The sequence below is a fragment of the Mustela erminea genome, chromosome 2 (assembly GCF_009829155.1).
Source record: "Mustela erminea isolate mMusErm1 chromosome 2, mMusErm1.Pri, whole genome shotgun sequence".
NCBI lineage: Eukaryota > Metazoa > Chordata > Mammalia > Carnivora > Mustelidae > Mustela > Mustela erminea.
The window spans coordinates 100994968-101234628 of NC_045615.1; the positions used below are offsets into that span (position 1 = coordinate 100994968).

General features: G+C 53.4%; 6 protein-coding genes and 1 long non-coding RNA gene across 19 annotated transcripts in view; 3 read left to right on the forward strand and 4 right to left on the reverse strand.

Moving 5' to 3' along the window:
• SORCS2 (sortilin related VPS10 domain containing receptor 2) overlaps positions 1–15527 on the reverse strand; it is a 424965-nt gene extending 409438 nt beyond the window's left edge. The window contains exon 1 of one of the 2 annotated variants that reach the window (XM_032333741.1): positions 14939–15527. In XM_032333741.1, the coding sequence (XP_032189632.1) occupies positions 14939–15415 (477 nt within the window). In that variant the 5' untranslated portion in view covers positions 15416–15527. The remainder of the gene's footprint in view (positions 1–14938) is intronic. The other variant, XM_032333742.1, reaches the window with a different exon arrangement.
• A 10016-nt stretch (positions 15528–25543) lies between these two features.
• Positions 25544–26433, forward strand: LOC116584840 (40S ribosomal protein S3a-like). Its single transcript, XM_032333748.1, is given in 2 exon segments — positions 25544–25996; positions 25999–26433. Coding segments are annotated over 2 exon segments (792 nt in total). The 5' UTR covers positions 25544–25563; the 3' UTR covers positions 26358–26433.
• Positions 26434–69151: 42718 nt separating this feature from the next.
• Positions 69152–91386, reverse strand: LOC116584842. Of its 5 annotated transcripts, none has more exons than XR_004283344.1 (4): positions 91173–91386; positions 88751–89132; positions 77292–77426; positions 69152–72975 (listed from the first exon to the last, which is right to left on the reverse strand). It is a non-coding gene; the product is annotated as an uncharacterized LOC116584842 (long non-coding RNA). The 5 variants fall into 5 exon arrangements; XR_004283346.1 differs by lacking the exons at positions 69152–72975; positions 77292–77426 and adding exons at positions 86515–87052; positions 88053–88194; XR_004283347.1 differs by lacking the exons at positions 69152–72975; positions 77292–77426 and adding an exon at positions 84881–86508.
• Positions 91387–92363: 977 nt separating this feature from the next.
• Positions 92364–100844, forward strand: GRPEL1 (GrpE like 1, mitochondrial). The gene is made up of 4 exons (XM_032333749.1): positions 92364–92476; positions 95167–95329; positions 96494–96575; positions 99216–100844. Exons 1-4 carry the CDS (start codon positions 92370–92372, stop codon positions 99560–99562), a joined length of 699 nt encoding a protein of 232 aa, XP_032189640.1. The 5' UTR covers positions 92364–92369; the 3' UTR covers positions 99563–100844.
• A 1573-nt stretch (positions 100845–102417) lies between these two features.
• TADA2B (transcriptional adaptor 2B) lies at positions 102418–116745 on the reverse strand. Its single transcript, XM_032333746.1, has 2 exons — positions 116422–116745; positions 102418–104888 (listed from the first exon to the last, which is right to left on the reverse strand). The coding sequence occupies exons 1-2, from the start codon at positions 116689–116691 to the stop codon at positions 103896–103898; spliced, it is 1263 nt and encodes a 420-aa protein (XP_032189637.1). The 5' UTR covers positions 116692–116745; the 3' UTR covers positions 102418–103895.
• A 417-nt stretch (positions 116746–117162) lies between these two features.
• Positions 117163–120139, forward strand: CCDC96 (coiled-coil domain containing 96). The gene has a single exon (XM_032333750.1). It carries the CDS (start codon positions 117277–117279, stop codon positions 118999–119001), a length of 1725 nt encoding a protein of 574 aa, XP_032189641.1. The 5' UTR covers positions 117163–117276; the 3' UTR covers positions 119002–120139.
• A 4943-nt stretch (positions 120140–125082) lies between these two features.
• On the reverse strand, positions 125083–228255 carry TBC1D14 (TBC1 domain family member 14). 8 transcript variants are annotated; one of them, XR_004283348.1, is made up of 14 exons: positions 227715–227817; positions 216416–217154; positions 181301–181421; positions 155948–156066; positions 154125–154207; positions 152780–152897; positions 150746–150852; positions 147511–147591; positions 146350–146444; positions 143387–143458; positions 142569–142697; positions 139392–139501; positions 129985–130594; positions 125083–127520 (listed from the first exon to the last, which is right to left on the reverse strand). XR_004283348.1 is itself a non-coding variant. In XM_032333751.1 (14 exons), exons 2-14 carry the CDS (start codon positions 217135–217137, stop codon positions 127455–127457), a joined length of 2082 nt encoding a protein of 693 aa, XP_032189642.1. In that variant the 5' UTR covers positions 217138–217154; positions 228206–228255; the 3' UTR covers positions 125083–127454. The 8 variants fall into 8 exon arrangements, 7 of the variants coding, with proteins under 7 accessions (XP_032189642.1, XP_032189644.1, XP_032189646.1 ...); XM_032333751.1 differs by lacking the exons at positions 129985–130594; positions 227715–227817 and adding exons at positions 130629–130887; positions 228206–228255; XM_032333753.1 differs by lacking the exon at positions 129985–130594 and adding an exon at positions 130629–130887 and having other exon boundaries at positions 227715–227877.
• Positions 228256–239661: the final 11406 nt, after the last annotated feature.

The following is a 239661-nucleotide window of genomic DNA, read 5'->3' on the forward strand; positions in this document are numbered from 1 at the left end:
GGAGTATGACCTTCTGCCCACAAAGCCAGTGGAGACCAAGGGTACAGCCCGGCCCCCTTCCAACTCCCCATGTGCTCCCTGTAGGGTGCTCCCCAGAAACGCTCCCGCTTAGCCTCAGTGTACGCAGCTCGAGGGTTGGGCACGGGGTCTGGGCTTGGCGCTCAGAGCATGTCAGCCCACCCAGCAGCACCACCCAGCAGGGATGATGGGTGCAGCTCAGGCGTGTGAGCTCTAGAATCCTGCTGGGGCCTAGCCTCAGCTTCTCACAGACCCCCGACCCGAGTGGGCCATCGGAAGGAGGCGAACACACAGGGAAGCAGAGCCCAGATACAGAGACAGAGACGGAGGGCCTGGGGCCAACCACAGGGCCCCTGGAGCCAGCCACGCCTGAAGTCACTACCCTGGGCTTCCTGTATCTGTGACCTGTGATTCTACTTTTCACTTAAGCGCCTTGGTTTCAGGTTTCTATGACTTGTCATCAAAAACCCTGCTTAGGCGCCTGGGTGGCTCAGTGAGTTAAGCCGCTGCCTTCGGCTCAGGTCATGATCTCAGGGTCCTGGGATCAAGTCCCCTAGTCGGGCTCTCTGCTCAGCAGGGAGCCTGCTTCCCTCTCTCTCTCTGCCTGCCTCTCCATCTACTTGTAATTTCTCTCTGTCAAATTAATAAATAAAATCTTTAAAAAAATAAAATTTAAAAAAAAAAAAACCCTGCTTAACGCACTCCCTTCCTCGCACAGCACTGTAGGAGCTACGGTTAAGCGTGGACATAGGAACAGGCACCCCAAACTCACCTCCCCTTCAGCCTGGGCAGGAAGGTCTAACCAGTCGGCTGGAACACAGTCAGGTGAAACCCCAAGGTGCTGACGGCACAGCCCAGTTGGGGTAGGAAGAGAAGCCGGGAGGGCCAAGGGAGAGGAGGCAGAGACCCGAAAGTTGTCACCCCCCAGCATCCCCTGCACTCTGCCCCATTCTTTGCCCTCTGCCTCCAAGTGGAGGTACAGGGAGACAGGCCTTCCAGGCAGGGGAGCCCTGGAGACTCAGGCCATGGAAGAGGACTTCCCCACGCAGAAGCCTGGGAACATTCTTGACAGAATTATGCAGAAACAGACACCCTTCATTATCTCCTTGCACTGCTCAGAAAAAAATGCCATTCTGCTTTCTTCCAGGTGGAACGGGAATAAAAGGGATTAAGGATTAGCCAACAGCGGCTCAGGCATTCACCCACGCCCCTGCCCCTCCGCCACTGCTTCCTCCTCCATTGCCCAGCGGGTGGGACATGTAGGCACTCGGCAGAATTTCAAGAGGATGCCCATAGACACACGCCTTTAAGAAGGCGCCAGAACAGGGGCGCCTGGGTGGCTCAGCGGGTTAAAGCCTCTGCCTTCGGCTCTGGTCATGATCTCAGGGTCCTGCGATCAAGCCGTATTGGGCGCTCTGCTCAGCGGGGAGCCTGTCCCCGCCCCCCCGCCCCCGCCTGCCTCTCTGCCTACCTGTGATCTCTGTCAAATAAATAAATATAATCTAAAAAAAAAAAAGAAGGCGCCAGAACAAAAAGTAGGAAAGTGGCAGGCCCAGCAGCCACTCCTGGCTCTGCCCGAGGACCCTCCCTTCTAGGCTCTTCCGTGAGTCTATGCCCTGCTACTCCCACCACCTAGATGTCCTGCCTCCCTCCTCTTCCTTTCCCAAGCACCAACTCTGGGAAATGTTCCATAATTTCTCTAGGTGGGGAGGCTCAGGGGCCGGTTTTGCCCCCTGGCAGGAGGACAGGGACCCAGAATATACTGACTAAAGGAAGAACTACAGACTCAAGAAATTTCTCACAGGTGAGTCTGCCGCCCGGACTCAGCCCTGCCATAAACCTTCCCGGTGTCCACCGAGCAGCAGGAACTCCTGGAATCTGTGGGCACCTGTCCCGTGAGCTAGCGGACCACCCCCCACACTCCACATCCCCCAAACACCTTTCTCATGGTAGGTCCAGGAATGACCGATGCAGTCAGCAGGCGGCAGGTCCCCGGGGCCCCATTCCTGGGCACTGGGCTTGGTGACCAGTGTTTACGTGAATTGTATCAACTTGGGCCCAAGATATTATGAAGAGGTGGGCACCGTGTACCCCCATCATGGGGGTTGGGGGGGCTTGCCTGGGAGAGGACAGGTAGTACCAGCAGCCCAGCCACCATCCCCCACACTCCTTCCAGGTCCAGAGCAGGATAGAGCCCCACACAGCATTGCTGCAACCCCGACGGACTTCAGGGAAATGCCACCCCCTCCATCAGGACACCCTCCCTGACCACTGACTCACACAGGCCCTTGCTTCCCCCACTCCAGTTAGAGACCCCACACACACCTGTGTGCTCCTTCATGGCAGCTGCCCACCCACTCCTGCCCTGTGTCCCCAGTTCGTCGTCCGTCCCCTCACAGGGCAGGGATGGCGCCTCATTTGGCCATGTCGGTCCTTCCACCCGGCAGCAGGTAGGGCCCGGAACTCTCCATGCTCGCGGTCGGATGAGCAAATCAACCATTCAAACCCGCTCTCTCCAAGGCCCTGTGAGGGAAGTGCGAATTCAGGCTAAGCCAAGCCCCGTGGGTGTCAATAAAACTGCGGGTCATTGACAAGCGGGGGGGTCACCCTGGCATTCTGCCTTCCTCCCATCACACTGAGAACAAGACCTGCCGAAGTCAGCCTCAGGGGGAGCTTCAGATTCCAGCAAACCCCAGACTGGAAATGGCCCCAAATTCGTGGATTGGTGCCCACGCACCAGCCAGGGGTGGGGCTCAGCCACCACTCTTGGGGGCCGCTGAGCCTGGGGCTTAAGCACCTCCAGATGGCCTCTCTGCTGACCCCACTCTCACTCTCTGGCAGGCTCCCTTCCGGCAGGGGCGGGGGGGGGTCTCTGGCCCGACACCACTGCACCCCAGAGAACCCCCTCCTCCCACCCAGGATGGGCCAGCCAACCCCAGAAGTATGCAGGAAGCCTCGGAGAAGGAGGGCAGTGAGGCCCAGGGTGAGGGACCACATTCCTGAAGGATGGGGCAGTGTGGCAGGGGTGAGGAGGGCCAGCCTGAGCAGCAGGGATGAGGAGGGGCACCCTGGGTAGAAGCCAGTGGCCCAGCAACCAGGCCAGCCCTTTACATAGGCCTTCGGTCCACAAGGTCACTTAATGTCCTTAAGGATGAGAAAGACAAAACCGCGTGAGGTTAGCAGCTGGCCAGGGCCACTCGTAGCCAGGAGGCAGCAGAGCAGAGGGGACAGCCCCGTGGAGGGCCGTGGGTGTGAAGAGGGCCTGAGTGTGGTCAGGGACAGGTAGGAGCTGGTGGGCATGCGGGAGCCCATGGAACATGTGAGGGTCGTGCTGTGTTGGGGGAAAGATGTGGAGGCAGATGGGGCTACCCTCCACGCTGCCCATTCCCAGCCAGGACAGGTGGGCTCACACAGCCGGTCAGCCTCTCAGAGCCCTCTCAGTGCTCCCAAGACCCCAGACCTGGGCATGGTCGCAAGCTCCTCTACGGGACTACAGAGAGGCCAGCAGTGAGCCGAGTGACAGGAGGATTCATCCCCACAAAAATTCTGGGGACCCTGAAGGAGACACAGCAGAGGTCAAGCCCTGCCCCACAGTATTGCTGGCCCAGACGGAGTTGCAGTCTCTTGTCCTTAAAGCGGCCATCTCGAGAGCTGCTCTGGGGCCACGGGCAACTCAGGGACTAACACATGAGGTCTTGTGAGCCATAGGCACGAACAGGTGGGGCCGCTGCCCTGGCTCTGGGGCTGTGGAGGCAGCTGAGCCCGGAGACCAGCGGGCAGTCTCTGATGGCCGGCTCAGAAGGGCGTCCGTTGCTGACCTGCCGAGAACGAAGCCCGGCCCGCAGGGAGGGGGCCCAGGAAATGTGTCCCCAGGAGAGGGAGGAGGAGCGGAGGGCAGAAGATGGGCCCTGCCTCCACCCCTGTGCTGCCAAGGCCCTGCCCAGATGACCATTCCCTGAACTTCTCAGTGGACAGCATGCACTGAGAGGCCATTTGGAAGCCTCCGGAAGGCAGGACTCCCTGCTCCCTGGAGAAATGAGGGCGATCTTCTTCCTTCCCCAACATGACACATGGATGGCCCCCCTCTCCCCCCCACCCCCGAGGAGTGAGGCGGCCACGGGCTGGGCGGACAGATGGGGACAAGGCCACCTCGGAGTCCTGGGCTCGTCCTTCTTGCTTTTTCTGTATCAGAGAGGGCGCTGCTGACTGTCCAGGGCTGGCCTGGTGGAGGGGGGGCAGACAGGAAGCAGAGGGATCTTAGGGAAGGCGGCCCCAACGGTCCCTCCACCCCCGAGGGCCGCAGGTTTTGGATTTCCCTGTGCCGGTCCAGGCCTCTGCTCGCCTGGGACAGAATGTAAAGAAACTGACTTGCTCTTAAGAAGAGAGCATTCCAGGCAATCATTCACGTCAAGCAACTTGTGAAAAGCCAGTCATCAACGAGAAATTCTCTGTACAAGGGGATTCTTGGAGCCCCCAAGTTTCATGAATACCGCTGGGCCAACCGTTCCGGGAAACGTACCCACATCAGACCCCCTGGCTCGGACGGGCACCCCCGCCATCTGCTCAGTGGGTTCCAGCTTTGCCCTCTGACCCCAGCTTCTGCACACACCAGCAATCTCCTCCTGTGCCCTAGGGCAGGCGCAGGTCCCAGCAGTCACTATGGGGACCAGGACACAGGACACCAGCTGGTGTGTGCTCCCCTGGGCTCTGTGTGCAGCATGTCAGTGGGGGAAAGGGGGCACAGAAAGGGGGTGCTGCCAGCACCCCAGCCTCCAAAGACGACACCTTGAAGGGGACACACAACATAGGAGAGTGACATGGAACAAGGCCACTCCTCCGGGGAGCCGGCCCAAGGGACTGTTCAGTGCGGGGCTGCTGGCAGCCAGATGGACGGGCCGCAGGTACCAGAGAAGGATACTCAGGCCACCAGGAGCTGGTGCTCCCACTGCTCCAGAGTCAGTGCTCCTGCCGCTCCAAAGCTGGTGCTCCCACCGCCCCAGAGCCATGTCCTGGGCCAGCTTTGCTGGAGACAGCACCCTAGCCCACCCAGTCTTGGTCCAAAAGCTGAGTGTAGCCATCTCCCAGACATTTTGTCTTACATCCATGAAATGAGACTGGAACGGGGGATGCTATTTAAAGCCCCTAATTCCAGAGCAGGTGCCTTCTCACCAGAGTGCCCTGGCTCCTGACCAAAGGGCAAAGGCAGGAGACCTGGTGGCACCAGGGCCTGACCACACAGCCACTGCCATGAGTCAGAAGCTTCTGGACAGCTTTCCTCTCGGCCTCGTCTCGGACAGGAAAGAGACCTCTCCAGGTCTCTGGGAAGCCAACATGACTGTCTGCTCAGGGGTGAGGAGTAGTTAATGCTTCAAAGAGTAGGCATCTGAACAGGGGGCCTCAGCCCTGTCACTCCCCAAAGGGGAGTGGGCTGGGCCTCTGGGCTCTGGCACCCTATAGGACTGACAGTCACTCCTCTTCTACTCAAAGGCTTACTGAGCATCTACTAGGTGCCAGGCACTGGGGGAGAACAGAGAACAAGCAGACAAGAGCCCAGAGGCTGGAGCCTGGGGGACACAGTACACAGGGAGCAGGGAAGAGGAATCATTCCCACAGGGTCTGTCTCTCCCCTCTCTTTCCATGGGCCATGGCCTCGCATCACTGTTACTCCTACACACATACGAGCCTCTGCCTTCTGCTGGCTCCTTTACTATGTTGGTAAAGAAATTCAATTCAGTATTTCACTAACTACATTGCCACAGAACTGATTTCCTTTGAATGCTGTAGATTTTCTTTTATGCTCATTATTAAAACAACATCCTGACAAAGTTCCATGGGCTCCTCCAGACTCAGAGTAGGGCCGTCCATGGCACAGAAAGTGCTAAGAACCCCCCGAACCAGGTCGCCGGAGCCAGGAAGCCCCTCAGTGGGCGTCAGGGGGTAGCCCACGGTGCCTGACAGCGAGCGAGGCACACAGCAGCCCCCTCAAAGCACAGAAACAGAGCTGCTGCAGTTATCAATCCCCAGAAGCCCCATCCCACGGTCCAAGGATAAATCAGAAAATGAACTTGGATGGGGTTAAGCAGGATTGATAGGAATAAATTGAGAAAAACATGAGATTTTTTATTGAGTGCTTTATTTTTACGGAGGGAAAATTGAATTATTTCACAGGCCAATGAGGCAGTCAATAGGGAAAAGCTCCTAAATGCAGGGAGGAAGTGGAACAAGCTTGAACTTGAAATGCACACCACCAGCCTTCAGGACCGCATCGCCCCAGCCAGCTTCCTCCTCCCCCTCCTTGGCCGGGCAGCGGACCAGCCAGCCTCCTTCTGACTTTGCAACACAGACAGAGCTGGTTTTCCCGGGCTCTGAGCAACAGCCCCTCCCTTGGGTCGTGCTGGCAGAATCCAGGATTATTGGAAGAACGCAGAAACAAAAGCCGCTCCCACGCACAGTCTCGCCACCAGGCCCTCTCTAGACGCGGGACCGCCTCTAACACGGTCAACAGTTCTCTTCCAGAAACGCAGGCGGTGGGCTTCTTGGGGGATTGCAGTCATGCAACTAATGGGCAGGCCGGCAAAACTCAAGGCAGACACAAGAGCAATTTCTGCTCCAGTTAAGACCTCGGGCTCGACCACAAAACCAACCCGGGATTCCCACATGACTCAGCAGGCCCATTTCTGGGTATACACCCACAAGAAGTGGACTCGAGGACTCGATCACCTACCTATATGCCCAGGATCACCGCAGCGTGATTCACAACAGCTAGAAGATAGGAACATCCCCCAGTGCTCCCTGGATGGACAGACAGACGGACGGATGAAGATGTGGTCCACCCAGACAACAGACTATTATTCAGCCTTAAGAAAGGATAGACAGGGGCGCCTGGGTGGCTCAGTGGGTTAAGCCGCTGCCTTCGGCTCGGGTCATGATCTCAGGGTCCTGGGATCGAGTCCCACATCGGGCTCTCTGCTTGGCAGGGAGCCTGCTTCCTCCTCTCTCTCTCTCTCTGCCTGCCTCTCTGCCTACTTGTGATCTCTCTCTGTCAAATAAATAAAATCTTTAAAAAAAAAAAAAAAAAAAGAAAGAAAGGATAGACATTCTGACACCTGCTACCGCCTAGATGAACCTGGAGGATATTATGCTCCTGAAATAAGTCAGTCACAAAAAGACAACGTATGTATGTATGTTTCCACTTAGGTGAGGTCTGCCAGAGGAATCAAGTTCATAGAGACAGAAAGCAGAACAGAGGGAGGGCACCAGGGGCTGGGGGCAGGGAACACGGGGGGCTAGTGTTTCATGGGGACACAGTTTCCATTTGAGAAAAACGAGTGAGCTCTGGAGGCGGAGGGCACTGGTGGCTTAAAGTCCCTGAACCAGACACCTACCCCTGGTAATGATGAAAACTTTTACGATACTTTCATTTAGAATTACAAAATAATAATCAAGAAAATATATCTCTTGCACTAAAACTAAAAACAAAACAAAACAAAACAAAAAAAACCACTCAGGCTTAAGAGGAAAAGAATTAGATGTCAGTTTGGACCCTTACTAGCTGTGTGGCTTCAGGCAAGCCCCCCTCATCCCTGTGTGGCCGTGAACTTGACTTCTCTTGTCTGGAAAGTGGGTATGATAATCATGTCAACTTTGCAGGGCTAGCGGAGGGAAGGCAGGTGAGGCACCCGGCATAGCAATGAGCCCATCAGTGGAGCCCGGGATTATTAACTTCATTATTACTCATCAGGAGCCCTATGTAAATGACAAGCAATTGTTTTTATACTTTGATTCGAACCGAATTTATCTCCGAGCATCGGGAAATGGCGCCGTGCGAGGGATGTGTGCCCTGTTGAAGTCAAGATGAGCTCCGCGCTGCAAAGAAATTACCTGCTTTTGCAAAAAAATTACCGAGGAAGGAGAATGGTGTTATTTTAAGATCTTCAAGGTGGTCTGAGAAGAAACTAATTAAAAGATTGTAACATTCTGTGCAAACACAGTCACTGACTGCTACAGAAATGCAGAATGGAGAGGAACTTTTCTATCTCCAAAGAGCATCCGAGGTTTCCTTTTTCCTTCAGTCCTCCTGTGAGAGCCCACACGTTCAAGGATCCCTATTAATTTTTGAAGACGACAAACGGAACGGAGTCGGGATGAAGAGGATGAGCATGAGACACGTTGTGTGAAGGGTCCCCGAGCCACAGGGCTCAAGTTAAAAAGATGTCACTGCTGCCCTCAGTGGGTGTGTGCCCACCACCCGCTCCCCGGGAGGCTGAAAACAAGCCTCAGTTTCCCACAGAAGCCGGAGCAGGTCAGGGCGCACGTGCACCTGCCGGGTACCAGCGAGCACAGGGCCCCCACCGTCCACCACTCGTGGACCTGCTGACCTGGGGCCCTGAGGGTCATGGCTCTAGGAAAACTTGGGGCTCGAGCGAGCAGATCATACTTAGGGGGACCCCCATCCTGGGCACGTTTCACGTTTATAAGGCATTTCCTCTACGTGCAGAAGCCCAGCTCCGGCCCAGTGTGAGGCTTTCACGGGATTGCTGCAGCAAAATAGCAGGCTATGAACAGACCAGGTGCTTGCCTTCGAGCCTCTAAACGCTGCAGATGGAGGCCTGGGGGTCCCGGGTTTCCCTGCCTCTGGGGCTTCCAATCCTGGGGACAGTGGCCGGGAACAGCGGCGGTGGCCTGGCATCTCGGCTCGTCGGCACCCCTGTTCCACGAAGCACTCACATACACTGGGCTTTAGGAGGGGTGAGGATGAAACAGGTCATTTGTAAGATTCTATAAATAACTCTGTCTTTGGAGGCAAAAGGATAGATACCTCAAACACAAAGCAAGGCCAAGTTCCCCCTCAGGGTCTCTCTCAACTGAGAAAGGCACAGGGGCTTGGCCTCCTCCCGGAGTATTTTCCAACCGCTCCAACACCGTACCCCTGCTCCGGGGCCTGAGCCTGCCTCCGACAGATAATAATAAAATCAGAATTAAACATAAAGGCAACCCTCCAGAAGGCCCTTGCATTGGGCCACACTCCGCTCCGAAGGGGCCGGCAGAAGGATGGAGTTAATTTATGACCTCTTTAAAACACTCTCAGGAACTCTCATGCAACTACAGATTAAATAGCCACTTTATTAAAGTAAAAGTAGATTTGTGCAACGTGTTCAGGAACTTTATTAATGGGGCCGTCTCTCTGCCTTCAAGCCCGGCTTCTTGACTGACGGATGTCCTTTCCCTGTCCTAGTGTTTGGGGCTTTGCAGGCCCCCCGTGCCTCGCCTTGGGCCTTCATGCTCTGCTTCCCAGTCTGCTTCTCGCCCCAGGTGGCCACTGGTCACCACTGATGTGCCACACAGCCACAGCTCAGCCTCCCATGGGCCAGATGTCTCCCTCCAGTTCAGTCCCTAACCTCAGACTGCCGGGAGGCCTGCACGGCGGTGGGCTGGAATTCCAAAATAAGGCACGTAGCATTCAGCGGGCTTGAACGTGAGACCCTGCACCCTGGAGCTACCCAGCTCTCCTCTAAGAAACCGCGGCATCAGACACAGGCCACAAGTCAGCTCTATCACTGGATTTGGACCTGTTCATTCGAGAACCTACAAGTGCTTGAGGAGAAGGCCTTTACTGTGTCGTGAAGCAGCAGGGCCCTGGGAAAGAGAGAGGCCTGCAGAGCGAGGGGCTGCCACAGCCCATCCATCCTCATCTGGAAAGCTCTCTCACACCCCCTTGCCTCCCCCGCCCCTCCAGGGTCCAGCCCAAGTCTCAGTCTCCCAGGAGCCTCGCCTCCGAGCCTCTGTCCAGAAGCCTCCCCTCCAGCCCCCGTTGCTACCCACACAGCCCCCTCCCACCCCGGGTGCTCAGATGGGACCCAACATAGCTTCCTACAAGCTCGCTGTAGGCCAGGCCCAGGTCGGAGCACAAGGACCACTTCCTTCAGGTGCCAAGCAGGCGCAAAGCGAGGCTTCCCAGCCAGGCTCCAAGATGGCAAGACCCAGCTGAGTCAGTTTGCCCAAGATCTCCGAGCCAGGAAGGATGAGGCCGGGGAACCCCAGGCCAGCATGCGCTGAGGATCACATGTCCGTCACCACCACCGTCTCTGTGACCAATCCCACCAGTTCCCTGTCATACACAGAAAAGCACATGGTCACCTGAGAGGTTCCCCTCCATGGTGTGGAGGGGACCCTGTGGCAGGAACTGGGATCACTCCACAGCTTCAGCCTCCCCGGGCACCATCCCCAGTAACCTGCTGGTTTTCTCAGGGGTCCAGTGCCTTGCCTGGAGCCCAGCGATGATGGCAGGGAGCCTAAGCCCTATTTCTGCTTGACCCCCCTGAGGTCGGAGGTCCACAGGAAGAATAAAGCACATATAACGGAATCAACTCTTTGGGGACATCGAAAGGGGATTTTCAAGTCATTTTTGCACAACCTAGCTGTTCCAATTAGCCCACAATCATTTTGGCCTTTCTAAATAAAAGCTTTTAACCTTCAAACCAAATAAAACAAAACAAAGCCACCACTTCATCCAGCCCACATGGGCTCTCCAGCCTCACATTAGGTTCCCTGAGGAGCTGACTTCAACCTGTTTTTCCCAAACTTCTTCCCTCTGATCCATCTCTATACACAATGCATCCACGGTCTTTACACAACAGGTACACACCTTTAAATTTCCACGTCTCAGAGCTTGTCCATGCTGTTCCTCCCCATTGAGTGATCCTCTCCATCTCCCATACACCTCCCCTAATCTTTCCTTAGGCCCACTCTGATACCACCTCCTCCAGGCAGCCTCCCCTGATTTCCCCACCAGGGAAGATGGCACTTGCCCCTCGTACCCTACCTTTGGTGTCCCTCCCTTCTCTCCTGCCAGACCACCCTGAGATCTACCACATTACACTCCATGAACAAAAGGGTGAGAGAGACCCCTTCCCCGCTGCTGTGGGCTGATTTGGGGCCCCTTCCACAAACTTCATTCAACCCCCTCTAACTGGGACTGTATTTCGGAGGGTCTTTAAAAACGTTCAAATTAAGTGAACATGAGGCCAGTCAGGTGATCCTGATCCAATCTGACGGGGGTCCTCAGAAGAAGAGGAGATCGAGACAGGACACACACAGAGGACGACCACGTGAGGGAACCAACCTCAGACTCCCAGCCTCCAGGCCCAGGGGGAAACACGCTTCTGTCATTGAAGCCACCCGGTCTGGGCTGCCTGAGTGTGCCCGAGCACACTAATGGACCTGCCCTCCCGGAACGTGACATCTGGCAAGTTGTCATGACCCAATTCACACCCTCTATCTGGAGCTTTGGCTCCCTGGGTCTAAAAGAGACACAAATATCCGGATCCTAGAGACCCCAGAGCAGAGAATGTGGATCACCAGCTCAGAATTACCTCTATACACAGCTCCCATGTCCCATGGACATCCCAAGCCCTGTGGGCACAGCATGGTGCAAATGTGCAAATGGGGGAGGGGGTGAGGATGGGGACAGTGGGGGACAGGGAGAGGTGCTCATCTACTGATGCGGGGACAACACTGAACCAACCAGGTCGAGTCACAGCAAGCTCACGTTCAAGTGCCGCGAAGGCACCAAAGCTAGCTTAAGTGCCACACCCTGCGACAGCCAAATAGTACATAGAAGCAGCAGCTCTAGAGAAGCGAAACCTGGAGCCTCGGGGCAAAGCCCCTCCTGGATCCCTCAAAGGCAACGCCCAGTGGTCCCGATGAAACGTTCATTTAGCTCATTTAACCGTTCGTTTCTACGGCTCCACAGACGGAAAGACAGTGTTTGAACTTCCAGGCAAGCCGGCTTCCCCATCTCCATGGGAGCGGGAAGAATCAGGCCGTGGGAAGGAAAAGACACACAGGTTCCCAGTGCTCAGCGACAAGGGCTTGTCTCCTGCAATCCCGTGACTCCTCGCAGACGCTCGAAAACACTATCAGAAAGTCTATCCCTCTCAGCAAACGTTTTTTTTTTTTTTAATTTTTGAAAACACCTGCTGCGGTAAAGCGAACACTTCCTCTGCTGCTGGGGGCCACATCTGCAAAGAATAGTTTCCGGGGTCTCCCTACCCAGACACACAGAGCGAAATAAAATTTGTGAAAGGCTCTGCTCTGCAAATCGGCCTCAAGTTTGTTTCTTCCCTGTTGTAGCCAATCGTGCCTTCAAGTGCAGGCAAAACCAAGTGCAGAATGCCTTGGTTAATATCTCGGGCCCCGTGGCTGCCCGCTGAGAACAGAGGGAGCAAAGCACATTTCTAAGACCTTCTTCGCGTGCCCAGAAAACAATGCCACCTGTGCACTGAACAAGTAACAATTAGAAACACATTTTCATGTAAGCACTTGGTTCCGCTTTCCCTTTCCATATGAGCCTTCCCCAGGCAAGATGAAATTCTTAATGTACCACCTGATCCCTGGGCCAGAAGGTGACCTGCTTTTCCAGAGAGAATGCAGTTGGCCTCAACATCCCATTCCAGAGGATGGGTGAGCGGGAGAAGGGAAGCAGAAGTGAGAAGGTGCTGGAGCCAAATGCCTGGGTCAACATTTCCATGCAGCTTGCCTTCTCTTTGCTGCTCCAACAACACTCCCTGATGGGAATAAGGTACTTCTGGCTTCTGCCTCCTAAGTGTGTGCTAAGTGCCAGGCTGGGCCTGGCTTTTTACATGCTATCCCTGCCCTCCCCTTTGCGGCGGGGGGGGGGGGGGGGGGTGGGTGCAGGGCGAGGGGGGCAGCGGAGAGATCCAGCCTTTAACATACCTCTCCTGTTCTGGACCTCTTGCCCCTCCCCCACCAAAGAGAAGCCAGATCCCCTCCCCTCCCAAGCCCCCTTCTCCAGCAGCCAGGATACAAGCCACCTAGTTACAAAGCAGTCACACACCTGAGCCTGAGTCCCCAGGGAGCAAAATCAGGAAGGCTCCTCTGATGCTCCCCACCCCCACCCAAGAACTCCAGCCCCACGGGCCCAACCCCTCCTCACTCCCTCCCAAGGAAGGTGCACAGCCCTCTGGCTCTGTACTCATGCTGGGGTGGGTGCTGGGAGCCAGTGAGTCCTGAAGGTGCCGGTCCCACCCCTGACCACCTCCCTCTTCCTTTTGCCACCCCCACCTCCCCGCCTCACCCAGGAAGGGAAAATGACCCAGGGATTGGGTCAGCAGCTGATTCATCCCTTCAGCCAGTGGGGTGGGGGGCTTAATTGAGACAGTGGGGCTCTAGGGGATGACCTGAAATGCTCATGTGTTCCGGGAAATGTTGGGTTCCTAGTTACCTTTAGGTCCCTAAGTCAGAGCTTACAGCACAAAGGCCGGGGATTGGGGGGGGGGGGGGGTTGTCCACCAGGATGGGGAGTGATCAAGAGCTGGGGTCCCCCCTGGCTCTCAGGGACCATCTCCTAGGGCTCTTCAAGGGAGGGGGAAGCCTGCTACCTCCGGACAGGCACCATTCCCCCAACCCCCACTCCACCTGGCTCCCTGAGCGCCCCCTGCTGGCCTCCTGGACATCAACTCAACAGCCCCCCACCCTCCACCCAAGGCTTCTAGTCTGACTGCAGGTGGCAGAAATGACCCGGTGGGGGACCGGCAGGGCCCTGGGCTCTGGACCAATCAGGTGCAGCCAGTGCTGCCCCCTGGATGCGCTGCCCCAGGATTCGGCTGGAGAAGCCATAGGGTGGTCCAATATGGTCAACCCCCACCCCTCCCTTCTCTGGCAGAATCCGCCCCGCCCCCACCCGCATCAGACCAGCAGGGCCAGAGAAAGGTAAAAGCTCCTGGAGCCCATGTTACACCCCTTTCCTGGGTAAGGAAGCTCAAAGATGCCCATCCCTCCACTCCCAAAGCATGCAGGGGTGCTGGCCCCATGCTGCCTCCTCGGAACTTTGCCCAAGAAAAGAACCGCGGGGGTGGGGGTCAGCCTCTGGAGAGACCTAAGTCAACACCGATGGCGGGGAGTAAGCGGAGGGAGTAAGCGGAGAGTCCCATCTCTACTCCCCACACAACAGCCCCCCCCCATAACAGCTGCCACCTCCCTGCTCTCTTTCCAAACTGGGGATAACCCACCAGGGCTGCTGGGAGACGACCCATGCCTGACCATTGGTCATCTGCCCTAGGCAAAAAGGAGGCTGAGGCAGCTCCCCAGGGAAGAATATGAGGGCCAACCTCCAAGAACCACAAAAAAAAAAAAAAAAAGGAACGGACCGGTATCCAGAGGGATAGGAACCACAGCGCAGCGCTGGAGGAAGGAGGCACCCAGGACCCTAATAGATGTGGCCAGGGGTGGGGGAGCTCAACTTCCAGAGTACAGGGGAAGGTGGAGGGAGGGCGGGGAGTTTGCGGCCGCCGGCTGCGAGCGCGGCGTGGCGCCCAACTCCGTGGGTACGCAGTCCCTGCGCTTCCAGGTGCAGCCCCGGGTCGCACTAGGGGAATCCGGACAGGGGGTCCCAGAATCCCACGCCGAGCGGACCACGGAATTCCTGGAGCTCGTGGAGCAAGCTCCAGGGTAGACCACTAGCAGGGTCCCGGGCAGACCTGGGTGGAGAGGTTCCCGCAGTCAAAAACCCAGAACACAACGCTGAGCGGACCGGGTGGAGTCTGAGAGCGGTCCGGGCGCAACAACGAGTTGGGGCGGTCCTAAAGGACCGGGAGGGACCCTAGGTGACCAGGGTTCCGAAGCCTCGGGAGACACCCCCACCCCATAACCTGGGATCGGGAGGCCACTGGGGGCGCCTCCGAGGTGGCTCGGGGTCCCAGAACCCTGTGAGGTAGGGTCTTCACATATCTGGGGACCTCTCCCCCAAGAAACCCTTGGCCAGAGTCCGGTAGGGGCGCCGCCGAGGTGACTCGCGTCCCCAAGTCGCCGAGAACGCCCAGGGTGACCGCGGGGCGGTCCGGAAGTGGGGGCTCGAGGGGTCCGGGGCAGGGGCCGCGGGGGGCGCGCGGAGGTCACTTACGCTGCTGTTCTCGCCCGTCCAGTGCACCATCGCCTGGTTGTGCGTTGCGTCCCCCTTGAGCACGAACGACGTGCTGATGAGCGAGACCTGCGCCCGCGAAGCCGCTCCGGCCCCGGGAGCCGCCCGCGCCCAGCGCCCCTGGCCCGCGGCGGGGGCGCCGTCCTCGCCGGGACCTGGAGCGGGACCGAGCCCCGGGGCGCCGGGCTCCGCGCCGCGCGCTTGCCGGTCCTCGTCGCCGCCAGGCAGCGCGCGCCCCGCGGGCGGGCTCGCCGGTACCCGGGTCAGCAGCGCGCGGGGACCCAGGCGCCCGGGCTCGGGGGAGCGCCCCGCCGCCTCGCAGGCGGCCAGCAGCAGCAGCAGCAGCAGGAGCGGCCGCGAGCGCGGCGAGCGCGGCGGCGGCGGCGGCGCCCCCGGGCTCGGGGCTCGAGCGGCGGGGCCGGGGCCCTTCGGGGAGCGCGGGGGGCCCCGGGGCGCCATGGTCGCCGAGGGGCGGCGGCGGGGCGGGCGCGGGCGACGGAGACCGCGGCCGGGCGAGCGGGAGGGCGCTGGGGAGCGCGAGCGAGAGCGCAGAGAAAGGAGCCGGCGAGGGGAGGGAGCGGGCGGGAGGAGGGGACTCGCCGCTCCGCCGCCGCCCGCGCAGCCTAGGGCGCACCGCCACCTGCCGGCCGGCCCCGCGCCCGCCGAGCGAGCGCCCACCGGCTCAGGGCCTGAACCCAGGTCCCAGGGAGCGCCAAGCCCGAGAGAGCCCTCTCCTCCTTTCCTCCCTTCCCCCTTCCTCCCCTGCTCCTGCCCTCCTCTCTGCCCTCATCCCTTCCTCCCTCCCTTTCCTCCTGTACTCACTGAGCACCTACTGGTGCCATGCACCGTTCCAGGCCCTGGGGGCACAGGGGTGAACCACTGCCAGGTGCCAGGCCCTGGATGACAGCCCGGGGAGACCCGCACCCCAGCGAACACCTTTAGGGACGAGAGAATTCCAGAGAGCCCGAACTAACACAGTGTGGAAGTGGGGAGGTGTTCTCTGGCAGGGGCCTCCGAAGATTGAGCGGGCAGTGTAGACAGCACCTAGGGGCCTCTCTAGGCATTGCAAAGGCCCTGAGACTGCCCCTGGCCCAACCAGGCAGTCTTTGAACATGAGGGTAGGCACCTGGGTGCAGAAGCATTTAGAGGGGTGTGGGGACAAGGACCCATCCAGGGCACAGCCGGGCAGACCACAGAGAGCCAGAGCCCAGGAAGCCGCCACGGGAGGTCATGGGCTACTTTAGGCAGATTTCAATAGAACTTTGTTGTGCTCCACATAGGCCTTAGGGAAAATAGGAGGATGGGAGTGGGAACTTCACTGAGGCCAGACCAGCTTCGCATCCTGGGCCAGGCTGGGGGGTGGGGGGCAGGGGGCCAGCCTGTCTCCATCCTTCCCCCAAGACCTCTACATCTGGTAAAAATCAGGAGGCCCTGTGCTACACCTGCCTCCCAGCTGGGTATCTTCACTCCAGAGAGAAAGAACCACGAATGAGGCAGAGGAGCAAAGCATCAAACATTTGGGAAGGGTGGAGACTGTGGGTTCCCTCTGGCCCCCAAGAGCAGAAGCGCCCAGTGTCCTGTGTGCTGGTACTGGCTCACCACCCCCCCACCCCAGGCTCAGCCGGAAGTCATATCCAATTACAGAGAGCGTCCCCAGGGCCATGGCTGTCTGTGCCCAGCCTCAAGAGGCGGGATGTGATGTGACCCCTGGAATGTGCCCTGGCCCTCCCACTTCGTGGTGTCAATTCCCAACCTGTCAGACTCGAAATTTCCAGCTTAGGCCCGGGGTACAGAAGGGATGCAGAAGCCATCAGCTGTGGGAACCCATGTTCTGGCCCAGGGAGCAGAAAGGAGCAGAACCCAGTCAGTGCAGTGCTGAGGGAGGCAAGCCTGGGAGCCGGGTAACAGGAGCCCAGAAAGAAGCTTCAAACAAGGCACAGGGCAGACCGTGCCCTGGCGGGGAAAGCAGGGCCGGCTGTCCGGAAAGGGCCGGGTCGTGTCCCACCTTTGACCTGGTGCCCCATCAGGCATTCCCCACACCCCGGTCCCCACCGCCCCTCCCCAACCACACAGGCTCAGAGCTCTCTCCCATTTGTTCGCTTGTTTTAATAAAAGGGAGCCCCTAAGCATTGTCCCCAAGATAAACTGTGACAAGTGACTGAGCACCTACTCTGTTCTGGACACTATCCCTGGGGCCCGGGGCAGAGGGCGGGGGCGGGGGGGAGTCCCCGCTCCCGGGGTAGGAGGAGACGTTGCAGGTTATTGTAGGTAATTCTCACGACCAGGCTGTGGGGTGCATGTGATGGTCCCCTTTCCACAGTTGAGGAACTAGACTCCACCAGGCGGTAGCTGCCCGAGTTCCCCAGGCCAGAGCCGGTCAGAGACCAGATTCCAGCCCGGGTTTTCTGGCCCCTCGATGGCGTCCTTCCCACCGCCCCATGTGGTTACCTGTGGTCAGGGCACTGGGCTCACAGGCTCACTGCCCCTCAGAGGCTCAGACGGAGCCTCTCCACCATGGGCACGACCAGCCACTGTCGCAGGCTCACACGGAGGCCCACTTTGTTTGTGACTTGGTGAAGGTCCACGACCGCGTGGAAGGGGAGTCCAGACCTGGAAGGTGGGTGGAGTGGCGGATGCCTCACCGGGCTTCTTCCAGAACAGTCCGCTGGCTGCTTCTGCCCAGATAAGGCTGCAGGGCTTGTCGAAGGGCAGGACTGATCCGGCCCTTCTCTGAATCCAAAGCTCAGAGACGTGGGGACTCCCTGAGGTCACCAGGCTGTCGAACATTGCCGCGCGGGGACACGGTGACGAAGGAAATGGGTAAGATCCCCCCCGGGGGCCGGTGCAGAGCTCCCTTCCTTGTGCAGAGAGGTCCCAAGGAAGGCTCATTTCAGACAGGACTGAGGACCCAGGAGAAAATCGGATGGTCACCAGGGGGAGGAGTCACAAAGGGCATAACTTTGAGCCCAGAAGGAGAAGCAGCGGAAGAGGAGGAGAGTGGGAAATGCGGTCCCAGAGGCCCTTGGAGCAGGAGAGCCACAGTCAAGTCCACGAGGGTGCGGGTGCTCGGGGGAGGCCGGCAGCGGGCCTGATTTGTATTCACAGGCTGGTGCAAAGTCGCTGGAAGGTTTTAAGTGGGGGAGTGAGACCAGCGACATTTTGGAGCTGTGTCTCCGGCCACGGTGAGGACCAGTGCAGGAAGCCACTTAGGAGGCTCCTGTCCAGGTGGAGAGAGGCCGTAGGGGCTGGGCCCAGGCAGGCAGTGAGGGACTTGGGGAGGATGACGGAAGGAAGCCCACTCCAGCAACCTGCTGGGCCTGTGCTCACCTTCACTGGTGACCGAGTCAGGAAAGCAGGGGACTTGGGTGCAGAAAGGAAAGAGAACAGGGGGCAGCCAGGGGCATGCTGCTGTAGAGAAGCGTGGGGAGACCACGGGGCAGCATTTGGGTGCCCCCCGGGGCAGAAGGGGGTGTGAAAGCTGGCAGAGGCCCCGTGTGTGCAGACACTGGGTCCGGCATCCGTGCTCCGGTGGTATGGGGTATCAAACGCGCTCCGGGTTTGTAAAGCCTGGTTGCTCACGACGGGAACATCCTAAGACGGGGAAAGCAGCCCCAGCCACCTCCCTCACTGCCTCCTCCTTCCAGGCTCCAGGGGGGGCACGGAGCTCCAGACCCCCATCACGCCTGGCCCCTGCTTGTGGGGGGCCCCCAGTGGGATGGGGGAGACCCACGGTAGGCCACACCGTCCGGGAAGAAAGAGTGGCTCGGCCCCCTATGTGGGGCTGAGGGAAGAAGGCTGCTCAGAGGGGGATACCCTTCAACTGATCCTTTAGGAAGCAGTCACAAAAATAATCAGAATTAGGACTTGAGCCTACTCTGGGCCCAGGATTGTTCCAGAAGGACCTCACTGAACCTCACATCGATCTAGCATACATCTATGTAGCACTTACACAGGGAGGCCACAGGTTTCCCCACTTTGAGGAGGAAGGTGAAGGCACACAGGGGTTCAGTAATTTCTCCGGCGGATTCAAAGGGACGCATCCTCATGTGCCAGCTAGGGTGTCCTGTGGGAGACCTGTCCCCTCTCTGTATCTGTCATCACCCCGCCAGCACTGCCCGGACTCGGTGGTTCTCTGCAGGTCATCCCCAGACCACAGCATCAGCTTTAAAGGGAACTAGTTAGAAATGCGTGACTCCTGGAACCCACCCCAGACCCGCCGAACCAGAAACAAAGATGGGGGCCCCGGGGTCTGTGTTCTAAGGAGCCCCATGGTGGTTCCGACGCGTCCACAGGTTTGAGAGCCATTGTGCTAACCTGGCGGTTCTAGGCCTGGGCTCTGTCTGAGAACCACGTGGGAGAACTTTAGAAAAATGCCAGTGACTCCTGACCTCTGTGTCTAGGGCCCACTATCCAGCCCTCGCTAAACTCACTGGGAGTTCTGCGAGCGGCCAGAGCGTGCCATGGACCCCGTGGGGCTCCTTATGAGCATCCATGAATGACCAGATGCCAAGCGCCCGGCACATGGTTGGACCCAGGAAACGGAGCTTTCCCTGAGAGGTGAGTGGGGGCCCCCGTTGAACCCCAGCCCAAACCTTTTAGCTTCAAGATGCAGCCTGGGTTCCTCACCCCGCAGCAATGTCCCCCACCCAAAAAGGAGAAGTGCTTCTCCTCTCCAACTGTTAATCCGACCACTTACTCATTAAAAGTCTCAGGCTTTTTGAAATCAGCAAAGGTCTCTAGTGATAATATTTTAATGTGTCTTGATACATGTGACAAAGCTCAGCTTGGTCAAGGACTCCATGAGCAATGCTCTTGGGGATGCTGGGGGCGCCAGCAGGAGGGAGACTGAGGGAAAAGGCTGTTGGGGGGCCAGACTCCACAGCAGGGAGCCTCTCCCCTGTGCTGTGCCCTTGGCCTGGCCTCCAGCAAAACTAAGAAATTTGCACCTGCTTAGTGGGGGGTGGGGAAACAGCCAGTGGGGGGTGGGGTGCTGCCAGATGTAGGAGAGCTGCCAGGTGAGGACAGTAAGGTACAGGCGTGGGGGGGCTGGGGAAGCTGCCAGGTTAGGAAGGGGGGGCTGTGGGGAGAGCTGTGGGGGTGCAGCCAGATGTTGGGGGAAAGCCACCAGGGGCAGGGGCCAAGGGTAAACTGCAGGGTTGGGGAGCTGCCGGGTAGGGGTGGTAAGGAAGCTGCCAGGTGTAGGGTGGGGAGCTGTGAATGCCTTCCAGCAAATGACAAGGGGTTGGAGGGGACAGCTTGAGGGAGAAAGATCGTTATCCGGTTGTCATGGGGAAGGTGCCAAGTTGGTGGGGAGGTTGCTCAGGACATGCATTCAGGCCAGGGGCAGAAGTGTGACCCGGAGGCCAGAGAGAAATGTGTCTAGATGGAGAAGGAAGAAAAGGCCCCCCAGGGAGACGGTGGTCTGGCTGCTCTGATCCGTAGAGGGAGGGAGACGGGGTGGAAGGCGGTGGCCCCTCTGGGGATGAGACACTCTAAGGGGAGGTGGGGTGTGGTCACTTCTTGGTGGGGGCAGGGATTCCTCTGGCCTGCAACCCTGTAGCCACGGGCCAGCCCAGCCTGCATGTATGAGAGGCCCACCGAGCTGGAGGCTGGCTCCAGGGAGGGACAGGGATGGCAGCCGCTGCCTCCAGTCGCAGACCTCGCAGGGCTGATGCAGTGTGACAGGCTCTTGTCCCCCTTCCTTTCACCGGGTGTCCATGGAGCCCCATCACATGCCAACTTGAGGCTCCAGCTCTGCCCCAGTGACTTTGCAAAGTGCGGGCCCCCAAGCTGACCGGGGGATGGGCTTCATCATTATGTCCTTTTCCCGGAAGAAGAAATGGAGGCACAGCACGAAAAGGCAAAGAGGCTCGCAAGGGTTCCGTCCACAGCAATGGGAGGGATAAGCGGGGGGCACCCTCCTCTCAGCCTCGCCTTCCGCGTGCATCAATCTTTCCCCAACCCTGGGAGGCTGGGACGGGGCTGGGCTCATTATCATCTCCACTGACATCCACTGAGACCAGGGTTCCCAGAATGACAGTGGCCCCCCCAACCCCCGTGGCAGGTAGGCACAGGCCAGGGGGCCAGCCCCGAGTCTCACTGCTCCCCAACTGTGTACATACATAAAGCACTATGGGGACAGGAAGCAGGACAGTGACCGGCTCTGACCATCACAGGCCCACAGCTGAGAAGTGAGCCCTCAGCTCCTTGGAGCTTTCTGGTACTTGATCATCAGGGAAGACCCTGGAAAGTGGCCCCTGTGGGCCCTGGGAGAAGGGATTCCCCATCAGTCAGCAGGGGCCAGAGCCCGCTTTGGTCACTCCAGCAGGCAGGGCAGAGGAGAGGAGGGCTAGACCTAAGAGGGACATGCAACACCAGAAATGGTCCCTGGGGATTCCTGGGAGCTGGGAAAGCGGGTAGGGGCCCAGAGTCTCTGCATGGAGGCCAAATGCAGAGGGCGTGGCTCAAGAGGGGCCCAGTACACATCTGTGAGGGACGTGGGGGAGGGGAGGGGCATAGTCAGGCCTGGTGGGCCCTGCTTCTCCTCAGACTCGCCCTCCAGGCTGAAGGCCATGGTCTGTGTGTGACAGGTGCGTGCTGGGGGGTGATGAGTAAGTCACCGAGTGTCTTTGTGCCTCAGTCTCCCCACATCCACTGAGAACAGTCACAGCCCGAGTCCCAGGCTGTCGAGCAGGGGGAGGAGTGTCTCTACAGAGCTTAGAAGAGCACCCTGACCGCGTTGATGGAAGGTCGTCACGTGGGAGAGTAACAGAATGACCCACCATAGGTCCGTCTGTGTGACGCACGGCTCTGAGGTGATGGTCCACGACCGTCCCCTCAGAAGTCTTCTGCCATCCCCCAAGATCCCGGTTGGGGTGCGACATATCTTCATTCAAAGGGAGAGGTCCCAGGGGGCTGATTAGTAACCACCGATGCTGGTGGGCAGGGGACCAGACGGCAGTGCTAAGTCCCCAGCAAGCACGTGCCTCTGTCTCTGAGGCGAGCAGCCGTGTGCACTGGGTCTCAGTTTCCCACCTGTAAAATGAGGGGAAGAACAACATTATGACTTCTCCAGGACATGAGCTCCAGGAGGCGCTCCCCAGAAGCGCCTCTGTGGTCTAAGCCCTACAGCTGGCTGACCACCCCTCTCACGGGCTCATGTGCGTAAGGAACGGAAAAGCTCTGCAATTTAACCGTCTGTTTGACGTTGACGAATTCAGTTTCTCCCCCAACTTCTTGACCCTGTAGTTCTTTCCTCCTGCTTACCTCCACAAGCACCCTGGAGAATGCAGGTTATTATGGAAATATGTGCTGAGTACGGCGGAAGGAAGAAGGGAGAATTCATTCTGCCTGAGGTGCTGGCAAAGAGAAGAATACATTTGAGCAGGTCTTGAATGATGAGCCGGGACCCAGGTGAAGTAAAACACAAAGTGTAGGACCTGCAAGGGACAAAAGACATAGGTCCCCTGCCCACACAAGGAGGGCCCAGCAGCCTGGCCACGCTGGACAAGAACCATAAGACTTGGGGGGAAGCCAGGCCCAGAAGCTCCAGGCTTGTGCCTTCTCCCAAGGTGAAAGAGAACCTTCCAGGGCTTTCAAGAACAGGAACAGCACAATGAAATTTGTTTCAGAATGATAATTCTGGCAGCTCCAGAAAACTAGAGCTTGGAAAAGAGACAGGGAGGCCGGCGGGGGCCACGGCATCAATCCAGGGCAGAGAAGACAAGATGCGAGCAAGCACAATGGGGAGAAGGAAGAAGAGGGAGGCCCATCCCGTGCAAGTCTCTCTAGGGAGGCTCAGAAGCATCTGGGACAACATGACGCCACTGCATGGTTAGGGCACAAATTTGAAGCAGGTGAATGCTCAGCTTTGGATGTGTTGCTTCCAAAGTGTCTGTGGGACATCCAGGAGCCATGAGTCAGGCTAGACTAGGCTGGGCCACAGTAACAAATGAACCCCAAATCCCAGTGGGATAAATAATCCAAGGAAGGCACACTGTACTCATTCACAAAGCCTGATGCAGGTCAGGTGTCTCCCCCTCCTGTGGTTCTGCCAGCTGGACCATCTAGCCTTCAAGGTCACGGTGGCAGAAGAGGAAGCCAGAGAACCACATGGGATATTTTGTGGGGTTGGACCTGGGAGTCACCTCAATGTCACTCATGTCCCATTGGCCAGGGCCTGGGTTCATGGCCTGACCCACCTATAAGGGATCCTGGCAGACACAGGAGCACAGGGACATTTGGTGGCACACCAGCAGGGAGGCTCCAGAGGCCTTTGGAAATGGTGCCCGGGACAGAATCAGAGCTTGGGACACAGATTTGGACATGACTGTGGAATGAGATCACCTGGTGGGGGATGGAGGAAGGAAGAGAGAAAGATGAGATACAAAATTCCATTAATCCCTCTGAGGTTGTATTTAGGAATTCCCAGAGGATGACTCAAGATGTAGTCCAAAAGTTCACTTCCAAATATCCACTTATTTGTTGTCATGTGGACCAAGCCTCCAGAGTCTTTCCTGCATTTTTCAGTTTCCAGATGGCACTTTGGAATGGCACAGGCAGCCGCAAGCAGCTGGCACGTGTCTAAGTACCAAACCGTTCTGCAAGGTTCCCTCCACGAAAGGCCAAGGGCCTCAGACTTACAGATTTTGTCTGGAGGAGGAGTTTCCAGAGCCTTCCATTTTAATGACTATTTTGAAAGACAACTCACAGTATGGCTGCCTTTGAGATTCATTTCAGAAATCAAAATTTTTGCTACCAAACTATTAAATATGACAGCTTCTTTTTTTTATATTTTATTTATTTATTTGACAGACAGAGATCACAAGTAAGCAGAGAGACAGGCAGAGAGAGAGGAGGGGAAGCAGGGTCTCCAGCAAGCAGAGAGTTCGATGTGGGGCTTGATCCCAGGACCCTGGGATCATGACCTGAACCTAAGGCAGAGGCTTTTACCCACTGAGCCACCCAGGTACCCCTTCTTTTTTTGTTTAAATACTTACAGACTTAAAATGTTTTCACAAATAAAATTTGCCACAAATAACTATTATAAATCACGTTTTGAGGGATTTTAGCTTGGAGGTTAATTAAAACTCATTGTTTTCCCTTGAAAGTGATATTGCTTTAGTTAAGACCAACAGAGAAGCATGGGATACTTCTTCAACACTGATCTTGCCCTTTCCTGAGGCTAGTGTCCCACTCTGAGACTATGAGAGGGTCATAACACTGGAACCATGTCAGTTTTTGTTCTCTACTTAGCCTCAGAGCACAGCACAGTGCTGGGCACACAGGAGGTACTTAATAAGTATTGAATGAGTGTATGGACCAGAGGAAGCACAGAGAATGGATAGAAGGAAGGAAGGATAATGGATGAATGGAAAAAATATGGATGGATGGAAAAAAGATGGATGGATGGATGGATGGATGGATGGGTGGAAGGAAGAATAATGGATGGATGGATGGTGGATGATGGATGGATGGAAAGAAGATGGATGGATGGATAGAAGGAAGGGAAGATAATGGATGGATGGAAGGATAATAGATGGAGGATGGATGATGGGTGGGTGGATGGATGGATCAATGGATGGATGGATGGGTCTGCCATCCTGAAAACTCCTAGGGATTTGAACTTCTAAACAACAACTGCTGAAGCAATTTGGAAGAAGGGAAAGAGCACTGGACTGGGAGTCAGGAGGGCCGGGTTCCAGTGTCAACACTCTACTGACTGAGCTTCAAGAACCTGGGAAAAATCCCCTTCTCTGTGGGCACTTCCATTTTCCTTCTTTGCTAAATAAAGTCTCATCTACCCCAACCAACCTCTACAGCCTCATATATAGCCACTTCTTCCTCTCTCTATCCTTCCAAGCACCCTCAGCTCTGCCCCATGTCCCTAGTCACAAATGCACTCTGGGGAGTTAATACCTTGATGTGTGGCCAAGTGAGCGGGTTGGCAAATGCTCTTTCCAAAAATCAATTATAAAACTGCACAAATTAACAAAAGCAGCCATTTCCACATGCTGGACATCATCCAAGAGCATGCAACCATCTATGAAGTGTTCATGCTTAAAAACTGCTGCATTTCAGGTAGAAACAGTGAGTCTGGAGCATGCTGGCCCCAGGCTGCTCCCAAAGCACCCTCCCAGCTGGGGAGACTCAGAGACTCTGTAGGGAAGGGCACAGCAGGTGCAATGCCATGGCTGAAGGGACTCATTCAATTTGGACCAATGGGTGACACCCCTGCCTAGTAGCAGTGACAATGGAAATGATCATCTTGAAGGTTGTATAGAATGACTGAGACTGTGTGCCTCTGGAAATGGCCCAAGCCAGCCACAGACTCCTAGATGATCCCAAGGCCATGTGTACTCACATAGGAAACACGAGCAGCCCAGTGAAAAGCAAAAGCCAGGCAGATTTGAAAATGCCTAAATTTTAAATGTGCTCCTCTACCCACACAAAGGTCTTTGATATCAGATAGAAGGTTTACTAACTCAAGGTATTTGAGAATACCTCTGATCAAATACTGGCTGATCTCTAAGCAAGGCAGACAGAAGGGTGCAAAAACTATAAGTTAAAAATAAAAATTAAGCCCTTTTGGCTCCCTGAGCAGCGCCATGGCAGTCAGCAAGAACAAGTGCCTTACAAAAGGCGGCAAAAAGGGAGCCAAGAAGAAAGTGGTTGATCCATTTTCTAAGAAAGATTGGTATGATGTGAAAGCACCAGCTATGTTCAATATAAGAAATATTGGAAAAACATTAGCCACAAGAACTCAAGGAACCAAAATCGCTTCTGATGGCCTCAAGGGTCGTGTATTTGAAGTGAGTCTTGCTGATCTGCAGAATGATGAAGTTGCATTTAGAAAATTCAAGCTAATTACTGAGGATGTCCAGCGCAAAAACTGCCTGACCAATTTCCATGGCATGGATCTTACCCGGGACAAAATGTGCTCCATGGTCAAAAAATGGCAGACCATGATTGAAGCTCATGTTGATGTCAAGACTACCGATGGTTATTTGCTTCGTCTATTTTGTGTTGGTTTTACTAAAAATGCAATAATCAGATTCAGAAGACCTCTTACGCTCAGCATCAACAGGTCCGCCAAATTCGGAAAAATATGATGGAGATCATGACCCAAGAGGTTCAGACAAATGACTTGAAAGAAGTGGTCAATAAATTGATTCCAGACAGCATTGGAAAAGATATAGAAAAAGCTTGTCAGTCTATTTATCCACTCCATGATGTCTTCGTTAGAAAAGTAAAAATGCTGAAGAAGCCCAAGTTTGAATTGGGAAAGCTCATGGAGCTTCATGGTGAAGGTAGTAGTTCTGGAAAAGCTACTGGGGATGAGACCGGTGCTAAAGTGGAACAAGCTGATGGATATCAGCCACCAGTCCAAGAATCTGTTTAAAATTCAGACATTCAATGGTGACAAATAAAAAATCTTATTTGTGATGTTTAAAAAAATAAAATAAATAAAATAAAAATTTAAATTTAAATTAAAAAAAAAAATCACCAGCAACTACACACAGCAAGGGAGATAGATTTCAAAGATTTAGCCCAGGTAAGCTACTTCAAAAAACAAACAAAGGAATAAGAAAAATCAGAAATAATCTCTGGAAGAGAAGAAAAATCCAGAATCAATGCAATAGATTGAAAAACGTCATTTTTAACAACAACAACAACAACAAAAATGTGAGAAGTACAAAGAAACAGGGAAATATGACCTATAGTTGGAGGAAGAAAAAAGCATTCTTCCATCTTCAGGGGACCGCAGAAGTTGGATTTGGTAGTGAAAGACTTCAAAGCAACTGTTTTATACATACACACACACACACACACACACAGAAACACACACCCAAAGAATTAAAGGGAAGCATGACAATAAGAAATCAACAAATGGCAATTCTCAGAAAGGAAAAAGAAATAATGTATCAAATGGAAAGTCTGGAGTTGAACACAATAATGAGGAAAGTTCACTGGAGAGGCTCAGTGGCATACTTGACATAGCACAAGAATGCATGAACTTGAAGACAGAGTAATGAAAAATTTATCCACTGCGAAGAACAGAGAGAAAACTATGAGCAACAATGAACACAGCTTCAAAGACACATAGAACAACATCAAGCACAACTGCACATATAATGTGAGTCACAAAAGAGAGGTAGAAAAGGGTTAAGAAATAAACCATGAGGAATAATGGCCAATATGTTTCTAGATTGATGAAACACTTTAAATCAAAAACCCAAGAAACTAAACAAATCCCAAACAGGTTAAACACAAAGAGATATATACCTATACATACTATAATTGAACTGTTGAAAGACAAAGAGAAAACCATGAAAGCAGGAGAAAACCAAAACTTCATATATTATGAACAATACAATTAACAGATAGCTTTTCATTAAAAGAGGAAAAAAAAAAAAAAAGAACAGCAGAAGGCAGTGGAATGACACATTCAAAGTGCTCAAACTGGAAAAAAAAAAAAAAAAACTTAAACAAAAAATCCAGCAAAACTATCCTCCAAAACTAAAGATGAAATAAAGATATTCTCAGATAAACAAAGATCAATAATGTATTGTTAGCAAAGTTGCCTTGTGAGAAATACTAAAGGGAAGTCCATTAGGCTGAAAGGAATTGGCACCTGATGATAACTTAAATCCACGAGAAGAAATAAAAAACAGCAGAAATGGTAAATATGAGAGTCAATATGAAATACTCGATAAATATATTTTTCTTAATTTTTCTCTTAAATTCTTTAAAAGACCTAAGTGGTAATTACAATGTTCTACTCTTGGGTTTATAGCATTAAAAGACACGAGATGTATGGCAATGACAGCACAAGGAAGGGGGAAGGATGGAGTGCACTTTCCACATTTGACCAGCAGGAAGCTTGTGCTAATTTAAGTGGACTGAGACAAGCTCAAATGTATTTTTGCAGTCCCTAGAACAAAACTAAGAAAATCATCCACAGTATATGGTTTTTTACAAGAGAAATTAAAAGGGGACACTAAAAACATTTACTTAGCATAAAGGAAAACAGTAAAGGAGAATCAGAAGAACAAGACAACAACAATTAAAAAAAAAAAAACTCAGGAGACATGGAGAAAACAGCACAAGGGAAAATGTCAATATCATGTAATAGAAATTTTAATTTAATTAGTTAAGGTCTAATAATTTAATTTATAGTTAAATGTGAATAGTCTATGTACTTAAATAAAAAGACAGAGATTGTCAGACTGAACAAATAAGCAAGATATGAATGCACACTAGCTACAAGAGACAAATCTCAGATTCAAAGATGCAAGCCAGTGGGTTGAAAGTAAAAGGATGGGACAAAGATACACTGTGAAAACAGCCACAGTAGGAGAGCTGGGAGTGACTGACTACTTTGATATCAAATGAAACAAATGTTAAGAAATATTCCTAGAGGCAAAGAGGGACATTTTATAATGATAGAAGGGCCGATCTATTGGGAAAATATAAAAATTATAAATGTACACACAGCTCATACTAAAGCCTTGAAATACATGAAGCAAAAACTAAACTCCTTGAAAGGAGAAAGAGACAACTAGGCAACAGCATCAGAAGAGGTATTGATACCCCATTCCTGATGGCTAGGAGAACAACTAGATTTTAAAAATCAGCAAAGATGCTAAAGACTGGAGGACACTTCCAATCATATAACCCAGTGGACCCGGTGACTTTGCGTCACACTTTCTTTCCAAGCACACATGGAACATTCTCCAGGACACACCATGTGCCAGGCCATAAAATGATCCTCAATAAATGTGAAAAGCCTAAATTCACAGGAAGCATGATCTCTGACCACAACTGAATTCAATTAGATATTAACAATAGAAAGACGGATGAAAGCCCAAAATATTTCAAAATTGCACAACATGCTTCTGAGTAACTCAAGGGTCAAGGAAGAAATCACAAGAGAATAGAGAATATTTTGAAGTGGGTGAAAATCTCTGCAATGTACAAAAATGCATGGCGTGCAGTCAACACCACGCCTAGCGCAGAGTTTGTAACTTCAAATGCCTACATTAGAAAAAACAATGTTCTTAAATAATCAAAGCTTTCACCTAAAGCAGCTAGAAAGCAAAGAGCAAACTAAGCCCAAAGCAAGCAGAAGAAAACAAATAAGAAATATGAGACCATACATCCATGAGATAGGAAACAGAAAAGCAAGAGAGAAAATCAATGAAACCAAATGCTGGTACTTTAAAAAGGTGAAAAAAGGGGGTGCCTGCGTGGCTCAGTGGGTTAAAGCCTCTGCCTTTGGTTCAGATCATGATCCCAGGTTCCTGGGATCGAGCCCCACATCGGCTCTCTGCTCAGCAGTGAGCCTGCTTCCCTTCTTCTCTCTCTGCCTGCCTCTCTGCCTCCTTGTGATCTCTGCCTGTCAAATAAATAAATAAAATCTTTAAAAAAAGAAAAGAAAGGTTCAGACCCGTTTGGCTTCATTGGTGAATTCTACCATTTAAAGAAAAAAAGAAAACCAATCTTGCACAAACTTTCTCAGGAAATGGAAGGGGTAATACTTCCCAATTCATTTATTCCTTGTTAAATTGAAACAAAAATCCTTAATAAAATATAAGCAAATAGAGTCCATCAAAATGGAAAAATGATTCTGCACCATAACCCAATGAGATCTAACCCAAGAAAGCAAGGTTGGTTTAATATCCATATATTAATTAATGCATGTACTATATTAATAGACAAACGAGGGGGAAATCACATTATTATGTTGCAGAAAAAGCATTTGAAAAAATTCAGTATCCACTGATGATAAAATTTCTTTGCAAATGAGAAAAAGAAAGACACTTCTCAGACCAGCTGAGGACAATGCAAATATCCACAGCTCCAGCTACCATTGTGCATGTTGGTGAAAGACAAACAAGGCTTCCTCCCTGAGATTAGAAAGAACCAAGCATGTCTTCTCTTACCACTTTTATTCACAGATTCTCATCAGGGCAATAAGGCAAAGCAAATCGCCAAAAGCATCCAGATTCAAAGACATCCAACTACCTTTGTTCACAAATGACATGATTCTTTATGGAGAAAATCCCCAGAGACCCATAAAAACACTATAGAACCAATAAACAAATTTAGAAGACCACATGATACAAGATCAATAGATAAAAATCAACTCTATTTGTATATGTTAGCAACAAAAATCCAAAAATGAAATTAACAATTCCATTCACAAAAGCAATAGATAGAGTAAAATGCTTGGGAATAATTTTAACAAAAGAGGTCATGACCTACCCTGAAGTCTACAAATGTCACTGTGGGAAATTAAAGATGATATAACTAAATGCAGAAACATTCCATGTTCGTGGATTGGAAGACTCAATATTGGCAAGATGGCAGTTCTCCACAAATTGATCTATAAGTTGAACGTAATCCTCACCAAAATCCCATTGGGCTTTTTAGTAGAAATTGGCAAGCTGATCCCAAATTTTATATGGAAATGCAAAAGAACTAGAATTGCCCAAACAATGTTTAAATAGAAGAACAGGGGCACCTGGATGGCTCAGTCAGTTAAGCATCTGACTCTTGATTTCAGCTCAGGTCATGACCCCAGAGTTGTGAGATCAAGCCCCGCCCACATCAAGCTCCACACTCAGTGTGGAGTCTGCTTAAGATTTTCTTTCCCTCTTCCTCTGTCACCCCCCCCCGATAAACAAATAGATAAATAAAATCTTTTTTAAAAAAGATTGAAAAAGAACAAAGTTGGAAGATTTACACTACCCGATCTCAAATTTACAGCCAAGATTCAGTAATCAAAACAGGGAGGCATCTGTGGGGGGGACAGATGTATAGACCAATAGAACAGAATGAAGCGTCCAGGAACAAAACCTTACAGGTAAGGATAATGGATGGTTGACAAAGGTGGAAGACAGTTCAATGGGGGTGAAGGAAAGCCTTAGATCCAGAATATACAAACAACTTAAAACTTAAGAGGGGAGAGAAGCCATGGGAAAATGGGCAAAAGAAGTGAACAGACATTCCACCAAGGAAGACAGACAAATAAATGGTCAAGCATATGAAAGTATGTTCAACACCATTAGTCACGGAGAACATTCAAAACACAGGGACAGACTACTGCACCCCCACTCAGGCGGCCACAACAAAGGACAGGTGGAAAGGACAAAGAGCCCAAACCACGCACACCACTGTGGGAAAGTCCAGTGGCACCGCCACTCTGGAGACAAGATGATGGTTTCTGAGAAAGTTCATGTAAGCCCCACCCAAACCTCAACATCATGGAGTCTCACTCTCCTCATTGGTGAAATCAACTCAAAAATAGCAGTGCCCACTTCATAGGAGAGTGTGTCCACTCTTCCCAAGAATCCATCCGAGAGACCCAGAACCACCCGGCCCAGGCTGGGTGACCAGCGGTCAAGGGATGGTTGCAGAGATCTGTAAGTGTGCTGGAAGTTACAAAGTGGCTTCCAACAGGTGGATTTTATGATGCATAAACTATACCTCAATAAGTCTGTTTTTAAGACAGAAAGAAACATGTTTCAGTGGGGCTTTCATTTTTCATCCTTCATGAATGCACCTACCAGGTCTTGAGCACCTCTGCTGTGCCCCTTGCGCCAGCTGCTGGAACCAGGTGAAACAGCAGGTGACTGAGAGGTGAGTGTTTCTCACCTTGCCCTCATCACCCTCACCAGCCCCACAACGTCCCTGTGATATGGGTGTTGCTCTCGTTATTCCCATTGTGTGGATGGAGAGACTGAAGTTCAGAGAGGCTGTACCCATTATGTAAAGTAAAGGGGTAAAGGTCAGGGTCAAGCCCAGACCACACTCCCACCTCCTTCGCCTCTGAGGGAGATTACCATCCTCCCTCTTCTCCCCTTGTTTGGGCCCAGCTTGTCACTGCAGAGCCAGACTAAAAGCCTCTACCCTTGGGAGGTCCCTACCTTCCCACTGAGTGACAGACCCCCACTCTTCTCCTTGTGCCTTTGCTCACATGCTCCCTCACCGAGCATGCAGAGCCAGATTTCCACTCTCACAGCCTCCTGCCCTGAGCTTCCTCTTTCCCTACAGCACAGCTCCCACTCAGAGGAGCACACCTTCATGCCTTGGCCTGATTCTTGGGGTACCTGTCCTCCCTGCCCCATCAGACCTTGAGGCCTGGTCTATGGAGTGGGGTCTGTAATGGGATGACTCATGTCCTCACAAAAGTCATGTCCAAGTCCTAACTTCCAGAACCTGTGTATATGACTTACTGGGAAAAAGGGTCTTTGCAGAGGGACTTAGTCAAAGATCTCGAGATGAAGTCTTCCAAGATTTAGGATGGGCATGAAATCCAATGACTGATCTCCTTATAATAGAAGAGAAGACCAGAGAGGAAGACCATGTGAAGGGATAGGCAGAGATCTGGTGACACTTCTACAAGTCAGGGAACACCAAGGATTCCCAGAAACCTCCAGAAGCTAGGAGAGACACCGGGACAGATTTCCCCTTCACAGCCAACACTGCCAACACCTTGATTTTGGACTTCTGACTTCCAAAACTGACAGCATAACTTTCTGATGTTTCTGATGAGCCACCCAGTTTATCATTTGTTATGGCAACCGCAGAAAACTCAAGTGGTGTGGAAGTGGGGTGGTGAAGCCTGGGTGGCTCAGTTGGTTGGACATCCAACTCTTGATTTCAGTTCAGGTCACAATCTCAGGGTTGTGAGATCAAGTCCCACATTGGTCTCTGCACTGACCGTGGAGCCTGCTTCAGATATTTTCTCTCCTTCTCCCTCTGTCCCTCCCCCTGCTCTCTCTCTCTCTCTCTCTCTCAAAACAAAACAAAACAAAACAAAAAAAACAGGAACACCTGGGTGGCTCAGTTTGTTAAGCTGCTGCCTTTGGCTCAGGTCATGATCCCAGGGTCCTAGGATTAAGTCCCACATCGGGCTCCTTGCTCAGCAGGGAGCCTGCTTCTCTCTCTGCCTCTGTCTGCCACTCTGCTTGCTTGTGCTCTCTCTCTCTCTCTTTCTGACAAATAAATAAATAAAACCAATAAATACAAAAATAAAATTCACACAGGGTCCATGCCCCAGGCACCATACCACCCATCCCTGCACAGGACTGGCCCCATCTGGATGAACCAGATTCGTGTCTGAGTCAAAACCTCCTGTGTCTCTGATTTGTCACCTGGAATCCCTCCCTGACATGCCGTCTGAGAATCGGTTTTATCTTTTCTAGAAACCCTGAGGTCTCATCAGTGATCCACAGGACAATCTACCCTTCTTCACAGCAAGCATCTCGCCATGTTTAGAGCAAGAGGCTCTAGTCATTCCTATAAAACCAGAACAAGAGAGAAACCACTTAGAACGAATCCTCTAAGATCAAAAACCAAATGTCCTGGTACATATCAGGGACAAGTGGGAAAGGACACAAACTGAGCAAAAACAGAGATGCAGGAGGGCTTTCAGAACTGAACATTCTCCTCTGTGCTCTGGGGGCAGGTGATACAGGTGTGTGCAGGCTGAGAAAGCACAGAGTTGTGTCCTCACCATCTGCACCCTTCTGAGTGTATATGTGTTAGGGCCACAGAAATTTTACAGGTGGGGCCAAGAATTACGAACATCAACTTATTTTACCCTAATGAGATGAAACTTGAGATATAATTGGAGCAAAGTGCTGACATTTAGGACTAGCCAAATATAAGTCAAGGCTTACAGGGATGAGTTTCCTGGGGTGATTTTTCCAACAAGTCCTGTGAGAGCACAATACAAAATCCCTCATGTTATGTTCCCTTGACAGCCCCACTGCAATGCCGAATTTATGTGTTCTCTTGACTTGGCCCAGATAACTGGTTAAACATTCTTTGCAAGTGGGTCTGTGAGGGAGTTTCCACCTGGATTGGCAGACTGGGGAAAACAGATACATGGGCCTCATCCAATGTAAGGGAGAACCAGAGAGAACAAACAGGCAGAGGAAGGGCCCATCCATTCTCCATGCTTGGGCCGGGACACTGATACCCGCTACCAGTCTCCCCATGCTCAGAACCACAGACCCCACCAGCTCTCAGGCCTGCCTCCAAACCACACCGCCAGCCTCCCTGGCTCTCCACACCATCCATGTAAGCCAACATCTAGAATGAGATCTATTGTGAGGATATGGCTTGCGTGGTTATTGTCCCAGATGTATCTTCCAGTTGACTCAGCTTCTCTGGAGAACCCTGGCTGATTGAACCAGTACAGAGTGTTCTTTCACAACCACATTTGGTCATTCTCTTGGGGAGCCCACCTGCCTCGTGCTCACCTCACGGAGTCCTCGTTCCTCACCTGCTCCTCACCTGATACCACAGGCCTGGCTGGTCCACTGCCTGTGACCCCTGCAGCTCTCTGGCTCACCTGGAAAATGTCACCAAAATCTGCCCCATGTTGGGAGACACAGCTTCTCCTGCTGTCTGTCTACACTGTGTTGGCCTGATTCAGGAAGGGTCCCGCCATCTGGGGGACACTGGCCAATGCAAGTGTCAGACACAGACATAGGCCAGACCCCTGACAAGTGACAGGAGTCTCCATGTCAGACAGGATGGTGGTGGCTACGGGCCACTCTGTGCGGTCAGTCGTACTAGACCCCAGGGCAGCCCTCAAAAAACCCCAGCTGGGGGTCTTCAAACAATTCATTTTCTTTCACTTCTGGAGGCCAGAAGTCCAAAATTAAGGGGCTGGCGGGGTGAGTCCCTTCGGAGGGCTCCAGGGCAGATTCCTGGTCTTTTCCCACTTGTAGGGGTGCCGGCCTCCTCGCTCATCCCCGACTGCAGGACAGCTTCTTCCCATCTGTCTCTGACCTCTGCTTTTGACCTCACATCTCCCTCTTTTGAGCAAGCTTGTGATTCCACTGGTGCCACCTGGATAATCCAGGACAGCCTCTCCATCTCACGGTCCCTAACTCTTTCACTTCTGCAAAGCTTCTTGCTATAGGAGGCAACACAGTCACACATTCAGGGGGCCCGGGTGAAGACATCTTTGGGGGGTCGTTATTCTGCTCTTCACATAGCCACCTTCACTCCCCTGCCTGGCCATCCCTTATTCCTTGCTCTCCCCTAACTGCCTAGAGCCCACTGATGACCGTCAGGATGCTCTTCCTTCCTCCTCCAGCCCCCCGCCCACCCACACCCCGCACCTCTGTATCCTCGTCAGGGACAAGCTGTCCCCGTTGACAACGGAAAGATTCAAACTGCTGACCAATCTCCTATTTGCTGGGGGGATTTGAAGAAGGCATTGAATACCTCTCTCAACAATGAGTCTCACTCTCCCTGCCATGCCCTCTGTGGAAGGGAGACTTGCCTCTGTCCAGTCCCTTCTTAGCCACCACCCTTCAGTTAATCAGGGTACAGGCAGGGGACAGCCATGTGGACAGGTGAGCCAGGGACATCAAATCCCACACAAATCTGCCATGGCTTCTGCTGTCCAAGTGATACATGGGCAAATGGCATATGACTTGGTTTCTCCAGATGAACATTTTCCTCCAGGGGCCATCTACAAGGGCCCTGAGCTCAAAACTTGGATTCAAGAGTAAGAGTGTCCCATGGGGGCCTTGAATCTGAGACACGCACGTACTCCAGCATTGACAAGAGTCCCACATCCTGGTGCTTGAGCATTGTTTTCAAAGCAATAAAGACCAAGGAGCTCTAGACAGTCAGGGGAGAGCAAGGAACAGGAGTCCCAAGAGCTAGAGAGGGCTTGGCAAGCCTGGAATCGTGCAGGTCTGGGTCCCTAACCACTCAGCAGCATCAAAACCAAGGACTGTTACTCCCGATGCCTGCCCAGTGGGCTCCCCTGGGACTGAGTGAGACACGAGGGGCTTCATGAGGAGTCCAGCTAAAGTGTAAAATCATCATGGACCACGTGTCCATCAGGGGATGAATGGATAAACAAAAAAAATGTGGGAAATCCACCCAATGGAATACTATTCAGCCTTGGAAAGGAGGGACACCTGGGTGGCTCAGTCAGTTGGGTGTCTGACTCTTGATTTCAGCTCAGGTCATGATCTCGCAGCCCTGGGATCAAGCCCCACATTGGGCTCCCTGATCAGCAGGGAGTCTGCTTCTCCCTCTGCTCCTCCCCCCACTCACTCTCTCTCTCTCAAATATATAAATCTTTAAAGAAAAGGAGAGAAATTCTGACACATAGCCCAACATGGCCAGACCTGGAGAGGACACAGTGCTCAGTGAAATAATCCAGGTGCAAAAGGAAAAATCCAATGAGTCCGGGGACACAAGGCATCTGGGGTTGTCAGACTCAGAAATAGAAAGTAGAGTGGTGGGCACCATGATGCAAATGTACGCAGTGCTATTGAACCATAAACTCAAAGAAACCCTTACGATGGTAATTTTTACGTGATATGTTCTTTGCCAATTTTTTTTTAACACGTTATGGATTACCACCACCATTTCCCCTATCTTTGTCTTTCCCCCATCTTCCTCATCCTGGTCTTCATCCCCACGAGGAGGTCAGGCTGGGGCAGCTACCGATTTCCACCCACGACCTGCTGACTCTCGTGCCCGATGGGAACGGAGGGTGGACCGCAGGGCTGTTGGGCAAGTCATTTGGAGAAACCACACAGCGGACCATGTAGGTAAGTGTGCTAAGAGGTGACTGACCAGATGATTGAAGTGTGTTTGTACTAAAAATATTTTTAAAGCGCTTCTCTTGATTTATACCCGAAAGAAAATACCGCAAAGGAGAATGAGTTTTCAACTCAAGTAGCACTTACGCCTGATCTAACTAAATTAGCTCTTTTGAAATAGTGGTTTTGCTCTGACGCCTGTAATGAAAATAACAATAATGTGCATTTAGAGGCTGTTTTATCCTCTAGAAGCCCAGGGCTTCCATGGTGAACAATTCCCTTCGTCTGTGCAGACCAGCAGGGTGACAGGCGAGGGAAGAGCGGGGGTGGGGGGGTGCTGAGGGGGAGGGGCATGAGATTCCTAGCGGCTGATCATGTTTGGTAAAATCAGCAAATGTCAAATATGCAAGGAAGTGGATTTCTCGGTGCTCCGAGGAGCCTAGAGACAAATGGGCCAGAAGTCAGGTCTTTCCCTCTGTCCAGAATGGAGTTATGTCCCCCAAAATTCATACACAGAAGCCCTACTCACATACTCTGGTGGTATGTGGAGGTGGGGCCTTTGGGAGGTGACTGGGTCATGAGGTCATGAGAGTGAGGCCCCCCCGTGATGGGATCTGTGCCCTTGGAAGAGAGGGAGAGACGCCAGAGCCCTCTTTCTCTACCTGGATGCCTCCTGGGCTCTGTCCTGCTGCTCCCTCAGCACCCCTGACATCCTGCCTCAGTCTTTAGGGGATTCCTGAGCCCACACTCCCCAGCCTCTCTGCCCCAGGTAACCCGTTCCTACCCACCTGTTCGACTGTAGCTCATCCACAATCACCTCCTCCAAGAAGCCCGTCCTAACCACCCGCATCCTCAGGAGAGTGACGACCCCACCCTCCCACAGCATCCCCCCCCAACACACACACACACTCCGTGTTGTCACTGTCTCTGTGCACATCAGCTCCCTCCGCCAGAGGGGAAGCTGTTGGGGCACAGCCTGCAAGGTACCCTGCTGCATTCGGGCCTCCAGCACAGAACAGACTCAGGGAGGGGCTCGACACTCGCCCCCGGCAGCCTCACCCCATCACAGGCTCTGGGAACACATGGCAACAGACCATCCCCTGAGCCTGAAATTCATAGTCTCACTAGCTCACAGCCCAGCCTCCGATTCAAGAATCCTGCTATCCCCACTTTGGAAAACAGGCCCCATCCCAACACAGGTATCAGAGGCCAGTCCTACACTCACAGCCGGGACCATTTCCGGAGTGAGTCCCGTGCACCACCCGCGGGCCAGCTCTTGCCCTGAGGCCCCTCCCTCAGCCTCATGTAACGAGCATCCTCACCCACTTCACAGGGGAATCAACTGAGGCTCCTGGGGGGACCTGCTCAGGGCTAGCAAGGGGCAGGGCAGGGCTGGGACAGGATCCCGTGTCTGTCTGAGTCTAAAGCCAGAGCTTCTCATCTAGAGTTTGGATCACCATGAAGGCAGCTGGGTCAGAGGGGTGGACCCACGGCCAGAGCAAGCCAGGCATCGTCCATCGATCTGGAACTCAGGTCCCGGGACCAGAGCCTTCCCTCTAGCGGCTCTTACTCACTCACGCAGCAGTAAGCTTTTCTTTCCTTCTGTACTTGATATTGTGCTCCCTCGTGGGACTGTTCTGACTGCTGGCGACAGCACCCCAGGCCAAGAGCCGAACACGGGAACAGGTGCAGAGACGTGGACTGGCAGAAAGCATTGAAGGCATTAGGCAGCTGGAAATAACTCAGGGCGGGGTCTTCGTGTGGTTTCAGGGGAAGAGCACGGCCAGCCCGAGGCCAGAGCGCTAGACTGGGGCACTGTTCCAAAGGCCCCAGATCTCATTCTACAGGCAAGAGTGGCTCCCTATGGAGTCCTGAGATAGAGGGGTCCCTGGTCCCATCAGCCTTTAGAAAGTGTACGCTAGAGGCTGCCCAGCAGGTAGACTGGTGGGACCTTCTCTGCCTTTACTGTTTGAACTACGAGCTGGTGCCTCTTCTCTCCAGAAGTCACCATGTCACCCCCACCACAACCCCAAGAGGCCAAATCCAGACTCCCTGCCTCCCCTTGGCCTTGTTGTGCTTCCTACTCTCAGGCAGCCTCTGTCCCGCCTCCTCATTCAGTTGGGTGAGACACAATACCCAGGTAAAGACAAGCCAGACCAGGACATGAAAGGACATTCGCTTTCATTATGGAAAGCGACGCAGGCCCCACAAAGCCAAGGAGCTCGAAGGAGCAATTCTAAGACTCCCCATGAATAATATATGAAAAATCCTTTAACTTTGCATTTTTAAAGTGCTTTAATCCAAGGGCTTTAGACCCTTTGCAAATCATGAATTTGATTCAGGAAGCATTCCCAAACACCTCTTCTTTATACCAGGCATGGGGCATTCTGGAAGGAGCATTCTGGAAGGAGCCATGGGTCGCCCGGGTGCCTCGCTCGGAGGGGAACAATGAGGGCTCAGGGAAAGGGCTCTTCTTGCACAGGCTCGGGCTAGGTCGGAGGACACATAGGGGAAGGTGTTTCTCTCCAGGGCCAAAGTAGGAAGGGTCAAGACTCCAAGGGAACACCGAAGGTCGTAGCTGAGGGAGGGGCGACAATCAGGAGCCGTGACCTGGGGGTAGTGGGGGCGGCAAGCAAGGCCAACTCCAGAACCAGGGCCAGGCAGGCAGCGAGGAAGGGGAACCAGCCTGGGCTCTCTGGGTCCACCCTCCAAGCTCTGGCTGGTGCCTTCCACTGGCAGAACCCGACAGCAAGTCCGAGGCCTGCCTGGGTGAGGACATCCCCAGAAGGCGGCCTGTGCGGCCCACACAGGGCCAGGAAGAGTAGTGCAGGAGTCTGGGGGCTGCAACCAGGGTGGCCTGTCCCCTTCCTTGGGCACTCAGAAGTACAAGGACCGTAGGTGGGCATGATGACACCACTCAGGACACAGATGTCATTCCTACTGTCTCTTTACAACAGCACCAGCTGCCGAAGGGTGAACTGTGTCCCCCAAGTTCCTATGTTGAAGCCCTAACCACCAAAACCTTAGAATGCGGCTGTCGTTGGAGGTAGAGTCTCTGAAGAGGTGATTAATTTACCATGAGGTCACCTGGGCGCCCTGAGCAAGTGCCCTTGGAAGAGATGAGGACACAGACAGGCCCAGGAGATGACCGCGTGAGGACCCATGGAAGGAAGATGCCATCCTCACACCAAGGAGAGAGGCCTCAGGAAAACCTACGTGCCCTCACCTTGATCTTGGGTTTCCAGCCTCCATAACAGGAGAGAATAAAGGCCGCCATGTGAGCCCCCGCCCGGGCTGCTTTGTTAACAGGGTCCCAGCAAACAGAGGCAGGAACTCACCAAAAGGAGCACAGCCACGGGGTGGTGATCTGGGATTGCAGCCACCTCTCCCTACCCCTGGAACCCGCCAGCCTCCCCCTGCCCTGCTGGGGGCTGAGGGATGTCTAGACTAAGCCAGTGACGTCCCCTTCCCCATATGTCACCAGACGGTTATAAATGGCACTCAGGCGCCCACCACTGCCACAGCCTATGTTTGGGGCCTGACCCTGGGCTCTCATTCCCACAATGCTCTAAGAGGCGCTTATTAGGAACGGTGTCTAATCTTGCTCACCACGTAGGTAATGCTAAGCAGACGCCCCTTGTTTTGGGGGGAGGGGGAGTGGGGACACAGCAGCTTCTAATCCCCTAGATCAGAATTCTGGGTGATTAGAGGACACTGACTCAGAAATCACCCCTGAGGGTTCCTCTCGAAACCCACCACGGCCCTTTCCTGGGAAACAAAAGTGTCTTCAGGACTTCACTACCCAAAACAAGGGGCAAAATGACACAAGGGATCCGGGTTGGGGGCACAGGTCCCCTGTCCACTATGACCCAAGTCAAAAGTACCTCAGTCCAACACTTGAACGCAAGATGCTTTTTCCCCCTTTCCTATCCCACAGTGTTTGTTTGTTTCTGGGGTCCGCCCTAACACAGTGCCACCCCCTGAGGGCCTCCAGCACAGGACTTTAGCGTTCCACAGCCCTGGTGGCAGGAGGTCCTGGATCAAGGTGCCAGCAGGGCCGCAGGAGAACCTGCTCCAGACCTCCCCCCGAAGGGCTGGGTTTGCTGGTGGCTCTGACCTTTCTCCTCGGCCTGGAGACCTCTGCCTTCATCTGCACCGGCCACACTCCCTAGGTGTGTCTGTTTCTGGCCCCAAGCCACCACTTTTCATAAGGATGTCAGTCACGCAGGAGCCAGGCCCACCCTCACAGCCTCGCTTTAACCTGCACATGTGGAAAGACCCATCTCCAAATAAGGTCACAATCTGAGGTCTTGGGGGCTAGGACCACAGCACGTGAGTTAGCCAGGGACACATCTGAATCCACGACACAACATACTACACACACACACACACACACACACACACACACACACACACAAGCAAGCGTATGTGAAACAGAAACATCCAGCTTCACGGCAATTGGAACCCACGGGACCTCCTCCAACATCAAGAAACAGAACATGGTGGGCCCGCGGCAGACCTTGCCCTTCTGATGATAAGCCCCAGACGTCACCAGGATCCTGACACTCACGTCCCAGTGGTCTCTCTGTGCTGGGTAGCAGGTTCCCACGGCCCATCCAAGCCCGGAGCCCATCTTGGCCTGTTAGATGAACATCACGTAACCCAACTCTTAGCCTGGAGTCCGCCCTCGTTCACTCAGCCACATTCACAAGACTCAGCTGTTGTCAAACACAGTTTCCTATCACAACGGACTGCCAGATGGTCCTCCGGGTAGACACAGCCTGGTCGCCTCGGGCTGTCCCCACGGGGGCCGCCACGCACAGGCTGTGCTTCCCTGCCCACGGGGAACAGGAACATTCAGGTGGATAGGCAGGGCAGCAGAAACACGATCTCGGACTTTCCTGGAGATCGGCCCACTGTTTTCCCAAAGCTGGCCCTGACTCGGAGCACATCTCAGGCAGAACAGAAAAGAACATCCAGAAGAAGCTGGACTTCTGCTTCCGAGAACGTACCCCGGAGGGCCTGGCCATTTCTGGATGCCTGCCCTGTGCCGGGCATTTGCCAAGTTCACTGAGCATTATCTCCCCCCACCGATAAGTGCCGTCCAGGTGCCCCCCTCCCGGGAGAGATGCTTCACCGGTGGCAGGTGGCAGGTTCAAGCGACCTATCCGAGGTCACACACAGATCTAAGACTGGGACCCTGAGACTGGGCCCCTGGCCTGTTCACCTCTAAGCCCTGTGTGTTTCCATGGGAAGAAAGTGCGCGCCAGGGAACAGGAGAAGTTGTCAAATCTAACAGTCTCGTTCCAGGGCCGAACCGAGCCAACAGTCAGCGTGGGACAGGTGGGCTCCAGACACTTAATCCTCGCTGGCCGGGATCCCCCCGCCCCCTGCCCCCAGCTAGCAGCTCCCGGACGTCAGGGAACCCATGTTCTGACTCCAACAAGCTGCCTCGGGCAATTTAAATGTGTTTTGTGTTTCATGACTAACAGATGAGGCCCCGAAGAGAGCCGGGCGGCAGCAGCGCGAGCACGTGAGCAGAGCAGCAGCGACGGACGTTATTTCTGGTCTACTTAGCAAGTGGACCGCGCCCCTCTCTGCCGGAGACCCCAGCTGCTCTCATCAGAGGAATCTCCCAGACCTCATTCCTGGGAAGAAGGCGGGCTTTGTTCGCCGCCTTCCTCATCTTTGTCACACAGTCATTTCCAATCAGCGCAACAACGATGAGTTCAAAGCAGAATCCTCCAAAGACACATCTTGGGCTCAAGCCTTTAGCGCCCCAAGCCTGTGCTGTCCCTGCGGGCCTCCCCTTCTCGATACCAAGGCTCTGGAGGCTTCTGACCCCGAATGAGTGGCCCATGGCCACACTCTTGGGGCTAAAAAGCCCATTTGTAGTGAGGGGACATGTGGGAGTCACCCAGGAGAGAGGGAGCTGGGCTAGGTTCTGTTCTACCTGATGAGAAAACAGGGTGCCGTGCCAAGCCACCCCAGGCCCCACGTGAGCAGCAGGGGGGCCCCGCCTTGCCCTACTCCCTCGCTCCTCTCAGCGTTCCAGGCACAGGACCGGGGACATGCCAGTTTCTGGTCTACGTGGGGAAGCAGTGTGACAGAGAGGAAATTCAGTGGAACAATGAGGTTAGTAACAGTAATAACCGGTCGTGATGGCCTGACTGTGTCCTCTCAAAAACTATAGGCTGAAGTCCTAACCCCCGAGACCCCAGAACATGACCTGATTTGTAAACAGCCATGGTAGGAGTAATTAATTAAGCTGAGGTCATACTGGAGCAGGGGGCCATCATCCAATACAACGGGCATCCTTATAAAAAGGGGACATTTGGTCAGAGACAGGCACACGGGGAGAAGGCCATGTAAAGATGAAGGCAGAGATGGGGAGCACCAAGGATGCCAGCAAACCCTCAAAAACCAGGAGTGGCCCAGAACAGGCTGTCCTTCGCAGCCTCTGGAGGACCCAGCCCTGTCCACACCCTGATTCTGAGCATCTGGCCCCAGAATTGCAAGAGAATTCATGCCCAGCGTGTGAGCCCCCGTTTGTGTCTGTCGTTCCAGCAGCTCCAGGAAACTGAGGCACAGCCCCTCGCTCAGCAGTGATGTGCACGTGGGAGCTTCATGCTGGGGTCCAAACGCCAGCCCCGTTAACCAGGTACTGTCCCACCACAAGTCAGTACCAAGACCCGTGGGGATGATAACTGCCAACTTGGGGGCAGCAGTTATGTCAGGGGCAGGGGGGAGGGGGATGGGCATCAGCAACATCCCATCTCCTGTTTTGGAAAGAAAACTAAAACTGTAAATAGGGTCAAGGCGGCAGTGGGGAGGGGGAGCAGGGTCCATGGAGATTTTATAGTCATTTTCTGAGTTTTTCTGCATGTGTTCAGTATTTTCTTCTTAATTGGTTCTGATACATGGAACAGACATTTAAAACTCCAAGAGTTTGGACTAAACTCAGAGAAAATCTCCACGCATCTCCTGGTACTCATTTCTGCCACTCTGTCACCAAGGGTCACTCCAACCCTCTGTCCAGGATGTCCAGCCACCAGGCCTCCCTGCGCTGCCCCTCACCCCACTCACACAACCCTGCCTTCCACCCTCACCCTCCACGGGGGGCGTCTGAGTCCTAGATCTCTCTCAGAGCCACGTGCAGTGCATAATGCCATCCAGTGTCCCAGGACATGTGTAACACCACCTTGGCAGGGTTTGGTGATTTACATGGCCCAATTCACCGGACAGCCAGTCATGATCCGTGACCAGTGGCGATTGTGTCAGTGGATACACATGTCTGGTCTACCTCATCGAGGCCATCAAGGGGCAAGATCAAGGTTGAGGCCCTGCCCCAGCCCCACCTCTCCCAACAGGGGATGGGGTGCCGAATGCTGAGCCCCAGCTTGGGCCCCCTTTCCCTGTGTTATTTATCCTCAATCCCACCTCCATCTACCAGCTGATAAAGTGGCCCCCTATCCGCTGCCTGTCTCTGCCCCTGGAACACCTCTGATTCTCTGGCCCCACTCCCCTTCCCTCCCGCCATCTGCCTGGCTATGCCACAAAGACACAGCTTAGGCACCACTTCCTCCAGGATGCTCACCTGTGGGATTCCAGACCCCTCCCCTCTAGGACAATGCCTACACATTGCCTACCCTGTGGGGGACGAGCATGGGGTGAACTGGTGTCTGTCTTCCCCAGTAGCCTGTGAGCTCCCTAAGGACCATGGCCATGTCTGAGTCACCACACACCTGGCTCAGGGCAAAGCAGACCAGCAAGGAATGATGAATGAGCGAAGTGACCTGTCACCCCTGCTTCAGTTCAGCAGGGGTCCTGACTGTCTGCATCAGAGGTATGGCCTTGTGTTAACAGCAGGAGAAACATGGGGTGTCTAGGGGGCTCAGCTGGTTAAGTGATTGCCTTCAGCCCAGGTCAGGATCTCAGATGGAGTCCCAGGATCGAGTCCCGCATCGGGCTCCCCGCTCCATGGGGAGTCTGCTTCGTCCTCTGATCCCGTCCCTTTTCATGTTCTCTCTCTCTCTAACAAATAAAATCTTTAAAACAAAAAACAAAAAACAGCAGGGGCAACAGGCAGAGTGGGGAAGTTACCAGCGATCAGCCTCGCAAACCGGAAAACAAGTTGGCCTCTAGGATGCCCCTTCCAGAAGGGACCAGAGCTCCAGCCACCCACAGCCTCCCCAGGGATGACCAGGGGGAGGACATCTCCAGGGACACCCAGAGACCTGAGAGAGGCCAGAGCGTCACTCTGCCCAGGGCTGCCAAGCAGCCTCTGACCCCAGGGGGCCTCGCCTGGACTCAGGACTGAGGGTCATTTTTCCAGATTCTCAGCTGGACATTTTTTAAAGTTTAGAAACGAACAATTTGGGGCACCTGGGTGGCTCAGTGGGTTAAAGCCTCTGCCTTTAGCTCAGGTCATGATCTCAGGGTCCTGGGATAGAGCCCCGCGTCGGACTCTCTGCTCACCGGGGAGCCTGCTTCCCTTCCTCTCTCTCTGCCTATGTGTGATCTCTGCCTGTCAAATAAATAAATAAAAATCTTTAAAAAAAAGAAAAAAGAAAGACCCCGACAGTGAGAGCATAGAAAGAAATGCTAGAGCAATAACATAAACCCTTCCCCACCCCCCCATCCCAGCACTACGAACTGGATGTGGATCCTTCTTGCTACCCCACTACAGCACGCACACACATGTATTTTACTAGGGCTCAGTTTAAACACTCACATCCTGTTGTCTGGCCCCAGCGAAGTCCTGTGGACTTTGTCTAGAGGGCAGGCTCTGGAACATAGACTCCAATACTCCGCATTCGTAACAATGTGTCTAAATAAATACTCTACAGCGTAAGACTCTCAGATAAAACATAATCCTACAGCGTTAAACCTACTGCTCAAAAGAGAATCTTCTTTGGGTTGATGAAACAGAATCTCCTTTCATTCCTTCATTCCACAAATATTTACAGAGTATCTACGAGGGACCAGACACAGCTCTCAGCAGTGGGAATAAGCAGGGGACACAGCAATAATTCCTGCCCTCTTGAGCTTCCGTTCCAGGAGAGAGGAGACGCTAAACATAGAAATGAGTAACACCCTAGATTATGTCAGATGCTCCACGGGAAAGACAAGGCAGGAAGGACAGCAAGGTGTGAACCCAGAGCCATCATCCACTGCTGGGGTCTCCCGCCCCTGCCTCCCTGTGGGCGCACCTGTGCCCAGGCTCCGCGCTTGTATACATGGAGAAGCCATGGCATTGGAGCCTGGGCTCTAGCTTCCTAAACAGCCAGAGCTGTGAGTGAACAGCTCCCCAGGGCACAGATGGTGACCAGTGAGAAGCAGGAGATGAGTGGTGAGCAGACACGTGCCCCCCGCCATGCTGTTGCCTGCGGAGCCCCCCAAACATGGCCCCACCTTATGCGCTTTCTGGAGAGCTGCGGTGCTGGGCACACACAGGTGTCAAGTAGCCTGCCGGGCATCACCACGGGTTGCCAAGAAAGGGGCTTCCTCTCCCCTCGCGCTCACCACCCGGAGCTTGCAACTCGCAAACACGATTCCCACCCCAGGCCCAGCCTCCTCCTCAGGCTCTGCTTCCCAAGGAGCAGAGCTCAGACCAGATGCGATCTTGAACCCCCCACAGGGCACCATCCACACTAAGAAAGGGCACTTGACAAACCCCAAGGAGGTTAGCAGAGAAGCCGCATAGGTGCTTGGGAAAAGGGCATTCCAGGCAGGGGAATCTGGCGGGTTCTAAGAACAGCAAGGGGCCCGGCGGGGCCAGAATGGGTGAGCCAGGGAAGGGGAGTAGCAGACACCGGCAGAGAGGAAGGACGGGGTGGGGTGGGAGATGAAGTCTGGGTGACCTGGGAGCCACTGGAGGTCTCTGATGGGGGGGTGACATGGCCTGAGTCTGGCCACTAAGCTGACTGCAGGATGCAGGGAGCAGGAGTGAAGGCAAGGAGCCCAGACAGGAGGCTGTTTCTGTGACCCAGTCTGAGCAGCTGGCGGCTTGAGCCAGGGCGCATGCAGCAGACGAGAGGTCAGGAGAGGGATTCTGGACATATCTGGGTGGGAGATAAATAGGTTGTGCGGACATCTTGAGGGGGAGCGGCGGAGAAGGTCGGATTCCAGAGTGACCCCAAGACACTCGGTCTGAGCAACCGGAGAGACAGTGTCGCCGCTGACAAGCTGGGGAGAGAGCAGAACGGCGTGGGGAAGGACAGAAGTGTGCGCTCGGTGAGTCCGAGTGTCCACCACACACCCCAGGAAGAGGTCACAGAAACAGCCAGACACACATGACTGCGGCCAAGGGGGCCAACCCAGGACACAGAGGGACAAGAGGGCGTCCGTGCTCATGGAATGTACTTAACGCCTTGAGACCAGATGAGACCCCAAGGTCCCAAGTATACGGCCTCAAGAAGGGAGAGTCCAGGGACTGCTTCCTGGGCATGTGAGAGCCCACAAGCAGGGAGCACGGGAGAGACAAGAGACTAGGAAGGGTCAGTAAGGCAAGGGTGGTGGGGAGGGGATGCACAGTGGTGGCCCAGAAGCAAGAGAACACTGTTTCAAAGGACAAAGTCAAAGCCAGCACTTTCGGGGAGCGATGTGAGGGTTAAGATTAACTCAGGCTTCGGTACTTAGCGGCATGGATACTACTCTGAGCCTGAGGGTCCCGCTTCCCCAGGGCCGTGGGGGTGCCGTCCGCTGAGACGGGGCTGGGGGAGTATTCAACGAACAGACACGTGCTGGGTGGATGGATGGCTGAGAGGGTGGGTGGGTGGGTGGAAAGACAGACAGGAGAATGGATGGGTAATTCTTGGACAGATGGAAGCACGGGGGTCAGAATGGATGGGGACGGTTGGACGGACGGATGGTTGAAGGGACAGGTACTAAGGTAAACGGCTGTTGGTGGATTGGATGCCGGGGTGAGTAGATACTTCCCAGATAAGCGAAGGTCCGGGAAAGGTCACTGGTCACCCTCGTGGCTCTCGGACAGCCCCGGAGGCAGCTGGGTCAGAACCCACACTGGTGGACCACGAACCGTGTGCAGGCTGGTGAGCGAGGCCCTCGTCACATTGCCGATTGTCACAACATCCCTGTGACTGGGATGACTGTGACCTCCATCCAAACCAAACGGGGCCGCCGTAGAGATGAACGCCAGCACGGTCGGTAACTAAGCCATGAGCACAGGCATCAGCCGGGACCGGCTCAGGTAGCTGGGACACTGGGTCACCTGCTCAGCCTGCAGTGTTCCTTGTCCCCATTTTAAAGAGGAAGAGATTGAAACTCAGATGAGTTCCACAACACGAAGTCAGCTTGCTTCTCACGCATCCCTCCCTGTCATCGGCCCTCACCTCTGACCTGAGACATCCCTGCCCATCTTGGGGGCTTGCCCTTGACCCTTCTCTGGGGACCAGAGTCCTGCTGCAAGTGACCCTCCACAGCCCTGAGACTCTGGCTTCCGGTTCGCCCCTGTGCTTCCGTGGGGGAGAGGCCCATCCACACTACCCCTGGTCCTGCTCTCAGCTCACATTCACCCCGTGCCTGTCCTGCGTGAAGGGAACTGAGCACAAACGTCTCCTCTGCGACACCAGACCCTACTTTTTCTGGGTTCCGAAGATCAAAAATTCCTCACAAAGTAAATAGCCATGAAACCACAATCCAGGTCAAGAATCAGGACATTACCAAGGACTCTGGGAGGCCCCACCCCCGCAAGCCAGGGCCCCTCCCCAGTCCAAACCCTCCCAAAGTTAACACACTATCCTGATTTCCATGTGAAACACTTCCCCTTCTTTACAGAGTTTCCACCGAGCCTGCGTCCTTAAACCCTTTCCTTCAACAGCATTACTGACAGGCAATAAATCGCCCTTATTCAAGGTGTGAAATCTGGTAAGTTCTGACACTGTATACATATGTGTCTCCCCCTCCTCCCCATCCCCTCTCTCCCGGGAAGCCACTGATCGGCTTACCATGGAAGGTTCCCACCAGGCCACTGTCCCTCCACAGGCCCCCACATAGCTCACCTGCACTGCAGGCCCACACCCTCTCTGGACAGCGCCCCCTCACTGCTGACCACTGGGCCCTGATTACACATAGGAGGGGGGCCAGCTGCCCAAGGACTGCAGACCGGCTCCTATCTGGGAAACCTGACAAGCTTCCCCACTGTCCAACAGGTTGGACCACACCTCCTCCACGAAAGTCCGAACCCGCCTGGGGAGGCCCCCTCCATATTCCTTCCTGCTTGTCTTTTGTCTCTCGGCCCAGGGTACCATGTAGACCCCTTACACATTATAGCCACACACCAGAGTTTATGGGTCCTTCCCACCACCCTTCCCATCTTACCCACAGGGACCCCAGGCTGCTACACGGACTCCAGAAGGACATCTTTGATGCAGGGTCTGGGTGGGCATTTCCTTCTTCTGGCTCGTTAAGGATATCCTCCACCACCTCCTGGCTTCCATTGTTTTGGATAAGAAGTCAGCTGACCCTCTAGCAGTCATTCCCCTGAAGGTGACCTGTCCTTTCTTTCTAGCTGCTTGGAAGGCTTCTTGTATCTTCAGCATTTGGCAGTGCTGGCATGGGGTGGAGAGATGCAGTTTTGTTCTCCTTGTCCTGCTCAGGGCTCCTGGACATTCCCGAATCCAAGACTGACTATCATCCCTACAGCCTGTGTCTTCCCCGCTCCGCCTTCCAAAGAGGGCACTCGTTGAAGCTTTATGTCACAGCACCTCTGGATATGTATCTTAAAGAGGTGGTTATGTGAAATTGAGCTTTGGGGAGGACTCTAACCCAACCTGATGTCCTTGTAAGCGGAGATGTGGACGCACAGAGAGACACCAGGACACGTGCACATGGAAACCCCATGAGGATGCAGCGAGAAGTCGTCCCCTGCAGACTGAGGACGGAGGCCCCAGGAGAGACCAAACCTGCCAACAGCTGGATCTCAGGCTTCTGGCCTCAGAGCCACGATAAAGTAGATTTCTGTTGTTCACGCCGGGCTGACTGTGGGGTTTTGTCATGATGGACGCAGCAAAGGAAGGCAGTCTCGTCCCAGACCCAACCATGATTGCTTCTGGCCCATTTCTTTGCCTCTTCTTCCGGAACTCCGATCTCATTGGATCCCCACTTCTATGGATCGTAACCTCTTCCTGGTGTTTTCTACCCTTTAACCCTGTGCCTCATTCTGGTTTTCCCTTTCGACCCTTCCTCCAAGCCGCCGGTTCTCTCTCCAGCTGTGTGTTCCACTTACTGAACGTCTGAGTTCGGTCATTTCCACTTCGCTGCTCTTTACAGCTCCCAGTTCTTGAAACTCTCAATCCCATCGTGTCACCTCTTGGAGCCCAGAAAACAGTCCTGTCGAAGTTCTCGTCTGGTAACTCCTTTCCTGGATGTCCTGAGGGTCTGCGTCTGTGGTCCGTTGTTCCTGCTGAGCTCCCAGGACGCCGTCTCGTGTGCCCAGTAGTCGTTATTGTGCACAAACACCGGATTTCTGATGTAGACATTCAGGATGGTGTCACCCTGTCCAGAAAGGATCTACGTTTGTGTCTGCCAGCTGTCCAGGGCACCAGGCATCCCATATGGTATCTCCACAATTTCAGCGGTTCCGACTGCACGGAGCTGAAATGCCATATCTACATGGTCTGCTGCTGATGCCCTCATGGATAAGGTCCACCCTCTGTGGTCCTAATTCAGAACAAGGCCGGCTTGCCAGGACAGGATCCCTGGGCGGGTCCTTCCATTAGTTTCCTGGGGCTGCTCTAACAAATTACCACCAACTTGGTAGCTGAAAACAACACATACTGATTTTCTAATGGTTCTGGGGACCGGAAGTCTGAACTTACTTTTACTAGGACAAAGGCAAGTGGTCAGTCAGGCTGCCCACCCTCTGGAGAGTCTAGGAGAGAATCCTGGCCTTTTCCAGCTTCTAGAGGCACCCACGTTCCTTGATCTGCAGCTCCTCATCCTATCTCCAAAACTGGAAGTCTAGCATCCTACATCAGTGGTCATAAGGCCTCCATCTTCTGCATCAAATCTCCCTCTGGGATTATGTTTAGGGCCCAGCTAGCTAATTCGGAATCATCTCCCCATCTGAAGACCTTTACTCATACCTGCCAACTCCCTTTGTGATGAAGGGAAACACTCACAGCCTCTGGGATTGGTACTAGCTACCCTTGGGGACAGTCAAGTTGGGTACCACTATGGTTGGATCCAGCTATGGTTGAGTCAATCACAGCCCTGGGCTCTTGTCCCCTGGCCACAGGCATGACTCAGCATCTCGGAAAGCATGCTAGATCCCTGTGGCCCCAAATGCTGTGCTCCGCTGCCTGAGCCTCTGTCTGCTGCCCCCCGCCACCCTGCTCTGAGATCTCACCCAACACTCCTGGTCTGGTTGCTTCTCTGAAACCCACAAGCACTGTTATTACTGCCGCAGTCCTAGTTGTCTTCATGAAAGGGTTAGTTCTTCCACCTAACTTCTGGAAGAGAAGTTTATCACGTTCTATGATGATCAGACAGTGGGCAGGGTCAGGCCCGGGTGAGAGTTCCCCAAGGGCTGGGAGCCGGGCTCTCCATGTGCCCTATGGACAGCAGACTCTTACAGGTCCCCTGACCCTTGATTTTAAGATTATCAACTCTTCACAATTATAGAGCACTTTACAATTGGTAGGAAGCATTCCATTTAGGAACACTTATGGCCACTAGTTATTATATTTTTTAAAGATTAGTTATTTATTATTTGACAGACAGAGATCACAAGCAGGCAGAGAAGCAGGCAGAAATAGGGGGAAGCAGGCTCCCCACTGAGCAGAGAACCCAATGCAGGGCTCGATCCCAGGACCCTGGGATCATGACCTGAGCTGAAGGCAGAGGCTTTAACCCACTGGGCCACCCAGGTGCCCCGCCACTAGTTATTATTGACAAACTAGATAACGGATTCCTGATTATTGTCACTTCTAACGCTCATGCAGACCCCAACATTTGAAGACCACCATCGTCACCATGAGCTGGAGAAACCTGGGCCCAGAGAGTGTGGATGACCTCCCCAGGGACAGCACAGTCCCCAGCAGCAAAGCGATGCGGTGAACGTGAACATTCCTGACTCCAAAGCCTTCCTGCTTCCCCATTCTGTGCCTGGAGCTCAGACGCAGGAGGCCTGAGCGAGGTGACTGGTGGGTGTACAGAAAACCGGGCTACCTCATTTCAAATCCTGCCCCCTCCCAGACTCAGTGCTTGCTCGCCCTGGCCCAGGGGAGCCCATCGCAGACACAGGATGCCTCCACCCACCTCTGGAAAGAACCCTTCCTTCCAGGAGTTCCCCTGCACCTGCTCACATGAAAACCTTCCTTCTTTCCCCCTCCCCCAAGAGGGAAAAAGGTGACCTGCCCAGGGACAGAGAAGAGGTGGGGCCATCTCTTATGGCCTGGGAGTCCTGGAAGCCTCCAGACTCTATCCAGGCACCCCTGCATGGCTGGAGCCTAACCAAGGCCCATTTCTACTCGCGGAGGATGCCAGAAAGAGCAGACGGGAAGCCCAACGACAGACAGACGGCTTGAATCCAGCAACCTTGCTGCCAGGACGAGGGGAGACTGCTTTTTTAAGGAAGACTCCCTGGGGAGAGGTGGAGGGTTTGCTGGGGGCCTGGCGGACTAGAAATAGCTGTCGGAAGGACTACCAAGTGTTCTCCTTCTGGCGCTCTGCTGGGAAGAAGGAGGGATCCATCAATAACAGATCAATCACTGGAGATTAACGTCTTTTGATAAAGGAGCTCACCTAACACCAAGACCTTGGTTTCAAAAAAACCATCATTTACAAGGAGCGAGGCTGGGGTGGGGGGAGGGTATTCCAGATGCAGGGCAAACACCGGGCAGTGTGGGTCGGCAACAGCTCGAGGGCCATAAGGAGTCACTGACAAAGAATGTCATTAAATGCCGGGGAGATGTCAGAAAAACAGGGGCTCCCACTGGCTAAATCTGGGATAATTTGATCCCCAAAATGAACCGTTACAATGACGGATGATGGGGGGGGCAGTCCGTACGTGGGGGGTGGGGCAGGGGAGGGAAAGCTGCTCTCTTCTGGAGGTCAGTCAGTGCGGTCTCATTAAGAAAAATCGTCATCTGACCAGCACTGGCACACGCACGGACTCGGGCAAGGCCCAGGGATGGACGAGCCAGCACCGCTGGGCGACAGACTGATGGGGGCAGCATGCGCCGCTCCCGCGGGCCCGGAGCCCTGCCAGCTGGCCCCACAGGCTGCTGACAGACCCCCAGTGACCCAGGGTCACAGGAAGAACCTGCCCCCACCCGCAAACCACCCCTCTGGCCCTATCTGGGTCAAAACTGGGTCACTCCTCTGTTACACCCACGGATCCGGCCAAGGGCCCCAGCCACCCACCCCAGCCCCAGATTTGTCATGTGTTGCTTCATCAGGCTAAATTAGCGCTCAGATGGGGTCCTTGAAGGAAACGAGGGAAGGTGGGGAGGGAAGGAAGAAAAAGGGGAGGGGAGAAAAGAGGGGGAGGGAAGGAAAGAGGGGGAGGGGAGGAAAGAGGGGGAGAGCAGAGAAAAGGGGCGGGGAGGGACAGGTGGGAGGCGGCCTGACAGGGAACAGGGGCACCGCTCGGCCCCACTGCCCCTAGTGGAATTCTCTGGCTTCCTTCTGAGTTCCTACTGGGGAGTTGCTGATTGTCCCAACCGCCCTTTCTGCCCCGTCCTGTGTACAGGGGCTGGACCCCACCCAAGGACCCCACCCCCACCTCCCCTGCCCTCTGGCTTCCAGGAGGGCTCACCCAGTGGGAGATGGAGGGAAGAAAGCTGAGTGGGGGGCATGCTGGGCCCGGGGTCGTTGCACTCCACTCTGTGAACTCGGCTCCAGGTGGGCGGGGGACAGCCCGTCTTCCGTGGCCACAGCCACCACCTGTTCGGGGCCCAGCCTCCTGCCCTCGGAACTGCAGACTGTAGCGGCTTCCTGCGGCTCCCGGAGCCTTGCCTGCCCTATGGGTTCCCCTCCCCGCCTCCATCAATGGGGACTTCAGTAATGCCTCTGCGGTGGGTCAGACGATGACCCCAGAAAGACATGCCCACAGCCTAACCCCTGGAACCGGTCATGGTGACCTTCTTGGAAACAGGGTCTTTGCAAATGTCCTTGGGTTAGGGACCTTGTAACAAGACTGTCCTGAGTTTAAGAGGTTACAAGGACAGACACACAGCTGAGAGGACTCCGTCTCCAGAGGGTGGAGCCCCACAGGTGTTGAGCAGCAAAGGGAGCCGCCGGTTGGTCTCAGATTCCCTGCAGTTGTCCACACCCCACCTGAGGGCCACGAGCTCGTGTCCTCTGTTCACAGCCCTGCGCCAGCAACCCCGGGAGCCCCACAGAGACACCTGCTGCCAGAGTGGACATTCAGTGACCCAGCAGCCCCGCCGGCCACAACCCAAGGACAGGAGGTTCTGGGCCCACGCCAGGACACCCACCCCTGCGTCTCCAGGGCGCCATCTTCCGTGGCTCAGAGCAGCACGAAGCTACGGCTGGAGACATACAGCACAATTTGGCAAAAGCACGATTCTGCCCTGAGAAAACACAGCTGGTGCTCCATCTCCTCGAGGTTGAGCCCGGCTTTCTCCAGGGGTGTACCTCCTGGCCCGTCACTCCATCCCTGGGTCTGTCCCAGTCTGCCCAGCCAGCGGTAGTGAGGGCCAGAGCAGTAGACTCAGACAACAGACTTTCACTCCTCACAGCCCTGGAGGCTGGGGTCTGAGATCCGGGCGTTGGGGGTGCGTTTCTGACAGAGGTCCTCCTGCAGGCCGTACCCAGACAGCTGTCTGCTGGCTCTGTGCTCGCTCGGTGGAGAGTGAGCGAGTCTGGTGTCTCTTCCATCAGCCCCCCAGCCCAAGACCTCCTCTAACCTTCACCACCTCTGCAAAGGTCCCGTCTCCAAACATAGCCGCATGGCGCTGGGGCTTCAACACAGGAATCAGGGGCGACCACAGCCCATTGCAGGTGACTTTATCCCCTGTAGGTTTAGTGTGTTTGGCGAATACCAAGGCCTCCTGGGATCTCATCTTTTGCATCTGGCCCAGTACACAGCAGGCCCTAGGGATGGCCAGGGGGGTGTGGGGAGATGTGACAAGCACTGTTTACTTGGCCAAGGAATGCCCCAGCAGTGTCTTCCCTCCCCACCCCCTCCATCCTTCATCTTGTGGAAGATGGTGGAATTCAGCGCTGGACAGAGCCCAAAGCCTGGGTCACTGCCTGGAAAGCCACCCAGCCAGGAACATCCACAGTGGACCTTATTTACTGAGCCCACTGAGACACGCCAGGCTCTGCAGCTGAGCGAGCTCGCAAACCAGCCAACGAGTGAAGTAAATAGGCAAGGGCACAGGCATGGTGGGGCCTGCAACAGACAGAAACTCAGGAAGCATCTCGTCCTGGCCCCGGCATCAGGGGGGCTCCCCAGATGCGCTGGTCAAGAAGGCAGACTCCAGATCCAGGCAGACTGGTTGGAAACCTCAGCTCTCCTCACACCAGCCATGAGACCCAGGTCAATTCATTAAACCCTCAGAGCCTCGGTTTCCTCACCTGTGAAATGGGGCCCAAAGCAGCACCAAAGCTGTGAGGTTGCGCGAGAGGCAAAGGAGATGAACAGGAAGTGGTCAGTAGGCACAGCTCCTGGCCCAGGGAAAGAAGGCCGTGAGTCTCAGCCATCATTGTCATCACTGCTGATTCTAAGTAGAAACTTGAACCAGGAACAGGAATCCTCAGGTGCAAAGACCCAGAGGCAAGGGGGAGATGCAGCCTTAAGACCGCAGGAGCTAGACCCAGGTGCAGCAGGGTGCACGGGTGAGCGTGATGAAGACAGTTCTTCCGAGTCAAGGAAGGATGAAGCCCTTCTGAGTGCAGCGGGGTTTGGGACAGACGTGCAGAGTCAGATTTGCCTGTGAGGGGACTCGCTCTTGCTAAAGTGTGAAGGACACGCTGGGATGGGAGAGGTGGACGAGGAAGCGGAGGCTCGGAGGATCTCTGCAGGGGACAGTGGGAACCTGGGCCCGGCAGGTACAGAGGGAGGTTGCCACAGAGACAAAAGCCATCTGAGAGAAAAAGAGAGAGAGAGAGAGAGAGAGACAGCAAGAACAAGCGCCTGCTAAGGTGGGCGCAGCGAGGCCAGGGGGGCATGGGCATGGTAACGCCATCCCTCACAGTCCACAGTGTCTGCGGGGACAGTCCCAGCCCGGTGGGGTGCTCAGGCCCTGCCATATGAGGTCACTACCAGCCACGGACACGCGAGCCGGGCCTGCACCCAACCCTGAGCGGCCCACTGGAGCCACAGCATGGAGGCTCCCTGCCACAAGTGAGGGTTGTCAGTCTCCATCTGGGGTGAGAATGGGGGTTAGCCCTGTTACCTGCATGTCTGAAATGAAAGGACTGCTCTGGGGCACCTGGGTGGCTCAGTGGGTTAAAGCCTCTGCCTTTAGCTCAGGTCATGATCCCAGGTTCCTGGGATGGAGCCCCATGTCGGGCTCTCTGCTCAGCAGAGAGCCTGCTTTCTCCTCTCTCTCTCTGCCTGCCTCTGCCTACTTGTGATCTCTCTCTGTCAAATAAATAAATAAAATCTAAAAACAACAACAACAACAAAAAACCTGAATCTGGAGGGCCAGAGGGGTGAAAGCGTCAGAAGGGGGCCCCGGGCACAGGGGAATGCTAGGACCCGGGAGCCCCACTGGAGGCTGATCTCTGGGGTGGAACCAGGAAAAAAGCTGTGTTTGCAGTCTGAACAGAAGAGGGAACTTTCTGGAGATGGACTTTCCTACCACGTCACAGAGACTCACACCTGAGAGACCTGTGGCCCATGCTTGGGACATTCCATCAACACAAGGACTGGCCATGTGCTTTCCCGATGGAGGAAACCAGGGTCGTGTTGGGGCAGATAGTGGGGTGGGACACAGGACACGCGTCCTATTGGAGATGACAGGTGGTTCTGTGACCCCGCCCTCGTCTGCTGATTTAAACATTAATTCATTTTTTAAATATTGTCACAGCAACGTCTGGCCTGTCTGCACATTTGTTCTCAGTACCCACCCCAAGTGTGCCTAGCCACCCCAAGGGACATGGCGGCAGAGAACACAGTCCCTGCCCCCATAGAGCCCCTGCCAGGAAGTGGGGCAGAAATCAGCAGACAGCCCCTTCTCCCGGACCAAAAGGGGAGCCAGATGCAGGGATTAGGCACGCCTCCCCAAGAATGTGGGCTCTATCATGACTAAGCCATGATGAGACCTCAGAATGAAGCTCACTCCCGAGTCTCGAGTCTCAGGAAGCCTGAACAACCACAGGCCCCCATACCCACCCCAAAGGCGGGCCGCGGTCCCAAGTGCTCTCCCGCTCTCTGGGCACACAGACAGACAGACACATCCAAACAAGCAGGAACTGGAGCCACCGCCAGCCGGCACCATCCTATGTGCCATACAGACAGCTCACTGAGCACTCTCAGCCATGCAACACCCATCTCCCAGGTGGGTAAACCAATGTGGAGGGTCACAGCAGCAATGCAGCTGGAATTCGGACACAGGCTGTGGGGCACTCACCCCTAACCCTATGTACTTTACTTCAGTGAGGAAGACCAGAAGGGTCTTCCACAGAAAGTGACATCGGGGTTGGCGCGCGGACCCCTGGAGGAGCCGAGGGCCCACCCAGCAGAGGGGCCGGCTTGAGACCAAGAGACCTGGCATGTGACATGGCTGATCCTGTTTCCTCCCACGTAAAATGGGAGTGGGGAACCCTCCTCAAAGCGGATTGAGGCAAATGCCCCCCCTTGGGGAGCTCAGGGATGGCCACGGCCATGGTCTCTGTGCTGCGGATACTGCCCGGTGATGGAGGATGGCGGGAATGTAGGGAAAGGTGCCCCCCTATCCCCACCAGGGAGCCGTGGCAGGGAGCCACAAGGGTCTCCCGCAGGAGGTGGGTGCCTCTGCCCACAGCACAGGCAGGAATGGGAGGGGTGGGGGCTTGCAGATGAGTGACCCCTCGGGACAGGGTGGACTCCAGGGGCCTGGGACAAAGTCCAGCCCCACAGGCAGACCCTAGCCCCAGCACAGAATGGCCAGGCCAGGAGAAGTGGGGCTCAGATGTGGGGCCAGGTCCCCTGATGACTCTCTCTCCCTGATTCAGGTTTAGACCCCAACTCTGCCACTTAGTAGGTGGGCAAGTCGCCAACTGCTGTGGACCTCAGTGTCCTCATCTGTAAATGTGACAACACCAGCTCGAGCGAGGGGAGATGGCATGTGGCTCAAACAAGACCAGCTCACATAAGCACCTGGAGCTCACCTCGCTGGAAACCAGTGACCTGTCCTGCTATGTCACCAGGCCGCCTGTGACACAGCTCTTCTTTCTCTACATTACACCTAAAATATTCCATTTGGGGAAATACACAGCAGCAAGGAGCGCCAGCTGGAGACTCTCCTGATAACATTCTGATCTATTTCTTCTGGATGTTTTTAGTTCATAGTTTTTCCATACAGACACATCAAGTGAGATGCACAATGTTGCCTTTTGCTTTTTTTCTTTTTTGTCACTTAAAACGTAACCACAAGCATTTTGCTCTATTATTACACGTTTTCATCACTATCATTTTTGTTAAGATGATACAAAGTCTTTTAACATGCAAATACAGAGCTTACTGATTGTTGTCTATCTCCAAATTGTTTTTCTGTAAACGATTCTGATAAACATTTTCTCATCTATTTATCTCTTTGTCCAAACTCTTTTCCTTGCCTCCATCTCCCAACGTGGAATTCCTAAGCCAACAGGAAGGCACTTGACAAACAGGGACAAGTCACTTCCCAAAATCTTGCAGGGAACTGGGCTGCCTAATGCTGGGTGCTGGCCACACCCACTGCCACCACCACCAGGTAGCCCACTGGGTGCTCCACAGGGGCCCCTCTAGGTGCTGGTCTCTGGCTCTGGTCTTTGTTTTCCCTCCACTCTGACTCCCACCAAGCTGGGGTTTTGACAACTTCTGGTCACAGGCAGAGACAGGTAGCACCTCAGCGGTTTAAATGTCAAAAACGGTTGTTTCTTTGCAGTTCGAGAAAGGTTCTCCTAGCTCTTACATTTTTACAGTTTTTTATAATTGTTATTGTCATGGTTTGAGATCTTCTTGTTACAAGAAAGAAAATGCGACGGGCTTCCATCGAGCCCCTCCCCAGGGCCTGTCCTTCTCCCTGTCACAGGGCGCTGTGACCAAGAAGCTGGTACACGCCTGCCCCATGTTTTCACTCTCATTGCTTACGCATCCGTTAAAAAAAGGGAATTTTGTGTTTTCAAACAGAATGTCTTTTAATAATGCTTTGTGTTTTCCAAAATGTATGTGAATGATCTAAAGCCTAACTGCAACTCACTCCTTCCCAACTGCTGCCTTAAACCAAATTAAAACACAAGACAAAACATCACCACCCCTCCTCAGGGGGCCTGTGAAAAGCCCACAGCGCCTGCACGTCGCCTGCACCGAGCACACCATTCCCCCACATCCTGTCTTCGGGAAAACAGACTTCATTCTGGGCCCAGGGAAAAACCAGGATGGTCTTGATCCCTGGAATCGCGTGGTAATGAAAATGCCACCTAGGAACAACTGCGAAGGACCGCAGAAGTTGTTCCCGGAGCAACACGGGTACTCTCAACCTACTGCATTGGAAAGGGGGGCTGGAAACGAATACGCTGACCACAGCTGAATAAAACCAATGGAAGCAGAAGAGGATGAGTGAAGGAACCAGAAAACAAAGCAACAGGGCAAACAGTCAACCAAACCGACCTCCGCTAACCTCCGACAAGAACGATCAAGAAAAACAGAGAGCGTGCGCAAATGGTATTTGGAATAAAGAATGGGTGCAACCACAGATATGCCCCCGACTGAAATGCTCATAAAATAAATCTTAATGACAGAACTTATAAAGACGAAATGAAATAGACACACTCCTTACAGAGGTTGCGGCGGAAGAAATGAACATTTGAAGGGCCCCGCGATTTACAACGAGGAGTAAGAAGCAATCCTTGCTCATCCTAGATGCTTCCTTCCCCCACGACACCCGTCCCTGAGGCTGGTACAACACTGATGCCCAAACCAGAGACAAACTGTATGAGAAAGAAAATGTAGCCCATAGCACACTTGAGCAAAGGTGGAAACATCTGCCACAAAATCCAGGCAGCCAGATTCAGCGTTTTGTACCGAATAAGTGGAAAGCTGAAATGTGACCACATCACAAGCAGGATGGAGTGACCCTGGGGATGCACGGATGATTTTAGGATACGAATCCTGAGTGTGCATCACCATGCCATCAGGTTAAAGGAAGCACGGTCATCTCAATAATGCAGATGAAAATCTGATGAAATTCAACAAGATGATTTGAAACAAAACAAAGCAAAATAAAAAATTTTGTTAAGCTAGACATGGAAAGACAGTTTCTTAACTTGAAAAAGTGTATCTACCAAAAGCCTACAATGAATGTCATCTTCCTGGATGAAAAGTAGAAATGCTAGTAGGCACCAAAAACAAGAAATCGATACTCCCTGCTCCTATTATGTTGTACTAGAGATCCTAGCCAGTGCGATGAGGAAAGAAAAGAAATAAAGTGTAACACAGTATAACTCTCAATATTCACAAATATCTGCATAGAAAACCCAAAGGAGATCTACAATCGAACTATTAAAAGTACTAAGGGAATCCAAAAGTACATGTAAAAAAAATCAGTTATATTTCTATATATCAGCAACAAACATAAAATGTAATTTAAAAAAATACCATGCATAATATCAACAAAAAATGTTAACTACCTAGAAGTAACTCTAATAATTGTGCACAAGACTTTTGAAGGAAAATATATTTAACTGAGGTATAACACGCATATGGTTAAACTCACCCTTTTTAGCGTATTTGCACAAATTTTAACCAATACTTGTGGTCACACAACCACCTCCACAGCCAAGATAGAGACCAGTTCCATCGGCCCAAGTATTTTCCCTGTGTCCCTGAAGCTGTGGGCTTCGGTTTCACATTCTGTGTATCCAGTAGGATGTATATGATACTCAGGAAAACACTGAGCTAGAGGGCAGGGTGAGTAGTCACAGAGGCAAGGGTAGATGAGAGATGTTCCACTGACATGCTAATGTGTCCCTACTGGATGAATACTAACACATGTTCTCAGGCACAGAGAAGTCAGGATGTTTCTGTACAGCGAAGCCAGGAACCTTCCCCACACCCATTGCTTTCTCCAACCCAGAGCCCTGGTGCACAGAGAGGTCAAGTTATGTGTCTAGAGTCACACAGCACATGGGTGGCAAAAGCCAAACACCTTCTCCCCAGCATGAATCTTCCCCGTCTTTCTCTTCAACCCAAAGTCCTGGACATGAACAGAGGGTAGTAAGGGAGGGGAGGGGAGGGGAAGGGTGGGGAGGGTTGAAATCACATAAGCAGTGAAGAATGACTTTGAAATGGTTCAGAGAAATAAGGCATCTGATGGCACATCTGAATTCTATCAGACACAATATTAAAGGTAGTGAATCCACAGCGGCTGGAGTGAGAGGAAACGGGAACCATGGGAAAGCCTGGGGCTGGACAAGGTGCTGGGGTAGGGACATCAAAGACTTGACCACAATTTCTTGGCCTCAGTCCCAGGCTCTGCCCCCAAAGCACCCACGTCCCCAATAGCAGGGGTACCTGGTTCCCAGCCCACTCCATCAGGGAAACAGGTAGTCCTTGGCGGAAATGGAGGACTCCAGCCCCAGTGTTCCACACGGCCTGCCCTTCCTGCTCTCCTGGTCCCAGAAGAGCTCCAGAGGTCAAGGGTCAAGACCACTCACTCTGCATCCCCGGTGGCCCGTGAACCTGTCTGCAGGGTGCGTGTGTTACTGGTGGGGAGTAGGCACCCTCGGGCCTCCACGCAGGGAACTTTCCACCCTCACCTCTCAGGATGGCCATCTCTCCTCAGGTCGGCCTGTCAGGGTATGTGTTCAGATTCCTTGGTGCTCCCTGGGATCCCACAACCCTGTGGTGACAGCCAGATTCTTCCTCTCTTCCCAACTAGAGGGCAAGTGTCTCCAAGGTGGGAGAGAGCCGGGCCCAAACCCTGTCTTCCCCACTTCCTTGCTGTGTGACCTTAGGCAGGTCTCCAAACGTCTCTGGGCCTCTGTCCTCATTTGTAATATTTGTAAAATGGGGTTGGGCATAGCACCTTACTCATGCGCATTTACTTTAGAAGACTAATGGACTGTATCGTCTCCGTGTCCCCACTGCCCAGGGTCTCAGAGATACCTGCCGAATGACGGCCCAGGGGAGGGATTCTGCCCTCTGTCACCTCGCCATGACCTCAGCCTGGTAACGAGTTGCAGAGCAGAGATGCTGAAAGGCAGACAGTGGACCCGGCCACCTGGGCTCAAATCTCCGAGCCCCTGACTCCTTGCCATGTGATCAGCGAGGCCAGCAACCTGCCTGTACAGGATGGAGATGCTCATGGCCGCCCCGTAGGGCCGTAGGGGGTGGAAAGAGATGACGCCAGAAGGTGCACAATGAGCCCTCAAGAAGTTACCACTAGTCCAGCCATTAATAAAAATAACCTTCCTTCCCCTCCATCTCCCCTTTCTTCCCTGGAAAGGCTGGAGGAGGAAGGCAGGGAGGAGGGAAGCCAGGACAGCCCGAGTCGGGCCCCGTCAGATGAAGTTGATAAAAGAAGGCTGGTCCAGGAAGGGTTTAGCAAGCCCCTCTCATGGGCTGTAAATAACTCGGGGGTAGAGGGGACTGGACAAGGTGCTGGGGCAGAGACAGGTGAGCAGCAGAGGGCCAGCTGCCCCTTGATGCCCGCTAGCAGCCTCAGCCTGCAGCACTGGCCAGACAGCAGATGGCCAGCCCCAGGGAGGCAGGTCCCCGGGTCCTGAATTTGAGATGTGTGGGCCCTGAGGGCAGCAGTCCCAGCACAGAGGCACAACTGAGGGGAGAGGGGACCACACCAGAACAGAGCCGACTTTGTACCCACGTGCCAGAGTCTGGGCCCTCCAGCTTGGAAGCAGCCAGGTGCCAGCTCTGCCCACCCCACAGGACCCCGACACCAGCTGGGTGGTAGGGCGGGGCGCACGGGCAGGGTAAGACTCAGCAACGACAACTTCTGGGAAAAGCCCGCTGACCTCTTCAGCCCTCTGTCCATGAGCACCTACTGCGTGTCTGGCACGGGGCAGGCGATGGGCACACAGTGGGGACACACACTGCTTCACAGAGCATACCAACAAGCGCCGCTCCAGACACGGCCCTCCTCACGTGCATCGATGTGGCCTAACAATGGTGATGATGGCAACCACAGCCCGTCAGCTCTGGGAAAGGCTGCAGCTTGCACCACAGAGCCCAGGGTGGAGCCCAGAGCCACATGTGGACCCCAAGAGGAACCTGGGTTCTGCAGTGATGGTGGAGGACAGGCCAACCCTGAAATGGTGGGGGGTGTCCAAGAGGACCTCATGAGGACGGGCAGCCCCCAGGCCCACTGCACTGTCCAGCTCTGTTGCCAGCCCGGCCTGTGCCACTTCTTCCTTGTTCCCCAGAGACCCCACCCAAGTTCAAAGCCAGGTCTCCAGGCAGCCTTGAAATGCCGAGAGTATTGCTGATACCACCCGGGACCCCCCCATCCCAGAGGTCCCCATTTTACCTTTGCCAGTGAAGGCTGGCCCTAGTCGCTTCTCTATTCCTTCTTTTTGTTTCCCTGCAGGAGAAACATCCAGAGAGACCAGCCGTTCTCCCCCAGCACCCTTGGCTCTGGGGCTCAGGCAGGGTCACGGCGGGGCGAGGAGGCAGCTGGGGGGGTGCTGCGCCCCGAAGCCTGCAGTGCCCCGGGCTGGCCCAACACACACACAGCTGGGCCTGTGAGAAGAACAGAATATGAAATTCATATTAATGTTCTGTTTAGCTAGGATCTGAATTTCAAATCAGGCCCCATGGTGATTCAGATGGCCGGCAGCCTGTCTCCCAGAACCTGTCAAGCAGTGCGGAGCAGCCAGGCGGCTCTCTGTGAGGGGCCCAGCGCCTCCAGCCGGGGTGCAGGGGGCTTTGCCCCAAATAGGTGGGTCCAACCCCCACCCCTGGGGTTTACTCGCCAGCGTTCCCCCAGGAACCACCCCTTAATGTGGGGGTTTGTTCGGGTTTGTTGAGAAAGAGCGGACGACATGTAAGCTATTTAACGCATGCGCCCCGGTGAGATGTGATAAATGCCTCCCATTGCCCCCTGTCCCCTGCGTCTCCCCAGTCAGACCAGCTAATACACCCATGATCTCACCTTGTGTGTGTGTGTGTGTGTGTGTGTGCAAGAACCCCAAAGTCCCACTCTCAGCAACGGTCAGTCCCACAACACGGTGTCCCAGTATGGAGTCATCTGCTCCAATCATAGTTTTCACGTGAGCCCTTCAGGCCTTACTCATCTTACAGCACAGAGGTCGTGCCCTCAGACCCACCTCCCCCCTCTCCCCTGCCCCCAGCCCACCCAACCACCTTCCCGCTGTTTCCAGGAGTTTGACTTGGTTTCTGATTCCTCGTACAAGTGACACTGTGCAGGGCTTGTCTTTTCTCTGTCTGGTTAATCTCTCCTGGCATCATGCCCCAGGCCCATCAGTGCCGCTGCAGGGGGCTGAGCAGTACCAGGAGGCGGCCCCTTTCCTGTTAACTCTGCCACACTCTGCCACCGGTGACACTGTCCGCCCAAGCACAACACTCAGTCATTCCCTCCTTCGTACATTCTCTGCCTCCCGTGGCCCCTCTGGGCCTGGCATCGGCTCATGAAAGGCTCTCCCCTCGCTGGGACACCAAAGGCCTGGTCACTGTGACCCGTTCCTGGCACCTTCTATCCACACTCAGTGTGTGCAGATGCTGAGGGCAAGAGGTGATGCTGGAGAGGGATGTGGGGCCTGGCAGCTGCAAGGCCATGAGTCCCGGGCCAAGACTTGACTTTATCCTCACCTCCTAACTGCCCCTGACAGTCTGTCCTCAACTCAGCAGCCAAAGTGACCCCTGGGAACCCAAAGTCAGACCAGACCCTCCCATCACAAGCCCAGTTCTTACAAGTCTCTCTCAGAGAATATGACCTTTCAGTTGAGTCTCGAAAGATGGGGAAGGGTTTGTCCAGGGGAGCGAGGCCCTTCCCCAGAGGGTTCCTGCCTGGCTGGAGGGTGTGTCACCTGGAGGAGAGGTGGCAAGCAGGAGTAATCACCCCTCACCGGTCTGGAGGTGGGAGCCCAGTGGAGCCAAACCTGAGGGGAGCTCGGAGAGTCTGACCCTGGTCAGGGGGACACTCCCACCCCAAGCCGGGACGCCCTCCACTCCATTTCACCACACGGAAATGGGAGCCCAGCAGGGAGGGTCTGTCCCACTGGAACCCGCAGCTGCACCACTGCCTGGCTTTCCCCTCGCAGAGAGATTCACAGGCACTGCCAGAAGGTCCATCTTTTGTCTTTAGATGTGTAAGAAGTAAACACGTTCCAGCTTTTTTTTTTTTTTTGAGATTTTTTTATTTATTTGACAGACGGAAATTACAAGTAGGCAGAGAGAGAGGAGGAAGCAGGCTCCCCGCTGAGCAGAGAGCCTGATGCGGGGCTCGATCCCAGGACCCTGGGATCATGACCTGAGCTGAAGGCAGAGGCTTTAACCCACTGAGCCACCTAGGCGCCCAACACGCTCTAACTCTTGACGGTCCTTTAAACATACCTTGTCTCCGAAAAGCACGCTGCTGAGGTCACCTACTCGGCGCGGAGCCGCGAGGCACATCTGGCCAGCGCACGGGCTCCCCCACTCCCTGGCCAAGGGCCCCTGGGGTGACATCTGAGATCCAGGAGCCGCTAGGACGCTCAGCCGGGGCCGGGGGACCCACCGTCGCCCACCTGCCCCAGGTGCCCCAGACCTGGCCCCCGGGGGAGGACGCCCTTCCGCAATCACACCTGCTATACATGAGCCTTCTGATTGGCCCACATCCCGCCGGTGATTGGTCAGTGTGCAAGCATGTGATGCCTATCTGACCAATGAGAAGAGAGCTGCTGAGGGTTGGGGCGCCGGCCCCTGCTCTAGACGCCAGAACTGGAGTCCCGGCCCTCACCTCTCATCCTGACTCCTGGCCCTCACTCCTCACCTCTCCCCGCTCTCACCCCTCACCCTCACCCTGACTCCCAGGACTGATGGGCTCTGCTCTACATCTGCACACAGCGCGCCAGCCACCCTGCGCCCACCAGCAGGCCGGACAGAGCAGCGAGATGGGAAGCCCGGTCCCTGGGCTTCGTTCACAGAGCACCTGAGTGAACCACCGTCAGGGCTAACCTGCCCTCGGTCATTCCAGGGAACTGTGAGTTTCCTTACTTAGTCATTCGGAGTTGTATTTGCTGTTGCTTTTCAGCCAAATGTGCCCTGACTGCCTGCCTCCCAGCTAGTTCTCCAGCAAGTCCGTGGCAGCTCAGTCTTTTGAGCAAACTTATTTTCTGCTATAATCAGCCAGAGTTGAGGGGAGTCTGGGGGGACTCAGCGAGTTAGGCGTCTGCCTTCTGCTCAGGTCATGATCGCAGGGTCCTGGGATAGAGCCCCAAGTTGGGCTCCCTGCTCAGCGGGGAGCCTGCTTCTCCCTCTGCCCTTCTCCCCTCTCCTGCTCACTCACTCTTTCTCTCTCAAATAAATGAATAAAATTAAAAATAAAACAAAAAAACAAAAGCAGCCAGAGTTGGTTTCAGTTTCTTGCATCAGACTCTCCTCTCCAGATAAGAGGAGAGCCTGAACTCAGGCCTGCCTGACAATGAGTAATGGTGCTAAAACAGGAATGAGGGAATGTTTAGAATCAGAGATGAGAGAGAAGGTAGAGCAGGGGCTGGGGCTCCAAGACATAACCACCCCTCATGGGTGGGAACACCAAGGTCCCAACAGGGCTCAGGAGGTCACAGCACAGGAACATGGTAGGCTCAGATCCGGAGGTGACAGTGCAGGAGCATAGTGGCGTCAGATCTGGAGGTCACAGAGCAGGAGAATGGCGGGGCTCAGATCGGGAGGTTACAGGGCAGGAGCACGGCGGGGTCAGATCCAGAGGTCACAGAGCAGGAGCATGGAGGGGCTCAGATCCCAGAGGGACTTGAATGCCAAGCAGAAAAATGTTGACAATATTTTTTTTTTACTTTTTATTTATTTGACAGACAAGAGAGAGCACAAGTAGGCAGAAAGGCAGACAGAGAGAAAGGGGGAAGCAGGCTCCCCATTGAGCAGAGAGCCCGATATGGGGCTCGATCCCAGGACCCTGAGATCGTGACCCGAGCCAAAGGCAGAGGCCTCAACCACTGAGCCACCCAGGTGCCCCTGTTGACAGTATTTTTAAAGTCACAAGATTTGGGGGCACCTGGATGGCTCAGTCAGCTAAGCATCTGCCTCTTAATCTCAGCCAGGTCTTGATCTCTGGGTCATGAGTTCAAGCCCCGTGTTGGGCTCCACATTTGTCATAGAGCCTACTTAAAAAACTAAAAAATAATTAACATCACGAGACTTTGACCAAATGACTTATCTAGCGAAATTGGCACTTCAGGGCGTTTGCCTGGATGTGGTAGTTCGGGGTCCCAGAGGGAGGCCTGGCATCCTCCAAGCTTCTACCATGGGTAGCCACAGCACCAGTACCCACAGCGCCTGTCCAAGGGAGCAAGTGCTCTCTTTTCTAGATGAGTCCTGGGGCACGAATCAGGGAAGGGACTGCTGTAGCCCCCAGGTGGTCAGGAGCACAGCAGGAATTCAGAGGATACCAAACCCGGGCTGTTTCGCTGCATCCTGACACCGCAAGCATTAGGAGTTAGCACACCAGTGTGATCCCCCCAGGATCACCCACACTGCTCCAGGAAGGGGGAGACCCCTAAACAAACCAACAAAATGCTCCTGTAGTTCTTGAAACCCAGCAACTGGGTCACTAGCTTTAAAGCTATCTTGTCTCACGGCTGCCAAAGCTGATAAGTGACATTCCATCTTTTTATGCTACATTAATTCAAATAAAACCTTTTCCAGATGACAATCTCTGTCTGTGTGTAATAAAGTAAGCTGAAGAAATCTTACCACTCTGTGGGAGCGGGGAGAAAGGTCACACTTTGTCAGGATCTTGGAAACACAGAGTAGATCTTAGACCCCGACCAGGGAGGCAGAGTCCAGAAGCTTCTGCTTCCGCAGGTGGCTGCAGCAAAAGCAGGTTGGCAAGGCCTGGATTAAACCCAGAACTGTCTAAGTTCACTCATTTGCCCCTTACCAGTGAGCACTGAGGACAGAGAGAAGCTGAAGTGATCAGGGAGGCTTCGTGGAGGAGGAGGCATTGACACTGTGCATTGAAGGGTGAGTAGGAGCCAGGAGCATTTAGAGCAGGGAAAGGTCTTTCCCTGCAAGAGGAAAAGCATGAGCTAAGGCTCAGAGGCAGGGCAAAGCTGCAGGCCAAAGCAGAGTCCCTTCACGCCCCCCACAAACCTCCCTTTTAAACTCGTCTCAAACAGCGGAGATGGAGGGGGCTACATTCCAAAGGAAGACTTGCTATTCACATTCTCCTTGAACAAAACTTTCAGGCCAAGATTTTTAAATCCTCTTCCCTCTTGAAAAAAAAAAATACATCTCTGGTTTCCAGCTTGCGTTTTTGGCAACATCGTTCGCCAGGTCTCGGCATTCAGGAGAAGCGATGCGCTCAGAAGGAAGGCGTGCGGCCGCCCGCAAGGAAGGAGGCCAGGGCGGGGGTGAGCCAGCTGGGTGGGAGCAGAGAGGGAAATGGGGAAGGGGGGCCTGGGAAGGGTTCTGCTCTCAGGGGCGCCACCAGAAGGAAGGGGAGTGGCGCCACGGAGTGCCAGCCACATGCACACACAGTGGGCACTGCCCGCGGGTGGCCTGTCGGAACCCGAGGACGCTTCAGGCCCCACCGGCCTTTGAGGGGTCAAGCCTAATAAAAAAACTGCGGGGTCCACCTGGGGAGTTGGGGACGGCCTTGGGGGTTGAACAGACAGGTCCAGAGCTTCTTCTAAATCTAATTCCCTCAAGAATCTAGAAAGCTCCAGCCCAGTCTATGCACCTGCCTCCACCTCCAGCAGTCTTGTCTACACTGTGACTCGAAGCCCGAAGATTCCCAGCGCCTCCTGCCCTGGGCCACACCCACTGCCCTGGCCCTGGGGCCCAGTCCCCTTTGTCCTGGGAAAATTCAAGACACCACGTTCCAGAGAAAAATATCTCCCTCCTCAACTGGGCTGTGACTGGTGGGGTTCTCTCAAGGGCCCTGGACAAGGAGGGGGCAGCAGCCCAGTGAGATGCTCACCTCTGTGTTGGGCTAGGGTTGAAAAACCCAGGCTCCCTCGGCTCTGGAGAGCCCCAGGGGGCAGAGTGCTTGGTCACAGGCGATGCTAGCTGGGCCTCTTGCTCTGTGTCCTTGGAGACAGGCTGGGTCCAGCCTCAGCTCGGCCATCTCCTATGGAACTTCTCCACGAGGAACCTGCATATGCCAATATTCAGAACATTTCCTCCATGCCCCTCACCGCCCAACCCCAGTCACCGTCCCAAAACCAAGCAGAGGACAGTTAGAACGTCTCGCTGCAGCACAACACAGGTCACCAGTTCTCCCACCAGTTCTCCCACCATCTCCCAGGGTGATGTTTAGTCTGAGCTAAACATCACCCTGCCTCTCTTTCCCGTTCTCCCAAGTTCCCATTTCTGGCAGCATACCCTTATGGCATCCTGCCTCTGGGCACCGAAGTCTGCTGCAACCAGGCCTTCATGGGGGTGCACGGAAGCCTACCTCATCTTCCACACTCAGAGCCCCCAAACGGGCCTCCACTGTGCTGGCCACTGCTCCCACTGGACACCCCTAGGCCCTTGGGACCCTCACCGGGAGGAGGAGCGGCCCCTGGATGGGCACTTGGGGAATGTGTGAACCTTCTGCTCCCATCAGAGGGTGGGTTTCCAAGAGCCACGCCTGGAAAGCTGACCCACGGGATGGAATGGAGATGCACCTTCCAGACACACCAACAAGGAAGGGGGTGGGTGGCCTTCAATCCGCACCCCCTTCAGGGATGGCCTCTGTGGGGAGGCTCTGTGCCTGGGCCACACCCTTCCAGGGGGAGCAGCATCTGAAATGTGATCCAGTCTGGGGTAGAAGGACCCGATCATTTTGACCTAATGTTTCCCAACCTGAAGGGTCTTTTGTCTCCAGAGCTCTCCAGAGGGCCGAGCAGGACTGGCCTTGGACCTGCATCTCACCTGGATGCCTTCCTCAGCTGAATCCGCTTCCTTCCCCTCCTTTCCCAGGAGCTGGGTCCCAAGGGTCCTCCCTAAACCCATCCCCTACCCCCGGCATGCTACACTTCACCTTGGAGTTGGCTTCCTAGGAAGCCAAGCCTGGGACACCAAGATGTGTCATGTGCACACCAAGAAATGTGGTGGAAGCCGTCCATTGTGAACACTTGGGAAATGAGGCCGGATCTCAATACAGACTTGGAAAGAAGTACAAGGGCTACACAAGGGACCAGAAGGTCTCATGGACCAGACCAGACCAGGAAGGATCGGTCCCAGGGCCAAGGGCACAGGCTCCATGCAAGGCTGGCAGTGCGGGGAAGGAGAGGAGGGAGCAGCTGGCACAGAGACAGGGTTCCATCGGGGAGAACAAGGGTCAGAGGGAACAGAGCAGAAAGACTCAGGCAAAGAACCAGAAAGAATAAGAGAATGCATCCCAGCCCCTGGACCCTCCAGCTGTTCTGATTGCCATTGTTCTTCACCGCAATTCCCTCTGCTGGAAGGTTCTAGAAGACTCTCCCACCTCCCTTTCAACAAGCAGGCTAGATAGCAACAGTCCAGAGCTCATTGAAAAGTTTCAGAATTTGTTCAGGGACCCAGGCTTTTTTTCTTATCTTCTTGCTTTAAGATCCTTAGCACGTAGTTTCCTTCCTTATATTCACAAACTGGTTGCCAGAACACCAGGCACTACATCACCATTCCAGGCAAGAAGGCAAAGTCTAAGTAGGTCCCAGAAATGCACTCAGATTTCAAGGACAGCACTGGGTCTCATGGCCACCCAAACTGCAAGCATGCCTGGTATCTGTCCTTTATCGGGACAGAGTGCCACCTGACACCAGATCAGAGTTCTGGCTGATGTAGGTTGGGAAGGGAATATTGGCTAGGCAACTCCTCCTCTCACAGCTGCACGGCCGTGGATGAGAGGATCAGGTTGGAGGCAGGAGGCCGGGGAGGGGGCTGGGCAGTGGTCTTAGAGAGAACTGAGAAAGCCTCAGGGCAGGAGGAGAGGCTGGCACACCCCACCACCAGGCCACCCACCTCTTGGTCTATGGGAGGAGCAGGCTGAACAAAGCACCCACCTGGCCAAACTGCTGGACATCTCAAAGCCCCAAACCTTGGGTGGGGGGGCCTGTGGGGCCATGGGCCCGTCACAGCAGCCTCTCCCAGACCCCCCTGGGTCCACTGTCCTCCCCGACGCCGCCTCCCTGAGCGGTACCCAGCCCAGGTCCAGGTGGGAGGAGGGGTCCCGTGGGGAGGGCTGAGCAGGACCGTCCAGGGAGGCAGAGTGGGCCCTGTGGTTGGTGCTGTGGTTCCTTGGGCAAAAATCCCACCGGCTCCCTTCACTGCGGTCGGGGTTTAGAGCAGCTCCGGCTGGAGGGCTGCGGCGTGCGGGCTGTCTCTCTGATCTCCTCCCAGGTTTAAATTCCAGGCAGGCGTGTGCCAAGACCTCCACCACAGGAGCCGCCCAGTGGGGAGATTCTTAGCACCTCCCCCCGCCCCGGCCCCCAGGCGTCTCCCGCTCCCTGTGGTGTTGCCTGGGTGGCTGGTGGCGCCCACACGCACAGGGAGACAGCTGGGCAGTCTTCTCCCTCCAGAGCCCTGTCCCTGCCCCTCCCATACCACCATCAGTGAGATCCTAACATGGGCACTTGCCTGAGCCTGCCCCAGTTTCCTTCTCTGTCCTGTCCCCCGTTACCCCTCCAGGATCTCCCCTGTAGCCCCGCCGTGTCCAGGCCTCTGCATGGCCAGTCCTGAAGGACACACGCTCACACACAACTCACACACGTGTACCCATGTACTCACATACTGCACACGCTCACACACCCTCTTCCACACATGCTCCCATGCCCATCTCCACCCAGCCAGAACATCCTGGCGGTGGCCCAGTGGTCCTACTGCGGCCATACTCCGCAGCCATCTCCTCACACAAGACCCGGCAGGGAAGGGGAGGGGAGAGGCAGAACGGGGAAGGGCCGGCCACTCCTCTACCATGGAGTCCCCTCCCGTGGGCCCTTCTCCCTGTGCAGGGATGGGGGTCCCGGCCAGTGACCCCAGCGGCCTCCTGGCAGTGACTCTGCACCAGCAACCCCATGCAACCCAAACCCTCCTCAGCCCATGGGAGCTGTCAGGCTGCCTCTGTCTCTCACCGAAGGTTCCAGTTGTGTTTAGGGTCCCGCTCGCATCTCCCACTTCCAGGGCCCTTAGGTCAGAGTGAGAACCCCATCATTGCTCGTGGGCCCAGGGTTCAGTCTCTGGCTTTTCCCCCTGTAAATGCCACAGCCTTGGGGGCCTCCTTGCTTCTGGTCTAGCTCTATGCCCTAAGGCAGGTCACTTAACCTCTCTGGGCCTCAACATCTACCTCCTAAGACAAGGATGCTGGGCCCTGCTTGGTCCCGCCCTCAGCATTGGCCCAGTCACACTGCACGCGGGACAACAGGCGCTCAGACCTACCTGTGTCAGTCCCTCAACTGACAGCCCCACTGGGGTCACGTGGAAGGGTGCGGGAGTTCCCAAGAGTCAGGGATGCTGGGCAGACAAAACAGGGAGCATATGAGCCCGTTTCCCTGGCATGAGGGTCACAGGGATAATGAGCTTCCTGCCTGTAGAGCGAGATCGTGAGCACCCCGTAGTAGCTTGTCCACTTCTCTGAGAGAACCACAGTCACCCCCTCCCAAAGAAAAGCCCTTACCGCGGCCCCAGGCGGGCAGCTGGCGGCACACCTCCAGGTTTTCAGTCTCCAGAGTGACTGGTTTCCGAACCCAGGCATCAAAGGAAATAAGGACAGGGTGGAGGGAAACAGGCCTGGAGGGGGCTCGCTGGCCTGCAGAAGGCACAGCAGGGCCCCACTGGGGACACCCTATTAAATTCCCACCCGGCCACATCACTGCCAAATTCGCATTTCCCCCAAAGCTCACCTTGCCCACACACTCGAAGGTGATGTTTGCCAAGTTCCAGCCGAGGACACGGCGGCTGCACAAGCACACAGCACGGGGAGGGTCACCTGCTGGTAATGACCTCACACAGAAGCTCAGTGCTGGCTGTTAGCTCATGTCCTGCCCATGGCACAGTCCGTGTCCCCGCACCAATCTCACGCTCCATGCAAATGCCCAGAAAGGTCCCTCCACCTGCTCCCGCTGTGCCCTTCTTCACGGCCCGTGCACCTGGACATGGGAGGCAAGCGCTTGCCTTCAGGACCCAGGACTCCATGTGGAGGCCACTGCCGGCAGGAGGGGAGGGAAGGGGACCACCCGGGAGGTATAACACCTTTAAGAGGCCCCACGAGGATAGGTTTGCCTGGAAGAGATTCCGGAATCCCCCTGGGGTCCAGCCGACCGTGTTCAGGGATAAAATGGCAAGAGAACCCAAGCTGTTGTCATATCACTGAGAGGCAAGCTGTCAGAAACACATCACCCTGCAAGGGTGTCCTACAAACTTCCCCAAGAAAGGGGTGCTCTGCATGTTGCGGCATTCCCCCATCACCACGCTGAGGGTCACATGACCCAGTTAACACCTGATGCACATTTTCAGGCTCACAGATATCAACTGACAACTTCCTGGGTCCTAGACCTTGCCCCGGGACCACTGCCCCGTGGTACTGCGGCAGTGCCTGGCACACGGGACCGGCTCTCAGGGACTGACGCTTTGGGGGAAGTAGCAAGGGCATCCGGGAGGGGGCACTCTCAGCATCTGGCTTGCTGGCTCACCTTTCTTTCCCGCGGCCAGCACACAGCAGGTTTCTAGGGTTGAAAGAAGGAATGGACAATCGGAAAATAAGATGGGAAACCATTTGCTAGATGTGAATAAAACAACCCAAACAAAATCCTCAGGGACACAGCTGCCGCCCAGAAGCAGCTTTGCATGTGAGTCACTTGTTTTACTCTCAAAGCCAAATTTTACTCTCAATTTCTCAAAGCCATTTTATTCTTTTTCCATCCCTGGCAGGCTTGCCAATTTTAGCAAACAAAGAAAGAGGACACCCAGTGAAATGTGGATTTCAGATTAAACAACAAATTAATTTTTTTTAATGTAAGTATATCCCATATGTTATTTGAGATACACTTATACTAAAAAGTATTCACTATCTGGAATTCAGATGCAATTAGGTGTCTTACCTGGTAATCCTATTCCCAGGCAAGGGCAAGAGTGCGGGGTCAGCAGAAGAGCTGGGACTGGCTACACTGGGTGACGTGGGAAGAGCCCAGGACCCCCAGGGCCGGGCACGCTAGAAGGGAGGCCTGCCTCTCGGGACACACCCTTTGTGCCTTCTGAATTTTGTGCTGTGTCCATCAGTTACTTATTTAATTTCTAAAATAATTACTCTGAAAAACGAGACTCAATATTAACATTAGGGAAAGCTGATGTTCAGCTCTCTCCTAAAACTGTTTTCCAAGTTATCATGGGAGTTCCACATGCCAGGTGACAGGTGCCGGAGTTCCCCGCACCCGGCCAGCCGCCAGCTTCCACTTTCAGGTTTAGGGCTGACACTCCCTTTCTCCTTCACCAACGTGATGAAAGTACGAGCTTTAACAAGAACCGCTGACGCGTCCGATCTCCCCTTAGAACACTGCCGCAGCCCTGGGAAGGGACGGAGACCCGACCCACACCTCAGCCGGACGAGCCCCGAGAACACGACCCTCAGTGGAAGGAACCAGCCACAAAAGACCATGCTGTGTGATTCCGTCCGTGGGAAACATCCGGAACGGCTATCCAGAGGGACAGAAAGGAGGCTCGTGGCTGCTTGGGGCCACAGTCAGGGAACGGGAGAGACACGGGCGACAGCTCAGGTTACTTCCTGACAGGATGAAAATGTTCGAGAATGGCCCGAGGTCATGGTCGAGGCTCTGAATGCGCTGAAAAGCATTTAATTGCCTATAAAGTGGGCGGGTTATGGGGCATGAGAATTACATCTCAGCGAAGTTGTTCATTGTCTTAAAGATGTCATGGTCCCTGTGTTACCCGGAGGTGGGATCACAGAGGTCCTGGGAAGGGCTGTGTGTTCTGATCACCCAGCCCCTCCTCCCAGCCTCATTTAGCCCACCACCTATCCCCTTCCTGGACTGAGCTTTCCCCCACCCCCACCCCGGTGGTGGCCCCCTGCCCCACCCCAGGCTTTCTAACTCCTTCTCACAGCCCCACCCCGGCAGGGGAAGAGGGGGGACTTGCCCCAGGTCCTCCCGTTAGCCCAGCCTTCACCTTCCTCCAGGTTCCCCTCTGCCCAGTCTTCCCCCAGACAATGGGTGGGATGTGCTCACTCACTCCCTGTGCTGTTGGCTGTCCCTTCTCCCCACTGGACCATGCACACCACGTGGTGGGCATCACACGGATGGGTCCCCAGCACCTATGACAGTGCCTGCTACCTACTGGGACCTTAAAAGCTATTTGGGGCATGAAGAAGATGGGGGAGGTTCCTGAGCACCCCCTGCCAAAAGGAACAGGGCAATGACTAGGAATGTCTGAAAGCCCCAGAAATAAAACAGAGGAGCTCAGAGATCCGATGGTACCTTTGGCTCCTCACAGGCATCCAAACTTGGCCCGGGCAGCTCAGACAGGGCATCTGCACCCTCCCCTCCACCTGCTTCCCACCCCTTCCCCCATGTGGCTCAGGCAAGGCACCACCGTCCCGGGGTTCTGCCTCACGCCTCCTCTAAACCATAACAAACCTAACCCGGTACCCAGATGAGACCTCCCTCCATGCAAGCTCCCAACACCCCTGCCACCACCCCCACGTCCTTTCCTCCCTCCAGCAACTGGGGGTTTGCCAGAGCCAGAGCCCCTGGAGCGGTGGGGGGACCCCTGCTGGAAGAGGGAAAAGAGAAGGATCATGGGCCACCCCCACAGCCCCACTGCCTTCCAGTTAGAAAGCATTCTCATCAGCATCCGATTTAAACCTCACCCAGGGAGCTGAGCACCAGGACCCCCACATCAGAGGCGGGCCGGCCGCCTGGGCACAGATCCGGCTCCAGGCCTGGCTGGGGGCCAGTCGGGCCCCAGGCCGCAAGCTGCCCGGGAGGAGGGCCAGCCCAGCCCGCTGTGACGTTCCCTAAAGGAAGTGGGAGGCCCCTTCTGCTCGGAGAAAAGCTGGCAGAATTCCGTATCTGCACACCGAAGAACCAAAGTTAAAATATTGTACCAAAAACATGAAAGGTTTTCATACAGAAACCTCTCTGGATGATCAGCTTCAGCGAGGCGCTCAGAAAGGCGGCTCCCTCTACTGAAGCCCGTCCTTGGAGTGGGTTCAGTGCCCCCAGATGAAGAGCCCGTGGGCCTCTGCAGCCCACAGCAGGGGTCTGTGTTTTGTACTTGGTTTCCATTTTGTCGGGGCTCTGCCATCAAAGCCCTCTGTGCCCCATGAGGACATCCAAGCTTCTCCTGCCCACCTGTTCCCAGGACCTCTGGGCCATCTGAACTCGGACCCAGCCCATCTCCTGGCCCAGCACTGGGCCTGGAAGGACTCTACGGATGGGCTGCCTGGACCCAGGGCAGGGGGGGAGGGGGGCTCTCTCTTGCCCTGGGACCTGAGTTCTGAGGACACAGAAGCCTGGATCTCAGGCATTCAGCTTCCTGAGCTGCCTGGGAGGCCCACAGAGGGAAGCCAAGGCCGGGAGGAAAGCCAGACCCGGGAAATGGGGAGAGAAGAGGCCCAAGGAGAGCTCTGAGAGCCAAGGGTGGGAGAAGCCCCGGGGCCCCTCGATGCGGACGGACTGGCAAATGCAACCATGTCCCACCAGACAACAGAGTATCACGCAGTCGTAAAGGAAGGCGACCCTTCCCCACGCCGTCCCATGGCTGAACCGCTGAGCCCGGTGACATCAGTCCGTCAGAAGGACCAGTTCTGAGTTTCGGAGCTGGCAGAGCGGGAAGGGGGTTGGCTGCCAGGACCATGGAGGGGGGCAGGGGGAGCCTGTGCTCCCTAGGGACGGGGTATCAGTTTGGAAAGCTCGAGGGTGGGCACAGCTGCACGACACTTGGCTCTGAAGGCCCTCTGTGCCGCTGGACGGGCCGCTCGGCCCTGGCTCAGGTGGTTTTAGGTGATGTGGATTTTACAATGTTTTTTAAAACCTGGGAAGCGTGACTTGAATTCTGCTGAATGGGATGCATCAAAGGGCTTCCACAAACCAAACAAGGAAGCCCAACAACACAGCTTGTCCACCAGCCGTGAAAATCGCTCTTGGAATTGTGACAGGAGTCATGGTATTTTTTTGGCGTTTGCAACGCCCTAGGCCCCTCTCAAGCCTGCTCCACTAAACGCTTGCTCTGGCTTTGGACAGCGGCCGCGGGCCCAGCTGACAGTGGCTACAGCCAGGCAGGGCCTGGTGAAGACCATTAATCCCCAAACAAACACAGGGAGGTAGAGACAATTCTCCTCCCAACTTGTGAACTTGGCAAAACCGAGCTCTGGGACCCGCCAGGGACACTGGGCCAGTGAGTGGCGGCAGGGCACAGCCAAGCCCAGCCCCTCCGGCCAGAGCTTTCTTACCTTCTAGGTGTTTCTGCGTTGACAGCATATGCAATGTTCACAGCGGTGAACTTGGAAATCAGGGGAGACCCTTTGCGTTCCACATTTCATCAGCGTGATTCAACTTATTTTCAGTCGTGGGTTTTAGTTCTGCCACTGAAAAACATGTTTAAACAATAAAATTTCATTTACATGGAAAGGTAGGATTCTAAAAATCAAAAATGGGTACAGGCCTTTGTATTTAGAGAGACCTTACCCGCCCACTGGTTTCTTTGACCTTCAGAATGACCCCCGGAGGCACATAGGATATGAGAAAGGGGGTGCTGATGAGACCTAGGTTACCATCCAACCAGTACGGGATGAATCTGGCATAACCCAGGGTCTGCAACCCACTTTCAGCAGAGCCTGGATCCCGCTGAGCACCTGTCCTTCCTAATTCCCTGAGCCAGGCCTCTCCCCGCCCCCCTCCCGCCTCTCCCCTTCCCAGACTCCACAGTCCACTCTCACCGGCACATCACACCACGCAGTGTCTGCGTCAGAAGCCAGTGGGGACCACTTCTCTGTGACTCGCTGTCCTGGAAGACCACAGTCTAGGGGCAGGACTGTGTCTTCACCCCTGGACCCCCGATCCCGAACACCCAAATTAGGGTTTAAATAAATATGGAAAGTAAAGAGGGGTGGGGAAGGTGGGACAAAGCCCGGGGAGAGGGCAAGATGGGGGGGTGATGGTCAGCATGGTATTGACCCAGGAGAGACTGGGCGGGGCACCTCAGCAGGGGCTTTGTACATCCACTACTAACTGCTAGTCCTTCGAGGCAAAAGCAAGTTGTCCTCAAGTACTGGTTTGCGATGGCGGCAGGAGAATGAAGTGAGCCCAGTGCAGTCACAGGGGTGGGGGTGGGGGATCCCATTCTCCCGGGACAGTCCTGCAGGGATGCCCCAATGTGAACAACACAGTCCCTCCTCCTTCCCAAAGGCTCTCTGGGCTCTGGCCACACCAGGGGAGCAGACAAGTCTCAGCTCCACCTCCTGCAGAGCTTGGGTCCGGGTGCCAGCAGCCCAGCTCCGAAGCCCCCCGTCTCAGCCCCATGCTACTGCACCACCTCTCATGGGCAAGCAAAGCCGGCCAAAGCCCCGAACAGGGGAGCTGGATCCCATCTGGCGGAAAGGGGGCAGGGAAGGGTTCCTGCGGCAGAGCCCAAGGCCCTCCCATGCGCCTGGCATTGAGTGAGTAGGGCAGGGGAGAGGCCTGGAAGGGTTTAAGCAGGTGACGACCAAGGTCAAAACTTTATCTCAAGGCCGGGGCACCTGGGTGGCTCAGTGGGTTAAAGCCTCTGCCTTCAGCTCGGGTCATGATCCCGGGGTCCTGGGATCGAGCCCCGCATCAGGCTCTCTGCTGAGCGGGGAGCCTTCCTCCTCCCTCTCTCTCTGCCTGCCTCTCTGCCTACTTGTGATCTCTATCTGTCAAATAAAATAAATAAATAATCTTAAAAAAAAAAAAACTTTATCTCAAGGCCAACTTTTGGGGAACCCGAGCTGAGACACAGGATGAGAAAGACTTCACACATAGCTGTCAGCTGGCCCACGAGGGGCATGGGATATGAACAGGAATCAACCTTTGCTTCAGGCCCCTGGGGTTGGGCAGCCCTTGGTCGCAATAACATCAATTCACTAAACTGGGAACATAATCCCATGTGGAGAAGAGGACACAGGGCTCAGGGAGCTAAGTGGCAGACAAGGAGGGGCTCCCAGAGCTATCCCGCTGCACCATTCACTCTGTGATGCAGGGAGGAGGGAAGGGGGAAGGTGTCCCCGCCCAGCCTTAAAGGACCACCAGGGGATGTGGTCACAGCCCATGCTCCTGTCCACACTGTGAACTGACTCTGGGACATTGACATTGTGGGCCTCTGTCTACCTCCTGGCCACCTCTCAGTCCACCTGCAACCAGACCCAGGGGCGCGGAGTCTGGGAAGGATGATACTTTCCTCTGGTGTTCATGGTCCCTCCCCATGGAGCAATATGGCCTTTCCCAGGCACCCAGGGCCAGGGAAAGCTGGCAGTCTCAGCCCATGAGCACCCCACTGAGGAAAGCCTTGGTGCCCAACCCCCTTGGGATCTTCCTAGGGCCAGATTCTATCTTTGGTGGGAAGTCAGGGAGGAGGCAGAGGCTGATTCCATCCTCAGACCATCCTCAGTTGGGCTGACGGATCATTGCCATCCGTTTGTTTCCCAGAGCCTAGGCAGTCCCTTGCAAGCCCTGGAAATCCATAAGGTGCTTTTTTAGTATCTCCCATAGCTTTAAAGAGAGGGAGAAGAGAGAGAGGGAGGGAGATGTTCTGAAGACTTAGATCTGATTCATCCCTTACAGCCATGGGTCAAGGATGAGCCTGGGGGCCAGGGGAAGGGAGCATGGCAGAGATGTTCTCTGTAACCACTTGAAAGCTGGGTCTGGACAATCCGACCTCCTGGCCCCCAGGCAGCTGGGCAGGTTTCCAGGCCACACTTCTCTAAGCTCTTTCTCCGTACATGTGGCCAGGGGATGGGTGATGCCAAGGGCTTTCCCAGCTGAATGTCCATTGTGCATGTGCTGTCTGGTATCCCCAGGGACTGAGAGGTCCTCCCTGTGTCCATGTCATGGTGCTTCCTTCTTTCCTCCTTCCTGGCCTCCCTCCTGTTTCCATCATCTCCCTCTACCGCTCCAACGTAATGACCATTCCACTCATATGCCTGTCCCAAGACCCCAGGGCTGCCATTAGAAAGAAACAGCATGTTTAAATAAAATGGGCTGAGCCAGCCTCTTCACTGTCTCTCCTGCACCCCCAGACTCAGTGGGTCACCAAACACGGGGGCTAACAGTACAGGAGTCCACCAGCACCCCTGCCTGCCCACCCCGCTAACTCCAGGCCTGCAGAACAGGGCCTCCTGGGACAGCCAGCAAAGAGGACTTGCCCTGTCCAGGAACACCCCGACTTGGGTGTTCGAAGGAAGAGGGGGGCTGAAATAGGGGAAGTATGGGATGGCTCAGATAGACAGGATGCAAACTTGAGATGAAAGATAGCATATTTGCTCAGAAATGTGATTTCAAGCATCCTTCCATCCATTCATCCATACAGTCAAGCATCCATCCATGCATCCCTCTGTCCATTCATTCATCCATCCATCCATCCTTCCATCCACAACCACTCAGCCATCATTTATCCATTCACTGTCCATCCATTCATCCATCCATCCTTCCATCCAGCTATCCACGATCTGTTCTCTCCATAAAAACTTAGTACACTAGGCATCTCGTCTGTGCTAAGAACCATCCTCAAGGAGCTCAGGCCAGGGGCGCCAGTGGCTCAGTCATTAAGCGTCTGCCTTTGGCACGATCCCAGGGTCCCGCATCGGGCTCCCTGCTTGGCAGGAAGCCTGCTTCTCCCACTCCCAATCCCCCTGCTCTCTTGCTGTGTATCTCTCTGTCAAATAAATAAATAAAATCTTAAAAACAAAAAACAAACAAAAAGAAGCAGCAGCAGCAGCAGCTGCAGCTCAAGCCAGTAGAAACAGAAATGCAACAAGACAACACTGATGAAGGTTGGTGGGGCTGGACCAGAGAAGTACTGTGGTCTGGGGAGGCCCAAGAGGCACGTGACCCATAGACGGGGTGCCCAGGAGGGCTTCGTGGAGGGGGTAATGCCAGAACCACATCTTAAAGGATGAGTAAGGCACCCAAGCAAAAGGAATGGGTGTTTCTCTCGGACAGCAAACCCAGAGCGCCATAAACTGTGAAGGCCCTGGAGGCCAGTCTGAGGGGGCTGGAGGTCAGGACACCAGGGGCAGGGAGGGGTGGGGAGGGAGAAGGTGGAGAAAAGATAGTTGTGTGGATGGGGCTAGCTGGGGAACGAGCCCACAAAGGGGGCAGGCCCTACCGGTGATGGATGACTCTGGAGAGGAGGTCTTCGGGGGAAGGTCTCTCCCTTACAAACTGCTGTTCCAATGGTCTCACCCATGCATGGTCAGACGTCGAAGGCCAAAGCAGGCTGACCTCCAGTGCCAGGGCCCACAGCAGCGCCAGGCATGGGGCTGCGGGTCACACAGCTACTGGGTCAGGGCGGGCCCGGGGATGGCCTGATTCCCATTCGCAGCCACTGTGCACGTAAACAGCTGGCTGGGCAAAGAGACGCAGGTGTGAGCAGGTGGAAGCCGGGCTGGCACCGGGGGCACGGCCAGAGACCCCAGGCCTTCCAGGTGGAGCCCTCGGCTCGGGGCCCCAAGCAGCATGCAAAGCTCCTCACACGAGTTTCCACAATTAGAGTTTTGCAAGGGACACATATTTCCCCTGGTCATGCAAAGTGATTGGAGCCCCTGCTCCTCCCAGTTCTGTGAGGACAAATTCCAAACGCTTCCAGCATTCTCCTGCGGGGACCTATCTGCCAAAGATGCCTTCCCTATCTGCAGGAATAGAAACGCAGGGACAGAAAGGATTCCGGCCTTCCCGGCAACGGAGCATACTGAATGCCATTTGTTGCACTGATTTTTTTTCAAACCACAAATAGTGTGTTCAAGATATTTCCAGGAACGAACAAAGAAAAATCGGGGACAACTTATTTAAATCATCTCTCTTGGCTGAACTCAGCAGAGTTGGGGAAAACAGCAGTGCCCAGGGGCACTCGCTGGGGGCCCAGACCCAGTGAGCCCCATTTATCACCTGGAAGTAGACCCTTACTTCCAGACGGAGCCAGACACCTGGCAAGCTGGCCCGACGTGTCCAGTAAATCAAGGCAGACACAGGGAACTGGAGGCGGGGGTGGCCCACTGAGAAGCCTGGCCTCCAGGAGGGGGTGTCAGGGGCCCAGAAGGAGGCCTTCTTGCAGTGCTATCTCTATCCCAGTGCATGGGGGAATCCGAAAAGCGAAGAAAGGAACCAGAAGGGAATAGTGACGGGGGAAGGATGGTGAGGGAAACAGTGCCTTCAGACTTCCCAGGGCAGCTGCTATCTCTGGTCACTCTGTCCTGCTCAACAGCCCTGAGAGGAAACAAGCCCAGCCCTCATCCTCAGCCCAGACAAGAGCAAAGACCTCCCAGTATGGCCAGGGCCCTGATGGAGGAAGGATAAAGTAGCTTGGGGCAATCCAGGAAAGCTTCCTGGAGGAGGTGACTGCTAGGTTAAAGCATGAGTCGAAAGATAGCTATTAGCCAGGCAAAAGGACTTGGGGGCAGGGAGTTCAGGAGAAAAAGAAGGAATATTCTAGGCTGAGACTCTAGACAACGGAGGGTGTGCAAGATGTTCAGTGTGCTTATGGGGGTTGGGGGACTGAGGGCAGGGGTCCCTGGGGCCAGTCTTCCTGGCACATGCATTGATCCTGGAAGCAGCAGAGAGCTGCCTGGACGCAGCCAAGGAGGAACTGCGCGATCAAACATCTGCAGGAGCCCTGCCAGCTAATAATGCCTTCTCTCCGTTCTGAACAAGGAGAGAAGCCAGGAAAACCCCAATGAGAAACCAGAATATTCCCTTTATTGCTGGGGAAGTTGATTTTGGAAAACGTGGTTTCTATCTGTCGGCCAATAGATCTCCAGACACTGAATCCTGAGCCTCCCCAGCATGGGTAGGCCTTGGCCACGGGGCCCAGAGAAGAATGTGGGGTCCCTAATAACCTCGCTCATGACCTCGCCCATGAGCTCTCTTCCCCTGAGCAGGAGGGAGACTGGTCAGAGTTGGCCAGAGGCCCCTCCCCCAGAGGAGGACACATCAGGAGGGGTGGCATCAGCTGCTAAGTCCTGGAGGAGCTGGCAGGCTGGGTGAAGGACTGAGGTGAGAGCCTCCCAGGGTTAGGGTCTGCCCTGCCATGCCGGGGGCTCGTGTGTTGTCAAGAGCGACAATGGGCTCCAACCAGCATGTAAGCCAGGGCCGTGTTTTAAAGCACAGGAAACAGGGCCATAGAGAAACAGACGCCATGCTCATCACACAGTGAGTCAGGGACAGGGCCAGCCGGGAACGCAGGTCCCAATTCCCCACCCACAGCTCTATCCTCCCCACAGCACTTTCCACCTGCAGCTGTCCCTGAGGATTTGCACACCCTGGGGATTCATGCACGCTCCAGGGCCTGGGTTGGAGGTCTCAGCTCAAGCACAGCGTGTGAATTCGCCTGTCCACACCGGTGTGTCCTCTTCTGGCCCCCAGTGGACAGGGTGGAACCCCCCACATGGGGGAGCACACACCTGCTGGCAACGCTCATCTCTTCCGGAGATGCCCTTGCAGAAGCACCCAGAATGTTCCACCACCTCTGCGGCATCCCTGAGCCCAGCCACGCTGAACCAGAAAACTGGCCATCACAAGGTTCTAGCTATGATTCTATCATAGAGAACCACGCCCAAGACCTCACGTGGGCCCAGCCCTCTCCTGTTAGGGATATAGAAATGAACACAGAAGACCCCCATCCCTACCTTCAAGGACCCCACCATCCAGTGGAACACACGGTTTAGTCCTTCCCTCTGGGGACAGTCTCAGGGGCTGTCACCCCCTCCTGCCATGGCAACAGGCATCACCAGGCCACCAGGACTGCCTCCCCCCAGCCTAAAGGCAGCCTCTTCTCCCTCCAGGGGGCCCTGCAGGCCACTGCTACCTGCCCCCCCGCAAAACCTACCTGCCTCCTGATGACTCCGAAGGTCTGCCCATGTGGCTCTCCAGATCCCCATTACTTTGGGGTAGAATTAGAGTCCGATCCAGGTGACCCCTTTGTCACCTGACCCCTCCACATCCTCATCACAAGCTGCAACACCTTGGTTGTAATTGCCAGGGCAGCAAGCAGCTGCTTGATTTCCTCTGCGGACAGAAAGCTCCCTATCTACAATGATCACGTTCTTTATGGGGGTCCCAAATCCCTCCCTTCTACCCACAGGCCCTAGTTCATGATGCAAGCTTGACTTGAAAGGCACACGGTGGACTGATAACTATGGCTATTCACCACAGACTGAGAGCCTTGCTTTCCTCCTATGGCGGCCTCCCTGCGTCTGATACCCACCTGGGCCCTGGAATGGCTCAGCACATGACGAATGAACCACAGCAACTGTGTGATGTCTTTGTGGGTTTTCCTCATCCCGTTTCACAGATGAGGAAACTGAGGCCCAGAGAGTCAGGACAGTGTTGCCCTGGAAACCAGGGGCGCTGCCCCCTTCCACGGAGACCATTGCCCATTCAGAGAGTACATCCTGTACAGGCAGAAACAGACATCTACCCCTCCAAGCCCGTCTTCTTGCTGGCTTCCCCAACAACTGCCTTGCATGCATTGTGTGCTCTTCCTTCCAGAACCTTCTCTTTCTGTTCCCTCCCTTCCCACCATCTGGGATGGCAGCCTGCATTTGAATGGCCCGTTTCCTTAGTTGTTCCTCTAAAGTAAAGAAGTGGCCAGGCCTCGCCTTGGCATGCAGAGCACATGATAAAGGAGAAGAGATTGGGGCCCCTTCCAAGGGCGAGCAATGGGAAGGACCCCAGCGAGCCCAGCCGTTGGGAGAGAGAAGAGGAAGAGGCCCAGCCAGAAGAGACAGGTCCTGAGCTCTGAGAAGACAAAAGACCCACGTTTGTCCTGGGGGACAGACGTGAAGTCTCTGCCACAAGAAACAAAGTCAGTAAAAACAGTTTCCCTTTATTTTACAAAAATGCAATCTTGTGAGTTTTTCAGGTAACTTTAGGTAAATAATCACAACAGTGTTACGAGCATCTTGATGGAAGGCCAGTAGTATCTTTTATTCTGATCACAAGTTTCTGTCTTGGGCTTCCCTCCAGCCTCAGGGATCCTGTCCAGTGTTCCCCGAGTTCCCTGAGTGTGTCCCCCGCGCAGGCCTCAGACAGAGAGAGTCAAGATCTGAGTCTGACCTGATGGAATTTCAATGCTGGAATGGTTAAGACTTTGGGGGGCTCTCAGGATAATGTGAATATACTTTGCCTCTGAGAAGACATGAATTTGGGGGACCAGAGGGCAGACTGTCAGGGGTTAAGGGGTATCCCATCGAAAGGCATGTTGATGTCCTAAACCCCAGGGCCCGTCAATGAGACCTTTGTGGGAATGAAGTCTTTGCAGATGTAATTAGTGAAGCTGAGGCTATAATGGAGTTGAGGGGGCTCTACTCTGATATGAGCGGGTGCCCTTCAAAGAAGAGAGAATTTTGAACACAGTTGTAGTAACAAGAAATCATGTCTGTTGTCATAAGCCAGCCACCATCTGAGTTTCCTAGGGATGTAACAGGGCACCATGGACTGGCTTACTTACACAATAGGAATTTACAGTCTCATAGTTCTGGAGGCTGGCAGCCCAAGGTCAAGGTCTCGGCAGGGTTGGCTCCTTCTGGGGCCTTGGCAGAGAATCCGTTCCCTGCCTCTCCCCCAGCCTCCGGGGTTTACCAGCATCCTCCGCCCTCTCAGGCTCAGAGACGAACTACAGATCTCTGCATCTCCCTGTGCACCTGTGTGTCCAAATGGCCCCTCTCTGTAAGGACACCTGGATGGCAGCTGAGGCCTACCTACCCTGATGACCTCATTTTACCTTAATTCCCCTGTAGAGACCCTGTCTCCCAATCCAAACCTTTTGTTGTCTGGCTTATTTCAAGGAGAACAAGGCTTTCAAGTCTTATCCGCATTGCAGCAGGTCTCGGAATCTTCTTTGTTAAGGTTGAATGACATCGCGTCGCACAGATGGGACACACCGTGTGTCGGTCCCTCCATCTGAGGGCCTGAGGACCACTTCCAACCTCTCGGCTCCTGGGGACAGTGCTGTCACGGACAGGAGTGTACAGACATCTCCGGGTTCCTGCTCTCGAAGCCTTCAGGGAAAGATCCCCAGGGACCATTTCTCACCCAGAAACGCTGACTTTCAGAAGTCTTTAGGATGACGCACTTGCATCTTACCTGATGGTCTAATAAGTTGGTAGAAACCAAAACTTCCCGCCACGAATTTCTGGAGGAAAACTCAGGGAAACTCAGTAGTTCTCCGGGGGAGGGGAAGAAGGGCAAGGCTGAGGCCTTGTGTCCAGCCTCCGTCCTGGGCTTCGCCCACTCTGCCTCCGAGCCGCTGGGAGGTGGGGTAACAGAGCCCCTGATGCTCCCAAGTGATGCACTCATGGTTGGGGGCGGGCTGGAGGTTTTGCATCGGGGAGGCCCAAGTCTCATGGTCAGACAGACGTTAGGACTCGCTCACACTCTGAGTGCCCGCTACACTCTGCTGGAATAAAAGCCCAGCACGAGCACATTGGGGAAAGGACCCTGGGGTGACAGGGACAGCAAAATCACAGTGGGGGTCAGATGTCCATTACATCTGAAAATGAAATAACACGGGGACTGAGGCTCCCAGAGCCGGAACACACACAGACACAGCTCTGACTTAAGCCCGGGCCCCTTGTTCATCAAGGTAGTGGCAAAACAGCCACAGTGCAGGGACCACGAGGGACTTCCTGGAGGTTGGAACAGTAGGTGCTGGAAAGAGCTTGAGGTCCAGAGTGTGAGAGGGTAGGACCTGGACTGTGGACACCGAGCAGCCCCCTTCTCTGTCCACTGGGGTTACGGCGACATCTTTCCCTGACGTGACTAGGAAGGGACACTGTGGTGACCACCTTAGCAGTAAGTGACGGAAGACCAACGCAAAGCAACCTAAGCAAACAAAGCCACTCCGAACTTGGCTCCTCATGCGGGGATGGGTGCTGGTGTGCCTTAGGAGTGAAGAAAGGGCTTCTGGGGCCGGGGGGGTTAGGCTCTGGGATGGGGATCTGTGTCTCCAGCCCCACTTCCTGTGTGTCTGCTGGTCAGTCCCCTGGAACGAGGTAGGAACTTCAGACAAGGTCCTGAAAGAGGACAAGCAAAGCAGATCCCCTTCCCCCATCACCAGCAGCACCAGCAACAGGAGTCATCTTGAAAACATTATGCATGTTTTGAAACCCAATTTTGGAGCAGATTCCGGACCGAAGTGCATTTGCTTCCTATTCAGATGCTGCTTATTCCAGAAACAAAGCCCAGCACCAGCCATCTGTAGCACCAAGTGGAGCTCTCTGGATGCTGTTTTGCGGTTCACGGTGTGGGCAGACGGAGCTGTGGCAGGAGAGGGGATTTATGTGGCAGGGGCATGGCTGGGCGCCTCCCCAGGGTCCCTGGCAGTGGCCAAGCTCCAGTCTGCTTTCCTATGGCCTCCGATCACTGGCTTTGTTTCTGGAAGGAACATCTTTCGTTTTGGAAACTCCCTTTGGAGAAGGTGTTTTCCAAGTTTTCACATCTAAGAGAAAAGCAGTCCAATTGGGGAATGCAGGTGGAGGCCAGGGCAGAACAGAATGTGAAGGGGTGAGCTGGCAGGCTGGGCACACAGTGACTCTGCTACCCAGCTCACAGCCCCCCTGCACAGAACTTCCCTGAAGATTGCTATGATGTGGCTTTTCTCTTCCCCCAGCTCTGTGGGTCGAATGTTGGAGATGCTGCTGTGATGGCCGGAGCTCCATCTTCATAGAGAGGGCGAGCGCCACCACTGGGGGAGGGCAGAGCCCCAAGTGGGAAGAGGTCTGGGCCCCGGATAACCTGGGACCAGCCTGGGAAATGTGGACTGCCCATCCCCTGGACATTTGTATGGGGGAAATTAGTGTCTTTGGCTTTGGCGGCGTTTCTTGGTTCCCTGACCGCAGGAGGGCTTAGGCATGAGAGCAGGGGCATCCACTGCTTCCGGTGGCTACAGGTCATTGTCTGGGGGATGGACAGCACAGCCACGTGCTCCTCACGATACCACGAGTGTCCCTAGCCTCATTACTCAGGGGAGAGCCCCACCTCACCCCTGTTCACTGCGGTTCCGCAGGATCACAGCCATCACCTCGAGATGCCTCTGGCTCTGGTTCTGGTTCTGGGCTCAGGACCCATCCAAGCGCAGAGCCAAGGAAAAACAAAGAACCCAGCTTCATCATGAGGATTTGAGAGCTGCAGAAGGTAGGGGAAGGCTGATACGCCAGGGGTTCCCTACCATTCGTGCCCTCCAACGCCTCTGTAATAATCTCCATTATTTTTCTAATGAGAAACCATCCCTCCTGCCAATCCTCTCCCACAGCGATTTTCATGGTTCTGACTTTTTTCTGGCCATTGATGACTGTCTACCAGTACACAGAAGGGCTCGAAACGCAGGGGGCTGTTGGGGAACAATTTAATCAGCCTTACATTCAAATTATCTCTCATGTCCACAGGCTTCATAAGCTCTCCCCAGGGTGCGAGGGGCTTGCCGCCTCCTCCCTCCTTCCCCATCCTTCGGGCAAGCCAAGGCCACTGTCTTCCCAGCTCTTCGGGAAGAGAAAACTGCGCCCATGGAGGGCCCTTGACCGCACCTGGAATAGCTGGTTCTAACCGCTGTCTTTCCAAAGTTCTCAAGGACATGCTGTGAGTTCTGTTGTATTCGTGTCTCCCTGTGCAACAGATGGGACTCTTTTTGCAAAGGTAATTTCAACAGGAACATCTGTGGCCCCTTCTGGTGGCATTTTCTTACCAAGAACATCCTTCCTGCTTAGAGCCAGTGTGCCAGAGACGAGTTGTGGTGAGATCTGCTGCTAGACATCAGGTCCCTCATCCAGGCAAGTCTCCCAGCCTGGGAACCCTGGCTTCCCCTTGGCAGAGGAGTTGGCCACCAAACAAAGCAATATTCCAAAGTGGGACAAGAATGAGCGGTGCTGCTGAAAAAGGAAGCAAGGGCTAGGATCAATCTATTCCCTGTGCTGAGATCCAAAACATGATCCAACAAAACCAGTAAATGTAAGGCCCACCTCACGGGATTCTTCAGGGCCTCAGTGCCCCTCCAGGTCTCACAGCAGCAGGTGCCGGCAGGCTGGGCTCCCAGGGGGTTCCTTTAGGTTGCTGGTGGAGTCCGGCTCCTGGTAACAGAAAAGTCGGAGATCTTTGTTTCCTTGCTGACCATCAGCTAAAGGCCGCCCTCTGCTCCTGGAGGCCACACACTCCCGTCCCTCTCCCACAACCCTTCCATCTCCGAAGTGGCTGTAGCCATGTTCTCACACTTGGAAGCTCTCTGAGGTGGCTTGCTGGAGGAACCTCTATACTTATCAAAGTCAAGTCCAGCAGATAATCTCCATGAAGGCCAACTGCCTTGGGCTTTTCATTACATCTGCAAAGTGCCTTCAGATCAGCACTGGGATTTGTGTTGGATTGGATAATCAGAGGATGGTAATCTTGAGGCCCAGCTTTAGAATTCTGTCTACCACACCCATTATGCCCCCTCTTTTTTTTGAGAGAGAGAGAGGGAAAGCAGGGGAAGGGCAGAGGGAGGGGAAAAAGAGAACCTTAAGCAGACTCCATGTTCAGTGAGGAGCCCGGTGCAGGACCACAATCTTGAGATCATGACCGGAGCTGAAATCAAGAGTCGGACGTTTAACCAACTGAGCCATCCAGATGCCCCTCCCACTTTTTAAATTGGCTTATTTCAGAGTTGGATTAAAGGAGGAAAACCCACATCTGCGCTGAGGGACAGTAATAATGCAGTTTATGGTGACAGCCAACACTCTGGGGAGACGGACACATGCTGCTGGCTTCCCCTCTGACCGTCAGGTGGAAGCTGAGATTAGTTGAGGAAAACAAGGGAAAATTCTGCCTTTTTCTGCCTTCGAGACCTTGAACAAATGACCCAACCTGGCGGGCTCTGGCCCTTCATCACCTTATTGTGTGCTGACCCAAAAGGACATCCACCCAGAGCCTGGCAGCCACCAGCACTCTCCTGTTAGGAGGGTCACACCCATGGCCCACTTGCCTTTGAGCCATCTGCAGAACCTTCATCCAGGGACACCTTCTTAAACATCACCCCCTCCTTGTCAGGGGCACCATGCATTGCTGAGCTTGCTTTTCCTGCATCCCCACCAAGGGCCACCCACACCCTTTGTGAAATGTGATCAGTGGGCTGATCCAGGAGTCTTCCCATACAAGCAGCTTCCTCTCCATGTAGAGAGAACTTGCACCAAGTTCATGAAGACCTCAAGGAACTAACTACCTGAGCAGGTTCCCAAGAGCAGTGGCAAAATGACCCTTTCGTATGGGACACCCCAGCTCCCTTTTGGAAGTTTCCAGTGTGGCCACGAGGTGGCAGCACAGGTAGATCCCTGTTCAGGGAGATTGCAAGAGGTGAGACACTGGTCAGGATTATGGCTTCCTGGCAAGCCTGGACCAACTGGTGGGTCACTGTCCCCACCGTGGCCTCGCATCCCGACATGGGACCTGGTGGCTATAACTCTCTCCTGACTGTCCTCATGCTGCACTGTAAGCTATTTGGGGTGCCCAGACTCCCTCTGAGCCCAAGTACGTTAGAAAATGAGTATTTGTTCTTTAAACTTCACAATATATATAATCCAAGTTTTTGGGCGCCTGGGTGGCTCAGTCAGTTAAGCGTGTCCCTTTGGCTCAGGTCATGGTCCAGGGTCCTGGGATTGAGCCCCGCATCAGGTTCCCTGCTCAGCAGGGAGCCTGTTTCTCCCTCTCCTTCTGCCTCTTCCCCTGCTTGTGTGCTGCTTCTCTCTCAAACAAAAAATTAAAAAATCTTTTTAAAGAAATGATCTCAGTTTTACAGGTGAGCAGATCAAGGATTGTGGCTTGCCCAAGGCCAGTGAGAAACAAGGGCATTATCATGCTATATTTTATTATAGTAAATTTCAAATATACCAAAGAAGAGTTACAATTTGGACCGTATTCACCATCCAGCCTCAACCATTTTCAACATTTTGCCATTTTCTTTTTTTTTTACAAGAGTATTTATAAGGCAAATTCCAAACAGTATGGCAATATAGTGTAAATACTCCGTTTGCATTCCTCAACAAATGGGGCATTTTGACCTAACCACTACGCCGTTCTCTCTCTGTAACAAGTGTCACGACCTCCTTTACCATTCTGTTTGTATCCAAATTTCCCCTCACCGTGTCACAAATGTCTTTTGTGCAGCTGGTTTTTTCCATCATGATCCACATAAGGTCCTCACATCCATTTAATTGTGTCTTTTAAGCTTTAATTGTCAGACAGTCCTCCTTTTTTTCTTTTCCTCCAGCCCCTTAATTAATAAACTGGGTCATTCTCCCCCAGAACAGCCCCCATCCCAGATCTGGCGGCTGGCCTCCCCCTGCAGGTGTCGCAGACTACCGTTCAACACCGTCACTACTTCTGCGCGCGGAGAAGAGCTGGTCCTCCCCGACGTGACGTGCGGGCAGCCCTGCCCCTCGCGGAAGCCACAGCTCCAGCCCCTGCAGCCCGGGCGGCAAGGGGCCCACGGGGTTGCGGACAGGCGCGCTGGAGCAAGAGCCGGGTCAGAGTTCCGGGGCCCTCGCCAGACGGACGGCAGCCGAGGGCTAGTACCTCGGCCTCGGGGCCTGTGATCGAGCTGCAGTGGCCGTTGCCACTTGGGTTCATGACCTTCAGCTGTGTCCCAGAGCCCCCTAGGCGCCGAGCTCCTCGCCACAATGTGTGTTTTACTCGGAGAAGCGAGGGCACAGCGCAGAGAACCAGTGTCGGCCCGCGTCTCCATCCACCCTCCAGCGTCCACGCGGGCCCATCCGCCCCTGGGTTCCCGCCCCGGCTCTGACAGGAGCCCCCCTCGGTCCCCACCGCGGACCCGACCCGGCACCCGGCCTCTCAGCGCGCCGGGCGTCCCGAAAGCCCGCACAACCCGAGCGCGCACACGCAGCTTGCACAACGCGCTCCCACAGCGAAATGCGGCGCAAGCGCCGAAGGGTCTGCCGGACACGAGTCTCCCGGGCCGAGAGCCGCACTTCCGGCGCCCCGCGCCCCCCCCCCGCTTCGTCCCCATTGGTTCTTCCTGGACCGTGCCCCGCCCGCGAGCTTCTCCTCCCACGATTCCCTTCACCTTTTACCTCCTCACCTTCCGAGCCCCGGTAGCCTCCGACCCCGCCCACCAGGAGGGAACGAGCTGAGAGCCGCGGCGGGGAGGGGGGTTGGCGGGGCGTGATCTGAAGCGGCCCACAGTATTGGTTACTATTGACTGTCCATCAGAGAAGAAGCAGTTACGGACTGGCTGAAGGGAAGTGGTTGGGCGGGGACGAAGGCAGAGAGTCAGCGCGAGTGGCTACGCCCCCTAGGGGGCGGGCCAGCGGGCTAAGCGCATGCCCAGTGCGTGCGCAGTGGCGGCGGCGGCGGCGGCGGCGGCAGTCATGGCGGCTCGGTGTGTGAGGCTGGCGCGGCAAAGTCTCCCAGCTTACCTGTCTCTCAGGTAAGGCGCGCTCGGCTGCCCGTGGCGGAAGAAGGACGTTGTCCTCAGTGCGGCTTCCACTCAGACGGAGGCCGCGCCGGGGGTCCGGCCCGGAGAGGGGCGTCGTGGGCCCCGCGGTTCGCCAACGCGGCACGCGGACCCCCCGCCCGGGGCCTGGCCCGCTGCTGTGGCTGAGCGGCCCCGCGTACCGGCCCACGCGCGCTCGCGCCCGGGATCTGGCGGGCCGCCCAAGGCCAGGTCGCGCGCGCGTGCGCGTGCTCGGGCAGCGCCAGGCTTGGTCCGCCAGGCGTTCGGGCTCGTCCCGAACCTCGGCCCGGTTCCTTTCGCAGTGCAGGCCAGAAGCGCCGCGAGGGTCGCCCCGCCATGGAAGGAGCAGTTTAGGTGGACCGTCCAGGGCCCTCCCCCTGTTCTTTTAGCCGGCGGCCTCTGCCATTCGAAGTCCTAGCTCGAAAGGTAATTTGGCAAGTCTTAGCGTCGCCTTTGCCGGAGGAACGGCTCCGAACCGTGTACTTCACGGAGGAGCTGCTCGGGCCAAACGTTGGGTAGCAGCCGGGCGGAGCCGAAGCTGGACTTGTCTTGGGACGCGCTTGCTCGCGTGGACCTGGAGACCCGGCGGGTGGGGCGAGGATGACCTCCGGTGGTTGGGGGTCACGCTGTGATTGCCAGCCTCGGAAATTACAGAAAGCGACACATGCGGACAGAGCCTTGAGCACCCGCATTCCCGGGGTTGCTCAGGTAGTCTGTGGTTTTGTATCTGAATTAGTTAGAAAGCAGTCACAAAGGTAGCAATAACTTTCTGTTCTTGAGGACTAGCTGACTGTGGAAAGAGGCTCAAACGGGGAGTCAGGTGGAGTCCTAGTCCTAACTCTGAGAGGGGGCTAAGCTCTGACTGCCTGGCTGCATCCCCTCCGTGGCTGAGCAGCAGAATAAGTACAGAGGCTGTGACTGTCATATCCAGGAATCAGCACTGCTGAGAAAGACAACCGGCCTCACAACAACATATGCAGTTGTTAAATTACCAGCCTCTTTAAATCACAGAAATAAAATACAATAAAAGGCTTAATGCACTCCACTCCGCAGACTAATGGGTCCTTCCATTCTCCTCCAGGCCTAAGACACAGGTATACAGATACAGGATTTCTGGGGTTTGTCCTGACAGACAGAGAGGCTTCATGCTTTGTCTATTTCTCTAAATTGCATTTTGTACCTCCCAGTACATCTGTAGTGTATCCCAGAGGTGAGAGTTTGACATTCTTTTTCACAGCCACAGAATATTCCAGGTTGTGGAAGTGACAGTGTGTTCAGCAGTGTCCCCAGCTTGTTGCTCTATTGTGTTGCCGTAAACATTCTTGTACACATAATCTGTGTACTGATAGCTCCTGTTCTTTGAGGCAGTTCCCTTTATTCTAGGAAGAAGATTGTACTTATTTTCAGATTGAAATGTGGTGCCATTAAGAAGAACTCTTAGCAGGGTGCCTGGGTGGCTCAGTCCTTAAGCGTCTGCCTGCAGCTCAGGTCATGATCCCAGAGTCCTGGGATCAAGTCCCACATCAGGCTCCCTGCTCTTCGGGGTGACTCCTCCTCCCTCTCCCACCCCCTGTGTTCCTTCTCTCACTGTCACTTTTTCTCTGTCAAATAAATAAAATCTTAAAGAAAAAAAAAAGAAGACAAAGAAGAACTCTTAGAAGAAATCTGAGTTTTAAGCTTAGAGGAGAAATCTGGTCCTGGTGAAGAAGTCTGAGTTTAAGACCATTCTGCCATTCATCAATAACTTTCTGACCTTGGGCTTATCACTTAACCTTTTTCATGTGAGGATCAGATTGGATAAAGTTTTGAGTACTTCCAGTACTGGGTTTAGAGCTACTTGTTTCCTTCCATATATCCCCCTGCTTTCCTATCTCCAGTGTGGACTCCTTATGTGTAACTCTTACCTATCCTTCAGAGCCCCTCTGTACAAAGCCTTTCATGGTCTTCCATTTCCCCAAAGTTATTAACATTCTACCCTAAGCCTCCTAAAGCATGATTCCTTCTTTATCACTTTTTTTTTTTTTTTAATTTTTTAAAGACTTTATTTATTTATTTGACAGAGAGAAATCACAAGTAGATGGAGAGGCAGGCAGAGAGAGAGAGAGGGAAGCAGGCTCCCCGCCAAGCAGAGAGCCCGATGCGGGACTCGATCCCAGGACCCTGAGAACACGACCCGAGCCGAAGGCAGCGGCCCAACCCACCGAGCCACCCAGGCGCCCTTCTTTATCACTTTTAAACCCAAAATTATACTTTGTCTGTAGATGCCTTTTTTGACAGTAAGTACCCTATGGGCAGGATCTCTGCCCAGTCTGCCCTTGTCCTCTACATCAGCAGAAGACCTCACTTCTCCTAGTAGCTACTCACTCAATATGTGATGGGTGTGGATGACCATACATCCACAGAAGGAGGTGTTTGGAAGGGGAAGAGGTTAGTTCCATAGCCTTGGTACATTGACAAACTAGTTTACACACAGAAGGTTGTATATAAGTTAGTACCTTCTGTACATAATATGCTGTCTGGCTTTATTAGATCTAAGATAAATTCATTCCACCTCACACGTCAGTAGCAAATAGTTTTAAATTATCTCAAGTTTCTAAACTGATACATCAGACTTTTAAGCCAAAAGTCCAGTCTTAATTCCCAGTGCTATGCATTTGCCTTAGACCATCTCCTCGGCTGCTGTGCACAGCTACGAAACAGAAGAACAGTGGCCAGAACCTGGAAGAGGACGTGAGTCAGAATGAACAGAAGACAGATACTCCTTCCTCAGAGAAGATACTCCTGGACGAGAAGGTCAAGCTAGAAGAGCAGCTGAAGGAGACTGTGGTAAGGTCATGTGGGCTCTTGTGGGAAGTGTGATCTGTTGAGCTCAGGTGGGATTCTCCAGAGGACATCTGGCTGGAGGAGGTGGGTCATTTTCCAAAAACTATGGTCGGCTCCTGTAGCAAGTTCCCACTGAAGAAGGGACTAGAATTCAAAACCTCTGTGGCTCTGGTTCCGTCATGAGAATCCTCTTTACAAGTGAGGAACACGCACCTGGCACTTACGCAAGGTCTGACAGGAAGGCAAGGGCCCGGGCCAGAGGCGGGTTCTGTGGTGCACTCCCAGGGAGGGAGGAGTTCGGTGAACTAGTTGGAAGGACAGATCATTACTCCACGTGAAAAGGCGTAGGTGGCACAAATCAGGTTCTTTAAGAATTGAAAACACCCTCCTATCAGACACTCTGTACTGGCTCTGTTTCAACCACCTTATTTACATTAATCTTCACAACACCTGTGGGTCACCTGTTAGAGCCCCGGTTACAGATGAGGACTGAGGCACGGGAAGGTTGGGTAACTTTCCCCAGGTTGCTTAGCTACTGATCGGCAGAACCCGGGTTTGAGCCTTGGGAGCCTTGTTCTAGAATCACCTGTAACTGGAGGACAGAGGCCCTGGAGCTGAAGTGCGCAGATGCGCAGCCTGGCAGAACAGTTGGTGAGAAACAGAGGGCGTAGCATTTGCTGATTGGTACCCAGTGAGTGTTGGGATGGGGCCATTGGGCAGAAGTTGAAAGACGAGATTCACGGATGGGATTTTCTCCACTCAGTGGGCTGGTGGTTCTAAACCCCTCCCGGAGCTGTGGGCTCTGGGTGCGTCCGCCCCAACCAGCGTTCTGGGATTCCCTGAAGTTGGAAATTCTACGCGAGTGACCAGGCCGTCCTAGAGGGGCGATGAGACAGACCGTAAAACCATGAGACTTTTCCTCATCCTTATCCAGCTGCTCTCTGGGGGCTGTACAGATTCGTGACCCCTTGACGTCATTCCTTGGAAATGGTGACCTTCTTTCTGCTCAGGAAGCAGCGCTGCCTGCTGTCTAAAACACCAGACATAATGACACGTGTTACTTGTACTTTGACTTGGGATTTGTTAGTATTGCATTTGTTTTCTTACGAATCTGTTCCCTTTTTCATGTATGCGCATTTCCTATTTGCTCTTTTTTTTTTCTTTTAGGAAAAATATAAGCGAGCTTTGGCAGACACTGAGAACTTGAGGCAGAGGAGCCAGAAATTGGTGGAGGAGGCAAAATTATACGGTAACTTTGAACACTGCTTGCACTGATCCTAGAAAAGTACGGGGCAGGCGGGCGGGGGGCCAGGATGGGGAGGCCAGGGTAGGAGGGGTGTGGGGCGCGTTCCCTCCAGCAGGGAGGGGTCCCCAAGGAGCCGAAGGTGACCCGCACTTAGGATGGCAGGTGTCACTCCTTTGATGAGGAGTGTGTGTGCATTGCTATCCCCACATGGATCTCTGTTACCAGCCTCCAGATGGGCATTTCCATGGCTCACTCAGCAGTCGCATAGGCCAGAGATGGAAGATGCTGTCTGCACTGTCAGCATTGGGATGTTTTTGTCACTGTCCTTTGCACTTTACATGTGAGATCATTGAGGCTTCACGAGGCTGGGAAGTCACAGTGGTGTGCTGAGGCCGGTGCCCCCGACTGGTGTCCACTAAATGTTGGTACAGTTTGAGCATTCACAGGACCTTGTGTACAGACCGGCAGGCACCATTCCCCCCAATTCTGGAAGAGCCACCTTGGGCTCATAGACGTGAGCTGCTTTGCCCAAGGACAGAAGGCAGGTGCACGGCCTGGTGGAAGCCAGGACCCAGTCACATCCACAGGCAGCAGCCAACAGTCTCTTCTTGAAATTCTGCTTATTCCTCTTCCTGGTAACGCCCTTCGTTGGCTTCTCATTTGCCTGGCCTCTAGAAGTCTGGGTCCTTCAGGGATTGGAGTCAGGCCTCCCCTCCTCTTGACATCCTTCCCATGAGACTCACCCTCCCACGGGCCCACGCACAGGTTCTTTGTGGCTCAGATGTTTCTTTGGAGCTCTGGTCCTGTGTGTCCTTTCGTTTACCCCGCATTTTCATCTGGGTGTCTCATGGGTGCTTTAAACTCCATTTTCCCTTTATCTGTGCTGTCCTTCCTCATTCTGCTAAATGATCCTGTGATCTTGCCTGGTGTTTATTAAGGGCAGGAAACAAGTTCTCTTCTCCTGTCCCAAGGGCACTGAGTGGCTGGCCTCCCAGTTGTCTATTTACCTGGATGGATCCTGGCCAGCTTTGGTGCTCACACCACCACACCCTGGACCAAAGCGATAAGATACAGTCATTCCTCGCTTTACCACGCTTCACAGATGATGAGGTTTTTGCCAGTTGAAGGTTTATGGCAACGCTCTGTCGCGCAAGCATTTTTCCACCAGCATCTGCTAACTTCCTGTCTCTGTCACATATCAGCGAGTCTCACAGAAGTTCCAACACTTGATTATCACTGTGTTTGTTGTGGCCTGTGACCACACCTCGTTGGAATCTCAGATAGTTAGCATCTTTTAGCAAAATGTATTTTTTAAGGTATGTGTGTTTTACACATAATACTATTGCACACCTCATAGATTCAGCATAAACATAATTTCTACATGCATTGAGAACCCCAAAAACTCATATGACTCCATTTACTGAGCTCCTTACCCTTTCGGGGCAGTCCACAACTTGAACCACCATACCTGTGCCAGATTCCCTGACAGTGTGACCACGCTGTCCACCCATTTGGCTGCCCCATCTGGAACCTTCAGCTCGTCTGGGCCTGCCTCTTCCTGTGCTCTGGCTGCCCGTCCTTCCTCAAATGTTTGGATGACTCTTGAGGCCTTGGTTCACAGACCTCTCCTCTGACTCTCCAGTCTCGATGAAGTCCCTTAGTGTAATTGTTCCTCGGCACTGAGGAAAGCGCCCTCTTGGAGGTGGGACCTGTAATTTTGTCACTCATAGTTCTTGGATGCCGTGTCTATGTTCCCTGAGGACAGACCACCCTGAAAGAATCAGCACAAGCTTATTCCGTGATAGACGTTGTGTTTTTAGCAGATAGGTAGAGAGTTTTTTATTTTATTTTCCAGCAGGAGGGGAAAGTGTTGTGAGAAGTTGCCCACAGGTGCTGCCTTGTGGTACAAGGTACCCTTGTGTCTGGTCAGGCCCAGACTTCCATTCAGCATCTGAAGCACTCTTGAAACCACAAACAGTTCGATGTAATATGCTGCCTTGAATTTTGAGGGACTTTTCTCCTACCGTCATTTCTTTTGTTAGATTAAGGTTAAAGCTCAGGTGTATCCTGGGAACTCAGCACGGCAGCCCCTCCCTGGCCTCATGTCCACAGGATGCGGTGTTCTGTTGGGTGGCAAGCGCAGTTCCTTAGCCCAGGGGAGGGCTGATGGGGAGATGATTCTGCACCTGAAGAGCTGTTTATCTTCGTGCCTAATGAGCTCTCGTCTAAACCCAGAAGTTGTGGGGGGGCTTGTGGGGGTTTTGTTTTTTAAAGATTTTATTTATTTATTTGAGAGAGAGACAGTGAGAGAGAACATGAGCGAGGAGAAGGTCAGTGAGAGAGAGCATGAGCGAGGAGAAGGTCAGAGAGAGAAGCAGACTCCCCGTGGAGCTGGGAGACCAATGCGGGACTCGATCCCGGGACTCCGGGATCATGACCTGAGCCGAAGGCAGTCGTCCAACCAACTGAGCCACCCAGGCGTCCCGGGTTTTGTTTTTTAATACGCCATTGGAATCCAAGGGCAAGTGAATGGTTTGAAAGGTTACCGTTCGGGAGGCTGTGCGTGCAGCCGGAGGTCTTCCGGCCCTTGGGGTGCCCCATGGCAATGGGGGTGCAAGTGACCATGTCCTTCCCTTTGTTTAGGCATCCAGGGCTTCTGTAAGGACTTGCTGGAGGTCGCAGATATCTTGGAGAAGGCGACGCAGAGTGTCCCGAAGGAGGAGGTCAGAGACGACAATCCTCACCTCAAGAACCTCTATGAGGGGCTTCTGATGACGGAGGTCCAGATCCAGAAGGTGTTCACCAAACACGGCTTGCTGCGGCTGAACCCCGTGGGTGCCAGGTTCGACCCCTATGAGCACGAGGCCCTGTTCCACACACCAGTGGAGGGCAAGGAGCCCGGCACGGTGGCGCTGGTCAGCAAAGTGGGGTACAAGCTGCACGGGCGCACCCTGAGACCCGCACTGGTGGGGGTGGTGAAGGCAGCTTAGTGGCCTTATGGGGCTCCCGTGGGTTCTTTGCGATCCCCTGCTGTAGCTCTTGAAAGGTTCATCTTTGTGAATACCTTTGACCCTTTTCCTGTCCTTGTTGGAAAGCTTTAGTAACCAGTGGCTAAACAGAAAATGAAGCCGGTTGCACAGATGCGTGAATGAACTTAAATTCGGGAGTCTGTTCGTTGATTTTTAATACACCTTTAATCGCTCTACATGCTTAGAGAACAGGCCGGCGGGACACGACTGGACCCAGAGGGTCATGAATCATGCTCTAGCTGGTTAAAGCCTAGCGACGTCCAGGTACCATAAATGAGTCAATGCCTTTGGGAACCCCACTTGGGCTGCGCGCTGTGGCTCACCCGGGTCCCGGGCGCTCAGCCCGAACCTTCCTGTGCAGAACGGAAGGCGAGAGCTTGAGCGTGTTCTTCCTGCTTAGAAAAGTTTCGCCATGCCCTCACTGAAGAACATACAAGTTCATTTGTAATTCGTTACGGTCTAGCAACGAAAATACCCGACTTCCGGCTTCCTTCTGGAGATGGGAAGTGAGCACATGTGCCTGAACAGGCCTCACCAGCTTATTTTGCCCATTACTGAATTTAACAAAATCAGTCACTCTTGACCTTTTATTCATCTATTTGCAGAAATGTTCAGATCTCTAGTAGCCACTTACTGATGACCGGAAGGTCTTTACTGTAGAAAGACGGACTTGCTCAAAATCCAAGGATTGCATGCTTCGTACATTTTAAATGTCGATGTTTAATTTTCAAATTTTATTTAAGAGGATTAAAGCCCTAATGTGTTTATTTTCCTATTTTCTGGAAACTGTTTTGTGTACTTTGGTGGAGGAGACCCACCTACACTGAGCAGGATTCCGCTTTCCTGCTCTCGGCTCAAATCCCAAAGCTTTGTGCTTGACACTCAGACATGCCGCACGTGGTAGCTTCCCCGTGGGAAGGGAGAGCAGGAGGAAAACGGGGGGGGGGGGGGCTTGGCTGGGGACAGATGTTGCCGTCCACGGCCCTGGGGAGGGGACTGGAGACCGGTCTGCACCACTCTGTAGCCCCCTCTGTTGCTCATTCACAACGGGGTGTTGAGAGTGAGCGGTTACAGACCAGACAAAATCCAGCCTCCTGCTATCTGCTGTAGAGAGGTATGTCTGGGACCGAAGGCCAACACTATTAATTCATTTACTACGTAAGAAAGGTGGGGTGGTTGACTTTGCTTGTAATTTTGAGAGATGTAGGTAGTATTCCCTTAATTAAAAATTTAATTTATACTATTTCAAAGTATTTTCCTCTTTTCTGTAAAGCAGTCTTAATAAGTCTGTTGGTCACAAACTTGCCCCAGAACCGCAGGCAGCGTAGTGCACTGGAAAAACCCACCAGGATCAGAGCTCTGCAAGGGTCTTGCATCACCTTCCTGGAACTTCTATAAACTGAAAGCCACATGAGGAATTTTCAAACGAATTTCTACACGTGTGTAGCCCCTTCCTTGTCAGCTGGGGCATGACCACTGTGGGGGCTACACCCCAGGAGACTGTGGGGATGGGCTGTGGCTCCACTGTGGGTTCCCATCACCCTGCATCGCCCCTAAAAGGGAAGCGCCTCTCTACACTGGAGGTGAGATTTGCTGACGCATCCCGCCCAGGGCCCAGGGGTGCATGACTGCGGGCCAGACACCACCAACCAGGTGGCGCCATTTGCTCCTGAGGGGCCTTTGTGGCCGGGATCTGCCTGAGACACGCACACACTCCCTGGGGATTGGCTGCTGGCAGCCAGGGGGAGCAGGTATGAGGGGCTTCTGCTTAGTAGCCAGTTTAACTCCTACCTGGGAGGGAAAACCAGTCTGACGCCGGAGTGCTGAGCTCAGACACGTCCTGAGAATGCCATCCCCAGCTCGAGGGGCAGCCGTGACACCACTTTGTTCACCACTTGTTGAATGTGTAAAAAGTGCTAAAAATTGTAGAGTTTCTGTTTTTTACACATCCTTGGGATATGGGCCATCCAAAGGGCATTATTTTAAATGGCCGAATTAACTTTTTGGACTCAAGTAAGTTTCAATTTGGAAAAACCCTCAAAAATCCCATTTCATGGGATGCGGGGATGAATTTGACATGTTGAAGCTCAAGGGCCCTGTGCTGGCAGTCACAGTGAGGACTGATGGGCTGCACGGCCCACGGGGATGGGCTCAGAGGCAGCCAGTAAGGACAGGCCGTCTTCTTGGGACAGTCTGATGCTATAACGTCAGTCACGCATTTACAGTTTTAAAACAGCCAAGCCTAAGGCAAGTTCTTTGTACCACCGAGAAAGATGCCCATCCTGAAAACCTGCTTAAGCACAGAATTGCCCACTGAACAGCCTGGCTGGCCTGGGCCACATGCTGACATAGACTTTTGCTTCTCCCACTTAAGTTTGCAAACCATTTCATATCAAAATAATAGCAAATTTAGAACCTCACCCAACCAGGAACCTGGTGCAGGAAATGAGTAAATCTCAAGGTGGGAGGAGCTGCAGCCCGAGCTGCCCAACCAGCTTGCCTGCCAGCAGCAGGGCCCTGCCTGACTGGTCTCAGGGCCTTGCTCCAAGGCCTGAGGGTCCACAGTTCTAGAAGGTTCCCAGGGCCCAGAAGCACAAGTGAGAGGCAACATCCCCATCATTGCTCAGGGACAGACCAAACCTGCGCTCTGTGCCGTGCGACTGTCGCCGCAATGAGCCCACAGAGGGGACAACAGGAGGAGGCCTCGTGAGTACCACCCCTGCTCGCTCTTTCTCCTACAGTCACAAAAGCCCAGGGCTTGGCTAACAGGGAGCACTACCGGCCAGCATGCACAGTACAACTAAAGCCACATACGATATATTTTAAATGTTTTATTTAATGCTGAAAAATTTACCCTGGGGGACAGAAGGATGTAAAAAGAAAGGAAAAGGCACCGTAATTAAGTCCTTGGAAATGATGAGGGTCTTTTTTTCTTTTGTCTTTCAAATAACTTCACTTTAATGTAACTGCAAGCCTGAACATTGTGGGAAGTCAACAGTCTCTTGGGAGCTATGGGGGCAAGAGAGGCAGGATGAGCGCCAGGAAGAACAAGAGCGCTGGGGTCTGCAGTCACCCTGGCCCTAGAGCGGGGCCGCGGCCAGGAGAAGCAGCACTGAGCAGCAGGAAGACAGATGACAGACTTAAGTTCCCAGAAGGAAGGCACTGTGTCCATCTACAGAAGCGGGGCTCCTGAGGAGACAGCAGGGCTAGGCAGAAGCTGGGCGGTTCAAGAGCAGGACCCAGAGAAGCCCCGCGGGGCCTCGCCTGCTCATGCAGAGCCTGCTGTGGGTGCAGCCCTGTTCAGCCTGGCCAGTCTGCAGAGTGCTGGGGACCACCTGCAGTAGGACACTTAGCCTGGCTAGCACGGTCAAGATCAGAGTTTCCATGAAAAAGGTTATTGCAACCACCATGAGAATTCTGGAGGAAATGGACTGCAGAACTCAAGAGCCCTCCACTATGAGTTCTTCCAAGTAAATGGGGTGCTTAGTACTGCAAGTACAAGAGCAAGGAGCAGCACCCCAAAGGCTGGCTCAGTTCTGGCACCCACACTAGTCCTCCCAGCTCCTCCAGAGCACCCCTCCCCACACACCAGGGAGTCTGTTGTGGGTGGGGGGATCCTGTGCTGGCCCTGAGGTGAACCCACAGGCTCCGCCGCCCTGCAACCCCCCAAAGAGGCCAGGGGCGTTTCCAGGCTCTGGCATCACAAGCGCGACTCTGGCTGCAGGGGTCAAGGGGAAGCTCCTTTGGACATTGTGTTCCACCTACTCTTCCTCTAAAGCTCCCAAGGAAACTTCATGTGGTTCTCCAGCCTCACTTCCCACCTGCCCCACCCTGGCCCCCATGTAAAGTGCCGCGTGCTGGGGCTGTGCTGGGGTGTCCGCGGCGTTGGCAGTGGGCCCCCCAAGGGCGTCCCCGGCAGCCAGCCAGAGGTCACATCACAGGGCCAAGCTGGTGGCTGGCGGGCCCAGCAGAAAGCTGCTCCTTTCCCCCACAGCCCAAGAGTTGCGTACCAAAGGGAAGACACAAAAGGAAATGACCCAATCTCATAATATTCCCCAAACTGAACATGGAAAGGCAAATCGTCATCTGGAGGTGTGACTTTAGGACTAAGTTAAAATATACATGTGTCGGCTTCCCCCATGATCCGGCATAAAATCGTTACTATTGCTTCTTTCAGAGGACCATGAGCAGAATTTATAGCCTAAAAGAAAGGAACTCAATCTGCTTAAAAAAGAGCACCTCCTCCCCCTCCCACACCCCCAGTCCTCTAGGCTCCCCGCAGAGCCACGGGCTTTCAGGAGGCCTCCCTGGATATCCACCCGCTCTCCGTGAGGAAGTTTAAAATCCTTTTCTTTAGGACTTTGTCCAAGTAGCTCGGAAGGCGGCTTTTGGAAGGTATGCCCTGCCGCTTCTGGAGGTGGTCCTTGATGATGATGGTCTTCACGGTCACGTAGCGCGCTGGGCTCAGGTTCAAGGAGCTGCAGAGCACCTTCTCGCGGTCCGACAGCAGCTCAAAGCCCGGCAGGTGCTCGATGGCCGCGAACTCGCCGTCCCTGCCGTCCTCCTTGCCCCGCCGGGCTCCGGCCGCGCTCTTGTTCTCCTTCCTCTTCTCACGCTTGTGGCGCGCCGCCTCATACTCGGCCGACTCCTCCAGCTTGGTGATGCCGTTGCGCCGGTAACGCTGCAGCTCGCGGATCTTGGCGCGCAGCATCTTCTCCTTGTGCATGCCCTCGAACAGGTCGTCAAACTCCTTGCATGACATGAACTGGTAGAGCGGGCGCAGCTTGAGCCGCAGCTCCTTCTCCTCCTTTGTGACCTTGCGCTTGGCCGGCCGCTCCTTGTCCTTCTTGTCCTTGCCCAGGAAGGCAGGCACTAGGTTGTAGTCACGCGCGATGTTCTTGCGCCGCTGCCTCTCCCGCAGCTTGCGCACGTACATGTCCACGTGCGCGCGCTTGAGCTCGATCTCCACGTCCTCATCGTCGTAGTTGACCGAGAGCCCGCTGATGAGCGTCTCGGCATCCTGGTCGTACTCGATCTCGTAGTCGTCACGCAGCGGCATGTAGCCCAGCTGCTGCTGCTCAGCCACCGAGATGTCTAGGGGAGGCAAGGGGGTGGTGAGGCTGGGGGACAGGGGCCCTCCGCCGGGGCACGTGTGGTCGGTCACCCGGTTGGGGATGGTGTCGGGGATGCAGGCTCTCCCCAAGTTGCCGTGGATGTACATGCTTACGTAATGCTCCATCACCTCCTGCGGCGTGCGGGAAGCTCCCACGTGTGCGGCCATGTCCTCCTGCAACAACAGGGACCACAGGTTAAAACGCAGGTTGGCGTGGCACGCGTGCCCCCTTCCGGCCTGTGTCACCCCAGCCCCCAAGGGGCCCCAGGCGGTGTGCTCTTTGCAGCCAGGCTCAGCACGGGGCTACGGACACTAAACGGGCAGAAGGGGTACGAAGGAGGCGCCACCTGCCAGCGCGCTGACACCGGGCCCACATCACCCCTTGGACTCTGCTCTCCTGGGGCCCACCTATGGTGGCCTCCTGGCCACACATCAAACCCTGCACTCTGGGCGGGGTCAGGGAGCACCCCAGCTGCCCCGCCTCTTCCCAGGCCCACCAGGGCTCCCCAACCACAGCTCCCCGCACAAGACAAGACGGACCCTGCTGTATGGTGCTGCCTGCCTCCAGGAACCAAAAGGACCCAGCCCCTGGGAGTGCAGGGGGGTGGCAGCCTATCCCCTTCCTGGGTGATGGTGCCAGGGACCAGCTGTGCCTTTTCAAGGGGCGGGGCATCACTGGTGACAGGCTCCACAGTTAGGTAGCTGGAATCTGCCATAGGCTGTGAGCACACATGCCCGTAGGAGGTGACCTATGAACATGAGGGTTATTAATGAGAGGAAATTATACAACTCCCCCAATCTTTTCCTTCTGCCAAGAGGCCTCTTCCTTAGTCAACCGCTAAAGCCACTTCACAAAGGAGCTGCCCAAAATGCGCACTCATTCACCGGCAGCCGCTCAGCCCCTGCCTCCAGCCTCCACTCACCCTGCACCCGGCTTTGCCGTTCTAGCAGCCGCCAGGGCCCAACGCCATTGCTCTGTGTCCTTGCCCCTTAGTCCTGTGAGATCAGGTTGGTCTCTGCAGCCCCAAAGGCCAAACTGGACTCCCAGAAACCAGCCAGTCCACTCGGGTTGAGGACTGAGGACACACCGGGCACCATGGGAGGGAAGCGCTCCTGGGAGGGAAAAGAACCTGTGTGGGGCCTGAGTCCCAAGGGCAGGGCTCCAAGGCAGGGAAGATTAGAATAAACACCAGATTCTGGTCTTTTGGGGAAGAACTGTGTCCATGATTAAGTTCTTTAAAATGTTACTGTTTGCATCAAATCTGTTTGTATTTTCCCAGGGACCATTAACCTCACCCCACCCCAAAAAAAGAACCCCCCCAAAAAAACCAAGTCACAACCATCCCAAGCATCTATGGCCACCACCATATGACCCAAGCTAGTCACTTCCCATCTCTGGGCCTTGGGTTCCTTCCAGTAAGGAGACAGGAGTCAGCCCTAGCACCCACCCTGCACCTGCCACGGGCACTGTGGACAGAGTGCCCAGAGGCTTAGCGCCCCTGTGAGGGGCCCAGCTCAGGTCCTGCTCAGAGGGGCGAGCTAGCCAGTGGGCATTCTTCCACCCTGATGAGCTACGCCAGAAGAATACCAGCCCTGACAGCTGCCCGTTCAGGAGGGAAACACAGCCTCACAAGGCTGTCCAGACAGCAGAAATGCCCACATGCTCCCGGTCCAAGATTCCAGGGCCCAGCCGCACAGCCAGAGGTTGTACGGGCCCAGGGTCTTCACCATCCCTCACCACAGCCTCGGTGAGGACCTGCAGCCACTACAAATTTCCGAGTCCAGCATCCAGGGAGCCTCCTGGGTGAGGGACCTGGGGAACCCCTTCAGCAGAGGCTCGGGGGATCTGGGCCACACATCCAAGCTCACCTGGTTGGAGTCGGGCCCCAGGCCTTGCCCCCAGCCTGCCCCAGTGAGACCTGCACAGCGGGCTACCCAGCCAGCATCCAGAAGCACCAGCTGCCCCCCTAGCAAAAGTCCCCTCAGCCTGAAACTCAGCAATCTGCCTTTCAAAAATGAGTGGATGGCAGAGCCCCCCGTGTTTCAGAGAAAACTGAAATCCTGAAAAACAGAAAGATTCTGAGTAGTCAAGTTGACTAACTTGACCAAACCAAGATGTGTTACTGGTTAGAGGTTCTTGCCATCAACTCTAACACCGTGGGAGCGAGAGCAGGGGATGGAAACCACAGAGGGCCTTGAAAGCTCTGGGCCGGAGCAGGGCCATATAGGACCTCCTGTCCCCAGCTAGTGTCCCCTCTCACACGCCCAGCAGCTGGCAACACAACACAGAATGAGTGTGTGCATGCCACTGCTGTCGTCCAAAGGGCTGGAGGACACCTGGGGCAGAGGGGCTGGGGAGGGAGCCACTCTACTGGACACCGGCTTCCGGCCTGACCATTGTCATCCTCAAGAACACTGTGTCCAATTCTAAGTGATAAGGAGAAATCCCACAGTGGGGAGGAGGGAGAGTCTGAAGAGTGACCCTGTCCCACGCTGTCCCACGGCCCAGCCCAGGCATCTCAGCCTCAGCACCAGAGTACAGCAGCCAGACCCGAATTATGGAACATTCTACAAAACACCAGCCAGCACCCCTCCAGCGCGTCACAGTCACAAGACAAGGAAAGAACTGTGACCTGAAGAGACCCATCAGCAACATCACTGGGGTGTCCTGGGTGGGACCCCAGGCCGATCTGTGCATGAGTGAGTGGCTCTGAGTCAAGGTCAGCACCCTGCTTTCTGGAGCCACACCACACCTCTGCGAAATGCCGCTGTTTCGGGAGGGTTATGAGAGGAACATACGTGGGAACTCCACATACTATTGTTTTACTTTTTTGGGTAAATTGAAAATAAAAGTTATTTTTAAAAAATAAAATTAAATTATTTTTTCTTTTTTTAGAGAGAGAGAAAGAGGGAGAGTGGGGTGGGGGAGAGACAGTGAGGAGAGAGAGGCTCTCAAGCCAACTGCACGCTGAGCATAGAGCCCGGCGCGGGGCTCAACCTCACGGACCTGAGATCACGGCAACCTGAGCCAAAATCAAGAATCGAACTTCGGGGCACCTGGGTGGCTCAGTGGGTTAGGCCTCTGCCTTCGGCTCAGGTCATGATCTCAGGGTCCTGGGATCAAGCCCCGCATCAGGCTCTCTGCTCAGCGGGGAGACTACTTCCTCCTCTCTCTCTCTGCCTGTCTCTCTGCCTGCTTGTAATCTCTCTCTCTCTCTGTCAAATAAATAAGTAAAATCTTTAAAAAAAAAAAGAATCGAATACTTCACCAACTAAGCCCACCCACGAGCCGCCAAAAAGTAAAGATAAATTCTGCCTCGCAATTTTGTTTAGCGGTATAAGATTGACATCCAAACATTAGAAAAGAACACACAGAGCGTTCAAGAGAAGGCTGTTCCATCACGTGGGAAAGCTGCCCTGTCCACGGTGGGTGCAGTGTGGCTCTGTGGTCACAGGCCTGTGACAAGGGCAACGTGCACTCAGCAGACAAGCACCCTCCTGGGGCCCTGGGCCAGCCAAGGAGCAGGCCAGCCGGCCATGTGGGCACTTTGGATGCACAGACCCTCTTCACGTCGAGGCAGACTCTGGCTCTCGGACAGACTCGGGTGATGAGTACTTAAAAAGCCAGGAACCAAAATCAGAGTGGCTAGCGCCTTGTCACCAGGAGCCCAGGAATCTGTCACCAATCACCCTTACCGCTGCCCGACAACCTCAAAGGCCATGGCCAACACTACACTGGCCAGCAGCTGCTGCTGAGAGAGAATCCTGCCCCTGGGCCGCCGTGTTTGTTTCATGACCATCGAGAAAGGCCCAGGAAAACACACAAAACCCTCATTTCTCAAAGCCCTGGAAACAGAGGAAGATCACAAGAGAATCGTCTGCACGGGAGAGATAACACAGCTCTGGTTCTAAACAGAATCCAGAGAGAGCAGACAGGTTCCATGGTACTAGGTGATAGTGAGGAACACACTTTACAAGTGTGTTTATGACTAAAAACAGCAGGAGCTGCAGCACCCCACCCCACACTGGCACCTGCCCGCCACACTGTCCTCTCCCGTCCGCACACGTCAGCTGTCACGTGAAACCTGCCCACCTCCCACGAGGGGCACAAGTGTCCTGTCACCGCCCTGGTGTCACCTGCAACAGCTGCGGAGCACATGCTCAAGGTCAAAGTTTCCACTTAATCTAGATGACGGATGGATGGAGGAACGGACAGACGCACGGATGGGCAGGCAGAAGCAACAAAAGTGGGTCTGGGGGGACAGACCTGGAGAGACAAAGACAACTCAAGTACACCTACAATTGAACAAGGGACACGAGTGTACCCTGCAGCTGGTGTTCCCTGACACAGGGCAGCACAGGGGTGAGGAGCCCAAAGTCAGTAGAGACAGAATCCCAGGTTCTGCCCCTTCATCCTCACTAAGAAAAGGATACCCACCCCTGGAAAAAGGTAAGGCTAGATATGCTGCTTCCTCAGAGTTCTTAGAGAAATGAAGGAAAACACACTTCTAGGACACTGAATGGCCCTCAAGTCTACAGTCCAAGGTCACCAGACTCCCCCCAGGGTGCTGGCTCTCAGGGACAGGAAGTGAGCACCCTAGTGAGTCAGGACTCCACAGCCTTCTGTGGTGGTCTGGCCTCCTTCCGGCCTTCCCATGGCTCACGGAGAGGCCTGTAGCCCGGGAGCAGGGACGGGAAGGGGAGGGCAGTCAGAGCAACCATCGTCAGCGTCAGCCGCCCCCCACCCCGCCCCTGTGCCATGGCCTACAGGCACCCGCAGCCATCTCCTCCTTTCCCCTGGAATGGATGCCCGTCCACTGCTCTGTGCACACATCCCCCCGACAGGTGCAAGCCCCGCGAGGTCACTCCCACCGATGACAAACCTTCAAAGGCTCCTATCAGGGAGTCCACTACAGCTCCCACCAGACTGGCCCATGATCGAGGGGAAACTGAAAACCTCGGGACAACTAAGGCTTTCCCTTAGAGCTAAACTCTTCCATTTAAAGGACAGTTCTTCATTCCCAGATGATGTCGTTCTTGTTTGGAGAGTACTAAGATAGTCTTTTCTTTCTGGAAAATGGTGAGAGAGAATTAATCGGATCGGATATTAATAACCTTATTTGGCAGACTTGAAGTCAGCAACTCTGCGTTACATTAGCCTTTGATACACCGTTTCAACAGCACTAGTCTCCAAAGTCTGAGCATGTGGGAGGCCTGACCTGTCAGGGGTCCATGACACGGAGTCTCAGACCCCTGTCTGGCTCCCGCCGGACCCCACACAACCCGCCCCGCCATCCAGGCCAGCGGCCCCAAACCCTTGCCGGATGCTCTCTTTCTCTGTGTGCACAGGCTTGTGTCCCAGACCTGGCTCCACCCCTCATGGCTGAGGACCCTGGACAAGTGACTTCACCTCTCTGCCTCCGGCTCCTCACGTGAGTCACACAAGCGCTGGTCCCTACATCACGACAGGTCACAGCAGAGAGGACACGCACACACGAACACCACCACAAGAAAGCTGTGGGTGTCACTCCCACAACACGTTCTTACCCCACACCCAGCTCGTCCTCTCTGGAGCCTGCGGCAGCCCCCACACCCCAGGTGGGGTGCAGGTTGTAGCTCAACCACCCCCAGACTACAATCCTCATCCTCTCCCCTCCTGCTTCTGGGCCTGTGGTTCCCTCCCCTCTCAGGGACAACACAAAGCCTGTCACAGTGGCAGGTAAGCGCTTCAGCATGTAGCATCTGGTGTGGTCCCCCAGAGGCCCCCCGGGCTCCCGCAGCAGACAGTCCTGCTCCGGGGCACGCGGCCCTATCACCACGGGGCCTCTGGCGGGGTGCTGGCTCAGTACACACCGCGGGGAGACCTCTGCAGTCAAACGCTTCCAGACCCTTTAAAACGGCAGAACAGGGCCAGACCATGGACCCATGCCCCTGACACCTTGGCTGGGCCAGTCCACCTCCAGCCTCTGCGGCCCACGGCCAAACCAGCTCCTCCCCCAGAACTTGGGTGGCCTTCACCTTCCCCGAGAGAACCAAACACCACCCCAGGAGGCCTGGGCTCTTTCCTCCCCAGCACTGGGGATCCAGACTCCGAGGCAGGGCTGCATTCTTCCTCAAGGCAAGAAGCTTCAGAGGGATAGAAGCAGCCCGAAGGCCCAGCTCACAAACCTGGGGCACCCCGGGGGAGCAGGCTGTGCAGGCTGTGCAGGCAGAGCCACCTAGGGAGCAGAGTCCCCAGGAGCAGCAGGAAGGAGCAAAGGCCTGCACAGGGCCAGGGAAGGGAAGGGCCGATGGATTAGCTTTCACCTAAGGGACAAGGAGGGACTGCTCAGGCCCAGAGGAAAGAGGAGGGAAAGCGCATACAGCAGGATACCTGTCTGCTCCTCCTGAGCTGGATATGTGCACCCGCGAGCCCAGCGTCACTTCACCCTTTGCTGGCCTGGCCACCCAGGGCTTCCGCTCCCAGCTGACCATGGCTTTGGGTGTGGTTCGGGCCTGCCTGCTCCAGCCCCTTTCGGTCATTCTCCAAGAGAACAGAAGGGCTGCCTGCCTCGCAGGGGCCGGAAGGATGGGGCACTCGCCAGTCTGGAGCGAAAGCTGCCGCCACCCCCAGCGCGGCCCCCTCTCCCGCAGACAAGCTGGTGGTCGGTGCCACCGCCCACATCAGAGGCCGAGGACTAACAGCGGCCTGTCGTCTATCCTTACAAGATCCCCAGCCATTCCAGGAACCCTATTTCCCTTGGCCCCTGCTCCTGTTCACTGATTCATGCACATGGAAAGTTCCACAGGCCTCAGTTCCAGGTGCCCTGTCCTCCTGTCTCCACTCAAGAGAACTAAGCAGCCCGCACAGCTGTGACCGGCCTTCAAGGGGACAGAGACTTCCGGATCAAGTAAACCTGAGAGCAAGCCTCACAGAGGGCTAACAGCAGCGCACAGCCTCAAAACATAACCAGGTGACTCTGCCCTGCCACAAGGTAGTGATCTAAAGGATGACAAGGGGCACCTGGGGGGTTCAGCGGTTAAGCCTCTGCCTTCGGCTCAGGTCATGATCTCAAGGTCCTAGGATCAAGCCCCGCATCGGGCTCTCCGCTCATCAAGGAGCCTGCTTCCCCCTCTTTCTCTGCCTGCCTCTCTGCCTACTTCTGATATTTCTCTGTCAAATAAATAAATAAAATCTTTTAAAAAATAAAAATAAAAATAAATAAAAGGATGACAAGTGTGGACTTCAACAGAGTCTGCACACCTACTCCACTGCGGAGGACCCCCAGGAGCCAACAGTAGGAGCGGCCCAGGCACCTGACCAATCAGATGGGCAGTGGGATGGCCGTCAACCTTACACTCACAGGACACAGTGACGCCCGCTACATGAACGAACCTCAAGAGGGTTACGCGGAGGGACCTGAACTAGTCATAAAAGGACGAATGTTGCAGCGTTTTTCTCTATGAGGTCCCCAGAGTAGTCAAATTCACAGAGATGGAAAGCAGAATAGTGGGTGTCCAAAGCTGGGGTGGGGGAAGCCGGGAGGTGTTACGTAACAGGCAGTTTCTGTCTGTGATGGGAAAGTTCTGGAGATGGACGGTGGTGATGTCACCCAATGACATGAACGTACTTAATGTCACTGAACTGGGCACTTAAAGATAGCTAAAACCAGGGGCACCCGGCTGGCTTGGTCAGCAGAGCCTGCAACTCGATCTCAGGTCGTGGGTATGAACCCCCAGCCTCACGGGCATCACCCAAATTGTTAAAAATGCAAATTCTATCCCGACCCCAGAGGGGACCTACAGAGCCCGGAGGGGGTGCTGGGCATGTGTGTGTGTGTTTTAAGATTTTATTTATTTATTTGACAGAGAGAGATCACAAGTAAGCAGAGGCAGGCAAGAGAGAGGAGGAAGCAGACTCCCCGCCAAGCAGAGAGCCCGATGCAGGGCTCAATCCCAGGACCCTGGGATCATGACCTGAGCCGAAGGCAGAGTCTTTAATCCACTGAGCCACCCAGGCGCCCCAGAGCATGTGTGTTTTAGCAAGCCCTCCAGGGTGTTCCCGAACCACTGCCCTGTAGACCCCATCACTTCTGGCAGCTTTCTCCACCCAGGCTCCTCCCTCAGCCTCTCCATCCACAAACGTAAGTAAGAACCCACGGAAAGGATGCTCAAGGGACGGGCTTACCCATTCCCATCAACACACACGGGCCTCTGCCTCAGTGAGGTGACTGTTCCCGCGGTTCCCCAATGTGGCCCCGTGGGCCACACCAGAACTCACTCCAACAACATCTATTTCCAGACCCCTCCCCATACAGATGCCAGTTCAGGAGATCTGGGGGCCCCTGGGATTCCCGGACCCCACGGAATCCAGGACTCTGCCCGTGCTCAGTGAGGTTCAGGGCATGGAGTCGGAATACCTGGGTCAGCTTCCAGCTCTGCCACATTCCTTCATTAGCCACAGCGGCTTCCAGCAAGATTGTGTCTGCTGACTCGGAACACAACTAGCACCCACCACAAAACCGGCTGCTTCGAGGCTCTGGAAGTCCCTGGTGACAGCAGTCTGGCTCGCCAACCACCGGCCCCTTCCCCGCTGTCGCATTCCCAGGCACCTCCCCACCCACCCTCGAAGGCTGGGGCCCAGTGTCCCAGCCTAGCTACACAGCTCGCCCCCAAGCCCCCCAGCGTCACAGCGAGCACCCCACAGCCAGGACGAATGGGAGCAACAGCGCCAGACTTCAGAAGCAGCCTCCCCCCAACAGGTTGGCTGCCATCACCCCACCCCTTGAATCCCACACAAAGCAGTGCCACTCGGAGGTGACAGATCACATGTGCCATCTGAAAAATGACAGTGACCGGCCTCACCTTCAACTGCATCGCTTCCACTGATGTGTGTGCTGCCACTCCCCACACTGCAGCCCAGCCCACGACACCAAGCTCCCGCCCTCCCCGGGTCCTCTCCCTGCTTCCCGCTGAGCCAGGTCAAGACCCTGCCCCTCCAAGCAGCTCTGCAGGCCAGCCATGCCTTTAGCCGCAGCCCTAAGCTCCCAGCCCCTGCCCTGCAGCACTTAATGCTCTTATACCCAGAGGTTAAGGCCCAGACTCTGCAGTCAGCGGGGCCTGCATCTGAGCCCTGGCTTCACCATGAGAAAAGCCGAGGCAGCCCCCACAAGCATCTGAAACCCTCTGACTCGCTGTTCTGCAGCTGTACACTGCACCCAGCCCTGGAGCTGTGGGGAGGAGCCCAAGATCAGGTGTGCACTCCATCCAAGCTGGCACAGGCGGGATGGAGCATACATGGGGCACATCCCTTCTGCACACACAGCCATGGAGTCTGCTCAGAAGGACGCTGCACGTCTCGGAGCTGCGGAAAGCCTCAGGTAAAGCACGGGTAAGTCTAGTGGGCAGAGCAGGTGGCCCGAGAGACACTAGTGCCTGCAGCCTGGCCACGCACCAGGCGTGGTTAGGATGTAAAATCCCTGCCCCCATCCCGCCCCCACAAGGGGTTCGGCAGGAAGAGGACCCTGGGCGCCCCTCCTCCTGTGGCTTTGTCTCCTGTAACAGCTGACACCGCTGGCTGCTTGGAGCAGGAATCTGCATGGGAACAAGCTGCCCAGGTAATTCCTGGGTACACGCCAGCTTCTAAAGCACTGCTTTAGAGAACAGCCCGCTTCCTGCCCCCATGCTTCCTCCAACACACTTCAGGTGGCCTGGTCCTTGTGTGTCCCCACCCAGTGTGGCGGAGAAGGCAATGCATACTAGGAAGCAGCGCTGCCCAGAGCACAGACTCGGACATCAAACTCTCTAGCTCAAATCCAGCTGCACAGAGCTGCTGGGAGAGATCCCGGGAAACAAAGTCCTCAGCAGAGTGCCTAGCACTCGGCAAGGCTCGGGGTCCACCTCGGCTATTTTTAGCAACGGCTGTGTAGATAAGTGCTCTGGGAATGGAGTGGAGAGGGGAGAAGTCTCTTGGAGCACTGACATGGAAGCAGAAAGACCAGTCACGACCCAGGATCTGGAGGAAGAGTGCTCTGAGCAGTAGAAATAAAAAATGGTCGAGGGGGTAGCAGCTGAGATCCCCTTTGAGATCCTACTTTGAAACTAAGTAGGCCTGGAAGCCACTGGAGGCTGATGACATACGGCATGTCTGCAAAGATCACTCTGATGATGGCGTACGGAATGGGCTGGAGGGCACAAGCATGAAGCAGGAAGACCAGCTGGGAGGCCCCAGAGGTGGTCAAGGCAAGAGATAAGCACCAGCCTGGACTAAGGTTGCAACCAGTGGTTAGACTCTAAAAATATGTTGGACATGCAGCTGCGGCTGGACTGGGCCTGCAAGGACCAAGGACCAAGTTCCAGCAGCCCGAGGAACAGAGTGAGGTGGTAGGAGATCTGGGTCACAGAGGGTCAAGATGTCCACGAGATAAACAGGGAGGAGGTCCTCCAGCAGCTCACCGTCGACTCACTGAAACTTAGGCAAGAGGTCCTGGCTCAGACCCAAAGGATGAGAACACTTTAAGACCCTTGAAGACAGTGAGAAGCCTTTCCCTCCTACAAAGTCCTTTGGCAGAGAGCAGAGGCTCAGTGCACATTATTGCACTTCAAGAAAAAATGACGTTTTCGGAGGATGGTGATCATCATGTTGACACTTAGGTGAGACTCTGGGGAGCAGTGCATCTTTAAGGAGTAAGGATTCCCTGGGATGCACCATGGGTGTTGGTCCCTGAAGGCTGGCTCACTTTTTTGAAAGGAAATCAGGCCAGGTTTGGGAATGAGGGGAGAAGCCCAGGAGAAGTGTACTACTGGAGAAATGGTAGCAAGATGTAATACTGGTTCAGGGAAGTAGGAGGACCTCATGTAGAAGGGTATAGAAAGATGGGGGAGCTGGGGTCACGCGCCTCCTCCCTGCTTCCCAGGATGCCTGCAGGTGGACAGAAGCTCTTGGCAGAGACGGCCCAGAATCCAGCCAGAGACCTTTCTAACAGGAAGGAAAGCTTCCTGCTCCCCAGTGGAAAGAGAGCTCCCCAGAGACTGTCCAGAGCAGAGCACCCACTCTCCCCCAAAGGGCCCTCAAGCCTAAAGGGACCCTGGCTCTCACCTTCACTCAGCTCAGTCTCCACACAACCCTTCTGATAAGAGCAAGAGCCCAGGACCAACGCCTCCGGGTCTGTGCTCCTTTGTTCAGTACTTACCCAGCACTCCTCACACCGCGTCCTGGGCCTTGCGGGGACCCCACGACAAACAGGCCCCTGCCAGGGGACCCAGGGCACAAGAGCGCAGAGCCCACCGGGCCGCATACAAAGCCAAGTGCAGGGGGACGGTGGAGCGGCTGGAGGGCGCGGGGGAAGCCTGTCTGGCCTTCAGCACCCCTGTGCCCCCGGCAGAGCCAAGTCGTTCCTTACGGCGCCTCTGTCAAGTCTGCGGACCTGCCACCGTCCAGCAAGGCCACTCGGGCTCAGCGCGCTCCTGCCCAAAGCGCCTGCGCTCGGCAAACACCATGCAACGGCTCCTGAGGCCGGGACGAGGGCCCTGGGGGCGCCGAGCCGCAGCCCCGAGCCCCACCTGGCTACTTCCCAGCTGTGTGCCCTTGGGCACATCGCTCCAGCTCGCGGAGCCCACTCGGCGCGGAACCCACCCGGCGCCGACCGCACCAGCCTCCCCGCCGCCGCCCGCCTCCCCGCCGCCGCGGGCCCGGGACGAGCAGGTGCGCGTCGAGCCGGCCGCTCACCCAGTTTCCGAAGCCGAACTGCTCGATGGCATCCAGCAGCAGCTGCTCCTCGCGGCTGGTCCAGCCGCCCTCGGCCTCGGGCCCCCACAGCGTGAAGCGCCCGCCGTCCACCAGCTGGTAGCCGTGATAGCGCCGGTGGTGGCCGATCTCGGCGCCGGCCGAGAAGCACTCGGGGCACAGCTCGATGTCCTGGCACTCGGTGCAGCGGAAGCGCAGCGGGCTCACCTCGGCCAGGCAGTACACGCAGTACTTCTTACCGAGCTCCGCCATCTTCCCCCGCCCGCCGCCCGCGCCCGCGCCCGCCGTCAGCGCGCCGCCGCCCGCGCCCGCCGCCGCGCTCGAGCAACCGCCGCCCGCGCCCGCCGCCACCGCGCCGCCCCGCCCAGGCGCCGCCGGAGCCGGCCAGCCGGGCCGCGTCCCGCCTCAGCACGCAGGCGCCCTCGGGCCCGGCCCGGCTGCCGCCGCCGCCGCTGCCGCCGCCGCCGCCGGCCGCACCGCGCAGGCGCTCCGCGCGCGCCACCTCGCGGGGGCCCGGCCCGCCGTCCTGCGCCTGCGCGCTGCTCGCGCCGGCCGCCCGTCCCTCCTAGCGCCTCCCGGCCACCCCGCCCCAGGCCGTGCGCCTGGAAATGGGCGGGAAGGCCTCGCGGCGCGAGCCCGCGCCCCCTTCCAATCAGTGCCGCCCGTCTCCCGCTCGCGGCTTCCTATTGGTCGGCTCTCCCCGGAGGCGGGGAGAAGGGGCTGGGCGTCTGCGAGCCTCTCGGCCAATCGCCGGGCCCACCGCGCGCGCCCCTGGTTGCCCCTGGAAACCCAACAGCCGGCGTCCGGGCTCCGCCGCGCCGGCTGACCCTGAGAGACATGGACGGCAGCTCCGAGCACCGTGGGGACCCAGAGGGGGAAGACGGAGATGGGACCAACCTGTCCTCCAAGCTGTCCGGGATTAAGGCCGCCTCCGGCCCCCACTCCCCGGCCGAACCGCTCGAGCCGGAGCCAGAGCTGGGGGCCGTAGAGCCGGAGCAGGGGGCCGTAGAGTCTTCGGAGGGAGGCGCCGCCGGCGACGAGGTCGCCGAGGCCCGGGAAGCGCCGGAGGTCCCCGAGGCTGTGGACCAGGCGGGACCCGGGGAGCCGGAGCCGCCGACCGAGGCTGAGACCCAGCCGGAACCCCGGGAGGCGGCCGACGCTGGGCCTGAGGAGGCTGCCCCGCCGGAGCCCGGAGGCTGGTCCGCGGAACCGGAGGAGCGGGCGGAGGAGGAGCGGGAGGAGGCGAAGGACGAGGAGGACGAGGAGGAAGAAGAGGGAGAGGAGGAGGAGGAGGAGGAGGCCGCGGCAGCCGCGCTCAAGTGGAGGCGGAAGAAAGAGCCCTTGGCCGCCTCGGGGCGGCCGTCCACCCCTGGCCGGGAAGAGGCTCCGCCGACCCAGGAGGCTGAGCAGGGGGAGGGGGGGAAGGGGGAGGAGAGCGAGGAAATCAAGGAGAGGGGTGCGCAAGGAAGCCCAGCGAAAAGCCAGCAAAGGGAGGAAGGCGAGCGACGGGACCTCGAGGACGAGGAATGGACGGAGGAGATGCAGAAGCTGCAGGAGCAGCAGCTGCGCGAGGAGCTCCTGGAACAGTACCGGTCGCTGGTGGTCGAGCGCAGCAACTACCAGCGCTACAACAACTACCTGCAGCACAAGATCTCTGAGGCGCTGCGCAAGAAGAAGGGCCTGGATGCCGCCGAGGTGCCCGATAAGGGCCCGGAGCCCGATGCCCCTGAGAAAGAGCAAGCATACCTCCGCCATCTGGCCTTGCTGGAGGAGCTGAGGAAGCAGCAGGCGGACGACCTGGAGTGGTACCACCAGGAGCTGGAGCAGCTGCAGGAGCAGTGCAGGGAGGTGCTGTCCAGGGTGGAGAAGGAGTGGGCCGGCTTCCAGGCACTCAAGAAGCAGGTGGTGACGCAGGCCATGGGCACCTGTTGGGTGCGTGGTGGCCGCCAGGCTGCCCTGCGAGAGGTGGAGCAGATCCAGGCGCTGGAGGATAAGAAGGAGAAGGAGATGAGCGCCGTGAGACTAGAGAACGTGCAGCTGAAGCAGAGCTTGGTGCACTTTGAGACGCGGATGAAGGCCCAGGAGGACCTGACGGAGGGGCTGCTCCTCATCGATTTTGAACAGCTGAAGATTGAGAACCAGACCTTCAACGAAAAAGTGGAGGAGCGGAACGAGGAACTTTTAAAACTGCACAACAAAGTGACCAACAACGTACAGATCATAACCCACGTGAAGGAGAAGCTACACTTCGTGGACATAGAAAACATGTGCAAAAAGACACAGCTTTTGGAAACTGAGGCTCAGGTGGCCCTGAAGAGGGACATCCTGACCAGGACGAAGAAGGCCCGGGACAGCCTGAGGGCTGACAACATCAAGCTGAATCAGAAGTGCGGGCTCCTGGGCAAGGAGCTCCTGCTCCGGGACATGGAGGAGAAAGTGGACAGGACAGAAGCCCTCAACCAGCGTATTGAGTCCCTGAAGCGCCATCATGCTGGCCTTACTATGTCCTGCAGAGGTGTGAGGCAGAAGATCAGGGAAGCCAAAGCCTTTCTCCCATCTTAACCCCCACAACGGGAAGTATCCACACGACATCTTCAATGTCAGCAACTTTTTCTAGCCTTCATTAATTCTTAAGTCTCCACATGTGGCCATTCTTTAAAAGGCTTCTGGTCTTGGGGATGAAGCTGAATTTTGTATTAATCTCATCATTGTCAGCTCCTAAATTAGTCCTGAGCACAATTGGGTTAGCTGTCCATTTTACACAGGGTGAAGTCAGGCCCAGAGACTTGACGACTTACTGTACGTGACTTCTCATAAAAAAGCTGTCAGAAGCCTTGTTGTATCTGAGAAAGTCCGTAATTTCAATGACTCGATCCTGTCGAAAACTGTTCCTCTTCCATATATCAGAGGGCTCAACAAACAGGTGGGGGAGCAAGAAATGTCCTGTGCTTATATAAGCTAATTATTAAATTCCCTTTGAATATATTAAACTGTGTCATTCTGAGTCACATCCTCAACACGAAGCTCACTAGTTTCCTTCGATGAATCTAAACTTGTTTCGTATGTAAGCAGGCTTCTGGGTAATAAGAGGAGGGAAACAGGAGAAATGGTAACTAGGAGAAGGAGCTGACGTTCTGTCCTCTTTCCTCTTTCCATGAGAGGAGGCTCAGTCTGCTTGACCATTAACGTTTCCTTCTGGCTCAACGACAGTCTGCAATTCTAATGAAATGTTTCCTGGGATCCTCTAAAGAAATACAAAAACATGAAATTTTGTTTTCCAGTGAGGACAAAATGATGATTGCACAGTGTGTCTGGCCAGAATGCCTGTAAGCCTTTTGTTCTCGGCAGGCAAGGTATTTTTGGATCTTGGCAAGAGGACCCTTACTGTGCATGTGATTTTTCTGTATCAAATGTAAACGTGTCTACTATTCCTTGTGTTAATGTAAGAAACACCTGATAGGCCTACCTCTTTCATCCAGAATTGGGGATTCCATTTCCAACTTTCTTTGGTGGTTTTGAAGCTAGGGGCTTGGTTTTATTTCTTCTTAATTTTAAATTGAGTTCTGAGATGCGCAGATTTGGGGTTAGAAGTATCCTCCTGTCCCCAAGTTTAAGTAGGTCATAAGAAGGATGAGTTAGGGGGTAACTGGGTGGCTCAGTAGGTTAAAGTCTGTGCCTTCAGCCCAGGTCATGATCCAGGGTCCTGGGATCGAGCCCCACACTGGGCTCTCTGCTCAGCAGGGAGCCTGTCCCAGCCCCGCGCCGCCCCCACCCCCGCCTGCCTCTCTGCCTACCTGTGATCTCTGTCAAATAAATAAATAACCCTTTAAAAAAGGGGGCGGGGTGAGTTAGTTTTTGGTGCCGAATACCCGTAAGGAAGGGTAGAAACCCCTCCCTCTAAGGCAGATGACTCAGTTGGTCACAAGAAGGTCACGATGACTTTAACTTTTGGGAGCACGGCTGTTTTCTAAGGTGTGTTCTCTTTGAAGCCAATAAAGGTCGATTAAAATTCCTTTTCTAACTTCTATAGTTTGGATACACTCTTATAAGACCATACTTGTCAAACCACACAAACGTAACAATCAGGGGAGTAAAAAGCATTCACTTCCTGCTTCCTCTTCCAATCTTCTTTACCTTCTACACTTGTTGTCTTCCCTCTGTCCCATTCATCAAGGCCAGAGAGGGTTAGTCCGTCACCAGCAAGCACAACTTCATTCTCTGTGCCTCGTGCTAAGAGCAGCACAGGACCCCTGGTGTCTTCAGTGGTTGGGAAAGCTTCCGAGTGAACCTGACACCCTGTGTTCCGTGCCTCTCCCAGCTAAGCAGCTTTCGTGGCCAGAGTGTCCCTTCGGCTCCCCAGCAGGAGCGTGGGTAGTTTCAGCTGACTTTGACCCACTGGCAGTTCCCCAGGCTGCACCAAGCACTCCCTCACCAGCATTGAACCAGGTAGACCAGCCTCTTGAGAGCGCAAGATGCAGATCGATGGTGCTAGTGTAGCTTTAAGCTGCAAAGTTGCCCTTGTTCTTGCAAATTACACTCTCCCCCTCTAGAGATGTTACAGTTCGTTAGAAGATAAATAATCTTCCGCTGATGACTTCACAACGAGGTTCCTTCTAATTGAATTGCAGGAGAGCTCTTGATCATGAAATAGCAACCCATTCAGGGAGTGTTTCTTCATCTTGCCTCCGAGGAAGAAAGCCACAGACCACTCCCACCCGCCCAGTATTACTGATGGGCCTCATTCCAGTCCTTGACCCCCAACTCCAGTTCTCTGGACCCCAGGGAGACTGTCATCCTCCCTCGGAGCCTGCACAATGCCTACCTAGCCCATAATCGATGCTCAGTCTGTTCTGTTGGGTTATTAATGTATCAACATCACAGCATTCTCATTTTCGGGCAATAAGTGTTGCTCAGATGCCTAGGAGAATCAGACGCTGCTAAGTCCTATAGCAAACTTGAAAATAAGCAGAGGCCAGAAAGAGGAGCTTTCTAGAAGTAGAAGCGTTGAGGAACATAATGGTCCCTTCTAGCAGGGGACAGAGACCACCTCCAAGTAGCCTCCCTCCCTCTAGGAAGATGAAGAGGGGGCGTCCCGGCTGGATCAGAGACCTCTGACCTCAAAGGCTTTTAAAGAGCTTGTCAAGGGGCATCTGGGCGGCTCGGTGGGTTACGGCCTCTGCCTTCGGCTCGGGTGGTGATCCCGGGGTCCTGGGATCAAGCCCCTCGTCGGGCTCTCTGCTCAGTGGGGAGCCTGCTTTCTCCTCTCTCTCTGCCTGCCTCTCTGCCTACTTGTGATCTCTGTCAAATAAAATCTGAAAAAAAAAAAAAAAAAAGAGCTTGTCAAAAAGGAGGGCCTGCAAAATGTAGGTACAATAGAATCTGAGATGTCCTGCAACACGACTTCTTTCTAAATGGGTTGGGGTCAGAAGTGTCCCCTTCCGTGTCACAGGTGGCTTGGGTGGTTGGGCAGCACAGGCAGGAGGGAATCGGGCACTACCTGTGCGTAGAGCACAAGGCATCGAAAAGGAAATGCTTTTCATGCATGGGGGACGTCCTTGCTGCTGGCTTCAAACTGCATTTGAGGTTTTTCAATGACGTAAGCTGAGAAACATGCCTTTTTTTTTTTAAAGCCAATCTTTTTTTTTTTTAATTTTTTTTAAAAGATTGTATTTATTTGCGAGAGAATGAGTGAGAGAGAGCATGAGAGGGGAGAAAGTCAGAGGGAGACGCAGACTCCCCAAGGAACTGGGAGCCCGATGCGGGACTCAATCCCAGAAGTCCAGGATCATGACCTGAGCCCAAGGCAGTCACTCAACCAACTGAGCCACCCAGGTGCCCCAATGCCTTCTTTTTATGTAAGTGGGTCTGCAGCCATAATTTAGGTGTTTGCCATTGGTCAGGAATGCCTATCTGATCAAATCGTATTGGAGTTAATGCACCCTGATCTGCAACGTGGGTTTTAAACTTGAGGACCGTCTTCATGGGAGAAGGAAGAGTCACACAAGGGACATGATCGGCAAGGACTCCAGGCGGGCCTGCGGCTGAGCTGAGCGGCTGGTGAGCATGGGGGCCCCGCAGGCTGGGCACCGCTCCTGGTCCACACCTCCTGCTTGCCCGCCATGCCCGCTCCTGCTGGAACCCTGTCTACACATGCGTGAGTTTGAATGAATACACTTATACATGCCCCAGCTTTTTAGCTGATGGTGGCTTCTAATATTTTGCCCAAAGGATGCCCAAGTTGAATACAAAGGTGCCTTTAGGGGGAAGACACAGTGTCGTGCTTGCAAATAAGGCCTTGGAATCAGGCTGACTCGGATTCTGATCTCTTCTGATTGTGACCTGGGACGCACACCCCACCTCTTTAAACCTCCACGCGCTCCCTCATAAAATGGGGTAAAAAATTTATTCATTATATGGAAAAAGTATCTCTTCCCTAGGTGGTGAAATTATGGCTTCTATTTTTCGTATTTCCAAATTGTATACAATAAACATGCAGTTGTAATAACTACGTGAAAAAATACCGATTTTCAAAATCCCTAAGTTCCTCAAGAGTTCAGATACTAAAAGTTCACATGTCAAGGGTATGACTCTATCTCTGGTGAGGAGATTCTCTTAATGACACAATTCAGCATCTTTTAATCCTCACAAGCCAGTGGATGGATGCTGGTACCCGTTTTAAGGTCTGACTACAGAAAAGAAATGGAAGGCTCAGAGAATTTAAATACTTCTGATCTGACTGGCAACTAAATGACACCTGAAACGGGAGTTATTTTTGGCTGGAGCAGTTTCTATCGGGTGCTCTGGAGTGAGGTCAAGAAGTCGCAGGGACCAGAGACAGGCTGGGATGTGGGTGACTCATGCTGCCTGCGGAGAATGCTCCCGCCCCTCCCTCCACAGCCTCAGGCATCCTGAGAGAAGGGGCCTTGGCGTGGCCGTGGCCCGTGGAGCGGCCGCCCCCTCGAGCCAGCTGGCTGCAGGTGAGGCAGTGCTCACGGAGGAACCCGAGCTCCTGGGCCAGCCCAGAGATTCAGACCTCTCAGAAGGACCTGGGGACAGCGAGTTCCTGCATGGCCCCAACTGAGGACTTGCTGGGGGTCTGAGGCTTCCCTCTGCTGGCCAAGCCCATCCTCTGATGACCAGTGGCTGCTCTCAAGGTCCAACTTGGTCCCTGCCCTCTAGAGCTGTGAGATTTTGTCCCTTCTCTGGGCCTTTGTGGCCGGCTCCACATCTCGGGGGATGGGGTTTTTGAACAGCTGGCTCCCTGGTTTCTCTTGGGAAAATGGTCCACAGCTTCCAAGCCCAAAGCTGGGGCATCCCCAAGGTCCTCCCCAAGTCGGCCATCAGGCTTGTGCCTCGCACACAGGAGGCATTCAGGTGAGTGAATCCAGGCCTCGCCCCAAACCTTGCACTTGGCAGTTGAGGACCAAGCGAGAGGAGAAAGGCTTCCAAAGGCCCCAGAGCACAGTTATTCCTTGGGGAGGGGATCAGCCAGGGCTCAGGAGCCACAGGGGAAGTGTCAGATTCCCAGCCCCGAGGCTAACTGGCCACAGGAGCCCAAGCAGATCCGCTTTCTGTGTCACAGCTTTGGGATGGAGGCAGTGACGGAGTTGCTGTGGAGAGAAATGAGGCCATTCACAGAACTCAGCCTGGGGCCTGGTGTGCATGCAGTAGGCAGTGAGCCCCAGGACACGACCACTGTCCAGCACGGCCACCCTTGCCAGCCATTGCACCTCCTGGCCTATGCCAGCTGGAGAGCAGCCTCGGGATGCCCTGGTGAGACAGTGGGAGCTAAATGCCCAGAGCAGAGCTGCACGGTCTCTGGGGGAGAGAAGTGGGGAGACCAGTCACAGGCTCAATGGTACTGAGTGGCCCAGCGCAGATCACCAGCCACACTGACACAGGAGGGCAGCACTGTCCACTTATCCCAGGGGACCAGGGGACAAGAGAGGGAGCAGTCCTGAGGGCCCCCACCTCCTGGCCGGGCCTACTGCACTTGGCTAAACGGCTGGACGAGCATGGATGACACACAAGTGCACGCGAGCACTGGCTCTGACTGGCGCCAAGTGACCTCTCAGACGGGGTCGGGCTCACTGGCACCGAGCTGGGACAGCCAGACTGACGTCCGCCCCAGAGCTGGGAACGAAGGCGCCCCTGGTCACCCGCAGGCTGGATGGGGCGCTGCAGGCAGCCTGTGGCCTACCAGACACAGAGGGAGCGGGTGCTCACCTCAGGAGCTGGGACTGGGGGCAGGGAAGGGGTCAGCGAGTCAAAGGTCCCCCCTTGATGTGCAAGGGACACACTCAGCTCCCAAATCCCTGCACCGAATTAACACAACCACCACCTTTTTAACATAACCGAGCGTAGTAAGCGGGTTCTAAAATAAGAGGAGGCTCGGGGCGCCCGGGTGGCTCAGGCAGGGCGTCTGCCTTCAGCTCAGGTCATGGTCTCAAGGCCCTGGAATCAAGCCCGGTGTCCCCGCATTGGGCGCCCTGCTCAGTGGGGAGCCTGCTTCTTCCTCGCCTTCTGCCGTTCCCTGTGTTCTCTCAGATAAAATCTTTAAGAAAAAATAACGTGATGTTCGAAGTCAAATTGTTCCACACTTGACGGTGAGAACTCCAGCTGTAAACCAAACTACAGTGAACGTAAGTAACAATTTTCCATGACTTTTATTTAATAAAACCACATTATTTACAATTCAAAAAGTCTTAATTTGATAGACTTTGCTAAATAAAATTAAAGGTTAACTGTACAAGCAGTTAAAACATGGTATGTAGCAAGTATTATCAGGACGTTTCTATCGGCAAACTGTTCAAATAGTCAAAAACTGAGCGGTTAAAAAGTACCTTTGAAAGTGAACATTGCTTCTAGATGGGCTTTCAGGGATAGGTGGGGACACGGCTTTCGACTCTAAAGGGCCAGACGCACAAGGGGCCGAACCCCAAGTCTTAGCTCTGGACAGCCGGCAGCTGGGCCGGGAAAGTGCAGACACGCAGGGGGCGCAGCCTTCCAGTGGGCTCCCCGTTTTCCTAAACGATGGCGTCCGACAGAGCAGCCTGACCCCACAGATGGGCCACACAGACCGAGCTCCCGGCCTCTGGGGCAGACACGGCAAGGCCCTAGGCAGCCCCCAAACAGGCCACCGAAACCTCTGTGAGCTAGAGATTTGGTTAAGTATTCTGCATCGGCCGGGAACCCGTTTAAAAACTAATGCCTATGTGGTGCCATGAGTCCCGAGAGACGGACGTCAGCCTGTCCAACGGAGGAGGTTGAGGGCTGGGTCTGAAGGCGCAGATGAGCGGCAAGCACGCCCGGCAGCGGCGGTGCTTCCTGTCCCGACCGAGGAACATCTGTATGTACAGTAAGAAAATATATACACCTTTCAGAACAGAAAGCTCACATCCAGGAGCAACACTTGGCCTGTGCGGGCGGAGGCCCGGGGCCGGCAAGGTGACAATCAGCAGCATGGTGGACGGCGGGCTACATCTGGAAGTGTGAGCCCTCAGTGAAGATGGGACGCTCCCCCGAGAGGACAGCCAGGCCAGCACTTCCAGGCTGAGGCAGAGAGTGGGTCCGAGACGCTCCGCAACCTCCCTGGAGACTTCAGTTAAGAGGACAGGGGATGAAGGCAACTACTCCAGAAAACGGGACCCATGGCCATAGTGTGGCCCCTTGCCCCCGCTCCTGCCCATGCTGGCCATGAACATGGCAGACAGAAAAGGTCCCGGGGAGCCAGGCCACCTCGTGGCAAGCCTACTCTTGGAGCTCAGGGCACTCCCCAGGGCCGCACTGAGGGCAGCCAGGGGGAGTGTGGCTGAGGGGGCAGTGGAACCCTCGGACCCAGTCTCTCAAGCCCTCATGGACACCAGCATGCAGCCGGGTCCGCACGAGGACCTGTCTCCACAGACCTGCCTGTCCTCTGGGCTCTTCTGTGTGAAAACCATCCCCGTCTTCGAATGTGCATGCCCATGACCAAAGCGCTTTTAACAAAATTCTTAGTTAAGGAGAGGTTCCAGCAGGAAAGTTGCTGATGAACTTGGTTGGGGCAGGGGACCACCTATGTGGGGAGAGGCTGATGGGACAAACACTGGGAGCCCCTGCAAGGCCATCTGCATGGGTCCGCGTCTCAGCCCTCACAACGCTCTAGCTTTCAGCCAGACGCACAAGGAGGGAAGCACTGGTACTTGGGACGATTCTGCTGCTCGGGGGACACAGGGAAGAGCAGCGTTCTGGGGGAGCAAGGGCGCAGGCTGACCCCGCCAGCCAGGCCTCTGCACCTCTGCACACAGGAGGTGTGGGTCTGAAGGCAGTCTCGGGCCTCCTGGGTAAGCAGCCCTTCCTGCTCAGGAGATGGAGGAAGCAATCTTAGGGGCGGAGAGCAGGGGTTCCCCAGAACCCAAGTGGCCCTTTTCAGCCCTCGTGCTGTGATTCTGTCAAGGTGACAGTGGAGAAAGGCCAACCTGGAAGTCAGGTCAAATCCCAGGTTGCTCACAGGCACACTGGGTGACCACCTGTGAGAGCCTGTTTTCCTTTCCTGCTGTCTTTGGTAGGTGGGCTTTAAAAGCAGACCCTCCAGCCCGGGAACGGTCCTCTCGGTTAACTAGCTCCACAACTCCTTCCTCGCTCAAGTAGGTCAGTAGCCAGGAATGCCTCCGAGGCTACCTACGTACATTTCTCCCGCACCTTGGCTAAGGAAGACTGTAATGTATTTTCCATCAGTGGACATAAGAGCATGACCATTTAATTAACTTTTGTGAAATTGGGGGGGAGGGATTAGCCACCATCTCATTTTTACACCATGCAGCATACGCAGCGTTGGCCGTGGTCAACACTAGCTCATCGCCCCACTGAGCTGCTTAAGGCTAAGCCTTGGCTGAGTTCTTTAAAAGTTGTTTGTTTTGTTTTAAGGCCAACTCCAGGGTTAGGATCAAACGTGCAAAGAGCCTGTTCGTCTTGGCTGTCAGTGTGTCCATCAGAAACGCAGGCGCCACCTGGAGATCTGCTCCAGCGCCGAGCGCTCAGTGTCTGAGAGACGGGCTGCCTTTCTCCGTGTCGCGGCTGTCCCTCTGTAAGGCGGTCAGCACCTGGAAATCACAGGGGAGACATCCGTGGGTGATATGCGAACACACTGAACACAGGTCCCGCCAAGCGCAGCGACAGGCTGTGCAGCCTCCTGGCCGGTGGCTCTGGCCCCCCACTTCCACCGCTCCCCCATTCCACCCCCTACGCCCGCACCACAGCCCTCCTACTCCTGTGGAGTGCAACCGTGCCATCTCTGGGCTAACATCCTACAACCACGTCCCCGCAGCCACAGTACTGTCAGGACACAGTTGTGGGGCTCTCTTTGCACCATCTGGCTCTGGTCCTGGCGCGCTCCACCCCCAAGCCAGGCTCTCCGCTCCGGGACACTAACAAGCACGCCTGGGCTCTCACGCCCTCCCAGGCTTTCCCAAAGTGACTGAGCTCCCAACTCCATGCTCTCCAGCTTCTGGTTAACACCTTCATTTTCAGAGACACCACATTCCATTCTGACCGCTTAGTACCAGCCGCAGGGCTAACAGAGGCCCCATTTACTAGCTGCCCGAGTGGAGCACGTCTCTGGGGAAGCAGCTATAAGGACCAACAAGCAGCTCGGGAAGGTCAAACCCCCACGGTGGGCACTCACAGGAGCGGCCATTCAAACAGCCTGTACCCATTCAGACCTAGACTGGTGGGAATTCAAACCAGGGCCTAATTGATGGGTCAGGCACTATGTCACTTGAGCTGAATTACAAATGACGAGGAGCTAAGCAGAAACACTTTATGTCGATTTCAAACGAACTGCACAGAAAAAAGCCTCCCCTCTCTACCTCTAAGTCGACAGGTCCGCTGAGCAAACAGACACGTTTACGTGTTTGCGAGCTCTCTAGGGCCTAAAGTGGAGCATGTAAGTGGATGCATACAGACTGCAGTTCCCGTGGAGCCTAGCACCATACGAACTCGACAATGCCCCCCGAGTTCCCCATCAGGCGGACTCCCATTGTGATCCCGTGATTAGAAAATACCCTAGTATCAAACAACTGACATAGTTTTGAGCAAACCTTTTTACTTTGTCTCTACAACACAAAAAGGGAAACAAAAGACGCGGTTTTTCCCCTGCCCTCTGCGTGCCTGCATGGGGGCTGTGTGGGGCAGGTGGGGCACAAAGTCAGGCCTAACTGAGCTACGTGTGTGACAAAGACCATCAGGAAAGACCTGGGCTTTCCACAGGGACCTGAGAAACCCCGCCAGCCAGTGAGCCATGGAGACCAGTGTGCCCTCCCACACCGGCCGTCACACTGGGTCCCTAATCAGAGAGGCCTACACAGCCAGACGGTCTGCAGTCCCCTTTCTGAAACTCTCAGTAATTCTGAACAGTGGTTGCAGATTTCCACTGTGCACTGTCCACTGACGTCCTAACCAGAAAAAGTCTCTTTCTCCCTCTTGGCAGGTCCCGGATAATCACACAGCCAGTCCTGCTTGTGCATGAGCTGAGGGCATTCTCTAAGTTTTCCTGAGATATGATTCCTTACCATATAATTTGTCCCTTTAGAATGTATAGTTCAAGGGTTTTTAGTGTATCTGTGGATGTGTGCGATACTACCACGGTCTGTGTCAGGGAACCCCATATCGTCCAGCTAACCCCGCCCACTGCCGGGGGCCCAGTCACTGACTTCCTGTCTCCACAGGGGACCCTGTTCTGGACTTGCCTATAAGCAGAATCACAGAGTGTGCCATCCTTAGTGTCTGGCTTTGTCCCTTCACGTGACATTCTCAAGGGTCACACAAGCTGTAGTGTGTGTCAGGACGTCATTTCTTTTTATCAATAGAATGTACTTAACAGTATTTCAGAAAGGCAGATCCTATCACCCAAGCACAAAACAGTGCCCTCCCTCTCCCCCCACCGGCCCCCAGTATTACCCCAAGTCCACAATGCAGCCACACTTCTTCCCGAAAAACACACACAGGGAGGGAGTCTGCCAGCCAAAGAGAGCATCATGTAACAGGCCAGGAAGGCCAAGAAGGACCAGCTCAAGGGCCAGGACGAAGGACCCAGGTGATTAGTAAATGCTCCAGTTAATAAATGCGCAGAACTGTACACTTTCAAAGGGGTGAATTTTATGGTATGTGAATTACATCTCAATAAAACTACTACTGCTATAAAAACAAAGGCAGACAGCCTGGTTGCCCGTGAAGTCTTTAGCTCTAACGGTCACTTCAGGGGAAATACAGCTTTGAGGGTCGGGCTGAACATCACCACCAGGATATACCCAGCAAGATCCAGACTCTGGGAGACGCTGCAGGACACATAAGCTCATTTCTTCAGCTGACAGAGGTCGAGGGATACAAAGAGAGGTGGGGTGACCTACGTATTAAAAAGACACTAAAAAGATCTTTCAACTAACGACAGTGTGAACTTTACTTGGATCTTGGTTCAAGCAAGCTAGAAAGGTGCCGACAGCTGAGACGGTTAGAAATGTAAAAACGCCTGCATATTTAACAAGGGCACAGGATCCGTTAACTACTTACTCTATTTTAGTATGCATTTGAAATCTCCCACTAATACAAAGGGTCACAGGAGAGTAAGAACCTCTACAGATAGTCTCCAACCATGATCTGTTGCTTGGACAAGCTAGGAACCGATAGAGGGTCAAGAGGGAAGGCTTTATTTTTCCTTTCTGGTACTATCAGCACTTGGAGCCAGCTAACACTGGCCAGTCCCACAGGGGCCAAGGCCTACCTAGGCAGGACACCCAGAAGGGCCTAGAGAAATCCAGAAGGAGGTCCAGGCTGGACTCACCTGACTCAGCCACCAGAGGGCCAGTGTGACCCGTCCCAGGGGAACCATCCCTCAGCCCTCCTGTCCCCCACCCACCTCCTGTTTACCAGCGATGGGAGACAATCCCACCACCCAGGCCCCAGACCACCCGCGGAATGGGCAGGAGGCTTCTGTTATCCACCCGCCGTCTGACAGACTCTCAGGGACCAAAGGACTGTCCCAGACCCTGCGCAGCAGAGCCAAGCCTCGAACCCAGGCTCCTCGGGTCCAGTCCAAGAAGAACTTTATTTAGAGAGGGCCATTTTCTCAGAAGGCAGCTGGAGTAACGACTTCCTCGGGGAGGCTGCTGAGCCAGGCTACCTGCAGGAAAAAAGAGAACAGAAGATCCGCTTACCTGAGCCCACTTCCTGTTCCGACTCTGCATCTGAATCGTAGCTATGGATGCAAACACCTCCTCTGCAGGCAGGTCCTCCGGCAGCCTCGTCAGGAACTGGGCTATGTGAATGAAGTCCATCTTGGTCAGGATGTCCTCAAACAGCTTCAGGATGCCCAGGGCTGTCCGGAACAGAAACCCTTCCCCGTCACGACAGAACACGTCCCAGACACGACAGGCCAGGTCCAGGGGCAAAGATTTACTATACAAGGTAAAAATCCTGGGGGAAAAAAGTTTTGAGTTTTTCAGATTTTGTATGGCACAAAGAAACAGCTCTGAATTCAGGTCAAATCCGCTAAAATGCTCCCTGACTCGATCACTTTCATACTTAAAACACGGTTGGGGATCTGTTGGGGAGGGGGTCAGTGATGGGCCCGAGGCCTGCATTCATTCCGAAGGCCAATGTTATAAGAAAACATCTCAGCTTTCACACAGAATCCCAAACACTGTACAGTTTCTGAATCGCTGATTCTGATTACATCCATACGGGACAATTATTTATTGAGAATCCACTATGCGCTTCCTCTTAGGAGGTGCTGGACACAAGGTTAGTAAGGTGGATAGAGCTCAGAGTCTGAGGCGAACAGTAACAGTCAACAATATGTATATGTGTATACATATAATCCATGTATGCACATACTCCCCACTTCTGAAAAACACTGTATCCTTTTCTCCCACTAGAGGTCTGCACAGGAACAAAGAAAACTTTCGAAATAATCTGAATGTAGATAAGAAATGGAACTTATACTTAATGCAAACGATCAGATGAAAAAGTGAAATGCAGATATGCACAATCTTAAAATGACGTGATAATCGCCATCCAAACTACCCAACAAACACAACCTTGGGTGATCGACTACATTACCAGGTTGAAGCATTTCTGATCTGGAATGTGTCTGTGCTGCAGAGCGAGAGAAGCCAGGTTGGGACATAGGCCGAGTGGATTCTCTGTGACCCCATCCTCCTTCCTCGGCTCAGAGACACAACCTGGGTGCCATCCCCGGGCATCTGCTGACCTCCAGGATGAGCCAGATGCTCCCCTGACCCTGATGTCTCTCAGAGCATGTGTTTGCTTCAGTCCTCCCCACAGAGAGGCCTGACAGCCGGGACCCTGCCTGATTCCCTCCCACCTGCCCCCTCGGCACCTAGCACAGCACGTGGAGATCTCTGCTGAGGAAGCAGATGGGCGGACGCCCCCGCAGAGCTGCTCCAGGAGTCCTGTACATTGGCGGTTCTAATATCTCCACACCGGTGGCAGCATTCATGAGAAGCAGGGATTCTCAGCAGCCGGGGGACAGCCCCCTCCCTCCTGGAAAATCACCCGTCCAGTTCCAGCACTGCCTAGGGCCGGCCCCAGCTCTACAGACAGGTGTGAAGGCACCCGGCCTCAGCTGTCAGACCCCGACTATAGGGCTGAGTGTCCTCCCGCCTTCAAGGGCGGGACCCCCAGCTTCCCAGAAGAGATGGGACCAGAGTCCCCGCCATCCAGGCCGACGTGCTCATGAGGCTCCAGCGCACGGGCTTTCTTGCCTGCTGTGAGCTCCGAATGCTCACCGGGCAGCGTGCCCTGCCCCAGCCTTTCACCTAGGATGCAGAGGAATGGGTCACACAGTCAAGGGCATGTACTGATCACAGCAGCAGGCTGAGACCCCCATCCATGCAAGAGACTTTAGGAAGGCAAGCCGACTTAGATTCCATTCAGCTCAGATGATGACATGGGGAGATGGGCGTCACAGAATGTCCCTACATCATGGAGGCGACAATGAGCTTCAATTAGGGCCCTACTATGCACTCTGCATGCCTCCCCGCCCCCACTGGCCGGGCACGCCAGGAGCCAGGGCAGCTGTGGGAAGCGGTTCCTCTAACTCACTTTGACATAAATGGGAACTGAGGGAACTGAGCCCCAGGTCCTGCCACCCGCAAGAGGCAGAGCCAGGCTGTGACCCTGACTCCAAAGCCCAGGCCCCAAATGTAGGACCGCTCTGAGGAGTTGGGGGACCCACTGCTATGACCCCGTTAGGACACTTTATCTCTACAAGTCACAACAAGCCTTCGGCCAGAGCCGCTTGCTATCTCACAGAAAACACAGGTCAAGGGATCTGAGGGATTTTTCTTAAGGTTTATTTTTATTTATTTGTAATCTCTATGCCCAGCTTGGGGCTCGAACTCCCGACCCTAAGATCACAAGCTGAGCCGATACCAAGAGTTGGACGTGTAACTGAATGTGCCAACCCAGCGCCCCACAAACCCAGAAAACAAACCCAGCTACAGGCAAAGGGAGAGAAACGACAGAAGAAATCTCTGTACATGAAGCTCCTGGGTTCAGACTCACATGTGTGTCTCCACAAATCACTCTAGGTGTCCTGAGCTTTGTAAAATTAAAAAAGAGTGTCAGTATGTGCCTGTGACGCACCTCTGCTTGGCCCTCACAGCATCGAGGCACCTACCACTTCTCCGTGAGACAACTGCCCAGGCTAGAGTCCCTCCAACGGCCCGCAGGTCAGTCTACCCACCGAAACCACCTGCGGAAGCCCACTACCATGGGCTTACCAGGCTGTGTGGTGGGACAGAGTCCCTGCCCTCCAGGGCAATGTGAACGGTAGGTCAGAGGGTGACAGACCATGAGCAGGGGTAGGAGGCAGGGCCTGCGAGCCTGGGTGAGCAACCACATGCACGTGCATACACACACTTCTAATCAGGACGGTCTAGGAATGGAGCACTGTGAAGTGGCATTTCCATAAGGCCCCGAAAAGAGGCTGCAGGCCAAGAGAAGGGGTCAGGACGGCATCTAGACGGAGGCGGCAAGGAGTTCCCAAGCTCCAAGGCAGGAGTGAACGGGACACAGCCGAGGAGGAACAAGGAGGTCACTAGGCTGAAGACAAGAAGAGAGAAGAACAGAACACACAAACGTGCCCGTGGAGACCAGGGCCCCACAAAGGCGGGCCTCACAGGCTCTCAGGTCTCTAGGTGGGGGGTCCTGCCCACCTCGCAGACACAGGCTTCCCTGGATGGCCACTGTGACAGCCCAGGCAAGGTCGGAGCAGGGAGGCCACAGTGGACGCAGCCGGAGAGGGGAGGAACCCTGGACTCTGTGGTGGACTGATTTCAGGGACACTAAGTTGGATGGAGTGGTCATGTAAAGACATGTAGCATCTCTGGTTGGAACAGAGAAGTCCAGAGTTGAGTGTGAAGACCTGCTGTCTGAGAGCCAGACGTCCAAGTGGCCGCATGAACTCATCACTTGTGTGTGACTTGGAGATCAGGGAGGGCTCTGGGCTGGCAACAGTGTGTGGATGGTACTGAACATACGCTGTATCCCAGGATCAGAGAGGGAGAGAGGCAAATGCTGACCGGATCACCAACACATACTTCATCGCCGGGGTCAGGGTGGGCTCCCACTGGAGCAGCAGGAACCAGAGAGCTCTGTCCTTTCCTGTTTCCAGCCCTTCAGGCGCTCTCACTATGCCCAGTGCACTTGGCTGCCTCCTGCTCGGACCGTGAGTGTGGGAGGGGCAGGGCCCCAAGACCTGCCCAGGATGCTACAGGCTTCTCCCCGTGGTAGCAAGACAGAGTTCCAGGCCGCTCTTCCCTGGACCGCTGCACGTTATTGCACTGGATGTCAAAAATGGTCACTTCAGGTACACATTCAACTAATGCAAAATACTCTATTTCCACACTGCAGAACTAAAGAAGCGGCCGTGGGCTTATAGAAGGCATCACACACACCTTAGTGTGCCTCTGCTCCCCTTCGTGATGTGTATGGGAGGAGCAGGTCGGATTCTTCCCCGCAAGCACCCCCAACTTCCAGAAAACATCCCGACCAGCAATGTCTGCTCTAACTGCTGGTCTTGGCTTGCAGGCACATGAGGGGGTACGGGCAGGGGGAGAAGGGGGCTCCACGGCTCCCAAAGCCTCCACAGAGGCCAAGGCTCACTCTCAGAAGCCAGCCCTTCCCCAGTCCACTCCCGGAGCAGGTAACAGGGCTGCGGGGAGCACTGGCTCCATGCTGAGCACGGCTTCCTGCCACCTGCCCAGTTTATCCCATTTCTCCCCACTGCAACTCTACGAGCACATATGCTCATCTATGCTTTATAAGCGAGGAAGGTGCAAACACAGGGAGGCTGTGGGAAGTGGGTTTGAGCCTGGGGTGCACGTGCCATCCAGCAGGCCCCCTGCAGAGAAGCCACAGCCAGATTTTCGGACAGGACCTTCAAGGCCTGATGCCACCGACCCCCAGCCATGCCCCACTTTCCCAGGGTTGCGAGCCTCTGTCCCCCAGAGCTGGTTTAGGAAGTGTCCCCGAGCCCCCAACCTCACCAGGTGCTCCCTGTGTTCCCCACAAACTGAGATGAGCCATTAGAACAGATGCTGCTAAATGAGATGATGGAGATTTTGTAAGAGCTATGAAAACATTAAATGTCAAACACAAACTGCATGTGTGCGAAGACTGGGAGGTAGCGGGGCACCTGGGGGGCCCAGTCAGCAAAGCGTTTGCCTTCAGCTCAGGTCATGCTCTCGGGGTCCTGGGATCAAGTCCTACATCCAGTTCCCTACTCAGCGGGGAGTCTGCTTCTCCCTCTGCCCCTCTCTCCCAACTCGTGCTTGCTTGCTCTTTCAAACAAATAAAACCTTAAAAAAAAAAAAAAAAAAAAAGACAAAAGACAGGGAGGTAGTTATTTAGGACTCAGTTCCAACTCAGTTCCCAAGTCTAGCCCCTGCCCCAGGCCTGGAAGCAGTCAGATCCCACTCTATGCCCTCAGAGCTCAGAGCTCCCTTTCACTGGGCCCTCGTGCCAGAGCCCACAGCAGGGCCAGCAGGTGGCAGGGACGGTTCAGGGCCCTGGCACTGCAGGGTAGGCCCCAGGTGCAACCAAGCTGAGCAGGCCCTTCCTGCAAGGGGGCTTGCAACCCCCCCCGTCCCCCTGCAAAAAACGAGGACCCCAGGGCATGCCAGCCACTAACCCAGGTGCGTGGGAGCTCGGCAGGACAAGCCCCTGCTCCTGAGCAGCTCATAGACAGACCTGTCACCCCAACATTAAAACCCACAAATGGAATGAGCACAGGATGCAACAGAAACTAAAATCTGCCAACAACCTCACCCGGAACCTCTCCTCCAAGGTGGAGATTCAGCGAAGCAATGGGATCCCAAGGACCTCCAACCTCACTTCAACAAACACCACTCACGCCGGGGAACATCCTGCCGGATTCTTTTACTAATCCCAGATTGTTTATTACAACATCCGTTCATGCCTCCAGACAATTCTGCCATTCCACAGCATCGGGCAGGAGTCCAAGGAGTCCAGCGAGCGCATCGATCCTCCCACAGGACATGATATCCAACTGAGCACCCGGAACTCTGCAGGGAGACCAACGCTGCCAGCGAGCCAATGCTCTGGCCCTCATGTGTCCATGGCATGCAGAGAAGGGTGACATGCCACCCCAGGGAAGACCCCTCTTTCCAGGAAGGCAGCAGCAGCAGGTGAATCTGACTCTGCACTGTGAGCTCCTGTGCCAGTGTCCCGAGTGCACGTAGACAGACAAGCCCCACAGTGGGCCTCGGGCTGGGTTCTGGCACGGGCCCCTTGGGAGTAGACGTGAGCCCTGCTCTAGGATTCAAAGCCATCCACAGGGCTGGACACCAGGGACAGCAAGAAACAGAGATGCCCCGGGAGTGAGTCAGTGCTGTGACAAAGACAAGTTCGCGCCACAAGGCGGAGAAGGACGAGCACATCAGGCCAGAATCTCTCTCCGACTATGCTAGGTAAGAACTGACAGCACACCCTGTCATCCTCCACGGGGCAGGGGAACTGGGAACGAAGCAGGAACCATTCCCAGCCAGCCTCCAGTGGACAGAAGGCGCAGCTGGAAAGGAGATGTTGTCATCTTTGTGCCCATGGAGCTCGCCCGGGACACTCAGCCAGCCAAGCCACAGGGGTGCCTGTCGACCCTCGGACAGGACAGGGGGCAGGAACAAGACTTCATCCAGAGGCCACCAAGATCTGCCTCGTCTCCTGGCACACGGCCCCTCTGCGGCAGTGCCCTAATGAGGGTGTGGTCACAGCTTTGGGGAGGCTGGGGAAGCCCAGCGAGAAAGCCAGGGCTCTGGCGTCTGACCGGCCCAGCTGCTGGCTCCGGGTGTGACCGGGCAGTTGGCTCCTCGGTGAAGACAAAACTCCGTGTGGTCAGCTTCTAGGCTCTTTCCCAGCTTCCTCTCTGCCACCTGACCTGCTCCCCGCCGGAGCCGTTCCCTAGGAGCACCCCACCAAGAACCCGAGTCAATGCAGCCCGCCCCTAATCTGCAAGGAGTATGTCAGGAACACAGGGCTTGGCTGGGCCCAAGACATCTTCGCTGGCCGCCCACTGCTACTGTAAAAGGAGATGACGTCCTCCTCGGTCCTTACTCCAGAGAGCAGGGGCCTCCCCAGAGCGCAGGGGGCAGCGTGCACAAGGCATTGGGGACCAGCCACGACCCACCATGAACCCTGGATCTTCCTTGTCCCATAGACACCCTGTACGCTGCATCAGTTTCCATCACGGACAAGTCTGGTCTGGGGTTCAGGCTCCCAGAAGCACCAATGGCGTGCAGACGCGACCTTTGGAGCCGGAGTCCTGGGAGGCAGCTCTCAGGTTACGCTGCCTCACCTACTCCCCCAGAAGGGCTCCGTGGGCAGGCCATATGAGCCCTGTGACCTCGGGAGAGCCACTAGAGGCCTCCCGAGCCTCAGTCTCACCATTTATGAGATGCAGGTGTCAGGGTTCACGCCAAGGGGTTGCTCTGAGGTTACAGGAGGTCCTGTGTGGCAGCACTGGAATCAATAAATGCAGGTGCCCTTGGCCTCTGCCCTCATCTGGACAGAAACTGTCTCCAGAAGAGAGCAGAGACGAGCTGGTCCTCTAGGACAGTGCTCTCGGTGCTGCCCCTTGCAACCCAGTCAAGACGACGGCACTGTGAAATCAATCCAAGTGGAGGACCACCGGTGGTTTTTAAGTAAGCAGAACAGAACAGGAAATTTCAGAATGCTTTACCACAAAGCAAGAGCTAGGTATTGTCTGAAACTTGCTCCGGTCAGGTACGCAGAGGAAGTTTCTGCACATACGGCCACACACCGATGCCGACACAGAATCCCTTTCCTTTTGTGAGCTGGGGAAAGAGTCTGTATGATGCCATTCCAGACAGTGTTCTCCACCCTTAGCTTTAGTCCAAAGTCCTAAGAATCAGAGTTGGAGGCCTAATACGGGTGAGGTAGAAGCAAAGACTGTGGTGCGATCTGACCCTCCCGTACCCCATGCAAAGTCATGGTCGGCACTGTGCAGAAGCCCAAATGGGGCTTCTGGCCGAATGACATCTTTTTTTCTGTAGAGCCCCTCTGTGAGCCAGGTGGCGGACACCGGGGCATCACCTCTTAAGGCCCAACAAGGTTCACCACTGCAGGTGACAGAGGAGAAAACGTATGGAGAGAGGGTTAATGCCCTTCCCCGAGGCCATGAAACAAGTAGCAGAGAGGCCAAACCCAGGTCTGAGGGTTCCAGAACCACACTCCTCCTGCCACAGCCTGCTCTCCTGCCCCCAAACACCGTGTTCTCAGGGGTGACATGCCACCCCTTGCTCCGACAACCACATCCACCTCTGCATAAAGATCTGCCTTGGCCTGCTGCTCCACTCCACCCAGAACTCTCTGGAGCCCCCCGTGTGTATGTCTACTTAGATGTCTAGCAGGTACCTCCAAAGCAGTGTCCAAAACCAAGTCCCTTAAGCACGACGTCAAACCTGATCCCAGCCAGGGGTACCCACAAGTCCCTCACTAGCTAGATGGTGGAGTGCAGATGATTCTGGGCCCTCCCTCACACACTCACAAACTCCTTCAGGGATCTGCAGGTCTCCTCTCCCTTGGCCTCCCAGCCCCGCTGCCCGTCCACCAGCCCCCCACACCTCAGTCTTTTGGCCTTCACATGTCCCTGCCCCCAGGCTCCCTGGGCTCCCACAGAATCTAAAGCTCACTTCTGGATAGAACCCATCTCCTTCAGCACCCCGAGCAGAAGCCTGCAACCATTCCCTCTGGGTCCTGCAATCCTTCCCAACCTCCCTGGCACGGGACCAAAGTCCCACACAACCTCTCACCCCCTCACCACAGGCTCCAGCATCCCCAGGCCAACCACTACAGCCCGCCAATTCTGGGCCTCCACGTGCTTATATCATGCCTCAGCTCAAACTCGCAGATCCCCTCTGCATACTCTGACCCCTGAGCCGGGGTCCAGAGCTCTGTCCATCTTCCCTTCCTAAGAGACAACATATATGACACACCGTACAGCTGTCCGTGGATGCAGCTCTTCCCTTGGGACAGAGCTCTGGACAGGCAGGCACCGTGTCTTGCTCACCGCGTGTCACAAGACCCAAGCAGAGAGCCCCGCACAGACCAGGTGCTCAGTGACCTCTTGCTTAGTGCACGGATAAATGGCACTCTGAAAACAAGTAGGTCCAAGATGCCATTTCTCTTCTCAAGGGAATGAAGAAGGACAATTAGAGTCACAGTAATCAAACAGATCTCCCAGCACCCGGCAGACACAGAGCTTGAAAAGCCGAAGGCACCTCCGATGCAGGGCAGTGGGGAAGATGGTAAGATAAGATGTAGGACGGAGTTTGGCTGAGCCCAGAAAGAAGCCGGCAGTGAGGGCAGTGGAAAGAGAGGCAGGGAGAGGAGAAAACACATAGAAAATTCAGTCTTACCAATCAATTAGGTAGATGTCTGGAGTTAAGTTGTTTTTCTTGAAATGAGCAAATAATTTCGGCAAATTTTCTTCAAAGAATACCTCAAATGCAGCAAAATAGGTCAACATCTGGGGAGATAATGTGAGACAGACCAATAAAGCAATTATCAGCACAGGTTTCCATTCTCCAGAAGAAAGGCCACATATGGATATTTGTAGGACAGGACAATAGTCATCGTCCGTAGTTGCTAACATGTCCTGACCAGCACCCCTCTCTGGGCTCAGGCACTTTCTTCCAAAGCCCCTTCTCTGCTCCCCATACCAGCATCACCAGCTCCATCGTCCTATTTCCCCAGCTTATAAGGAAGACAGCAGAGGCCCACAGGAGTGCAGCAAGGCTGGGAGAGGAACCGTGCCTGACCCCCTCAGCAAAGGCTGAGTGTTGTGGGCTGGCTCTTCTCCAAGAACCAGGAAAGAAGAACCTGAGAAAGCACGCTCCACCCCCACCCCCATGCACAACCCTGGCTCTTCCCAAGAGAGTGCAACACTGACGGGGTGGGGCACAGACACACCAGGCTGGCTCAAGAATGCAGACCTTTTAACGCAGCCAAGGGAGCAGACGTCAAGGGTAAGCAAGCAGTCAGAGCCTTGTCCCCCGGCATGTGCTTTCCACCTCCTAGAGGGTTTATAGGACAACAGCACACCCTGAGGCGGGGAGCACTTATGGAAGGGGACCAACAGTGAGGGCGGGATTAGCCATGACGTGCATCAGAGAGGTGGCTCGCCTCTGGGCCACCCACCCCTGGCTACACGCAGGCAACCAGCCACTCTCCGACCCAATGAAGGGACATACTATAAACCAGGGGGTCTCGGTGGGGGTGTGGGGAGGACTCCGCCCCTTAGGGGGACACCTGACCACCTCAGAGGACGTTTCTGATGGGTCTGCTAATGGGGCAGTGCTATTCGCATTCAGGGGGTTAGAGGCGGTGGGCACTGCGGGCCTCCCCTGCGGCTATCGGCTCCCCACGTCCACAGTGCTACTGCCAGGAGACCCTGCTGTCAAGAAGGCCCTGTTCAACACTGTGATTCTCTGATCTCTCCTTAAAAATATACACAGAAATGCCCAAGCTCAGTTTTTATCATAGGCATCTAAAAAGAGAAGGGGAGGGGGGGGTCTTATCTTCACCAATAGGAGATATGGAGATGGTGATCATTTTATTATATACAGCAGGTACTCTCCTGACTCTGGAAGCCTGTAGATGTTGCCTGTAGAACACTTAAGTAGTACAGAAACAAAACAGGTCATCTCTAAGTACTACTAATACTGTGCACTTCCTTTTATTGTTAAATATGGTAGCTGTTACAGAAAGTGGTCTGTTTCAGACTTTTGAAAAAATAATCAGCTTTTTAATCTCAAATACTTTTCCAGGATATGATGCTTTGCAAACCTCAGGACTGCATCAGTTATGCTCCCAAACGTTATTATTTTTTCTTATTTTAACTGCAGTACATTAGCACGCAGCGATAACCTTATTTTCAGACGTACGATGTCATGAGGGATTCAGCAGTTCCACTCATCGCTTGGTGCTCAGTGTACTCCTCACCCCCAGCCCCGGGCCTGCCTTCCCTGGGGAAACACCATCTTGTTTTCCAGAATCAGGAGTTTGTTGATTTGTCTCTTTTTTCCCTTTCATCGTTTGTTTTTTCAAGTCCACATACAAGAAAAATCATATGGTCTCTGTCTTCCTCTGACTGACTTATCTCACCTAGCACAATACTCCCTAACTTCATCCATGTTGTTGCAAATGGCAAGATTTCATTCCTTTTCATGGCTAAGTAATATTCCACTGTATGTGTCACACACACACCCTCCCTTAACCGTTCATCAGTGGATGGACATGTGGGCTGCTCCACAGTTCGGCTGTTGTAGCTAATGCCACTGCGAACACCAGCGTACACACAGTCTTCTGAGTCAGTGCCGTCTCATTCTCTGGGTAAATACCCTGTAGCGCAATTACTGGGTCGTAGGGCAGCTCTATTTTCAGGACCTTGAGGAACCTCCATACTCTTCTCCAGAGTGGCTGCAGCAACCTGCATTTCTACCAGCAGTGGAAGATGGTTCCCCTTTTCTCTACAACCTCACCAACACCCAACACCCAACACACAACACGCCAACACCCATTGTTTCTACTGCTGGATTTTAAGTAACCATTTGCCTCCCTGAAACACCCATTTTAAAATGTTTTCATCTTCACAATGAAAATATTTTTAAGTTATTACAGTTATAAATAATTACATAACAACCACCTCTGGGCATAATGCTTTGTCCACACCTCAGGATTGATCTGCACTAGCCGAGTTACATACCTGTGCCAGCTACCACTACTGACAGTTGAAACCAAACTGTCTTCCAAAAGGTCTCTGCCAATTCAGAGCCCCCCAACAGCCACCATGTTCACAGCAGTATTAAAATACTACTTTTTTTTTTTTTTTTTTAAATGTAAGTACTACCTAAGCAAGACATACTCTGGAGGCCTTAGGACATTTGGGAAGAAACATGCCCAAGATCCTGTATTACCGGTGACCATTATCAGCAAATCATCAGCAAATCCAGCCACTGGGCCCCTGGGTGGATGGCTCTTAGCGTGTAGGGAGCCCGTGGACTTAGGGAGCAGAATAGGTTAGGCTCGCTGCTCTTCCATGCACCAGCTATGTGCCTGGATGGGTCACATTATGTGGGCCTTGATTCTTCATTGGTGCCCTGCAGGAGACCCACCACTGGGAGCACATGAGGGGCTGCCCCAGGGCAACTCCTGTCTGCTCCTTGCATCTGGTCTGTGTCTAACCATATCCCCTGTCCTGTGTGGGGCACACCGCGTGAGGCAGAGCCCCAGGGTGACAGTGTGCAGCCACAGAGGTGGGTGATACATGCTCTCCACGATAGGCCCACACGTGACCAGCCCCCCTGAGCTTCTGCTGGGACATAGGACATGCATGCTCAGGTAGCAGCCGGCCCTCCGCCTCTTCCCTCCTTGAAAAAGTGTTTGTTCAGAAATACTTCTGAAAGAATTGTTAAGAAATACATACAAATGGCTCTGAAACGTGTGTTTGGAAAACAGACTCCTTTTCCCTCTGAAAAGACAGAACGATCAGCAACCTGACTGTGTAATAAGACACACATCCTGGGGATACTCACAAGGCCATGGTCCACTCGGAAAAACGCCATCTGGCAGGGTTTATTCAAAAGATTAGAAAAAGCAATGAAGGCATCTGCAGTATCTAGGTTCAAGATCAGCACGGCTGCGATAAATGACATACCCTGGACCTGAGGGAGGAGAGTAGGGGAGTTAAACTCACGGCAGCCACCGTGGTCTGAACTGCTCTTTCACGGGTTCAAAGAGGCACCAAGACACCCCCAAGTTCACAGAGCCCACCCTCCCACCCCCCCACCCCCACCCACCACTGATCTGAGAGCCTCAGCGGCACCCACCCACTCCCTCGGGCTGCTCGGCCACATGGGCCGTGCCTGCCTGCTCTCCCTCGGGCCCTGCCCCACACCCTGCTACATGGAAAATCATGAGCAGATCTGGCACCTGACAGCCCGCCCTCCAGCACGGATAATGTCGGGGCTGCAGAGCTGGGGTCTAACCCCATTAGTCTACGGTCACGTGCACACAGCTGTAAGCCATGGGGACAGCAGCACAGTGTATCAATGGTTATGCTTAAAGGCTTTTCTGATTTAATGCTAAGAAAAAAAGAAATCACATGCAAAAAATGAAAGTCCAATCGGTTATAATGTGATTAGTGCCGCAGAGCGGCAATGTCAGCTCAGCCCCTTTATGAGAAAGCGGAGGCGACTCACGGACCACAAAACTCTCCACGACCCCCCTACCCCTGACAACAACCAAAAAATGAAGGCACTCAACCTGACGTTTGCAGCTAAGTTGTGCTGGGCAATATTCTGACTTTCTCTTTAAATGGTAACATTATAAAATATTGAAAAGATACACTTACATAACCCACATCCGGTCGGTAACAAGTATAAGCGCCCAAAATACTGTGCAACATGTCATGATACGGACCACCCTAAAAGGATCAACACACCAAAAAACAATACGTGCGTAAGTCTGGTTAGTACTCGGGATGACATAGAATGCTGCCACCGCCGGCCACACCAGCTGCTCTTGCGGGGCGGACCAGGGACCAAGCATTACGCTTGCAGCTCTATGCATCCTGCGTGATTCGACGAGTTAACGGCCAATCCATGGTTAATCAGAGCCTGCAGCTCAACCCACAAAGCTGCTTGGGAAAAAGCGGATGGGTCAGGCGTTAACACCCTGCTCAGAAAGCATCCTCAGTCTGGCTCCTGCTGTGTGACTGTCTCCCCTTTAAGGTTCCACAAGCCAGCCAGCCATCCCTGGGCTCTTCAGAGCAGGTGACCCACCCGTCCCCCTGCCCCCCGCTCCAATGATCGTCTGTTTCTTCTGTGCGTTTCAGCATGGCGAGTTTAAGAAATACCCCGTGAGTGTCGAGTCCTGAGAGGAATCATTTAATTGATGCTCTCCCAGTCCTGTCCAGCCAAGACCTGAGCTGGAATTTCCTGTTTTCTAAGAGGGCACAGTGGCAGGCACACAGGGCCTCCCACATGTCAGTATGTCTGTAGACACCGTGAAAGGACCATCAGGGTCCAGACCCCATAGCCTGCAGCCACAGCTACTGTGTGGGCACAGCCAACTTAGGAAAGCGTACATGGTGTGTGACGAGGAAGACACTCTGCGGGTGACCACGTGTGGCTTATGAAAGAACGCCATGGCCCAAACCGTCACATTCTGTTATGTCCGAGAAGCGAAAGAAGAAACACTCTGTATCAGAGGGAAAAAGAAAGAAACCCCACATGGGAAAGTAAAAGAGACAGCAATCAGTGCCACGAAGGTAGGAGAAGGAGGACAGGCAGGGAGCTCGGGGGCAGAGTGCCAGAGGCCCGCCTGAACACTACCGCTGACCGTCACGCAACAGGAAAGACAAGAGCATCAGGCTCTCTCAGCATCAACTTCTCTTAACGGTAAATGCTTCTAACCCCAAAGATGCTCCAGCCTTCTATGCGCTGAATGTCTTTTCTCTGATGAAAAGACGGTGCCAGTGGATGGCGGCCCTGTTTCAGAACTCTTGCTTCGGACATCTCCCCACACTCTCCCCTCCCACTGTGCTGTTTCTTGGTACTACCCACTTAGGAAGTCAGCGCTGAGGGCACCACAGACTGAGGGACACACCCAGAGGAACGTAGAGGGAAGAAGAAAAGCCAACTTCTCTGCCATCTGTCTCAAACCGCACCCGAGAGACCCCAAGAGCCCTCCTCTTTTTCTGAACACATCTCCCTGCGCCAAGATAACTGCCCAGTGAATCTCAAAGTCAACGAGGCTGAGTCCCTGGGAGAGACAGTACAGAGATCCCCCTGGGTCCCTGGTTTGGGAACACTGCTCGTCAGTGTCGGGAAGAGGCCAGCACCCTCTTGGGCCACGTTGCGGTTCCCAGACTGCCCTGGTCAGCTACACGGCAGGTGTACCTCGAAGCACATCCTGATGTTGTCCTTCCTCTAGAGCACGGCTGAAGCACACGGGCTCCCAGGGCGGCCACCGTGGCCTGGGCGTGGTAAGCAGGGCCACAGTACTGAATTCCACGCTCTCTGCTCGTTCCTTGAGGGAAGGGAGATCCCTTGCACCACCCACCGTCTGATGCTTCTGTTCCAGTCCTCCTTCCGCCTGGAGGGTCTTTCCTATCGTCTGGTCAGACTGTCACTCAAACCCAGTCCAAGCACAGTCTGAGGGCCCCTTCCTTAGTGACCCCATTCCCGACACACCCCCACCCCTGCTGGACCCCCAGCACAGTGGCCACAGCTCCCCTGTGCTGGGACACACCTATATTTCTGCGAAGCCCACGTGTGTCTAACACGTGCATCTGTGTGCCTGGCTCCTTCCTTCTACGTGGCTGGTGAACTCTCTGTTCTGGTTCATTCCATTATCCTTTTACTGGTTATCCAGTGTGCACACAGCGTGACACCAGAAACACGGGCCTGACAGAATCAGGTCGGGAATCCCAAGGTTGCTTGGCAAGCACCAAGGTGAGTGCACGGAGGAGGCCAGGGACCTGTGCAGGGGCTGGCATAGAGATCCACAAAAAGACGGGAATCTGAACCAAGTAAGGGCAATGGGAACAGGGCAAGGACAGGCTCAAGGGCACTTCTTCACAAGCAGACCTAGCAAAAACCATTACAGACTGGATGCAGGAGGGGTCAAAGAAAACCCCCGGGGAAACATCCGCTGCTGGAAGAGGTCTCCACACCCCTCTGCTCCGATGACTCCAAAATCCATGGCCAGCAGCCCTGAGCCCCTCCTGGGCCAGCTCAGAGCCCCACGGGAGAGGCCACATTTCTCTTTACTGCCATCCAATCTCCCATGGCTACTCCATCCCATCTCCCATGGCTGGTTCTGCACCCAGGGGTGTCACCGCTCTCTCCTGGGCCATCTGCTCAGAAGCCCACTCTCATTCCAGCCCACAGCTGCCAAGGACTTCCACACGCCCTTTCCAGCACCCCAGGCTCCCCACCAAGATCGTCTTCTGAGGGAGGGCTGTGTGTGCAGCCCTGAACACGAAGCCGTGGCCAGGGATGCCCAGTCAGGTGGAACAGCACACGAGGCCCTTCCCGGGCCAGACCTACTGAGGCCTGGCTACATGCACCGTAAGAGGGGCCAGAGCTGCCTGAGAGCAGAAGTGTGAGTTACCCTCGTCCATAAAGGTCTAAATGTGATGATGGAAGACTGCCCTCTGTAAAGGTCTAAATGTGATGACAGAAGACTGCTCTCTCCCACCCACACCCCCCAAATCCCAGTGTTTTTCAAACTTGGTTACAAACACAGGCAGCTTGGCACCTGTGATGTTTAGACAAAACACACTTAAAGCAACAAAGAACCCCCACCTACCTGCTGGAAAATGCAGAGATTAGGAAAGGTCCTAGAGATGTCCAGTTTAATAAGCTCCAAGCTGGCTTCTCGGTCTGCAGCGGAAAACCCGGCATCTATCAAAAGACAGGGAATCAGGACACATCTCAGAGGCGGGCACGCACAACCACACCAAGGCTCTAAGTATGACAGGGGTGGTCACGGGCCCAATTACACGGGAGCCAGCACGGTGCACCGTGGGCTTCTGAAGAGCAAAACCTCAGAGCACCAGCCGAGGCCGGACCGTCATCAGGGATTTCCCAGCATCTAAAGTTCAAATGTCACCCGATGTTACCGGACAGCAGCAAGAGTCCGTGGAAGGGTGGACAAGGAAGGGAATATACATGAAATGCACCTTCCTTGGCTCCGAAACATTAGCGGTGTGAACTCAGAATGTGTGGCAGTTACCGCAGGGAAACAGTCCTGCATACTATTTCTGACTAATATTCACAAATAACTGGTTTTGAATTTTGGAATTCCAGTATGACACGGACAGTTTAAACACAGATCAGCAAACGCGACACCATTAAGCACCAGCAATAATCATTCCTGGGCGTTGGGCCTTCTAAAAGCATCACCTAGCAAATGTGCGGGGCTCCTGTCTCCCTGCAGAAGTTCCCAAGCTCCTGTCAGAGCCAACATTCGACCAGTCCTGGGGGCTAGGCTGCTAAAATCATGGGAACCGTGAAACCACAGCAGTTACAACTGGCCCTCCGGCCTGTCTGCACACAAATGCATCTCAGGAATTGGTCTTTTTCATAAGCTTCTCTTCAATTGGTTTCTCCTAAGAAAAAAAAATCCGGCACGCCTTGGTGGCTCAGCCATTAAGCGTCTGCCTTCAGCTAGGGTCATGATTCTCAGGATACTGGGATCGAGCCCCGCGTCAGGCTCCCTGCTCAGCAGGTAGTCTGCTTCTCCCTCTTCCACTCCCTTTCCCTCTGCCTGATGCTCCTCTGCTCAGGTTCTCTCTCTCTGTCAAATAATAAATAAAATCTTTTTAAAAAAAGAAAATAAATCCCTTTTCCCATGAACCTTTTTATAAATGTGCACCAACCACTATTTCAGTACCAGAAAGTTGGCTGTGTCATAAACAGTGACACACGACAGACCCACGTAGCCTCCCGGGTTTAGCATGGTATGTACCTTCGTTCTCTGCCTCAGAGCCTCCTGTGCTGAAGGACCGCCACCTCTCCTTGGCTCGGGCAAGACAGATGTCGAAGAGCTCTGAAAGAGAAGCCTCAGGGTGAGTACCACAGGCACGTAGGAGTCTGTGTCCCCAAAGCCCGGGCGAGCAAATGACCAACTTGTTCCAATGGTTACAGGTTGGTCTCAAACTGCATACTCAGAAGGCCACGTGAGTAAGTCCCCAACGCAGCTTCTGAGGACGTCAGCACATACTAAGGAAGAAGTCACAAAGTATTAGCACGATGCTGAGTGCATGCTTCAACAACACAACACGCCCCTACCGCACTTCTGTTCTGACTCGTGTCTGAGCTTACTGCCTCACTAGGGGGGTGAGATGTAAAGGTTTCTCCCTCGCCTACGCAGCGAGGGCGATCGGCACGGGGACAACAGAGAGCGACACAATCAATGAACACCAGACGACGGACGATGGAGGGAAGCAGAGCCCAGCAGAGACCCACGTGGCTCCAGAGAAAGACAGGAGGTGGCCGCAAGCACGGGGGCCCAGCCTCCCTCAGCTCACTGCCGGCCGCCAATTCCCGGGAGGAGCCCCCAGAAGGATGGCTCCCAACCTCCCCCACCCCTACAACTTTCTTTTTCAGTAAGTCTTCTCTTTGAGGAGCTTAGAGCAGTGAAATAAGAGCTCATGCTCACAAATTCTGCTGTCATAGCCAGCCCTGTGTGGGTATGTCCACGCCTCATTCCTGAAGGAACCCCGTGAGGGCTCCACCCACGGAGACCTCCCCAGCCCCCTGGCTGTTCACCCCAGCCCTGGGTCCCTCATCCACATCGGCGTCGCTTATGAGCACTGATGGATGACAAAGACTTTAACTGCAGCTACCCAGAGAATTTCTGTCACTTTATTTTTCCCACCATTACTTCTGGAATACACAACAGAGCACCCTGCCTTCCACAGAGTTCACGCTATTTTATTAAAACATAAGCCAAGTTGTAGGAACTGTACTGTGATCCAACAAGGGAAATCTTGATTAATTACTTTTTCCAGCCTTGTTAAAGATCTGAGTCACAACACGCAGGTTGGCCGGGGCAGAAGAGGGTACGACTGTGAAATGTAACCGCATACTATTATCCCTGAACAAAAAGGTCTGGGGAACCTCTGCCCACTCTCAACGTTCCAGGAGGCGGGCTTGGCTTGGAGATGGAAGGAAACCACCACCTGGCCCCCAAACACTGGGAACCACTGGCCAGAAGAGGTATGAGATGGTTCAAGCACAGAAGCCAGCAGCCTCAGACAAAAACGAGTTGAAGCGTCAAGTCCCACAGGTGTCTCTGTCCTTTACTGTGGTGTCTGCAGTGATGAGGGGGCAGCAAACACACCTTCCTCTCAGACCTGGGTACAAAGCCCAAGGCTGACTTCCCTGAGAGCAAAGGCTCAGTAACGTACTACACCGACTTTCTAGAAGTTTCCAATCTTACAAGCATAACCTTCAAGAGCTAATCTCCAGGGGTTCTCAAGATGGAACACAGGCTTCCGACCCAGCCAAGGGTAGCAGAGAATCCTGACTCCAGCCTGCGCTAGGGTGTGGGGCAGTCCTGAACCTTCTCAGAAGGGCTGTTGATGTTAGAGAAGACATCTAAGTAAGCAACAGAACGTGATGCCCAGCCTCACATTCTTATGTTGGCTTAAATATTCAGTAAAACTGAGATTAAGGAGAACCCAAGAAGGTGGCATAGGCATGCACCCCATGGATACTTCCTGAGAGCCTGCCACATGCAGAGGGCTAGGCCGGGCCCAGTGACGGAGCAGAGAGCGTGACAGCTGGGAACGCAGCCTCCAGGGCACGTGCTCTCGTGGAGGAAACAGACTCCAGGCAGCCAATCATACAAGAACGATGCGACGTAAATAAAATGAACCGATATCCGCATCGAGACAAACTTTCAAGATATGTAATTGGGGCTGCTGAGCCCCATCTACTCTGACATAGTCCACAGAAGATTCTAATTCTCCTAAAATCAACGCAGGCACCAGTGAGAACCACACAGACACACCCAGTACCCAGCTCAGCTGTTGCTCGGCTGCTGCTAGAGTTTAGAACATTTTTAAGAACAAGGACTAAGGTAAATGCTCGGCGATTTCTCCAAACTTCTACAAACGATTTCAAAAGTTAAATGTTACATATAATCCTCTAAGGTAAAGAAATTAAAATGGAGCCTGGAGGCAGTCACTAGAAACAGAAACCAGGAACCATCCACACAACCAGCTGATCTTAATCAAGACAGAGAACGCTGCCTGGACAAGGCCGCCATTGTGGGGTAAGGTCAAAGTCTTGTAAGATTAAGGAAAAAAAAAAAAAGTAACAGTAATAAAAACACGAACCCTACCTACAAAGAGAAGATACAAATCAGTTTTCCACTTGAATGCCTTCCGTGGGGCGAAAACTGCCACCACCCACGGCAGGAGCACGAAAGGCAGGAGGAAGAGGCTCCTGTCTTGGCAGCCGAGACTGCGGGCAGGCAGAGAAGTGTCTCAGCTCCTGGTGTCCAGCTCCCTCTGGGCACACAGCCTCGTGGGCTGCGGGGCGCAGAGTGGGAAGCCAGTCCAGGGTGCACAGCTGCTAGGGTACGACCACCTGCATGCCGCACGGGGCATCCGGGGAGACAAAGAGCCCAAAGAAAGAGGAATACCTACACATCTCCACCTCCCCCTGGATGGCAGCTACCAGGACTCAGGGACCCCGGCCTGGCATGGGAGCTGTCCTTCTACGGCGCTTACGGATCAACCGCCTGGAACAAAATGCTGCCAAAAACCCCACTGCACGCCAACCACAAGGCCTCCAGAAAGAACACCCGCCTCTCTTCCACTCCCACGTCCCCACCAAGCTGGATTTCCACAGCACCTGGAGGAAAGATCCTGACATGACCCAGCCCACCACTGCTCTGAAAACTCTCTGTGCCCCCTTGTCTGTTCCGGGAAGAGGACCGGTATCAGGAGGAAGGCAGGCATCTGCTCGGAACTCCTGGGTAACAGAAGCAGGGAGGAGTGACCCTGGCTGCCCTGCTATCTCTCCCTCCTGGAGGACCTAGTTACCAGGCCTCTCAAAGACACAACTTCAGGGCAGCAGCTGCCTCTCTTCCTCACGGGGCAGAGGGTACGGGGGAAGCCAGAGGACTGGGGCTGGAAGGTGGCGGGGGAAAGGATCCATTCTCCAAGCCTGGGATCAGGCAAGCTACTCACCATGGGTGATGTTTAACTCGTTGCCAATGGCTAAGCTCCAGACTTTGCCTCTCACACTGGGAGGGATCCCCTGCCACCAGAGATCTCGAACTTTCCTAGAGCACCACCTGCACAAAAACAGAAGCATGGATTTATGAGTTTTTTCTCAGTGAAGAAACATCCGACCACCTGTGCACCTAGCCCCAGACCAGAAAATCAGGGGACAGAGTCTTGCACGTACAGTCCCCACCCTCAGGGAGCCGCAGCCCCATGCTCCAGAGGCCAGGAGATCAACGACAACGGCTGTGACAGGGACGCCAAGGGCCCCGTGTGAGCAGGGAGGGTGCTGTTCTGGAGCTGAATCCTGTGTGACCAGCCCCAGTTTAAGCAGGTAAAGGGAAGGGCTTTCTGAGCAGAAGGCAGGGAATGAGAAACAGCCTGGACCGCTGCAGGAACTGCAGACAGCTGGGCACAGTGCAGGGAGCCCCGAGAGCCCAGCAGCTGGCCACCACACCCGCACGCAGGCTGGTCACTGGGAAGTGAGCCCCACCAGCAGTGGAGCTGCGGAGGCCTGAGGGCCACGAGGCACATGCACGGCCCACAGCGGGGACCGCCGCCAGCTGGGGCTAATGTAAAGGGGACGAGGCTCGGCTGGGGCTTCTCGGCACAGTGCCGGGGGGAGAGGGGGGCGGGGGGGAACAGCAGGGGCTGCTGCAACTGATTCTGCCCTTACCTGTGGAACCCGAGCAGATTCCTTCTCCCCTCTGCCCTGCAGCTGCTGAGACCCTCCCCCGGGAGGCGTTGTGAAGGTCAAGTGGGACAGAGCACTGGGGCGCCCAGCTGGAGCCCTGAACACGGGCTGCTGTGTAAGTGCCCACATCTAGCTCACACCAAGGATCGGGCAGGGCAGGAGGCACCAGGAGTGGAGGGGCAGGAGGCATTTTGTAGCCACACAGGGAGACAGCCCAGGAGTTCTGAGCACCCCCATTCTTTTCCTGGGTCCCCTTTGAGAGAAAATATTTCCTGAGAATGTCCAGCCTATTAAAGACACCTAGAAAAGTGGGCTTCAGGAATAGCTTGTTTTCCCGGCAGAGATCCTCAACAGGGCCGTCTGACCCCTGTAACAAGAGCTAGGAACACCAAAGCGAGGAAAGTGCCAGAAGCAAGTCCCCAACATCCTGACATCTGCTTTAGGTGGAAAGGGACAAGCCTACAGGGAAACTCCCATCCAAGCTCCCCGGTGGCGCCCGCTAACGGACCAAGACCCAGAAGAAGCCACTCGCCTCTGCGCGTGGCCCTAGGGACCGCTGTCTGCAGGCTGCCCCTCCCCATTCTGAATGTGCAAGGAGGACAGATCTCTTGTTGTCCGTGGGTGTTAAGATGACAGCAGGTGTCAGGCTCTGCTGGGTACTGGCCACTGGGAAATGTCATCAAAGACCCCATCCCCAGCCTCAGACAGAAGACATCAGATGCTAGAGCAGATGGGTGCAATGTACCCAGGGGTCAGCCACAGTCCCCTGGGCAGGAATGTCTTCCCCAAGGAAGTACAAGCTTTAAAGAACAAAGAGTTAGCTGGAGGAGGTGTTACAGGACAAGGGCACTCTAAGCAGAGGGCACAGAACATGTAAAGGTCCTGCAGCTGCCTAAAGAGAGGGGTCATCAAGGCAGGAGAGCTAGAAGGTGAGCCTAGATGGGAAGCGTTATCTCACAAAAGTTCCCACCAGGTAAGCAAAGGAATTCACACTGTATACAGAGCAGCAGGAAGTCATGGACATTCTACACTAAGGGGCGGGGGATGACACAGACCTGGGCTTTAGAAGGTTCCTCTGGATACGAAGCAAAGACAACCTGGGGGTCGGATGAGGGCTGTCCCAGTGTCCCAGCAGGGAACGGCAGGGGTGAACTGAGGTGGGGAGGGAGACCCCACACCACATAAACGTGAAGGGTAAATTCACCGAAGGCTGTGACGGGAGCTCCAGTTCACACCGCCGCTAACGGCAGGTTCTAGAGGGAACTGCTAAGCCATCTAGCAGTACCCGCCACACGACAGCTTACATTGTTTCCCAGTTAGGCAAAATCTCGTTGTTCCAGGTGAGGACGGCGTTGCCGATGCTCTCCTCCAGGCGGCACCTCTCCTCCAGCTGCCTTCTCCTCCGCTGGGCCTCCTTTAGCTCTGCAAACGGTGACGGCAAACGAGGATAGAGCATCGGTTAACTGACACCTGCCGCTTGCACACAGGGTGACTTGGCTCAGAGTCATGCTGTGAAACACCCAGAAGACGCCACCGAAGTGGGCCGTGATGCCACCCTCCCAACTACCGTTCTGGGCCTCTCGGGGTGTGGGACACTTAGGCCTTGTCCACCTTTCGCTAAGCTTTTTAAGAAGAACGCGCAGACAGAAGGGCATGTGAGTGAGAACAGGGTTCAGCCACCTCAGGAGAGAAACCCAAGAAACTCCCTGCCTAGCCAACCTGGAACACTGCCGACCACCAGGCGCCCCCGGGCCCCCTGCCCAGTCCCCTTCCCCACTGAGCCTCTAGCCTCACCTCTCACAGCTCGGGCACAAGTCATAGCGTGGGAGGAGCAACTTGGAGAAATCTCACACATCTTAAACTACACGTGCTTTTTGCTATTTCTTCTACTGAGCTATTTCGCAGTTTATCGCGCTATTTCTTTTACTAAAACAACATGCAGCATCTTAGCCATTCTGCATGTACAACTGGCAGCATGGGGTACGTTCACATGGTTGTGCGCCACCCGCCACTCCAGAACTTTCTCATCTTCCCTGACAGAAGCTCACCACTGCTCTACTCTCCAGCTCTATGATTCTCACTGCTCTGGGGCTTCAGGTCAGCAAAATCTTACAATACGCGTACTTTAGTGAGTAGCTTACGTCGCTGAGCCCTCCAGGTCTGTCCATGCTCTAGCAGGTGGCAGAACATCCTTCCAGTTTATGCTGAATTAATACTGTGGGATGGGCCACACTGTGTTTATTATGTATACTTTTTTAAACATGCTGGCGTCTTAGGGTTTTTAAATGCTGCACAGGATTTCATCAAATCCAATGACATCGTCTTGTAAATGAGGAAAGTGGAGGCCAGAGAGGGGAGGAAGTTTGCTCATCACCTTATCACTTTGGACTGAAGCTTTCCCCAGCCTAGCACTTCTGTCCTAAAGGGTCTCTTTTCTCATGTAAATTCATGGTATTACCTCCTTGGAGAAAGCTACTGGGAATGGACAGTCAGTGGAAACATATGCTTTTGATAAAAAACAAAAATTTCAAAATATTTAGGCATTCACCAAAGTTCAGGATCTAGGGCTCCAGGAGGTAAAAAAAAATCTCCGGAAAGACACGCAATCTTGTGGTGTCTGACATAAGCAACACGTGTGAGAGCCGTTACCTCGTTTCTTGGCCTGAACCACCATTTCCTCGTACTGCTGCCTGTGTTTCTGGGCTTCTTCAGCTGGCTTCGCTGGGAGATTTCTTGACAAAAAACAAAGGATTTCTACTATTACAAACATCAAATAGAAGTCTTTGTAAAACAAAATTTGAGAATTACTTACTAAAAAAAATGAAAAACTCAAAAGACCAAAAAACTACATTTGTTAAGATGACCCAAGACACAGCAATTTCTTAAACTAAAAAGATTTAATTACAGAAGTAAAACAAGCTCAGTATTTTCAAAAATCTGAAGTACAAACTTATTAGAAGGAAAGGAACAGCTGCTTGATCTTCTGGTATTTTTCAACCCAGTCTCCAGAACAACTGCGAGCTGAGCATGGCACCCAGACAGTTGTCACACTTTCTGAGAGGCAGGGACCCCAAGGGCAGGTGTCGCACATACGGAGGAATCCGCTCTCCGACCAGTTCCTCCAGGGTGCAAGCTTTCTATTAGCTACTGGCTCATCTGTGTTCTTTTACATAAAATGTGCGTCACAGTTCTGAGCATATAAGTGGGGTGTGCAACTTCGAATCCTGAGTGAAAACCTCAAACGCATGGGCTCCTTCAGAAGGTCAATCTGCAGGCGCTTGACAGCTGGGGGCAGCAAGGTCAGGCTGGTATGCTCCCCACACAGCACAGCCTGCATTCTGGCGTATTCCGAATGACTGCCCGCCTTTCTGCCAAAAGCCATGGCACCTTCTCCCACAGGCCCTGTTTCTGAGAGTGCTGGGAGGGTGTTCCTGAATGGGCTCTTCCCGGGTCCCTCTCCATCCTTCTAACCCGGCATTGCAGGGACTCTCTCCCCATCCACCACACATTCACCAGGCCCAAGGCCCAAGAGTTACAAGACTCATTTCTGGGTGGCTCAGTTAGTTGGGCGTCCGACTCTTGATTTCGGCTCAAGGACGAGATCTTGGGGTCATGAGATTGAACCTTACAGCGGGCACTGCTCTTGGCATGGAGTCTGCTTGGGATTCTTTCTCTCCCTCTCCCCCCCCCCCCCACATGTGCGCGCTCTCTAAATAAGTAAATAAATAGAAAAATAAAAACTTACCCCCCCCCAAAAAAAGACTATGACCCACTTCTGCAGATTTCAGGGTGGGCAGGGACCTAAGAGACCACTGTCTTAACAAGCTCTCTTTCTCCCTCTTTCCAAAGCTGTGGGATCATCCTATTCAAACACAATGTTCACAGAAGCTCAGAACTTAAAAAGAGACTGGCTGTGGCCTGGGACAATGCAGCAGTCCCTTTACCTCACTGATGCCTTCAAATGTGATCTGTAAACCAGTCATCAAAGCCCATCTCATCTGTCAACGGACACTGGAGGCCCTGGGACACCAAAGGTGGGTCCGTGTACAGCAGACCTCCAAGAAGCCAGCAGGCCAGGCCAGGAGCTGACCCACCATGCTGGGGTGTCCCCGCAACACCCCCTTTGCAGGACACTTCTCTGTGTTTCTTGCCATTACGAGTCAGCCCATAATCTACAGTGGCTACTGAAGTATTTCTAAATGCTAAATTACAATGAAAAACCATCTGAATGGAAAACCTTGGTCAAAACTTCTGTGCTAAAGGACAGTTTTGCAAACTGGTTATTATTATTATCATAGAACACATGTTAACATAGGGAATAATGAGGAACTGAGGATTTTAATATGTACCAGGGGTTACTCTTCTTCCCTCAAGTGACCTGAGCTCTTATTCTAACACAATGTGATCAACAAATTGTGCTTATCTACTAAAGCAAACATTCTAGGGATTCTAAGAATCTTTTGAAGACTCACGCTGGTCTGTCTTCCAGGATGAGAGCGGTAGTGGACAGTGGCTCAAAATCAAGATTCTTCCTCACATTCTGCTTTGGAGAGGGTGGCTTGCTAGGTCGTCCAGCCTTGTCTTCATATTCCTGGGACAAAGAAACAATGGGTAACTCTAGGCCTAGCCAGTTCTGATATTATGAAGTCCCTCCAAGCACAAGAGAGCTGTTTTGTAATGAGGTCCTTTAAGCCATTTTGAGGTAGCATATTGAAAATATTTCCTTTTTGAAAGGAAACACTGCCAACTGGAGGGGTCGGTCATATAGATCTGCAGTGAGGAGTGCAGCTGCCCCTGCTGCTGGAGGCATGGGGGGGTCACTGAGGTCCACCATCCCAGCAGCCCCCCTAGGCTCTATGCTTCTCCGGGATAAAAGCTGTCTTCTGGCTTCTGGATGATGCCAACTTCTACTGGTTATTGCAGTGGCCACTGGGAAACTCAGAGCCATAGCATTCATCTGACCCCTGGCTTCATCCCCTACACGCTTCCAACCCAAATTTCAAACCCCTTTCCTTTTATCTCATGGCATTTTATATGTTTTTGTTAGCCCTTCCAACAGTTTCCAACATGAGGAAAAGGTTAAACGTTTTTTGCAGAAAATGATTAGAAGTGTTTCTTTTCGTAGATCTATTTTTTAAGTACAGCTGACTCAATGTTACGTTAGTGTCAGGTGCACAACATAGTGATTCAGCCAGTGTGGTTGCCACGTCTCATCATGAACGCTATGACAACATCACGATGTTCCCTGTGCTGGGTCTTTTGTTCCCATGATTTACTCGTGTCCTAACTGGGAGCATGTGTCTCCCACTCAGTCCCTCCGCCCCCACGCCCCCCTGGCAAGCATCAGTGTGTTCTCTGTACTTATGGGTCTGATTCTGCTTTTTGTTTATTCATTTGTTTTGGTTTTTACATTCCACAACTCAATGAGATCAGATGGTATTTTTCTTTCTCAGTCTGATTTCTTTCACTCAGCATAACACACTCCAGGCCCATCCACGATGTTGCAAATGCGGTTCCATTTTCTTAAGAGCGGGAGCATTAAAAAAAAAAATTCTTTAACATCTTTGTATGAAGCCTTCACTGCAAGTGGTTACATAAATACTGGTGCTACAAGCAGACTCACTAGCACCGGGTCACTGATTTGTCCCACGAACTGTAGCCAAAGGCTTGGTCACACCTGGTGACCCACATTCCCAATGCCCAACCAGTGGAGTTCCGGGAGTCAAGCAAGTTGGAACCAAAGAGTCTGGCTTCTGGAACAGCGTGTGCGTTGTGTGCCTGTGCGTGTGTGTGCACGTGTGCATTTGTGCGCACGCACACATATGTGCGCGCCCTTAGCCCTCTGCCAAAGAGAAAAACAAAACAATACTTTCTTATTGCCTATGTTACAGAGAAGGCTCTTGGGACCCTCCTGCTCGAGGGAAGACCATCTAACTGCCAAGACAGGAAAACAAATGAACAGTTAACCCACGATTTAAATAACCATTCCAGATAACAACAGAAGCAATATCACGAGCAGAAAGCCATTAATTGCTAAAGGAATTAAATCGACACTAGCTGCCAAGGGGCTGTTACTGGTAACATTATTTGGCCAGCAATTATTCCCTCAGCCAGAAGAGCCTATAGAAGCCTCTAAAAAGTAGAGAGGCGCATTTGTTTCCTCAAAATACACAGGCAGCAAGATGGGGCACCCGAAGAAGCAGGTGGGTGGGGCAGTGCATCTGGGTGTGCAAGATTACATGCTGTCACCGTCTACCCTGAAATGGTCCCACTAAAACACCAAAATGACTCCTACCTACCCCAAACTGAGAAAACAGACTCCCTCCTTCATGGAGTCAACATCTGAGCACACACGTTTTCAGGCACTCACATAGCCATTGAGCCACTGGAAGCTTCACATCTAGCACCAGGATGTCAGAGTCTTGAATTTTACAGACAATCTACCCAAAGCTGTGTGTTAAGAAAGATTCTGAGACATGCTGGATTTTAACAAGAGTTAGTCCTGAATGCCCCGTAAGGTGCTACTCACCTGCTGACCACGGAGGCCAAAGACGGCAACCCCAAGTTAAATGTCCCAGAACACGGACACCCATTTCCATTTGCTTTTGTGTGCTTTACACACACAGTCTCATTCTAGCTCTGTGGCAGTCTCACCCCATTCTACAGACAGGGTAATTGAGGCTCAGAGTGAAGTGCCTTACCCCCCAAGTACACAGCCAGCAAGGGGCTGGCGTTGGCCATTCTGCCACTCTGCACAAGCCCAACCTCTTTGTGATTACACTCAAACAGGTATGCAGTTTTAGAGAGAAAAGGCCCAGTTCTACATGGGTTAAGTGCAGCCACTGGAGCCAGATGGGGGTGGGAACAAATTCAGATCCACAGAGAACCAGCTGCGGCCTCCAGCAAAGCCCTTACTTGGAATCCCTGAGCTGCATGTCCACACGTCCAGCCGTACAAACCAGAGAGGGCTATCTAAGGAACAGGGAGAAGCTTTGTGCACAGAAAGTTCTCAATAAAGGGTAGTCCTGGCTGCTGAATGCCGTACCCCTAGGCCTGAAACAAGCGTATAAAAAAAGAAAAAGAAAAAGAAAAACAGAAAGAAAGAGAAAGCAAGCAGGCCACCAGCCCTAGGGCCAAACAATCACGGAGCTCTGCAAAGTCTGCAAACAGCACAAATACAGAAAGGAGTAAAAGTAACCAAATGCCTTGATTCGCAAGGAAAAAATATCAGATCCCTTCAGTTAGTGCTCAGAAACTCTTGTCACAACAACACGCACCACCGCACCGCGAAGGAGCCGAGAGCTTTGCGAGAACCTGACACACACGTCAGCGTGACTTCGCCTTCCCGCCAGCCCTCTGAGCCAGGAGCCGCCTCTGTCCCCAGTCGCAGATGGAAGGTGCAGGCCCAGCTGTCAGTGACCAGCCTGCTGGGGAGCGGGGGGACCTGGGGACACACTTCCCAGGACTCTAGAATACCTGAGAGCCACTCACAGACACAATGCAGAAGTAATTCAGTCATTCACATTCTAAGAAAAGCTTTCAACCATGACAGAAACCTGTAATACTGAATTAAGGGCAGAGGTAGGGCAAATACTTCTGTTTTAACCACATAAAGCACTGCATGATTAAAAAAAAAAAAGAGGTGGCTTGTCCTACCCATACTTGAAATTGCAGGGAAAGCCTTTCCAGAACTCCAAAAAGCACTGCCGGTGTGAATGTCGTCGGAACGTTGGAAATGGTCACAGGTCTCGCTCCACACCTAGTTCTTCCAGAGCCTCACACGGAGGTGTCAACAATTAGCTCATTTTCCCAATGCGACAAACTGACTTTAGAAACCAGAAAGGACTGACTGCCCTTTTCTGCCACCTGACGGTCACCACCACGGGCCACATACCTGCTCCTGAGAAGGGCCTGTCCCTACCCACCCTGCCTCACTGCCTGGTGTCCCCACCTGGCTGAGGGTACAGAGGGACAGATGTACACAATGGCCAAGAAGGGCCTGACTCCCTCAGGAACTGGGGTGGTCCCGAGAGGCTCAGGCTCACCTTGCCCAAGTGGATTCTGTGATAGGCACATAAAACCTGGAGAAGTCTAAAGTCCAAAGGACTTGCTCCTGATCTTCCTGAGGATCCCAACCATTTAACTGAGAAAGCTGTGGCTGTCTGAAAGCATCCTGGGAACAGAAAAGATAAGGATGCCGAATTCTGGCCCACTCTAACCCAGAGCTGGGTTTACCAGTTGGCTCCATATTCCTAAGACCAGGGAAGTCTTGTCCCCTCCCCTCAGTTGGAAATCCGAGTCACCCACAGCCTCTGTTTGCCCTGATTGCATAAATTTGTCTAAGCACTCAGCAATAAAATCATTGTTTAACCAGGAAAAAAAATTTAAAAAAGACAACTATTCACTCCAAGGCTCCTTTGGGGGTGGGGGGTGCGGAGGGAGGAGGGCTACAAAAAAAAAAAATCCCTGGAGAAACAACGTTCTGCCATGACTTACCAGTGTTAGGCACGCCATGGGGACGGGGACAGAGTGAGAAGCAAACAGTGAGTTGGAAGCCTGGTTCCTATCTGGGAAAGTCCTCTTTGTCCTCACTCAACCCACCTCCTCATCTCCAGAAAGGCTCCCAGGAGGAGGGGAGGTGACGCCCGCTCCAGAGCTACTAGAGCTTGAGCCCCTTCTAGGGGCCAGGCCCAGCCTTAGGCCAGTCTCTCCTCACAAAGTTTCTTCTCTTGTTGGGACCACTATGGGATCAAGTTTTGATTAGCCCGCAGGGTGCTCAGTACAGATCACCCTGCCCAACACTGCCCAGCCCCAGAGGAAACAGAGAACGGGGTTCTTCAAAGTTCCAGGGATAAATCAGTTTAAGTGGTCATGGTAACATTTTCTTTAAAATCAAACAATAAGAGAAAAAAAAAAGCAGAGTCCACATAATAAGGACAGATTCTTCATTCTATACCTAGTTTTATCTCCGTCCAGAGTCTCAACTTAAATTGTGTAAGGCACGGGGGATGGGGGTGTAGGGGGTTGTCAAAAAGGTTTACAGGCCACTCATTAGTCAGCATGGGAGGTCCCAGCCCCTGCCCTGAGGAGTTTACTACCCCACATCCTGCTGGGAAGACCAGACCAAGAGCAGCAACAAACAAACCAGGGGCTGAGCTGTGGGTGTGGTTTGATAACCCAGCAAAGGGTCAGGGTAAAAAGCCAGGACAGTGGAGTAGGGTCCCAACTCCATGCAGGGGCCAAGAGCCAAACAGCTTTAGCAGGCAGGAGGAAAATGGAAAGGGCCCTCATCTGCAAAGGGACCACACGGGGCCAGCCCTGAAGGAGACCTAGACCTCAGCCCTGAAGGGCTCTGGGTGGGGCAGTAAGCCGCAGAGCCGAGGAGAGCAGATCAGGAAAACTGCCGTTAAGAGAGCAAGGCTGGAGGACTGGGTGTCTACAGCAGCGGGAATCCAGGACAGCATCTCATTGAGGGTGCCTCCCGAGAGAACACAGGACTGGGCAGATCGGGGCTGGACGCTGGAGAGGCATCCTGCCGGCACCAGCCGCAGCCAAGGGACACACAGGAGCAGGCTTGTCCGCGGGTCAGGACCAGTGCATTACATGGGGAATGGTGCTGAGTCCAAGTGCCAAGAGCAAGCTCCCTGGAGCCGGAGGGATGAGCCTCGAGAGAGGAGCTGGACTTGGGGCGAGCTGTAAAGTCAACTGTGAGAGGAGCCCGTCTGATGCGCCCCGCCACAGGAGCCACAGCCCCCATGTGATTGTGTGATCCGGAGAGCACTGAGGGTGAGGATTAGGGTGACAGACTCCTCAGATACGTGTTTAACTTGCCATTAAAAAGGAAAAACAAAAGACAGCAGGACAAACAATTGAGAGGAGGAAGAAAAGATCAAGCTTCTGGAATGATGAAAGCATTCCAGGCAGGATGGCAGGAGGGGAGGCCCCCAGGCTGGAAAGAGCACAGCCGTCAGACAAGACCTGTGCTCCAATCCTTGACTCAATTTACACCGTGGCAAGATTAGCATCTTCCCACAAGAGAGCTAGTGCTGCAGGGACCTCGCCAACAAAGCAAGGCGGGTCATCTCGCGTGATCCCCACAAGACCCACGGTTCACCGCACCACAGTGGCCACACCTTCATGGGCCAAGAGCCCAGGCAGCCTGCAGGGGAAGCACCAGGGGGCCAGCAGGCCTAGGTTTCAATCTCAACCTCCTCAATGACCACCAACAGCAGCATGACCTTGAGCGCATTCCTTCGCCCTTCCCCTGAGGATGGATTATCAGAGGACAGCCACCGCAGGTGCCCAGAAAATGGCCAGGAATTCTTTCCATTGCCGGGTACTACAAAATCACCCTTCTCAGTATTTCCCCAGCAGGGCCGTGGGGAAACGCAGAGCAAGCAAGAGCCTGGAAGGCCACAGCTGGCTTCACACCTTGCCATCGGTGACACGCAGTTCTGGGGGCGGGGGCGGGGAGAGAGGCTCTGGTCTGTTGGGACGTTCAGTGGCCTGTCCAGGTCTCCCAAGGGCTCAGCCTTCCGGGAGGCTGTCCTGGTGACCACCCGCCTGACCTCACAGCGAGGAGGCCCCCTGAGGGCCTCCGGGGCTGCTCGCCAGCAGCGAGGTTCCCAGAGAGCATCCCCCTCCTCACCGGAAATGGTATTTGGGAAAGCAACTGTGGGGAACCTCTGTTCAAGGCCGTGCTCCTTACAAAACACGCAGAACACCGAGTTAATAGGCGGCCTGGGTAGTGCAATGTCTTAAAGACGAACCGGGGCTTCCAGCAAGCCTGGCCGCTGCTGCCGTCTGATCCAACAGGGCGCAGGCTGCCCCCGCCCGCCCCCCGCACGAAGGCTTCCCCCAGCACCCCGGGCAAGGCCCCCTGGCCGGTGAGAGGGGGCCGGGCCTGGCCCGGATCGGAGAACAGGCTGCAGTGCCCCGCGGGGCGACAACAATCAGGATGCGGCGGCTCACCCTTCGGCCTCTCACTGCCTCCGCCGAGGCCGACCCCCGGGGGAAAATCTCTCACTGCCTCCGCCGAGGCCGACCCCCGAGGGAAAATCTCGCGGAGCCGCACACACAAAGCCTGCGGGGAGGCTCGCGGGGAACACGACGGCCGCGTGCAAGCCTCAGCTCGTTGGGCAGTGGTGTGCAACACACACATGCACACGCACCGGGGCGCACCCACGCTAGGCGCCCGGCCGGTGGGCGGGCCGGCCGCACTCACCATGAACGCCGCGGGGCTCAGGGGCGCGCGGCCGGCGGCTCCATGCCCGGGCGGGCTCCGGCGGGCGGCTCTGGGGACCTCGGGCGGCGGCTCGGCGCGCGCGCGGGCGGGGGCGGCAGGCCGCTCAGTGGCGCGCAGATGCCGCGCCGCCGATGGGATCGTGCGCTCCGCGTCGGCGCGTCAGGCCTGGCTCGCGGGCGGTGGGCAGGGGCTATGGGCGGGGAGGGGCGGGGCTCCCAGCTCCCTCCACCTCCCCGGGGTCCGCCCCCCGCCCGCCGGGACCGCGGCCCACACCCTCAGCAGAGCCGGACCGCACTGGGAAACGCGCGCTCCTCATAGGCAGCGGCGAGACCCCCAGCACGCGGAGCTCTGCTCCCTAGCGCGTCCTGGAATGAGAAAGTGTGTCACCGAACGGAGCTGCAGAACATGTCCGCGCGCCTCCGCTCTGCATAGCGGGCTGAGAGCACACGGTTGCTCATCTTTCTTCCGCAGGAAGGTGCGTCCAGTCCAACGTCAGGGTGCACAGCGAAGCCCATCCAGATGGGAACCTGACGAACGACTGCTGCCGAGAGGGGCAGCTGGGAGGGGCGTTAGGATCCGTGCCGGCAACACCACTGCCCTGTCCTTCAGTGGCACTCACCGAAGCCTGCCGCACAGTGCATCTCAGATGGGAGCATCCCACTACAAACCATACCCCAGCTTACAGGAATCTTTAAAATCGGTGCAGGGGCAAAATTCCTTCCCAGCAGACCATGGGTCCAACGTCCAGGGGTGGACAGACTGGGTCTGGGCCAATGCCAAGACTCCCCGGGGATGGAAATGCACAAGTCTCCGGACTAGGACAACGAGGCTTCCCCAGCTGACTTGCTGGAGACCAGCATTCCCAAATTGCCACCAGAAACTTCTTCACTGGGAAGAAGCCTAGGATTTCCAGCCAGCTGTACTCAAGAAGATGGAGGAGTAACAGGGAGCACGTGCAGACACGGGAATTGCCACAGGTCATTGGCAGATGCAGCCATTTTGGAGGACAGTCTGGCATCCCTCAGGGGCCAGTACACCGACCACACCCCTGGGAACCTGCCCAAGAGAAACAAAACATCCCTCCACAAAGAGACCTGATGCAAATACTCACAACATGAACTCACATTAACTGAAGACATGGGATGGGCAGGAAGGCTCCGTGCACGCGGGCTCTGGACAGGCGAACCCCAAAACATGACCTAAGGTCATCTACAAGATTCCGTTTCTATGAAGTTTCTTTAAAAGGCAAATCTCTAGGGGCACCTGGGTGGCTCAGTGGGTTAGGGCCTCCTCTGCCTTTGGCTCAGGTCGTGGTCTCAGGATCCTGGGATCGAGTCCCGCATCGGGCTTTCTGCTTGGCAGGGGCCTGCTTTCCTTCCTCTCTCTGCCTGCCTCTCTGCCAGCTTGTGATCTCTGTCTGTCAAATGAATAAATAAGGTCTTTATAAATAAATAAATAAATAAATGGCAAATCTCTAGAGAGAAAGCAAATTACTGTTTGCCTGGAGCGTGAAGAGGGAACTGCCAACAGGCCTGAGGGAACTTTCTGGAATGAGGAAAACATCCTAGTACTGGAGTGCACTGATAGCTGCACAGCTACATAAATTTCCTAAAAATCACTGAAACATGGATGAGAAATTGTATAGTAATTATACTTCAATAAAGCTGTTTCAAAAAGTAACAGGAAGATCAAGAGAGAGAGTTTGATTCTGGAAGAAGGATTAAGGAAAGCCTTAAGAGAAATTACTCGAAATTTGGAAAACAAAAGCATTGGAGGGTGGGGTGTCCTTTCACTTCATCCCTGGGCACTTTTAACACATCAGCCAGTTTATTCAGTCCTCCAGGAGGGTGTGCCCATGCTATTTATTACTTTATTAGAGTCCAGAAAATGTGACAGACACACTAACTTGTAGACTGATGTCCAAAAGAAAGAACAACTCCAGAGGTTATATTTTCTTGTTCCCACCAGGCTGTAGGTTTAAATCCAACCTAACAATCTTGTTCTAATTCCTTTTTTTTGTTTTTATGCCAATAAATGCCTAGTTCTTCAAATGCCCTTGTCATCAATTTTACCATCTCACTCAACTTCTCCATGTTTTAAATGAATTTTTGACCTACGGTCATGAATGAATGAATGAAAGAAAGAAAAAGAGGGAAGGAAGGAGGGAAAGGAGGGAGGGAGGGAGGAGGAAAGGGGAAAAAAGAAAAGGTAAATGTCACGAGAAAATGGCAGAATAACTGTTTTATACCAAGAGAATAAAGAGACAAAAAAGCTAAGGGCAATACACAAGCTTGACTGGATGCCGGTTCATAAGAACAGTGTGGTGCAACTGGGGAAAAACAGAATGTGGTCTGGTCGTGAACTTGGTCACAGTCACACAGAATTATTGACCATCCCCCTAGGTGTGATAATAGCCTCATGCTGACCGTAGGACAGCTTCCACTCTGTAGACCTGTATGCTGGCATATTGAGGGGTAAGATGTCACAATACCTGCAACTTACTTTCAAATGGTTCCATTAAAAAAAAAATAGAGGCACGATAATATGAATATCCTAATGTCAGTGACTGTTCCGTCTCAGCGGACTATATATGGTGCTTACTGAATCATTCCTGGAACCCTTCTGTAGGTTTAGAGTTTTAAGTGAAAGGGACTATGCAATGTCTGGTGGCCGACTGTCCTTCAGATCTTGTCGCAAACAGCAGAAATACACCCCCTGCCCTGCCCTCCGGGACCAGAACAAGGCCCATCATTCTCTCCCAGCATCAGCTTCCGTTGCTCACAGCACTGATCACACTTGTAATTACATGTTTATTTAAAATGCATTTCCCTCGGGGTGCCTGGGGGGCTCAGTGGGTTAAGCATCTGCCTTTGGCTCAGGTCATGATCCCAGATCCTGGGATTGAGCCCTGCATTAGGGTCCCAGCTCAGTAGGGATCCTGCTTCTCCCTCTCCCTCTGCCTGCATCTCCCCCTGCTTGTGCTCCCTCTCTCTCTCTCAAATGAATAAATAAAATCTTTGGGGGAAAAAAAAAAAAAAAGAGGTGTTTCCCTCAGGGAACCATAAAACCTCTGAGAACAGTGGCAGTCATTTCCCCTCATTCCCTTCCATCCCTCCATCCACGCACTTCTGGTGATTGGCCCCAGGAACACAGATGAACACAGATGAGCACAGTCCCTGCCTTCATATCATCCCAGATCAGCAAGCAGACGACTGCTAAATCACAGACGTGCCCAAGACACCTCCCAGATTTCCAGAGGCCCCGGAGGCAGCTGACTGGCCTGCGGGCTAACTGCGGGCTTTCTGGAAGGAGTTCCCAGAGCCAGAGAGGGGCCAGGCTCCCTTCCCACAGACGAATGGGTTCTCAGCCCTCCATGCCTCCTATGACACCCAGGGCTGCATACACTTTAGAAACCAGCCCCTGGATCTCACAGGGATCAAAAGATTACCGAAGGAACAACTTTCAGTCCTAGGGATTTGGTTAAGTAAATCATGTTACACAGAAGGCCACTACTTAGTAAAAAATGAAAGAATATATAAGGATACAGGAAAATGCCTATGCTGTCATAAAAATAAGAAGAAAAACGCCCACAAAGTGGTATGTTTTGAATTTTGACACTCATTCATCCACTTAACAAATATGTATTAACTACCCACTAAATCTTGGCGCAGTTCCAGACCCTGGAGATAAAGAATGGTTGAGCAAACAAGTTCTAGACCTTGCTTTCGTGAGCTTGTAGTCTAGCAGGGGTTGAGAGGCAGGCCGTAAAGAAACAACCAAGCAAGAACTTAAGACGGGAAATAGCGAAGTCTGTGACCTTGGTGACTGATGGGGGCCGGAAAGGTCATCCACACAGTGAGGGCAGGGAAGACCTCTTGGAACACTATTTAGGAGGGAGCACTGGGCTGAGACCCAGTGAGTCTCATTCAGTTCTAATGATCCCATGAGGTAGAGACTGTGTTAGGCTGAGCCATGGCTCCCACTTAAAACCATATTGGAATCCCCAGCACCTGTGAATGTGACCTTCTATGGGAGAAGGGTCTTTGCAGATGTGATTAAGGTTATGGACCCTGAGATGGGGGAGATTATCCTGGATTATCTGCAGGGACCCAAAATAACCACAGGTATCCTTAAAAGGGGGAGGCAGATGGGGGTGTGACTATGGAAGAGAGGGAGACAAGAGGATCAGAGGTTGGAGTGAGGTAGCCACATGCCAAGGAATGCCAGCAGCCTCCAGAAGCTGGAAGGGAAAAAAGGGACTCCCTCCTAGAGCCTCTAGAAAGACCAGCCTGGCCAACACCTTGATTTTGGCCTGGAAGACACATTTCAGACTTCTGACCTCCAAAGCTGTAGGAGAATAAATATGGGCTGTTTTCAGCCCCCAAGTCCGTGGCACTGTCACAGTGGCCCCAGGACACTAACACAGGCAATGCCAGTGTCCCCTCCCCCACCTCTTTGTCCCCAAACACAGCACATGAGGCTCTGAGTGGCCTCCTCGGAAAAGCAGCAGATGGGAGGTGGCAAGGTCCAATGTGAACCCGGGCTATCCAACTAAAGAGCCGAATTCTCTGGGGGACTGCCCTTGAACTAAGATTTCAGTGTCCTACACCGGCGCTACCTTCATGTGCCCACAGCCACATTAACGATTAGATTCAGCCATGAGACCAAGGAACAAAGAGGGCACTTGCCTATTACTTCCGGAATCACCATGGGTAGTTTCCACTACCGTCTACAATGCAAAGGCCGCATCCAAAGTGCTTCCACGCCGACGAGCGGTTTTTTAAAAGTAACACTCTGAGTTCAAGTTAGACAAGTCACAGAGAGGTGTGGAAAATGCCTCACTCTCCACCAATCTGAGGTTTCTCAGAGTCCTCCATAGTCGCCTATGAAGGAGCACAGAATATAACACTGCAAACATGCCACTTTGGCACACTATTCCGAGTTAAAGTCTCTCGAGAAACAGTGAGTGCAAGGACACTCTGACCTTCCTCTGTCCCCCTGAAAGCAGGAATAAGTCTCCTGTCTGAGAGGTACCCTTCCTGCATCAGGAGGGACAGAGGAATCCTTGCCACCAGATACTGAGAACTCAAGGCCAAAAAGGCTGCGTCAAAAAATCTTATTACATCTTCACTAATCTACTACCCCAAGTCCAAACCCAAGTCTCCCATACATACAAAATCAGTTTTTTCCCTGTTAATCTGTCTTTTGTTTCATTACAGGACGGGCAATGGAACCTAGAAGGGGAGAAGGGAAAATTTTCCACGCCTAGCCAGCTGATCAGGTCTCCTCAGGCCACCTGGTGTGCACTCCAGGCTGGACACGCAAGACAAGCCAGCCAGCCCTAGGACCCTCGCTCACTGGAAGTGTCTTCCCGCTGCTGTATTTGAGAGACTATAAAATACCTGAGAATCTCAGTCTTCCACTGCGAATTTGATCAATGGAAGAGCGGTGTTCTTCGGCTGTCACTCTTTCCATGTCAACACATTAAACTGCCCAGACAAGGGCAAAAGCGTCTGAAAGCTCCCAATGGCCATCTGTCCGGGTCTTCCTAGGAAGCTGCCTCCATTCTGCTGCTACCATGAAATGCATCTTTCTGGTTCTAGTGACAGGATGGGCCACCAGAATGCAGACGCCATTGCCAGAGCCCAAGGTCAGTGGGAAACCGGCTTCAGAATGTGAGTGGTTGGGGTTATAGCTCAGGGCTAGAGCATTTGACTGCAGAACATGAATGGTGCTCTCCGGCTCAGCACAAGCCTACTGTAGCTTTGAGTCGTTTCTTTGTTCCAGTTTTCCTAATACCTAGCATGCGCATGCCAAAGAGAGTGTGTGCAGCTCACATGGCCTACGATTCCACAACGAGTGTATTTATGTGGTCGAAATGTGTATGCAAGCAGTGTGGGCGGGTGGGCACTAACCTGTCATAGACTCCCACCAGGAGGGGCTCAGAAGTCTTGGGGTAAAGAGGGCGTTCCTGTTTTACCCTACCTACATCGATCATTTGTGTCTTTTTACATAAATTATTTTGAATTTGAAACAAAACATTTTTTAAGCCATTTCAGATGGAATCCAAGGCTGATTTGCCAATTGCAATTTCCAAACTACACTGAACATTCCTGCAGCAAAGCTGGTTTGGTTTTTGGTTTTTATGTGTTTTGGGTTTTTTTTAATTTACCCACCCACAACAGCGAAGGTGTAGCCATGAGGTTAGACTGGAACAGGAGGAGCCACTGACCTTTACTGAGCTCCCACTGGACGCCAGCCGCTGCCCTGGGAGTGCTTTCAGCCTACTTCACCCTCTAAGCACGGGCAAGGTGCATGGGACCTTTGGAGAGTGGGAACTGTAGTTCGGGCAGATAAAGTCGCTGGCCCAGGGCCACACAACTGACTGTGGATGACAGAACCAAGACAAGACTTGGAGTCCCCTGATCCCAGTCAGAATCCTCTCATGGTCCCCCTGCCTTCCCAAACTGCAGACCTCTCACCCCTGCCCTGTCAGAGGCCCCCAGGAAGATCTGCGGGAACTAATATGTGGGCTTCTGTTCCCAAATCCCTCTCTCTTCCTGAGAGCCACATGGGCAGACAGATGGGGAATTTATCACTTCCACATCAAGAAAAATAAGCAAACCGTAAGAGGTACTATGCACTGGAATTTCAGAGTTTATATCCCTGAAAGGCACTTGAAGTACAAGAGCTATACTTCTCAGTACAAGAGCTATACTTCTCAGAATAAATTAACCATTACCGCAACAGTGGGAGACAATCTATCCAAAGAATAAACACAGAAGTCAAATTCAATGACCTTGTCATTTTCCCTACAGAAACTTCCCATCACTGCTGTCCCGTCTCCTCCAGAAAGGTCTCATGTACAAGTCTGATAAATAATTAACCTGATCCTTCTCCAAAAACCCAAATTAAGCGGGACTGGAAATTTTGTGCCATCACCTCCTGAGACTCCACTGAAAGGTCTCTATTGCACACAAACACATGCTGCCTAGCACCTTGACAAGCCCGAACTTCCAGAACAGGTTCAGCTTCCAATAAGGGACCGCCACAGCTGTTGAACGTAGCCCTCTCTGCTCTGGCCACTGGGCAGCTCAATGTCTGATCTGTACCATCCTTCTGGAGGGACATGGGTTGTGTTTGGGGACACCCATTCACCTCTGGCTTCATCTTGCTATCCTGGGCCCAAAACTCCTCAAATTTTTCCTCTCTCACTCTGCACGCATTTTTGGTTTTGTTTTGGTTTTTTTGTTTGTTTTTTTAAAGATTTTATTTATTTATTTGACAGAGAGAGCAAAAGAGCACAAACAGGCAGAGCAGCGGAGGGAAAGGAAGAAACAGGCTCCCCACTGAGCAGGGAGCCCGATAAGAGGATTGATCCCAGGACCCCGGAATCATAACTCGAGCCTAAGGCAGTTGCCTAACCAACTGAGCCCCTAGGTGCCTCTTTTTATATTGTTTTAACAGTTTCTTTTCTTTTTTTTTTTTTTTTAAAGATTTTTTTTAATTTATTTATTTGACAGAGAGAAATCACAAGTAGACAGAGAGGCAGGCAGAGAGAGAGAGGGAAGCAGGCTCCCTGCTGAGCAGAGAGCCTGATGCGGGACTTGATCCCAGGACCCTGAGATCATGACCTGAGCCGAAGGCAGCGGCTTAACCCACTGAGCCACCCAGGTGCCCCAACAGTTTCTTTTTTTAAAAAAGATTTTTTTAATTCTTAAGTAATCTCTACACCAATGTAGGGCTTGAACAGACAGCCTCAAGATCAAGAGTTGTATGTTCTACCAAAAGAGCCAGCCAGATGCCCCTTACACACATTTAAAAAAATATATTTCTTAGGGGCACCTGGGTGGCTCAGTGGGTTAAAGCCTCTGCCTTCGGCTCAGGTCATGACCCAAGGGTCCTGGGAACGAGGCCTGCATCGAACTCTCTGCTCAGCGGGGAGCGTGCTTCCCCCTTCTCTCTGTGTCTGCCTCTCTGCCTAGTTGTGATCTCTGTCAAATAAATAACTAAAAAAATATTAAAAAAAAAAAGACTTCTTTAAAAAAATATATTTCTTAGACTGGGATGGCTGGGGGGCTCAGTCTGTTAAGCATCTGCCTTCAGCTTGGGTCATGATCCCTGGGGTCCTGGGATCAAGTCCTGCATCAGGCTCCCTGCTCAGCAAGGAGCCTGCTTCTCCCTCTGCTTCTGCCCCTCTCCCTGCCTGTGCTCGCCCTCTATCTCTCTTCTTCTCTCTCTCTTAAATAAATAAATAAAATCTTTTTCTTTTTTTTAAAAGATTTTATTTATTTATTTGACAGACAGAGATCACAAGTAGGCAGAGAGAGAGGGGTAAGCAGGCTCCCCATGGAGCAGAGAGCCGGATGTGGGGCTTGATTCCAGGACCCTGGGACCATGATCTGAGCTGAAGGCAGAGGCTTTAACCGACTGAGCCACCCAGACACCCCAACAAATAAAATCTTAAAAAATATATTTTTTAGAGTGGACATGCACACAGAACAAAATTTAAAAGATACAAAAGGATATACAGAGAAAGCAGGTCACCCTCTTCCCTATCTCCCACATATCCAGTGCATTCCCCTCTCCAAAGCAATTCTATCACCATCAGCTGTGTAAGTGCCCTTCCAGACAGAGTCACTGCATCTATAAAGATATGCATGTATCTTTATATGTACAGAGCACACTCAAAGAACGGTTATTTGTTTCACTTTTTAGGATCTGCACTTTATTCCACTTAGGGATTTAACCAATTCCCTACTGCCAGGCATTGAGCTTGCTTCCAACCTTTGGCGCTGGAATCAATACCCTTAGCAACCATCATTTTACTTACATACTGATTACTTATAAACTGATTCATCTCTAGGATGAATCCCTAGAAATGGAAATGTGGGTCAAAGGTGCCCTGATGGATTCATTCATTATTCATTATTTTTTCAAATTAAAATATTTTTGATGTACATAGTTCTATGACTTCTAACAGCTACCGCCACCACAGAACAGAAAGTTCTACATCTTTCTTCCAGCCATCACCATCACAACCAAGATGCGGAGAAATTCTACCAGCCCCAAGACCTCCTCCCTGCTCCTTGCACCCCACGCCATCCCTGGAACTACAGCTGTCATTTCCAGTGTGTCACATGTATGGTCACATGTATAGCCTGTCAACTTTTGAAACTAGGTTCCCACACTCAGATAGAACCCCCGAGGCTCACCCAAGATTGTCAATATGGTGGATTACACCGACTGATCTTCAAATGCTAAACCAGTCTTGCATTCCCGGCAAAAATGCCACTTAGTTGTGGGGTATGACCTTCTTTTTTTTTTTAAAGTATTAATGGATTCAACTTGCCAATATTCTTTTTTTTTTTTAATATTTTATTTCTTTATTTGACAGACAGAGATCACAAGTAGGCAGAGAGGCAGGCAGAGAGAGAGAGGAGGAAGCAGGCTCCCTGCCGAGCAGAGAGCCCGATGTGGGACTTGATCCCAGCACCCTGGGATCAGGCTTTAACCCACTGAGCCACCCAGGCGCCCCTCAACTTGCCAATATTCTATTGGGGATTACATGCATCTTCATAAGGGAGACAGGTCTGCAATCAGATTTTTCTGTACTGCACTTGTCTCCTTTGGTATCAGGGTAATAGAGGCCTCGTAAAATGTGTCAGGAGCTGGGCTCATCTCTAAAACTGGTGTTATTTTTCCTTAAATACTGGCAGAATTCACCAAGGACACTCCCTGGGCTTGGAGATTTCCATTTCTTTAATAATTAGAGGGTGATTCAGGTCATCTAGTCATCTTGGGTGAGATTTGGTGACCTGTGATTTTCGAAGAAATGGACCATTTCATCTAAATTCTCAAACTTATGAATGTGGAGTTATCTGTGACATTCTCATTGTTGTTTTAATTTCTGTGGTATCCCCTCTCTCACTCTCCTTTTGTCAATTTTGCTAGCGTTTGATCAATGTTCTTCATCACTTCAAAGAATCAGCTTTTGGTTTCACTGTTATTTTTCATTTTCAGTTTCACTATTTCTGTTCTTATGTTTATTATCCCCCACCCCTTGGCTTACTCTGGGTTTATTTGCTTCTTTTATGGTTCTTAGCGTAGAAAATCAGATTATTGATCAGAGAACTTTGTTCTTTTCTAACATGAGCCTTTTAACACTTTAAATTTCCTTCTAAGCATTCTATCCCACAAATTTTGGTATGTTCTATTTTCATTCAGTCCAAAATATTCTCTTTCTTTGTGACCTCCTCATTGTCCCATGATTTTTCTAGAAGTGTGTTACTTACTTAATTTCCAAGTTTTGGGGTGGGTTCTTGCTATCTTTTTGTCACGGCTTTGTGATCTAATTCCACTGTGGTTAGAGAATCTATTTTGTGTCATTTTAATCCTTTCAGCTTTATGGTTGCTTTTATAACACAGGTTATAGTCTTTCCTGGTGCATGCTGTATGCATGCTTGTCAAGAATGTGTGCTGTGCTCCTGTGGGAGGCCGGAGCGTTCTCCAAAAACCCATCAGTCCAGCTGGCCCATAGTCAGTCCTTCAGAGTCCTGGCTGATTCCATCAGTGGTCTACCGGTCACCATTTAGAGTCAACAACCCAGTAATAACTGTGGATTTGTACACGTGTTCCAGCTCTGCCCATCTCTGCTTCATGCATTCCACAGCTCTCGTGGGTACACACACATTCAGAGTCATTCTGTCTTTATCAGGTGACATTCTGCCTCATCCTGGGAACCTCCCATCCTCTGAAATCTAATTTTTCTTATGCTACCCTATCTACTCCATCTTCATTCCAATTAGTGCTTTCCTGGTATATCTTTTCCCATCCTTTCATTTTAACCTCCGTATTTTACATATGAAGTGAGTTTCTTTTAGACAACACATATTTGGGTCTTTTTAATTTTCTCACCCATTCTGACAACCTGTCAGGATTAGGCCCTCAGACACACAACTGGTGTGTTCAGACCATTTATATTAATATAATAACTGGTATGTTTCAGTTTATTATCTTGTCTGTTTTGTTTTTCCTTCCTCTATTTCCTCCTTCCTGCCTTGGTTTCATTTTTTTTAACTTTTTAGAATTTCATTTTAACGTCTTGTGTTTTTTACTGTTATAATTTGGCAGTTGACCTAGGGATTATAATGCATATTTAATTGTTTTAGCCTCTTACCACCATGTCCCTTTATGTGACATCTACAGACACTGAGAACCCAGATGATGTTCTAGTCTTTGCTTCAGTGGAACACGTTAGAAAGAGCTCACGAAGAGAACAGGGGGTCTGTTGTACCTACCTAGAGCCTCACTCTTCCCCTCCTCTTCCTTCCAAATGTTCCAAGTCTCCTTCAGGTATAATGACCCTTCCATCTGAAAAACATCCTTCAGCAACACAGATCTGCTAGCAACAAATTCTCCCATGCTTCCTTCATCCGTGACCCCTGTGTTTCACCTGCAACCCTGCAGGGTTTTGTGCCCGACACAGAATTTGGAACTGATGGCTCTTTTCCTCCAGTACTTTTAAAAACCAGGTTTCTGATGTAATAATCAAAGTCATTCAAATTGTTGTTCCCCTGTAAGTAATCCATTTTCTCCGGCTGAATGTAAGATAGTTTTTGTCTTTATTTTCAGCAGTTCGATTATGATTCATCTCAGCATGGTCCTCTGTGGCTTCCTCCTATCTGGAGTTCACTGAGCCCCCCTCCCCAAGTCTATAAACTTAGATCTTTTGTTGGATTTAAGCCGTACTCAGACACTATCTAGTCCAATATGTTTTCTGCACCCCGTCTTTCTTCTCTCTTTCCAAAACCCCAAGAGCACCACTGTTCAGCCTGTCAGCACTGCCCTACATGTCCCTAAAGCTTAGTCACTTTCTCCAATCTTTTTTCTCTGTATTCTTCAGACGGAATGGTTTCTACGGACCGATCTCAAAGTTTACGCACTCTTTCTGCTATCATCTTTGCTCTGCTACTGGGACTATCCAGTTAGCTTTTTGTTGTTTACTAGCTTTTTATTGTTATGGTTATTTTTTTTCTTTTTAAAGATATTACTCATCCTCCTGTCAGAGAAAGAGAGCGAGCACAGGCAGAGACAGAGGGAGAAGCAGGCTCCCCGCTAAGCAGGAAGCCTGATGTGGGCCTCCATCCCAGGACCCTGAGATCATGACCCGAGCTGAAGGTAGACACTTAACGTACTGAGCCACCCAGGCAATATAATAAATTAAAAATAACATGTTATTTTTCATTTAAAAGTTTTGTGTAGCAGCTCCTGGGTTGTGGCTCCAAAGTCAGCTGACTTTTCAAAGCCTTTCAAGGTGCCTGTTGGCTACAATCCCCACCATGTGCATCGCCCAGCGGCCAGCATGGGACCAGGTGTGTCAGTCTGTTCCTGAAGTCCGGTTCTCAAGTCTACTGTTGCTAGTTATGGTCAGATCCATGTATCCACAACTTGGGGGTAGCCCAGGAGTTCGTAATAACCTTCAAGGCCACTTTCCTGAGTTCCTCCTCTCCACAATGTCTCCAGAACTTACAGATTCCCTGGGTCACCCCTTCTCTAGTTCTCTAGCCACACACACACCTCCCACAACCTTGGGCCAAGTGGTAGGAGGAGAGAGAAGAGGGCATCAGGGGTCTCCCCCACCATCTTGGGAATAAAGCTCCTCTCATCAGGTCCACTTCCTGAGAGTTTCAGGCTCCTGCTGGCCCATTTCTACTGTTGGGAGACTGCACAGGGGCTGGGGTGTGAGAAAACAGAGAAAAGGAAAAAATGAAAAGTAGGGTTTCTGCTTTCTGAGTGTGAGAGTACCACTCCTCATCCAGAACTAGAAAGGCTTCCCTAGTGCTAACTCTGATCTAACCCATCTCTAATACCTAGTGCTTATTAACACCCATCTCTGCGTCTTAGGATACCTTGAGTTTGGGCTGTGGAATATCAGAGAAGAAAAAAATGGTAGGGTCAATCGAGTCAGCAGTACTCTGAACTGTGGACTTTTACCGTTTACTTTCCAGAAGGCTTGAAAAGCTACTCGTATTATACGTACTATGTTCCAGTTTTACAGCTGTGCTCATCAAGAGACAGGTTAGAGTATGTTTGCTCCTTACCCACAACCAGGACCTGCTCTTTTTTGTAATGGGTTCAACCCTATTTTGAAGATGAAGGAAGTTTTCTCAAGTTGTTTTAGAATTACCTGCAGGCCCGTCACCAGCCCCCTGCACTGACCATCCAGGCTTTGTGTTTCCTGCAGTTTGTGATGGTTTATGTTTTTCTGACCACCCAGTCTTCACAGAACCCAGAAGTGAGGAGAATGAATATTGCTTTCAGCTGTTCTGGATTTGCCGCCTTCTGGGATTCTCTCTTTCACTTCTAAGAGCTGACTGGAAATTCCAGAAGGCCATCCAAGTCATTCCAGGTTGCACACGCCCAAACACTTGTACACTTCTCTGCTCAAATGACATGTCTTATCCAGGACATGGGAGCCCACAAGCCGCACTGCCCGTGGCAGTCCCTACCCGTCGGCAGCTGCCTTGGAGCTCAAACAGGACGCTGTCTGAATCCCCGAGTCTATGTACCTGCTGTAAGGTCTCAAGGATTTACAAACTCTGCTTGGAAGCATCTCTCTAAATGTGGGCAGCCCTGAGCTCCTCTGACATCTCAGATTACAGAGACTTGCTTTGACTTTTTAAATGGTCTTTTCCTCAAAATAAATAAATAAATAAATAGAAATCAAAAGACCACGCATGACAAAATTATTGAAAGGAACAATACCAAAATGCAAATAGAGGTTATTTCAGGGCAATAAGATGCCCAGTGTATTCTTTTCCTTAATAGGTTAACATACATCTTCTACCAATTAACAGAACCAGGATAGTAAGTATTGCTAATTTAACTTTATAAATCCAACCCCCATTCCGATAGTTCGAGCAACCGAGAGACAGTAAACCACAACTCCCGCACGCCAGGCAATGGCAGTGAGATCTTTTAATAAGATTTCATCTGCACAACTTCACCAGAGTACCCAAATTCCCCAGCAAGTCACTACTTCTCAAACCTGGCTGCATGTCAGAGTCACGGGCAGAACGCAAACAAAAGCAAAACGCCAGTCAGGTTGGAAGGAGGCTATGGGAAGAGAGAAGTCAAGAACAACTCTCAAGTCTTAGACTTGAGAAGAAGAAGACTTGAAAAAGAAGGCTACCACTTTCCAAAATGGGGAAAGATGCAAAGGGAACAGGCCCAATGGCACAGAAAAAGCAAAGTAAGAGTCAGACAGGAAGTGGCTGGTGGATACCCAGTGGAACATGCAGGCAAGGTCTACAGTTCAAGGATGAGGTTCTGGCTGAGAACAAATGTGGAGGCTGCTGGTAGAGCCTTGAGTCCCACTGAGGTCCCCTAGGGGGTGACCACAGACAGAGAAGCACCTGAGAGGCCCTATAAAATCCAAAGGGCACCCCACAGAGGAGAGTGCAGTGACCCAGAAGTCAAGGTCAGAAAGGTTCACAAGGAGCAGAAGAGAGTTTGATAAGACGTGGGCTGAGGAATGACCCCTGGACCTGGGAACAGGCGGTCACTTGAAAAACCAGTGGTGTGGAAACCCTAGGATGGGTTTCCATCACACCGTTTCTGCACACCACTTCTTTTCACAGGCTTATCACAGCTGCAATGACCTGCAGAGTTATTCTGCTTCAAGCTGTGTGTTCCTGATCTATGGTAAGGTCCAACAAAGGCAGAGGCCATATTAGTCTTGCCCTTCATTGTAATCCAGGGAGGGACCCCCACGGTGGCTCAATTTTACGGGGCAAAGGACCACTGAATCCAAGAAGGAAGGTTCCTCTTTCTTCGCGAGGCAAAGGATGTGCCGCCCCGAGGTGCCAATGTGGCCAGAGCCCCGCCCCGTACAAACCCAAGGACAGGAGACCCCAAGACAGCTGTGTTCAAATGCATTCTCCACAACTTTATTCTCAGGGGCCTCTCCAGTTCACCAGCAGCTGCCACAATGGGCGTCTGGTATATTCTGGACCACTTATTTAACCTGCTGTGGGCAAAGATGGCTATTTGCCTCTTATACCCACCAACCCCTTCTCTAACAGCAGTGTTTCTGCAATGTGAGCGTGCGTGACCAGTACCTGGAGCATTTGCTAGAACACTACTTGGGGTGCCCCCAGCCCCACAGTTTCTTCAGTGGGTCTGAGATGAGGACTGAGAACCTGGGTTTCTAACAAACACCCAGATGGTGACAACATTAGTCCGTGAACCATACTTTGAGAACCATGCTTTAGGGTCATTCTCATAGCTATCCTTGGTCATTTCTGCTTCCCCTGTTTAGAAAATCTCTCTGAAATAATGTAAGCGGAGAGAAAATTACTTTTCAAAACCTTTATGAAATTTGAAAAGATATCTGAACGTAACATTTCCTAAAAATGGCTGCCATGTACCCATACGTCTCAAATTAAGAGACTCTGGCCCAGTTATGAGGAAGTCCAATGCGTCCCAGGGCACCCTGGGCAAATCAGAGGTAGCACCTGCCACTTGCTGGACCTATTAATTAAAAGTCACAACCGCCCCTCCTTGAGTACTAACTCTGGGCCACGGGCTGTGGGAAACATGGGACAAAAATATTCCACATACGTGATCTCTTATAACAATCTAGTGAGTTGGATTCAGAATGCCCTTGCTGCCCAGGAGTAACTGGCCAAGGTTACACAGATAAGGGGAGGTGAGGCTGGAAATCACACGCAGGTCGGCAAGTCCAAAGACCTTGGCTGGTGTGCGCACCTGTCCCCTCGGCTGCACCACAGGCTCCTTGAGGTGTCCCGACCCAGCCACAGGCCCCTGGCCTCGACACAGGGCAGTGTCTGCTGAATGTGTAAGTGAAGGGACGCATGGAGGCGTCAGGCTCATCCTCTCACACTGTGTTGTTTCTTGCGTGTCACAAGAAGGGGACAAAAATAACAGCAAACACCTGCCGGCACTTAGGACATTCCTTGCTGTTCTGAGCATGTGATGTCCACTCGCACACTGAATCTTTGCCCCTCCGAGGCTGGTCCTATGGCTCTCCAGATTCTGGAGAGGAGGAAATGAGGCTCAAAAGGGTTATGGGACTTGCCCACCTAGCTGAGCTGTGGCAGAGCCGGGATACCGACTCCTGAACTCTGACTCCAAAGTCCACGCTCTTAAATCACCGTGCGATAAACATATTCCAAAGAGAGCAGGAAAAGGAACTCGAGCCTCCTAAGCCCTTCTTGCTGCTCTGGTTCTAACGGGAGTTGCTGGCACTGCTTGGGCTCACAGGCCCCGAAACTAAGCCCCGGCTCCGGGCTCTCTAGAGAGTGGGAGCCGACACCTGTGACGGCAGCCAACTCCAGCCCAATGCGCGGGGGCCTCTCCACTGCACCAGATCCCCGGCCCGGGATCCCCCACAGACCTTGTCAGCCCCAGGAGAGAGGCATGGAATAAAGGGCCAGAGACACAAAGCAGGAGCGAATAGGATGCAGGCCAGATTGTATGACTCATGCAGGTACAATTACATCCTTTATTATTGATGCTTGAAGCCAGATGGCCCTCTTCTCTGCAGTACTGTGTTACCACATGATTAATGGACCTAGTCATTTCAGTTCACAAAAATCCTTTAGGTTCAAGAACATAATCCATGTTCACCTTAAAAAAAAAAAAAGGTTCAACAAAGATAACAAAGAAATTCAAACACGATGCAAGTGCTACTAAGAGTCATGGGAAAATCTACAGAAGGACAATGGTTACTTTTTTCCGAAGTGTGGATTTCTTTAAAAATTCAGCTTGGCTATTTAGTTTCTAAGAAATTTATAGCTGAGCTTTGCATATAAATGAATCACCTTTTAATTGTATGGTATTATACTAAGCCTATACAATAAGTGATTCCAATTCAAAATATGACAATCTATAAAAACGAATTCCAACACCGGTGTACTTGCTAAGTTCCCTGGGCCCAGACAATCGCGATAAGGAGTGTCAGACAACCTTCAGAACAGCTTCAGACCTTCAGTTTGCTGAGGCAGAAACACTTGAAATGCGTGCAGATTCCCCATGCTGTTCAAGCCAGAGCCCCAGCATGCCCTCACCGCCTCCCACGCATGCCGTGCCCCTCTACCCAGCACATCTGGTACCCTCAACCCACAAGAACCACAGCGCTGGGCCAGACCCCACTTTACTCCTCTGGACTAGTCCAAGAGCCACATTCTTGCCAAGGGGACTTTTCACTCCTTAGGTAAGTAAAATCCTCTGGGACTACCCAGAGCCTTCAGGTCAGAGACAGGTTCCAGGCCCAGCACATGACACAGGCCCCAGGGACAGCCCCTCCCACTGCTCCCCAGGTGCAGGCCACACACAGCCCCAGCCCCTCAGCCCTGGCACAAGCCGCCCCCACTTTCTCCCGCCCCTTCCTTGCAAAGACTCAGAGGAGAAGCAAGAGCCCTAGGGTAGGGTCTAGCTCTGCCCAAGTCACTCAGCCCATCTCTTAAGTGCTTCTTTGGTAAGATAATAATGGTACCTTCTGCAGAAGGCAGTTACAAGCTTTAAAATGAACTAGAAACCCAAGTGCTGACTCATCTGAAACTGGCACAGAGGAAGCACTCAATTCAGGATCCCCCGTTTTAGTAACTGTGCCACACCTCTGAACTCAACCATGTATGAGGCCTGGCCCAGCAGGCCCAGCCCCGCCCCCACACACACCTACGGTTCTCCTCCTACCCGCCCTGGAGTCCTCTCCTTACCAAAGGAGCGCTCTGGAGCAAATGCTGCGGTCACTTCTCTCAGCCCAGCGCCACACCTGAGGCTGGGCACTTAGTAGGTCCTCAAAAGTATTCACTGAACAACTATCAGTAAATACAAAACTGAGGTGGGAGGAGGCAGCCTGCTGGGGGGCAGTGTCACGGCACTGGGCAAATGGCATTCTGTGAGGATGGCTGGGACTCAGAGTCCAGGGGAGGACGCAGCTGGTAACAGTCAAAGTCCAAGCCATAGATACCTCTGGCCTCGCAGAGTCTGTGCACGAGCCTTCTTTGAAAAGATGAGCACATGCCTCCAGCTGTCGGCATCCCAGTGATGAGATACGACAGGCCTGGCCCAACCCTTGTACCCCACTCCCTCTCCCTGCTGGGAAAAGGGAGCAGCTCCCAGGCCAGCAAGGGGAAGGGGTCCTCCTACGGGAGCGATGAAGGGGATGAGCGATGGCCTCTGCATTCTTGGCCAAATCAGCAATGGAAGGATGACACTCCAAGAAACCCATGGGACCGGAGGGGAGAGTGCTTTAATAAGGAACACAATTAATAAAAGTTTGACAATAAACACATCTGCAACTAGTACTGGAAAAACCGATCGAGTGACATTACACAGAGCGAAGCCAGCTCTCCCCTATGCGCATGCGGGAAGCGACAAGGAATGGAAAAGGTTAAAGGCATCAACTTTCTGATGACAGACTCAGATTTTAGAAGTGGGCATGCAGATCAACACAAAGTTTTCCAATTTCAAAGCCTCCAGTAAGGTCACTTTCGCAAGGTTCATAAATAGCGCTGCACAGCATATTTCTGCGTTTTTGGGTCTCATATACCTTTTGTATTTTCTTTGAATCTTTCTGAGCATTCTCTCGAAGTGGTACTTTTCCAAATAACTTCCATCCCAAGTCATTTTGTTTGTCAAGTCTTGCATTCTGTTTTCTAGCAAGCAAATTCCTATAGGAAGAAAATAAGAGGGTTAGGGAACTTCTGGGTATTCATAGAAACACCAGGACCGCCAAGTCACTCTCTAATGAAAACAAGTAGACCTTCCTTTGAGGGAACACCATGAAGAACCACAAGTTTTAATTCTGCAGACCTGTCATCAGAGAAGACACAGAACTATGCAACCAGGAAAAAGCCCCATAACCACAAATAAGCTTTTTGTTGTTCAACTGTGACATGTGCAAATTCTGTAATTTGGAGTAAGGAACTACCTTGTATCACAACAAAATATCCCAGAAAAACTGAGTTGTTGTTTTTTTTTTTTTTAATATATTTGAGAGAGATAGATCACAAGTAGGCAGAGAGTCAGGCAAAGAGTGTGGGAAGCAGGCTCCCTGCCAAGCAGAGAGCCCGATGCGGGGCTCGATCCCAGGACCCTAAGATCACGACCTGAGCTGAAGGATGAGGCTCAACCCACTGAGCCACCCAGGCACCCCCAGAAAAAGTGAGTTTTAAAATCAGACTAAAGTGAATTGAAACCCTGGCCCAGTTACTAACTGTGTGAATTTGACCAGTATATTCATCTCTCTGAGCCTCAGTTTCCTTATGTTTACCAAGGGTCTTTGTTGGAATTAAAATGACAGGTACATAGTCAGTGCTTAAAAAATAAGAGCTGCGAGGCAGTGGGGGCTCAGTGGGCTGAGTGTATGACTCTTGGTTTCAGCTCAGGTTATGATCTCAGGGCCAAGAGATCAAGCCCCGTGTCAGGCTTTGTGCTCAGTGTGAAGTGTGCTTGAGATTCTCTCCCTCTCCCCCTTCCCCCACTCTCACATGCTCTCTAAATAAAGACATAAAATCTTAAAAAAAAAAATAGCAGTTGCTTTAATAATTAACCTCTAGCTTAGTTGAAGTTATCTATAAGGTAAATCTGCATTATCTCTTCATAAAGAGTCTCCACGGGCCATGAAAAGAAAGCCACTCAGCCAGCAGTCACGAGGTCTTCCCTCCCAACCACATGTAAACAAAAGTCCCGAAGACCATAGGTAAGTCCCCACCGGTAGTACAAAATAAACTACGTTTTGGATTGTACAGGCTGGTGCATTCATTAAAAACAAACAGTTTCCAGGGCTCACTGGAAAGTGTAAAATGACCCTGCAGCATCTCCTGTGCCAGAAAGGAAGAAAGTGCTCAGAGAAATACGGGGACGCGTCTAAAGGAAACAGAAGCCAACGTGAAACACAGACTCTCCCTGGCTAAATCGGGAACAATCTAGTCGTTGAAATAAATAATGAGGGCAAGGGATTATAATCCACTGAATAAAACAAGAATCCAAAAGCCCATATGGATCTGAGCAAGCACAAAGAGGCGGAGGAGGAGGGATGCAGCCTCAGAAGCACAGGCGGGCGCGTGGACATGGGAAAGGACCAGTGGGCGCTCGGCCTGGCAGCTGACAGCTGACGATGATGGTTTCCACCGATTCTGAAAGCATCTCCCACAAATTCCTTGTCAGTACAAAGGCAAGCCTGCTTGGGCAGGTGCTCAGAGCCCGCGTTCCCAGCACAGAGGAGCTGGCACGTGCCTCCCGCTCTGGGGCCCCGACAACAGCCCACTATGCTGATGGCGGCAACAGACAGACCAACTATTGGAGAAGATTCCTGAAACAACTATCGGGATGTGAATACACTCTGTGGACTAGGAAAGAGCACGAGATTTATGTTAAATTTGCTGATCTTGTAACTGCACAGCGCTTATGTAAGACAGTGCCCTTGTTCTTAGGGAAGGTACTTGTACTTCCCACCGGTTCTTCTAATGCTTCCTAGAAATACTTACTTGCTTACACCACAGTCACAGACCAGATAAAACACAGGAAGTGAGGGGAGACCTGGGTGGCTCTGCCGGTTAAGCATTTGCCTTTGGCTCAGGTCATGACCTCCGGGTCCTGGGATCAAGCCCCAGTCTGGGCTCCCTGCTCAGCGGGGAGCCTGCGTCTCCCTCTCGCCCTGTTCTTGCTCCCTCACTCAAATAAATACATAAAATCTTAAAACAAAACAAAACAACACACATAACACATGAAGTGAGACACAAACAGTGAATCTGGGTAAAGGATACTTGGAAGTTGCTTATTTTTCTTGCAACTTTTCAACAAATTTGAAAGCAATAAAAATAAAGTTATAAAAACTTCCCAAAAGGAAACAAACGGTTTCACATACTCTTCCTTGCTTTTCTGTTGTGTTTATAATAGAAACCACTTCATAGGCCAAGGCAATTCTATACACCTTTGTAAGAAACAAACTCTGAGTTGTGAAAACTCAGCCAACAGTGGAGGACACACGATTCAAAATGAGCAAAAACCTCAACTTCCAGAACTCTCCGCTCACTAATGGTCTACATTTTGCTAAAGAGGCATTGCCTCTGGAGAAGGGAACAGGGCACAAGGGACAAACAGTGAGGAAGGTAATGAAACCTGACCCCATTCTAGACAGATGCGGGTCGACTAGGGTCTAGAGTAGTAAGGACTGGGACAGAGAACCGCACAGAAGTGACCGGTGACTGGGATCCGGGAGCCGGACCAGACCAGTGGAGCAAAAGCAACAGGAGCAACAGAAACCTTGTTTTCTTCATCCCCTGCGAAGGCTTGTAAGTTGTACAAACATAGTACAGAGAGAACTTATCAAAATTCACCATACAAGGGACACCTGGGTGGCTCAGTGGGTTAAGCCTCTGCCTTCGGCTTAGGTCATGACCTCTGGGTCCTGGGATCAGGCCCCACATTGGGTTCCCTGCTCAGTGGGGAGCCTGCTTCCCCCTCTCTCTCTGCCTGCTTGTGATCTTTCTCTGTCCAGTAAATAAATTAAAAATCTTTATGGGGCGCCTGGGTGGCTCAGTGGGTTAAAACCTCCGCATTCGGCTCAGGTCATGATCCCAGGGTCCTGGGATTGAGCCCCACATCGAGCTCTCTGCTCAGCGGGGAGCCTGCCTCCCCCCTCTCTCTGCCTGCCTCTCTGCCTACTTGTAATCTCTATCAAATAAATAAATAAAATCTTTAAAAAAAAATCACGATACATGATAGGCCACGACTTCTGAAAGGCTCAAGAAAGGTATCCTTGGTTGGGGTATTTGTCATGGATGAGAGGCCGAGGAGCTCTGAAAGGACAGGAAATCCCACCCGAGCTTCAGCTCTTTGTGTCCTCAGCACAGGGAACAGAGAGCCGGCCAGAAAGAGGTTCCGGCCTCTGGCTTCCCTTTCAGATCGGTGGGTCCCTGGAAGACTGGCACAGAGTTGGCCACTAAGCCCAGAAGGCCAGCTGGAGCCAAGCCCCTGCCTCTGGCCATGATGTGCCCAAGCCCCATTCCCGGGGGCCAGGTGTGCAGATGGGGCGGGGAGAGCCCAGGAGCCCTGACTGAGCCCTTTAAACCCTGTGCTGTCTGGCTGGCCCGGAGGAACCCTTGGGGTCATCCTGGATGAGAGTCACAAGCTGGTGCCATTCTCCCCAGTCCAGGAGAGGCCAGAGCCACAGCTATGGGTCCTCAGCAAGTTAGCACCCCCCTGCTGCCATTGCCACCATCTGTGACACTTGACCAGGGGCAGAACATAGGGACCGCTTGATTCAAGCTTCCTGTTTCATCAAGATCATTCCAAATGCACCCATGCCACCAGCAGCTCCAGGAAGCCCTCACGTCTGCCCAGGTTCTGCAAAGCCTTCACCCACCGGCCACCACCAGCCCTAGCAGGGCCTCAGCTCCCACAGCACGCAGCCAGTTACACTATACTTGCTGGAGGGCCCCTGGCTCCTCTCCACACAGCTCCTCTTTGGGGTGGGGCTACCAGGAGGGCAGGGCAGAGTCGCCTCTGCACCCCCACAATCCCAGCCAGCACGCAGCAGGTGTGCCACACCTGTTGGCCGGCAAACAGAGCAGACACCGTACATGTCTGCAGGGGACGCAGGTGCAGGACTGTGAGGTGCGTAATGGGACTGCGGCCCCACCCAGCCGCACCCGCAAGCCAACCCACACGGCACCTCTGACCTGCACGCACCCTACCTGGGAGTGGGCCTGGCTTCCCTCCTGACTACCGCCCCTTCTGTGATGCCCGCTCAGGTCCACCCTCCTGTAGCTGGCAGGGGTGAGTAATGACAGGGAAGCACCTGCGGACTCTTCCAGAGGCATCCTCACAATCCCTCAGGAGCTGGCCCTAGGACCACCCTCAGGCAGGAGGCTCGCTCAACAACCCACCAGGCTACATTCATCCAGGGAATTGTTCTGAGGGCCTCAGCTCTACAGAACAACAAACGAGTCAGTCTGATTTGCTAAGAAACCTTCTATCTCTCCTCAGGTTAGCTCCAAAGCTCTCACCTGATCTGACAAGGGTCTGGCCACCCTCTCCAGCCCTCTTCCTGTGTCTTTTTGGGGACTACACATCAGGCCTGCAGCCAGCCTGTCACAGCCCATATATGCCTGCCCCAGGCTTCCTTCAAGTGTCCCTCAGGCACAGAACATGACCTGGCAGACCCTGGGGCCTTGCAGAATGCCCCCTGTATCTGCCACGACACCCAGAAGTCTCCTCCACATGGCAGGCAGGGTGGTCTTCTGAGAGCACACACGGATCCTACCAGCCCTGTCCCCCAAATCCCCTCACCGGCTTCAACGCCACATGTGCCTCACCCCTTACCCTCAGTGTGCTGCTGATCACAGGCACATTTTGAGGATCAGATGAGGCAAGGGACCTCGCAGGCCTGGCCTGCTGCTTCCACACACACTCGGTTCACGGGAATAATCGCCATCATCCCCATTGCCGTGGGAGGGCTTCTCTTCTAAAGGACTGCCAGCCCTGCCACCCCCCACTCAATCCCCTGCAGCTGGGCTGGCACTCTGCACCCTGGAGGCATCAGAGGGACTAGGGGGCACAGGCCAGGTTTAAGGGAATGGTGGGCTAAAGGGAGGTGACCCTGCAGGGCAGGGATCTGTCGATGAGGCCTATCCGGATGCACTTTACAGCAATGCTGAGAGCCCTTGGGAAACACATGGGTGGCTGAGGACTAAGCCACGCCCAACTACAAGGACAGAGACTAACCCTCCCATCCTGTGGGGGCAAAAGACCCTTAAGCAGGAAAAAGGAGGCAGGGTTTCACTGGGGTCCTTACCCCTGGCTTACAATATAATTCTTTTCATTTCAAGAGGCAACAACTCAGAGGAAGAGATATGGGCCACCAGTGACAAAGTCATGCTAAAAATAATGGCGTGTTAATTTCTGCCCACCAGCTCTCAAGAAAGTGCCATATCACAATTAGCAGCAAGATCAGGCATGGACACATTTCACCGGGACAATATGGCCCAGCAGGACGCGGTTCTCACTAAGAACCCTTGAGCACAGGTTTGCTCGGACCCTGACCGCAGCTCCCTTCCCCCACCTCTTCCAGCTGTGAGCCCCGCTTGTCCAGTGCAGCCCTGTAGGCAGGACACACACAGAAGCCTGACAAGGGGCCGAGTGGGGCTGAGGGAGTGAGGAAACACACAACCCAGCGACCTCAACAGCCCTCATCCCCTGAAAAAGGAGTCAGGCCTATGCCGCCCAGGACTGGGCCACCAGCCACAGATGCTGCTGAATGTGAGAAATGTGCTCGTCAACCGTCAACCGAGTCACCCTGCCCAAAGATGCCAGCTGGAACAAAGCAGGGTTTAAAGATGTCACAAAAACACTAAAAACAGCCCAAGGGTTCATGACACTCCCATTCGCAGCACTAAGACGGTCGGGGGGCACTCTTTCAAAAGACTGCGAGCTACCTGTTGCTGAAGGAGAAAAGCAAGCTGTGTAAAAGTATAGAGCACAGACCGCCCCTGGGAGAAGAAGGAAACAGTATTGACAGGGCGCCTGCGTCGGGTGGGAAGTGACTTATACGAGCAAAAAACTGAAGAGAAAATGAAAATGTTCAGCTCTACTGGTATAAAAACGAAAACCTTTTGGGAAAGAAAAGTGGAGAGCTACGGAGAGTGCACCCATGAAGGCATCCGGGTGCTCAGCCCGCATGGCCTACATGACAGCGCAGCTGGGGCACGGGCCGCCCCCCACGGCGCTTCAGGCCACAGAGCTGGGAGCGGGGGCTGAGAGAGACTGGGGACAGTGTGCCATGGAAAATGGCCTACAGGTTAGGCAAGTTCCCAAGATCACCCACCAGGGAATCAAAACCAGGCCCTTGCAGGCCTCCCAGCAGTGTCCCCTCCTCCCAGACCGAGGAGATGAGCGGGCCACCACCAGCCAGAAGAGCATCGAGCCTGCATTGTGGTTAATGGGGCAGTGCACACGCGTTCCCGTCCCCCTCCCAAGCTTCCTGCGAGCCAGCACAGGCAATAAGGCAACGATGGCCAAAAGAGACATTCCAAAGCTCCGCCAAGTGGCCCAGGCTCCTTGCTATCCCCTCACAATGCTGGCACCCCCTTGCTACAGCAGCTTCAGGCAGAGGCAGAACAGCGGCCTTCCTAGTGAGTGGCCCCCAAATCTGAACACAACGGGTTCCAGGGCTTCCCACCCACACCCCCACAAAAGCAGTGGCAGCCCTGGGCCTGCTGTTCTTCATCTGTAAGCAGAGAGGACAAACCTTGGGGCCACGGTGAGGATGAAGCCGGGTGGGTGTGCGGGGGTTCCCAGGGGAGAGGTAACGCCGTGGTCTGTGTTTGCTGCCTATACGATGTTTTCCAGTTTGAAACATCTGTCAACATTTTGTGTTGATCAAGAAATCACAGGGGGCACCTGGGTGGCTCAGTGGGTTAAAAGCCTCTGCTTTCGGCTCAGGTCATGATCCCAGGGTCCTGGGATCGAGCCCCGCATTGGGCTCTCTGCTCAGCAGGAAGCCTGCTTTCTGTCCTCTCTCTCTGCCTGATTCTCTGCCTACTTGTGATCTCTGTCTGTCAAATAAATTAAAAAAAAAAAAGAAAGAAAGAAAGAAATCACAGAACAACCTAGGTTTCTGTCTTTTCCTGAAGGGCTATAGGATCTGGCCCCCAGGGCACGTGCTCTTGCATGACCACCAGCCTGAGGGAAGCGGCAAATCCCTAGCGGGCCACGCTGCAGTTGGTCCTTCCACTGTCACTGTCCTCGCTTCAGAGGACCAGCCAGTGCACCAGTCTGCAGGGCCAGATCCAGGTTTTAGTGGGCTTTGAAGCTCATTTACTTTGGGGAATCCTTTTTTTTTTTTTTTTTTAAGATTTTATTTATTTATTTGAGACCAAGAATGCAAGTAAGAGAACACAAGAGGGGGAGTGGCAGAGGGAGAAGCTGACTCCCCACTGAGCAGGGATCCTGATGTGGGGCTCGATCCTAGGACCCCAAGATCATGACCGGAATCAAAGGCAGATGCTTCACCGACTGAGCCACCCAGGCACCCCAGGGAATCCGGAGAAAGAAAATTATGTTTAACTATGAACACAAAATTAGGCACAGGTGAGGAGTCCTGAAGGCTAAGCATCATTAACATCACAAATCCAAAATTGTCATGTTTTGACTTTTAAACCCAAAACCACGAGCTTCCACATGACGGGACTCCAGCAAGGACTTCTACCCAAAGCTCCATCTCTCCGTTTTCCGACAAGAGAGAGTAGAATCCAAGGACCAACTCCCTTTCTTCCTAGATGCTATGGGGTGAGGCTGTTACTGTCAGCCCTGCCCCCATGACCTTCACTTCCAGACGTGACTGAGGTCAAAACAGAGTGACTCTGGGAGCAACGGAAAATGACAGCTGTCAATGGAGATGAGGGGCTGGCTCTGGGTCCCCACACCCGAGTATTTCAAAGCCCCTAATGTGTGTGCCAAGGGCATCACTTAGAGTCAGCGCCCTACAGATAGCAAGCCCTTCAGTGTATTTCCTGCTGAGTATGATCAACTTGTTACTTTCTGTGCATTCATCACCAGAAGGTAAAGCCCATGATGAAAGAATTCTGCCTCTATTCACCACAGTGCCTCTAGGGTCCGGAACTGTTGCCGGCACACAGGGGAACACATATACTGAATGTGTGCTTTTGGAGGAATTATCAGAATGATCACACAAGAACTATTCCTCTCCATTTAAAACAAAGGAAGCCAGGATTCGGAGGCGGGGGAGTCCCGCCCAGAGACACACAGCTGAGCAACGCAGGGCCAAGCCTTGGACCCGAAGCTCCAAGGCTGCTCCCTGGCAGCTGGCAGCACCAGCCCAGAAGGCCAAAGCAGCTGGAGCACAAAGTCACAGTCCGCCCTGACCCGGTGGAGCCGGTTCCACAAGCAACAAACACTCATCGGGTTTCTCAAAACTTCTCTCAGAATCTTGGAAAATAAACCTCCAAAGTCCTTCTTCGAGACTATACATTTGAACTCTTGCTTCTAATTCAGTAATAGTTCCTGGGGCTGCTGGCTCTTTCCCTCCTTTGTCCCGCTGACAAAAGAGACATTCCAAAGCTCATTCCACAGTCATCACAAATAGCTGACACGTGTAGCGCTCCGTTCCCAGGACAGCAGACAGGCGTCTTCTCCGCCGTCTTCTGAGCCACACTCACCTTTCACAGAGCACCTGTCAGGGGCCTCATGCTGCACCAGGAACGTCACACATGTTCCACGCCAGAGACGGAACTTAGCACAGATGTCCCTGCTGGCATGTCATCGTCACCCAGAAGCACCGCCGGGGCTTGAACCCCACCGGAGAGGTATTAGAATTGACGTGGTACAGATGGGAAACGGAGTCTCGGTGAGGTCAAGGAACTTGCTCCTGAAGGGACACAGAAATCCTGGCACTCCTTTGGGGAGCAGAGAAGGCAAAAACCTTCAACGATTCCTCTAAAGCCCATTTCTTAGGTGTTTCTTCCAGATCTCCAGCCCTCAAAAACTGGCACGCTCCACTGCTACAGACACTCACACAGGGCCTCTGACTCCGCTCTGAGAGCCCTGGGGGAGAAGACCAGCCCACTCCACTGTCACGAAAACACAAAACACAAAACCGCAATCTACAAAGGCAGCCTCTGCATGACAACCCCCCCCCCACAGGAAATAGGAGGTGAGTCAGACACACACTGAGGGGTTGTTATTACTGTGACCAAAGAGGGGGCTCAAACTTCCTAGTTCCACACACAATTAAAAGTACCCAAGAGCCAGAAACACTTGGTGTCTCTCCTCCTTCAGAAAACGTTACCCCAGTAGCATCTGATGCTAAAAAGCCGATCCCTAAAACCAGAGGTGACGGTCAATACGAAGGCGTGTAGTGAGCACTGGAAACCACCTGCATAAAGAGGCAGGCCTGGGAGCTCCTGGCCCATAGGAACCCTCCTGGAGACACAGGACCACACCAGCTTAAACTGAGGAACACCAAAGGCACAGCTCTGTCCCGGGGGGGGGGGGGGGGGGGGGGGGGGCAGGGGGGATGTGGCTAAATCCTGCGAAAACCTACACACAGGCAAAAACCAAGCTCCAGTGACGCCTCCATTTACAAAATCAAGAAAGGCAAGACGGCAACCACAAACCTGTCCATTAACAGGAACGCCGGGGAGACCGCCATGGTGTCGACAGTGGCCACGCAGCTCTGAAAGGCCAGCCCCAGAAGCATGGACTCTCCCAGGCCACATTCCTGGGGCTGGGGCCACCGTCCTGGGGAGGCACCATTCGGGGCCCTGCTCCAGTCTGGAAGATTAAGGCACAGGGACGGGGTGGCCCAGCTGGAAAGGCAGGGGTGGGGCGGGCAGGGTTCTGACTCCTAACTAGTCACAGGGAGGGAGGAAGGTAGGCGGTCTGGGAAGCAAAGCCCGTGTGACCGGGTTCCCGACACAGCTCTTCCCTCACATCTCTGCAGTGACCCAGAGCCACAGCCTGCCAGCCATGGTGGGCTAACCAGCCACGACACTGACAGCCGCTTCTGACTGAGGACAAAAGCAGAATCCCACTGAGCACAAGGTGTCCCGAGTGCCAGACAGCACCCTTTGTGAAAAAGCAATCAGGTATGCAGGTGGGTCCCAAACGCTCTCACATAAACCCCTGGCACAAACTTGCATAAGAACCCTCACTAGAGGGTGCTCCCACCTTTATGACTTCAAGTACTGCGAGGTATAAAAAAAGGACAAGATCTAACAAACTCAAGGTCAGGAAAAATGACGTAATGTAAACCCACAAGAAGTTGCTCTAGGTCGGGTGCCTCTGTGGTGTCACGAGGGCATCCCTCAGTCATGTGTCAACAATTAGTCCATGGTAAAACAATTCTTCATGCACCCCAGCCTGGGGGGTGAGGGTGTGGTTGTGTGTGTGTGTGTGTGTGTGTGTGTGTGTTCACAACAGCACAGGAAACACCTGACTGCAGAGAGCCAGCAGTGGCCAGCTCTGGCAGGAGGAGACGGTGAGGGCCAAAGAGAGAAATTCTCCTTTTACAAATTTCTGTACTGCTTAAAAAAGAAAAGACAAACAACAGCAGCAACAAATGAGCATGTATTACTTTTGCTATCCAAAAGAAAAAAGAAAACAACCAAATGTGCGAGACAGCACGGCACAGGAACGGGCTCTGCGATGGCAAACAGCACACCGACCCCAGCACAGCCTATGACAGACAGGTGCCAACTAACCCATGTCCTCTGGCAGCATGGATCCCAAAGTGGGGAACCTGGACTGGAGGCCGCATCACCTGGGAAGGGGCAAGAAACGCAGATTCTTGAGCCCTGCCCAGACCGACTGAATCAAACTTGGGGATAAGGCCAGCAGGCTCTGAATGAGCCCTCTGGATGGCTGTGATGCTCACTCAGGTTTGAGAAGGACTGCTCCGACTAAAAATATTTTTTAAAAAAAGATTTCACAGGGGAATTTTTAAAATACAGATAGACACACATATGCCTACAATGTTAAATGGCCCTTGCGGGGGCAGCAAAAAGTCCTAGTTGAATACATTTTTCTTGGTGAATAATGCCTATAAATGTTTTTATTGAATGGTCTACTGTATTTCCTTGGGAGGCTGAGGGGAGGAATAAGAGGCTTGTTCTCTGAGTTTGTGTACTTCCTTAAAGATTTGGAAGAATTCACTAGTGTGGCCATTTGGACCTGAGTATTCTTTGTGGGTTTTTAAAATACAGATATTTTTGGATCTTTTTTTTTTTTTTCCTGACATACAGTGGAGAAACCCACATATGGCAGGTTGAGGAACTATATGGAGGGACGCAGGCACATGAAGCTGCAGGTAGCTAGTGCGGGAGAGCACGGTGTGAGGAGAGTGACAGGGAGAGGGGCCGGAGGGCTTGCCTGCTCTATCCCGGCCCCACTCCCCCACCGGGACCTGCTGCTGCACCCGATCAGGTGGTCTCCAGCAGCACAGCAGGAATTTGTAAGTGCATGTATTTAGTCAGAATAGTCCTTTATTTGAGAGGCAGAGACAGTGACAGAGATAGCAAGAGAGAGGGCGGTGGAGCAGGGAGGAGAGAGAGAAGCACGCTCCTTGCTGAGCAGACAGCCTGATGCAGGACTTGAGCCCAAAACCCAGAGATCATGACCTGGACGGAAGGAAGAGGCTTAACCCACTGAGCCACCCAGGCGCCCCTCCTGTGAAGCCTTTTTATTATTTTTTAAGTTCATATACAACAGCAGTGCCTGAGTGGCTCAGTAGGTTAAACACACGACTCTTGACCTCAGGGTCATGATTTCAAGCCCTGCGTTGGGCTCCATGATAGGCATGGAGCCTACCTTTAAAGACTAAAAAAGAGGGGCGCCTAGGTGGCTCAGTGGGTTAAGGATCTGCCTTGGGCTCAAGTCATGATCTCAGAGTCCCGGGATCCAGTCCTGCATTGGGCTCTCTGCTCAGCAGGGAGCCTGCTCCCCGACCCCCGCCGCCTGCCTCTCTGCCTACTTGTGAGCTCGCTCTCTCTCTCTGTCAAATAAATAAATAAAATCTTAAAAAAAAAAAAGTGTAAAGAATACACAAGTAAATAACTCATATACAATAAAATTGAGTCTTTTGGTGTTTGGTTCTGTAAGTTATAACATATCGGTAGGATCATTCAACCACAAGAGAAAAATCTTATAGAAACTTTGAGAAACAGAAAGCAGAACACTCAACCCATTTTAGAAAGCCAGCATAATCCTGATATCCAAAACCTAAGGGAAATTACAGGTTACATGCTTATAAATATGGACAGAAATTCATAAAGTATTACCAAACCAACCCAACAATAGATATAAAAGGATGATGTAACACAAACAATTTGGGATTTTTTCCCCTAAGAAAACAAAGTTAGTTACTTAACATTAGAAAAATACACTGTTATTTACTATGCAAAATAAAGGAGAAAACACATGCAAGTCAATAGATGCAGGAAAAAAAGAAGCATTTGATAAAATGCAACACAGTCATGATTTTTTTTTTAATCATAGAACCAGGAATCAAAGGGAACTTCCTTAATCTGATAACAGGTTTCTCACAAAAAGTAAGGTGTCTCATAAGAGGGATCCTACGGCAAACACCACAGTCAATGGGGAAATGGTAAATCTCTCCCAGAGACCAGGAGCCAGACAAGGGTTTCTGCCCACACCACTTCAGAGCAGAGCTATCTGGGAGTTCCTGGGAGCAATAAGGCAAGAAAACGAAATGAAAGGTATAAGAAATGGAGGAAGTAAAGCTCTTCCACAGACAAAATATCTTCTATAAAGAAAATCCAAAGAATGCAAAGGTAAACTATTAGAATAACTGAATTTAGCAAGATGACAGGATTCAAGTTCTCTACACAATGTAATTGCATTTCTAGCAAACATTTATAGAATGGCATCCATAAAACCATCAGAAATTAACAATTATCTTAGAATAAGTTATAATGAAAGACACACAAGACCTTACATTAGAAACTAAAAAATATTGTGGAGAAATTATAGAAAACCTAAATAAATGGAAGAAATACCACATTCAGAGATCAGAAGTCTTCATATAGTAAAAAATGATCAAAGGATTCAATGTAATTGCAAAGAAAACCACAGATGTTTTTGTGGTAATTGCCAAGCTGATTTTAAAATTTAGATGGAGGGGCACCTGGGTGGTTCAGTCATTAGGTATCTGCCTTCAGCTCAGGTTGTGATCCCAGGGTCCTGGGATCAGCCCCACATCGGGCTTCCTGCTCAGTGGGGAGCCTGCTTCTCCCTCTCCCTCGCCCACTCCCCCTGGTTGTGTTCCCTCTCTCACTTCTTCTCTCTGTCAAATAAATAAAATCTTAAAATATAATAGAATAGAATAAATTTTTAAAATAAAATAAAATAAATTTTAAAAAATAAAATTTATATGGATATGAAAAGTACCTAGAATAGTCAAAATAATCCTAAAGAAGAACAAAGAAATAGAAGGGCTTACTCTATGAGATATCAAGACCTATTATATAAGCTATTATTGGTGAAAAATGAATATATATGGTCACCTGATTTATTTCAAAGGTTCAGTGAGCAGAATGGTCTTCACAGTAAATAAACATGAACCACCACCTCACACCATACAGAAAATTAATTCCAATGGGTCAGTGATATAGTTGGCAAAACAAAGCTTCTGGAAGAGAACAAAGAATTTCTTAAACAGGATACAAAAGGCACTAACCATAAAAAAAGATTCTAAAAAACTAAAATTCATTACAGTTAAGAACTTCTGTTTGGAAAACAAAAAACACTGAGAGTGAAAAGACAAGTCACAGTGTCGTATATATTTGCAGTATGTCCATCTCACAAAGGCCTCTCCTCCTGAGTACATGAAGGGTGTCCACAAGTCAGTGAGACAACCACAGACACTCCACCAGATTCCACATGGTCAGTACAATTTGAAAAAATGCACCAAATCATTAGCCAATAGGGAAATGCAAATGAAAACCCAATACCCTTTACTCCATCTATCACCGGAATGGCAAAAACAAAAAGCTAGCAGATTTTGGAGAGGACCCTGCACCCAGAATGCCCACCCGCCGCTAGAAGTTTGTACAACCACGCTGCCCACCCAGTACACCAGAAACCACCCAGTGGCTGTGACTGACGCAGACCGATGGTGGGAGCCCCCCCACCCCCGGGACCCGTGCACTACAACACGTGTGCGAGAGGGCTGTGATGAGCGTTCTCCCGAGTTATCAAAACCAAAAACAAGTCACGTGTCCCCATAGAGAACACGCGCTGGTGTATGTGTACACCCGAATCACACATGATGAAAGCAAACGAATACTGCCGTCCAGCAGCCACCAGGTGAATGTCCTGGAAGGGGAGCAAAGGAAGCCATATACAAAAGGCCATGCTATAGGACTCCAGCTATCTAAAGCTAAAAAAAAACACACTGATCTACGGTGACAGAAGTCAGAACAGTGGTCGCCCTAGCAGAGTGAGGTCCTGACAGGGACAGCGACCGCGGGGGTGTGGGCAACACTCTCCACAGGGCCAGTGCGTGAGTGTGCTTCCTCTGTACATGCGACTTTGCGTTCCTCCAGTCTACCAGCAGCTCAGCTCAACCACTCCTGGGGCCTCTCTGGCAGACAAGCCCGTCCCCACCATGTCCGTCCTTGGGGCTCTAGGCACCCGTACATCATCTTGGGCAGAGGCCTGGAGAATCCTAGTTCAGGGATCACTTCCCGCTGCATGGGGGTGTGGGGAAGGCTCGGCCTCCTGGGCCTTCGTGTCCCCAGGGCCTGGCATCTAATCAGGATGGTAGACACCTAACGTAACATTAACTAAGCCTGGCCTGCACAAAACTGTTTGGCTCTCACCACTAAGTCACCGAGCTCAAAACAAGCCCCAGGGCTCTCCTGCGTCACCACAGCCTCCTTGAGACCTCCTTCAAATGCTCTCCAACCATCAAACAGAAGCAGAAGTGACATGGGGACGCATTCTCTAGCGTCAGCTTAGGAGAGAAAGGCAGGGCGAAAATGCCTTGTAAGGGGGAAAATACAAATCTATTCTTAATCTCTGAATGGAAAGGAAAAGAAGGAAAAATGAGTTGCTGGCTAACGAAGGCCTGTAAGCATCACAAAGCAAGAGCCCACCGGGGACTGGAGACAGGTGAGAGGTGGCATGAATGACCAGTTCCTTCCTGTTTGAGGAACCTGAAGGAGTAAGATCTGACCTAAGGCACAGACAGTGTGAGGGGGATTTAGTGTCGGGCAGACCTGGGCTCAAGGGACAGCTTCATGGCAAACTGTGGGTAAGAAACGAGCCACCTTTCCCTTTCCCACCTGCAGAACAGAGTCCCCGCCCCTCAGTGAGGTTTGGGACCGGAAAGTATGCTTATTAATCGCACCAGCAGCAATTCATTCATCACACAGGGCCAACTATCTCACCTCATCTAACCCTAATCCCATGTGCACACACTGGTTTCTTCATTCCACAAGTACGCGCGGGGCACCCACTACACCCTGGGCACCAAAGACACGGACCGCAGTTACCCGATGACCAGACACAGGACTTCACCCCCGAGGGGCTCACATGGTCTTCCTTATCTTAACAGAATTCAGAGCCATCCCCTTGCCTACGGTCACCAGACAGACCGCAGGGCTCGGATGGGCTCAGATTCTACCTGAGAGCTCTACCTTCTACTGGCGGTTCTCAGTCCACACTGCACGCGAGAACGACCTGGGGAGCTTCAGAAAAAAATTCCTAGTGCCCAAGTCTCACCCCACTCATCTCTGAGGGTGGGGCCTGGACGCTAATTTCTTTTTTTCGGTTTTCCAGACAATTCTATTGTGCAGCAAAAGTGGAAAGAACTTTGCTCTTTAATTAATAAATGTTTCCCTTCCTTGTTTCTTTAGCTGATACTTTAACCTATAATGAATTTGAGATTAACTCCTTTCCAGCAGCTTCTGCGAACAATGCATTACTACCTTTTAGATTTTGCTTTAAACTACTTCAACAACCATACTCACTAAAGCAAAACCACACTGTGAACACCTGCTTTACAATGTGAGTTCTTCTAGTATCTTCCTGTCTTCTTCCACTGATCCAGGCAGTGGTGAGACTCCTAACCCAGGAGTGTACCCTCTCCCACCATGCAGCAAATCTAGACCATGCTCCATGAAGCCAGCAGATCCCTGTTTTCTTGAATATAGAACATGCATAACACAGAGCACGGCAGGAAGCAGGCCAGCCCTCTGTGGATTTAAAAAGCTACTTACACGCGGGTCCAGGAAGGAGTCCATGCTGCACAAGTGCACAGAACAAGCACGTCCAGCTAATCTGCCAATGCCGATCGGGAACCTGAGCGGGGCTGGAGCTGGGGATCAGGGACGACTCACATTCAGACCCTGCCCTTGAGGGGCTCATGGTAACCCCAAGATGTACAAAGCTAGACCAGACTATAATAAAGCCACAGGAGAGTAGGCCCGGTGAGAGTGCCCCTGGAGGAGGTCCCCTCTGTCCTGGGGATGCCAGGAAGGCTGCAGAAAAGAGGTGTCAGAACAGGCCTTAAACACATGCAGAAATGGGCCAAGGTGACATGGGGCAGAGGGGAGGCGCACATCTCAGGCAAAGGCAGGAAGTGTGGCCCAGCACTGCTGGGCTCAGGGTCAGTCTCATGAGCCCAAGCAAGGGCCCAGCAGGAGAAGAGAAGAAAACCACAGGCATCTCTTCATTGAGCAAACCGGAGTCCCCAGAAGGACAATATTCCCCCAACAGCCGTTTACGGTAACCTGTGGCCAGAGCTTCGACAAACTCTAACAGTCCCTCAGCCTCATTCATAAAACAGAGGCCGGATTTTCACTGCTAGTAAAATCACACCATGGTCAGATAGCTCCAGCGGCTTCACCATCCACGCTCATGGGAGGGCAGACCAGCGGTCAGGACGTGGTCACGGAAGCAGGAAGTGGGACGGTGGTCACCTGGAATCCTGTTTCAGGAAATCATGGGAATGGTGGATAATGCATGCTGACTTGCACACAGGTAATTTTATCATCCAAAAGCAGGAACAAAATCTACTTCCTTACTGTTGGATCAGTAAATGATTCACAGGACAGAATACCACAAGGCCATTAATAAATGGGTGAACAAGGTCTAATTGCGTGCAGAAATGTCTTCTAGAAGTGAAGAGGGTACCAAACTACAAAACACACAGTTTTGTTTAAAATTCAATAGTAGGTATAAAAGTGCAAAGGACAAAAACAGAATGATGAACATAAAAAAACAAAATGTTCCTGTGTATTTTTAAACAAAGAGAAGCATTAAGAAAACACATGCTAAAAAAAAAATTATTGTCCTAAAAAAAATAACAAAACAGGGGCGCCTGGGTGGCTCAGTGGGTTGGGCCGCTGCCTTAGGCTCAGGTCATGATCTCAGGGTCCTGGGATCGAGTCCCGCATCGGGCTCTCTGCTCAGCAGGGAGCCTGCTTCCCTTCCTCTCTCTCTGCCTGCCTCTCCATCTACTTGTGATTTCTCTCTGTCAAATAAATAAATAAAATCTTTAAAAAAAAAAAATTATTGTCCTAAAAAAAATAACAAAACAGGGGCGCCTGGGTGGCTCAGTGGGTTAAGCCGCTCGGCTCAGGTCATGATCTCAGGGTCCTGGGATCGAGTCCCGCATCGGGCTCTCTGCTCAGCAGGGAGCCTGCTTCCTCCTCTCTCTCTCTGCCTGCCTCTCTGCCTACTTGTGATCTCTCTCTGTCAAATAAATAAATAAAATCTTAAAAAAAAAAATAACAAAACACATCAAAGATCTCAGTAAAAAAAAAAAAATTAAATTAAATTAAAATTAAAATAATAAAACTAAGAAGAACATTCCAGCTCTGCAGACAGCACAGGTATGGAGGCAGTACATGTGACCCAAAAGCTACAGAAGCTGGGTAGCTTCTGACAGACCAAACTGCTGGGGAGAGACTTCTCTCTGCATCTAGAACAGTAATAAAATTGAAAAGGAAAATATTCAGGTTTTAAAGTATGCCAAATTTACTACTTTTTTTTTTTCTTTTTAAAGATTTTATTTATTTATCAGAGGGAGAGAGGGAGAGAGAGCAAGCACAGGCAGACAGAATGGCAGGCAGAGGCAGAGGGAGAAGCAGGCTCCCCGCTGAGCAAGGAGCCTGATGTGGGACTCGATCCCAGGACGCTGGGATCATGACCTGAGCCGAAGGCAGCTGCTCAACCAACTGAGCCACCCAGGCGTCCCCAAATTTACTACTTTTTAAAATGTATAGCCTACCTATAGTTCACTTCAGGTTATTTACTAAACATCTACTAAGGTTCTGTACTGGCCAGGAAAACAAGGAGTAAATGTGGCCCCTGCCTTCAAGAAGCTCATGGTCCAGGGGTGGGAAGGGTGTCCATGCTGTGTCAGAAGTCCAGGGGCTGTGGGATCCAAATGAAGGCCCTGGAAGGGGTTGCAGAGATCACAGAAGGCCTCCCAGAGGAGGTGACACTTAAGTGAAATCCTAAAGGACAAACAGGAGTTTGCCAGGCAGAGGCAACAAAATGGGCTGAGGTGCAGAGGCAAGACACCAGTTCGGAGAACTCCAAGTATGGCTAGAGCACAAACTGAACTGGAGGTCTGAGGGGCGCAGGGGTGGATCCAGAATGTTCCTTGTGCCACACCCCAGTGCAGAATCCTGCCCATAACTGGTGGGATCCACCGTTTAGGCAAGAGAATAACAATGCATTCACTTCATCAACTCCAAGCATTTAATCCTAGCGAAGGAGAGAGAGGAAGGGGGCTTGGAAAAAAAACAACGATCCCCAAAAGGGCCAAGGCTCCCGGCTATTGCTAAACCCATCTCCTCCCGGTGCTGGCCACTGGTCCCACTTCCCGACCTCCCTTTCAGGTGGGCTTCACGTGACTAAGTTCCAACCAATAAAGTGCCAGCTGGGCCCTGAAACTGCACCTCCACCAGCCCCTTCCTGGCTTGACGCAGGGAAGCCCACAAAACTCAGGGAGCAATCTCCAGAGCCACCAGATGTCGAGACCCTGGGAGAGCACCAGCCGCAAATGAACTTCCATCCACCTGGGCCAACAAACAGGTGTCAAGTTTGTTACAGCAGCTGACCTTCACAGGAGTAAACATACATTCATGGGTCTTCCCCACCAACTGGGACCACCACTCAATTGCTTCTGCTTTAAAAAATACCTGTTTTCAAAGGAACTTCTAAAAGGAATAAAACCTACTCGTTCTGGGATAGACCCTTTAGGAGCTAGGACAAGGGCTGACCCAGCAAGCCAGTGTCCCACCCCCACTCCAAGGCCAGGCCCCTTCTACCTCTGCATCACTTTGCCCAGATCTCCCTTCCTGGAGGGAGATGAGTCTCACACACAAATCTGAAACCTGAAAGAAATTAGGACTAAAATTCAAACCTAGTTTTCCAAGTCCTGCAGACATGTACTATTTCCGTAACACTGTGCACACAGAGCCTGGATTTGAAAAGCCTCTAGCTGGAAGCAAAGGGGAATTAACAGGAAAACGGGATGTTGCAGGCCCAGAATGGCTATTAGGCAAATCTGGATGACTCATCACTCTCCCATTTACAGAACCTTACACGAATCCTGAGATAAACCACAACTACTCACAACAAAGAATCAGCAAAACTGAAATCAAAACAACTCTCGGTTACAAACTCAGCTCACTTAACAGCAACAGGAACTAGCAGACTGGATGTGGCAATCTGGTAGGTCCTTGCGCACACGAAAAATACAGAGGGCATAAGAGAATTTGATGTTCCCTATGCCAAACATTCAGGGTCTTCCAAACAAAATAAATCCGTAAACACTTTAGAATGGGCGCTGATGGGTAGAACATAGAGCAGGACAGCTTTAATTGCTCGGGTGTTCTGTGAACATTTTCTTAAGCGGGCAAAGGGAGATCAGTGTGCGAGCAGGAAGCAGCCAGTGGCGAGAGAACCACTTTGTAGGAACGGGGCGGCCTGTGGGTTTCTCCGAATCCCACAAACTGCCATGCTGCCACATTGTCCTGCGTTTCCTGCTGATCCCCTCCCCCTCCCAGGCTGACCATAACCTCACCATGGACAGAAAGAAGGCAGACTAGAAAGTCTCTAAACACAGAAATCTGGGACTTCCCATAAAGAACCCAGTGTGTGATTTCCCAATAGTGCCAGCGCACGGAGGGTGGCGCACACATGCGGAAAGCCGGATGACTCTCGCACGGAACAAATACATCCTCCTTTCGTCCACTGCCCAAAACTATCTTGCTTATAGGTACAAAAGTTTTGTTTTTATTTTTAAGATTTTATTTATTTATTTGACAAAAAATCACAAATGGGGAGAGGCTGAGGGAAAGAGAGAAGCAAGCCTCCTGCTGAGCAAAGAGCCAGACGTGGGGCTTGAGTGCCCCTGAAATTCCTTTTTTATTTTTTTTTATTTTTTTATTTTTTTTTTTAAGATTTTATTTATTTACTTGAGAGAGAGACAGTGAGAGAGAGCATTAACGAGGAGAAGAGAGAGAAGCAGACTCCCCATGGAGCTGGGAGCCTGATGCGGGACTCGATCCCAGGACTCCAGGATCATGACCTGAGCCAAAGGCAGTCGTCCAACCAACTGAGCCACCCAGGCGTCCCTGAAATTCCTTTTTTAAAAAATATTTACCTGAGAGAGAGAAAGAGCGTGGATGACTTAAGCAGACTCTGCACCAAGCAGGGAGCCTGACATAGGGCTCCAACTAACAGCCCTGAGATCATGATCTGAGTCAGACGCTTAACCGATTGAGCCACCCAAGCGCCTCATGGCTGTGAGATTTCTAAGGACAGTGCAGCTCCCAGAAGCCAGGGAAGAAGCACTGCAGAGAAATCAGTGTAGCCCGCGAGGTCCACCAGGACACGATCTGGCTCCTGAACAGGACGGGTAAGCAGATGTGTAGGCCGGTGAAGTCCCTTCCTGGTTCAGTCCATACCACTCCTGAATGCCACTGCCTTGACACACCACAGCGAAGGTGCCTGCCCGCCCCACCTGAGACAAACGGGGATTTCAAGGTCTGCATCCAACAAAAAGTGGCTGAACTTGAAAGGTTTCTTCCTCAAACAGAAGTTTCCTAAGCCCCCAAGGGAAGGACAACAGATCATCAGACTCAACCTGGAACACAGAACTTGTTCGTGTTCCCTGGAGTTCAACATGCCGTCTCAAGCTGGCGGGATCACGGGAAAGCCAGCAGCAGGTGGCCCACTCTGACCCGTCACCAATCAGTCACACAGAGGAAGTCAAGCCCATTCACCTTTTGGGACAGATCAAATCCTTCTTTTCTCGGTTCTCCCTTTTCTAGTGCTCAGCTCCCAGGCAGGCTGGCCCTTGCTAGCATTCACTCATTCAACCACAGGGGTACACAGAGGCCCCTAATGAATTCTGGTGGGGCGCAAACACCAATCACTACGCCAAGCACACTGTATGCTCAGCCTTGTTATTGTCATTTGGGAGAAAAGAAACCAAGGTTCAGGAGAACAGAGCTGGGTGCCCAGAACCCGACTGGACAGGCAGAACAGATACTCCCGTCTCTGGCTCTGAGACCGCACTCCCTGAACGCCCTCTGGGTTCTCGGTCTCCAGGCTGGAGGCACCGCGGGGCAAGTCCGAGGTGCTCACCCCTCTACCTCCCTGCATGCAGCTCCCCAGATGCTAGAATGTGCCCCGGAGCTCAGGGGCAGTGTTGGACAGGACCTCGAGTGAGATCCCCAACACCCTGCAAGGCAGTTGCTGTCCCCAGGCCGGACCAGAGGGCAGGTTGGTCCTCCCCCAACCCCAGCCAGCCTTCCCAGCAGCAGGCCACCTCCCCTCAGCCTCTGCCTTCCCCCAGGGGTCCTAGCCTCTGGTGCTTTCTGCTGCAGGCTTCCCTGGGCTCCCTTCACTTCCCTCCAGATTAGCTTCTTTCACAAGAACAAAGGCCAAAAGTCAAGTGCCAGCTCGTCACCTAGACCAACCAGACTAGCACTGAACAACGGAGCTTCCCATGGGGATGGAAAAGCCCCGGAATGTGGCTCAGGCAGCTGCAGAGTCAGAGTGCCAGCTTCAATTCAGTCTCAACTGCTTCGCGTGGCTAGTGGCAGACACACCGGACAGCTCAGACGACAACCGTGCCCAAACGTAAGACCCCAGATGACAGAAGAGGCGAGACAAAGTGCACACAAGGCACCATGGGACCAGGGACCTGAACCCGCTGGTTTCTGGTTCTCACAGAGGTTGGGCTCCCCCACATCCCTTGTCCCTCTCCAGACACCCTGCAGTTTATCCTTCCCTGGCAATGGCACCGAAAGCCTGAGCTGGAGCATCTCTTGCAGCTGTGCACCCGCACCAGACTACAAGGGGCATCTGTTACATTTACTCGGGGGACGGGGCTGGTGGTGGCCGCGTCCTCAGCACTCGATCCTGGGAAGGTGTTCACCAAGGACATGGAAGCCGTCTCCACTCACCCATCTGACAAATGTTTACTGAATTCCATCTAGGTGTGAGTGTGGGGGTAGGATGCAAGCCCTCGAGGGGCACCCACCAATGGCACCAAACAAGGGGGGATGCTTGGGCCAGGAGCCGGGGACTCCACTCTGCTGGGAATCTTCAGTGGGCTCCTCTCAGGCAGTGTGATCAGCAGCAAAAGGCAGAAGTGCCACCTGCTCCAGAAGGGGGTCACTGAGCCTGGCGGAGGAGGGAAGGAGGGCTGCAGGCAGATGAGGCGCCAAGCCGGGAAATGTTCCTCCTGCTGGAGAAGACCACCAGCCCAATTTGACAGCCCATTTGACATGTGGGACACAGCAACTTGCTGCCAGTGCAGGGGGGAAGTAAGTGGCAGAGCTGGGATGATATTCACCCCTGCGACATGTGGGAGGCTGCACTGTGGCCTCCACAGCCCTCCCCACACAGGGCTGTAGCCCACGACAGCCACGATGCAACAGCAGCCGCTGGGACCTCCCTGTGCGCACTCCACACTGACCTCAAGGGGCTCCTGCTCCAAGAGACGCTTGAGGACACGGATGCAGGAAAGGGATCCAAGGACCTGAATATGTGGGAGATCGGGCCCATCAGAAGGACAACAGCCAAAGCCACAGCAGCAAGGCAGCTTCTGGGACACACACAAACCCACCCCCAGCGTCTTCTCTGTGCCCCCCTGGTGGGAACAAGGGTGCCCTGGAGCACACAGAAGGCCCGTGAGGCTGGTCCTCACATGGAGGCTGGAGGGAAACGTTCCAACGGTGGGTAAGCATTTACAGCAACAATGCAAGGATGCAGAGCCTCAGAGAAGCATGGAGGTGTTCCTGAGTGAGCAAGCCCCCACCTTCACAGGCCTGGCCCTCGAGAGGCTAGTGCCTGGTGGGGAATGCCAGAGAGACATCAGCTGCGAGCAGCCAGCTGGAGGGATGGCTGCATGGCCCTGTCATGCAGGGGCCCCCTAGAGAAGGCCAAGGACTGAAGAAGAGGAAGTGACAACCCCTGCATGATGTGCATGGTCCATGCTCCTCCTGGACACTTCCTCTTGGCATTTCCTTCCCCTCACGTCATCCTGGCCTGGGCCACTCCAGAGGATCACAGCACCAAGAGCAGGGCACCCCGTGCCGGCCTTTCCCGCAGGAGGAGATGCTGCTCGCAAACGGGAGCTTCTGTGTACCCATGGCCAGCCCAGCAAAGGAGCACCCATCCCAACAATGTCCCCGGGAGGGAACTGCTACCTCCCTCCCTCCGCTGAGCATCAGAAAGGGATCCCATGAAGTGCTCTGCCTCCTCCTTCCAACCCCTTGGAGGAGCTAGCAGACACCTGGAACAGAACGTGACTTCCCGGGGTTGTGCCTTACCGTCAGACTGAGCCGGGCATGGGTCCAGGTTGGGGCTGAGCCCTCCAAGCTCCATGGCCAGCTAGCTGTTGCCCTAAGCCCGTTTATCCACACCATGAAGGCTCCCCACTACCCTTAGGCCCAGATCCCTCAACAGGCTCCTCCGATTCCTCCACCCACCAAGATCCCACTGGTCCACCCTCCTTCGCTGCCGCTTGCCCTCCTGACGTCCCTTGCCTGCCTCCCCTTTCATCCCAACTCAGCATAATCACAACCGTGGCCCACACACATGCCTGGGCCCAGCACACATGCCCCCCAGAGGCAGGCTGCCCACTCTCTTACAGAACTGGATCCTGCAATCCCACACCCCACGATGACTCTCGCACCTTCTCCTTTCATCACACTCCCTCCTTCACCCCAGGGGCCCATCCCATCCACAGAGGACCCTGCTTCCTTCCTAGGGCACAAGGAAGCAGGCTTCCTAGAGCTGCAGGAGCCCTTGCTCACTGTGGGTGGGCACAGAAACAGGATGGCTGCTCCACAAGGCGGTTTGGCAGTTTCTGCTGAACTTAAACACACTCTTACATTCGATCCAGAATCAGGCTCCCTGCTGTTTACCCGAAGGAGTTGAAAACTCCTGTCGACACAAAAACCCGCATGGGGATATTTACAGCCACGTTATCCACAACTGACAAAGCTTGGAAGCAACCAAGATGTCCTTCAGGAGATGAATGAAAAAATAAATGGTCCGTTCCAGACAATGAGATAATATTCAGTGCTAGGAAGAAACGACCTTCATCAAGGCATGAAAAGACAAGGAGGAACCTTAAATGCACATTACCAAGCCAGAGAAGCCAGTCTGAACAGGCTGCACTGTTAGGATTCCAGCTCCCTGACATGCTGGAAAAAACGAAATTATGGAGGCAGAAAGAGGATGGGTGGTCGCCAGGGGTGTGTGGGGAGGGAGGGGTGCAGGCTGTCTAGGGCAGGACTCTAGGTGACGATGACGTGTCCACTGACTGCAAGGAGGTTTCACTCCGGTCAGCACGTTGAGACGGGGGAGGCGGTGCCTCGGCTGCGGGTGGGCATTCTATGGGAACGCTGCACTCCCAGCTGGGCATTCTATGGGAACTTTGCCCTCTCTCTCTTTTCTTAAGTGGGCTCCACGCCCAACCTGGGGCTTGAACTCACAACCCCGAGATCAAAAGTCGCATGCCCTACCAAGTGAGCCAGCCAGACGCCCCAACTCTGCATTTTTTTTTAAGATTTTATTTATTTATTTGATAGACAGAGATCATAAGTAGGCAGAGAGGCAGGCAGGGAGAGAGGAGGGGAAGCAGGCTCCCCGCTGAGCAGAGAGCCCCATGCAGGGCTTGATCCCAGGACCCTGAGATCATGACCTGAGCCAAAGGCAGAGGCTTAAACCACTGAGCCACCCAGGCGCCCCAACTCCACACTTTCTGCTTAATTTTGCTGTGATATAAAACTGCTCTAAGACAGTTAAAAAAGGAAATATACCGAAATTAAAAAACTATATTCACACACAGAAAAACAATGACACAGCACTAAAGACAATAAAGTAGTCCACATTTGCTAAATAAAGAAGGCGAGGACTCCCACAGACCCCCACGGCCACATCTGTCCTCCGGCCCCGGCGCCAACATCCTCTGCTTCACCACTTCTTAGTCTAGATGGTTCCATGCAGCTGAAGCCAGTGTGTCCCATGAGCACCAGACCCCGCTCCTTTGGAGGCCACTGAAGGACACCTCTCTGCAAGGCCTCCTCTCTCTTGTTACATCAGCATCTGCTCTTTTGCTAGGCTATTCTTTTTATTTTTTTTTTCTTTAAAGATTTTATGTATTTATTTGTCAGAGAGAGTGAGCACAGAGCCACCCAGGCGTCCCTGCTAGGCTATTCTTAACAGTAAACAGAAACTCCTGTTTCTCCAGCCCTAATTCCACGTCTTCATCCGGCTGTCACCTCAGGTGTTTGCTCCCATCTGCCTTTGCTAATAGCAAGTCCCCTCCTCTAACTCTTTCTAAAACTCACCCCACACTGGTTTCCAGGGTGCGCCACTGCCCCCACCTCTCCAGCAACCCTCAGTGTGGGTATAAACCATGACTGTGTCGGACAGTCACTCCCATGGTCAGCTGTCGTATGGCACAGAAATTTCGGGAAAGGGAGGTTTTTCTTGGTTGGCCTCATCTCATCAGTGAGCCCTTAAGAACCAGGGCTCTCCCTGGCAAGAGAAAGTCAAAGTGGGAGAAGGACTGTACACAAGGGGGGGGCTCCCTGTTGCTGCACTGAAGACAGCGGGGACACACAACAAGGCACAGCAGAAGCAGCTAGGGACTGGAAGCAGCCCCAGCTGATGGCCATCAAGGAACCAAAGACCATGGGAAACCAAGCACTGCCAATGATCTGACTGAGCCAGGAAGGTGACAGCTCCTTGCTCTCCGCTGCTCAGCGCCTGGGTTCCATCCCTGTGAGACCCCCAGAGAGAACGTGGCCATGTGACCAGGGGCCACTGATGTTTTAATCTGCTATCTAGTTACTTTTCATCTGCTATGTGGCAAACTAGTAGAAGACTAGCACGCCTCCTCTGCCCCATGTTCTGCAGTTCTTCCCCTCGCTCTTGGTCAAGGTAGCTCTTGACAGCCTGCAGGCCCGCATAGGACCTGGTCCCACTGACCTCATCTCCACCCCTATCATGGCTCACTCTGTTCCCCCAGCTTCCGTCCTCTTCTCTAGTCACCAGGCCTACCCGGGCCCTTCCCAGCCTGTCTCAGCTTCGCCAGGAATCTGCAGGGTCAACCTCCCTGCCTCCTTCGTCTCTGCTGAAGTATCTCCCGCTCGTGCACCAGGCAGGCCCTGCTTCTGTGGGCCCCGCTGACCAGTGTGTTCTAGAGCCCGCCCTGGCCAGTCTCTCCTCCTGCCTCCGCTGCCTTGTTCTCCCCATGGCACCACCCATCACCGTCAACATCTGTGCTCCCCGTACTTACTTCGGGTATTATCCTCTCCTCCCACTAGAACAGAAGCTCCTCAGGGACAAGGGTCTTTGTCTTGTCCACAGCCAAATCCCAAGCACCTAGCACAGTGCCATGGCAAAGGGCAGATGCTTGGTAAGTACTTTTTTTTTAAAGATTTTATTTATTTATTTGACAGAGAGAGAGATCACAAGTAGGCAGAGAGGCAGGCAGAGAGAGAGGAGGAAGCAGGCTTCCCGCTGAGCAGAGAGCCCGATGCGGGGCTTGATCCCCGGACCCCGGGATCATGACCTGAGCACAAGGCAGAGGCTTAGCCCACTGAGCCACCCAGGCGCCCCAAGTATTTTTTTTTTTTAACATTATTTATTTCTTTATTTGTGAAAGAGAGAGAGCAAGCACACAAGCAGGGGAACAGCAGAGGGAGAGGGAAAAGCAGGCTCCCCGTGGAGCAAAGAGTTGGATATGGGGCTCGATCGCAGGACCCTGGGATCATGGCCTGAGCGGAAGGCAGCGGAAGTCTTGCTTAACAACTGAGCCCCACAGGTGCCCCTTGGTAAATGCTTCTTAAAAAAAAATAGGCCTGATGAGAAACAGGGTGAAGGGCAGAGCATAGTGCACAGCAACCCCCCAGGCCTGCAGGGAACCATGCCGGGGCCCACCATCACCAGGAAGCAAAGCTCGGGCAGGCAGCACGCCCTTAGCTCAGCTGTTCAGAGTGTGCTCTTGGAACGGACCTCTCATGGACACTAGCCGCCTATGGCTGCTGCACCATCCGTGTGCCGCTCTCCCCACCCCCGCCCCGGAAGAACCCCTGGAAATGAAGGTCAGGTGGAGTCAGGGCATCAGGGACCTGGCAGGGGCTGTAACAAGGGCCAGTGGCAGCTCAGCAGGGTCAGCCCGTGCTTGGAAAAGGCAGGCATTCCATAGGACTGGGGTTAAGCTGCTGAAAAGCCACCTGGCACAAGAAGTCCTAGAGGGCCTGAAAGCCTGGGAGTGGGGTCATCCAAACAGGGCCAGGGAAAACTCTCCTCACACAAAGGACAGTACTCGGAATCGTCGAGACACCTCATGGATGTGTACTTAATACAACAGCGGCTGCCCTCCTGGCGTCCTTGCCAAAATCTTCTCTGCTTCTCCTGCTCCTGGCCGCCCTGGCCTGTCACTGATTCTGCTCTGCACCCCCTCCCCACAGCCAGCCTGGGAAGGCCTCAGGACTCAGTGAGTGAGGACAGCCTTCTCAACCTGCTCACATACCATGCCCTCTTCGCACCGAGACGCTTCTGTGCCCCGAGGGGGTGCCGCAGAGTGGACCCCCTGACCTGCGAGCAGTGCCTCCGTCGGCCCCAGCTACACACTTGCAGACCCTGCCCGGCCCAAGCATAGCGCATCTCCTCTTGCTCTCCCAGCAACCCCCCCACAGCTGATCATGGCACGCATGTCCCCAAAGACCATGCAGGGCCGCCCCGCTGGCTTGGTCCATACAGCAGGTGACTCTGGAGCTCAGGTGCTGAATCTGAGCCCCACCTTGGGCACAGAGATTTCTTAAAAATAAGAATAAATTTTTAAAAAAGAGGTAGTGTGGTGTCTCCAGTAGAAAGAGCAGGGACTGTGGAGTTGGGCATGTGAGCCTGTCGGCTCTCCATCCTGGGCACCTCAGGCCACAGCGCTTTCCCAGAAACACTGGGCTTTCTCCTGCTCCTATGACTTTATGCATGCTGATCCTTCCACCTGCCAGACACCGTGTTGACCTTGTCCACGAGGAAGACACTCAAAGACCTGCCAACCTCTGAATCTCCGTATTTCTTTCTGGACTTCTATGTCTGTCTAGGAACCGTCCTCACATGCCACAGGGCCACAGGGCCTCCCTTGCTGCCTGGTGCTTGGAGCCCAGCACCAGGGTCACACGGCTGCTTTTTCTTTTCACAGCTCCATAAGGCAGGTGCCCTGAGCCCCTTCTGCAAACAAGGACAGGAAGCCCCCAGAGAGGCTGAGTGCCCGCCTTACCTGGGCCCACACAGCAGCAGACAGCTAGGTCCAGGGAACACCCACCAGGGCTGTTTCCCGGATATCACGTGGCACGCGCACATGCGTGCCCCAGGTGTGTGTGCACGCATACACGCACGCACACATACACACGCACCCACAAGCGCACGCACACATCTGGGCAAAAGTCAATTAGTAACGTAGACAGTGTGCCTCCTGTGTGCCTGGTGCTTCACACCCATGCACACCTCCTCCCTTTGACACCCGAACTTGTTTCTGTTCTCCAGATGAGAACCCTAAGTTTGGAGTTCTGTGCCCAGTGCCGGCTGTATCCCTTGCGGGCTACTCAACCACCCCCTGTCACAGTCTCCCCACCTATGAGTAAGAATTACTCACAGGACTTACCTGAATCCATCAGCTTTCGGCGCAGGTTACAGAAACCACCCGAAAAAGTTTAAGCAGAAAGGATCTAACAATGCAAGGACTGAGGTGATTTCACACTCCCGGTGAGGGCCGAAGTCTTGGGCTCTACCCTGGGCCCCTAGGCCCTCTGCTGCATCAGAGCCACCCCCACCCCCCAACCCTCAGAAGTCAGGGTCAGGACCCTCCCGCCCCACCCCACCACGGCCACAGTGGCCTGGCACTAGCCAGGGGACAAGCACAGGGCCAACAATGGAGAGCTGCACGGCCCTGACACCACCCTACCGGACAATACTGCCTAACTTTCTCCGCCTCCTCCTGCCTCGGTTGGCTCCTCCCGGGAGAAGCTGACAGCACCCAACTCCTATCCAGAATCCCAGCTCTGAGAGACCCCGACGGCACACACAGGAAGGAGAGTGGCCCACATGAGGCGCAAGCCCGCCTGCAGAGTCCACCTACCCACACACGCTCTCTCCCACAGGACTGAAGATCAAGCAAGGCTACCATGGCCACGTGCTCCGAGGGGCCCGCAGCGGCCACCGCCTGTCACTCCCCGTGCCTCTGAAGTTTCTCTGCCTAGCTCAAACAAACTCACCTCTCCGAAGAGAAAGTAAGGATGGGGGGCCTAGGGGGCCCAGTCGGTTAAGCGTCCAATTCTTGGTTTGGGCTCAGGTCATGATCTCAGGATGGTGAGAGCGAGCCATGCGCGGGGCAGGGAGGCTACTTCAGAGCTTCAGGTTCTCTCTCTCCCTCTGCCCCTCCTCCCGCCCCTCTCTCCCCCCTTAAAAATTAGTTTCTTTAATAAAAAAGAAAAGAAGGGGCGCCTGGGTGGCTCAGTGGGTTAAAGCCTCTGCCTTCGGCTCAGGTCATGATCTCAGGGTCCTGGGATCGAGTCCCACATTGGGCTCTCTGCTCAGCAGGGAGCCTGCTTCCTCCTTTCTCTCTGCCTGCCTCTCTGCCTACTTGTGATCTCTGCCTGTCAAATAAATAAATAAAATCTTTAAAAAAAAAAAAAAAAAGGAAAGAAAAAAAGAAAGCAAGGAGCACATTTCCTCCTTAGCACTGTCCATAGCCCCTTCCAAGTTATCAAACCCCCAAAGCCAAGGAGTTGTAGTTGAACGCATTCACACCAAGTCAAAATGCCTTAAAGACTTTTCTCAAAACAATGGTTTCACCTTTGTCCTTACACAGACCCATAAAAACAGTGGAATCTTATGTGAATCCCCAACAAAAGCAGACAGCAGGCCCACAAAGCCAAGCTGCAAGCTGGGGATGCACTCGGCCTGGACTTTGTCCCGCGGCGTCTCTCTGAAGACTCCATGCGCTCCTTACCAGAGGGGCAGTGAACCCCTGCCACCCCGTACACACGGGGGACCACAGACCAGAGGGGAGTTCTTGGGGTCACACAGGCCAAAAATGGTAGAACCGAGGTTCGAACCTGGGTCAGAGCAGCTCCAGCTCACCCAGCACCCTGCTCACTGTGTCACAGGCCCCCGCCACTGGGGTGAGCCCCAAGCAGACTGCGTCCCCAGGGGCTCCCTCCCAGGGTGGGGGGAGGTGTTTGGGGGGTGGGAGCAGTTCAGAACACAGCCGGGCACCACATCTCCCAGCCTCCCCTGCCCCGGCAGCTCTCCATCCTCCCTCCCGCTGCAAGCCCCTTCATCTGCTTCCACTACAGCCCAAGCATGGCTCCTCAGCAAGGACACCCAGTCTCTGCTGAGAGCGGCATACAGAGCTGCCTGAAAAAGCCATAAGTGGGCAAAGCGGATTATCACCTTCCAGGCTCCCAGGCCCGTGAAGATTAGCAGCCGGGAAACCCTGGCTTTGTAGAAACAAGCCGTCTCCTGTGGAAAACACGCGTATTACTGGATTCCTCTCGTCTACACAAACACTGTTCAACTACACAGGTTTTGAAACAGGACCCCTTAACACAGGCCCTCTCTCCAAACAAAGGGGATCCTGCTCCAATTATGTGACATCAGTATATTTCCTTCAGGGAAACAGACACCAACGTCTACACCTGCCAGCAGTGTGGTTCTCACAGGCTGGGTGATCCTACCCGCCCCTCCCAGCCCTCCCTGCCTGGGACAGAAGGCAGCACCCAGTACGACCCTGTGAAAGGCTCCTGGCATCTTGGGGACATAAGCCAGGGAGGCTGTTAGACAGGACAGCCACAAAGATTCATCCACCCCAAAATGTCAACAGACATCCTGATTTAACTTTTTCCATCATAACTTTTGATCAAAGTAAGCACCACATTAAAATAAGAACCAGAGAAAGCTTCAGAACAACTTATTTCCTAGAAGTGGTAACATTTCTGTTAGCATCACAGAGAGCCACTACTTACTACTTCTCAGGGAGTGTGCTAAAGGCTTACTGATTTGATCTCTAACCTTACAGTTTCATGCCCCCATTTAACAGCACAGAGGAGAGTAAAATGACTTGCCCAAGGTCACACAGCTACTAAGCAGGAGAGTCAAAGGCTCATAGGCTCACACCCTCATGACTGTACTCATGCCCCCCACCCTCGCGGTGCCTGCTCTGTCCCCCCCACCAGCTGTGAGTCCCTAAAGGCCCAGGACCATCTCTCAGCTCAAGGCGGCATCAATACCACAGGGCTTCTTCCGACAGCCCAGAGGGAGAGCAGGTCAAAGGGACAGAGGGAGCTGGGTCCACAGTGGTCAGGCCCAGCCTGCCATCCTGTCCCATCTCTGCTCCTATCTCTCCCAGACCACCACCATCATAAAGCAGTCAGGGCCACCAACCAGTCTGCTCCCTCTGGCCACAAGTTCGTTTCGTGACTGTGTTCAGCCCCTCCTCTGAGCCCCATTCTCCCAGATGAGCCTTCCACTACTGCCCACACTTCCTCCTACAATTTCCGAGAAATTGACTCAGTGAGGACAAGGAGAACAGAGAAGCACAAGAGTAAAGGAAGTTGCCTGGGTCAGGGGATGAAGCAGAGAAACAGGAGGACTCAGAAGACTGGGCCAGAAACCCCAGAGCACAGCTCTAGCCCCAGCCCTGCCCTCGACAAAACTCATACAGGCCTTACTGTGAGTAGGGCCCCCTGAGTGACTCACCTGTAAAACGTGTAGTGGGTTCCAAACACCCTTGCCACAGAACCCTCTTCCCCCTCAAAGGAATTTGAGATGGAAAGCTCCTCTAACACTTTAAGACTCTAGGACAAAAACACTCACTAGACTCAGCCCAGGAGATCACAAACTTCGATCCATTTGCCATTAACATTCCACCTGCTTCCCCAAAGTGCTTAATAATGGCTCACCATAATGTCACAGCCATTAAAAGGGTAAATGAGGGGGTGTCTGACCAGCTCAGTCAGTGGAATACGCAACTGTTGATCCCAGGGTCGGGAGTTCCAGCCCCATGTTGGGTGTAGAGATTCCTTAAATAAATAAAAAGAATTAAAAAAAAATTTTTTTTAATGTTTTATGAAAGGGCTAAGGAGACAAGAACTAGAGAATAAAACAAAGAGGAGACATTTCATTTCTGCGGCACAAAGCTACGAAAGATTTTCAAAAAACAGAAGCTTTACCATACTATATAATTTCCCTTACATGCAGACTCTAAAATACAGAACAACACAAGAACAGACTGCGAAATGAAGAGCAACCTGGTGGGGAGGAGGACAGGCCGAATAGGGGAGGGGGATCTAGAGGTATAAACTTCCAGTTATAAACTAAATAAGACAAAAGAACACAGCGCACAACACAGGGAACACAATGTAGTCGACACCAGGTAACAGCTTTGAATGGTGACAGATGGTACTGAGATCCAGCTCGACGATCACTTAGGAACACGCGTGAAAATCCAGTCACACTGTCTTACACCTGAAACCAACATAACAGCGTAGTCCACTATGTATCAATTAAAAAAGAATAGTAGCCTCAGCAACGATCCAAGTAACTGGCAGTGTTTCCTTCCAAAGGGAGAGAAGGCTCCATCCCGCTGAGACAAGGCAGCGGCCAGAGCCAGGCGCAGCCGTGAGAGTCACACACGTGGACCGACTTCATTCCCGTGACCGCCACACGAAGTAGGTCCCAGAAGCGGACCTTGTATATCAACAACATAATGGGCACCTTGGGCTGGGCACTTACTCAATACGATCTAAGAGGTAAGAGAGCCAACTCAGACAGGTGAAGTGACCTGTTCAAGGTCACACAGCGAGGACACAGGTGCAGGTGTGTTCAGTTCAAAGCTCAGCTCTTTCCTCTAGGCTGCTTCCCAGCCACCCCTACCCCAAACCACGTTTCCAAATTTGCCAAGAACCCACACATGGTCTCCCCAGCCCTTCTCCTGAGATTTGGATTCTAGAGTTTTGGGACGGATTCTGAGGACCCCACGTGTCCCAGGCACCCAGGTGGGATCTACAGACCCAGAATGCTGAAAACACCGACCTAAGAAAAGAGAACAGCTCAGCCATGCTAATCAGAACCAAAACCACTTATTCTGGGGCTATGGCTGCAGAAGGGACAGTGACTGTTGCCCCCAGAGCTCCTGGTCGCCTCCCACTGAAGGCGGTCCTGGGTTACTGAGCTCCGGGACCACAGAGGCCTCACACCTGACTGTCAGCACATTGGAGAGAAGAGATCCCCCACGAACCACAGCCTGCACCAGACATCTTTTCACTCAAAAGTGGTGTCAGGCTCACTTGGAACGATGCCCACATTCAGACGGTGAGGCAGCTGGGGCTGCGGTGATTTAGGCTTTAAGCCCACAGCCACAGAAGTCTCCCGTGGATGCCCACCAGCACAGCACACCACCTCTAATGGACAACCGGGTGCATCTGGCTAGCTCGGTCAGTTAAGTATCTGACTCTTGATTTCAGCTCAGGGTTGTGGGATCAAGCCCCAGGTCGGGCTCCACACTCAACAGGGAGTCTGCTGGAGATTTTCCTTGTCCCTTTGCCCCTTTCCTCACTTGAGCTCTCTCTCTCCCAGATAAATAAATAAATCTTTAAAAAGGAAAAAGGGGACACCCAGTACCACAAAGTGTCCTCCTTGGACTTTGCTACAGTACACACATGCAGGGGCAGCTGTGCCAACCACAGCAATGGGTCCCCCAACAGGCAGTTAGGGACAGGTCACCACTTCCCTGCACAGCAACTCACACCCCCCGTGCCCTTCCCCACAGCATGGCACAGCCCAGAGGTCCCCGGCTACTTATACGACTGATGTGTCCCCTGCCCTCATGCGCCTGACCTGAAGTCAGTTCCTGTAACACTTCGATGCACACACCCATCCCACAGTCCCCTGCTAAGAGCAGAGCCGGGGACACACACACTTGTTGGATGAAAGCACAAGAGGACAGGTAAGAAGCAGGCCCCGTGGGAGCTGTGCACCCCAGGGCTAAAGGTGAGACACAGGGGCCCTGCAGGCCCTGGTTTGGCAACCAAGTGGCCTGGTGCCAGCCCGGGGGGGGAAAGCAGAAACCGCAGGGCAGGGCCAGCATCAGAACACGGGCCCGGCACACAGCCCTGTGGGGGCACGGGGCCAGGGTTGCCTGGCAACACCAGAACTATGTTAGGCCTGCAGGGTCTGAGGGGGGATGTTGGTTCCTAACCCTGAGCTTAACCCTGAGTGTAAAGGGCCCTTCAGAGGATAAGGCTGACAAAGTAAGGCTGCCAATCTGTTAGCACTGGCCATTTACGGGTCGCCCTCCGCCACAGCCACTCAGAAGCTGGGAAATGACAACAAAGTGTGCAAGGGAGCCAGGGAAGGACACAGAGGTGACGGTGAGCAGACAGTAGAGTCACCTCCAAACCAGTCCTACCCACCACTGCACCTGGCTCCAGGCTCTGGGCAGAAATCACGGTCACCTGTCGGACTTGGGGTCTGCTTGGCAAAGCAGGAAGCGCACAGCACATTTCCGATGAGAACAGAGCAGCCGGTTTGGAGAACCTAACTCTCACGGAGACAAAGACGGCGTTACCTGGTAAAGAAGCTGCTAAGTGGTCCCAAGATTTTCAGTTTACTCCCATCCTCGGTTCCATCTGCACAGTCCTGCTGGCGAAGCTCACGGGTTTCCTTGACGGAGTTCAAGGTGACATCCGTGAACTGTGGGTCATCGTCGCTCTCCAGGGTCACTATGGCACTGGAGCTGCTCGTGACCACGAGGTCCAAGATGTCCTCGTTGCTGACAGACAGTGTGGTTGATAGCTCCGTGCCGAGACTGGACACGCTGCACACAGACACATCATCGCTGCGGCTCAGGGCTTTGGAGGCGGGGCTGTAGAGCTTCACCGAGTCATAGGCCGTCCTGGGGAATGTGGACGACTTCCGCACGCTCTGCTCCCACTCAGCACCGCCCGTAGCCGGGGGTGTGTAGGAAGGCAGTGGGCAAGCACTCTGGCAAGCTCGCTCAGGGACGATCTCTGGCTCCGACGGCTTCCTCTTCACATGGACCGCGCTGCAAGGGACGGGTTCCGGGTTACTGATCTCAAGGGTGGGAATGCCGGAGTCCACAGACTTGAGGCTGTGCCGATCGTCTACAGGACCAAGCTTCAGCCTGGGCCCATACTCTGGCAACGAGAGGGATCGGGGGGCCTTGAGAGTCAAGTGCTGCAGGTTCTGAATGTGGTTTCCTGGCTGACCACCCAGAACGCCCATCAAGGCTATGCCATTTGTAGAGGTGGACAGGTTTCCATCAGTCATCTTGGTCCGAGGAGGAACTAGAAAAAAACACAAAGACGGAAATTAAGACAGTAGCTATAAAAGCCTAAGACATACTCTTCTGCTATAGAGCTCGAATGTTCTGATGCCCTTTTTAGGGACAAATCCTTGAAAAAAGTCCTACATAGCCAAGTTTTAATGCAGAACCAGAAGCTACAGTTCTAGCATGTATCACCATGATATGAAATATAATCTCTTAAAAAATAAAAAATAGGGACGCCTGGATGGCTCAGTTGGTTAAGCAGCTGCCTTCGGCTCAGGTCATGATCCCAGCGTCCTGGGATCGAGTCCCACATTGGGCTCCTTGCTCAGTAGGGAGCCTGCTTCTTCCTCTGCCTCTGCCTGCCATTCTGTCTGCCTGTGCTCACTCTCTCTCCCTCTCTCTCTCTCTGATAAATAAAAAAAATTAAAAAATAAAAAAAATAAAAATAAATATAAATAAATAAATAAATAAAAAATAATGGGACAATAACCCCAACAAAGGCTAGGGTAAAACAGTACTTCAACAATCACCTTGCTCTTCATCACCAGCACCCCACCAGTCACGTGTCTGACCCCCTGGGCTGGCACAAAGGGTGTGAGGACAGGCCCAGGCAGAGAAAGGGTTATTTGTTTTTCACAGTTTTTTGAAAAATGATAAACAGAAGGGGCACCACGGTGGCTCAGTGGGTTGAGCGGCCAACTCTTGATCTGAGCTCAGATCTTGAGTTCACAGTGGTGAGTCTGAGTCCCACACTGGGCTCCGCGCTAGGCATGGAGTCTACTTAATAAAAAAAAATAATAATAACAGAACACGTGGGGCGCTTGGGTGGCTCAGTGGGTGGAGCCTCTGCCTTCAGCTCAGGTCATGGTCTCGGAGTCCTGGGATCCAGTCCCGCATTTGGCTCTCTGCTCAACAGGGAGCCTGCTTCCCCGTCTCTCTCTGCCTGCCTCTCTGCCTACTTGTGATCTCTGTCTCTGTCAAATAAATAAATAAAATCTTAAAAATAAATAAATAAATAACAGAACACCTCTGTCAAAAGTACATGAATTCATAACCCACATGTAAGTCAAGTGCTACCTGTTCCAAGACAGCATTAAAACCCAGGTGTCCTCATCAAGACAGGAAGCAAGATACATTGTGTATGCCATGTGCTGTGAGATGGCCCCAACCACATCCAAGTCAGCCATGGCCCCCCACATGTCCACAAGGCCGGGCATATTACCCCCATTACCATGGAGGAAACCAAGGAAACCTCAGCGAGGTCAAGAAATAGCTCCAAGATCATAGCATTATTTAGCAGCACAGCCAGGCTGTATGGGACTAACCCCAAAAACAGGCCATCCCCGGTGGATGAACAGCTTAGTGTGGAGTCATAAAAACCCAGGTAGAAGGCTGCCTCAGGAAGGCAGATAATAAAGGAAAAATAATGGGTCACCTGGGTGGCTCAGTCAGTTAAGCATCTGCCTTGGGCTCAGGTAATGAACCCGGGGTCCTGGGAAGCCCCGCATCAGGCTCCCTGCTCATAGGGAGTCTGCTTCTCCCTCTGCCTGCTGCTCCCTACTCATTCTCTCCAAATAAGTAAATAAATAAATAAAATTTAAAAAGGAAAAATAAAGACCATAAACCTACAATAAAGACTTGAGTGACAAGAGTCAAAGCTGTCAGTGACACACACACACTCCTGCCTACAGTTCTCTGGCTTAAGACACGGGTGGACTTGATGGCGTAGGAGGCACACAGCCTGGACAGCACAGCCCCCAGCAGACAGAGAACCCTGGAGTAGGTTAAGCCACCTTCCACTGTCCTTCAAAACATCAAAACTAAAGAAATCTGGTGGGGTTATTGAAATCTGTTCCACGGGGACGCCTGGGTGGCTCAGTCTAATAGGGAGCAGCCCTGAGCTGAAGCTCAGGTCATGATCTCAGGTCCTGGGATAGAGTCCTGCCTCGGGCTCTCTGCTCAGCGGGGAGCCTGCTTCTCCCTCTGCCTGCCACTCCTCTGCTTATGCTCTCTCGATGACAAATAAATAAATAATCCTAAAAAAGAAAAAAGAAATCTGATCCACAGTGTAGAACAACATAAAGAATGGTACTTTGGGTTGTTTTTTGGTTTTTTGTTTTTTAAGTAAGCTCCACACCCAGCATGGACACTAGTGCAAGGCTTGATCTCATGACCCTGAGATCATGACCTGAGCTGAAGGCAGACACTTAATCGACTAAGCCACCAGTCACCCCACTTTCTTGGGTTTTAATGGGACTTTTCCTGGGCTCTAATCCCCCCTATACTGACTACCCAGGGAGAATTAAGTCCACTACCATGAGAAAAGCATCTGAAGGCAGAGGCCCCAGCAAGCACTCTGCTGGTGGCCGCCATCATCAAAGAGTCAGTAGGAGAAGGTTCTGAAGCACAGTGGGAACAATGATAGCCACTCCCTTTCGGGTGTCACTGAGCCTTGCCGTTCCCCTTCAGGAAGCCTGGCCCTTCTCCAGTCAACACAGCAAAAGCAAATTCATTAGAAGAACCAGGGAGGGGGTCATTTCCCTCCCTCCCAGAATTCGAAGGAACCAGCCAGACAGTGTAGCACTGAAGAAAAAATAAAAATATGAAGGAATGTGGGGCACCTGGGTGGCTCAGTCTGTTAAGCATCTGCATTCAGCTCAGGTCATCATCTCAGGATCCTGGGGTCGAGCCCCACATCAGGCTCCCTGCTCAGCAGGGAGTCTGATTCTCCCTCTCCCTCTGCCCCTCCCCCTGGTTCATTCTCTCTGTCTCTCAAATAAATAAAATCTTTAAAATAAAAAATTTTAAAAATGAAGCAAAGAATCAAAATGGACAATTCAGAAACAGACCGAACTAAATATAAAATCTTGAAATATGACCCACTAAGTGAGGAAGGTTTATTAAACTACAATGTTGCACTGATCAATTACTGATTTTTTTCTTACAAGGTAGAACCACACTGCACTACACCAAAACAAAAACACATAATTAGGATTAAATACAGAAACAAAATTATAAATGTATTCCATCGGGCGCCTGGGTGGCTCAGTGGTTTAAGCTTCTGCCTTCGGCTCAGGTCATGATCTCAGTGTCCTGGGATCAAGCCCCATAGCAGAGAGCCCGCTTCCCTTCCTCTCCCTCTGCCTGCCTCTCTGCCTAATTGTGATCTCTACCTGTCAAATAAATAAATAAAATCTTCTTAAAAATAAATAAATAAATAATGATAAAAAATAAATGTATTCCATCCAGTGCTTCTCTAACCTACTGAGCAAAACTTCAGTTCACCCTCTGGAAGACTCTGGGCACCACCTCAGCACACATGAACACAGTTTCAGGCCACAGTTCCCACTGCCCTCGGTTTCCTGGGCTGCAGCCACCCCGAGTCCCCAGGCCTGAGCTCCTCCAGCCAAAACCGCCACCAATATTGGGGCCCCTGCCCTGGGAAATCCCTGAACCCAGCCATGCAGTGGAACAACAGGAGTCCCAACAGGGAGACACAGGGAGATTCAAATGCACATACACTTGAGACTTCGACTTTTTTTTTTTTAAGGTTTTATTTATTTATTTGACAGACAGAGATCACAAGCAGGCAGAGAGGCAGGCAGAGAGAGAGAGAGGAAAGCAGGCTCCCCGCTGAGCAGAGAGCCCCATGCAGGGCTCGATCCCAGGACCCTGAGATCATGACCTGAGCCGAAGGCAGAGGCTGAAATCACTGAGCCACCCAGGCACCCTGAGACTTCGACATTTTTTTAATTAAAAGGAAAATACAGCAAGAAACATTTCTAGCACACAGTGAAAAGCTAATCTCTTGCAATGTTGAGAGTTATTAGAATCATCGAAAAGCCATCAATAGTCTGACAGGTCAAACTTGCAAAAAGCCAGAAACGCCAGAGGAAACCCTTACCACACATGGCACTGGAACCTGGGTTCCTGGACCGGCTGACATTCTGGCTCCGCCGCTTACCACAGGGAGAAAGTGTAACCTTCCTGGACCTCAGCTTCCCTCCCGGCTGGCAGGAAAGTGGGTGATACAGGGATACAGACAACGAGAGGGCTCGGTGGGGGCACCTGCTCTCCCCCGTCCAACCACAGTCTAGGCCCAGTAGACAGGAATTCCCGCCCCCGCAGTCATGCGAGGAGCTGCAGGACCTGCACAGGTGCCCGCAGACAGCAATTCTGAGATGAGAGAAGTCATGGAACACAAAACAGTGTGCCAAGTGGATGCAGGGACCCCTTCCCAGAACCGCCACAAGAGCACAAGGGCGCCGAACCTGGGGTGACAGGGTCCAAAGCCGCCTGGCCATGGCCTCCTCTGTACCCCTCTCTCCTCTCTGCTGGGGCCCTGGCCTACAGAACAAGGGCCTCTTCCAGGGAGAAGATGAATGACCTTTGACACCTCCCTCGGTCCAAGTCCAAGTGAAGTTCCTTAAACCCCACAAACAAGGCTGGCGGCCTGCAGGGAAATAAGCTTAAAAGCAAACATGTCCTTCTGCTTGCAGCAGATTCACAAACCAAACCCCACAAGGGCCCAGGCCACCTGTCCTCAAACCCCTCCGCCTGGGGCCACCAGTCCTAGGAAACCAGAAGCCCCTGGCCAGAGCACCTGCCTTCCGAGCATGCCCCAAAGCGGGGCTGCACGCACAAAGCACTCGCTTCTCAGAGAGGCTGCAGGGTGGCTGTTGGATGCCTGCCAGGAGGCCAGCTGCAGATGGCCTGCCTCCAAGTCACACGTTTTCTAAAGACAGGATCAGCCTAAATTCCCTGAGCTGGCACAGAGCCCTCCCACCCTGGCCCTGACAGCCTCGGCAGCCTCATGCGGTCACCCTTGCCTCTCTCAAAACCCCACGGCCTGGGCCACCAGCATCCCTGGGGATGTGGCAGCAGGTGCCACAAGAAGACACAGCACATTTCCAAGGCCACTTCCCCTGAGAAGCTTTCCCTTGCTCTCCCAGGAGGCTGAAGGTCCTCCCTTCTCTGAGGCTCCTTTTGGCCACACCTGAGACAACTGTCTATCCTGCTGCTCCCCTGGCACTCTGCTGCTCCCCGTCCACTGCTCCCCTTGGCCCTTTGCTGCTCCCCTGGCCCTCTGAGGGTTTCTAAGCTCAGGCAGGCATGGGGCTAACAGGTTCCAGATACCACTGTCTGGCCAAATGCCTTGCATGGATTAAGAATTCAAAAATCTACTTGCTGAGTTAATTATTACTAACAATTAGGTTCTAAGAGGGCAGGTTTCCGGGACAGTCCGTTCAAGAAACATCTATGGCAAGTGGGTTCTGCGTCAAGAACAAGGTGAGCCCTGGACCTAAGGAGATGAGAAAGAAATGCACCCCTCCCCCCCAATCAAGTTCCCGGCAGCAAGCCGGGCATGACCATCCCATGCCCTGTTGGCTGCCCACCACTCTGGGAGGAACAGTCAAAGTGAAGAGAGTTCCTCCCTCTACACCGGCTTCCCAAAGCCTGGGACAATCCCCTCCAGCAGTGGCCACAGCAGACCCCACAGGCCCTCTAACTCCTCCAGACCCAGGTGGCCAGCCATGGGATACAAGTTTAAGGATGACTAGCTGTCACCTCCCAGACAAAGGAAAAACACATAAGACGTCAAGTACAGATCAGAGGAAGGCTTTTTTCCCTCCAGGCAGCAAGATGAATCTGCATCTTATTTACCGCCCCAAGAGACAGCACACCTCTCACCCCACCCGGGGCCAGACCTGAACCTTGCACCCCGCCCGGGCTAGGCCTTCCGGACAAGTCAGAAAGCCCATGGCAGCTCTGCCAGTGACTCTGAATGAGACTTTGGAAAACAAGTCCATCCTGAACAACAGTTTAATTTGCTTCTCTTTAAAAAGCAGTGACAAGGACTTGACCATGCCTTCATAAACAAACAGTTTATGAGGCCAAACCCAAATGACTGAGTGTCCCCAGCCGGCATACCTCTACTTGCGGGCAGCTTCGGGGAGAAAGGGTGCTGCCCATCCATGCAGACATCCTCTGGTGCTCACCTGCCTGTACCTCTTCCTGCCTATGGGCATTCACTTCCCAGGGCCCTCACTGGCTGCTTGCTGGGGGCTGCTTCCTCATACCCCGACCAGTACCATTGACACCGTGCCTCTCCCCGAGCCTCCACAGAGGACGCGCCTGCCTTTGCTGCCAAGCAGCCCATCAGCCCAGCTCTGCCACTGATTTCCATACCCCCTTAATCTTTTTTTTTTTTTTAACAGATTTGAGAGAGAGAGAGAGAGAGAGAGATAGTGAGAGAGTGCACATGCAAACGCATGGAGAGAGAATCTCCAACAGATGCAAAGCCCACCACGAGGCTCGATCCCAAGACCCTGAGATCATGACCTGAAATGAAACGAAGAGTCAGATGCTTCAACAACTAAGCCACCAGGCACCCCTCCATACCCTTAATCTTAAGAGAAGACAGACACTGCTCCTTTCTGTCAGCCACAGCCTCAGAAGCCACCTCACAGAGCCAAAGCTTCAAGAGGATAGGACCAGGTTTGCAACACCAAAGACCCCGGAGCATCACCAGAAAGCTACAATTTAATGAGTACCAGGCCCTGCGCTAAGCTCCTAGAATGGTCTCCTGCTTTATAGCCCTCATGGTCCAACCGGGGAGGGCTTCCGTACGCTCGCTCTTCCCACTGCACCAGGGCCGAGAATAATGGCTCAGTTTGCATTATGCACAATGGAAATGTCAACCATAAAAGTAATTTGATTTTTAAATGGGTTCTTTTTCAGGATAAAAACAATCCCAAAAAAGGATTTCCTAGAAGTTCAATATATTCCTCTGGGAGGTGAACAGCAACTTTCAGGTGCCTAGAACGTAACAGAATGTTATTTAAGTAAGTTGTGGCCCATCAGCAAGCCAGGCAGAAACTGGAGGTAAGCTATTGAGGGTCCCCAAAGGCTCTTTCACAACCCAAAGGAGAAGACATGTAACTTTCACTGCCCCAAAGCGGTTATGTTTAAAAAAAAAAAAAAAAAGCACAGGTGGGAAATTTTAAATAAGGACTTTCACTGCACGGGCGGGGGGGGGCTTTGTCCCCCCACTACCCCCAAATGTTTCAGCTACATACAGTGACTTAGCAAAGTGACTCAGCATAAGTATCTCAAGGTGACTGACAGGTAACTGACAGAAGAGGAAAGTATTCAGATCACTTAGCAAAACCAGCACAACTTACAGTCTTAATTATTAAGAGAAAACCATTTATTAAACACTCGCCAGGCAGCAAACCTGCTACGTGTAATCACATGCTCCACTCATCACAAGGCTGCAAAGCTCGGTGGAGAAACTGAGGCTGAGTAAGTCACCTAAGGTCACAGGGCGACAGAAACTGGATTCACACCAGGTCTGACATCAAAGCACACACCAGACTGCTGAAGCTTTGCAATGCTCGATAAACTAAATGCTTAACAATTTTTACAAGCCTCTGTATGTCAGCATTCAGGGAAAAGGTCTTTAAAAACGAAATACACAAGGGGGAAAAATAATGCAGGCTCTGGAGGCAGGCTGCCCGGGGTTCAAAGCCTAGCTCCTCCACTTACAAGCTGTGTGACCTTGGATTCGTTTAACACCCCTGTGCCCAAATTTCCACGTAGTAAAATGGGAACAATAACAGCTCCCGTCTCCTTAGGCAAATAAAGCATTTTGATTTTTTTTTTTTTAAGATTTTATTTATTTATTTGACAGAGAGAGACACAGCAAGGGAAGGAACACAAGCAGGGAAAGTATGAGAGGGAGAAACAGGCTTCCCACTGAGCAGGGAGCCCGAGGCCAGGCTAGATCCCAGGACCCCGGGGCCATGACCTGAGCCTAAGACAGACGCCCAGCAACTGAGCCAGCCAGGCGCCCCCAAATATAAAACGTTTAGATCATGCCTGGCACGAGTTAAACCTCAGAAGCTGGTGTTACTTCTTCCTGGGCAGATACGGCCAGCCGGCTCTGGCCCACCATTTTAGCAACTCATTTGCATAAACAAAGCCCAGACTCAGCCACTTTGCGCAGGCAAACCTCACCCTCTGGTTTCTTCCTGTCACTGACATCTCTCCTCACACCTGCTCTGTGGCACTAAGCTCTGGGCCTCAACTGCCCATCTGTCAAATGATGATAAGCCCAGCTGATCTACCTGAGGTCCTTCCAGCTGGGCAACCTAGAATTCTTAACAATTCAGGCCCTAGAAATTTCATAACTGTCCTAAAACAAACATTAACAGATGACACCCACTCATTTTCCTAAAACCTTCTCTTCCATATTATGTATAAATGCCTATTTTCATAGCAAATCTTCTCCAAGGTCCCAGAGCTCCACAAGCACCCACTATAGGCTGGGCAGGCATCCCCTGTGTTAAGGCTGGGGACATGACCGTCAGAAGCTCTGACCAACAGGGGAGACAGATTCCAAACTAAGCTGCTCTGATAAGCAGGTCCTCAGGGTTAGAGATGACTTCATCAGAGCACAGATGAGAGGAAGAGTGCAGGCCTGAAAGACAGAACTTGGCCCACTGGACAGAGGGGAATAGGACAGTGGTCCAGAGGAGTAACAGAGGAATGGAGAAGAACGGCGGGATCAACAGAGGCCAGGCGGGGCAGCACTGATGCTGAATGTGAGAGGGTGGACTGGAGGCACACTGTGAAAACTGTTTCACCAGGAGGAAGCAAGCCCAGCTCAGCACACAGCAAAGTGCTAAGCAGGAACTGGGACAGGAACTGGGACCGGGCTGAACACCAAGGGGAGGTGAACCTGGCCGAGCAACCCAGGGCCATCTGAATCCCACCCATGCCTCTCACCCAGCTGGGGAACTGTGGATCAGTTATGTTACCTCCCTTAATGTTTCCCAAAGAAAATACTCACTCAATAACCATGTTCTCATTAGGGCTGGGGATCAGGTGGAGCCCACAATCTACAGCGATCGAATATATACAACTAAGACAGCCTGCAGGGGGTGGAGGGGGAAAGAGCAACAGGGGCTGGACAGGGAGTTAAGAAGAAGTCAGGAAGAAGTCATTGCCACACTTGAGGCAGGGGTGGTACTGGCCAGAGAAACTGGGCCAGAGGCAGCGTTCCAAGACCGCTGCAAGACCAGCCGGGCCCAGGCAAAGCACCTAACGGTGTGCAGATGTAATCCAGCTGCAAAAGAGGGGAAAAGGGTGCTTCAGCTGGTTGAGCACCTGCCTCTTAGCTTCGGCTCAGGACATGATCTCAGGGTCCTGGGATCAAGCCCCACCTGGCTCCACACTCAGTGGGGTCTGCTTGAGATTCTCTCTCCCTCTGCCTGGCGGTGCCCGTGTGCCTGCGTGTGTTCTGTCACGTGCTCTCCACCTCTCTCTCTCTCTCTCTCAAATAAATAAATAAAATCTTAAAAAAATAAAAAATAAAGGAAGTCAAGACAACAAGGAGGTACAAACATCTGCTGATAGGGTCCCAAAGACACCACCCTCCTCAACTAGCCTCAGGAAATAAAATAAGTGAACGCTCAGGACCCTCCTGCACACTGAACTTTCCAAAGCAAAGCTTTCAATACTCTCCTGGGGAAAACGGTGCTGTGCAATTTAAAAAAAAAAGGGGGGGGGGGAATGGGGGGTAGCCCAGGAGGGTTCTGTCCACTAAATGCCCACTGCCCGAGCCAGGAGCCTGGAGTCTGTGTGGCCAGTCCTGCCCCTTCCTGAGGCTTCCACAACATGGCCTCAATCTTCTTCCTGGGAGCTCTGTGCCCAGGGAGGACGCCTATGCGCCAACACCCCAGCTCTGGCCCCTCTGTCAGCCCGGGGGGAAGGATCCCCAAGCCCATTCTCTCTGGTCTCTCCTGCACAGAGGAATTCTGTGGCCCAGGAAAGGGGGGGCGTCCCTGAGGTTACCGGAGCCCCTGGCTCCGGGACAGGAGGTCTGAGAATGTGGGTTCTGCGGTCTGGCGACAGCGGTTCCAAAAAGAAAAGGGGTCGGGAACTCCAAGGTAGAGGGGAGTCCCGGGAGTCGGAGACCCCAGATGCCAGTGGCCCCTAAGTGGAGACCACTTTCAATGATTCCTGGGCTGGTAGGGGCCAGGGGTCGCCCTCCCCCCCAGGTGGACAAGAACCTGTGGGGGAGGGGGCCCGAGATGGAGGTGATCCCAAGGTGGAGAAGGTTCCGGTGGTCGGGGCCTCAAAGTGGAGTGGGCTGGGGGTTCTATGGTCCTGGGGGTCGGGGGTCAGAGACCCCGGAGGTGGCGGGGACCCCTCGGGGCGGCTGCGCGGGCCGAGCTAGCTCCTCTCGGGCTCAGGAGCCCGGCGCCTCAGGAACAAAACTTTTCGTCAAGTTCCGGAAAAGAAGCGTGTCAGCGCGCGCGTCTCCAAGAGGCGGAGGAGTCGTGAGCCCCCGGCCCCGCGAGGTCACCCGGGCCCCACGCGCTCCCCGGGTGCGGGGGAACGCAGCGGCCGCGCGGCCCCGGGGGGACACAGGCCGGTCCCTAAGCCGCGCGCCCCGGCCCGGCCCGCCTTCCGCGCCCGCCGACGCAGCAGCAGGTGGCAGCGGCCCCGCGCGCCCCGGTCCCCCTCCCTCCCTCGCGGCCCGACCCCCGCCGGAGGATCCCCTCAGTACCGGAGTCAGCGCGGCTCCGACGCCATCCCCGGGGCCGGCGGGCCCGCAGCCCAGGCCCCCTGGGAGCCGCAACTTGCGCGGCGAGGACGCTGGGCGCGCCGCAGGCGGTGGGCCGGGCGGGCAGGTGCGCGCGAGCCTCCCGCGGCCAACAGCGGCGCGCGCCCTCGCCCCGCCCCGAGCGCCCTGCCCCCGCCCCGCGAGCCCCTGCCCCGCCCCCTGCCCCGCCCCGCCCCGCGCGCCCTCGCCCCGCCCCCTGCCGGCTGCAGCTGCTCTTCCGCCCGGCTGCCGCCCCCCGCCGCGCCGCCGCCGCTCCTGGAGCTCGACGCTCGCCCCGCTGCCACTGCTGGGCCGCTCGCCCGCCCGCCGCGGGCTCCGAAGAGGCGTCGCCGGCCCTTTTCTCTCCCGAGGGCCCAGTGGGACCGCGAGGGGAGGCCTGAGAGGATCTTCGGGTCCGCCCGGCCCCCGTGGACACCCGCCAGGGGCCTCCGTACCTGGTCAGCTCCACCCGCGGCCATCTTGGAAGTGGGAAGCGGCCGGGAGGGGGAAGGGGCGCGCGCGGGCAGGGACCAGGCGTGGGGAGCCGAGCGGCGGAGCGCATCGATGGGCGCCCCTGCCTCCCGGCAGGTGTGCGGGGCTAATGCGCCCCGGGACGTCCGGTGGCCGTCAGTCCGGTCCGGCCTATGTCTCTTGATCTGTAAAACGGGCTCTGCTGGGAGTGCTTTGCCGAGCTGTTCCGCGGGGCCAGTGCCGTGGTTCTCGCACTAAGCCGCGCTGGAGGGTTTTTGAAAATTCGGACGCCGGTGCCGTGCCCCAGCTATGTTAAATCACAGCCTCCGCAGGGGGATACAGTCTGGGCCGGGTCTGCGGTAAAAGCCGCCCTGCGGAGTGGGGAATGAGGTCGCTGGCCCGGATCCCAGGACGAGCCGGAGCCGAGACGGGTCTGAAGCCAGGTGCCCCGCGGGGAGCCGCCTTCCGAGAGTAGGCGAAGCCTCCTTGGGGGATATCTTGTGTGCTGCCGTGTCTGTTCCCTGGTCCTGGCAGGGAGTCGGCACTTCAGTAGTCGCTGAACTGTTCTATTCTGGGGACATCAGGGCAGAGGAAAGAGTTCAGTGGCTGGGACCCCGGAGGCTTGGGGTCCACACAAGGCTTGGAGCCCTTGGGGCTGTCCCTGGCCAGAATGACCAGAGAGGAGACGTCAGAGAGTCGGGTCCACTGCGAATTGGCAGAGCAGTGAGGGAAGGGGAATGTCTTAGAGTATCTGGAAGCCTGCCGCGGAAGATGAACTTGTCCGAGCCATGGTCATTAGTGTTGGGCCAAGGAACCCCTGGCTTGTTTCTACTGCCTCTGCGTCCTAGGTCTAAAAACTCCCATGGGCCACCTGGGTGGCTCCCTGCTTCTCCTTCTCCCTCTTCCCCTACTTGTGCTCTCTCTGTGTCAAATAAAATCTAAAAAAAAAAAAAAAAAAAAAAAAAAGTTAAAAAAAACCCCCAACTCTTAACACCTATTCGTTAAGATGACAGGAGGGGTGAGAAATTTTTAAAAAGCAGTCTCTTAAGAGAATAGAATATATTAACACCCCTTACAGTGCTTGGTGCATAATAGAAGTTTACAAATGCTTACACTTCTGGGTGGTTTTAAGGAAAAATGCTGACCTTCCTTCAAACCCCAGCAAGCCTTCCCCCTGCTTTTTTTTTTTTTTTTAAGATTTTATTTATTTATTTGACAGAGATCACAAGTAGGCAGAGAGGCAGGCAGAGAGAGAGGGAGGAGGAAGCAGGCTCCCCGCTGAGCAGAGAGCCCCAGTGCGGGGCTTGATCCCAGGACCCTGAGACCATGACCTGAGCTGAAGGCAGAGGCTTTAACCCACTGAGCCACCCACGTGCCCCTCCCCCTGCTCATTTTAAGAAAATACTAACAGGAAAATACAGACTTGCTTCAGGGCTTACTTAGTCAGCAATGTAATAAATAGGATTAATAAGTCCACCTTCCCAGTGCTCCTGGCCACTCCCCCAAATTCCCTCCCACCCTCATTCTGAGTCTTAGGGTTTTAAAACCCCATAATGACTAGGAACCATTGTTCTGAATCCAGAACCAAAAAAAGAAAAAGAAAATTTTTGGCCTTCAGATTTACATATGGCGCCCTCTATCTGCCTTTTCCTCACCTTCTCCCCCATCCTGCCACCCCCACCCCCTGCTCCCTGCCCCAGCCAAGAGCCCTTCCTCGGGGCCCATCAGTCACTTAATAACCTCAGTGAGCCTAACAATTATAAATAAGAAGAGTGAAATAAGCTATGTGGGCGTTTGCACTCCCATCACCTGTTTGAGAACCTTGGCGCCTCCCAGCACCCCTCTGTAATAGGGAGACAACTCTGTAAGGGGGGCCCGTGCTAATGCCAGTGAGCTCTGTCGCTCACTGCTGACTGCCTTGGCAAAAATCCAGCCTACCCCACGCAGACCGAACCCCGAGACCCTCAGAATGATTCTCACCCCACTTGTTCCTTTGAGGGCTGGCTGCAAAGCTGTTGCTAGAGGAAGACAGTTAGGGCCTGTCAGCTCCCAGGGCTCAGTTCCGGGCCCAGGACTGAGAGACCCATCCTAGACTGTGTCCATAAGGCTTTCCCTGTCTACCAGACTCCTAACACCTCCACCTCCCAAGTTGTGCAAAGATTAGAGACCAAGTAAGTGGCCAAGAGGTTAAATGTAAAAAACTGTCTGGCTTTGTCATTTTCGGGCCTGTTTGGGAAGCTCTTGTCCCCCCCCCCCCCAAGTAATACGGCATAGAAAAAGTGTGTTGGTCAGCCCGCCGAGGGGAGGGGGGATGTGGGCCTCCTCAGAGAGCCCACAGAGGGACCTCAGGCCTGACCTCTGAGCCTCCCTGGGCTTACAAACAGGAGCAGGCGCCTGGTACCCATGGGAACCACTCTTATGCCAGCCCCATGCTGGGCCCTGGCCACACCAGAGGGACTGACAGCCCACAATTCCTGCTCTCGCAGATCCCCAGTCTTGAGAGACAGGTGGACATTCACCAATTCAGCCTCATCTCCTTGCAAGGAAGATGGTTCACTGACCAGAGGCAGACGTCAGGAGGGTCATAAGCACAACATCAGGGTCCTCCAGCCCATCCCTCAGAGGGGAAACAGGCCCAAAGAGTAGGGGGTATAGGCGGTGGGCACAGAATGAGGCCAGAGCTCTCTTGCCCTGCAAAATCCCTTTGCATCTCTTCTCAGGACATATGGGGATCTAGTCTCCCAAACACCCATTTTGCCCCAACCCTCCCCCACCCAGCCCCTAATGGGAGCTCCATAAATTTCTGCTGAGTGGATGAATAAATTCTGCTCACAGCTGCATCTGTCCCCATAACCTGTCGAGCTCGCACAGTGACTTGAATTTTGCAGGTAAGGAGACAGGCGCTGGGCAGTGAGGCTCCCCGGTCCAGGGCTCACAGCATGCTTTCCACGGTCTGGAAGCCCTCGCCCGTTTGCCATCCTCCCTCTCATCCTCCTGGTCCCCAGCCTCCATTCGAGCCCCCAGGGCCAGACCATGCCCACGGGGCAGAGGCAGATTGCACAGCCCTCACTGATCTCAAAAGAGCTTCCCCTCAGCCCAAGCATTTTCTGGAATCCACCAGAAAACTCATCCTTTCTGCCTTGAGTCCCGGGAGGGTTACCTTCTTCCCCGCGGACACGGGAGTGCTTACTTTTTGGAAACAATGCCTGGAATTTGGGGTTCTCTTGCTGCTCCTGGAAATTGAGCAATATCATAAAAGTAACAAATAAAAAAATAAAAACAGACAGGGAGCGCTGCATGCAGGTCAGGTTTCCCACAACCTCAGCCCAAAGAAGACAGCCAGAGACACAGAGATGGAAGAGTGTCAGAACCAGCAGAGAAGACACCACAGCCTCTGCACTTGGCTGCAAGAAGCGGCCCTCAGACCCTCACACCAGAGCCATCAACTGGCATTTTCCTCCCAGTTTTAGCAGGTGCACTTACAGGACTGCACTAGGTTAAACTCGATGAACGCAGGGAGGCAGATGTCCTAGTAGCAAGACTTTCATCAATGAGAGAAGGCATGGCTGCAACAGAGAAGGAAGGGAAAGAAGAAAGTGTAACACACAGGATCTCTCCAGTCTGTGCCTATGCTTGAAAGGAGCTATCCTTAGACAGTTACCCCCAAATTCAGGCAAAGACTAGTGTAAAAATATGTTCACCGGTGTTACTTGCAATAGTGAAACGGACATGATGTAGATGTCTGATCAGAGGGGAGATTAAATGGAGAGGCTCGTATGCAGCTGTTTAAAAAAGTTTATTATAAGACAGAAGACATCCTTAAGTCATAAGAGTAATACTGAATTTTAAATAAAGTATAAGCAAAGAACACGGAATATGCATCATTCACAGGCATGAACAGGCAGAAACACTAAAATGAGTCTCAGAACACATTTGATGGTCTTCTGTCCCTATGTTTGTTTTGAAACTCAGAATTCCCCACGAAAAGTATATGCTGTTTTTAAAGATGGGCAAGGATGCTTGCTGATGGGTGACCAGCAGACTTCGAGAAGCATGGTAAACAGTCCTGTGAGGGCTCCGTGTCCAGAGCCCTCCTTATCAGGAACTTTAAGCAAAGCAAGCCCCATTATGTGCTCGCACCCCAAGAGGTTAGGGATCCGTGCACAGCCAGGCAGCACAACAGAGCTCCGAGACTGGTTGGTGTGGCCCACCCTCTGTCACAGTGTCTCTAGCTGCCCTAGTGACCCTGTGATGCCCTACCATTGCCCCTTTTCGTGGGAACACTTGAACCCAGCTGGATCTGGCCCAGAATCAAAGCTCATCCTTTCCCAGAGCATCCCAAGTAATTGCCTGGGAAAAAAAAAAAGAGTTACAATGAAACCAACAGACCCTCCGAATTAGGGAATGCCTGGCCTTGCTGGGGGAGTGGGGGAGACCCAGGGGGACCCCCTGTGGCCTCAGCTTCCTGAATACTCAGAGGAGCAAGAGGCCTGGAAGGCTCTAGGTATGAGGGAAGCAGAGTGCCTGGGGGCGGGGCTCCCATTTCCTGAACACCCCAGTGGAATTTTCCAAATAGCCTCGTTTCTTAAAGGCATCATTCTGTTGCCTGCTGCTGTCATCCTCAGAAAGCAAGGCCTGGTTCAGAAGCTGTGGGGTCAGGTCCCACACGGGCGCTGCATGAGGAGGGTGCAGAGGGCAGAAGGGGGCAGGGGGGCAGCTCCTTCCCACATGCAACGATCCTCTGCAGAGCACCCCTCCCGGCCACCCGTGAGGCTCTGTCACTGGGCCTGAGGTCTCTCCAAGTTCACAGAACTACCAGGGTTATCCTCACAAATCAGCCTTGGTACCTGCCCTGCCCTCTACCCAGAACTCCCAGACTCCCTTCTTGCTAGAATCCCTGGTCCCTCCCAGTGCCTCCCAACATTGCCTCAGCGGCTGCCAGACCCACACCAGCCTCACCCCATTCATGCTCCCCGTTATGATCTCTGGGCCACCCTCCCAGGTAACCTTTTGCCTTGTAGGGTCTCGGCACAGTCCTCAGATCCCTAGCAGACAGCCTGGGGCCCACACTGAGGAGTGCACCATGGATGTGTCCATGCTAGCACCTGCCCGTGTTGCCGTGAGGAAACAGACTCAGGCAGACGGACCTTCCAGCCAAGTACACAGGCAGGGTTTGAACCCAGACCCTCCAGCTCCAGAGGCCTGTTCTGGGCTGCTGTACTGTTTGGTGGATTCACCTCCTGTCCCTTGTGGTGGTAGGGGGTGGGGGGTTAGGGGGAGGAGGGCCCACCCACAGGACTCACCCCCCCACCCCCCCGAGCCATAGTTTGTTCATCTGTAAAATGGAGATGCCCATGGATCGCTTGCTGTGTCCTTGGGCTCTTGGGAGGACTTGGGGAGATGCGGCCCCTGGAGGGGGGGGCTGTAGTGAGATCTGGGAGGAACGGGTGGGAGTGTAGGTGTAGAAGGGGGCCCCTGCAGCATCACTCCGAGGGCGCATAGACTCAGGTCCATATTCTGGGGGACGCAGAGGCCCCCCAGCTTGCTCATCTCCCTGTCAGGGCTCCAAGTGGATGTCTGAGCTGGAAACAGTCAGGTGAGGGAAGAGATTCAGGACACTGAATGACGATGGGGGTGGTGCGCTAAACTCACCCGGTGGGAGGCCCGGATCTGAGGGGTAGAAAGGTCCCCCATCTCCCCTGCATCCACCTGGCCCCAGGGAGTGAAGCTCAGCAAGGCCTGGAACCCTAGCCCTAACCTGGGGTGGAGGGGGCATGGGAGCCTCGCTCTCTGGGGCCTGCTGTGTCCAGAAGAGAGCCTGCTCCTGGCAGAGGGCAAGGGCCCAAGCTGTGCCACCTCCATCCCTTCTGACCCCAGTAAGGCCCTGCAGAATGAGGGGATGAACTGTGGGATGAACACCTGGCTTTCATCTTTCAAACAGTTTTAATGATGGAAAATGTCAAATGTGTACAAAGCAGAGTGCTGGGGGTAGGCGTGGTTGGTGTCCTGCTGCTCCCCACTCCCTCCACTGGGTCAGGTGCGGCTCCCATCCAGCTTGTCCAGTGCCCATCTCCAGCACTGTTCTCCCCGTCATCCCTCTGTTTCAATTCCTGCGTAGCCGATGGTGGAGGCCGGTGCAGGGACAGGGAACCCCAGCATGGTCCCCATTTGTGTCACCCTGCTGACAGGGCCTGCGTGGCCGGAGATGGCCCGGTCGGTCCTTTCTGAAGCCAAAGTACCATAATGGGTGTAGATTGGACACAATGAATAAGAATTCCTTGGTATCCCCAATTATTTCTTTGTTAAGATTTTATTTATTTGACAGAGAGACACAGCGAGAGAGGGAACACAAGCAGGGGGAGTGGGAGAGGGAGAAGCAGGCTTCCCACCAAGTGGGGAGCCCGATGCAGGGCTCGATCCCAGGACCCTGGGATCATGACCTGAGCTGAAGGCAGAGGCTTAATGACTGAGCCACCCAGGTGCCCCCCACCATTATCTTTAAAAATGTCTTTCTGGGGTGCCTGGGTGGCTCAGTCAGGGAAGTGTCTGCCTTCAGCTCAGGTCATGATCTCAGGTCCTGGGATGGAGCTCCATGTCAGGTGCCCTGCTCTGTAGGAAGCCTGCTTCTCCCCCCTCTCTCTCTCCCTCCACCCCTCACCACTGCTTGTTCTAATAAAAAAAAAAAAAATCTTTAAAAAATAAAAATTTCTTGGGGTGCCTGGGTGGCTCAGTGGGTTAAGCCGCTGCCTTCGGCTGGGGTCATGATCTCAGGGTCCTGGGATTGAGTCCCGCATCGGGCTCTCTGCTCAGCAGGGAGCCTGCTTCCTTCCCTTCCTCTCTCTCTGCCTGCCTCTCTGCCTACTTGTGATCTCTCGCTGTCAAATAAATAAATAAAATTTAAAAAAAAAATCTTTAAAAAATAAAAATTTCTTGGGGCACCTGGGTGGCTAAGTGGGTTAAAGCCTCTGTCTTTGGCTCAGATCATGATCTTAGCGTCCTGGGATTGGGATCGAGCCCCACCTCGGGCTCTCTGCTCAGCGGGGAGCCTGCTTCCCCCTCTCTCTCTGCCTGCCTCTCTGCCTACTTGTGATCTCTCTGTCAAATAAATAAATAAAATCTTTTAAAAAATAAATAAAAATTTCTTTTTATCATACAGTTTATCATTCAGTTTATCTTACTAAACTGCACTTGGTAGACAGATCTCTTATACCTCCTGATGTGGGGCTTGATCCCAGGACCCTGAGATCATGACCTGAGTCAAAGGCAAAGGCTTTAACCCACTGAGCCACCCAGGCGCCCCTCTTATACCTCTTCTAATTGAAATAGTTCCCCCTTTGTTTTTCCTGTGCTGTATTCTTATGGGCGACCCAGAATTGCTTATCTTGTAGAACTTTCCACATCGTGGATTTGGCTGGCTGTAGCCTGGCGGTGGTGTTAAACCAGCTCTCCCCCACCCCCTATTTCCTATAAACTCAAGCAGTGGTTCTCAGCCAAGGACAACTTTGCCTCCAGGTAACATGTGGCCAAGTCCTCTGAACTGAATCCTTAGGAAGCTCTGAGTGGGGGATGGAGGCAGGGGCCCATCTCAGGGTCATTCCCAGAGTCCAAATGCTTACTTCCTCCAGGTTCCTCCAGGAGGGGTGGCTCGTCTTACGTTGAACGAGGTCACCTTGCTGGCTTATGTCATCAGTAGGGCCGCAGAATGGTGAGACCCACTATTTTCAGCATAACACAGTTATGACCTTAATGCTTCATCACACACCATTTACAAAGGGCTTTTCTATCCAGGATGGACTACCCAGACTCACCGCTGTGCTGGAGGCAGGCTGGGCAATCTCGGAATGATTTTCCGCAGACGAGGAGATGTGTCAGAGCGGGGAAGTGGCCTGCATAAGACCCTGAGGTCAGCAATGGCACCTGGCTAAGCCCAGGCACTGTCACCTGCCCAGAGTCCCGTTCACAGGAGTATATGGAGCTCACCCAGGGGTAGGGAAGGGAAGATATGCCATGGTGAGCCTCTCTGACAAGCTATAGAAGTTCTAGAAGAGTACTGTGCACCAGCTGATTCTGAAATCCCTACCCAGCCATGGAGACCACTGTCGTACGACACAAACCTTGCCCCGTTCACACCCCTCGACACTCCCTGCTACCTCCAGGACCAACCTTTCCCAAGAGACACTCAGGGTCCCTCACAGACTGACCCCTCTCACCTCCCTACTTCTGTCTCTTCCCGAAGGAACATGTCCACCCCAGCCACACCCACCCGGACTCTGGCAGACTAACTCTATCAGACTAGACTCTCTGCCAGACTAACCAGAGATTCTGGGATGGTCTGACCGGTGGCTTGGGCGGCCACTGCGGAGGGAATCAGCTCCTATCCCTCACCCCATTCGTGCAGGCACATTCTTCCTGCTCAGCCTGGCAGTTGGCCTCGCTTTGCCAGTTGTACAGGGGAGGAAACTGAGGCTCGAGAGGGTGAATGGCTTGTGGAAGGCCACATGGCAGAAGCCATGACTACTGGAGAGCCAGGCAGTCTGGTCTTCGTCCCTCGCCCTGGGACCCCCCAGCTGCCCACGCAGCCTCCCTGCACAGGCCTAGGAGGTGGAGGCTCCCCACAGCATACTCCATCTGGCTTTCCAGGCCCCAGGAGGCCGTGCCCGGGCAGTGGCTTGCCCCAGCTTCCTGGGGTCTATAGCCAGGCCGGAAAGCCAGAGCCTGCCCTGGAGGAAACCACACTGTTGCCCGTGGCCCATCTGTGGTGATGGGTGGAGACAGAGGCTCAGAGTTCTCTCCGGGATAAATGTGTTAACTGTTCTGCAGAAAGGGCCCCGACCCCTGACTGTGCGCCTCCCTCCTCCCTGTGCCCCGCCCTGAGATGCCTATGACCTTGGCAAGGCCACCAGCTGGTCAGGGTAGCAAGGGGCCTCATCCACGTCACCTTGCCCCTCCGCCCAGCCTGCGGTCTTCCCGTGGCTCCCCAAGTTGGGTGGGGCTGAGGGCCCGCAAGGCAGGGAAATCGGAGAGGTAAGACGAGGAAGAGTATCTGCACGCCTTCCTTCCGAGCCCCGGAGAATGGTCATGGCTCAGGCAGGCTGGAGAGATGGAAGAGGACCTTGAGAGAGGTTTCTGACCAGAACCAGGGCTGCGGGAGTTTTACTGATAAAGATTAAGCTTATGACCAACATCAGGGTTCAGGCCTAGCACATAGTAGGATCTGGATACTGTCTGTTGAATGAATGAATGTTTCCAAGCCCTACTTATGACCAAGGCCCAGAGACCTCTTTTCTTCCTAATTGTCAGCTTCGTGCCAACATAAAGATACCCCAGCTCCCAAAAGACCTTAACGTGCAGCCACCGTTTCTATAGTGAGAACTCAGGTTGAGGCATAATAGATCGGTAGGTAATGAGGTCCTGCAGCTCCCCGCCTCGTCCAGACAACAGTGTCACACGTGGTGGCAGTAAGCCTGCGGGAAGCAGTTGCGAGTGGGGAAAGTAACCTAGAGGCCAGGGTCTCTCACTTCCTCCCCCACTCAGGAAGGGGAAGCACCGGTGGGGGTGGGGTTGGGGGGGAGAGGTGAGGCGGGAGGATTCCGGGACCACCGGACTAAGTGGGAAGAGGCTCACCCTGCATCCTGGCCCTGTGTGGTGGGGGAGCTGCCAGGCAAAGGCAGGTTCCCACGGGTGGGGCACTGAGCCAGGTGCAGGTGTTGGGGAGGGACTGGCAGCAGAGCCAAGGGCCAGGTCTGCCCCCGCCGAGCTGTCAGCTGAGGTTCCTGATGTCTCTGAGCAGTTCCCAGGTCTGTGATTGCCGGGCGGGAGTGGGGCCTGAGAGCTTTGGCATGACCTGTGGCCCTGCAGGGGAGCCACCCGCTGGGCTGTCCGTTATCGCCGGCTTGCAGCTGGCAGTCTGTGGGAGGATGCTGGGGGCATGCTTGACATTTGTGACCAGCAGGAACTGGGGCCCCAGGCCTGGGAGGAGAGCTAGAGTCAAGCCCAGAGGGGGCCAGGACTTGCTCAAGGCCCTTAGGAGCCCTGGGGTCGCTTGAGCCTGGGGTTTAGGGCACTCGGGATGAGACTCCTTCCAGGCCGGGTCCCCTCAGCAAGTTGAGAAGGCACCACGAGGCCACCCCAGGTCTGGGCTAGCGGCCTCTCCCAGCAGGCCAGGCCCACAGTGGGCCAGAGTTACCGTGGGGGCTCCTCCCTCTGCCCAGGGGTCCTGAGCGAGGGAGAAGCCAGTGGTGGGAAGGTGGGCCCCAGACTCAGCCTGGGGTCTGAGGCCAGACAGCCGGAGGACCCGGAGACGGTGGGCTTGAGGCAGATGTGCTCTGGCTCAAACAGCAGCAGGGGGAGAGCAGGCTGACTGCCATCACATGTGACACGCAGCCGCATGGCCTCTGCAGGACCGGCCTCCAAGGCAAGGGCCTTGTAGAGGCTCTGCTACCCACCGCTCACCAGTCCCCTGTGGGCCGGGGGGAGAAGAGGGAAGGAAGGGGCGGCCTGAGGATGTGATTTCCTTGGGAGTTACTGCACCGGGGTGCAGCAGCTTCTTCCTGGCCGCACCCCCAGGATGGGACAGCGTCCCCCCGACTCCGCCTTCTGGCTGCCCCACTGTGTTGTTTTATCCTTACAAACTACCCATGGGAGGCACCGCTAAGATCTCTGCCTAGCCGACTTTAGATCCTGGCTATACCATGCGGCAGGTGAGAGTCCTCACTCTCCTCACCTGTCAAATGGGGCAAAGGCACCTACGTCACAGTATTGCTGGTTAACATGACCAATGCCTGGAAGGATGCCCGCTGTTCCTGTTACTAGCAGACACGTGGACCCCATCCAAGGATTCGGTGGGGAGGTCACTGCCAGTCCCTGTTAGTTCGGTCAAGTGACACAACTGTCCCTGGTGAATCTCCTTCCCCACACCAGTGACGCAAGGCCAATGGTGGGCTCTCAAGTGGGAGCGCCTTTCCTGGCCTCTGTGCCCATGACTGCCCTGCCTGTGATGCCATCCAGCCACTGCCTGCTTTTAGGAGAAACCTGGGGCTGGGCCCTCCTTTCTGTTCCTGGACAGCCAAGCAGACACAGGCCCCTCCGGTATGCACAGCCACAAGGCCAGTGGCTGAACATGTAGGACATCTCATGTGGAGAGGTCTGCAAGTGGTCTGGGTGGCTCAGTGGGCTGAGTGTCCATCCAGCTCTTGATTTCAGCTCAGGTCACGATCTCAGGGTGTGACATGGAGCCCCATGCTGGGCTCTGTGCTCAGAAGGGAGACTGCTGGAGACTCTGTGCCTCTGCCCCTCTCCAAAATAAAGTCTTTAAAAAAAAATTAAAGGGCTTTATACCCCTTTGGTTGAGAAGCACTTAGCTGAGATGTCCCAATTCCTGGGGACAGCACCCCATCTGCAGGTGAACATGAGCACAGAGCAGTGGTCTAGCCCTGCCCCC

Bases quoted from the DNA above. Each gene is read 5' to 3' on its own strand.
- GRPEL1 (XM_032333749.1), top strand. From the start codon at position 92,370: ATGCCCAGTGCGTGCGCAGTGGCGGCGGCGGCGGCGGCGGCGGCAGTC. The intron at 92,477-95,166 runs GTAAGGCGCGCT...CATTTGCCTTAG, and splicing joins CCAGCTTACCTGTCTCTCAG to ACCATCTCCTCGGCTGCTGT. The intron at 96,576-99,215 runs GTAACTTTGAAC...CCCTTTGTTTAG, and splicing joins GGAGGAGGCAAAATTATACG to GCATCCAGGGCTTCTGTAAG.
- TADA2B (XM_032333746.1), bottom strand. From the start codon at position 116,691: ATGGCGGAGCTCGGTAAGAAGTACTGCGTGTACTGCCTGGCCGAGGTG. The intron at 104,889-116,421 runs GTGAGCGGCCGG...CTGTTGTTGCAG, and splicing joins AGTTCGGCTTCGGAAACTGG to GAGGACATGGCCGCACACGT.
- CCDC96 (XM_032333750.1), top strand. From the start codon at position 117,277: ATGGACGGCAGCTCCGAGCACCGTGGGGACCCAGAGGGGGAAGACGGA.
- TBC1D14 (XM_032333751.1), bottom strand. From the start codon at position 217,137: ATGACTGATGGAAACCTGTCCACCTCTACAAATGGCATAGCCTTGATG. The intron at 147,592-150,745 runs GTGAGTAGCTTG...CTTCTCTTTCAG, and splicing joins CGAGTTAAACATCACCCATG to AGCTCTTCGACATCTGTCTT. The intron at 130,888-139,391 runs GTAAGACTGAAT...TTTTTCCCCCAG, and splicing joins GACATCTACCTAATTGATTG to GATTTTTACCTTGTATAGTA.